Genomic DNA, 243,793 nt, shown 5'->3' with positions numbered 1-243,793 from the left:
GTCCTGAATATTCATTGGAAGGACTGATGCTGAACCTGAAGCTTCAGTAATTTGGCCACCTGATGAGAAGAACTGACTCATTGGAAAAGACCCTGATGCTGGGAAAGATTGAAGGCGGGGGGAGAAGGGGACGACAGAGGATGAGATGGTACGATGGCATCACCGACTTAATGGACATGAATTTGAGCAAGCTCCAGGAGTTGATGATGGACAGGGCGGCCTGGAGTGCTGTGGTCCATGGGGTCGCAAAGAGTCAGACACGACTGAACTGAACTGAACTAGGGGTCCCTGGGGGAAGGGCTGGCCACTGGGCAAGGGACCCTCAGCAACAGCAAAGGTGGGGTGGACCCTAGGGACGGCACTGAGGGGTGGTGGGATGGGTGGAATCTCACAGGGCTCTGATAGGCAGGGGACCCTGCTGGCCCACTGCCTACCCCATGAGATGTCATTCACAGCAGGGAGATGCTGACGCCCCAGGGAGGTGATGTGGGCAGCTCCTCATCTCTGCCTTCCTCCTGCTTGGCAGGGACGCGACCCTAATGCGGAGGGAGTGACCACTGTGAGGTGAGTTTCAGTTGGCTCTGGGCCTGTTTGTACATGAACATCGCCAGAAAGCTGAGATGGTGGGAAGGAATGGGCAGGAGAGGACAAAAGCTGGATTTGGGGGAGAGAAACAGAGTGACTTGTGATAGAGCCCCCCTGAACTGAGCCGTCCTAGGGTCCGGGGACCAGTGCAGCCTCCAGGCAGGTACCCACTCTGTGCCCCAGTGGCCTGCTCGGCGGGGGGGGCCCTTGCTGGGGGGCAGCACGAGGTGCCCCTGGAGTGTATGGCTCTGCTCTTGCTGGGCACGGTGTGGCCACAGCTGGTTTCCAGGGGAGGGGGCTCTTCCGGGTTGTCAATCCCACCCAGGAAGCCCCATCCCAGGGGCCGGTAGACTGAACCCTTGCTCTCTAGGGAGCAGGCTCAGGCCAGGATCAGCTGATGGCAGAGGGCCCTGGAGGCCCAGAGGAGTGATGCCCCTGGACGCTGGGCACAGGCTGAGACCCCGGCTGGGGCTGAGAGACAAGGCGGGGCTCCTGGGGTCCCTGAGCCTAGACCTGGCTGTGGGCTTGGTCAGCGGGCAGCGGTAGGTGGGCCGCCTTGAGCCCTGGCGCCCCAAGGGGACAAAGCTGGAAGGACCAGGACCGTGCCTGTGCCTGGGACCAGCTGACAGCAGGCTAGAGTGAAGGGGGTCCCAGACCTGGTTTCCTCGTTTCCAGCCCTTTGGTTGGTGCGGTTCCCTTACCACTGAATTTGTAAGGAAGGCCTTTAGTTTAAGCCTGCAGTTTGCTGAGTGAATGATGGGCCCAGGTGTGTCCACCTGGTGGAAAATGCTTCCAAACACAACCTTTTGGAGCCCCAGCTCCCTTCCCTGTAAAGGGGACGATGCTATCTACCTGGAGGGGTCGTCGTGAGGGTCCGGGACTAGTGTGAAGCGCCCTGCCCAGGGCCCGGCCGCAGCAGGTGCTCGGTCAATGGCCGGTGGTCATTCCCGCTCCCTTCACGCCTGCCCGGGGCCTCAGCGCACCTAGGAAGGAGGAGCGGGTGCGGAGAAATGCACAAAAGGGGTGTCGGCGCGCCCTCTGCTGGCCAACATCGGCCAGCGGCCGAGCTGGAAACGAAGGCCAGGAGAGGGGCCGCGCCCCCAGGGGGAGAAGCTGACCCCAGACCCCCAGGGCCCCGCGTGGGGGCCGGCGGAGGACAGGGCTGCCTGGAGCGCCGTCCTGAGACACCCTCACGGGGCGGAGGGGGCAGCTTCCGTCCCTGGAGATGCCTGTGTACCTCTGCGCCGGCGGGGACACCCAGCCCCCAAAGCTGACCCTGAGGGTCTCGTGGCTGCCAACACTCACCGCGCTGTGGCTGGAGGGAGGGGGCTCTGCGCAGGCCTGGCGCTCCCGGTCCCCTGTCTCAGGCCCACGGCTTCCCTCTCAGGTCGCTTCCTGCCCCGCGGGCCAGACGCTGCCCGCCCCACTGATGCGCAGGGTTTACCCTCAGCCTCTCACTCCATCCTTGGCAGCCAAATGAGAGATTTTCATTGCTGCCCAATGGCCACTTTTCATAGAGGTCAAGTGACCCGGCCAAAGCCAGCTTTGTGGAGGAGTCCGGGATCCCCTCTCACCGAGACCCGCCCCTCTGCCCACCGCCTGCCAGCCATCCTGGTCTTGAGCCCTCCTGAGCCCCTCCTCCTGCTCAGTTTGGTTCTGCCCTCTTTGCTCTGCAAAGGTGAGGACCTGGGCTGGAAGGAACAGAGCCCCCTTCAGCGGGCATAAAGGCGCACTGTGGTGAGCGGCAGGGGGGACCCCGCCAGGCTGCAGAAAGCCTCATTTTCTTCATCTGCTGGGGGGGTTTCCTTCTCACCCAGGCCAGGGGCAGTTTGTGGTTTGCTTAAAAAAAAAAGTTTTTTTTTTTTTTGCCATGGCACACAGCATGTGGGATCCTAGCTCCCCAACGAGGGGGTGAACCTGTACCCACTGCACTGGAAACATGGGGCTTTAACCACTGAACTGCCAGGGAAGTCCCCCAGTTTGTGATTTTCCATCCAGGCACATTGTCATCTCTCTTTTTTTCTTGTGCAAGATCCTGGGGGGTGGAAAACATCGGGCTGGGTGTGCACCCAGTGCTGTGTGGGGCAGGGGTAAGGTGAGAGCCCCAAAGTGCCCACCACAGTAGGCTTCTCTGAGATCTGGAAGACGCCTTCCTTGCTGTCTGTCTGGGCAACTCCCCGCTACCTCCAGCTCCTAACTTCCCTGACTTACTTTAAGCCTGGTTCTTTTCCTCTAGGTCCCCAGAGTATTCTGAGTTCACCCTGTGCAGTGGTCAAGGTCTACTCGGAACCCCCTTCTCTAGGAAGTCCCCCCATAATGTATATAGCAACCATATTCTTGTATGGCCTCAGATCCTTGGCCATGGCTGATGGGATGAGGAGGAATCATGTGATTGGGATGGGGCCAATAGTATTACCACAACCCTGGCCAGAGCCAACTGGATCAAGGAAAAGAGAATTAATCCCTTCCCTGCGGATTTTTTGAAACTGGAATCCAAGGAGTAGCGGTCAATCCTTTTCTCATGTGGAAAGCAGCATGATTTCAAATTCAGACTCTGGAGGCCCTGGGGATAGAACATTTGTGCTTTTCCCCCCTCATCCCTAAATGATAGCCTCCTGATTTTCTTTTGGGAAGCACTCTCCTCCCTGTGGTCTGATAGGGCAGACGAAGGGGTGGGCCCATCAACTGGGCTGGACCAGTGGGATTCTCTCCTGGGGTTTGGACCTTGTGCAGAAATTCACAGGGAAGTGAGATGGTTGGGGCTTGGCTTCCACCACAAGTCCTGGAAGAGGAGGATCGCTGAAGCTCTGCTTTCACTCTTGGCCTCCCTGAGACCTGGTTAGTATTTAGTGTTAGTTGCTCAGTCGCGTCCGACACTTTGCGACCTGGTTAGTCAACTGTGTTTTTTCCCAGTTCTATAAGCTGGGCATTTCCAGTAAATTCTCCCTCTCTTTCTGTTCTCCAATGCCCCCACCCCACCATGTGCACACTGGAAATTTTAGAAAGTTGCAAAGTTGTAAGAATAGTGCAATGAAATTATTCCCTTCACTTAGGTTCACATATTTTGCCACTTTGATCACATACATCCTTAAACTTTTTTTTCTTTTTGTCTGAATTTTGCAGCCTGTGGGATCTTAGTTCTCTGACAAGGGACGGAACCTGTGCCCCCTGCAGTGGAAGTGTGGACCCCTAACCACTGGACCGCCAGGGAATTGCGAAGCCCCATTTCTTGATTGGAGGAGTGTCTAGGAGTTTGGGGGAATATTTTAAAAACTAACACACAAGCACACAAGTGACTTCCCTGGTTCTTTTCCTCTAGGTCTCCCTGGTGGTTCAGTGGTTAAGAATTTGCCTTCCAGCACTGGGGATGCAGGTTTGAATCCTGGTGAGGGGACTAAGATCCCACATGCCACAGGGCAACTAAGTCTGAGCACCACAATTACTGAGCCAAAATGCTCTAAAGTCCATGCATCACAACTAGAGAGAAGTCTGCATGCCCTGACTAAGACCTGGTATAGCCAAATAAATAAATTAATTAGTTAAAAAATGAACAAACAGAAAAAGCTAACACACAACCCCATAAATTCAATGCTGACACAATGTCGTTCAGTCGCTTAGTTGTGTCCAACTCTTTGTGATGCCATGGGTTGCAGCACGCCAGGCTTCCCTGCCCATCACCAACTCCTGGAGTTGGCTCAAACTCATGTCCATTGAGTTGGTGATGCCATCCAACCATCTCATCCTCTGTCGTCCCCTTCTCCTCCAGCCTTCAATCTTTCCCAGCATCAGGGTCTTTTCCAATGAGTCAGTTCTTTGCATCAGGTGGCCAAAGTATTGGAGCTTCAGGTTCAGCATCAGTCCTTCCAATGAATATTCAGGATTGATTTCCTTTAGGATTGACACAGAATCAATAATATTATCTAAAACACAGTCAACACTTAAACTTGTCCCAGTGATGTCCTTGATACCTGTTTAAACAAATCCAGGATTCAATCCAAGTTATACACTGCATTTAACTGTCATGATTCTTTAGTATCCTAGAACAATCCCCCTGTATGTTGTCTTTCAGGACATTGCCATCTTTAATGGAGTCCAGTTGTCTTGCAGAATATCCTACAATTCATATTTGCCTGGTGGTGTCTGCATGATTTGATTCAACATTTTTGGCAAGAATACTACTGAGATGGCATTGTATACTTTCTGCAGCACATTTGGGCCACCTATCATCAAATCAAAAGACATATAAACTCTCTCCCCAGAAAACATGTCATTTATTGATTTGTTAAAAGCTTCACCACTCTACCAATAGAACAGGGTGCTCTAGCACTAAGAACTCTAATAAAAGTCACCCAAACCTCTCATCCTATCCACAAATGCCTATTATTGCTGGTCAAGGGAAACAGAAGATAGTTCAAAATAAATGAAAAAAATCAGACAATATACAGTCAAAGAAAAAAAGATGGAAGATGAGAATCAAAACATTTCAGCTGCTGAAGATTCTCCTCCATAAGAACACTAGCAGGCAGAGGAAAAGTTGAACACAACACTCCAAACTGCACTAAATATTCTTTTTTTTTTTTTTTCAAACTGCACTAAATATTCTTAAACAAGCCTTTGTAGATATGAAAAAAACCACTGTAAATCAGAAATTTTAAGATATCATACAGAAATGGACCTAAAAATGAGAAACAGGAAATGAGAGTTAGCAAAAATCAAGAAAGAAATAGAAGAAAAAGTCAACATCATCTAACAAGCAAAGATTAAATTGCAATGTACTCAACTGAAAATATCATGAGAGGTAGTCATGTCATAAAAGGAATGAAAAAAATCCAAGAGAACAGAAAATCAATCTCAAAGTAAAAATGTGTCATAGAGAAAGACATGGCTAAAGATAAGCAAAGAGGGACTTCCCTGGTGGTCCAGGGGCTAAGACTCTGCACTCCCAATGCAGGGAGGCCTGGGTTCAATCCCTGCTCAGAGAGCTAGATCCCACGTGTGGCAACTAAAGGTCTTGTGCACTGCAATGAAGAGCAAAGACCTCACGTGCTGCAACTTAGACCCAACACAGCCACATAAACAAATATTTTTTAAAAAGATAAGCAATGATGACCCAACATACCCATAATTGGAGTGCCCAAAGACCAAAAAAAAACAAAACAATAGAAAAAAACTGAGATCACACAAAAGTGTAACTCCCCACAGAAAAAAACTTTCCAGGAAAAGCAGTATGAACATGAAAGGGCCTATCAAGTACTCAGAAAAACTGTCCTGAAACGGTCAACTCTGAAAAAATTTGGTAAACCTAGAAAAAAAAGAAGGGTGTCTTGATCATGCTGATGGTGGGGGTGGGGGCGGGGGGCATGGTAGTGTTATTTACTCTCCCTGTCGTCCTGAATGGCTTTGGGAGGATGTGTGGAGAGATTTGGATTTTGGCAGCTGCCATTATCTTAAGGGAACCTGGAACCCAGCTTGGGTCCTCCTGATGACCTGGCAGAGACCACTGGGAAGTTACACATGAGTTGTCAATTCAGTTCCTGTTACTTAAAAAAAATTTTTTGCTTAAGTTGGCCAGAGTCATCTTGTTGCTTCCACCCAAAGGTTCCCATCATGTTTCGTGCTTTCTGGATGAGCTGGGTGGCAGAGAGAAGTAGATGTGATCTGGAGAGAAAGGTGAAGGAACTTTGGAGCCCTCATTTCAACCCATTCAGAATTCTGTGTATTTATTGAAATTTTTGCTGCAGAAAAACTGACTCTCACAGAATGAACACAGCCATGTTGTTAGCATCCAGATAAAAGGGGGAACATACAAACCTGAGAGGCTTCTCACACTCCTTTAGGTCACTCCCCGTCAAGGGCAGCCAACATTGACTTCTCTCAGTACAGGTTACTGTGACCTGTTGTTACACTTTGTGTGAATGGAATCACAGAGTCACCCAATATGTATATTTGGTCTGGTTTCTTTTGCTCAGTATGACATCTGTGCATTTCACCCATGTTGTTGTAGATTTAGGATCCATTTTGGAGGTGGAACAGACAGGACTTGCGGATTCATTTGTCCAGTGCCCTTGGAACTCAGTCCTCTCATCTGTAAAATGGGACCAAAATGCTAATTCACAGCTGTTAGTGCTTCTATTTCCTCACTGAGCTCCTTCAAAGGGCCTAGAATAGAGCAAAGGTCCCAGGAGCCTTCTCCCTCCTCTCGTCTGAAAGAGTGTAGCTGGGATGTCGGTGGGAAGGTAAGTTGGTGGAGCCACTGTGGAAAATAGTCTCAAGATTCCTCAGAAAACTAAAAATAGAGTTACTATATGATCCAGCAATCCCACTCCTGGGCATATATCCAGACAAAACTGTAATTCAAAAAGATACATGCACCCCTATGTTTATAGCAGCGCTACTCACTCTAGCCAAAACATGGAGCCAACCGAAATGGCCACCGACAGGAGTGGATACAGCGGATGTGGCGCATACATGCAGTGGAATACTATTCAGCCATAAAAGGAAGGAGATAATGCCATTTGCAGCAACATGGATGCAACTAGAGATGATCATACTAAGTATGTCAGAAAGAGAAAAACAAATACCATGTGATACCACTTATATGTGGAATCTAAAATATGACACAGATGAACTTGTCTACAAGACAGACCCAGAATCAGGGACACAGAGAACAGGCTGGTGGTTTCCAAGGGGGAGGGATTTGGGGGAGGGCTGGGGTGGGGGGTGGGGGGTTAGCAGATGCAAGCTTTACATACAGAATGGATAAACAGCAAGTCCTACTGTATAGCACAAGGAACTGTATTCAGTATCCTGTGATAAACCATAATGGAAAAGAATGTATATATAAAAAGAATGCATATATATGTGCGTGTGTGTGTAACTGAATCACTTCATTGTACCGCAGTAATTAACACAGCATTGTAAATCAACTGTACTTCAATTAAGAAAAAAAGTCTGGCTGTGGCTGCCAACACTGAGGCTCGGTGGGGTCCCAGTGGGCACTGCCCCCCCCCCCCACCGCGCCCCCCACTGCACTTTCCAGTTTGGAAAAAGCTCTTTCCCAGGTTTCCTGCTCGTCCCATCTCTGCCCTGTCTCCTCAGTTCCCAGACCGTGGGAGGGCGCGGCTGCGCTCTCTGGAAACATGCTGGCCCAGTTGGGGCTGACTTTCAGTTGAGGAGCCTCAGTTTGCACAGGCTTTTCTAGGAGGCTGGATACTTGTTCAGCTCCAGGAGTCTCTGTGATGAGCAGGCCGTCTCTGGACCTCTCAGGGCTGTGATGGGGCTGACAGGGCGACCCCGGGACAGAGCCCGCCGACCCTGCGCCTGTCATGCCGGCCCCGGGGGATCTGACGCAGCTGCAAGGTGCATCCCAGGGTGACCGCACCTGCTGGCCCCATAGGTTCTAGTTCGACTGGTTTGAGGTGCGGACGCACATCGGGAGTTTTGAAAGCTCCCCAGGTGACTCGAACGCGCTTTGAAGTTGGCGACCAGGGCCAGGCTCACAGTGGGAGCACAGAAATGTTGACCTGAGTTGGTTGGGAAGGCTGGAGGGGGCGGCTTCAGCTGCAGGCTCTCCTCACTGCAGTCCACCCCCCTCACTCTGCCTTCCTTGAGCCCGGGAATCTAGGACAGCCCTCACCTGATACCTCCTGTGCCTCTGCACTTGGGGGAAGTGCCTCCCCGACTCCTCTCTGCCTTCAGCGCAGGTGAGCCCCGCCGCCGCAGGAATCCGAATCCGAGGAGGCGGTGGCCCAGCCAGGAGGGAGCCCCGAAATAGACCCATCCCCCCCCCCCCCCCCCCCCGCTGCCTCCTCCCAGGATCTGCTCCAGTGAAAAACAGCCCTCGAGACCCGAGTGTTTCTCCAGGTGTCGGAGCGTGGAGGGCTCTGAGCCCTGGGGCAGCGTAGACCGGGGCCCGGGTCCGGCTCAGACGCGCGGACCCACCCGGGCCAGGCCGGCGCGCAGTGCGGACGCTCGGCCACCCGGCGGCGCTGCTGGTCCGCGAAGGGAGCCGCGTGGCGGCGGAGGCTCCGCGCGCGCTGGTTCGGGAGGGGCCGGCGCCCGGCCTCTCAGAGAGGAGGCCCCTCAGGACACTTCGCGGCCCGGGGGCGTCCCTGCATTTCGGGGGTGGGTCGTGGCCAACGGGGTTCCTCATCCTGAGGAGGTCGGGGCGGGGTTGCTGGGGACAGAAACCGGGCCACCATCTCCATTCTCCGCATTCTTTTATTTTTTTGGTCTCACATTTCCCACGTGCTTCCCGAGGACTGAACTTTGGGAGGAGGGGCCGGGGGAGGTCAGGACCGTCAATCCATCTAACTAGTCTTAGTCTGTGTGTCCCTCTAGCTGTCTACCAGCAGGCTCTAAACCAGCTTGTTGTTCAGTCGCCCCATCTTGCCCAACTCGGCCCGACCCCATGCGCTGCAGCAGCCCAGGCTTCCCTGTCGTGAAAGACATCTCCGGGAGTTTGCTCAAACTCATGCCCATCCAACCATCCTATCCTCTGTCGTCCCCTTCTCCTCCTGTCTTCTATCTTTCCCAGCATCAGGGTCTTTTCCAATGAGTTGGCTCTTCGCATTAGGTGGCCAAAGTATTGGAGCTTCAGCTTCAGCATAATTCCTTCCAATGACTATTCAGAGTTGATTTCCTTCAGGGTTGACTGGTTTGATCTCCTTGCAGTCCAAGGGACTCTCAAGAATCTTCTTCAACACCATAGACTGAAGAAATGGGAGCTGGGTAGCAGACCCTCCCCACCCCCCAAGTCTGGGGAATTGGGTGTCCTGGAATTCTGGCCCCAGGGTGACAGTTAAGCTGGGCCTTGAAGGTCAGGGAGGGGGTTTCTGGGTGAGAAGAGCAGGTGATTCAGCCACAGAGCTGGGAGGGACCTTGGAGGACGCAGGGTCTCTGGCTGCAGAGAGCTAGGAGCTGCATACACGATCTCACCTGACCATCCACTGGGCCCATGGTGGGGGAGGTCTCCTCCTGATCAGTGAGGAAATGAGTCTGCAGAGGTCAAGGGGCTGACAGTGGCCCCTCTGGTGGTGAGTGTTCAGTTAGGGATGATTGCAGGTGTATTAGGCTCAAGTGGAGAAAGAACTGGACTTTAACCACAGAGCATGTTAACCAAGTATACGGGCTGGGGCTGGGCTTCCCAGGTGGCGTCAGTGGTGACTCTACTGCCAACGCGGGAGACGCAAGAAATGCAGGTTTGATCCCCGGGTCGGGGAGATCCCCTGGAGGAGGACACAGCAACCCACTCCAGTATTCTTGCCTGGAGAATCCCATGGATGGAGGAGCCTGGCGGGCTATGGTCATAGGGTCCTGAAGAGTTGGACACGACTGAAGGGACTTAGCATGCACGCACGCACGCACAAACGCACAGGCCAGGTCAGCCCTGGTCAGCTTGTGGTCCTGAACACCCCGACACCGGCCTCCTGGGAACACAGGGGGCCTCTCTTGCTCCCAGCTTCCACTCTGCGCCTGGAGGTTTCTCCTGCTCTGCTCTCCTCCTTACTCACCTCCTGCTCTTGGAGGGGTCTGTCTGCCATCAGCCGTGGCCTCTGCAGTTGTGGGCAAAGTCTTTGCCCCTGGGAAGGCAATTCAGGCTCTGCCAGCAGGTTGGGGATGAGGGGTGGGGTGGAGCCAGTGCTTCAGGAGCCCCGCTCCTCCTGTGACCACTATGTGCTGGGGCCAGAGAAGCTGTGGGCTGAGTGGTTGTGGGCTCGGAGCCAGGCCGTGCAGAACGGGGGCCAAGGTCAGGGGTCAGGCTGAGCGCTGAAGTGACGTTGCTGCCCAACCCTGGGCTGTGGCTCTCTCTCTGGGCTTCAGTTCCTCATCTGCACCCTCAAGGGCTGGTACAGGTCTCTGAGGTGGGGAGGGCAGAGGGGGAGTCCCAGGTCTGGGAGGCAGGCGGGTGGGGGGCAGGTGGAGTGGGGGGGAGGCCCGGGTCCTCTGGGCTGGGCAGGGCCCATCCTCCACCCGCCCCCCACCCACCTTCCTCCTGCTGGTCCCGAATGTCTCCCGTTGTGGGGGCCTCAGACCCCACTCCAGCGGGCTGGAGTTCTATTAATATTTCAGTTGGATGAATTAGAGAGTCTTTCTCCCCTCCTCCTTCTGATGTCCCAGGAGGGAATTAAAAGCACATCCGATCCAATCAAATGCTATTAAATTGCAGCCCATGAGGGCAGGAGATGGTGGGTGAATGAGGGCTTTTCTTTCTTGGCACCGCTTTGTCCCCCATGGGGGGCTAGGTGATGGTTGGTCTTCGTGGGTACAGGAGGCAAGAGCAGGCTGAGGTGGGGGGAGGCGAGGGGTGGTCAGCTAACTGCTGCTGCCTTAGCGGGAGCAGAGCCCCCGAGTGTTTGGCTCAGCTTTCCCTTTCCCGGACAAGTGAGGGTGTGGGGATGGGCAGGGCAGTGACCTGACCATGACCCCCCCAGCCATGCAGTATTTTCCGGGTCAGCCCCGCTGCCCTGGCTCTGCGTGGGGGGTGCTGCGGGCAGCCGGCTGTGAGGATGAAAGCCTCGGAGACAGCAGGGGCTTGAGGATCCACCCTCCTTGAGGCGCCGCTAACAAGAGGGCCTGGGAGTCCTTTCTGGCTTTCTGTCCTGCCTGCTGTCTGACTCCACCTTTGGGAGCAAACGCTGGGCTTCCTTCCCCACTGCCCAGGTGGTCCCTGAGGAGGGCCGAGGCTGGTGGGGTGTGTGGGGTTGATAGAGGGCCCTGTCAGGGGTTCCCAGCCCTGCTGTCAGTCGGCCAGCTGGGCTGTGTGACCTTTGCCCCAACCCAAGGTCCTGTTTGGAGGACAAGCTGAAGCTTCAATCATAGGGGTCCCTTAGACCTGAAAAGTTCTTCTCAGCCCCCTCCATTCCTTTCGTCCCAGAAGATCTCTGAGTGGCCGCAGCATCATGGTCCATATTTGCTGGAGGAGGGAGCGGAGGCTCAAAGGAGGGGCGCATCGTGGACACATGCCCTCTAGCACAGGTGCTGGGGACAGTGTTCGAGGCGGGGCTGCTCTGTGCGTGTGATGATCAAGGCAGTGCGGTGGGTGAGAAGGAAGGGATTGGGAGGATGTGGAGAAGGCAGGGCGGGGAGGGGGTGCAGCCAGGAGGAGAGGCGTCCCCCTTCCAGGCTGCCCCCCCTCCGCCCCCTTCCCTCCCCTGCCTCCTGCCAGGCCTGCTGGGTGGCAGCCCCTCCTGCCCTGGCCCCTGGCTGCTCTCCTGATGCCCAGAGCCCCTGCCATCGGCGGAGGAGCAGGCCAGCCACGAGGCCCAGGGCGGGGCGGGAGGGGCTTTTCAACATTAATTGTATTTTGACATCCTGGCTGTGACATTCATCCTAATGACACCGGGCTCACAGCTGACAGCCCCTGGAGGAGCGTGGAGCGAGAGGGATGATAAGTAGTTTTAAATTGCAGCGTGGCAAAGAGGCCGGAAAATCCAGAGTCTTAAGAAAAAGCAGGCAGAGGGAGGAGGAGGAGAGACTGAAAACCAAGGAGGAGGGAACTTCCCTGGTGGTCCAGTGGCTAAGACTCCACGCTCCCTAAGCAGGGGGTTTGGTCCCTGTTCAGGGAGCTAGATCTCGAATGCCACAGCTAAGACTGAAGATCCTGCATGCCGCATCTAAGACCCGTCATGGCCAAAAAAAAAAAGATTAAAAAATCTAGGAGGAGGAAGCATCCTTCTCTCTGGGGCAGGGATCAATCATTCGTTTAACAAGTGAACGTTTACTGGACCCCACTGCATGCTTGGCGCAGGCTCAGCCCGTGGAGGGTCAGGTGGCCAGGCAGGCTGTGTACCCCACTCCTCCACAGCCTGGGCGCTCAGCCCTTCCAAAGCCTATTCCTCTTTCAGGGTCTAAGAGATGCTTCCTCTGGGGGCCCTGACCCCCAGGCCTCCCTTCCTGGGCACTGAAGATGTTGGGGATGCCGCAGAGCGCCCCCTGCTCTTCCTCTTCCATGTCCCCTCTCTCTAGCAATCTGGGGCTGACTGTCCCCTCAATCCTTACCCACCTGGTCCGGCTCCTGCCAGGTCAGGTCCCCAGCGCTGGGGTTTAGTAGAGCTGTGTTCAGAACCGGCTCTCTGCTCCCTCTGGTCTCTTTCCTCTTTCCATATGTTGTGGGCCGGCGTGGTGGGTAGGAGGGTGTAGACAGAGCTGTGCTGTGGACCTTGGAGACTCTTTGGTCCAAATAGGATGATTCCAGGTGCATAGGCCCCGGGGGGCCGGGTGGTTTTGGAATTGAGAGAGATAATATGGCACAAATATGATGTAGTGTGCAACATCCCCAGGGGGCCTGGGGTGGGACCCCCAAAACAAATATGTTGGCCCTGGTTCCTGAGATAAAAGAGACTTCTGCCACTGAGGGAGCAAGACAGGGACAATGACTGGATTTCACATCAGGTTTTGCAGCCAAATGAGTAGGCCGAAAATTTATGGACAAACTGCTTTACAGAGCCGGTAGGATATTGGAGTTGTGGAATGGGTTGGCTTTAGCCAGCTCCTTAGTCCAAGTCAAAGACCTGAGAAAGTCCCAAGGGGTGTGGGAAGATTCCTGAGGTTGGAGCCATCCCAGCCTCAAGGGTTGGGGGTTGGTCACTCCCTGGGCTGTCCGGGAGCCTGGCCTGGGGGAATTTCCAGGTACCCCGAGCCCTTGAGACTCAGTATCTCTGTGGGGCAGAGGGGGAGAGCTGGGCTGGCCTGGGAGGCACAGCAGGGATGACTTACCCCAAGATGCTTGACCCAGGGCCTCACATCTGGCCCCAGCTCTCCTCAACCCCACTGACCTGCAGGGTGACTGAGGACTCTCTGCAGAGCCTGGGGCTGGGCCTTCTCTTGTATTCAGCTCTTCATCTCGCAAATGACCTGCCAGGGCATAGTGATTGTTTAACCCCCCCCCCCCCCCCCCCAGCAGAGACATCTCCATCTCATGGCCTGGTTGAGGGGAAACCAAAATTGAAACCTGTCAGACACGGCGGGTGAGGCGGTGGCTCAGCCCACTCCACGTGGCGATCATTTCTCAGGTGTTCCAGGCCTGCCAGTCTCTCCACAGGCCCCTGCACCCTCAGGCTCACTTTGATCTATTTCAACAAATTCTAAACTTCAGGATTTTACAAGACAATTGTCGTCGTAAACATTTTTTTTGGGGGGGACATACTATACAGCAAGTGGGATCTTAGTTGCCTGATCAGGGATCAAATGTGCACTCCCTGCATTGGCAGGCAGAGTCTTAACCACGGATCACCAGGGAAGTCCCAAGATTCTTCTGAAATGGAGAGGTCCTAGGGCAGCTTGGTGAGTCTGAGTTGCCAACCCAGTGGGTGGGAAAAGGCTGTCAAGGTGTTTTTCCTTGCTGAGGAGGCCAGAGTGAGAGCAGGAAGAACGAGTCTGCTGCAGCAGGAGGGAGTGAGGTCAGACCTCGGGAAGAACTTCCAGGTCACACCTTGCAGAACTTTGTGTGATTCTTTCCTCTAGGACTACCTGCCCCTTTCTCTCCCCTCTAATCTGCCTGTCCTTCAGTGCTGAGATGGTGTCTCCTTTCCCTAGGGAGGTCTGTGTATGCAGGACTGGTGGATTAGAATGTCTCCCCTCCGGCCAAGGACCCCACCAGTGTCAGTCAGGTAGCCTCCTTTAAAAGTTTCAGAATAAGACCCAACACCAAATCCCAGCATCTTAGAGAGACTGTGGCCCAGCGCGTCGTGTCACTGATGGGAAAACCAATGCTCAGAGAGGCTGGGCAGCTCCCCCAGGCCACAGAGCCTTAGCACCGAGAACCTGGCCTCCTGCTTTTAGCCTGTGCCCCCCTCCCAGTCAGACCACAGCTCTGAGCAGTGGGACGACTCGCTGAAGAGCAGTTTGGAATCCAGGCCCTTGTGGCCGGCCCAGGCCCGGGCCTTGCTACGCAATTCCTTGAGGTCACTTGTACTCACCCTTCTCTGGGCTCTGTAGTTCCGTTTTCTCCAGGAAAGGAGACCCCAAATGACATTCCTAGAAGTATGCATGAGGGTTTCTGCACGTGTGTCTGAGGGTCTGTGTGTGTGTGTGTCTGCGAATGTGTATCTGAATGTGTCACTTTGTCTGTGGCAGGGGGGTGTCTGTGTGTTTGTGTGTGTGTCTGTGTGTCTGTTGTTATGATAAGTCAGCCATGAGTCAGCATGAAGGAGGTGTCCCCACTGGACCAGGCTGGGGGTCCCAGGTGAGGGCTGGGTGGCTGGCCACACACAGTGGGGCTGGAGACCTGGAAGCCTGGGATGGGCCAGGACGGCTGCCCAGAAGCGCTAGGCCTCAGGCTGGGAAACTTCAAACTGGACGAGTCCACAAACTCAGCCATCTGCCAGCCAACAGTGTTTCTTTTTTTAACCCCTGAAAAATATAGCCTGCCCAGCCTTCTGCGACACAGCTGGTGGGGGGTTGGGGGTGGGATAATTATGACCAGAGTGCAGGCAACGCTGAGGGCCAGGGGGTGGGGAGAGCGACTGAGTTCCTTTGGTTCTCAGTAAACCACGGTCCATTTATGTTCAGTTTCATTCATTCATTCATTCAACAAAAGGATATTGAGGACTATATTCTATGTTAACAATGGCAGTGGCTTCCATTTCTGGGCACCTAAATATGGGACCGGGTGCCCTGCATCCATTGTTTTATTTCTTCTTCATGACGGTCTTGCCAGTAGGGCCCGGGGAATGGCCTTTGTGGACCTTGAAAGGAATCAGAAAAAAGACTCCCATCTATTCAGCAGACTTAGGCTCAAGACAGGATGTGTCATGTGTCAAACCCAAAGCAGGTTGAACTTGAACCTCCCAGCACCCCTCCCCGGGTGCATAGCATCCCAGCAGTCCCGTAGTGAGGTCAGCATCGTGGTCCTTGTCATACGGGTAGGAAACTGAGGGGCCCTGGGCAGGAGGACCCAGCTACGTCTGGGGCCCAGTTGGAACCCACGCAGGCTGTTCCCACGGCTATGGCCTCTCCTGGGGTGACTTGAGTTTTCCTCCAAGCCCAGAGCAGTGTATACTTGACTGGGCAGAGCTGCCGGACAGCACAACCTGTGGTGGCCTTAGCTCATTCATGCCTCTCTGAAATGCGTCGGGTCGAGGTGCACGTGGCCACGGGTGCAGGCTTCAAGGGCAGATTGCGGCGCTGTTCTCTGTGTATTTTGGGGACTAGGAATGGGGAGGGAGCTGGTCAGTGCTGATTGCATTTTAAAAAAACAGGCATGAATGAGTCCATGATCTCGGCCCTTCCACCAGAGACTTTAGTTTGACTGGGTAAATGAGACATGTATTTGAGGCTATCACATGCGAGCTTTACAAAGACAGTTCATGCTTTGCCAACATGTATTCATTCACCAGACATTCATTGAGCTTTCCCTATGGGCCAGGCACAGTGCCAGGCCCTGGATGAACCTTGGTGAACAAGATGTGGTTCTGGCCGGGTGAGCGGTGTCTGGAATTCTGGAGGAGGGGGTGCCTGAGTGAGTCTTTGGGGAGACACAGGGGTATTGGATGGGGAGCAGGGAGGGAGAAAGGGCAGACCCATAGGGCAGGGCCAGGCCCTGCTATTCCAAGGCCCTCCCAGACATTCCCCTGATCTAGAAGAAGAAATCATCTGTGGAAATGAGGGGTGGGGCTGTGGGGGCGCTGAGTCCCCCAGGCCTGGGCACACTGGAGCCCAGTGGCACTCTGCAGGTCAGCCAGGACGACTGATATGGGGGAGGAGGAGGCTGGTCAGCCGCTCCCCCGTCTGCATCCCCACCTCCCCTCCCAGCTCCCTGGCACTGTGCTTAGCACCCTCCCTGGGACAAGGACAGTCACACACGTCACAGCTCTAATTGAAGACGCTTCTGCAGTCTGGGACGAGATGCTCTTGCAATCCTAAGAGGCTGCAAGGCTCCCTCCGGCTCTTCCTCCCCTGCCTGTCTCTAAGGCCAGCCTTCTAGGGGATTTTTCACAGCATCCCCCCACCCCAACCCAGGGGGAGGAGGACTTCTCCCTGCTTGAGAGTTTCTTCCCCAGGCTCGCTCCTGCCTGCTGGCTGGGCCACCTGTTACACTTTGCGGCCCAGTGCTGGACAGAGACCAATGGGCTGTGGGCCACGGGTGGGGGTTCTCCTAGGCTGGTGGAGATCTGGGGTGGGGCGGGCCTCAGTAGGAAGGAGCCCCTGAAGGCTGTGTGAGCAGGGTCAAATGGAATCCCCGCCCCCTCCCGTCCTCTATCATTTGCTCCAACCAGGAGCAGTGGGGTGTAGGAATGAACATGCCACTTGGGGGCACACGACAGGTGTGTGGTGCAGATGCGTGAGAAGCTGGCTCAAGGTGGGGTCTCAGTGATGCTCCGGGGGAGGGCGGGAGTGAGGAGCAGTGTGACCCCGTGGCATCACTGTGTTTTTTGTACTTCTCAGGGAGTGCGTCAGGAGGCCTGTTCCTTGACCCTCGACCTTTGGGGTCAGGAGGGGTCCCTGCTAGGTCCTCCGGGTTGAGGTGCAGACATCCACCCTCGGGGGTGGCGGGAGAAGGGGGCTTCCAGGAGAGGGCGTCGGTGGGGCGCGGTGGGAGAGGGAGCAGAAGGCGGGGCGGGTGCGGAGGGGCGGCGGGGCGCGGGGTGAGCCCCAGCCTTGCGGCGGAGAGGTGCGGGGTCGGGGGTGGGCCCCAGGCAGCTCCCTCTTTAAAAGGCTGGCGGAAGCCGCGCGCTCGGCCCCCACTGCCGCGCAAACTTGGCGGGCCGGGCCCGCGCCTTTCCGAGCGCGGCCGCGGCCGTGGGCGCGGGGCTGAGCCGCCGCGGCCCCCTCGGCCCTCGTGCTCCCGGAGCCCGCCCCTCTCGCGTCTTCACTGCTCTCCGGTCTCCCGCTCCCTCTCTCGCTCCCTCGCTCTCCAGCGCGCTCTCTCGCTCGCTCTCCCTTTTCTCCTGCTGCCGTGCGGCTGCCGCGGCGCCTCCGGGCGCCCGCATCTCGGCCGGAGGCGCTCGCGGCTCGGCTCCCGCTCCACCGCCTTCCCAGCGCGGAGCCCTCGGCCGGACGCCGCTCGCGGAGCCGTTCCCTCTCTCCCCAGCGCTCGGACGCCGGGCTCCGCGGCGGACGGAGCCGAGCCGCCCGCCGCTCCCTAGCTCGGCGGCTCGCTCTCGCCGGAGCAGCAGCCGCCCGCCGCGCGCTCGGAGGCAGCCCGGGCCGGGCGACCGCCAGCTCCTCCCCCCTGCGTCCCGGACTCCGGGCGGCTCCTCGCCGGGCTCGGTCCGCAGCGTCAGAACCGCCCGCCGCGGCCCGGGCTCCGGCCACCGCGAGCCGCCAGCCTCCGGCCGCCGCCTCCCTGCGCCTCCGAGCGCTCGCCGGCGCGCGGTGAGTTGTGGCCCGCGGGGAACGGGCTGAGGGGACGGCGCCCTCCGGCCTCGGGGGCGCGAGCTGCGGCGGGGACTCCGGGGCTCCGGGAGGTGGCCTCTGGCTGGCTCCCGCGCTCGGCGCTGCCCAGAGGAGGGCCGGTGGATCGGAACTCTCGGGGCTGGAGGACGCGGGACCCGGGGTAGAGGGTCTCCCTTCGGGGCTGGGACTGGGAGTGGGGCAGCGGCTCTTCTGCGGGCCCGGGGGAAAGTGTCCCCGTGCCTGGGGTTGTGCCGGGTTCCCCGGCTGGGGGTCGAGCCCGCGCTCAGGTGGGGACCGTGGCGTCAGTGCGCCCCCTCTGCGGAGAGGCAGGGCCGGCGGGGGCGCGGGCCGTTCTGTGCCCCAGTCCCCGCGGTCTCCGGGCGGGAGGGCAGCGCCAGCCGTGCGAGCTCCTTCCCGCGGGCCGGCCCCGCGTCCCGCTCCCGTGGCGCCCCAGCGTCGCCTTGGTCTCCAGCCGGCCCACGGCGCCCGCTGGCGCTCGGCGGAGGCGGGATGGGACGGCACCCCAGGGTCTGGGGTCTCCCCAGGGCCCCGGGACTTCAGGGTCAGGTGTTCTCAGACACTCGGGACCGATCCTCTCTCGGACCCTGATGAACCTTTGCTTCTACGCGACCGCCCGGCGGGCAGCCGGCCGAGTTGTGTGTGTGTGTTTGGGGGGAGGGGTCCCCTCCGGGGTCGAGCCGAGTGTGTGTGTGCGTTGAGGGGGTCACCTACGGGGTCGAGCCGAGTGTGTGTGTGTGTGTTGGGGGTCCCCTACGGGGTCGAGCCGAGTGTGTGTGTTGGGGGGGGGGTCCCCTCCGGGGTCGGGCCGAGTGTGTGTGTGTGTGTTGGGGGGTCCCCTCCGGGGTCGGGCTTCCCCGTCGCCCTGGAGCTGGAGGCGTCTCCTCCCCGCGCGGGGGCGGGGCTGGAGGTGGAGGCCCGACTGCGCGAGGCGCCCCCGCACCGGGGCGGTCTGAGGCTGTTTGTGCTGAAACGGGGCGGCAGTGGCGGCGCAGGGAGTCCTGAGGCCCAACCTGGGAGCGCCCCTCCCCCAGGCCTCGAGTGACACCCCCGCCTTCAGACTTTCGGCCCCTGTTGGAGGAGGCTCCTTGTTTCTTTCCCCGTTCTGCTCACCCTCCTCGCCCTGGTGCGGGAGAAGGCTGCTCTGCGGGACTGCGCCGGGCTCCCTAATGGGGTGCCCCGAGCCACGTGTGTGTTGGAGCCTTGGTGAGTCTGTCTGCTCCTCTGTCAGTGTGGCAGAAAGCCCGATGACGGTGGAGGGACGATCGTGTGTGTTTGTGATCCTCATATTCCTCCCCACTCTATTCTGGGGTGAGGGTGGAGGCGGAGGGCTTCCGGTGGGGGGGCGGGGGGTGGGGGGCAGCTCTGTAAGGGTCTCCATACGGGGACCCCCATTCCCACAGCCTCCCTTCGCTGGGCCAGATCATGGTGGAAGTGAAGAATGTTCTAGTCCCCACGTCCCCTTCCCCAGGAGACGCCCTGGTCCCCACTTTCTCCCTGGCTCCACTTGGAGTCCTGGGCCTCATGCTATGGGTGGGCCCCTCTGCTCTTCAAAGCCTCAGGGCCTGAGGTGGTGGGAGAAGTTCCATGAGAAGGTGAGGACTTGCAGGAGCTTTTCTAGGGCCTCTCCTGATGTTGCAGAGAAGTCCCACAGAACAGTCTGGAGGCCCCTGGGTGTGGTCATCCACCGGTCAGGACAGGGGGCTTATGTCCTCTCCTGGGCAGGCCCTGGGGCTAGTGGCAAGAACGCTACAGTGGGGAGTAGGGATCAGAGTCCCTGCCCCTCCCCTGGGCCCTGGACCACTTCCCGTCCTTGGGGTGGGTGGAACCTCTGGTGATGGTGCCTCTGAGCCTCTGTGAATTTGGTGACCGCGGTCTTCATCTCCCCCCAACTTCTGTTATTCCAGCCCTCAATCTCCCCCTGGCTGTCAACATCTTCACCCCTGTCAGGGACAGAAATGTCAAAAAGTTCTCGGGCCTGAGTCACTTCTAGGGCTCCCCTCCCAGGTGCGTTTGGTTTCAAGAGTCGGAGAGGAGGAAGGCAGTGCTTAACCCAATGGAGTGCTCTACTGGTGGTGGATTTCTAGGAGAGCGGTGAATGGGATGTTGGGGGGGCATGCGATACACCCCATGAAACAGGGCCTGAGCTGGCTGACGGGGAGGAGGGTGCCTGCCGGGGGTTGCGCTAGCCGCTTGGCCTCGCCTCCCACCTGCCTGCTCCTCTCACCTTCCTCTGTGTGGCTTCCTCCTCTGGAGGCTGGGTGTCTCCAGGAGGGAGCGCCTGGCACAGCGGCAGGCAGGCAGCTGAGGTCGGTGAGGGAGCCTTGGCAAGCAAGTGTGTGAGAGAGCAGTGTGCTGGCCGGGAGGGTCAGGGGGCAGCCCCCACATGCTTCCTGAGGGGTCCTCTGCCCAGCTTCCGGGGTGCTCAGACACACCCAAACTCGCCCCGCTGCAGGGGGCAGCTGGCACGAGATGGTGGGACCAGGACCAGCCTTTATAAAGGCTTCTGAGCTTTATAATTACAGATCCTAGACATCCTCTCCCCCAGATCAGCATGGAGCCAGCAGCCCCTAATTACCACCCACCCCAAGACATCTGCCCACCCCGGCTGTCCTCCTCTGCTCAGCCTAGCACCCCATTTTCCAGTGGGCAGGCCCCGCTGGCAGCCTGGGCAGCTGGGCCCGCCGGCCGCCGGCTGGAAGGTTATCTCACTCCTGCAGAGTGCGGCTGCCTGTGCCACCCGGAGGAGGCGTGGGGGCGCTGGCATCTGGGCGCTGGCCCGGCTTGCTGGGGCTGATGGGGCTGCCGACGGCTCAGGCTGACCTGAGGGAGGAGGCCGGGGGGCTTCCCCTGGTGGGCAGCGGGCCCAAGCAGAGGGCACCAGCTTCCGGTACCTCCTGCTACTGCGCCCCCAACCCCCCAGCCTGGTGCTGGCTCCTGGAAAGAGCAGGGAGGGCTTGTGTCTCGGTCCACTCTGCCCTAGTTAGCAGGGGACTATCAAAAATTAATTTCGAGATCTCACTGCCTTTGGCCCTTGCCAGCGTGCAGACGGCCTTGGCTCCTGGGCGCTCTGGTTCCTTCCCTGCTGTGCAGCTTCTGGCTTCCCTCCGTCCTCTGCCCAGCCCTAGGCTGCAGCTCTGCCTTCCCAGAGCACTTCCTTCTCCCCACCAGGCCTGGAGTCAGGCTCTGGGCTTCTGCCTCGCGCCCACCCCTCTCTTGCTGCCTGCTCCTGGCTCCTGAAAGGGAGGCTTAGGAACTTAGGGACTTGTTCAGGGAAGGACGCAGCCCACCCCCTCAGCCTCCAGCCCACAGGCCTGTCCGAGTTTCTTTTGGCTCCTTGGGAAAAAACGAGCGCCACCAGGATAGTGAAAATCACCCCTTAAATTAAAGCTGATGACTCCCGTCGAAATGTTTTATTATCAGCCTCACCATTGAGCAATCTCATGGCAGCAGCGAGGCATAAATATATGTGTACACACGTATATTAAATAAATTGGGGAATGTGGTGCATAATGACATTATCTGGACCCCATTCAATTAAGGCAGATATTATCTGTGGTAATTGGGAAATGCCAGCCTCTGATGACAGTTGGGCCATTCTGGGCCCGAGCCTGGCTGACGGGCAGGCTGCGGTGTCCCCCTGAGCCTCCCTCTTCTCCTGGAGAAAGCCCCGGCCACTTGGGGGCTCTGATGACGCCCCCAGAGAACTCAGCTGGCTGTTCGTCCCAGGCTGGGCCACCCACGTGGGGATCAGGAGGCTTGGGTCCTGCCCCGTCCCCCACACTCAACCCGCCCAGGCGCCACCCTGTCCCTCAGGGAGACAGAAACCAGCCTGTGGACCTGTGTCCTGGCTGGGCCGTGACTTCTAGTAAACACACTGCATTGCTATAGGGTTATTTTTAGATTTGGATATAGAAATAAAGACTGGGGACTTGACCTGGATTCTGAAGTTTCTGGCGGGTGATCACTGCTTAGATGTCAAGGCCCCTTCTTTGTGCCGACCTCAGGGTGGCTTAGCGTGGGGAGTCTCCCCCACAACTGTGGTTCTGCTCGTGGCTGTGTGAGGCAGGAGGAGTTGGACGTGGACTCACCAAGCTCGTGGGCCCCAGCTTTCCAGGGCAGTGCCGGGGTTCGGGAGTGGGGACCGGAAGGAGGAAGAGACAGCATTAGTGGGAAACCCTCAATAGCAACAGCTGCAAACAAAGACACTTGCCCCTTTGGGCGCTGGGCTAGAAAGCTGGGTAGTCCTGGCAAGAGGAGATGGGGTGGGTTGAGGTGGGAAGGAGAGATCTGAGGGCTTGCATGGAGGTGGGGGCCGCTGCAGCAGGAGACACCGAGCCAGCAGGAGCTGGTGGCTAGCCCCTCTGCCCTGGGAGAGGGGGACGGTCAAAGCTGGGCATTTTCTGGGGCCTTCCCTGGTGGTCCAGTGGTTAAGACTGCACATTTTTAAAGCAGGAGATGCAGGTTTGATTCCTGGTCAGGAAACTAAGATCCCGCATGCTGCGCAGCATGGCCAAAGAGATTTTCTAAAAAAGGCTGGGCATTTTCTGGGCTGAACTGGTGGCCCCCAGTGCCAATGAGATATGCTTGCTTAGCCCTCCAACTGATGCGAACTGCTGTGGCCTGGCGTGGAGGTGGCTGGCGTGGAGCCTCTGGTTTCTCTTGTCCCAAGTCCCTGCCTGCTGTGCTCAAAGAGGGCCCTGCTTTCTGCATCCATACCACGGCCCACCAGGCCTTGCTTGATTTTGTGCTTGCAGCCCCCGCCGCTGACCTCCTCTCCTGCTTCTCCATTCTTCCTACTGCCCTCTAGTCATACTGACCTCCTTGCTGTTCCTTGAACAATGACTGCTAATTATGTGCCCACCTCAGGGCCTTTGCACTTGCTGTAGTCTACCTGGGATGCTTTTCTCCCAGATACTGATTCATGCCCTTCCTGTTTTTAACCTCTGCTCTAATGCCACCTCCTCTGGGAAGCCTTCCCTGCCTATCCTTTCCTTCACAAAGCCCCCGCCCCACCATCCCCTTTCTTCTTACCTGCTTTGTGTGTCTTCATAAGCCCTGGATCCCTATCTGTGTGGAGATGTATCTGTTGTCTCCCCTGCACCACCGCTGGGATGTAGGCTTCACAGGGCAGGTATCTGTAACTGTTTTCGCCCCCAGCACTTCCCCAGTGCCCAGAGCAGAGTCTGGCACACGGCGGGATCTCAGTACACACTCGGTACACACTTGGATGGCACGTTGCGTAACCAAAGGGTCAGGGATTATGTTTCACGCCCGATCATATAAGCGAGTTGTAAGAATTCAATGCAAGGTCTGAGTGCCACTCTATGGACCTGGAATGCTGCTGCTGACCCCCGCCCCCTGCCCTGGGTTCCCGCTGGTGAGGGTGGCGCTACGCTGGTTCAGGGCAGGGACCTGCCTTTGATTGTTGATGGAGAATTGCCTGTGTTCTGAGCCTTGAGCCAGGCCCTGGGGATGCAGAGATGAGGGTGGTGCTACCCATGTGGCCCCAGACGTGCTCCCAGGCTCATCAGTGCTAGAAAACCACGTACAGAGAGAGGCTTTACGGCATTAATCGTGGAGGAAAAGGGCCCCCGCCCCCACTGTGGCCTCCTTCTTGCTCTTAGAACATGGCTCAGGCTGGGACAGTGCCTGTGAGCAGGGCTGCCCTTTCTGTTCATCTAGAAATAGATTAGCTGGGAGAGGAGGGTGGGAAGGGCCCAAGGATCATCCGTTCATGTCCCCACACCCAGGTGGGGGACACCAGGCGTGGTGCAGGCTGGGGTGCAGAGACATCAAGGTGAGGACAACATGGTCCCCCGAGATGTGGTCCAGGCGGGGAGAGGGTTGTGCTGCTGGGGTCTGAGGAAGCTAACGGAGCATCCCCTCTCCCAGGGACTCAGGTCGAGGTTTGTTGCTGGTGCCCCTGGGGTGGAATGGACGTCTGATGACCTGCTCCCTGGGTCTAGGCCTTGTCCATCTGAGAGGAGACTGTCTGGCAAACCTCACCTCTGCCCAGCCATTGCAGCTCCCCAGGGGGACAGGGGACAGGGGGGCCTCAGAGGTGGCCTGCAGTGCAGTGTTTTGGGCCCGGACTCCCATGGAGGTGGGACTGCGGGCGGTGGAGGAAGGAGGGGGAGGCCTCAGGTTCTCTCTCACGGTTCCATGTGGGGAGTGGAGCCCCAGCCCCTCCTTCCGTGGAAACGTGAGATGTGGGCGACAAGGCATCTAAACAGCTCAGGAGGTTCAATCCTGATCCCACATATCCATTCACAGTCCCTGAGTTCTCCAAGTACCTGGGCTGGGCCAGGCACTGCAGAGGTCACAGTGAATCCAGCCAGGTGCTGGAGGGAACGGGGCAAGCGGAGAGGGAGGGGCCGCTGCAGGTCTTGAGGCTCAGGAAGGTGGGGAGGGGGCGCAGGGGGCCCAGGAGCCTGCGGGACCCTCTCTGGGCCTGGCTCTCCTGGCTCTACCCGCTCAACGCTGAGGGCTGGTCTGCTGGCCTGCAGAGGAGCCGGAAGCCTGAGCGTGTTGGGGAGGAGCGGGGAGGGAAGAACATGCTTCCCACCCCTGGGAGCCTAGTGCGGGGTCCCTCCCCGTGCCGCTGTCCTTTATTTCATGTTTGGGAGAAGTCTCTTTCTTTTTTTGCTTCGGGAGAAGCAAAAGCAGCTCGGTGAGAACCAAATTGGAGTTTAGTAAATTGCAGCAGCTCTTCTGGTTGTCGATTGTGGTTTGTGGTTCTTTCTGGCCCAGACTCTGGCTGGAGACGAAGCCCCGAGGTTAGGCAGGAGAAAAGCCTGGAGTCCTGCTTGCTGAGGCCTGGAAGAGGCAAGGGTGGCCAGTTCCTCAGATGTCTGAGAGACGCTCAGGTGGTGGGGTGGCTGGGCTGGACTGGGGCAGATTACAACCGTCTGCCGAGCACCCCCCTCCCACCCCTTTCACTGAAGAGAATGTTCTGGAAAATGCCCACTGGCCAGTGAACTATTGCTCTGCCCTATGCCCTTGTCCCTCCCTGCAGAATCGAGCAGGTGCCACAGGAGGAGGTGCTCCAGTGGCTGGGGAGTGGGGAGGGGGAGCGAGACTGCGCACCCAGGGGAGACCCACCTGCCGCCGTCCTGGTGATTTCACCTGGGGAGGGACCCTTCCAGCTGCCCCAGATTTGAGTTTCCCTGGCTGTTTTGGACCTGGTGGTGGGGGTGGGGGGTGGTCTGAGGGCTCCCCCATCCTCGCAGAGGGACGCGCCCAGCCCTGGGGCAGGGCAGATCAGCCTGGCTCCCCGCCCCCGCCCACCCCCGGCCTCTGTTCTGCCGGCTCCTTTCACTCACAGGTATTTTTACTTTCCCCTGGTGCCTGTTATGCAGGATCAAAGGAAGGAGGGGAGGCTGACAGAGGCGGTGGTTTGCCCGGTTCTTGGAGAAGCTCAGAAAAGGCAGGCCTGGTGGGACCCACGGCTGCAGAGGGCCCGCTGCAGGCGGCCGGTGACCCAGTCGGTGGAGGGCGGCCTGGGGCTTCTGACCGGCTGGGGGCCGGGCCTGGGGCCTCGATTCTCATCTGGAAAGTCCTTGCCTTTCTCCTCACTGAGGACTCCTTTCCGCGTGTGCCTGCTTCCTCCTGCCTGTGGTGTGTGTGTGTGTGTGTCTATTTGCTTACGTTTGGGCTCCGCTCAGCCCAGAGGTGCTCGGGTTTCAAGAAGAAGCCAGTGTTGATCCCTCATGAAGGATCTGGAAGCCTGAGAAGGCCCGACCGGCAGAAGCTGTTGTGCGCTGGGTCTTGCAGCCTGAATCTGCCCTGCTGCAGCCTCGCTCACTGCTGTCCCTATGCCCCAAATCCCTCTATTGAAATAAAAAAAACAAACCACCCCTGACCTCCCAGGATGCCAGAACTGGGCAGGGCCTGAGAGACGTCTGGCGGGCCAGCGTGGTGGGGTGGTCAGGGGTGGGGTCTACACAAGTTCTGTGTTCCTGGGCTGTCTCACCATGTGCGGCTTGATGCCTCAGCTTCATCACCTGTGCAGCGGGGCTGAAAATCCCACCTAGCTCATAGGGGTGTGTTACCTGAGGCGACGCAGGCAGAGCGCTTGCCCGGTGCACCGCGCTGTGTGGTCCTTTGCTGTTATTTCTCCATGGGGCACCGTTGGCATTTGGACAAGACCGTGTTTCATCGTGGGCTGTCCTGCCCCGTCCCTGCCTGGATGCAGGCCAGTAGGTGACTCCCTCCCTCCATCGTGATCACTGAAATGCCCCCACAGGGCCAGGATGGCCTCCGGACTGCGTCCTACTGCAGCCCGTCCATTTTACAGATGTTGAAACTGAGGACTCCCTGGGGGACAAGCATGGCCTCCAGCACGGCAGCAGTAGGACTGCAGAGTGGTCCGGGACTCCTGCTCTTTCTCGTCTGAATTGTCTAGAACCGGCCTTGGCAGCCAGCACCCCACACCACCCCTCGCTCCTGGGAGAGACCTCAGATAACTCACACGGAGTGACTGCTCTTGAGAAGTCCGCACAGGTGTAGCTGCCCCTTGCCTGTATTTTGACAGATCTTCAGCCCTCCCCAGAGCGCTGACCCCCAGCCCTAGGTCACTGGGTTCTGGCTTCGTGCTGGCCTCCCCAGGCTCTCTCGGCGTGACCAGTGCTGGATTTGAGTCCTCACCCGCCTTGAGTGGGGAGTCACCTGGTCCCTCTGGGAGACTGCTTCACCTGCAGAAGGCTGCTGAGGAGAATTACGAGCCCTCCTCTTGGCCTCTGAGACCTAACAGAGGGGGCAGCATTTGGATGAGGGGCGAAATGTGAGGTGAGCGTCCAGAAGGCGCTCACTGGAGAAGCCCAGGAGCCAAGGCTGGATCCTGGGGCGCGGGCCCCCCATGCTCCCCTGCCTCTTCCAGAGCCCTGGAAGCCTCTGGGGGGATGGTGTCTCTGAGCCCCCCACTTGGTCTTCGTGGAGGGACCAGGTCTCCAGAAAAGACTCCCAACCCAAACACAGGCTCTTTCACACAGTTGGGGAGACTGAGGCACATCGGGTGAAAGGTTGCTGGTCTTCATTTGACAGACGCACGGGGAAGGGGCCTTGAGGCCCCCCACCCTGCCCTGACTCCACTTTCAGCCTTTCTCCAGGGGCCTCCCAAGTCGAGGGGAGGGAAGCTGCTGGCACTGAGGGAAGGCTGGGCCCCGGGAAGGAAGCCCTGGGGAAATTAGCCCAGATTAGCAATGAGAATGAGGAAGAGCGGGTGTTCTCTCCTCTCCCCTCGCAGATAAATATTTAATCACAACAACAATAATAATGACGGTCATCATAATAATGTGCACTAGCCCAGGCCAGAACCTGAGCCTGCTCTCAGAGGGAGGAAGTGGTGAAGAGAGAAGGAGTGACGAGAAAAGGAGAGATAAAGACCCCTGGGGCGGGGCAGGGGGCCCAGCAAGGGAAAAGGAACCCCTGCTGGGTTGACGCTCCGGCGGCTGGGGTGGAAATGGAGGTGGGAGGGTCCACCCGGCCCCAGCTTCTCTTGGCCTTCAGATCGAGTGGCTCCCAGCCTGACGTCTCCTGAGGCCCTGTTTTCTTTCCTCACCTCCGAGTCCTCAAGGAGCCTGTGTGTCTGGTTCCAGAACTGGGGGCTGGGCATTGGGTTCCAGGTGGCGTTCTGCTGTTCACCCCCTGTGTGACTTGGGCCAAGTGCTCTCCTGCTCTGGGCCTCGGTGTCCGCATCTCTGAAATGGGTTGTTCCAGCGGGGCCAGTTTTTGCGTGCTTGCTCCTTCCCGTGGGTGCCTGTTGAGAGGAGACCCCTCTTCTTCCTAAGCCTCCGGGGGTCCCCTGGGGAGTGTGTTCTCTGAGGCCTCTGGTCTGATGGCAGTGGGCACCAGGAACCTTGAGACATGACCCAGTTTCTGCCTTCAGTTCTCTCATTTGCACCAAAGTCGAGCGGCAGGGGAGAGGAAGCCAAGTTCAGGAGGCCTGTGGCGTCTCTGACCACAGCCTCCAGCATCTCCTGCTCCCAGGCTCCTGATGAGAGATGCGAACAGCTAATGTCTCCTCGGGCTTCTCTGATTCCCTCTCTCTCTTTCTCAGGCTGGTAAGAGGAGAGCCCTGGAGCTGTTTTCTCCTTGATGCCAAGATCTGCCCAAGCTAGGAGCACTCTCCACCTTTCACGGTCATCCACCGAGAACAGGCCTGTGGGACGTGGGGACCAAGACCAGAGCCTTGCTGCGCCCCAGCTCCTCCCTGCTGTCTGAGTGTCGCCTGTCTCCGGGGCGAGGAGCACCAGCATGGTTCCGCCCGTCGGCCGCCCTCAGCCACCCTGCTGCTGACGCTGCTCTGGAGAGACTGGGGGGCCGCTGTGCCCATGCTCGTCCGGGCCGTGGGGCCTGGGGCCCGCCAAGGCTAGGAGCGAGGCCTGCCATTCATGGGTCTCTAGGGATTTCCGAGATGCCTGGGAAGAGGGGCTGGGGCTGGTGGTGGGCCCAGCTGCCCCTTTGCCTGCTCCTCAGCCTTTCCGGGCCCTGGGTGCCTTCCTCCCTGGGGAAGCCCAAAGGCCACCCCCACATGAATTCCATCCGCATAGACGGGGACATCACTCTGGGAGGCCTGTTCCCAGTGCACGGCCGGGGCTCGGAGGGCAAGGCCTGCGGAGAACTCAAGAAGGAGAAGGGCATCCACCGGCTGGAGGCCATGCTGTTTGCTCTGGATCGCATCAACAATGACCCGGACCTGCTGCCCAACATCACGCTGGGCGCCCGCATTCTGGACACCTGCTCCAGGGACACCCATGCCCTGGAGCAGTCGCTGACCTTTGTGCAGGCGCTCATCGAGAAGGACGGCACGGAGGTCCGCTGTGGCAGTGGCGGCCCGCCCATCATCACCAAACCGGAGCGCGTGGTGGGCGTCATTGGTGCTTCCGGGAGTTCCGTCTCCATCATGGTGGCCAACATCCTTCGCCTCTTCAAGGTTAGTGCCTGCCCAGCTCCTTTCTCCTCTTCTCCTCCTGAATCCCAGGGAGAGAGTGTGTCCCCCCCTCCCCAATACCCACAGTGGTGTGTGAGAATTTGGGGCTGACCTGCCTGTGGTCAGAGAGAAGGTCCCTGCTGCAGGCAGCCTTTTGATCAACTCTGCTCCTCTGCGGGGAATTCTGAACCAGGAGGGAAAGGAAGTGCTGGTGAACAACAGGAGGGAGGAAGAGAGGGGAGGACAGAGATATAAAAAAACCCCAGACAGATGGATGGACAGAAATATAGGTAGATAGAAAGGTACACAGGTTAAAAGATAGACATAGACTGGAAGTGTGAATGTTGGAGATTGCCAGGGAGAAAAAGCAAGACTTTTGTTTTGACATTGTTTTCCAATAATTGCAATTCCCAAGAAAGATCTGTTTTTTTCTTCTGGGTAGTTGAGAAAGCCCCGTTTGGCCCTCCCGCTCCACCTCAGGATTATAGTTAGAAAATGTGTCCTGGTTTTTTGCATGAGGCATTAGCTCTCAGCCCACAGCGACTGGATCTGCAGATGGGAAAGGCCTGGAGAAGCGGGTGGTCCCGTCTCTGGTGCCCTAGGTCCCCAGCGGAGCTTCCCCAGCTCCTTCCTTCCTTCTGCCCCTCCTCCTTGCACACCTTTCTCCCTTCTGGAGTCCCTCCCTGCCCCCTCTCTGCCTCCCCCTTCCTCTCTTCCTGGGGCAGGAGCTGCTGATTTGCAATTCAATTGGAGCCAAGTGCTTCGCTAAGCTGCTAAAACAACTGAAAGCTACCGGGTAGAGAGAAAACATTACAAGCATTTTACCAATAATTATATGCCCGCTCCTCTCCGGGAGCCTCCTCGTTTGCTGTGTGTGTGTGTGTGTGTGTGTGTGTGTGTGAGAGAGAGAGAGAGAGTGAGAGAGAGAGAGAGAGAGAGAGAGAGAGAGAGAGAGAATAGGGTGAGGGAGGAGGAAGGGAGGCGTAAAGGGCGCCTCTGCGTCCCTCCTTCACTCTCATGTTAGATTCTTGGCCTCTGGAGTTGGCTCCTTGTCTCCTCTAAGTCTCCAGAGTTGGGGAGTGCACAGAGAGGCTGCTTGGCCTCATGCAGGTCGGGAAGTGCTGAGGCTGGAGCCCTCTCTCCTGGGCCTTTTCTGGAACCCGTTTGCCCAGTCCCATGATACGTTAGTATTTGGGGGCATTTCTGGGAAGCCTGGGGTAGAAGTAGGGATGAATGGTGTGAGTGTCCCTGTATTGGCTGTCCTGTCTAGCGGGGCAGGGTTGGAACTTTGCCACGGTCTGGTCTGGGCCACGGGTGCTGTGCAGTCTTGACTTTGGGCCTTCTTCCTTGGAGTGCTGGGTTTGCTTAGTGATCTGGATGAAGACACTATTTTAATTTTAAAAACAAATACATCATGAAGGATGCAAAATCATGATGCAGTAGGAGACTTGAAGGAAACTTTGCCTTGGCAGTGGACAGTTTGAACAACCCCTGGGGAGCAGTGTTGCCCGTGGTCATTCGTTGGTGGGGGTGGGGTGGGGACTGGGAACCTGGTCCAGCCCCTCCGCCCAATTCTGTAGTGAGGAGGACAGACCCAGGGGGACGGGCAGCAGGGCTCAGGGGTCCCAGCCCTGGGCCTACTGAGGTTTGGGCCAGCAGAGTCATCATTTCAGCCTGTCTGCCCCGGTGGTGTTGGGAGGGGAGGTGACCTGGGCCAGCAGGTGTCATGGAGCAGAGGCCCCCCTATCTGAGCAAGTACAACCCCCGGCCTATGAGAAGGCCAGACCACAGGTGGGCTGTTGCAGTGTCCTCTTCTGGGCTTTTTACTAAACACCTTGGTGACTCTGGGTATTTTAGAATGGGTTTTAGAAGGACTTCCCTGGTGGTCCAGTGGCTAAGACTCCGAGCTCCCTACGCAGGAGGCCCCGGTTCCATCCCTGGCCAGGGAACTAGATCCCATATGCTACAACTAAGAGTTTGCAAGTTGAAACTAAAGATTCCACGTGCTGCAAAGACAATGGAAGATTCCATGTGCCACAACCCAAACCTGGCGCAGCCAAATGAAATAAAACAGATAAAAATAAATATTAAAAAGCGTGTTGTAAAAATGTTAAAACAACGTGATCAGGCCCTTGGAGGTAGGACATAGGTGAGGGTCCCTCCCCACCATCTCCCGGGCGGAGCTAGTACCCTCTTTATAGGGAGGTAGGAGAGATCAAAGGGGCTGAGAGGTGTCACTGGACAAAGGGTCTAAGAAGGGCTGCTGTCAGCATCAGGCCTTGAAGCGGGTTCTGGGAGGTCCCCTGCGGGAGTGGGCTGCGACTTCTGAGCTGACCCCTCCCAAGATGGAAAGGTCTCGGGTGAGGAGGCCTGGGGCCAAAGGGCCTCACCTGCCGGAGGGCCTCGGGTGTTCCTTTTCCCCAGCCCATCCGGTCACACATGAGTGTGACTGTGGCCTCCGTTTTGTCTGCACCTCCTGAGATCACAGGGAGAGGAGTGGGTGGGGGTGGGAGTCAGGAGACCCCCAGGCTCTCAGAGAATGAGCTGGGACTGGGAGGGAGAGGCTTGGAGATGGGAGAAGGAAGCGGGGGAACAGAAGGGGGCTCTTGGGAAAGGAAAGTGGGGGAGTGGTGGGGGGGGACGTGGAGAGAGCCAGAAGGAGACAGCTGGCTGTGGTCCTAAGTCCCTGGGTCCCTTTTAACAGCGTTAATGTTCCAGGCTGGCGACAAGAGGGCTCCTCAATAATTAAACTGATAGAAATGAGAGGCTGGGCGAGAAACTGAAAAGCCATTTACAGAGGCAAAAAGATTGAACTTTGGGGAGGGAGGTCAGGAGCAGAGCCTGGAGCAGGAGAGGGTGAGGGAGGGGCCTCTGGGGCTGGGGAAGCTGTGGTGTCAGGTGTCCGTTTCAGAGGGCAGAGGGCACCGCCGTGCCAAGGCTGCTAGTGGGGCCTGCTGGGAGCTCCCCCAGAGGCTGTGGTTCCAGCCCTCTCCTTCCTCCACGAGGGAGATTTCTGGTGCACAGCTCAGAGAGGGTGATTTCCTGCTGGGAGAATGCTAGCAGAGTTCCATCGAGGCCGGGGTATGGACAAAACTCACACCTGCCGAGCTGGGAGGGGCACCTTCTGTCCAACAGCAGTGGACACGGAGCCCTGATTGAATGGTAGGGCAGGGCTGGGGGCAGGTCCCAGACTGTCTGTGCAGAGCCACGGGGCTGGACGTGGACCTCCAACCTAGGCCTGCATTCAGGATCAGAAGCCCTGACTTTGGGGAGTCGTGGGTCTGCCAGCTTGTATCCTTTACCCTCCTATTCGCACCCTCTCCTTTATCTTCATTTTGGCTCCATTCTCCTAGGACAGGGAATATTGATGGAGGTGAGGAATACCTTTTGGAGGAGAGCCTAACCCAGAGGAAGTGGCTTGTGTGGTATCGTGTTGTGGGGACAGCCCAGGTTCTGAAAGCAGTCAGGTCTGGGTTGGAATCTCTGTGCCACCAGAGTTACCTCACCATGCCCACCACATCTAATCACCACATCAGTCATTTATACCATAGTATGAACGAGCCAATCCAATCTTTTCCTGAAAGCAATATTTCTGGGGGGAGAAAGAACATAGGAAGTGCCCTGGAAGAAAGCATTTTTCAAATCCTTGAACTATAAGAGCTCAGAAGGATCCAGAAATAATTGCACTGAGTCCCTCATTTTTGAAGTGGAGGAAAAAAAAAAAAACTGAGGCTTGAAGATGGAAATATGAGCTAGCATCATGATTAAGAAATTGGACACTGGAGGGACTTTCCCAGTGGTCCAGTGGCTGAGACTCTGCACCCCTCATGTGGGAGCCCAGGTTCGATCCCTGGTTGTGGCACTAGATACTGAGTGCTGCAACTAAGACCCAGCAGCACCAAATAAGTAAATAAATTAAAAAAAAAGGATTTGGCCACTGGGGCCAGACAACTTTTGCCACCTTGGCAAATCGCGTAGCCTGTTTGTGCCTCAATTTCCTCCTTTGTAAAATGGGGGTGATAGTGGTCTCCTCAGCCAGGTGTGGGAATTAAGGGTTAATGTCCAGAAAAGACTTGTCTGGTTGGTGCCTGGCACACAGTCAGCCCGCAGGAAATGTCACTGCACAGCTTGTAGCCGGACTTGAAGTCAGCATGAGGGACTCCGTCGATGTGGAAGAGGCTGGACCCGGTGGGCAGGGACAGACGGTGACCTTTGAGGCTGATCCTGGAGAGGCCCCACCATCTGCTAGGCCTTGTGCAGTGTGGAGACTGAGTGGCCAGCTTAACTAGCAGATAATGAAGGTTTTCTGCTGTCACCACAGGGGGGGCCTGAGCACTGGGGATGGGCTGGAGTGGAGGGAGGACAGGAAGGGGCCAGCAGGAGAGAGGGTGGAGGGGATGCCAGCCAGCAGGGGGGGGGGGCAGGTGCCCCGCTTCCTAGGAGAGACGTTGGCCCTCTGTGTGCCACGCCAGCCTGGCCTGCGAGGGCCTGTCCCTCCTGGGGATGGAAGTGCTGTGAGGGTTTGGGGTGCTTAGGCTTCCCAGGTGGCGCAGTGGTGAAGAATCCGTTCGCTGACGCAGGAGACGTGGGTTCAACCCTTGAGTTGGGAAGATCCCCTGGAGGAGGAAATGGCAACCCACTCCAGTATTCTTGCCTGGAAAATCCCACGGACCGAAGAGCCTGGTGGGCTACAGTTCATGGGGTCGTGAAAGACTCAGACACAACTGAGATACGACATGACAGTGTGTTAGAGAAAGCGGCCTGCCTGGTACTTGGCTGACCAGGCCAGCCAAGGGGAGACTCTGTGGCTCAGCTGATACCGATGCTTTGTTGAGGACGTGGCTTTTGTGTCTTCAAAATGTTTTCACTGCACAAGCAGGAGTAACTTTGGAGAGGGTCCGCCCCCTCTTCTGCAGCCTGCCCGTCTGCTGTGAAGACAGCTTCGTCTTTCCAGGGCCCAGGCAGAAACCTCGGTGGCGTTTTGACCTCCCTCCGTGTGCGGTCACACACCCTGCGGGCTCTCCTTGTGAACGTGTGCTGGGGACTCCCCGCCACCGTGGCCTGGGTGGTGTCACCTGGACCCTGCTGAAGCCTCGCTCTCCTCTCCCTGCTTCCAAACAGGTCTTTCCACAGCCAAACCTTTGCTCAGTGGCCAGAATGATCTTCCTCAAGGTCAAATCCAACCAGCTCACCCCTCACTTACACTTTTTGTTGGCTTTGTGTTGCTCTTCAATTAAAATGCAAACTTCCATGCTGCTGGCCAGTCTGAGAGGCCCTGTGATACCTGGTGCCCTGACCACATCTTTCAGCCTCTCCTGGGTGCACTCTGCACCAGTCCTACTGATTTCTTTACGTTCCTTGAAAACACCGTGCTGTTTTCCCACCACAGAGCCTTCGCCCCTGCTTCCCCCTCTACAGCGGGACATTGGAATGTCCTCCTCCTACTCTGAGGCTGGATCCTTCTTATTCAACCTAGAGTTTCAGTGGACTGTCTTCAGAGGAACACCCTCCACCCCCCCAGTTATTCTATCTTATCTTCACATCTTCCCCTTCATGACCCTCACCACAGTTTGTTGTCGTCATGTTCGTGTTTCTTTGTTTTCCTGTTTCTCTTGGCTTCTCCTCTGGCCTGCTGCCTGTTTTTGTATAACCCATGAGCTGAGAATGGTTTCTGTGTTTCAAATGGTTGAAAAAAAAAAAAGCAAGTCATGACACAGGAAAATTATGCGAAATTCAAATTTCAGCGTCTGTAAACTCTTATGAGCCTCTGGCTGTGGGGGTGAGTGTAGCCTTGCCGTGGGGTCCAGTCACTGCCCACCGTTGCCACCAGTGCCCACCACTGTGGTGACCTCTGGGCCACCTAGATGTGTTTGTTGTTGTTTAGTCACTAAGGCATGTCAGACTCTTTGCAACCCTATGGACTGTAGCGACCAGGTTCCTCTGTCCACGGGAGTCTCCAGGCAAGAACACTGGAGTGGGTTGCCATTTCCTTCTCCAGGGGATCTTTTTGACCCAGGGATCGAACGCAGGTGTCCTGCCCTGCAGGCGGATTCTTTAACTGCTGAGCCCCCAGGGACACTGCACAGGATGCCTGGTTGTGTTTCGATGTTGTTACTGTTCAGTCGCTCAGTTGTGTCCAACTCTGCAACCCCGTGGACCGCAGCACGCCAGGTCTCCCTGTCCATCACCATCTCCCGGAGTTTACTCAGACTCATGTCCATCGAGTCGGTGATGCCACCCAACCATCCCATCGTCTGTCCTCGTCCTGCTTTCAGTCTTTGCCAGCATCAGGGCCTTTTCCACCCTCCAGATACCTCCAGCTCCTCTGTGGAATCCCTTTCACTTAAGGTTCTGTTCCCTGTTAAAAGGTACCCCCATGTCCTACTGTTGGCTGTTATTAGAGATTTGTCCCAAGAAGTCTTGCTCCGCAAATGTGTGAGGAGTGAATGAGGGGTTCTCCTGAAGAGGCTGTTGGGGTACAGTAATCCCAGCATCCACACAGCACACTTCCTGCGTCAGGGTCTGCCCCAGACCTCATAGCACCTACCCAGGGTAGGCGTGTGGCGCTATCCTCATTTCACAGATGCAGGACTGAGGCGGAGAAGCTAAGCGGCTTCCTGGAGGTCACCCAGCTGGTCAGTGGGGGAGCTGGGGGAGGAGTCCCAGCGGCTGCTTCTTGTTACCACTTTTCACCACTTTTACCTTTCTACCCCTCTGCCCTCCTTTCTCTTGGCCATCACGTAGGCTCGGTGGGACCTGGCCCATCCTCAGTGTGCAGGCCTTGCTGAGCCTCAGTTTATGCGTCTGTAGAGGAGTGTGCGGCCCTCACCTGGCAGCAGAGATGATGGAGCAAAGCCTTTAGCAGGTGCTTAGGGGGTGCTGGTGTTACCAGACACTGGGGGTGAAGGGGGAGGAGGCCTAGAGGAGGTGTGGGGAGGGTGACCGGCAGGGGCTGTTCCCCCGGGGGGAGTACCAGCCCCCCTCTGCTGTTACAGACTCTCCTTCCCCCAAACCCTAGGTGTCCCTTTGTGGTGGGAGTCTGGGGAGGGGCCCTCAGGACCCAGGGTCAGGCCCAGGCCTGAATAGAGCGGGCAGCTGGGTGAGGAGAGGGAAACACGGCCCCAGGGGGCGGTGTGACCCTCCCCGCCGGTGGGGCACTAGGGTACAGGGTGCATCGCCCTGGTAGCTCTCAAGCCTGGCAGCTCATCATAGTCACCTGGGAGCACTGGACTCCTGGGCCTCCAGCTGGTGAGGGGCCCTGGTGCCTGGTCTGCATCTGCAGACCTGTTGGCAGGCTCGGCAGGCTGCTGGACAGACACGCTGAGCCCTCCTCAGTGTCCGGGAATCCTGTTCTGTCTGCCTTCTCCAGGGAGTGCTCCCGCCCACCCAGCACCCTCTAGAGCCCACTTCCTCCCCGGTGCACCCTTGGGTTGCAAGACCTGTCTGAATATGGGAAGTTTGGAGGTGGAAGCAGGATGGTTTCAGCCCTGGTTGCTGGGCCGGCAAACAGGCTCATTATGAGGAATAGAAAGGAGAGGGTAGAGGTTTTTCAGGGCATCTGGGTTGACTTCCTGGAGATGCGCTGGAAGGAGGTGAGTGACACTGTGGAGGGGCTGAACCTGGGGAAACTCAAGTTTATGACTACTGGTTTCTGGCTCCCTGTCCCTGATCTGGACCTTGGTTGACCCATGTGTAAGAATCCACTCACTGGGGACTCCCCTGGTGGTCCAGTGTCTAAGACTCCTTGCTCCCAAGGCAGGGGGCCCGGGTTTGATCCCTGGGCAGGGAACTAGATCCCACATGCTGCAACTAAAGAATCCTCATGCCACAACTGAAAAAAAAGATCCTGCCTGCCACAGCGAAGAGTAAAGATCCTGAGTGCTGCAGCTCAGACCTGGCGTGGCTAAATAAATAAGTAAATAATACATATTTTAAAAAAGAATCCATTCATTCACTCACTCGTTCATTGATTCACTCACTCGTTCATTGATTCACTCACTGAATCTGTACTGAAACATCTCCTCCAGGCTTCGCTCTGCTGGCACGGTGGTCTCCATCTGGCTGCACTTTGGAATCAGCTGGGGAGTGTAAAATACCCGGGTATCCGAGCCTCATTGCAGGAATTCAGGTTTAATTGATATGAGATGGGGCCTGGGCTCCCCAGCTGATACTCATGTGCAACTCAGGTGGAGAACTGACACGCTAAGCAACTTTATCCACCAGGAAACAAAGCAGATGGGGGCCTGGCCCTTGAGGGTTTCCGTGTTTGAAGGGAAGGCAGGCAGTGAACAGGTAAAACACGCAAATGTGTAATTGTCAGAGGGGAGCAGTTCCCTGCAGGACAAAGCCAGGAAGTGGCTGGAGAGCCATGGCGGGTTGGAGTGCCCATTGAGAGAGGATGGCTGGAGGTGAACTTTGTATTTCTTTAAACTTTTTATTTTGTATTGGGGTATAGCTGATTAACAGTGTTGTGATAGTTTCAGATGAACAGCAAAGGGACTCAGCCATTCTCCCCAAACCCCCCTCCCATCCAAGCTGCCACATATCATGGAGCAGAGTTTCATGTGCTATACAGTAGGTCCTTGTTGGTTGTCCGTTTTAAATATAGCAGTGTGTACATGAGGAGTGGACTTTTTGAAGAGGGGACATTTGTGCATAAAGTTGAGTGGAGAGGGTTGTCCTATGGCTATCTGGAGAAAGAGTGGTGCAGGGAACAGCAAGTGCAAAGGCCCTGGGGCAGGACTGTGCTTTGTTGTTGACCCAGGAGCTCAAGCAGGAGGACCCAGCGAGCCGGGGGCAGGGAGGGGAGGACCAAGGAGGCTCAAAACCCACCTCCTGTTCCTTCTGTTTACAAAGGGTATTGTGTGTGGGGGGGACACCAGGACTTTCGTGACCTTGGCAAGTCACTGGTTCTCCCAGGAGTTCAGTTCCCTCACCTGTAAGACAGGAAGGTGGCTCCTGACCAGTCCTTGTGAAGCCGCGGAGGCAATGGGGAGACGTAAGGACGGGGCCCTCCGTGTGGGAGGCCCTCCGTGTGGGAGACATGTGCTTCCCCGGGGCTCTTCCTTGCTGCCACCCACTGCCAAGCCCCTGGTACCTCTTCCAACTCCTCCCCCTGCGCTTCCCGGCTCTCCCCACCCACCCCCTGCTGGCCTGAGAACGGCAGTTGCTGGCGACTAGAGGGAGGTGGGTGGGGACCCCCAGGGGAAGTAGCAGTCGGTGGTTAGAGCCTGTGCCCTGGGCCAGATGGCCTGGTTCATACTCCTGCCCTGCCATTCATCACGTGAGAGGCACCTCTGTGTGCCTCAGTTTCCCTGTCTATAAGGTGGAGACCCTTGTTGCCCCCACCTCACAGGGCCCTGTGAGGGTTATGTGAGGAATACACAGAAAGTGCTCAGGGCGGTACCTGGCATGGAGATTCTGGATACTAGCTGAGTCCCTGGTCATGAGGGGCAGCCCACAGCAACGGCCTTAGATGCAGCCACACAGTAGGTCCCTCAGATCCTGGCCCCTGGATCACTCAGCCTCTCTGGACCTCACCATCCATCTGTAAAATGGGTAGAGTCACTACCTTTCAGCGTGCAGATGTTAAGTGATAAGAACGGGCAGCTGAAAGCATGGTGGGCGCACAGTAAGGTCAATAGTTTTGTTTTTTTCTGCTGTCAGCATCCAGGGGGCTTTTGGGGGGTGTGTGGGCTGAGCCAGGGCGGGGTGCGGGCTCTGTGGGGCGGAGGGGCAGGTCACTGGCTTTTGGCTGAGGCATGACTGGTGAGTGCACCCAGGTCTCCCTGCGAGATGGTCCTGGGGTTCTCCCAACTCTCACACTGTTAGGTGAGGGGGATGGTAGGGTGTCTCTGGCTCCTCCCTCGGGGGAGGGCTGAGGGTCCCCTTACCAGAAGCCTTCCACAGCTCAGGGGCCTGCGTCCTGGGCCTGGCTCACTCTGGGCCTGGCTCTGCTGCTGACTCACTGTGCAGCCTTGGGTGGATGGCTGCCCTCTGCGAGCCGACATCGTGGGATTAAGTGGGCTCTGACCCTGGTCCTTAACCTGGAGCCTTCCCTGCAGGAGCACTCAGCTCACTCCCCGGGGTCCAGGCTCCACCCTGGGCCTTCCTGGATTGTGGGCCAGGCTTTCCAAAGCCCACCTTTGTGACTATGCCTGGACCAGGCCCTCCTCCTCGAATGCCCTTCTTGAGGTCTGATGGGCAGAGTCGGACTCCTCCAAGCCCTGACTCAACATCCAAAGACTTTCCTGACCCCCCAAGGGCTGAAATCCTGGGGTACATGGGGGGGTCTCTCCTGTGGCACTTGTGGGTCTCTCTGAAGTTCACCAGCATGTCGAGGGCAGGATTAGGGTGGTTCTGTCTTGGTCATCCCCTCATCCCCAGTGCCTGGCCTGAAGCTGCTGCTGCTGCTAAGTTGCTTCAGTCGTGTCTGACTCTGTGCGACCCCATAGACGGCAGCCCACCAGGCTCCCCCGTCCCTGGGATTCTTCAGGCAAGAACACTGGAGTGGGTTGCCATTTCCTTCTCCAATGCATGAAAGTGAAAATTGAAAGTGAAGTCGCTCAGTCGTGTCCGACTCTTCACGACCCCATGGACTGCAGCCTGCCAGGCTCCTCCGTCCATGGAATTTTCCAGGCAAGAGTACTGGAGTGGGGTGCCATTGCCTTCTCTGGCCTGGCCTGAAGACAGACAGACAAATCAGGGAGCCTGCCGGCCTTGGGACCAGGTGTTGGGGAACTGACCCCGCCCCAGGGGCAGGGGCAGGGCTCACAGGGCTGAGGGGGTAAATCCACCACACTTCCCCCTGCACATCCTGGAATGGACTGTGTGCTTCTCAGTCCCCCCCGCCCCCCAATTTATTAAACTAGCATTTTTATGACTGAGAAAATGAAAAGAAGGCAAATTCTACTTTATATTCCCATTGACCTTTACGCTTGCCTCTGGCTCAGAGGCCCTGGGATGACGAGATGCAGGCTCCGCCTTCGGTCGCTGGGCGAGGGAGCAGGGACGCCCTTAGTCTGAGGCCCTCTTTCTGTCCCTGTGTGCGGCTCTCTGCCTCGTCCTGTGTCTGTCGTTCTGTTTTCCTCCATGTCCTCCTCCTCTCCCTCTGGGTCCCTTCTGGACTCTCTCTGGCTCTCTCACCAGGTGACCTGGAGCGGCCTCATTCCGGGCCCTGTGGTTCAGGCAGGAGCTGGAAGCGGCCGCCAAGCCCACCTGCTCCTGGCCGCGCGCCCCCCAGCCTAGCGCCCACCCTGGACGCCCAGCCACCTCACGCCCGACCCACGCAGGCTCCCCTCCTCTGACGCAGGGCACCCCCGACAGAGCTCCAGAAGGTCCCTTGGGAGTAGGCCTGGCCACGGTCAGCGCTCCACTTTGCCGGCCTGCGGGCGACTGGGGCTGCCTCTGTGCCCTTCCCAGGGCTGTGGGGAGGCCAGGCCAGGCCAGGCACAGGCGTGTGGGCCTGCTTCTGAAGGGGAATATCCCGGTTCTGCCACAGACTGCTCGGTGACCTTTGGCAGGGCACATAACCTCTCCGAGCCTAGTTTCCGGTCTGTGCGATGACTTGGATGGCTGTAGAGCGGCCAGCACCAGGCCTTGTACCCAGAGGTGCTGAAGGGACCGTAGCCATGGTGGGGGGTACCCTGTGCGCATGCGTGAGGCGAGGCCCGCAGCTCCTCCCTCCCCGCTCCTCCCCCTCCCCCCTCCTCCCCTCCCCTCCCCCTCCCCTCCCCTCTCCCCTCCCCCTCCCCTCCCCTCCCTCTCCCCCTCCGCCCTCCTGTCCTCCGCCCCCTCCTCTCACCTCCAGGGTGGCCCCCCTTCAGAGGGGCAGGAAGAGGGCAATGCTTAACCCTTAGGAGTGAATTCAAGGTGGGAGATTTGAGGTTTAGGCCTGGGTGGTGGGGCTCTGAGGGATGTGGCTTTCGGGGTTAGCTCACTTCAGAGAGGAGACCAGCGGAAAGTGGGGTGCAGGGAAGTGGGGTGCCCCCAGCTCGCACAAGGAGCCCCGTTTATTTCATTAAAGATGAATGGCATCCTTCATGTGGGTCTGGCAGGAAGGGATTTCCCTCTCGCAGCAGGCATCATATATTTTAATAATGTACTCTTTCAAGCATATGGGAAATTATAGAGAATAAAATAATGAACTGCCCCTGGCTTGGTCAAATATTGATATTTTACTCTAATTGTGTCAAAACTTTTCCTTTTAAGAAAGGAAACATTGCAAATATAATCAGAGGCCCTGGCTTATGCCTCCTCCCACTCGTCTTTTTTCTCAGAGATAGCCCCCAACCTTCTCCTGGATGAGTTGTTGTTAATTCCTTTAATTTCTGTGCACTTGAAAAAAAAATATATATATGTATGTGTGCTTAGTCACTCAGTCGTGTCCGACTCTGCAACCCATGGACTGTAGCCCACCAGGCTCCTTTGTCCGTGGGGATTCTCCAGGCAAGAATACTGGAGTGGGTGGCCTTTCCCTTCTCCAGGGGATCTTCCCAACCCAGGGATTGAACTCAGGTCTCCCACATTGCGGGCAGATTCTTTACCATCTGAGCCACCAGGGCGGCCTAAGAATACTGGAGTGGGTAGCCTAACCCTTCTCCAGCGGATCTTCCTAACCCAGGAATTGAATCGGGGTCTCCTGCATTGCAGGCAGATTCTTTACCAGCTGAGCTACCAGGGAAGCCCACATTTACGTATATCTCTCCATAAATGATACTTGGTTCTGTTTTGCATGCGGTAAGGATGATGGATACAGGACCATACTGTGTGTGTTCTATGGGTGAGTAATGTCACACTGCTCCATGGTTTGCCTGTTTTTAAAAATGTTTATTTATTTGGCTGTGTCAGGCAGGGTCTTTTGTTGAGGCACACAGACTCTCTCGTTGTGGTTCAAGGGCTCTAGAGCACGCAGGCTCAGTTGCCCCATGACATGTGGGACCTTAGTTCTCTGACCAGGGATCGAACCTGCGTCCCCGGCGTTGGAAGACAGATTCCTAACCACTGGACCACCGGGAATCCCTCTGAGGTTTGCTTTGTTCGCCTTTGCCGAGTAGCTCTCCACTGTGACAGTGCCCACTGTCTGTTCTGTGTGGTCACCTGGGCAAGTTCCCTGATGTGACTGATGTTCTCTGTGTGGCTCTCTCTTTGCCAGTGTCTCCTTGTGCTCTTGGAGCGTTTCTCGTGGGTCTCACCCAGGAGCGGAAGTACAGACTCCTGGGCAATATGCCTCTTTTACTCTTCCCAAGGCTGCCACATTGCTCCCCACATTCTGTGCCAGGACACTGGTTTCCTAACCAGCCTCACCGCTGGGATCCCCAGGGCCTTGTTAACACAGGTGTTCCCGGGCTGCCTGGGCCTGAGCCAGCCCTGTTAGGAGACACTCAGGGTGTGGAGTCTTATTTTATCAGGTCCCTGGGGGCTTCCTGGACCTGCATTTAGAGCTGCCCCTCCTGGGTCTGCTGTGTTCTCATTGTGCGACTTTGGGCCAATTGCTGGATCTCTCTGAGCTGGGGTGCCCTCATGTATAAAACAGGGATGATGGTGGTGGTGAGGAATCAGTCAGGCTAGCCCAGGGTGTAGCCTGTGGTGTGTCCAGGGTGGCCACAGCCTGACTGGGCTCCAGTTCCATCCAGAGGAGGAGTGTCCCCTCTGACACCACCTGTGAAGTCATGGTTGGATTCCTTGTTTTGCTCAACAAACCTCAGGGCCCCCTGCTTTGTGCAGACTGTGCCATGCTCTAGGAACATGAAGTCTGGGCAGAGAACCTGAGCTTGGGAGTTAAATGGGCAGTGATTCAGTGACAGACGCGAGTGCTCTAATGGGGGCGGGCTAGGTGCCCTCAGGTTGGGTGAGAGGGGCCCCTTGACCCGCCTGGGGGGAGAAACCAGGGAAGGCTTCCTGTAGGAGGACAACTAGCTGAGACGCACAGCCAGGAGACAATTAGCTAGGTTGGCGGCGTGCTGGAGGGCAGGGGAGGGCATTCCAGGCAGAGACCCGGTGGTGAGAGTGAGAGGTGGGTGGGGGAGCCCGGCGTGCCCGTGGGGTTGGCTGTGCTGTCCACCTGGGCGCGGGGCTGGGGCAGACCAGGCACCTGCCTTCCCTTCAGGGGCTGCTCTTGACTGCGGGGGCGGGGGGCCCCTCTGGTGGCAGCTGGAAGGGGTTTATGGGAAGCCTGAAGTGTGAGGAAATGTTAAGTGCGTTCTAAGTACTTTGATTATTTTAAATTGCTTAAGTGGTTTCTAAGATGGTCCTAAGTACCCTGGTGACACAGACACAAAGTCAATTAGGGGAGCACACCACACTCACAGGGGAGAGCCCCTCCCCTGCCTTCCCTCCCCCTCCCCCGGGCCTGGACCCAGACCCCCTCCTCTCTCCTCCCAGCACCAGACCGGGGACCCCCGCCCCCAGTGCTGGGCTCCCCTGACTTTGAGTCCTGGCCTCTTTCCCAAGCATCTCAGGTGGGGTGAGAGGGGTGGATGGGGGGAGAGGGGGTATGGGGGGGCCCGCGAGGGTCTCCTGTAAAGATGCTTCTCTCTCCTGAATGAGCCTCTGGCTGGCTGCAGGGCACCTGGAGCACCCTCGGGGTGACCTCCTGGTCAGAGAGGGCATCACCGTGTGAGTGCGTCCAGTCTCCCCTGGGCGCCCAAGCTGGACCCCAGCCCTGGCCTCTCCTGGGGGCCCCACCCCTCCCCGTGTGCCTCTCAGAGAGCTCTCAGCCTGGGCGTGCCTGCTGTGTCAGCCTATTCCAGGCATCGTTCACCAACGTGCGGGGTGTGTGCACACGCGTGTTCTCCCCTCCATTTTCATGCACCTGCAGCCCCCACTGGGTGAGCTCATGGCGTGTGGCTCCCAGGACCGCCTGCTTCCCGTCTCCTCAGGCCTGACCCTTGGTAGCCTCTGATCTTGTACTTTTATAAAACAGCCTCGACGGGGGACTTCATGATTGGCCGCTTCGCACATCTCTGTAGGGGGATTCCTACTAATGAGTGCTGGGCCAGAGGGCAAGTGTGTGTGTAACTTCTTGCACTCCTGCCAGCGAGGGGTGAGGGCTGGACTTGGCGGTGCCCGTGGCCAGGAGCGTGGCCCCAGAGGCAGCCCTGTGCCCGGTTCTGACTTGGCGTCCACGCAGCCTCGGGTAGCAGGTTGTGGGAGTCAGGGCCGAGCTGGACCCTGGCCCCCAGCTCAGGAGCTGCCTGGAGGAGCCAGTGGGCTTGTGTCATGCAGGCTTGTGTGGCTTGGGGTGTGTGAGGCATCTGAGCCACCTCCTCGGCCATGTCTGTGCATGTCCAGGGGACCCTCTTTACCAGGAGACGTGGCGGGGAAGGTTGGGGTGCTGGGTAGCGGGGTGCAGGAGTGGGAGGGCCCTACTTAACTGGAGCGGTTGTCCTGGGAGTGACAGCGACAGTGTCTCTGGGGGGTGGGTGGAAAGGTGGACGTGGCAGGTGGGGCGTAGGAGGCAGAACCAGGTGTCCTCGGGGATACTGTGGGCGCAGGACTCAGGGTGGGGAGAGGTGCCCAGCTGGACTGCAGCCCTGAGGCTGGGGGACTGTGGCTTCGCTTGATTCCTGCTCAGGATGAAAACTCCCAAAGCCCAGGAAATTCAGCTCTGGGATTGCAATCCAGTGTGGCAGGGAGGGGAGATGACCTCACTGGTACCATTTGCTGTGGACACGAGGGATGCATGGGGAAGGAGGCAGGAGCCCTGGGGCTTTGGCAGCGCCTGTCTTGTCCACCTTGACTCCAGCACCTGCCACAGCCAGTCCACTCTCCTGGGTCCCTCCGCAATTCCCCCGCCATGTACAATCTGCTAGCCTCTGCTTCTGATGTTCCCTCAGCCCCTGAAGAATGCTCTGTCCATCTTTTCTTTCCATTAAAAAAAAAGAGGTATAACTTATAGACAGTAAAGTACAAACTTCAGGACACTACTTGATGAACTTCTATAAGTGTACTAATGCATACCTGTATGGCCCCAAGATACAGAAAGATTCAGAACATTTTCAATTCTCTAGAACATTCCTCTGAGTCCATATCCCTCTCTCCCCAAGGCTAATCAATAGCCTGCTTTCTAACAGCGTAGATTAGTTTTGCTTGGTTTTGAGCTTTACGCAGCCAGAATCATACAGTCAGTCTTTTGTTTGTGGCCTCTTTCACGCACATTATCTGTGAGATTCCCCCACATAGTTGGACATTTTGGTGATTTTCTCTTCTTCATTACTCTGTACTATTCCACTGTGTTGGAATTATCGCAAACAATATTTCATTGTTTACAATAGTTCAGCATTCCTTTACCCAGTCTGCTCCTGCTGGACGTCTGGGCTGAAGCCAGTGTTTGGCTATTAGGAATAAAACTCTCCTGAACATTTGTATATATATCTTTTAGTGGATGTAAGTGTTCATTTATATTATATTTATAAATGTTGGTATATATGATTGCTGACTCTTTGGCTGCATGAATGATTAGATTTAGGAAGAACTGCCAAACACTTCCCCAAAGAGATGATATCTTCTGGCTACATTTTATTTTGCTTTGGAAAGTCCACCTTTGCTTCGAAGGCCTGTCTCAAATGCCAGCTCTCCTGACATCCTGATGGATAACAGCACTGGTCACTTGGGTGTCCGCTCTAAAGACACAGTCGTGTCCCTCTTCTTCTCTGTTCTATCTGTAGGGCCTGGAACCTCATAGGTGCTTCACGAAATGAATAGTTGAATTTACATGCCTGGCCCCGTGTCTGGAGTTTCACGTAGGTTATGTGATGTAAGTCGCTGGCTGGGAAGTCGGTAGTCCTGGCCCTGTTCTACAGGTGAGGAAACTGAGGCTTGTCCGGAAAGCGGGGAAAGCCCGCAGCACTGTCTGTCCCGGAAGCCTCTGCTCATTCCACAGCTCTTGGTGGCATGTGTTTGGAATTTCTTGCTCTTTTTCAGCTCGCCCACTTTGATTTCACTCGGCCTCATATTCTAGTCCGGGGGTTGCTGAATTAAATCTCGTGGGTGACCTAGTTAGCTTGTGACCCAGCCAGCTCCTGAAGGATCTGTCAGCTTTTTCTCCATCCTGAGTCTGTGCCCTAGAATCAGGGCTTTCCAGGTTGGGATAGGGTGGGAAGGCCAAAGAAACCCACCCGTATGAGATAAAAGCCCTCTTCTGGTATGGCCAAAGTTTGTACCTTGTCAAAATCCCTTTCCATTGGGTGTGACAATCCCTGAGACCACAGGCTGGCCACTGTCACTCGCATTTTCCGAGGGAAAAAACTGGAGCCCAGGGAGGTGATGTGACCTTCCTAGAGTTGTCAAGGAGCCAGGGGTGAGGGCCTTGACCTTCCAGCCATGTGCTGTAGTGTTATAGGGATGGTCTGAGAGCTGATGGAGAATGGGAGTTAGGCTGAGAATCCAGCAAGGCTTGTCGCAGGGCCGCTTTGGGGAGCTGGAAAGGCTCTTTCAGGTCATTGATTTACTAAGTGCTCTTTCAGAGCCCTGAAAGCTCTGTTGGGTGTTTCAGGGGCAGATCCCCAGAGGAGCCTGGAGGCCACTGTCCATGGTCCTGAAATTGGACTTGGCTGTTGGGGAGCAGAGGAGGGCAGTCGAGCTGGCCTTGGGTGTGCTGTGGTGTCCCAGGAGGTGTTAGCCTGCCAGTTTTGGTGGGAGCTGGGCATGTGGCTGGGCAGACTGTGCGGGCGCCTTGATATTTTAATTGAAGCCTGGAGTCACGGTTGCTCTCTCTGCTGCGCTAACAATGTACAGAATAAATAATTCAGTGGTGGCTGTGTTGTGCCTGCTGTTCCCGCCCGTGGGGGTGGCCACACGTGTGCCCAACGTGCAAGCTCCCGGGTAGGCCAGGAGCTGCTATTATGGGCTGGTGGCCGGGCCAGAGGTGGCATGTTGCCATTTTAACAGGGCCCTGGTCACCTCTTAGCCCCTGAGAATTGGTTTCCTCCCAGGCAACTCCTGAGGAGAGGTGAGTGGAACACAGAGCCATCTGCTCCCATGTGCTGCAGTTAAGTGGCACTTAAAGGTCCGTTTGTCCTCAGAGCAGCCCGAAATGGCAGCAACCTGGAGGAAAAGCCCCTCTTAATGGGCATTCTCCCTGGGCTGTGTTTGAACGGGTTCCATTGGATTCAGCAAATATTTATGGAGCTCTAAGTTTATGCAAGATACCGAAGCAGGTGGTGGGGATGGGAGAGAGTGCCAGTGAATAAATCTGGGTCCTTCCTGGATGGGGTGGTAGGACACGCATCTGATTTGTCACAGCTCAAGTTGGAGGTGGGGGAGGGCTGTGGTGGAGGTGCAGGTGAGGGTGTGGGGGTGCTCAGAGGAGGCAGAGGTCAGTTCTGACAGGGCATGCATAGGTGGCTGCCTGGAGGAGGTGTCCTGCAGGCAGAGAGGGGGCCACGACGGTGCTCCAGTGGAAAGGACAGGTATGGTTGGAACTTCAGATGTGTCTGGTATGGATGCAGCAGGGCTTGTGACCTGGGAGAGGGTCACTGGAGAGAGAGTTCGGAAGGATTAGGGGCTGAGGCCAAGAGTGTGGACTTGATCCAGTAGGATGGTGTCTTGGTCCGGTTTGGGGTTAAACTATTCCTTTGGATGTGTAGTGGAGGGTTGGTTGCAGGTTAAGACCCGAGGCTGAGAGAGTGGTTAGGAGACCAATGGAACATTTCAGGCTGGACGTTATGGTGGCCTTAAACGTGGTGTTATTCATTCACTCATTCATTCCTTCATTTACCAATCAGTGAGTCACATGTTAGACTAGGTTAGGAGCAGGGCAGGGAACAAGACACATGCAATCCCTGCCCACACGGAGCTGAGCCCCTAGCAGGGGAGGAAGACAGTAAACAAGCTGTAACTCAAGTGGCGACAGGTGCCATGGAGGAAAATTGCAGAGGGCCAAAGGTTTTGAGAGTGATGGAGGAGGTGAAGGGCTCGTCTATATACAGTGGTCGGGGAAGGGGCCTTTGAATATAGACCGAGGCAAGTGAGGAAGGGAGCCAGGAGCCTGGCTGGTGTGGGGTGAAGGGCACGGCCGGGGTCAGGGCCCCAAGGCTGGAGCAGCCCTGGTCCATCTGAGGAATGAGGAGACTGCTCGGAGAGGAGGAGGGTGCTACTGAGCTGGGTCCACAGGAGCTCTGGGTCCCGGGACAGAGAGTGACTGTCCACTCCAGGGGCCTTGGGAGGGTCTTAAGCAGAAAGTGATGGGATCAGATTTATGGTTTCAGAGGCTGCCGCGTGTGGACTGAACGTGTCGCCATGTCCGAGGTAGGCACGGAGGAGTTTGTGTGTGATAGCCCTCCCTCCCTTTCTCCCCTCCTGCCAGGGACAATCCGCCCCCAGTCCCCCTCTCCAGAAGGCCTCCGAGGGGGCTTCCTGGAGGTCTGGCAATTCCACAGAGCCCTGTTCTTGCTTCCCTCTGCGTCACACCCTTGGTCCCCAAACCTGAGCCGCCACAGCTGGGACCCCCAGCCTGCCTGGATGGGCCTGGTCCAGGGCCCTCTCTGAGCCCCAGGCACCTTGCCTTGAGCATCATGGCAGATGTCTCCCTCATGGAGCTAGTCTGAGGTTTGAGTGGGAGAATGTCTGTGGAATCTGTGGAGGGAAGGCAGGCCGTGATTATTACAGGTTTCAGAGCTGGAGGGCAGAGCAAATGGGAATGGTCCAGGGGGGCCCTGAGAGTAGTTATTTAGGAACCTGTGACTCCAGCCCTGGCTGGAACACACGTGGGTTCAAAGCCTGCAGGGAAGAGGTGTTTAGAGAACTGGATGCTGGACTCACTGCTGAGGAGGCGGAGGGTGCGGGGCGCACCCTGGCCCTGAGGGTGAGGGGTGACCCGTCATACCTGTGCCCCAAGCTGGGGACTGAGTCCCATCCTTGCAGGAGATAATGCCTCAGTTTCCCCTGTACCCTGAGTGCCCTCCAGCCCCTTCCCACCAAGAGGTGGGAGCCGGGAGGGTCAGGAGACGAGGCAGCCTCCTGCAGCCTGCTGTGGGCATCAGGAGGGGTGGAGTGACCCCTGCAGTCAGGCCTGAGCTGGCTGGGGGCTGGGGACTCCCCAGTTTCTCTGTGGGGTGGAAGATGGGGAGCGTGAGCAATGCCCTGCCCGGCCCCCCCCCCCCCCCGCCAAATGAAGACACTCCGATGCACACAGCAGGCTCCGTCCCTCCCTGGGACTGTGGTTGTGTTAACTGTTGCTTGTATTTTTGGCCTCTGGAGGAGGGCATGGCAACCCACTCCAGTATCCTTGCTTGGAGAATCCCCATGGACAGAGGAGCCTACAGTCCATGGGGTCACAAGAGTTGGACACGACTGAGTGACTAAGTACCCAGCACGTGTTTTTGGTAGAGAGCTGGCAGTGAGGCCCAGACTGGGGGCACGTTCATCGCGGGGCTGCTTCTGGGGAAAGCCCTCCGATTGCTGTGGGGAGCCACGGGCCTGCTGAGGTCCTCCAGGCACCGCTGATAGAGCTGTGAGCAAGGAGACACTGCCTCCCTGGGGCGGGGGTGCGGGGACTAAAAGAAAGGGCCCGTTTAATTTAATTCTCTGTTTTATTGCTCGTTGGATAAATAACCTTCATTAAGATGGAAGCTGGGGGATGGACCAGGAAGTTTGATTAATTTCGAGCTGGTTTCTCATTTGTTAATTTTCTCCCAGTTCAGCAGGATTATTAAAACAAATTACAGACACTGCTGTCTCCTCCCTGGGCTGGAGGGGAGCTTGGTTCACAGGGGGGACCCTGCCCCCCTTTTCTACTACAGTTATTTAGGTACAACATGGGGTGAGGGACAAGGCCTTCTCCATCTCAAGGTCTCTGGGCAAGGCCCCTGTTGTTCCTTTTGGGGGTCTTCACGTCCCTCAGCCTCACGGAAGAGCTGGATGTGGAGGGAATGGCAGGGGGTGCTGGTTAGCCAGGGCATCCCCCCTCCAGCAGGGCCTCCTGGGGTGAGGGGCAGACCTGCCAAGTCCAGCTGCCACCCCCACCCACGGTATTCAGGGGAGCAGGGCAGGTGGGCGAGCAGGGCGGTTGGACATACGGCCTCTGGGTGCCCCCGCGGTGCCCAGTCCCTTGGCCCCCCTCCACCCCCCGACCCTGTCTAGGCCCATTAGCCCTCACCCACTGTGAGCTCTGGCCCTGCTGGACTGGATCTCCCATTGGCTGGAACGGCCCACAGAGAAACTGCCCCTTGCTGGGTGGTAGCAGGCGACAGTGGTCCGTGCTTTCCTGCTCACTGTGGGCAGTTGCGAATTCCAGCTGCTTGATGGGCGGCTGGGCAGGTGGTGATGTATCGGGGGATGTTGTGAACATTCTTTTGTGCTCCCCAAATGTACAGTAAATGCTGCCCCTGCCAGTCCTGATTATACTGGAGTGTGTGTGTGTGTGTGCATGCACACACATTCAGGTTCATTTATCACCATGAGCCAGTGTCAGCGTGTGTGTGCTTGTGTGTCCAGGGTGTGTGTGTGTGAGACTCAGGGTGTGCCCGTGTCAGCTTGTGATCCCAAACACGGGGCTGGGTGTGTCAGGGACCCTCAGGAAGCCCGAGTGTGCGTGCCTGGCTCAGAGCATGCCGTGTGTCTCTAGGTGTATCTGTGTGTGACTCAGATATATTGATACTTCTGTATGTGTTGTGTGTGTGCATGGCCGTGTACCTGGGTGTATGTGGAGTGGGCTGGGGTGAGCGCCTCTGTGTGTGTGTGTGTGTACGCGCGCGTGCGCGCCTTTCCGGGACCCCTTGGCGCGTGCACGTGAGCGGGCCCGGCGGTTTGGGTGGACTGACCGAGCCTTCCCGTCCCTGGCAGGCCTGCGCGTGTGCTCCTGTCTGCGTGTGCTCCCTCCTTCCCGGCCCTGCTCCCATCGGCTGATACTCTGCTGCGTGAGGCTGGGTTATCCGGAGTGTCCACCTGGCCCCCACCGCCCTGGGGGTGACCATGGGGAGACCTGTCTCCACCTACCTTCTTGTGGCCTGGGGACCACAAGAGTCCCCTGGAGAGAGGCTGCCCTGGGTTGGCTCCTGAACCTCCACTCCCTGAGCGCGCCCTGGAGGACCAGCCGTCTCATCTGCAGGCCTGAGCTGGAGGAAGGCGCGGATGCAGGAGAGCTGCCAGGCAGGCAGATGGCCCTCCAGCTGGGGCCAGGGCAGGGGGCCAGCCTGACCTCTGACTCCTGCGCTGAGGAGCGGGCGAGATGCCTCTGTCCCTGTGACTCACAGGCGGTTGGGGCTGCCGGTCCTGTGAGGCGCAGCTCACTTCAGATGCCTCCTCCGAGAGAGGGGAGTTATGTTAAGATGGTGAGAAGGGCCGAGGGTCAGGGGACAAGGATGGGTGGGGCTGCTTCAGGGGAGCTGTTCCGAGACAGCGTGTCTGAGAAGGTGATGCTTGATCAGAGACAGGGATGAGTGAAGGGGTGCGCCCTGTGTGTGGGAGGGGGCGAGAGCCAGCAGGACAGCGGGCACAGCAGGTGCAAAGGTCCTGAGGCCAGACCACGCTGGGGCTCAGGGACTGCTCCGGGAGGTCAGTGTGGCCCGAGGGAAGCGAGTCGGGGGAGGGGGTTGGTAAGAGGCTGCAGGTGTGGGGGAGGTGCGTGGGGGACTTTGAATTAGGTGCCTGTGGCCTGCTGGCCCCTTGGAAAGGCCTGGATGCACTGGAGGCAATATCCCTTGTCAGGCTCTGCTCGCAGCGGGACCTGCTGGGGCCTGGCTTCACGGGCACTTCGCTGGTGGCCCAGTGGCTAACACTCCACACTCTCAATGCGATCCTTGGTCAGGGAACTAGATCCTGTGTGTGTTAGTTGCTCAGTCTTGTCCGATTCTTTGTGGCACCATGAACTGTAGCCCCACAGGCTCCTCTGTCCATGGAATTCTCCAGGTAAGAATTTTTGAGTGGGTTGCCATTTCCTGCTCCAGGGGATCTTCCCACCCCAGGGATCGAACCCAGGTCTCCTGCATTGCAGGCGGATTGTTTACCATCTGAGCCACCAGGGAAGCCCCAGATTCTGCATGCCACAACTAAGAGTTCACGTGCCGCAGTGAGGATCAAAGATCCCGCGTCCCCCAACTAAGACCCAGTGCAGCCAAATAAATAGATGAGCAAATCAATATTAATAAAAAGCAGGCAGACCTTTGCCACCTCTCTGGCTTTTATGGAGATTCTGGGGCAGGGGCCCAGGTTGTGGATGCGGTGGAAGGGACTGAGATCTACTCCGGGCTTCCCTCTGAGAGAAGTGTCAGCTCAGATCACCAGTTGCTGGAGATTGGACATGGGCTGGGACAGGGGGCGCCTGTGGGCATGTCCTGTCTGTCTCCTCATGGTTTGGACAGGCCCCAGACGTGCTGGTGGCTCTTGCCGTGGGCTCGGAGGGAGGCTGAGCAGCAGGATGGAAGGATTCCCGCCTCTGGCCTTGGTGGACCTGGGTTTTCATCAGTAGCTGAGGAATTGAGGCCAATGACTTCTTTCCCGTCTGCAGGTCTTTGCCTATAAAATGCAGAGAGTAATATCCACCTGGAAGGGATGTTGTCAGGGGTAAAGCAGCGAGGTTGAAAGGCATGGTCGCAGGTCAGAACCCAGAGCAGACCTGGGATGAGCATGGTGGGTGGTTCTCCTGAGAGGCCCCCTTGGGATGGAGGAGAGGTTAGGAGGGAAGTTCTGGGGCCAGTGCCTCTGTGAGCTGGCCCCTTGCTGGCTGCCTGGGGCCTGCCCCCTGGGGCTGCTGGGGGACAGCCGAGAGCCAGTCCTCAGTGCTGGGCAGGACCGTGCTGTCCCCACCCTGTCCCAGTACTGGGCACTCTGGGAACAGGAGGAATGTGATCGCTGGGTGGAATCAGACGTTTGCAGGTTTCTGCAGTAGATGGAGGGTCTGGGGAGAGATCCTCCCCAAATCACACCTGTTATCCTTGGGTCCTTCCAGGGTGAGGCCAAATTTCTGGACTGAGCATCACAGAGGCAGCACAACGGAGCTGAGGGTGTCCGAGGTGAACCAGTCCCTCCTTGTTTCCCCGGGGAGGTGGCAGAGTGCGGTGGCAGGGGGAGCCTGGCAGTGAGGGTTCAAATGCGGGTCTTCGGGCAAGTGATTCAAGTCCTCTGGGCCTCCGCTGCCTCACCTGTGCAACGGGCTGAATGCTAGTTCCCTGGCGACAGGTGTCTGGTGAGGAACATGAGAGCTGAGACCAGAGCCCGGCGCACAGGAGGCACTCACTCAGGGTTAGGTATTATTGTGATTGTTATTTCATGGTTATTAGGTGAAAAACCTGGGGCACAGGATGGAGGAGGGTCTGGCTTGAGATTACATGGTGAGTTAGTGACAGGCTAGAACTCAGGCTCTTCCATCCAGCCAGCTTCCGGAGCAGCAGAGGCAATAGGGCTGGGTCCTGTTGCCTATAGGCAATATGCTGTGTTCTCCTCTCTGCCCTGGGCTGGGTCCCTGGCCCCTTCTCACCCTGCTGTGCCACTGGGGCAGCTTCAGAACCCCCAGAGCCTAGGTACCTTGAAGGAATGGGCCTGGCCCTGAGGGCAGGCAGGCAGCTGGCCCTGGAGGACCTGGTTGCTTGGGTCCCAGCTCCGGACTCTCCCTCTGGTCTTGGCTGGGCTCAGAGTTTCGGGGAGGGCTCACTGAGAGTTTGTCACAGGAAGGAAACACTTGGAGCTGGAGGGCTTTGGGGGACGCGTCATACATCGCTCTATCTCCACACACACCCGCAGGCCAGGCCACCCTCACCTCTTACCTGGACGAGGGCAGGAACCTTCCCTCTGCACTTGGCGGTTCCCTCTTAACCTCGGATCTGGCTTTGGTACACAGCTGTGTCTCATGCTGTGTTCTCCCATCCTCTCTGCAGTTTTGCCTTTCCTCGAACCAGCCATGGGCTCCTGGCCACAGGGCCTTTGCACCTGCCTCATCTTCTATCTGGGTTGTTTTTCTTCCTTCCTCTGGATATTGTCTATCTGTTCTTCAGGTATCAACTCATGCCTCCTCTTCAGGGGCCCTCCCTGGGTGCCCTAACCAGACTCAGGGCCTTATTGCAGGTTCTCACGGGCCCCAGACCTCTTCCCAGCACATCTCAGAGGCTGGATGTGTTGCTATGTGTATCCAGTTAGAGACCATCTCTCCCACAGGACTCTGTTCCGTGAGGACAGGGGTTGGTCTGCATTTGCTCACTGTGGCCTCCCCAGTGTATACCGTGGCACGGGGCAGAGTGAGTGCTCAGTAAGTATACCCTGAATGAATGCGTGAAGGGATGAGAGGCCCGTATCACCTCCGTCCTTGCTGGGGCCCAGGAGAGGTGGAGGTGGAGGGGAGATGGGACTTCCACAGCAAATGTCCCCGAAGAGGGGCCCCCTGGGGTGGCATGGCCTTCTTCCCAAGGGAGCTGGTGAGAGATGGGTCAGCGCCAGGTGCCCCCAGAGCCTGAGGACAGTGGCGGTGGGGGGCAGCAGAAATGGGGGCGGTCCTTAGAGGTAGGTGGTGCCCTGCAGGCTGGGTTCTCAGCAGCTGGCTCTGCCCCAGGGCCGGTGGGGAGACAGTGCTGGGTCTGTGCTGGGGACAGACAGCAGGGAGCAGGGGGAGGTGACGCTCTGCGAGTGGCTGCCGCTAGCCTGCCTGTGGTCTTGGCTGAATGGCCGCACTTGGCCAGCCCCTTCCCCACTCCGCCCGGTACTCAGGCCCGCTTGCTCCAGTGGGACCTCCTCCCTGCCAGCCTGGCGGTAGCCAGGCTGTGACATAAATAACCTGGAGTGATGGTGCTGTGACTTTTATTGGTTCGTGTGTTCAATAATGTTCACATGTCTCATTATATCATATTATATTAATACAGAGCCCTATATTCCACGCAGCACAGCACATTAACCTGACTTGGTAGGACACTGGGCAGACGCCGTGGTTAATTCCTCCACCCCCGGCCATGCCCCCATCACTGGCCTCCAGAAGGGTCCTTCCAGATGCTCCAGAGGCACCCTGTTCATGAGGTTGTCCCACCCCTGCCCCCGACTCCCACAGCTTGGGGGGTGGCTCAGCGGGTTCTGTGGACCAGGCTTCTGGATGTCACCCCCACATTGTGGAGGCCCCGGCCTCTACCCTTACCTTTCAGGGCCAGGGGGTCACTAAACCTCCATGGAACAGATGTGGAAACAGACTCAGAGATGGGAGGTGTTGGGATCTAGAGATGTGATGAGGAAAGGCCTGGAGTGAGGACTCTTGGCTCCCTGTGGTGGCTGCTTCCCAGGGGGGTGAGGATGGTGTGGGCAGAGGGCAGGAGGCTGGCAACGAAAGCAGAGTGTGTGCCAGGCGCGAGAGAACCCACATGCTAGAGTCAGACAGAGTCGAGTTCAGATCGTGCTTTGCCACTTGCTGCGTGACTTTCTTTCATTTTTGGCTGCACTGGGTCTTCATTGCAGCACGTGATTTCCTTGTTGCAGCTCACGGGCTTTCTCTTGTTGCAGAGCACGGGCTTAGTCGCTCCCTGGCATGTGGGATCTTAGTTCCCTGACCAGGGATTGAACCCCATGTCCTCTGCATCAGAAGGCAGATTTTTAACCACTGAACCACCAGGGAAGTCCTCTTGCTGTGTGGTTTTGTTTCCGTATTTTCTTGGGCCCCAGTGGTCTCATCTGAGAAATGGACGTAATATGTGTACATTATATGAGAAAGTCCCTGTGGGGTGCTTGGCGTGGAATAGGTGCTCCTGAGACGGTAGCTCCTGGGCCCGTTCGGATTCCACTCACAGCCTCTGCCTGCTGCTGCCCCGCCCGGCTTGCAGGATGCCCGGTCCTGGCCCAGCCTGTTCCAGGTGTCGGGTCCCTGCTGAGCCTCACTCTCAGCTTGGCCCCCAGGGGTACAGCAGCACCTTGGGCTGGTCCTGAGCCCCCGGCCCTTGGACACGTGGGCGTGGCTCACAGGCAGCCTCGTGGCGCAGAGAGAGCCCCGCTTGGCCGTCAGGTGGGCCGGGCTGGGATGCGGCCAGTGGCCCTGGGCACAGGCCTCAGCCCTGAGCCGTGGCCTCTCGTGTCAATCAGGGCGAAGGTTTCCTCTCTCCTGGCGCGGGGAGAACCAACAGGAGTGTCTGTGTCAGTGGCTACTGCGCCGTCTAACTCAGATGCATGATAGTGGCTCCCGGCAGCTTGGATATTTGCGTCTCTTTCCAGGCTTTCATGTCTGTTCACTCATGTGAGCCCCACAGTGAGGTTGACAGAGGCCAAGTTCTCACCACTGTGCCCACTTCACAGATGAGGAGACTGAGGCTCACAGGGGCGGTGACTGGCCTGTGGTCACGCAGCGAGGTAGTGGGTAGAGGGTGGGGCGGCCTGCTTCTCGCCTCTGGAAACCTGGGCCTTGGACCCTTCTAGGCGAAGTGGGTGTAGGTGCTGTGACCCCACGGGGCTCCCCCCTCAGTCCCACCCCTCCTCCCCGGCTTCTGGGCTCCTCCGTCCCTCCGCCTCCCCCCACGTATGGCTCTTGACAAGGTTACGGAGTCAGCATGTAAGACCTGCAGAAGTGAGTGTAATTTATTGATCTACATTTCGCTTATGAAATAGGACAAGTGCTGATTTGAGGATCTTGTTTGCTCTCGCCCTTGCGCCGCCCGCTCCCCCGCCCGCCCCCTGGGCGCTCTTATCTGCGGTAATTCCTCCGAGCCTGCATCAGAACCCGCTTCTTTGTCAGCCTTGCGAGGCTCTCCACTCCATGCCCTCTATTCTTCTCCAGCCCCCACGCCTTATCGGGGGGCCCCCCCTTTTTCCTGGGCTCCTAAGAAAACATATAATGTTTAAAAGGGTGAGACAAGGGACTGAATAAAACGCTTTCTGGGGAAATATTTGTTCAAAGGCCTGTTGCCTGCATCTGTCTGGTTCTCTCCTGGAAAACATAATTCAGAGCAGGCCTGGAAATTAATCCAAGTGTCCGCTTGCTTTCCTGATAAGAGGCTGGGTGGGTCCTGGGGAGGGGAGACAGGCGGGTGTGGGATGGCTCCCCGCGTGATTGCCTTCTTGGATATCAGTGTGAAATCAGGAGGACAGGGCACAGCAGGCCCCGGGAAAGGCCGGAGCTGAGCCCTGGGGTGGGAGGAGGGAGCCTTCCGCATCTGTGAGCAGGGCGCTGCCGTGGAGCAGCCCCTTTCTAAAGAGCAATGCCCTTCAGTTGCCCAGATGAGGCACCAGACCATGTAAGAGTCCAAACTTGGCTGTGTCTCTGTGACTTTGGCAAGACCCCGAGGCGCTGAGCCTCGGTTTCCTCACTCATCTAGGGTGCTCAGGGGTCTGCTGAGCTTGTCCTCAGGTTGGTGCGAAGGGAGTGAAGTGTTCCCTGCGATCAATGGGCCCAATGCTGTGCCAGGCGTCTGAGGACAGAGTAGGGAATAAAGAGAGGCCCCTGGATTCATGCAGCTGACTTTTTAGGGAGAGATGATAATAACTGAAATAAGGGACTTCCCTGGTGGTCCAGTGGCTAAGACTCCGTGCTCCCAATGCAGGGGACCTAGGTTCAATCCCTGGTCAGGGAACTAGTTCCCACATGCCACAATGAAGATCGAAGATCCCCCAAGCTGCAACTAAGACCCGCGCGGCCAAATATGTAAATAAAATACTTAAAAATAAATGAAATAAGCATGTAAGTATAGAGTATGTTAGAGAGTGATCATTGTCTTGGGGGAAACCAAGCCGGGCTTCCCTGGTGGCTCAGAGGGTAAAGAATCCTCCCGCAATGCCAGAGACCTGGGTTCACATCCCTGGGTTGGGAAGATCCCCTGGAGAAGGAAATGGTAACCCACTCCAGTTTTCTTGCCTGGAGAAGTCCATGGACAGCAGAGCCTAGCAGGGTACCTGTAGTCCATGGGGTCGCAAAGAGTTGAAGGTGACTTTCACTTTTTCAAGCAGGGGGTTGGGGGGTGGAGACAGGGTGCAGGGGAGGGGAAAGCCAGATTGGTGTTAAATAGGGGGGGTCTGAGAAGGTGATGTCTGGGTAGTCTTGAAGGCAAGGATGTGAGCGAGTGGGCCACGTGCCTATCTGGGGGGATTGCAATCAGGAGGTGGGAACGGCCAGTGCAAAGGCTCTGAGGCAGAGTGTGCCTGGTGTGTTCAAGGGAACAGCAAGGAGGCTGTTGGACTGCGGCCGTGTGAGGGAGGCCGAGGTGGGAGGCCAGGATGGGAGCTGGGGATGAAGTCAGAGGTAATGTGTTGAAAATGCTTTGTTCAAATGCCAAGTGTTGTTGATCATTTTGACAGCTGGCCCTAGGCTGAGCTGTAAAGGGCATTTTATTACCCGGCAGGGGCTCCCCGAAGAAGGCTGATGCATGAATTTCGCAGGAAGAGCGGAGGGCTGTGATGTCTTCTGTCTTCTGCCACCCTAAACATTTCAGTCCTTCCGGCTGCAAGATGATACGAGCTCTTTCCAAGCTATTTCCCTATTATGGTGCCTGCAGGAAAAAGAGACCCGTCGTGACTGTGGTGCCATGCTGCAGGGGTGGGAGGTGGGTGAGGGGTCTGGTGAGGGGCCCTGACCTGGTCAGTGGGGTCCTGGTGACAGTGCAGGGACCTACAAATGCTGGCTGTGTCTGGGGTCTCGGGGAGGGGGGAGTCAGGGGCCATGAACCCACTCTTTGGCAGCCACGGGTGGGGTTGGTGATCCTAATTAAAAGCTTGGATCCAAAAGGCTTGATGAGGGAATTTCTAATTAAATACATTTCATCTCATCTGGGAAACAGAGGTTTGCATATGATAAGCATGAAATTAATAATTGCATTTAGAAATTAGTTGTTGCGTGAAGCCAAGCCATTTACACAACCCTCAGGGGCCCCTGGCCCCGACCCCTGCCCGATCCTTTGTAATGGAGACGGATGGACCGCTTTAGCCTTCTGTGTGACGGTCAGGAGCAGAGGCGGTGGCTGAGCAGAGGGGAAGCGGGGCTGGCCGTCCCCCCTGTGGCTGCCGGCAGTGTGGGGAACCCTCCGAGTCCCTGGAGGTAGCCGCTGTCTCTGTGAGATCCTGTGTGTGTGCACATGTGCGTGTAGGCCCACTTGTGAAGCGGGGAGGCTGAGGTTTCACCTCACGGTAAACTGGGCTCTGGAGCTTGTCCCTCTGGCTTTAAATCATGGCTGTGTGTCCTGGGGCAAGTTCCTTGACCTTTCTATACCCAAGTTTAGGGGAAATGAGGAGGATAAGAGAGCCTACTTCATATGGTTATCATAAGGTTAAAGGTGTTAGTCCTATAAAACCACTCGGCACAGTTCTTGGCACACAGTAAACACTCAATAAATGCTTATCCTCAGGAAGATGATGATTACATGTGTGCATGTGTGTATGTGAATTTAATTCAGTTCAGCCCAAGCCAGCCTGTGATGGGTGTGAACCTGGCATTTCCAGGCTTTTGAGGTGGAGGAAAATAAAGCTCATCCCTTGCTCTCGGGGAGGTAGAGCTTGCGCCCCTGTGTCCGTCATCATCAGGAGGAGACGCTGCAAGGACAAACAGCCCCCACATCTCTGCGGCTTTAAATACGTAAACTGAATATACTTGCCATGTTATGTGTCCATGTGGCTTGGCTGGGTGCTCTGCCCACCTCCTCAGGGACCAGCCTGGCCGGGAACGCTACCAGTCATGGTAGCAGAGGGAACACATACCCCATAGGGTCTCACACTGGTGAAGAGAAGCCCTAACCCTGAATTGATGGCATTTCCTGCTCGCAGCTCAGGGGCCAGAACATGTCAGGTGGCTCCAGCCAAGCACGAGGGGCGCATCGTTGGATTTGCCAGGTGCTGGGGAGGGAGGGAGTGCACGTGTCTCTAAGGACCGGCACCCATGTTAGTCACGCGTGGGCTCACTGAGCATCGTGTCTTCCGCTGGAATGTCAGCTCCGTGAAGGCAGGGATTGGGCTCTGTGGGTTTGCCCCAGTGTCAAACATTCTGCAAAGTGCTTAGTAGGTACTCAGGGAAGCACTGAGTCAGTTCCATCTCTCAGTCGTGTCCGACTTTTTGTGATCCCATGGACTGCAGCACACCAGGCCTCCCTGTCCATCACCAGCTCCCGGAGTTTACTCAGACTCATGTCCATCGAGTTGATAATGCCTTCCAACCATCTCATTCTCTGTCTTTTCCTTCTCCTCCTGCCTTCAATCTTTCCCACCATCAGGGTCTTTTCCACAGCCTTATCTAACTCAGTGAAGCTATGAGCCATGCCAAGTAGGGCCACCCAAGACGGGCAGGTCATGGTGGAGAGTTCTGACAAATCGTGGTCCACTGCAGAGGGGAATGGCAAACCACCTCAGTGTTCTTGCCTTGAGAACCCCATGAGCAGTATGAAAAGCACTGCTGCTGCTGCTAAGTTGCTTCGGTCGTGTCTGACTGCGCGACCCCATAGACGGCAGCCCTCCAGTCTCCTCCGTCCGTGGGCTTTTCCAGGCAAGAGTACTGGAGTGGGTTGCCATTGCCTTCTCCGAAAAAGCACTGAGTAAGTGAATTCATAGTGAAATCAACAGTTTCTGGGGGTGGGTTGGGGTCCCCTGGGGGAAGGGGAGGCTGGTGGCCGCGGAGAAGCCCGGGTGAAGGGACCACATGGTGTTGTGGACAGAGTTTACTGTCTTTTCTTTTTTTGCCGCGGCATGTGAGATCTTAGTTCTCTGACCAGTGACTGAACCCTCGCCCCCTGCCTGGAACCCTAACCACTGGACTGCCAGGGAAGTCCCCGATTTTACTGTCTTTTCGCATAGCACTTGCTGCCTTGGAGACTGATGTCTACTTCTCAGTCCAGGAGGGGAAAGGCTGCCAGCCTGAGGGGCCTGTGTGACCCCGGCAGAGGTCTGTGTCCAGGCCTGGGGCGGGGGCAGAGAAGGGGGCAGAAGGCCGAGTCCCGGAGCACTGGGGTGGTGAGCTGCTTGATGGATCACCTTGGGGCACAGAGCGGCGGGCCCCCAGTGACCTGACGCTCGGGGGTCCGGAGCCAGTGGCCGGGCTGTGTCCTCCGGGGAGTGAGGTCTGGTTAATGAGGGTGCCCTGAAGTGAGTGCCCAGGCTGGCCTGGCCTGGATTCCCTCAGGGTCTGTGGGGCAGGGGCTAGTGGCCCCCAGCTGGCCCAGTGGGTGGGGGTGGGGGGTCGGAACGTGGTCTTTAGGGGGAAGGCCCCAGTCTATGGCCCGGGACAAGGCCCAGCACAGGGGGCAGGCCGTCCTTCCATCGGGCCCACCCCAGCCCTTCCGCAGACCACCCAGACACCATCCCAGCCTCCCCCAGGGCCTCCCCCACCTTCCAGGCTCTGGAGGCCTGCTTCTCTGCTCCTGCACCTGGGGGCCCCTCTGGGAGACGGGCCTGGCCAGGACTGAAGGCAGGGGGCCCCTCTGCCGGACCCCAATTCCTCCCCCTAACCGCCCTCCCCAGGCACCCTCAGCACCCCCTGCCTCCCCCTCTGTGTGCCCCGTCTCTCCTCCCCGGTCCGTCCGCACCCTCGACTCGTCCTGCCAGCCTCCACGCTCTCCTTGGGACACACAGTCCCACTTTCCCCCGTGAATCCCCGTGGCCTCCGACCCGGCCCGGAGCTTCAGCCTGGAGGCATCTCACTCTGGGGAGCTCCTTTCTGGCTCCTCCAGCGGCTGGTGCTCTGAAGGTGGGTTATTTAAATCCACGTCCCCTGCACCTGGCTTCCTCTGCATCAGGAGGTGGTGGCTGATCCGCAAGGGTGTGGGGGGCGCCCGCTGTGTGCCTGGCTCTCAGTGAGATGCCCTCTGCGCCCCCAGGCTCCGGGGAGGGAGGGAGGTGGACAAGGGCATCTCTGCTTCTCCTGGTGCCGGCTCTGCAGCAAAGGCCTCGGGGAGGGCGCACGGCTCAGCTGGCGAGCGAGGTCGGGGTGGAAGCTGGGCCTTCAGCCTTTGGAAGCTGGCCTTCCCTCTCGCCAGCTCTCTGAACCACACTTTCCTGCCTGAGCAGCTTTCATGTACCCAGAAGCCTGGCTGCCTTTTTATCTGTGAAGGAAACAGCTGATGCTGAGAGCTGGGAGTGGAGGCACCGCATAGCCGAGATCAGAAGGGCAGGGAGCAGGTGGCCGCCCCAGGGCCTGACCTACCTCGCGCAGGGTCTCCCTCATCCCAAGTGAGAGGCGCTGTGGCCAGGCAGGTGGGGGTCCTGGGGCCTGACCAGCCTCACGCAGGGTCTCCCTCATCCCAACTGAGAGGCGCTGTGGCCAGGCAGGTGGGGGCCCTGGGGTCGACCTGGGTCCTGGCCTGGACTGTGCTTGCAGCCAGAGGGGGCCTCAGCCCCCAGCGGTGGCTGCCTGGCCTGGCTTGTGGGTGGAACGGAAAGAGGAGAGTCAGCTGGGAGGATGGGCAGGGCCCCAGGCCAGGAGCTGGGTATGGGGACTTCCTCGGTGGTCCAGTGGCTAAGACCTTGGAGGAGTCTTAGGGATTGATGCCAAAGGCCCGGGTTCAATCCTTGGGTTCAGTCCTTGGGGAACTCGATTCCACATGCCGCAAGTAAGAGTTCACATGCAGCGTGGAGATCCCACATGCTGTGACGAAGGCCCAGTGCAGCCAAATTTTTTTAAAAAAAAAGAGAAACTGGGTCTGCATCTTGTTTCTGATTTCTCCTGATGGCTCTGCTGCTCATTGGGCACTTTTTCCTCTCTGAGCCTCAGTATCCTCACCTGAAAAATGGGCACAATGGCCCTAGCCTTGCTTCCCTGTCTAATAATATCTAGCGTTTGCCGAGGGCCCCGTGTGCCAGGCACAGTTTTCAGTCCTGTGTGTTCTCTCCGGTGTGGTCCTCTCTGTTGTTATTTGGGCCACTTTTTAGGGGTGGGGAGGCTGCTTGCTTGTCTAAGGTGGCAGAGCTGGGTCGCACAGCCCTGGGCAGGCTGGCTCCAGAGAGAGAGGTCTGAGGCCAGGGTTAGGGAGGCAGAGGGAGGAAGAGGAGCATTGATGCACATAACTCAGGGGAAGAGGGCTGGGGTTCCTGGCGGGTGGCCCTGGGTTCCCAGGTGATGGCCCCGGACATCCCGCTGTGTGACTCAGGCTTCCCCAGGTCAGGGCGGAGCACTGACTGCTCTGAAGAAAACGCTGGCCTTGACGGGGCCCCGGCCTTCAGAGGCCATGGGGTCTGGGTCCCGGGTGGGCTCTGAGATTCTGGGCAGCTTGTTCACCCCCTCGTCCTCCTCAGGATGGGAGGGGGCTATGGCGGGGACCTGCCACTCTCAGGGGGTCGTCAGACTATGTTGGTGTGGGAACAGGTGGCCGTGTCTGAGCTGTTGGCACCTGGGCACCACTCACATCCCGGCTGGTGTTGCCATGCCCGAGTGGGTGTGTGGGGCTGCTGGCTGGGCCTGGGGCAAGTTCAGAAGAGATTCAGGATCCAGCACACAGACATGCATGCCTATACCTGGTCCCTCACATGCGCACACATGTACACGCGTGTCCCCTCTGCCTGAAAAGCCCTCCTGCACTTACGTGGCCCCTCCTTCACCACCTTGGGGTCCTGACTCAGCGTCGCCCTGCCAGAGGGGCATCCCTGGCCCTTTTCCCTCACACCCTCTGCGTGCCCTGCTTTCCTCTTCCTCCTGGCTCCCTGGCCCCATCTACCCACTCTGCCTCACCTTTGCATCATCTGCCCCCATCCACACGGGGAGCCCACGGGGCAGTGTTCCCCTGTTCTCAGAGCTGGGCCCGGCAGGCTGTTGGGGCTCAGTGACTTGGTAGGAGGAATAAACCAATGAGTGTGCGGTGTGCTCATGTGCTCAGGGCACATGCTCCAGCACATGCTCACACGCGCGCATGTCACACACACACACACACACACACACACACACACACACACACACACACACACACACACACACACACGCATGCATGCACGCACGTGGTTGACATTCATCTTTATTGTTGCTCAAGCCCGGAAACAGCTTTTGTCTTCCCTGTGTGGCAGGGACCTCCTTGTCACTCCAGAAGCCAGAGAGAGGGAGGGCGAGGGGGAGTGTTTATTCAAGTGCTGCCCCCTTCAGTCCTTCGGCCCTTCTGTACTTTCATAAGGGAGAGACTTGGCTGGGTGCCAGTGTGCCACTCTTGGTCGTGCCACCCGCCTCCTCCCCCTGCAGGCGACCCCCAGATGCAGTGAGTGTTGGGTTTGGGGGTGGGATGAGCCCAGTTCCCTTGGCATCTCCCCAGTGACCTTGCCCAGTACAAGGAGGGAGCCTCAGAATACTTGTTGAATTGTTGGGCAGGCATCCTAACACCTGGGAGGTTGTGCTCGCTGCCCCAGAGTAGCCCGAATGCCCACAGGGGTTGGTGCTCTGGGAGGTCTGAGCAGGCTGTTTGGAGGATGAGGGCTCCTGGAGGGCTGCCTGGAGGAGGTGACACAAGCTGGGCCTTGATGCACCAGGAAGATTTGGATGTGGGGAGATGAGGTCATGGGCTTTGTGGGCAGAGGAAGACAGGCAGAGAGGAGGGAGAAACAGGCGGACAAATGGCCCCAGGGTAGGACGGCCGTGGTTGTCAGCTGCTGCTGAAATCTGGCTTCTTGCTGACTCTTGCCCCAGGAGGGTGTGGCGTCCCCAGTGCCTCGGCTCAGTACACTGTGGGTGCACGGGGTGTTAGGTGAGACGAGGAGGGAGGCAGGAGCGGGAAGCACCGGTGGGGAGGCGGGCATGGCTGTTGTGGAGAGGAGTGTGCTCAGCTGGGCTGCAGGGCAGGGCTTCCCAGGCGGTGCTAGTGGTAACAGAAGCCGCCTACCGGTGCAGGAGACTGGAGGAGATGTGATCCCTGGGTCAGGAAGGTCCCCTAGCGAAGGGCGTGGAAATCCACTCCAGCGTTCCTGCCTGGGGAATCCCATGGACAGAGGAGCCTGGTGGGCTCCAGTCCACGGGGTTGCAAAGAGTTGGATGTGACCGAAGTGACTTTGCACGCACGGGCTGCAGGGCGATGAGAGCTGGGGAGGCGCCAGAAGCCCACTGGGCCAAGTTGTCACAGGCCCCTGCCCACGGGGCGCTCCTTGCCTTTGCCACCCAACTCCAGGCTGGGGTGGGGACGAGAGGGAGGGGGCTTGGAGGGCCAGCCAGTCCCAGGAGGTCTTCCCACTGAGCACAGTGGTAACTCTGTGACCTCAGAGAGAGAGAGCTGGGGGTGGGGGGAGGCCCTGGGGACAGTCCGGGGGTGAGAAACAGTCAGAAAGGGCGCTGTCCTGAGGAAGGGCGAGGTGACGGACGACCGCCCTCATTAGTGCCGACCCTACCCTCGAGTGCTGACTGCCTGCCAGGCGCCAGGCGCTGCCTGAGTTTCTCCTGTGAATTCCCGCAGGTGCGACTCACAGCCTCAAGAGGAAGGGATTGGAATTATTTCCATTTTGCAGCTGAGGAAACTGAGGTCCAGAGAGGTGACGTTACCTGAACCCAGGTTTCCCACACCAGGGATTTGAATCTGAGCACTGTAGCTCCCATATTGCTGCTTGGAGCCATCCTCCGGGGAACCTCAGGAGGGTCTGCAGCCGAGGGAGGGAGCCTGCGGGGGCGGCAGGCGGAGCTGGCAGAGGGGACCACGGGTAAGAGGATGCTTATCCCCTGGACCCTGAGGCCTCCTGCAGGCTGACACACCCTGAGGGGACCCCACACTTGGTCCTCTGCCCTTTATGGGAGGTGGTGTGTGTGCAAGGGCAGGGGCGGGCCTCCCCGGTGGAGGCTCTGAATCCCGGCACCTGGACAGCCGCCTGCCCGCCCGCTGGCCTGGCCCAGGCCGAGTGCCCAGCCTGGGGGCAGAGGGGAGGGGGTTGGAAGCAGGACTGGGCCTCCCCCAGACCTCCTGGCCCTCCTCTGGCGGGCCAGGCGCTGTTGACTCCAGCCCCGAGGCCCCATGTTGGGAGAAAACATCAAAAGCAGGAGACAAGCTGCTTCTAATTAGGAGGCAAGTGCATTTCTGGGTGTGTGATCAGGGCCGGCGGAGGTGAGCTGGCGAACAAACAAAGCGCCACCCTCTCTCGGGGACCTGCTGTGCTGGCCCCGCGTCTCTGCTGTCAGCTCCAGATTCAGGGCGCGTCTCTTCAGAGCGATGACCCTGGGGGTGACGTTTATTTTGTTCTCTTTTATTGTCCCAAAATTTTAAATGTGGCCATTTCAGACGCACACAAAAGTACAACAGACAGGGCAGTGCGCCTCCGTCACATCCACGTCACCGCATGGCCGTCAGCTCTGGGCCAGTGTCATCTCTTCTTCCACACGTTCCTGCCTTGGTTCTTTTGAAGGAAATCCCAGGCTTCATCCCATCACGTCATCCCTAAGTATTCTAGTACATGCCCCTGAAACAGTGGGTCTCAACTGGGGACAGTTCTGCCCCCAGGGGACATTTGGCAGTGTCTTGAGACATTTCTGGTTGTTACTGGGGGAGGATGAGCTGCTGGCGTCAGTGGGTAGGGGACGGGGTGCTGCTCGACAGCCTGCGGTGCATGGGACAGCCCCCCAACAAGGCATCGCGGCCCACTTCCCTCCACAAGCGTTAATAGTGCTGAGGCCGGGAAACCGCGCCAAGAGCTCGGGACTCCTAAAAACCAACCAAGCAACCACAGCTATAACACCATCGTCAGACCTTAAAAATGACGATACTTTCTGAATTAATCATCAGGTATCCAGCCAGAGTCCGCCTTGTAGGGGGTGCTGCGTTCATGCTGAGTGCTCTCTAGGGCCGCGAGGACTGGGCTGGTTTTCAGACTCTGCTGACTCAGGCAGGCAGAGGGACTCATGTGCTCTGGAACATTCCAGTGGGGTTTGCTTTCTAAACACGTGCTGTATTTGCATGGTTCCATATGGAAAACTGGAGTAGGAGATGGCAACCCATTTCAATATTCTTGCCTGGAAAGTCCTGTGGACAGAGGAGCCTGGTGGGCTGCGGTCCACGGGGGTCACAAAGAGCTGGACACAACTGAGCAACCGACCAACCACACAACATGGAAAAAATGCAGAGCGTGTAAGGTGGAGTGTCCCCTCCAACCATGCCCCTGGCCCCTGCTCTCTCCAGGGAGGCAGCACTGCCCTGCGGAGTTTCAGGGCAGTCTGAGGATGTTCCGCTATGGAAGCTGGACCCCCACTGTCCCTGGGGATGGGCAGACGCCAGGTGGGCAAACCCATGTGCAGTGGGCTCCCCGAGTCCTCCTGTTCTGGAATATGTTCCCACCCCCAGTTGCCATGTGGACTAAAGTTCTGGCCATGAGGTTTTTGCAGTCAGGATTGAGCCTTAATGATTCCCTCGGGGGATCAGTCTTGGATGTGACATTCGCCCAGAGCGGTATGCCTACCCTTTCACCCTGTCACTGTGGCCAGCTGAGAGCAGGGCAGAGGGGACACAGGAAGGGTAGGCGTTGGTGTGGACCAAGCCTGGGGGTGGACAGCAGGGGCCACTGGCAGGGTCTGGGAGCTGGGGGCAGGCGAGGACCCTGTGAGGAGGGCACAGGGCAGCGAGCAGAGGTGGAGGGGGGCTCAGGAGAGTGCACGCAGCCCCTTGCAGCCCCTGTGGATGCTGCATGTCCGCCACGGGGGAAGGGCGGCTTCGGGCCTCTGAGTCCCGCCTTTGCCTGGGGCGGGGCAGGAAGGCGCCCTGTGACTGGGGGAGCTGGCCGAGGAGGACTACGAGGCCCGAAGTCTGCAGGAGCGGCTGTGGCCCCGGGCAGGCCCTGCTCCCGGGGGCTCTGGATCCCAGGCTGTGGAGAGAGACCCCATTCCCTCTGGCCTCCCAGGAGTCCACCCTGGGGTGGGGAGGGGGCAGGGGAGCTGGAACTGGGCTCTGTGCCCTCTGAGCTGGGCAGGAGGAAGGAGCCGGGGCCCAGAGGGAGCTGTGAGGACATGGAAGGCTCCTGGGGGGCAGGGGCTGGACCAGAGAAGCCCTCAGGGTCCCTCATCCCCGCTCCATCCCTGGGCCAACGCTCACCCATCAGGGGCTGCTCCCCAGCTGGGATCTCCCAGTTTTTTATGTCAGCTGAGGCCCCCAGAGGCGCCTGCTGGGGTGTGTATGTGTGTGTGCATGCACACGTGTGTGCATGTGTGCTATCCACGATGGCTCTGGGGTGTGTATGTGTAGGTGACAGAGGGCCCACCAGCCCCAGGATTCTGTTGAGGTGAACTGGGAGACTTTCTGGAGGAGGAGGGCTTGATGCTTACCAGTCACTCCCTTCTCACCCTGGTGCCTGCTGGGAGTTGGGGGGGAGGTCTGGGAAGACATAGGATCCGGGGAGCTGAGCGGAGGAGGGGGTCAGGCTTTGGGACCCTGAGCAGAGCCGGGGCAGGGCTGACCAACAGCTGGCCCAGCTCTCAGCCTCAGTTTCCTCCTCTGTCGGGTGGGGCTGGGACCTGCTCATCCCACGTCAAGAGGGCCCCTCTGGGTTGAGAGGAGGCCGGGCCCGCGGGAAGGGCCGGGATGGTCCCTGGGCGGGAGGCTGGTTGGGGTGTAGGGGCTGGCCCTGGCTGGGCAGGGTGGGGTGCCAGCCACCCCCATCAGCGGCCCCTCTCGCCCCCCAGATCCCCCAGATCAGCTACGCCTCCACAGCCCCCGACCTGAGTGACAACAGCCGCTACGACTTCTTCTCCCGCGTGGTCCCCTCGGACACGTACCAGGCCCAGGCCATGGTGGACATCGTGCGCGCCCTCAAGTGGAACTACGTGTCCACGCTGGCCTCGGAGGGCAGCTACGGCGAGAGCGGCGTGGAGGCCTTCATGCAGAAGTCCCGAGAGGACGGTGAGTCTGCCCGTGGGCTCCCGCTCAGGGCCGGGGCAGGGGGTCCCCATGGGGGCCGCTCCCAGGTCCTGTCGTGGGCTCTCCTCCTGCCCCGGGGCCCCCTCACGGGCCTGAGCCTGTGGCCTCGTGGGCGGGCGGCTGGGTGGCTCCTGGAGGCAGCGGGTGGGCGCAAATGGCTTCTGCGGACACGGCCAGGCAGATGGAGGAACTGTCTATATTTGGGGCACGGGAGTCAATGGAACGGCCCCTGTTCTTGGGCAGAGAGGAGGGGAAGGAGGTGGGCATGGAGGGAGCCTTGTTCATGGGGGTCTCAGGGACCCAGGAGCCAGAGCCATCCTGGGAGCAAGGGTTTGTTTGTGGGACTGAGAATTCAGACTCCTTACAGCTGAGCCGTCTGCTGGGGTGAGCGGCAGGGGCTGCACAGGTGGGGCCGTAGGCGCCCCGTGGGTGGCATTTGGGGGGAGGATGGGACAGTGGCTTGCTGTCCTGGGACACTCCCCACTTACCGCCAGCCCCCCTTCCCCCACAGAGCTCCCTGCACTCCCAAATTGCAGTCCTCAAAGTGATAAAGGTTTCAGTTATCAGCGAGTATTAACAGGCTAAGACAGGGTGAGCTCCAGCAGGCCCACACTTGGGCCTCTGAGCCGGCCTTTCCGATGGCCCTGCCGGGGAGGGCAGCCGTATGGGACAGTGGCGGGGGGTGCGTCCAGGGCAGCAGACTGGCCTCTGGGTTGGCTGACTCAGGGCAGTGGGCTGGAGAGACGGCTCCCCTAGTGCATGGGAGCCCCTCCCCTCCTGCTAGACCCCCTCCCCGCAGAGGGAGCCCCTCCGCCTCCTCTCCCAAGGCCCTGTCTCTAAATAGCTCACTGTGGAGCCCTCGACCTTGGGGATGGCGTCTATATATTTATACCCAGATAACCCCGGGACTCTAATTGCTTCTCCTAAGGACCACAGAGTGTCCAGAGGCGGGCGTCGGTAACACCCTGCGGGTATAATCCTGCTATAAATCTCGGATAAGCCCCTTTAATTGTACAGCCGAAGCCGCGGGTGGTTGTAACCTGGCAGAGAGGGCGGCAGGGTTGTGGAAGTGGGGCAGGGCTGATGGATGGCTGTGGCCCCGGGCCCCCGCCCCTGCCCTCCACTCCAGCAGCTGGCCCCCCCCCGGAAGGAAGCCGGAGTGGTCAGAGCCCACTCCTACCTGCAGGCAGGCTGGGCAGCATCAGACCGCAGCCCCCAGCCCCTCCCTCTGAGGGCCCGCCAGTCCTTGGCTCCTTTGCTCAGATGGGCTCCTCTCTGCCCTGGCTCCATCCATCCTCCCCAGAGGCTCCTCTCCGCCTTGATGGCTTAAATCCTTTCCCGAACAAGCCCACGGGCTGTTTCAGCTGCAGCCTTGGTCAGATTTGGGGACAGAGGTGCTGGACGGGGGCAGGATGGAGGTCCAGAATCTTGGCGTCCAGGGGGACCGGGAAGACAACCCCGGACTCACGTGGCCCTCCCCATGTCCCTGGGGTGTGCTGAGCCCCTGTTTACACCTGGTGTCCTGAGTCATCCACCCTACCTGGTGAAGTAGGTACCCCCATTGTACAGGGGAGGAAGCTGAGGTGCAGAGAGACCACATGATAACTGGCAACAGGTCACAGAGCAGGTTAGAGGTGGAGAAGGGGTGTGAACCCAGGAGAGCTGGCTCCAGGACTTGCAGGTTTTATCTGTGTCATGTTTTTGTTACTCTGTCTTCTGCCCATTTCCCAGCTGCATAAACTGAGACACGTGTGGACCAGACCTGTGCAGGGGATGGGGGTATGACAGTCACACACACACACACACACACACACACATAGAGCCCTTCAGCCTGGAGGGACACATGCTGTTGTAGGAAAGGCTTGGGATTGGGGTGAGATCTGGGCATTGGGTTTTGGCTGAAGCTGAGGCTATTGTCTGAGTTTCTGTGAGCATCTAATCAAGCATTGAGTTTTTTCTAGAAAATAGAAAGTCTGCTGAAGATTTTGTAAAGGACTTCTAGAAAAATAAGAGCTCAGGGCCCTCACAGTGCCCCTGCCCCCTGCACTCCATCCTGTCACCAAAGGTCCGGCTTTCCACCGGGCCGGACCTCCTGCGTCCACAGACCCCCGCAGCCCTGGTGCGTCTCCCTGCCCTACCTGCCAAATGAAATTTGATTTGGAGAACTGTCTTTAGTGAGTGAAAAGAAAAGGGGAGAAAAAGCCGCGCTTCAGCAGCCCAAATTGAAATCAGAATTGAGCAGCCAGTAGAAAGGGGCCGCTGTACCTTGTAGCCTAATCCCTGCGAAAGATTAAAGATGTCTCTGGCCGTATATTGTATTGATTTGTTCTCTGAAGTATAAATCATCTTTGAGTTGCTCAGAGGCGTGCCAGGGAGTGGGGTGGTGGGGTGGGCTGAAGGTGCACGTCAGAGCCCCAGTGAGAGCGGGGCCAGCAAGCCCTGGGTGCCGACCATGTGCTGGGCTCTGGGTCCTGCAGGGAGCATAATCATGCCCATTTCATAGATGAGGAAACTGAGGCCAGAGAGGGTAGGTGGCTCTCCCAAGACCACATAGCCAGAATGTGGAGGGGCTGGGTGTGGAACCAGCTCTGCCCTCTGGGTGGGGTGCTCCCGAGCACCCAGCACCGATGGGGCCTTTGGCAGAGGCCTTGGAGAGAGCCCCAATGCTGTGCTTCCTGGTGCCCATCAACAGCGCCCTCCCGCCCCAGTCACTGTGTCGTGCGGACCCTGCCCTGAGCAGCCCGTGGCCCTAGACTGAAGTCTGCGCTGTGGCAGGCTCACACCTTGCACGAATCCCGGTGACAGCCTTGTGGGCCTGGTGTTCTGTCCTCTTTTCCAGGTGAGGACACCGAGGCTCAGAGGGGTGAGCTTGCCTCGGCTCATAGAGCGAGGTGCTGGAGCTACTTGGAGCCAGGCTGTCAGATCTGGTGCCCCCACCCCAGGCTACCTGCCTCCCCCACATGGCGCTAGCCACGTGTGGTTAGGAGAGCGGCCGTAACAGACATACCTGGGCTCCGACTAGGCCACTCACTGGTCACACGATCCTCGGAAAGGCACTTAGCCCCTCTTGGTTTTGGTTTCCTCATCCTCGAAATGGGATAAAACTGGTTGTTATCAGAATGAAACGTGCTGGCCCATGGAGGTGGGCACTCAGGAGCTCACATTGGAACGTTGTTATTATTACAGGTCCTCCCTGGTGCCGGGCATTCCGGGGGAGGCCTGGGAGTGTTGGAAGGCCTGAGGGGGCCGTGCGGGGCCCTGGAGGCCGTGTCCAGGGACAAGATGAGGGATGAGACCACGGGAGCCCTGGCCAGCCTGCTGCTTGAAGACGAGCTGGTCTGGTGGTGAGCGGGCAGTGTAGCGAGCCCCAGAGGCAGCCAGGGCAGGACGTGTGTGTGTGTGTGGGGGGGGCATACTAGGTGATTCTCTGGGCTTGTGCCCGGCGGGCCTGCCCTGATAGCAGGGCCTGTGTGAGGTGTGGGTTTCCCTCTGTGTGAGGTGTCGGTATCCCTCTGTGTGAGGTGTGGTTTCCCTCTGTGTGAGGTGTGGGTTCCCCTCTGTGTGAGGTGTGGGGGCCCCCTCTGTGTGAGGTGTGGGTTCCCCTCTGTGTGAGGTGTGGGGGCCCCTCTGTGTGAGCTGTGGGTTTCCCTCTGTGTGAGCTGTGGGTGGGTGCCCCTCTGTGTGAGGTGAGGTGTGGGTGCCCCTCTATGAGGTGTGGGTTTCCCTCTGTGTGAGGTGTGGGTTCCCCTCTGTGTGAGGTGTGGGTGCCCCCTCTGTGTGAGGTGTGGGTTTCCCTCTGTGTGAGGTTTGGGTTTTCCCTCTGTGTGAGTGTGGTTCCCCTCTGTGGAAGGTGTGGGTGCCCTCTGTGTGAGGTGTGGTTTCCCTCTGTGTGAGGATGTGGGTTTCACCCTCTGTGTGAGCTGGGGTGGGTGCCTCTGTGTGAGGTGTGGTTCCCCTCTGTGTGACGGTGTGGTTTCCCCTCTGTGTGAAGGTGTGGGTGCCCCTCTGTGGGGTGTGGGTTTCTCTGTGTGAGGTGTGGGTTCCCTCTGTGTGAGTGTGGTTTCCCTCTTGTGAGGTTTTTGTGGATTCCCCCTTGGGAGGTGTGGGTTCCCTCTGTGTGAGGTGTGGGCCCCATGCTGTGTGAGGTGTGGTGTGTGCCCCCTCTGTTGAGGTGTGCGGTTTCCCTCGTGTGAGGTGTGGGGTGGGTTTCCCTCTTGGTGAGGTGTGGCCCATCTGTGTGATGGTTGGGTTTCCCTCTGTGTGAGGTGTGGGTTTCCCTCTGTGTGAGGTGTGGGTTTCCCTCTGTGTGAGGTGTGGGTTTCCCTCTGTGTGAGGTGTGCATGCCCCCTCTGTGTGAGGTGTGGGTGCCCCTCTATGAGGTGTGGGTTTCCCTCTGTGTAAGGTGTGGGTTCCCCTCTGTGTGAGGTGTGGGTTTCCCTCTGTGTGAGGTGTGGGTTTCCCTCTGTGTGAGGTCTGAGTGCCCCTCTGTGTGAGGTGTGCATGCCCCCTCTGTGTGAGGTGTGGGTTTCCCTCTGTGTGAGGTCTGAGTGTCCCTCTGTGTGAGGTGTGCATGCCCCCTCTGTGTGAGGTGTGGGTTTCCCTCTGTGTGAGGTCTGAGTGCCCCTCTGTGTAAGGTGTGGGTGCCCCCTCTGTGTGAAGTGTGGGTGCCCCTCTGTGTGGGTGTGTGCCCCCTCTGTGTGAGGGCTGCTGCCTTCTTGCTGCAGAGTTCCCCCCTCTCTGCCAGGTGGAGGCTGCCCAAGGGTGAGTTGAGTGGCAACAACCAGTGCTGGGACGAGGTATGCAGAGACCACGTGAGTCACCCTGGAGGGAGATGCAGGCTAGAGGGGCTGGCGGGGCCCCTGCCGTGAGTGCCTCCCACCACTGTCCTGGGTGCTCCTAGGGGCTGGGCTCTGGAGTGTAAACTTCTATACCCCCACAGCTTTTCTGTATCTGCAGGGGCCTGTGTGAGTCTGTTTACTTGTGCTGGTGCTCCATTTCACAGATGAGGACAACTGAGGCTCAGGAAAGTCAAGGAGCCGGTCTAAGGTCACAGGGAAGTTGAGTGTCAGAGCCCAGGGCTCCTGTTTGGGTGACAGGTGAAGGGGTGATTAGTAGGTAACATGTACGAAGCCCCCCTGTGAACCAGACCCTGTTTTATGGGCTTCATAACTGATTTATGGAGTTATTCATAACTCTTGAGAGTCCCTTGGACTGCAAGGAGATCCAACCAGTCCATCCTAAAGGATATCAGTCCTGGGTGTTCATTGGAAGGACTGATGTTGAAGCTGAAGCTACAATACTTTGGCCACCTCATGCGAAGAGCTGACTGATTTGAAAAAACCCTGATGCTGGGAAAGATTGAGGGCAGGAGGAAGAGGGGATGACAGAGGATGAGATGGCTGGATGGCATCACCGACTCAATGGACATGGGTTTGGGTGGACTCTGAGGGTTGGTGATGGACAGGAAGGCCTGGTGTGCTGCGGTTCATGGGGTCGCAAAGAGTCGGACACGACTGAGCGACTGAACTGAGCTGAATTCATTTATCTTTCAGGACAACTCTGTTATGTGGAGGCCATGCTGAGGCTCAGAAAGGTTAAGTAACTCTCCTGAGGCTACACAGGTGGCAGGTAGCAGGAGGGGAATTTGAATCCAGCCAGGCCTCCCCGTCTCTGGTGCACGTGACAGTGAGTACACAGGTCAGCTCTCAGCAGGGGCCTCTCCGTGGGGTCTCCTGGGCAGTCTGGTACTCCAGCGAGTGATTCCAGTTCCCTGGGCACATCTAGGCCTGTGCTCCTAGGGTGGGAAGGAGAGGGCCTTCCTGAGTGTGGCAGGAAGAGGCGTGGGGGCCTTAGGAGGATGCCTTGTCCCTTGCACGGTGGGAAATTCTAAACCTCCTCTGCCTGCTGTGTCCCCGCGTCCCCCATTGGTATTCCGGAGACGCTGGTGCATCAAGCTGTCGCTTCTCTGACCTCCAGCTCCAGCTCCCTGGGCAGGGTGTCAGACCTGCATTTAGATGGCCCCTGTCCGCACGGCTGGCTGGCAGGGCTGGCCCAAGGCTGGGGCACCTCTTCCCTCTGGCTCTGTGACATCTCTAGACTCAGCTTCTCGGGCTGTAAACAGAGGCTCTGAGGGGTAAGGGTTAGCCACCTAGAAAGAGCTATGCTGCCTGGGGGCTGGGGGGACCTGGTGCTGCTCATTTTTCTGGGAGAGCAGAGAGGAGGTTTGCCCCAGGGCACCCCCAGGGCCCAGAACCCCCAAAGGGGAGGCCACTGGAAGTGCCCACTCCCCTTTCTGCTGCCCAGCCCCCAAGACCTTGTCTCCTTCCACTCTACCAGTCTCTGCTGCAGTAATACCAGCGTCCTCACGGCCCCTCTGACACTCCAGGCACACGCCGACCTCAGGGCCTTTGCACTGGCTGCTCCCTTGACCTGGAAAGCTCTGTCCCCGGTGGTCTAGGCGGCCTCTCCTCAGGGCACTTGGCTGCCTTCTCAGCTGTGCCCGCGTCAGGGGGGCCTCTTTGTGTCCCACTGTGTCCCTCTTTCCTGCTCTGTTTTTCTTTTTTAAAAGACTTCTTCTTAGTCTTCTTTCTTTTTTTCATTTGCCTGTGTTGGGTCTTAGTCATGGCATGCGGGATCTTCACTGTGTTATGGGAGATCTTTAGTTGCGAAGCATGGACTCTGGTTTTGGCTCACAGGCTTAGATGCCCTGCAGCATGTGGAATCCTGGTTCCCTGACCAGGGATTGAACCCACGTCCCCTGCGTTGCAAGCCAGACTCTCAGCCGCTGGACCACCAGGGAAGTCCCCTGTTTTTCTTTATAGCACTTGACAAGTACACTTTTATTTGTTTATGGTCTGACAGCAGGGCTTTTTTTTTTTTTTTGCCTGTTTTGTTCTCTGATGCCTCTCCAGCCTCTAGCACAGTCCCTGGCACATAGTATTCACTCAGTAAATGCTGGTGGGATGGGTGATTGATCACGAAATTCAGCCAACTACTCACTTCGTAAGCCCTTCTTCCTATTCAGGCCTGAAAGGTTGCTCTCCCAGTCCACAGAAAGGCAGACTGAGGCTTCTGGGGTCAGGCTGCCCTGGGACCCTCTCCTGCCCTCTGAGTTCTGGCTGCCCCCAACTCTGTCCTGACCCACCAAGGACAGAAATCCTTCCCACTGCAGCGCCTGCCTTGGGATGCTTCGTCGTGGCGTGCTGCCTGCCCCAGAAGGCAGGAATGGGAAGAAGCTCAGCCTTCCAGAGCCTGGACTTCACGGATCTATTTCACATCTGCTGGGTACTCAGCCCCCGTGCGAGGAGAGGAGAGCGGCTGTGGGCCCTGCTGGCTCCCAGCGGGCGTGGGAAGAGTAGTGCCCAGTCAGACCTGGCACCCTGCCCTCCCGCAGGAGGGGCCTGGGAGAGTCTGGTTGAATAAGTGAATGAAGGGATGTGATGATGCCTGTGTGGAGGTGAAGAGATAAATTCCAGGGCCGCAGGGGGCCCCGCCCAGCAGGGCCTGGAGGAGGGGCACACTTGGATAAGTGGAGAGGAAGGAGGGGGGTGTGCCAGGTGGGGGAGCAGCGTGAGCAGGGGCCTAGAGGAGGCAGCAGGCAGATGGGACCACAGTGAGGGGCCTGGCCTGGTCCTAGTGGCCGTGGGACGGGGACCCATGTGAGGCGGAGCTGCGCAGTTTCTTTCAGGCCAGTCTTGCCTTTAACAGTTTTTTTGGCCCTTGGAGTTGGTGTGTCCAGCTGCTGTGTCCAAGTTCCTTAGGGCCCTGGGGAGTCTTCTCTGCCCATTGCGGCGGCTCTGAGCCAAGGCTCCCTGCAGACTTGCTGACCCATGGAGACCTGTCATCTTCCCCTGGGGTTGGCCTCCTGGGAACCTCAGTCACCCTTGCCCCAGTGCCTGCTGAATTTCCCCTCTTCCTCTCCTACTTGGCTGGGCCCCTTGAGACCGGGGAAGGGTAGGACCCCTCCCTCCTTGGCTGTGTGCCCCTTGCCCTCCCTTGCACACGGCGGGGCCTCAGCAGATGTTTGTAGGATGAACAGATGTGCTCTCAGGCAGGTTGCTGCCCTTCCGGGGCCTCCATCTCTCATCTGTAGCAGGAGCGACGTGTCAGCTCACCTGCAGGGTTGGCTCTGACAGCTGGCAGGCTGGGTGCCCCTAGTCCGAGGCCTCTGGCTCCAGGCGTCCTTCTTGTAAGTGGAGGCTCATCATGGGGGCGCTTCAGGCTTGGTCTTTTGGTTCAGGGATGATTGGGGCCAATTGCACGGAGACAGAGCCTGGAGCGTGTGACCTTCTCACCCTCAGTCAGGTGACATGTGGTTGAGATCAGCCAAGGTTGGGGGTAGCCAGATTCAGGGAGGGGTCCTGCCACTGGCTTTTTGGGTTGGTGTATATGATGGCTGGTAGCATCTTCCTGGGGGGAGAGCGCAGCCTCGCCGCCCAGGGACCTGCAGCTGGGGCCCAGCATCCCCTGCCCGCTGACCAGACTGTGGGTGGAAATTAAGTGGACCTGGCTTGGGCACCCCGCTCTGAGCCACGTGGCCTCCCATGTGCCAGCTGTGTCTCCTGCCCTCCCGGGAGACTGGCAAGGTGCTGGCGCCAGTGTGACTGCTCTGTGACGGCCACGTCAGTCTCTGTCCTGCTGTGAGGATGCACCCTGAGCTGCCTGGCCCGCTGTGGGGACTTCGCCTGTCCACTTTAATTTCTCTGCCCTCTGGCCTTTGGTGCGAGGCTGGCACCTCTTGATTTTGTGAGTCCTGTGGGTTGGGTGTCACCAAGCCACCTCTCCTCTCTCCCTGACTCATCTCTGATGTGTTTGCCCTGACTTATCATGACGGGGACATGCTCCCATCAGAGTCTGCCTCTAAGCTTGACAGGAGTGGCAGGAGGAAGTAGATGGTAGGCACCGAGCCCTTTTCACTCCAAGTTTGCACCCCTTCCCTCTTGGGCAGTTCAGTTCAGTCACTCAATCATGTCTGAATCTTTGCGACCCCATGGACTGCAGCACGCCAGGCCTCCCTGTCCATTGACAGGAAGCAACTTTTTCTTTCACTGGCCTTTTTTGTGGAACGTTTGAAGATTTCTTCTGGGCCTAACATTTCTCTTTGCTGGTTGCAACCCCTTCGTGGCTTTGGCCCTCATGCCGTCTTCCCCAGATGGTGCGGTAGGGTGGGGGCCTCAAGAGCCACCATGAACCGTGCCACCCTGAGCAGTCACTTAGGGGCTCTAGGCCTCAGTTTCCACCTCATTCAATGGGAAAATTAATAGCACTTCCCTTCTGGCTTGCCATGAGCATTAAATGAGTTAATCCATGTAAGGCGCTAGCACAGTCAGGGCCCTGCACTCAGCATTGAGCTGCTGGAGGTGTCACTGTCACGGTTACTCATCAGAGAGGGGATTGCGGGTCGGGTCCCAGTTCTAGCCTTTGGGTGGCTGTGTAGCCCTGGGCTGGTTACTTTCCGTCTCTGAGCCTCAGCTTCATCCCCAATGTGAAGGTGATGTGTCAGAGGTGACCCCTGTGATTTGGGTCTTCATGTGCCTTACCCACCTCTCTTGGTTTTTCTGTCCTCACCATGTGGAGGTCCGGGCATCACTGGGTTGGCCTCTGGCTTCTGCTCTGCCTGTGTTCTTGGGCCCAGACCTGAGCCCATAAAGTGGGCTCCTTTGGCCTCTCTGGTTGTGTTACCTCTGAGCCTTTTGACGAATGAATCTGTCAGCCTGGTCTGAACCCCATTGTCTTTGAGTTCATTTCCTGCCCTTGTTTCTTCCTCCTCCCCTTCTCTGAGCCTCTGCACTGGGAGCACGCTGGGCTCTGTCCTCCCAGGCTCCCGTGTTTAGGGATCCCTTCTGACTTCTTCCCCTTTGTTAAAGAGCAGGTGGCAAAGGCATTGAGTTTTCCCTGCCCCCACCCAGTTTGGGCCTTGACTTCCAGAAAGCCCTCTTGACCTCCTTGCTGACTACTGAGTTTGAGCCTGTTTTCCTATCTGAGGTCCCTGTACTCCCAGCCCCCTACTCTGGGCTTCTTAGGGGTGTCATCCAAGCAAGCCCCAGCCACCATTTCCCTGCAGCCCCGGGACACTGTGAGCTCGTGGCTTCCTTCCCTCCTGTCCTGAGGCTCCTTCTTCAGGGGCTGCTGAGTGTCTCAGGAGGGTTCTGGCCTCAGCATCACCCCCTACTCCTGTGTGATCTTGGACAAGTCACTGCCCCTCCCAGAGCTTTCCATTTCTTCATGAGACCAGGCAGGGGCTGTGCACCTTCTTCAGTGGGCACATGCACGTCGTGGACACACAGAGGGATGTCTGCAGCTATTTCTTCCCCCTGTTACCCTGTGTCATCCACCCAGCCCTCTTCCCAGAGCCTCTGAGCCCCAGGCTCTGCCTCTTGCACCAGCCCCTCAGCCAGCCCACCCTGGCCTGTGTGAAGCCTCCTGGACCCCCTTGTGTTTTAATATGCGATTTTCCAAGGAGCATTTCATTAACCACACCCACTGCAGCTGCCGGGCCCTGGCCCCAGCCCCTACACAGATGCCCTGAGAATTGTCCCCATTTTATGGAGGAAGTGGCCATGGCCCAGGCTGCCTGTGGGCTGGCCTTCACAGCATGTCAGAGGCAGAGCTTTGCATTCAGGTCTGTGTGACTCCAGAGCCCGAGGGAAGGAAGGGGGGAGGGGCCCTCCTTTCGATGACATATGTGATGTCTCACCCAGCTTCTCTGGGGAAGTGCTGCTGGGTCAGTCAGATGGACAGACCTCGGAGGATGACCCCGCCCCCTTGACACAGACAGGCTGGAGGTTCCCTCAGGACCAGGGAAGGGGGGCGAGCAGCTTCTGTGACGCGGAATGTGAGTGTGATGGGAGTTACTTAGTCACGTGTGGCTCTGGATGAGCCTGCGAGGGGCTCTGTCTAAAAGTGGGCATCACAGGGCCTGGAGCTTGGGAGGAATGCATCCCTGATGGTCACCTTTTTAGTGATGGCTTCCCTTGGGCTCCTGGGGTTTTCGAGGACTCAGAAGAAGGGAGTCCAGGCCTCCAGATCATAGAGCCTGCTCTGTGGGGATATGGCTGGTGAGGAGGGTAGTGGGGGCACTTTCTCATCCCTTTCACCCCTCACTTCTATACAATAATTTATTCATTTGCTGGAAAGATATTTATTGAGCCCCTACTGTGTGCCAGGCGTTGAGCCAGGACATGGGGGATACAGCAGTGGACTAAAGAGATGAGGATCACTGATCTTGTGAGCTCATGTTTGGGGAGAGGGATAGGGGCAACTTATTGTAAACAAGTAAAGACTTCACTGTATGATAGACTTTCAGATAAGAACCAATGAGCATTGCTATAAAGAAGAAGAAAGCTGCATAAGTAGACAGTGGGGGAAGGAAGGGGAGACTGTCATACGAGTGGTCAAGGAAGGCTTTTCTGCAGAGGCGAACTTAGGGCAGAGGCCTAAATACAGTGAGGGAGTGAGCCACGAAGAGATCTGTGGGAGGAGTGCCCCGGGCAGGGCTACTGACAAGTGCAAAGGCCCTGAAAGCCTTCCTGGGACTTGGAGGGTAGCCAAGAGGCAAGAACAGAGCAATTGAGGGGGCAGAGAAGTGGAAGAGGAGGGGAAGATCATGGGGGGCCTTCTGGCCTCTCTGAGGACTTCGGCTCTTGATTTGAGTGAGATGGGAGCTGTGGGAGGCTTGTGGACAGAGAAGAGATGTAGATGGGCTTGGGTTTACTAGGATCCCTCTGGCCATTGTGTAGGGAAGAGACTGTGGGCCTGAGGCAAGAAGGCCAGTGAGGAGGCTACTGCTGTCCTCCAGGTGAGATGTGATGATGGCCACGGAGTGGGAGTGGTGAGAAGGGACAGGTCTGGGGTATGTTGTGAAGCACTAGCCCGCACGTCCTGCTCCCAGGTTGTGTGTGGGCGGAGGGGAGGAGAATGGCCCCTTGCCCCTGGATTCAGCACCACGGACAGCGCCAGCACCAGACCAGGGGAAAGCCCTGGTTGGCTCTGGTCCCCAAGAATGGCCAATCCCTGGATGCTGCTCCGGGCCTCATCTGTAGAGTGCTGGTCCCTTACAAATCTCTCTTTTAGCCAAATATGTTTATTTCTGGGCACTGCTGTGAATCCTTTTTGTGATCAGGCAGGTCTGAATGCAGCTATATAGCTGGGATGAGGTTTGGAAGCAGTTGTTTCCCAAAATCTTTGCATCTAGCCAAATTGTTGTTGTATGGGGTGGGGGGTGGGGTGGGATGGGGTGGATGGGGGGTGCAGAATGGGAACTGGGGGAAGGAGGAAGGGGAGCTTCCTTGAAGAGCGGATGGGAAGAGGAGAGTCTTAAAGAACCATGGGCCTGTCCCAGAGGAGCAGCAGGGTGCTCTGGGTAGGGGAGCTGTGTGACTAAATTTGGTTCTTCATGATGCCTTCCTTCTGAGAGCGAGGAGGGGGCTGCATTCCTGACAATAAGGGGGGTGGGCCACCTCACGGCAGACAGTTCTGACCCTCAGGCTTGCCATGGCCTTGCTGTGTGTCTGGAGAAGCTACCATTCTTTGGCTCTCAGTTTCTCCATCTGTAAAATGGGGGTAATTGCAGTCCTTACTGGGCTGATTATTGTATGACAAGAATGGGTAGATTAGCCATCAGAAAGGCCAAGAAAGGGCTGGAGGGGTGCAGGGCTGCCTCTGCAGCCTCAGGCCCCGAGGGTGAGCATGTGGCCTTTTCCTGGCTGGCCACACCCGCGCCCCTTGTGACCATCATCCTCGTTCTCCCTGACTCGCATGGTGCATTACATCTGTGCCTCATTTTGCTATAGACAGAGTGATCATATGGATATTCTATGCAAATTCTCATTTTTAATGAGCCAGAAGGAAAGCTAACGACCATTTTGCAGACGTCTTGGGGCTCAAGGGAGGCCTTGGGATGGGGGGAGAAATCAGGACAAAGTGACACATGAGAGGAGAGAGGAGGGAGGGAGGGGGAAGGGGATAGAGCGGGGTGAGGGGCACGCAGTAGGGGCTGTGGGTGGGGGGAGGGGAGGGGAACAGGCTCTGTTTCCCATCTCTCAAAACCATTCTGCCTGCCCCGTTTTAAGACAGGGAAACAGGCTTGGAGAGAGGTGGCAACTCGCCAGACACCCGACTCTGGGAGAGAGAGACATACGCAGAGGCAGGGCAGAGGGAGCAGACGGGTTGGAGAAAGGGAAGGTGGCGGCATCCCGGACTAGGCTCTGGCTTACAGGATCAGTTTCCTGATCTGTATAATGGTCGCAGCACCTAAGCCGTGGGCTGATTGAGAGGAGCTAATGAGAGAACAGGTGCAGACATTGCATGACCAAAGGGTGCTGCCAGAATGCGTGGGCCATGGGGTCATGTGTGTGAGGGGGGAGGAGGGGGCAGGGGACTGGGTGGGGAGACAGGGAAAGGAGGGCAGAGGAACAGGAGCTAGAGATGCAGTACGAGGCCTTCTGCGCAATAGGCCAGCTCCTAGTTAGTCCGTTTGCTCATTTGCACATTCATTCATTCCTTCTTTCATTCTTCAGCATCTGTGGTCTAATTCATAGACAGAAGTCAGCTCCCTGAGGGCAGGATTATGGTCTGTCCTATTCATGGCTGTCCCCACAGCATCCAGGGCAGCACCTGGCATGGGAGGGCCTTAGTGAATCATTGCTGAATCAGTGGATGCTCTGTGCCCAGAAATGGGCCCGGCAGTGGCCACTCCCTGGAGGCATCTAGTCCAAAAATTTCCCTTCCCTGTGCTAAGTGCAGTACCTGAGTTATTGGGATGGTTACGGGCACCCAGCAGAGAAGGAGCCTGGGGACACCTAGGAAGACTTCCTGGAGGAGGAGACCTGAGTTGAATCTTCAAGAACCAACAGGAGCTGACTTGAAGGAGTCTGGGAAGGGGAACTGGGCATAGAACAGAGGGAACAGTCTGGTGTTGGGAAGTGCAGGTCCTGCTGGAGGCAGGGAGCGCAGAAGATGAGGCCACAGGGCTTTAGGACCCGAGGGAGGTGAGGTGAGAGCGAGTGAAGGTGGGAGGGAAGGGCATGCTGGAGTGGGATGGGTTTTGGTGGGGTGGTGGGTGCTTGGGCTGGACAGCCTGAGGTTTGCATGCTGGTATGGGGCTCTGGTCTGGTCAGGTGGTGTCCACAGGAGTTGGGGACAGGGCCCAGGGGATCAGAGCCTGAGAAGTCAGCTGGCTGCTGCCTCGGGTGAGGCTGGACCTGTCCCTGGAGCTCGGAGCCAGCCTGGAGAGGGGCCGGGGTGGCATCTCTGTGACTGCCTTGAGCAGATCACGAGCCTCTCGGCTCTGGTTTAGATTTAGAAAAGACCTCTCAACTGCGGGCAGTCCCACCCGGGCCACAGTGCCTGGGGTGCGTTTAAATGTCAGTGTAAATATCAGAGTGGCTCAAGTCCCCTCTCATACTTAGTGCCCAGAGTCCCAGGATGTCCTTTTGTATTGCAACACGGGACCATCTCTTACTATGAAAAATGTCTAGCCCCAAAGGCCTATTGAGAAAAATCAGTAGCTGTTGGGTCCTCTGCCCCAGCTTTGGTGTTCCACAGAGAGGGCAGGATCAGCTGAGCACCCCTCCCTACGCCCCTCCCCAGATGCCCTCCTGAGACCCACTTAGGACTGCTCCTGGGATCCAGGCTTGGAGGCCCCTTTCCATCCCAGATCTGGCCAAGCATGCTCACAGGCTCTGGGGCCCCAAGCTTTTCCCCAGCATCATCGGGAGAGCCTGGGAGGGGTTTTGGGGGGGTGGGGTGAGCACTTCCCCAGCTCAGGGCCACATCTGGGCCTCTGCCCCTGACCTTTGTCCACCAGCTCTTGCTAACCCCAGTCGCAGGCAGCTCAGAGCCTAAGAAAAGCCTCCGATGGTTCACAGGGCCGGCTGGTGTCTGCTCTGTCCTCACCACACCCCTCCCCCATGGCCAGTCTCGGGGGCACACTCACACCCACTATCTGTCCTGCTTCCCAGTCGAGGGGTCAGCAGCCCCATTTCCTGGCTGAGGAAGCTGGGGCCTCACCCCAGTACATCCGGAGCTGAGGCTGGGCTCAGCCCGCTGTTCCTTCCACATCCTCCTGTTCTGCCATGAGAAGGGTCGGCTTGAAGAGCCCGAGTCAGGCTCCTGTCGGGGAGGGGGTAGGGCTGGTGTGGGAAGGTCCGGGAGGACTTCATTACCCAGTGCCTGCTTGGGGCACCTTGGGAGGGCCCGAGCCTGCCGCCGGCAGGGAGACATGCTTGGCCTGCCTGAGTAATTACATCTCAACATTTCATTTTGCTTGTCAGTTTCCACTTCCTGGGGATGTGGGCTCCTAAATATTTCATCCCAGTTTGCAGCCTCCTGTTCCTCTCCCACCAAACTGCAGGCCTGGCTGCCGGGCTGGAGCTGGCCAGAGGTCATCTTCTCCATGCCCCTGCCTCTCAACAGGTGTCTCCACCACCAGCCCAGAGCTGGCTCCTCCTCCCAAGGGGCCTGGGGTGAAGAGGCCAGGCAGACAACATTGCCAGAAACAAGTCGGAACACCTGCTGTGCTGGAAATCAGGGAGTGAGGAAAGAGAAAAATGCAGTCTGCCCTTGAAGGGGTTTATGGGCGGATGGAGAAAACGATCAAGTGTTACAAGAGCAAACTTTGAGTAGTTGTGTGCCAGGCACTGCTGCATGTATTAATTCAGTTGTTCTTTATGCTTTACTATGAGGAGATGAAACCCAGAGAGGTGAGTAACTTGTCTGGAGTCCCACAGCTGAGAAGTGGCAGAGCAGGATCTGAACTCGGGCAACCTGGCTCCAGCCCTCATGCCTCAAAGCACAGGAGTTACTGACCCAGCAGCCTCGGCAGAGGATGGTTCCAGGGGAGAGGGGTGTGATGAGAGCCTGGGTGGGCGGCGGCACATCCCCATTGCAGGAGGATCTGGGGTGTTTCGTGGGGGAGAGGTGGAGAAGTGGAGCCCCGAGGCAGGGCTGGGCAGGTGGGCAAGCAGGAGGGGCTTTTCCTGCAGGGGGACCAGCCAAGGCTCCAGGGTAGAGACATTCCAGTTGCACTGGAAAAAGTGGTCTTGCTGTGGAGTGTGGAGTTGTGAGATCAGGGAAGGGGCTGAAAAGCTGCTCTGTGACCTCGCCCTCCAGCTGTGTTGCTGGAGCTGGGGGTCTTGTTCTGAAAGGGGTTTTTCAGCAGAGGACTCTGAACTAGCGCTGAGCAGTGCTGGGTCTGACTGCTGCCCAGCCTGACTTGCCGTGGGAGCCTTGGGCAGACTCCTTTCCCTCTCTGAACCAACTTTGAGAAGTCGGTGGGATTCCCTCAGCTGAGGAATACCCCGCGGGGGCACTTCTCTGGTGGTTCACTGGCTATGACTCCATGCTTCCAAAGTAGGGGGCCCAGGGTTTGATCCCTGGTCAGGGAACTAGATCCCACAACTGAGACTTGTCACCACCAAATACACAAATATTAAAAAATTAATTATTATTGTATATAAAACAAGAAGAATGCCCGGGAAGGCCACTGAGAACAGAGGAAGGTGGGCCCTCGGGCTGGGTTGGGGCAGGGGTCTCCAACAGGTGGCCTGGAGTGGGCCGGGGCCGGAACCAGACACCTCCCTGTGCCTTCCCCCACAGCCCCCTCCCTCCACCACCTGCCTCTAAACACCTTCGCTTCCTTCTCTCCTCTCTTTTTTCTCCCAGCTTTTCTCGCTTCAAAGGTGTTTTGCCTAAATGGGTTTGTGTTAAGATATTAGGTCGATCACTCAGCAAATTTCCCTCTGCTCAGAGCTGCGCACCATGAATAATGCAGCTCTGAACAGCCCTCGCTGCCCAGCGGCCTCCCAGGGAGGGAGCGGCAGCGCTCAGCTCGAGGGCTCTGAGCCCCACAGCTGCCCTGGCTGGTTCCCGCCACAACATGCCTCTTCCCCGTCCCCAAAATATCCCCCCAGGGGCTGGGCTGTCCACAGATGACCCCTTTAATCGTCATAACACCCCTACCGCATCTGAAGGGTGGCGAGCATGCCGTCCCACTTTACAGATACGGACGTGGAGGTTCAGAGAGGCTGGGCGACTTGGCTCTCATTATGCAGGGGCTGGATGTGGGACGAGGGCCCGTCTGCACCCAGCCTCGGCCCCCCGTGTCACAGCAGGCCGACTCTCTGATGGCGGTGTCCCTGTACCCGCAGGTCCTGCCCAGGTCTCTCAGGGGCAGGTGGGTGTGAGTGGACAGCCTGGTTGCAGAGGGAAGATGTGGATTTTGCCCAGAGTGGGGCTCTGAGGCGGCCAGGCGAGTAGTTGCTGGATGACAGAGGTGCTGTCTCCCTCCACCCAGGGGCCATCCCTGCCCCCCCAGCATCCCCCAGCCGGGCCCCCCGACCACCAGTAGCAAAGGTGAGGTGTTGATGGTGCTAAGGATTGGCCGGTGGCTCCAAGGAGGTGTGGGCAGCTGACCCGTGTGTCTGGGTCTGCGGCTGTGTGTAGGGTGTGACTTGTGGAGGTTGGTGTGGTGAGTGTGGCTGTGTGAGGCGGTATGCTTACTGTGTGCGCTTGTGTTGCTGTGATCTTGTGTGGGGTGGCAGTGATGTGTGGTTTGTGACGTTGTGAGGGTGTGTGTTACCATGTGTATGGGCCGGGGACATGAGCTGAGAGTGTCCAGGAAAGGAGGGATGTGTGTCCTGCCTTGGACACAGCCTCTAGGCTGAGGCCACGGGTTCTGCCCAGCAGGCTCTGTCCCTGGAGACAGAGCTGAGTGTCACCTGGTGTCTCTGGCCCCCAGAGCATCCTCACAGCCCCGGGTCCTGACCTGAGGTCCTGACGAGTTCCCTGCCCCCCTGCCTTTGCAGCCCCACCCCTTCTAGGACTTGCTCACTCCCCAGAGGCTTTGGCTCCTCGAGGCTGACCCAGGCTTTCACAGATACCATTTGACCCTCACACTAGCCCCATCAGGTGGAGTTTTTTTTAAGTCCTTCCCTATTTTACTGATGGTAAGCCTGATGCTCAGAGAAGCTAAGTAACTTGTCCAAAGTTACACAGCCACGGTCTTCCCTGGTGGTCCAGTGGCTAAGAATCTGCCCTCCAGTGCAGGGGACATGGGTTCGATTCCTGGTTGGGAAACCAAGATCCCACATGCCTTGGGGCGACTATGCCCACACAACTACTGAGCCTGTGCGCCGCAGTAAAGACCCAGCACAGGCGAAAAACAAGCAGAACCCAAAAAGAACAAAGTCACACAGCCCGAAGCCGCGGAGAGGACATTTCCCTTTTGTCTCACAATGGCAGGGAAGAGGAAGCTGAGAGCAGGTGTGAGATCCACACTTTGCACAAACCTTTGGTGGGGTGCATCATGGGGACCCTGCAGGTGGGAAAGTGGGGTGACTGTGTCCCCTTCACTGCCCCTTGGTACCCGGGTCTTCCTGGCTCCAGCCAAGTCTCTCCTAGTGGGCCCACTGTGTCCCCTCGGGCTGGAGTTGCCCTGCCCTCCCGGCCTTCTCTACTGGCCCAGCTGTCTTCAGCCCTGGGCCTTTGGGGCCCTGCCAGTTTGCATGGCTATCTTATACTTTTCCACTTGATCTTTTGCACGTGCATTTCTTGAGCACTCATAACAAGGAATTTACATCTAGGTGGAAAGGTAGATTCCCAGCAGAAGGCAGGACAGAGAGGTCCCAGTGTGCATGACGCCCACGTGGGCTGGGAGCTTGCCAGTGCATCCTACAGGGCAGGCCCGGGCCTGGATGACCTTTGCAGCCCAGAGCCTGGCACAAAGTGGCTGCCCAGTGCTGGTAGACACGTAGACATCCGGGCGCTCCGTGTGACCAGGTGGTGCTCAGAGGGGAGGTCACAGTGGGCTGCAGGGGTCAGGGAGGGTCTTAGAGGAAGTGGGCAGGTTTGAGCAGGTGGCCACTTCAGATTCCTACAGCGCCTCCGCCCCCAAGCCAGTGCCTACTGCCTCCTGCCCTGCTGGCCCTCCCATCCCTGTAGTCGGGTGCTCGGTGGCCCATTCATCTGGCAAGCATGGGTCACGGCCTGTCGCGAGCAAGCGCAGCGTGTGTGCTGGGCACCATGAGGGCCGGAGCAGAGACAGACCGGGAGGAGATAAGATAAGCAAGGGAGGCGGACTGAAGGGGCGGCCTCTGTAGAGGAAGGCCTGATGTGGTGGGATTTTGTTGGGACCAGACCTGAGGGGGAGATGTGGGCCTTGCATGCCACTTGTACACATGCACACGCGTGCACTCACGCACACATGCACACACACTGTGGGAGCCTTGTATGAGAGGAAGGAGGCTGGAGTGGACACTGGATGGTGGGGAGAAGGGCTGGGAGTGGGAGCAGAAAGGGGGTGCTGGCCGTGAGCCAGGCTCACCCCACCCCCCCGCCCCGGAGAGCCCTTGGGCCCTTGCTGGAGCCAGAGCTGCCCCTCGCTGCCCGCCCCCAGCCCCAGCCCTCCTGGACGGCCACAGGTTAGGGGGCTTCTCTCAGGGCCTGGACGTCTCCCTGACCTCAGATGCCCTTTCAGCCACAGCTCTGCTGCCTGGAATCTGTTGCACAGCTCCATTTCCTTAGACCAGGGCTTCGTTCCCAGTTGAAAGTAAAAGTAACATAATGTTGGTCACTGATGCCTCTGAATAGCTCCCTCTCCTGAGAGCAGGTGTGGGGAGAAGGCCTGACTTTGGAGAGGGTGGTCGGGGGTCGGGGGGGGCGTGGTGGTGGGGGACTCCGTGTGTGCATGCGCGCGCGCTTTTGTGTGTGTGTGTGTGTGTGTGTGTGTGTGTGTGTGTCTGTATGAGGGTGTGAGCCCATATAGTCCAGGGTCTCCCCCAGCCTCCCTCCTGCCTTTCCCCTTACCTCTTTCTCTGCCAGGAACCCAGGGAAGCTGGGGAGGGGACCCCCTCCTTGGGTTGTTTAACAACCCCCATTTTCTCTGTGTTGTAATTTGCTGCCTTCACATTTTGCCTTAATGTAGATTCTTTCCACTTGATTTCCTAGCGTTGGTCTCTCATTGTTTTTCTCCATTTTTAAATTTGAAAGGCCAGGAAAAGAAAGGGAGAGACAGAGAGGAGACGAGCCCAGTATCCCTGGGCTCCTGTGTGTTGGGTGCAGGGAAGTTTCTCGACTCTCCAGAGGGGGTTTTTTCTCCAGCCTAGTCTGGAGCCCAGAGCCCGGGGTGCTGTTTGGGATGAGGGAATGGCACCCCTAGGCTCTGGGTGCCAGAGCAGGAGGGCACAGGTACTGAGTCCCCCGGGATCTGTGGGCACGATGTGTATCTCGGCCACCTTGCTGCCCACTGCCTATTGGCTGGCTGCTTAGCTGCTTTCTGGCAGGGGCGGGCCTCCTGGTGAGTGAGATAAGGAAGAGGGGGCAGTGAGAGGATTCCCAAGCCTGGAGGATGTGACGGATGGCTCTGGAGAGGCACAGGGGAGCCCAGGTCCTCAGCTGCCCCATACCTGGGGTGAGCCTACCACCCTGGGGGGAAGCCCCTTCGTTCTGCCTTCGCTGGGCCGCCAGGGGAGTCCACAAGTTGGCGGGCCCTGAAGGCAGGGGGTCTGGGGACTGCCTGGAGCGAGTGGGGAGCACTTATTCAGATGGGTGCAGTAGAGAGAGCCCCATCCCGCGGGGGGGCAGGGAGGTGCCCAGAAAAGAAGGAAGCTGAGCCTGGTGAGTCAGACAGTGATCAGACTTTGTGTAACCCACATCCACTGGGGCATTAGGAGTGCAGATGGAGGCAGACACTAACACAGATATATCAGCTGGACCCAGGATACCGGGAAAGGTCACCAGACCACAAACAGAAAGGGCTCAAAGACCACAAGATACAACAGGAAACCCATATCAAGTTTCACTGGTGGAACTTCCATGTCACGTTCAAGTCAGGGCAGATGTGTGAAGCCGGGCAGAGGTACAGGGTTCCAGCGCCAGGGGAGGGCTGGCCAGGAAAGAGCTTGTCCCCAGGGGGAGGCGGGATTTCAGGAACCAGGAGGCCAGCAGTAGGAGGGCAGCCCCATGTGCCTTCCTCTCTGTGTCCTGTGGAGGCCTCCGGCCCGGGAGTGGCCAGGTGGCCCTGTGTTATGAACAGAGCGGCTCAGGGTGGCACGTGTGGGGACTAGGATGCCTTCACTGGCGCTTGTGTCTGCACGTTTGGCCTGGCTTGGGTCCTGAGGTGCACAGTTACCAACCATTTACGTGCTGTCGTATTTGCTTCTGATTATTTCCAAGAAATGAAACAGGGATCATGCCTGGGAGCCCACCTGTGGGACCCTCAGTCTTGTTCCATCCCTGCCTCCCTTGAGGTACACACACCCTGCAGGGGCTGGGTTCCCTTCTTGTCTGAGTCATTCAGCAAGCATTTATGGAGCACCTAGTGTGTGCCAGGCACTGGGGAGATCACAGTGCATGCAACAGGGAAAATCTCCTGCCTTCTTGCAGCTTTTGCTCGTGTCTATATGTGTGTCCGTATATAAGACCTTGTATTGTATGTGGCCTCTAATTTCCACATGAAAGGGACAGAGAGTGGTGCACTTTGCTTTATCAGTCAACTTTGCATTTTCAGGGTTTTGTCATGCTGATACATGAGAGCTGTTTTATATATCTTAGCTACATAATATTCTATTCCTCTGTTGAAAAGTATTTAGGTGGTTTCCATGTTTTCACTGATTCAAGCAGTGCCGCAGTGATCATCTTTGGGCATATCTCCTTGTGCCCGTGTACGAGTTTCTCTGGGAAGAATGTGGAAGGGGACATGCTGGTTTGTAGGGTTCTAGACTCCCTGGCTCAGTCTGCCTTCAGTCTCCTCGGTCCCCAAGAGCTTGGGCCGGGAGCTCTCCAAGGTCCTGACTGCCCCCTTGCGCTCAGGAGCTTGTGGCTTCCTGTCCCTGGCCCTGCGCGGAGGCACTGGCTGGGTGGATGGTGGAGCTTGCAGCTGGCACAGGGCAACCGGTGCCTGCCAGGGGGTTGGGGCTGTGTCGGGGGTGAGGGGCTTGCCAGGGGTGACCCAGAAGGGCCTAAGTGGACCGTGGGGAGCACCAGACTCCTCCATACCCTTATGATCCTGTTCCTGGAGCCTGGTAGAGGTGAAGGGTTTCAGCCTCTATGCAGAGATAGGGCTTGGGTGTGTTCCTTGCTGCTTGGGTTTAATTTGATTACATTTGCTCTCAGTATGGACTCATGGATTCTTATTTTATCCAAGGAGAGAGACCATGGGACAAAAGAGTGGGGGTGCAAAAAAGTGCCCCCACCCTGGTAGAAGGGTTTGGAGAGGACTTCCCAGGGGTGTGCTAGCCATGGCCCCCACAGTGATGGGGCTTCAGAAGCAGGGGCTGGACACAGGAGGGGACCTTGGGGAAGTCACTTAGCCGCTCTGTGCCTCAGCATCCTCATCTCTAAATTGGAACTGTGCTGGACTTCCCTCGCAGTCCAGTTGGCAGTTGGTGTGGGACTTGGGGTCTTCCCAGAAGTGGGGACGGGCTGCAGGTATTGGGGTTAATAGGGACCTAGCAACTACAGTCTTCCCTTTCTCTGCCCAAGGGAGGCTCTTGACACAGACCTGGCTTACAGGCCCACCAGCTGGCTGTGTGACCTCCATCAGGCAACTGAGCACCTCTGAGCCTCAGTTTCTGCATCTGTAAGATGGGGCCATTAGCAGCTGCCCCAGGCACTCAATGAGTGCCAGGCATGCAGTGGGTGCTCTGTAAATGTGGGTCCCTCTTGGGCCACTGCAGTCCTCTCTGGCTGTGGCAGGGGACAGGAGCGCTGTGGAGCCAGATCCTGTGCTAGTTACCCCTGGAAGCGGCGTCACCCTGGGACAGCCTTGGTCCTGTGCTGTGGTCCCCAGAGCAGCCAAACTGACCAGCAGGTAGTGACGCCAAGGGGCCCAGAGGGAGCTTGGCTCCTCCTTGTGGGGCCAGTGACACCCCTGGGTACTTGCCCCAGGGCAGGCCCTGCCCCCAGACATGTGCATGGGCCCTAGGTGTCCCCTGACCTGGCTGTGGCTGGTCATGACGCACTGGACTGCGTGAAAGGGTGCTCTCTGGAGCCGGGCGGCCCACACTGAGACCCTACGCTGTGCCTGACTGTGTGACCTCGGGGAGTCACTTAGCCGCTCCGTCCTCAGCATCCTTCTCTCTGAACTGGAACCGTGCTGGACTTCCCTTATGGCCCAATGGTCAAGACTCTGTGCTTCCAGTGCAGGGGGTGCAGATTTGCTCCCTGGTTGGGAAAATAAGATCTCATAGACCACATGGTGTGGCCAAAATAAAAATAATAATAAGCTGGAGTTTTGCCGATGATACTGACTTCAGATGGGTGAATCTATGCAAAATGTGCAGTGTTAATATTCAAAGGCACCAGACACTATAAACATTCACTGTTACTGAGCTCTATTTGAAACCCCCAGACTCCCCTCAAGTACCCCCACTCTTGTGGTTGTCAGAACATTGCTCCCTGCTTAGACTCTCTCTCATCTTAAGTACCTTGTGACCTGCTGACCGGGCTGTGGTCACCCGAGTCTTCTTTCATTAGTTAAACGAAGCCTGCAGTATGTACCCCGGGGTGGAACCTCTTAGGGGAGCACCACCCAGAAATATGACTTAACCTAAGAGTCTCTCTTCTTTGAGAACAATTATCTCCCATTCTGTGCCTCCCTCCCCTCTGCCCTCTGGCCCCCTCCTCCCTCCTGGGGCCAGGTGGCTCATCCTAACCCCCTGTCCAGCCTCCTCCTCTTGTCCATCTGTCTCCCCAGATGGGGGGAGAAATGTAGCAATTGGCCCACTTTCTAACTGGAAAGGAACCATATGGAGGATTTAGCTGGAAGCTGAGTGTCTGTCTGGCCGCTGTTAGGGCAGGGACAGCGCTGGGGGCAGGAGACTGGCTCCCCCCGGTTCTCTTTGTGAGCTGGGACAGGGGGGTCCCATCCTGCCCCCAGACTCCCCCTCCCTCCCCCAAGAGCCCCTGATAACTTTGCTCTTCTTCTGTGCTTGGCGCCTCTGTGGGCGTCCTAGGAGGACTTGAGGTTCTTGTTCTGCCTGCGAGTGGCAGAAAGTAAAGGAGGTGGGTGCTGGTCAGGGTGGGGGACAGAGGCCGTGGCTGCCTCACCTGCTACACAGAACCAGGGGGTCCATTTCCTGGCGACGTGAGAGCAAGCCTTGTGGGCGCCTGGCACAGAGCAGCCCCCTCTAGAATGAGTGCCTTGTTTCCTCAGAATGTCCCCTCCCCCCACCGCCGGCTCGGGCCTCCTGCCATGAAAACTCAGCCACTCAGCGCAGGGTCAGCACCTTTGGGCAGCCTTCCCTGGTTGCCACCTACGCCCCTGAGTAGAGCGCCCTCCCTGCGCGGAGCTGGGTGCTGGCCCCTCTTCCTCGGGGTAAAATAGGTGGGTGGTGTCTCCCCGCACTGGGAACCCTTGCGGCCCACCTTCCACACAAAGGTGCGTGGAGTCTGCTCAGAGGGCTCAGGGCACCCCAGCCTGGACTGCGAGATGTTCGGAGGTTCGGGGGTGCCCCAGGGTGGCAGCCAGGTGCCCGGCCAAGGTGGGTAAGTTTGGCTGTGAGCCAATAGGATCCCATGTGAGATGGAGCTGGGCTGAGATCCTTTAGTAGGACCCGGAGGAAGGCAATGATCTGAGATAAAGGATCTGCCTTCATCAAGAATACTCCTTAAAACTTTTCAACCAACAGAGCCTTGACTCTGCCACCAGAGGGGCTGGAGGTCTTATTCCCTGGGGGGCCCAACTCTGTATCCCAGTGGGGCAAGGGACTGTGTGGCTTTGGGCAAATCACTTCTCTTTTCGGAGCCTCAGTTTCCTCATCTGTCAAACACGGTTGACACTAGAAACGGGTCCACAAGTGCTTTTGTAGAAGGAGATGCGGGGAGACTGAGATAACACAAATGATGCCGGCCCCCCGCCAGCACTGGAGAGACACAGCTGAGGCCGGGGACTGGTTGGGTGAGGGGGAGGGTGCTCCCAGCTTTCTGTGAGCCACGCGGCCTGGCTGTGAATCCCGGGGTGTGTTGACTGCATCGTGGTGGTGCCTGCAGGCTTGGGGGCTTCTTGTAGAGGAATGAGCTTGAGAGGTAGGCAGGCCTTGGGTCCCCTCCTCCAGGATCCAGTCAGGTAGGCAGTGGCCAGAGAGAAAGGAATGACAGGAGGGCCCCTAAAGACCTTCCGATCCCAATCAGAGCTCCTCCAGCCCCTCTGCCAAAGCAGTCCCTTAAGCATGGCCTTCCTGGGCTCTTCTAAACTCCCTGCTGGGAATCTGACCATAAATAAGATGTAGGGAGGCTGGGTGTCATCACACCCTGTTGGGTCAGGGAGGAAGCTGGAGAGCCTACATACTGAGTGGCCTGTGAGTACCCAGAAGGGAACTTAGGAACGTCCGCATATGGGCAGTAGCTGGGTTTACAGCATCACTGCCTGGGATGTGCAGGCACAAGTCAGCAGCCTGCACGCTGCCCTTATGAAGGGGCCTGATGGTGAACACGGGGCCCGGGGCCAAGAGCCCTGGTAGGTGTGTGTGGATGTGGGTACCGGAGTCTTTGTAATGGCCCAAGGGGGGCAATTTGTTCTCATTCTCAGATTTGCACCTCCAAAAAATCTTATGAAGTAGTTACATCAAAAAGAACCAATGTTTACTTAGCACTTACTGTGTGGCAGATGTTACTATATATGCATGAACTCCCTTAGCTTTATAACAACCCTGTGAAATAGGTGGTATTATTATCTTTATAGATGATGTATTTGAGACAACAGAGAAGTTCAGTAACTAACCTGAGATCACACAGCAGTAAGCAGCAGAACTGAGATTTGAACCCAGGCAATCTAGCTTTAAGCCCGATACTGTATTCTTGCTAGCAACCTATTTTATAAAGAGAGGCACAGAGAACTTAAGTGATGTGCCCAGGGTTGCCCAGCTTGGTGAAGCCAAAATTTGCACTGTGGCTGTTCTGACTGCACACGCCCATGCTGGATCGGGACCTGGGAGCAAGGCAGGCCAGGGGACCGTGAGTAGCCCCCAGGAGTGTGGGCCGCAGGGGGAGACCCTGTCTGCCCCAGGCTGACCGGTGCCCTTCCTGCAGGGGGTGTGTGCATCGCCCAGTCTGTCAAGATACCTCGGGAGCCCAAGCCTGGGGAGTTCGACAAGATCATCCGGCGGCTCCTGGAGACGTCAAACGCCAGGGCGGTCATCATCTTTGCCAATGAGGATGACATCAGGTGAGGACAGGCGGCAGTGGGGTGGGGCTGGGGTGCCAGGAACCCCTGCTAGAGACATTCCTGGGCAAGCCTGACCCACCCTGAGGTCCAGAGAGGTGGGGTGAGCCAATGAGGGGGTGGTGGGGAGACCCCTCTGTCTGGGGCACAGGCTATGGCTCACGGGCTCCCCTTCCTTTCCCCCTCCCCGTTTCCTACATCCATTCTACCAACTCAGGATGGTTAGCGGGTCCTTTTACAGAGGGGCTAAGGCTGTGGGCTTGGGGTCAGAGCCCCTAGGTGGGAATCCTGCTCTCCCTCCAACTAGCTGTGTGACCTCAGGCAAGTTTCTCAACCTCTCTGGGCTTCTTTTCTGCTTAAAAAAAAAAAAAATGGAGCTAATGAAGCCTGCTTGATAGTGTTTCTGGAGCACTGAATGCAGGAACGTGCATGAAGGAAGGAGCAGAGGCTGGCAGGAGGTAGGGGTGGCCGTCTCTCAGCCCCTTGTCCTCCCTTCGGTGAGCTCAGGGAAGTGGGAAGAGGCCTGGGCTGTGGTTCTAGTCCTGATCTGGGCACACACTCATCTGGGCAGTATCATCCCCTCCCTGGACCTCGGTCTCCGCATTTGCAGAGTGGGGGCAGGTGGACTCCAGGTGCCAGAACCATGCAGTACAGAAACCCTGGAGCAGTCTTCCTCCCTGCACACCAGCCCCTGGGTCCTGAGTCGCAGGTCAGAGTCTCAGGTGTCCTCAAAAGGTGACGCCTGAGCACCCTTCCTAAGGCACTTCCCTTCTTCCTGCTCTCTCTCTCTACCACCTCTTTAAGACTGGATGTCACAGCCAAGAAGGGCCGGCCTCCTTAATTCCCTAGACTGAGGGGGAGACACAGCACCCGCCCTGAGAATGTGGTCGGGGAGGCACACCCCATGTTTGCAGAGGAGATGTGGTCTCCCCAGACTGCCTCCTTCAGACAGCTGGCCCACCTGCCCACCTGCCCATCCCAGCTTGCCCAGTCTACCCTGCCTCCATGTGGCCCCCTCCCCATTGCTAACCAGCATTCACTCTGGGTCTGCTCTTCTTTCCAACACTCTTTCCCACTTGGAAAGACCTCATCCTAGACTCCTGAGTTGCAGCGAAACAGATTTTCTCCCAGGAGATATTGCTGGGTGCTAGCAGGGATGGAGGGGAATGTTCTGGAAGGTCATTAAGGCCTCCATAGCCATAAGTGCCAGCTCTAATGGGTGTTTCTCAGGCAGCAGAGGCTCAGGGTGCGGGAGCCCTCAGGGTCCACCTGGCACCTCTGAGCTGCTCCCGGTCCCCACAAAGCTTTCAGGGGGTCCCTAAACGCTGGCCCTGGGTGTCCCTGTCTCCGCAGGTCAGCTGGCACCTGGAGCAGGGGGAGGTCCTTCTGAGCTCTTCGCCTCCCTTCAGTCAGTCCCTGCCCCCTGCCCACACTCCCATGTCAAAGCCCAGCACCACTCGGGGCCCCCCACCCCATCCAGGGACACACCCCACTCACGGCCTCCTGAGCGGCCCTGATGGACCCACAAGTGGGGAGGGGAGATGAGGGCGCCGGGCCAAGGGTCCCAGAGAAGGGTCACCTGGGGGAGATGGGGGAGGGCCTTAGACTGACTCCCTGAGCAGCTGGGTGGTATGTGGGAGGGGGGGCACCTTTCTGGAAATCCACATGCGTTTTCAGAAGCAAACAAGGTAAAAATAAACCCAGGTGACTTTGCAGAGCTGGAGCCTTGGGAGCTCTGGTCATCTCTGGCTGGCCGGATGCAGGCGGTAATAATAGGGCTGCGGTGTGGGTTCTGAGAGCAGCCTCGCCTGCAATTAGGGGGCCCTGCGGGGGCTGCAGCAGCCTTGGGGGCCTAAGAGAGCCAAGAGACGGTGAGGAAGGCAGGTGTGGGCCCTGGGGTGAGGAAACACGTTTCTCCCTGGCAGCCCGAGGCTTCCTGCCCCAGCTGGCCGCCTCCTGCACAGCTCTGGCAGTCGCCCCAAGCCCCGCCGTCTGTCCTGGCCTCGTCCGAGGGACGAGCTGGCCAGTTTCCAGTATCCTGGCCTCTCACTTGCTGTGTGATCTTGGGCAAGTTGCTTGCCTCCTCTCTGCTCCCGTCTGTCCCCATGGGATGAGATACATGGGGGGGAATTCTGCCTAGTCCTTCCTGTTTTTCTGCTTCTAGAAGATGTCTCTGAGGGGCCACTTAGTTCAAGCATCCATTAGCACTGACTGAGCGCCGCTGTGGGCTGGACCCTGTGTGGGGCTCCAGGGCCCCTGACTTGACTAGGACCACTGATACTGTGCCCTGGGTGGCGGTGGGGAGCCCCTGGCTGCCCGCACCCTTTCATCCATCCGCGAGGGCAGTGGGGGCGGTTCTTTGGAGCATCTGGACTTTTGGCACAGAAGGAGGTGGGGTGCAGAGGGGGACAGGTGTTGGGGTGTGTGTGTGTGTGTGTGTGTGTGTGTGTGTGTGTGACAGTGGATAGAAATGTGACAAAGGGCCAAGGGGTGTGGGTCTGGGAGCCTCAGAGAACAGAGCTTGGGCAGATGTGTTTCTGGGGACCCGGGTCAGACATGGGGCAGGTCCAACCGGAGGGAAACAGGCATGGTCTCGGCAGGGACAGAGGTAGCCCCAGAGGTAAGAGTGGGTCTGGGAGACCACACTGGGCCCGTAGGCATCTGTGGGCCCAGGGCACAGGCACTTATAGGGGTGCAGTGTGGGTGAAAGGCAGCCGTGGGCCTGTAGGCAGGTATGGGTCAAGGCAGCAGGGAACCGGGGGCCTGGGAGTCCAGGCGTGGGTGCTGGGGTGGCTGTGGGCCCCAGGCTCCTGTGGGTCAGGACGGGGGATCCAGGCACAGGCTGCGAGGGGGACAGGAATGAGCCTGGGGGAAGGGCAGGTGTGGCCAGGACGGGGAGCCCGTGGGCAGACACGGCTGGGCTGGGCTGGTGCGTGTCCCCACAGGCGTGTGCTGGAGGCGGCACGGAAGGCCAACCAGACCGGCCACTTCTTCTGGATGGGCTCGGACAGCTGGGGCTCCAAGATCGCCCCTGTGCTGCACTTGGAGGAGGTGGCCGAGGGCGCCGTCACCATCCTCCCCAAGAGGATGTCCGTGCGAGGTAGGCCTGGCAGCCACAACAGTGCGCCCACCACCCACCCCCGGCTCCATGCGCCCCGCTATCAGCATCACCCTGACGGGTCCTTCTTATCAACCCCCCCCCAACCATCCCTCTCCAGCTCCTTGTCTTCCCGCATCCTGTCTCTCTTCTTCCTTGGCTCCCAGCTTCTTTGTGCTCGGGTTCTGGGCTGGGAGGCCTTCCTGGCCACACTCGTCCCAGTGGGGTTAGAAGCCATGCTCAGGGTCCTTCTTTCTCCCGTCTCAGATATTCATGGGTGTTGGGGGTGGTGGCAAGTACAGGAGGCTCATTTATCAAGACTTCTCCTTCACCCCCATATTCTCTCATCCCTTCTCCTACCTGGGACAGATGAAGTGAGACCCCTGCCCCACTGGGAGCGTGTCCTCTGCTAGAAGGGCCTGGGAGCTGCCAGCAGGTTACCAGAAAAGGGTGTCAGGCTGGGGACAGGGGCCTCCCTGCAGAGTCCTGGTGGGCCCTGGGTGGGCTGGGGGTGGTGGTGGGGCCTGCCCTGCCTGGCATCCCTTCCTCCTGGGACAGAACTCAGTCACCCTGGGCAGGAATAGATTGCTCTGGCCGGAGCCTCACTGTGAGTGAGGTGCAAAGTTCCTATTAAAGGCCCAGTTTGGCAGGGACCTCACTGTCCTCCCTATGGTGGTGGCAGGCTCCCAGGGGCTTCTCCCCTGCTCTCGCTGAGGTCAACAGACATCAGCATTGATGGAGCTGGGAAGCCTGCAGACATCTACCTCCACCAAACTTTCCAAGAGACCGAGGTCTGAGTAGGGGAGGGACATGGGTCACATGGCCATGTCCTCTATTCACCCTGAGGCAGAAGGAACACAGGTGCCAGAAGTTTCCACACCGCCCCTCTCAACTTCAAGCCATAATAAACACAAAATAACAAGCACTACAGCTCTTGGTACCCACAAATGCCACATCCCATACAGACATCTCATTTAGTCTTTCCAGCAACCCCACATTTAGTAAGTGAATACATTAAGGCTCAAAGAGGTTAAGTGACATTTGGTGGCAGTAAGTCATACATACTTGCTATTAAGTAGCAGAACTAGGATCTGAACCCAGGACTTGCCAGACAAATCCCTTTTCTCTCTGGGGCACCAGAGAAACCACGAAAGCAGTGGTTCTCAGCAGGGGGTGATTTTGATCCCCAGGGACATTTGGCAATGTTTGGAGACATTTTTAGTTGTCATGAGCAGGGAGTGGTGCTTCTAGTGGGTGGAGGCCAGGGATGCTGTTCAACATTCTGCAATGCCCAGGACAGCCTCCCCTGGCCATCGCCCACCCCCCCACCAGCAAAGAGTGAACTGGCCCAGTGTCAGTAGTGTCAAGGTTGAGAAACTCATTCAACCAGTACCCTACCAGTGCCAGCAGCTCCCCGACACCTCCAACAGACAGTCATTGAGCCTCCACTGGGCCCTGCCACCGGCAGGAACTCTTTGCTGGGTGAACTTTTAGGCTTTCTAGTCTGTTCCCAGCAGCTCGGTCAACTGTGAATGTGACGCGGAATGGTCATGGTGCAGAAGGCAGGGGGTGGAGAGAAGGCCTTATTCACCCACCAGCCTGCCACCCTGGCTCCGGGTTTTCTGGGCTTGGAGCAGAGTTGATAAGTCCTCTGGAGCATTTGGAGAAGGAGGCTGCCTCAGTCAGCGATGGGGAAGTTCTGGACTGGGAGGACCATTCAGGCCCCTGTCTTGCTATGTGACCTGGGCCAGTCCCCATACTCTCTGGTTCCATCTCCTCTTCAGAACCAGAGAGCTCACGTGCTCCCAGGACTGGGTGCCGACCCCCTACCCCCACCAGCGTCTCTGCTTTCATCTCAGGATCTCCAGGTGGTTTCTTCTCCAAGAAGTCCCATATTAGCATTTCCGTAGTTAAGAACCAGCGCAAACACCCTCATCCTGTACTTCTTCCATAAAGGCAGCCGTTGTTTGATCACACAGGCTCCCCCTGGAACTTAACCCAGCTCTTTTCACCAGAAAGGAAATGAAACGTCTCACGTTTCCCCCCTGGGTCCTGGATCAGAGGGTGCCCTCTTCCTCCCCACCTCGTCCGCCCGCGCTTCGTCTAAGCGTCTAAGCGGCGAGAAGAGCGAAGGGCTGGGGGCGGGTGGAAAGAGGGGCTCCGGGTCCTGACATCCTGGTTCCCCGCCAGGCTTTGACCGCTACTTCTCCAGCCGCACGCTGGACAACAACCGGCGCAACATATGGTTTGCCGAGTTCTGGGAGGACAACTTCCACTGCAAGCTCAGCCGCCACGCGCTCAAGAAGGGCAGCCACGTCAAGAAGTGCACCAGTGAGCACGCGTGGGGGGCGGGGCCAGGGGCGGGACCGGGAGGTGTGAGGTTAGGAGGCGGGGTCAGGGGTGGGGCTGGGATGGGCCAGGAGAGGCGTGGCCAGGGCGGGGTCATCAGGGGGCGGGGCCTGAGTGGGCAGGGCCGGGGCAGGAGAGGCGGGACTTTGAGGGGCGGAGTCTGTGGGCGGGGCCGGAGCGGGGCCAGGGCTGATGCCAGGTCCCGTGGGTGGGCTCTCAAGCTACCAGCCGTCGGTGACGCTGCTTATAGGGGAAGGGGTTCCTGGATCTGGCAGAGCCGCCCTCTGGCTGACCACCTTGGGCTTCATCTGGACGTCCCCCTGGCGAGCCCACAGAATTGACTGACTCCAGCTGCCCCGTGCACCCTGCCACTCACTGGTCTGAGCGTCTCTAACACCTTGAGGGTCCCGCAGTCACTCTACAGACATCAGTTTGACTCCCAGCGCCTGGCCTTTTTCTAAGCATCGTGGATATAGCAGGGAATGAAAGTCAAAAAGCTCTTGGCGTTTTTATTCTAATGGGGAGACAGACAATAAACAAGATAAAAAAAGTAAACTATAGTCTATGCCAGAAGGAAAATGTGCAGTAGAAACAAAATAGATAAGAGTCTCGCTTCCCTGCAAGGTAACGTTTCAGCAGAGTCCTGAAAAGGACAGGGAGTGAGCCATGGGAGGATGGGACAACGGGTCTGTTTTACAGATTGGAAACAGAGGCTCAGAGAAGGTAAGTAAAGGAACCTGAGTTCCCACAGGTGGAAGGCCGTAGAGCAAGATGTGGGCCCAGAACTGAGCTCTCAATCCTTGGCCCGCTGCTGTGGCTGCCTTGGCGTGTCCACATTAGATATGGTTGGATGTGGGTCCCTGTGAGTTCTTGGTCTGGATAACTCTGCAGCAGGACCTGGTGTCAGGGACCGTGGGAGGGCTCTGGGTACCCCTCAACCTGAGCCAGCTGTGCCCTCTCGGGGCCTTGACTTTCTCATCTGAAAGATGGGATAGATGATGAGCCAGCCCAGAGGGTGTCTGGGGATGCAGGTGAGAAGACTGATGGGAGACACTTCGTAAGATGGTGGCTCTCGTGAAGTAATTAGCCTCCAGCTAATAGAAATAAATGAAAAAAAAAAAAAAAAGATGGTGGCTCTTAAGCCTGGCTGTGCTTCAGCATCACCTGGAGCTTTAAAAACTCTCCCAGGTCAGAATGGCTGTCATCGAAGATCTACAGACAGTAAATGCTGGAGAGGGTGTGGAGAAAAGCGAACCCTCTTGCACTGTTGATGGGAATGTAAATTGATACAGCCACTATGGAGAACAGTATGGAGATTCCTTAAAAAAACAAATAAACTAGGAAAAAAACTACAATATGACCCAGCAATCCCCCTATTGGGCATATACCCTGAGAAAACCACAATTCAAAAAGACGCATGTACCCCAGTGTTCGTTGCAGCACTATTTACAATAGCCAGGACATAGACGCAACCTAGATGTCCATCAACAGATGAATGGATAAAGAAGTTATGGTTCATATATACAGTGGAATATTACTCAGCCATAAATAAACAAATTTGAGTCAGTTCTAGTGATGAGCCTAGAGCGTGTTATACAGAGTAAGTCAGAAAAACAAATATCATACATTAACACATATGTATAGAATATAGAAGAATGGTACTGATGAACCTTTTTGCAGGGCAGGAATAGAGATGCAGACATAGAGAATAGACTTGTGGACACAGTGGGGGAAGGCGAGGGTGGGACAAATTGAGAGAGTAGCTTTGAAGCATATATATTATCGTATGTAAAATAGATAACTAGTGGCAAGTTGCCGTATAACACAGGGAGCACAACCCAGTGCTCTGTGACAACCTAGAGGGGTGGGGTGGGAGGGATGTTCAAGAGGCAGGGGATATATGTATACTTATGGCTGGTTCACATTGTATGGCAGAAACCAACACAACGTTGTAAAGCAATTATTCTCCAATTAAAAAAAAAAACAAACCTCTACCAGGGCCTCACCCCTAGACCCACCAAGCAGAATTTTGGGAGTGGGTTGTTTTTCAAGCTCTCCCAGTGTGTATTTAGGGTTGGGAATATCGGGCAAGAGCAGCTTTGTTCACATCCAGTCACTTGGGGTTCTTTTCAAACGCTGATGCTTGGCTCCTAGCCCCAGACATTCTGATGGAATTGGTCCTGTGTGCCACCTGGGCACTGGGATTTTTTAAAAGGTGCCCCAGGTGGTTTACTGTGCAGCCAAGTATGGGAACCACTGGCTTGGAAGGAGAGGTGGGTGACAGGAGGGGGAATGGCACATGCCCCGGGTGAGGGGAAGGCTTGAGCAAAGCAGGAGAGCCTGGGGTGAACTCGGGGTGGCCAGGGAGGACCGAAGGACAGCGTGTTCCAGCTGACCTGGATCCTTCTTGCTGCCTCGGAAGCCCCAGCAGAGGCTGGTGAGGGTCCTTGTGTGGCCCCAGGCCAGGCACAGTGAACTCGTCCATGTCTGGGTGACGTGAGGGGTGGGGGAGCTGTGAGAACGTTTGTGGAAGCTGAGACCACCCTGGATGGGGGGAGGCAGCCCTGGCTTCCCGTGGCCCCGCCCAGGTTTGAGCTGAGCTGGTCCCTTGGAAGAACATCTTAGGCCAGGAGTGCCCGGGTGACAGCCGTGGACTATGGGCTTGGGACTCAGCACCTGTCAGTGTGTCAGGGACTGGGTCTGACTCTGCTTCCTTCTGGCTCTGTGACCTGGGACAAGTTATTTAACCTGTCTGAGTCCCAGAGAGGGCAGGGAAGCCACCACCCATCTCAACAGGTTGTTGGGAGGATAGGTGATGTGTTTGAAGGGTATGAAGAAGCTGGCTGAAAAATGATGCATATGGTAAGTGCTCATAAAATGGTGATTGTTGGGGACTTCCCTGGCAGTCCAGTGGTTAGGACTCTGGGTTACTAATGCAGGGGGCAAGGATTTGATCCCTGGTGTGGGAACTAAGACCCTCTATGCCTCAGGTGGAGTCAAAAAAATATAAAATAGCTACTTCCAAACTTTCTTTAAAAAAACATTGGTGGTAGTTGTTAGAGAGGAAAGGGGAGAGATGGGATTTAGATGCAATTGGGTAATTTAACAGCTCAAGTCTGTTGTAAGGATTCTGTTAGCTGTAGGATCCCCGATGACGGAGGACAGCATCATAATTGTTGCACCCATTTTACAGAAGAGGACACTGAGGTAACTGGTGAACTTTGCAGTGCTAGAGAATTGGCAGAACTGGATTGGTACCCAGGCGGTTTGGCTCTCCTGCCTGCCTCTCCTGCTGCCTTCCCTTCCGTGGTCTGAGCGCCCCCTCTCTCTGGCCCTCCGCCAGCCCTGTGTTCTCCACCTGCCTCACTCTCTCTCCTAAGCCTAGCTTCCCACTCACCTCTCCTAGGATGCTGGCTGTCCACGCTGGTGGTGTTCGGTGGGTCCACTCGTCCCTGTGATGCTAACGGTTTGGATAGTCAGCCTCTATCTCAGTCCCACGGGCTCTGCTGCCCTGCCCACGATCTCACTGGGCGCTCCTGTGTTCCCCTGCCCTGTGCTCTGCCAAGTCCACGCCTTCCCGCCCCAGGACGAGAACGTGCCTGGTGACCTTCCGAGAGGGTGGGAAGGACCGTCTCATGCTGGGGTCTTACACTTGGGTAGATCTGATTCATCCTTCAGGGTCTGAAGGTGTTAAACTGAATTCCCCTCCAGACTAGGGTTTGACGGTTAGTTGTTTCTTTGGGAGGGGATCCCAGGAAACTTTGGTTTCGGAGGTAAGGCGGCCATCAAGGGTGTGATACCAAGCAGGTCACCCCCGTGATCAGCTGGAGCTTTACTCCGCTGGGGTCTCTGGGGACAGGAGAAAGCACGCCTGCCAGTCATCTCACTGGAGGTGTGAAGGAGCCCAGGGTGTGTGTGCACCAACTCTCGTCAATCGTTTTTTTAAAAATTGATCAATTTTAAATTATTTTTTGGCTGCACCATGTGACTTACGGGCTCTTAGTTCCCCAACCAGGGATTGAACCTTGGCCCTGGCAGTGAAAGTGCCAAGTCCTAACCACTGGACCTGCCAGGGCATTCCCTCCTGTCAATCATTAACAAAAAATTGATTATTTAATACTTTTTTGGCTGCACTGTGTGGCTTGTGGGATCTTAGTACCCCAACCAGGGATTGAACCTGGGCCCCAGCAACGACAGTGTGGAGTCCTAACCTGGCAGGGGAGCCCCTCCTGTCTGTCATTGCTGCCTCTCCCTGGAGGATGTTAATTCTTCAATGCCTCATCCAAATGGCAAAGAGCCTCAGAAGAGCAGCAGATACTGGCAATTGGAGATTGGGCTGTATGTGTGTTAGACGCTTAGTCGTGTCTGACTCTTTGCGACCCCATGGACTGTAGCCCGCCAGGCACCTCTAGTCCATCGGATTCTCCAGGCAAGAATACTGGAGGGGGTTGCTATTTCCTTCTCCAGGAGATTGGGTTGGTGTGTCTCAAAATGGCAAGGGGTCGTGGGCACCCATTCTTTCTCAAATGCACAGCTGTGAGAGTCCCCCTTAGCTGGTGTGAATCCTGGTGCTGCCACTTTCCTAGCTGTGTGACCTCGGGCAGGTCACCTCTTGAGGCCTCAGTTTCCTCATCTGTAAAATGGGAATCGTACTACTCACTCCCATCCCTTGATCCCCATCCCGAGCAGAGCTGCCTCACTCACGGTTTCCTGGGTGAGGCGGGGGAAGTGGTCTGCAGGAAGCACAGCAAGGCGGCCTGCAGTCGGCCCCATACCTGAGCGAAACAGGGGTCACTGAGCGGCATCTCTGCAGCTGTCAGGCCTGTGGGAGGGCAGCGCCTGCCTCCCTCCTCTTCTCCTGGCCCCTCCCTGGGAGCCTGCAGAACAGGGCTTGGGGATTAAACCTGTAAACAAGGCAGATGTGGCATCTGTCTTCTTGACAGCTCTGCCAGCCAGGTGATGGCTGAGCGGAGGAAGGTCTGGTTTATGAGGAGATAGGAGAATTTACTGCCTGCCGCTCCCAGGGGCTGGGAGCTGTGAGAGGGAGGGTGGCCACGTGGCCGCTGGGGATGTGTGGGGAGATGCCCATCACCCAGCCTGTGTTAGCAGCAGTAACAATAGTAACAGCTGATATTTATATAGCGTGTATTACATGTCAACTTCTGTTCTGATATTTTGCATTTAGTCTTCATGGCAGCCCATTTTACAGATGAGGAAAGTGAAAAGTGAAAGTGTAGTCGCTCAGTCGTGTCTGCCTCTGTGACCCCATGGACTATAGCCCGCCAGGGTCCTCTGTCCATGGAATTCTCTGGGCAAGAATACTGGAGTGGGTTGCCGTTCTCTTCTCCAGGGGATCTTTCCAGGCCAGCTCTCGAACCTGGGCCCCCCACATTGCAGACAGATTCCTTACCATTTGAGCCACATGGAAGCAAAGGAAAACTGAGGTGCAGAGAGGCTAGAGACTTTCCCAAGGTCATTCAGGAGTAGAGAGCAGAGCTGGGATTTGAACCCTGGCCATCCGGTTCCAGGGATGTCCTGCCTCAGGCCAGCTGATGTCCCATCCGCAGGGCCCTCCTGGCTGTTCCAGCCTGGCTTTGACAGTTCTTTTCACCTCTACACTCCTAAGGAAACTGGGGAGAGGAATTTGGGATTACCTTTGCGCCAGGCTGTGCCACACATTCGGGGAGCTCACATTTGCTCAAGCCATCAGCCATGTGGTGGCCAGAGGGGTCCCGAGCCCTTCCTCAGTGCTGTTGCTTACTCATTCAACTGGCATTTACTCAGGCTGGCTGCGTCCCCAGCCCTGTGCTGGGCTCTGGGAGGGGAACAGGCCTGCCCCCTGGAGCTCCCCCTGCAGGTGGGAGACTGTGTGGCCTTGCGGACCACGTGGTACACGATGGTGTGGTCCCAGTAGTCAGAGCCGAGGGCCTTCGGAGAGCTTAATCCTGAGACAGGAGAAGACAGATCCAGGAGGCCCCCTCCTAGAGAGAAATTGAGAGTGCTGGGAGACCAGGGATGTGGCACTTTTAAATCAGGAGGTCCGAAGTCCTCACTGAGAAAGTGACTGGGAAGGAACTTGCCAGGCAGAAGGTACAGCATGTGCAAAGGCCCTGAGGTAGACTCAGGCCTGGCAGATTGGGGGAGCAGTGAGGAGGCCCACTTGGCTAAAACAGAGAGCAACAGGTAGCAGCTGAGGTCTGAGGGGCAGGGTGGGATGACACAGGGTGTGTGTGGGGCCTGGTTGGCCTTTAGTCGGCATTTAGTCATTATTAACACACAATGAGACAAAGCCATGGCAGGGTTTGAAAAAGGATAAGACTTATGTAATAATGGGCTCATTCTGGCTGCCCCCTGGAGCAGAGCCAGAGATGAGTTTGGGGCTGTAGGCTGGGGTGGGAGCTGATGGGAACCTGGAGCAGGTGGTGGCCATGGAGATGGTGAGGAGTCTGATTCTTTATCAGTTTTGTAGTGTGGCTGCAGAGTTTGCTAAAGGATTTGCAGTGAGAAAAAGATGACAGAAAATCAAGGAGGACTCTGAGGTTCTTGGCTGTACTTTGAGATGCGGCGGGGGAGCGTGGACAGTCAGGCTGAGTCATGGGGAGATTCCTTGGAGAGGTGGGTGCAAAACCCAGGCTGAAGTTGGTCAGGAGGAAAACGGAGGAGAGACATTGATAACAAGTAAGTGAGCAAGGATCACTCTTCTGAGAAGTTTTTGTTGTAAAAGAGAGAGAGAGATGCTAGCTGGTGAAAAAGTGGGGTCAGGCGAGGGTTTTGTTTGTTTAACTGGGAGAAATTAGAGCATATTTGTATGTTGCCAGCAAAGATCCAGCAGAGGGAAAGCTAGAAGCTGCTGGCGGGAGAAGGAGCATGGCTGGGTGATGGGGGAGAAGGGACATCCACGTGAGGGGCTGGCTGTGACTGTGGTCCCCTCCCCGGAGAGCTCTTGGGCTGGGGGTGGGGTGGAGTCTCAGAACCAGTGAGGGGCAGAGAAGGGCCTTCCCTGGGAGCTGGCCTGTCCAGGTGCCAAGTGGGGACTCTGCTACACATATCACTCTATTCTAATTGTCCCTGGAGCTACCCTCATTTCAGACAAGCCAACTAAAGCCCAGAGATACTATGCGACTCAGCCCATAAGAGGCTGTGTTGGGGTGGGGAGGGGGACAGTGTTTCAAGCTGCTCCCATCTGGCTGGATGTCCACATCCTGTTTCTCGAACTTGGGTCTGTGGACATCTGGGGATACATTCTTTGTTTTGTTTACTTTTTAAAGGTCATTTATTTGGTGGTGCTGGGTCTTAGTTGTGGTAGGTGGGGTCCTTTAGTTGCAGCACGTGGGATCCAGTTCCATGACCCGGGGTTGAACCTGGGCCCCGCCACTGGGAGTTCAGAGTCTTAACCACTGGACCACCAGGGAAGACCCTGAAGATGCATTCTTTGTTCTGTTTGTTTGCTTTTTAAAAATCATTTATTTGGCAGTGCTAGGTCTTAGCTGTGGCATGTGGGGTCCTTTAGTTGCATCATATGGGTCTAGTTCCCTGACCCGGGATCGAACCTCCCTCCTCTGGGAGCTCGGAGTCTTAACCACTGGACCACCAGGGAAGACCCTGGGGATACATTCTTGAGGTCAGACTCTCAGGGACCCAGAGTTCCTTGATGGTTCCTGAACTTCGCATTTTCATTCAATGGCCATCCAGAAGTGGTCTTTACTGATTCTGAAGACGGCTTCTCTGCTCCTGTGATTGTTTGCAGTTGCAAGCCAGTGTCACCGCCAGGATTTCAGCTTCTGATGTGTTTTCACCTTGGGATCTTCCTGGGACAACCACCTTCCCTCAGAAGGGGACTGGGGCTGGCTCAAGGTCGGGGAGCCCAAAAGGGAGCACCTGGGAGTCAGGAGCTCCCCCTCCCCCTGCACCCCTCTGCCCCGAAGGTGGCAGTAACCACCGTGAGGCTCAGGGTTCCCCGGGATGAGAGCTGACAGAGCTGAGGCCAAGTTTGGGAGAACAGACCTGGGTGGAGGGGGCCAGGCCGAGTTGTTTAGACGTCCCCTAACCAGAAAGTCCACGCTTATCTCGTGAGGGGGGCGGGGATAGTCAGCACATGCCAGGCTGCATGCAGAGGGGCAGCCAGGCTGTGTGGAGGCCTCGGGCAGTGGGGAGTTATTCCTTGGGGGTGTGTTAGGGAGGAGAGGAAAAGGGAAGCTTGGAGAACAATATGTACATGGTATGACGTTGTGAGTCTTATTGATACATCTGTGCCTCCTTGAATCCTATCAGCTGCCCCACAAAGTAAGCATTATTACTGTAGATTTACATCTAGGGATGTAAGCGTTGCTTAACCCGGTCATAGGGCTGGTCCAGGGCAGAGGCACGCACCAGCTCTCCGTCGGAAGACCCTGGGACCCTCCTATCCTGCTCCCTGGAAGTTTGCCCGATGGATGAAAACCAGTGTGGATGTTGGCCTGTCTGTATGTAGATGCCAGTTTCCAGATCTGTAGATACGTGCAGTATGTCCACACACCTATGTCAGTTACCCGTGTGGACTCGAGCCTGGGGGTGCGGACCCTGAGGTGTCCCCCTGGTGGCCCCCCAGCACCACTTTGCCAGTGGGATGAACGCCCCCGGAGCAGCCTTTGGCCTTCAGCTGGCAGAGGTGGGGCTGTGTGTTCCCTCAGATGGGCCGCCCTGAGGCCTAGGCCCCGCTGTTCTCTGGAGCCGCCCGTGGGCGAGACTCATACCAAGCATTAGCGCTTTCCCTTCACGCCCTCGTCTCACTTTCTTACCCGACTCGTGCTTTCAGCATCACCTCCAGATAAAATGCTTGTGCCCACATCCTTGTCAGGACCTGTTTGTGGTGCTTCTCCGCCCGGCAGTGAATCTGAATAACCACATGCGTGTACAAGTGCTATGCTAATCATGTAGCTGTGTGTGTAGAACATGTGTTTATGTGGCCACTTGTGTTTCCGTATGTTTGGATGTGGATGTGTGTATAGAGATGTGTATAAATGCGGGCACGTTTGTGTTGTGACTCTACATGTGCAGATGTGAAAATGTGTGAGTGTATATGTGGTTGATTTTCCATACCTTTCTGTGAAGAAATGTGTGTGTGTGTACACGTGAGCCTAGAACTCAGGAGGAATGTGGCTGGGTGGGGTGAGTTTTGAGGAGGTGAGGGGGGGAGACCGGGGGGAGCTATGGTTATTTCAACCTTGAAAACTCATTTCAATTACAATTTACAACCTGCAGACAAAGGCTGCAGTCTCCGTAGTAACCGCAGCTGCGGGGGTTTTGACGTGGGGAAAATCCTTTCGCTGATGGTTCCGGGGCTGGCTGTCACCCGTGGCTGAGCCAAACGCCTCTCCGACTCACTGTGCCTCGGGACACAATTAGGACATCTTCAAACTGTTGCTGCTGTCATGGCTGCCATGTGTCTGGAGATGATCTCCTCCAGGAGCTCTCAAAAATCTGTCTTGCTTCCTCCCAGAACTGCAATTCCCCCGCCTTGGCCTGGGGGTCCCTCCCTCCCCGCCGCAAGAGGGGGTTCTCTGACCCTTGCTTCCCTCCACGGCCCCCTGCCTCCTCTAGCCCTGCAGACAGGGACACGTAGCTCCTGGTTAGGCCTGGCCAGATGCCCCAGAGAAGGGGAAGGAGGCAAATCAGGGTGGATGGAGAGAGAAGGAGGAGACAGTTCAGGGTGGCAGAAACTCTTTGGGAGCCGGAGAGATCTAGGTTCAAATCCCATCCACTCACAGGCCAGGCCTGTCCCCAGGTGTGTAGGAACACCTGCCGGTGGTCAGGATTCCCGCAAGCCTCGGTACTGCACTGGACTACCTGTGAACCTCCTCCTCTGTGAGGGCGGCCGGTCCGCCCTGCCTCTCAGAGGCTCAGGGCAAACGAAGCATCGGCCACGCTGCAGGGTTATTTGCTGGAGTCAAGGGTGTACAGAGAGCCTCACTGGTTACGGGCGCAGCTTCCAACATTCAGGACAGTGTGTCTTGACCTTGTTGAACTTGTGTTTGTGACCCCTGCCCCCTCCCCCAAAGGGAGCACACTTAGGCTCTGTCATTGTTGCTTCTTTTGGGGCTTAGGGGAGGGGCCTTGTGTGTGTGAGATGGAGTGTGTGTAGGGGGCAGACTCAAGGCCTGCCACTCCCTTACAAATAAACACCCTTTGCAGGGCACCTCACTGCCCTGTTATCTCATTTGTCATTGGGGGCAGACTTGAGACAAAAGTCAACCATGTGAAAGTGTGTTGGGGAATCTCCAGAAATTGACAGCTGGCCCTGTGGCCACTCTGGGGGCAGGGGATCCCGAGGGGCTGTGGTCCAGGGCCGCTGACAGCCCGCAGGACCCCGGAGCCAGGCAGAGGTGGGCGCCCCTGGTGAGGGGCTCCCGTGAGGTCGTCTGCACTCCATGTGTGACCCCAGTGAGATCACGTGGTCCTGGACCCGTGTGGCCCAGGGATGCATGCTTCAGCTGCACCGCTAAGGGGGGCGTGTCCTTGGCCTGGGGAGAGCCCTGCCCCCTCTCTGCAGTGGCTGCAGCCGCCCCCTCCATCCCGGTTAATAATTCAGTCTCTCATCCATATGAAATGAGGGTGTGATGGGAGCTCTGGGGGCATGGAATGGCGGGATGCAGACAGGGGACAGGACCCGGGGGCCGGGGGTGAGGGAGGGGCCCGCGGCTGGGACTTTCCACACAACCCTGCACCAGCCTCTTCTGTCAACCTCTGGGAGCAAGATTGTCCCTGGAGCTTCTCTCCTGGCTACCAGAACCTGTGATCAGAAGCCTTGAACAAGAGGGCAGGCTACTGAGGCCGGAGAACCTGCCCCTCCCGTCCATTCACCTGTTGTGGCCGAGAGACAGCTTTGCCTGTTGGCACAGCTCTGCCTTCCCCAGAGCTCCAAGTTAGGCGAGGCTTAGACCTCTCTGTGCCCTTGAGTTTAACGTGCTTCTGCAGCACTTGGCAAGCACCGGGCCTCTCCATGACCTGTTGTGAATGTAGACCCGTTTATCCTCGCGGGGTCCCTATCCCAACCCTATGAGCTAAGTACCCTCAGCATCCCCATCTTGCAATCTAGGAAACTGAAGCCCGTGAGGTGAGGGGGCAGGTCCAAGGTCAGAGCTAGATGATGTGTTAGAGCTGGGGTTCCTGCCCAGACAGTCTGGTGCGAGTGCAGTGCAGTGGGGAGCCAGGGGCTCAGCCTTGAAGACCACCCCGTCTCCAGCCCCAAGGCCACGCTGCAGAAGCTGTGGTATGTCTGGAGCCAGCAGTTCCCCCGGAGCCAACTGGGAATCTTCCCCTAAACTGTCCAGTCTGGGTACTGGGGGCCTGTGATCTGTGACCCCGAGGTTAGGGTGCTGGAGTCAGGTTCTGACCTCGGTCACAGTGTCTTGGTGGCCAACATGGGCATAGGAGATGTGCCACCAGCTCCATCGGAGCCCTGGGCAGCAGGGCACAGTGACCATGAATTAGCTAAAAGTAGAGAAACTTAGGAGTGACCTGTGGATCCCTGAGGCCTCAACCTGGCTCCCACGTGACACCCTTTGAAGTCCCGGGCCCATGGCCCCTTGGGGTGCCACTCACCCTGCTGGCCACTGGGGAATAACCTCTGTAAGGTGTGGCCCTGGCCCTCTAGCAGGGAGGCATGGGTGTGTGTCTGTGTGTGTTTAAGGGTTAATTTCGTCGTCCTGGCAGTAAGGGAGGAGGCTGCCAGACAGGCTGTGTGCAGGGCTGTGGGCTTGGGGGGGGGGAAGCTGGGGTCCCTAGCACTCTGCCCATCCTCCCCCTTCCTCTCCTCTGCCGTCCCCCTGTCCTCAGCTTAGAGCTCCTGCCCCTCCGCCACTTTCCTGCCCTCCCACTTTCCTGCCCTCCCTGCTTCCATCCGGCTCTTACAGTCACTCAGGTGTCCAGGCTGGGGGCTGGAGCACCTGGTCAAAGCCAGCTCTGTGTGGTCCTGGAATGCCAGGGAGCTTTTCTGTGCCTCCGTGATTTCATCTCTGTAGAAATGAATGGGGATCATTACCTCATAGCATTGCTGTGATTATCTGATGACTTACATACATAAAGAGCTTAGAACGGCACCTGCACAGAGTAGATGCTCCATAGAAGTTAGCAGCCCGTATCCTCTGTCATCATTGTGACCCAGGCCTGGGGCTCCTCCTCCTCCAGAAAGTCTTGCTGGACTGCTCTAGCCCCGCAGCCTCTGTAGCCCAGCTTAGAAACCCTCTCTTCTGAGCATTTAAGCACCATAATGTGGTTTGGTCAGCTCCTCTGTGCCATGGGTTTTCTGTAGCTCATCTCATATACAGCACTTCTGTGGGGCAAGATGGTGATCTTTTTACTGGCAAGTCACTGAGACCCCAGGCAGCCAGAGAGTCTGTATGGGACCCAGAGCAAAGGGCTTGGGTGTGTCCAGAGCCCAGGGGGTGAGGATGGGAGGCCTGGCGCCCTAGGGAGTCACTGCTGTTTGCAGTGAGAAGGCGGTGCGGTGGGTTCCCCATTTTGCAAAGCTCATTCACCCTGGCTAAGGAGGGGGGGTCACTGACAGGGGGAGGGGTGGGGGTGGTCACTGACAGGGGGGAGGGGTGGGTGGCGATGATGGTGGCTTCTGACGTCTGGGGCATCTGGAAGCCACTGAGGACATCGGGTGTCCTGAAGCCTGAGGGACCTGCGGCCAGCCCCTCACCCTCTCTGGGCCTCAGTTTCCCCCCTGTACCCCATGGTGGGGCAGCAGCCCCTGGCTGGTGGCTGCCCACAGCTGAGCTGCCGTAGGGCATCACTGCCTTCATCCACAGACGCAGTTTCTGACCTGGCAACTTCCCGGCTCACACAAGGTCCAGCTGTACAGTCATGAGGGCAGTGGGCCTTTCAGGACCATCCCCCAGGCGCCCCCACAAGACCGTCTCCTGGGGTGATGAAGCTTGCCCTGGGTCTGGGGCCAGGAGACCCGGGTGTATCCCGGGGAGCCTGCTGTGGTTCCCGCAGCACATCTGTGAGTGCTCATGGGCCACGTGGGCACTCCTACCCTGAACGGTTTTGTTGCAGACCGGGAGCGCATCGGGCAGGACTCGGCGTATGAGCAGGAGGGGAAGGTGCAATTTGTGATCGACGCTGTGTACGCCATGGGCCACGCGCTGCATGCCATGCACCGAGATCTGTGTCCGGGCCGTGTGGGGCTCTGCCCGCGCATGGACCCCGTGGACGGCACCCAGCTGCTCAAGTACATCCGCAATGTCAACTTCTCAGGTGGGGGCACCACCCAACCCTGGGGAAGGGGTCCCGGGGCTCCATGGGTGGGAGTGGGGGAATCTCTTCAGATGCTTCCAGGGAGTAAAACCCCCTGAGACGTTCCATGCAGAGGTGTTGCTGCCCGGGGCTCATGCTCCTCCCTGTCTCTGGGCAAAGGCTCAGCAAAGAAATGGAGTGTGTGACCCCCATGGGCGCCCCCCCAGGCATTGCGGGGAACCCTGTGACTTTCAATGAGAACGGAGACGCACCCGGGCGCTACGACATCTACCAGTACCAGCTGCGTAATGGCTCGGCCGAGTACAAGGTCATCGGCTCCTGGACGGACCACCTGCACCTCCGAGTAAGTCCCCGGAGGGAGGGCGGGGTGGGGGGGTGGGGAGAGGCCACCCGGCCCTGGGAGGGGAGCCCTGACACCCGGGTTTGGTGCTGCCGAGTTGGGGCTTCCTTCCGTCAGAGAGCCCTGAGCCCCCAAACTCCAGGACAGAAGAGCGGGGCAGCTGGGCCCCCGCCCTCCCTGCCCCTGTCCTTCCCCGTGGCCTGGGCCCTCCTGCCTGCTCCCCTCACAAGGCCAACCCTGCAGACAGATGTATTCATACTGGGGCACGGGGGCTCAGAGTCTTGGGGGTGGGAGTGGGGATGGGGAAAAAGTGTGAGGCGGGGAGGGCTGTGTCTGGACAGAGGAGGATGACAAAGAGCTCGGTCACACAGTGGGGTTCTGCTGGTGGGTAGCTGTTTGAGAATGACTCCATCAAACCACATGGGAAAGCCATCGTTTTCCTCAGTGGCATGAAGGGGCTTCTCCTGGGTCCCCTAGCTATGCTGTTCGAGGTCATGGCTGTGCCAGGGACTCGGGATCTCCCTCCTGCCCTTGATGTCCCTGGCTATGAATAATGCCATGTTTGGGGATAAAAGGGACCTGTGGTTGGTGCCGCGAGGAGGTGCCTGTGGACTGACTGGTCCCCACGCTGCATGGAGGGTGAGCTGCGTGGGGTGGGCACAGTGTGACGTCCAGGTGGACCGGAGGCTCGGGGGGCCCAGATTCTGGGAGAGTCACCCCTCGTCCCTGCTGTCCCCTCCTGTAAGCATCTCGTCTGGCTGCAAGCCCTGGAGCTCTTTAGGGCACTCTGCCCACGATCTCGTTTATCCCCGACAATCTTCCAAATCAGGAGTATCTCGGGAAACCCAGCCCTAGGGATGTTCCAAAGGCCACACAGCGTGGCGGGGCTAGAGCCCGTTCCCACAGTGATGCTCCTTGGGTTGCTGAGCGGGTGGGAGCAGTGTGGGCAGCGTGGGACCCCAGCCCAGATGGAGGCCTGTCTCGTTCAGATCCGGCGTAGCGGGGAGGGGCAGGGCCTCCATTCACTGGCAGTGGCAGGCAGCTCATCCTTACAGAGCACCCGCTGTGACGGCTTCTGTTCTCAGCAAGTTACCTTACTGTGGGGATGCCAGCCCTGCGGGGGGGCCCTGTTATCACCCCATTCTGCAGGTGTGGTAAGTGAAGGCAGGCCTGGGGGGTGGGAGTGATAACGGTCCCCTCCCCAGGAATATAAGCCCCTCCACCAGCATCAAGCTGGGGGGAGGGAGGAGGTGACGCAGGACTCATCCTCAACCTCCACACCTGCCCCGTCCCTCCCGAGGGCTCTCGCTCCGGTGGCCAGACCTCACTGCTTCTTGGAGACTCTACCATGATTCACTGGCCCCACCTTAGGCCAGCCCTGGGCTGGGGGCTGCAGATAGCAGGGAAGTAACTCAAAGGCCCTGTCCTCCTGGGGCCGATGCTCTGGAGGAGCAGACAGAACTTCCAAGTGGAAGCCATCATAAGTCACAGAGGGCTCTGGTGGCCTTGTATCTGCTGTCTTTGGATCAGGCGGGACAACAAAGGCTCAGAGAGGCTGAGGTGTTTGCTCAAGGGCAGACAGCCAGCTAGCAATAGAACTGTGATCCCAACATTTGACCTCATTCACTGCTCTTTCCACTGGAGTCAGAGTTTTCTGGAACACCCCCCATCTCCCTGGGTCCCTGGGTCCCCCTGCAGCGTCACAGGTCTGGTGCCCAGAGATTGTCCTGCCCCCTTGTTCCTGCAGGATGGGAGCTGGCCCTGGTCACTGCTGTGCTCGTTGGCTTCTAGGGGACGGTCATGCCCAGAGCCGCAAGGCGAATTTCCTCCTTGAGATTTTTGTCCCCATCTACCATGAAGCCATCTTTGGATTCTCCACCCTGCCTACTCCAACCCACCCCACTCACCCTTTTTCTCAGCTCTAAAAGCCTCCCTTCAGCCCCAAACCAACTGGCTATTCCTTCTGGAGTGAGCTCCCAGAACAAAGGGCCTGCTGTTCTCTAAGCGTGAAAGTGAAAGTGTTAATTGTTCAGTTGTGTCCGACTCTGTGACCCTCTGAACTGTAGCCCACCAGGCTCCTCTGTCCATGGGGATTCTCCAGGCAAGAATACTGGAGTGGGTTGCCATGCCCTCCTCCAGGGGGTCTTCCCAACCCAGGGATTGAACCCAGGTCTCCTGCATTGCAGATACTTTACCTTCTGAGCCCCAGGGGAAGCCCCAAAGCCATTCTCTAAGCATGACCCTTCCTAAGAGCTGATGCTTGGAATATGGCTCCCAAGTGTGGCCGGCCTTCCTTTGCTCAGAGCCTGGAGCTCTTGGGGGCTCTCGCTTACTTTCCAGAACTTCGTGACACACTCCGTAGGGCATGCCAGCTTCTGTGGCTCCTTTGCTCGCTGCAGTTGTGTCTTCAGGGGCGTGTAACAGAATGCACTCATTCAAAGCAAGAGGCAGAGAAACACTCACCCCAGTCACACCTTACAGGCTCTCTGAGTGAACCTTTGTTCATTGTTTTCTGCTGAACCTGACTCCTGTGCCACCCAGAGGAGGCCCTGGGGGCTGAGCCACAGGCAGTGCGTCTCTTGATGTGTGCACACAGCAACCACCTGGGGGGTTTGGTTAAAACTCAGATTCCGGGACTTCCCTGTGGTCCAGTGGTTAAGATTTCAGTTTCCAAGACGGGGGATGAGGGTGCAGTCCCTGGTCAGGGAGCTAAGATCCTTCATACCGGGACATGAAACAACAGAAGCAATTGTAACAAACTCAATAAAGACTTTACAAATGGTCCACATTAAAAAAATATATTAAAAGAAAAAAAAAAAAAACTTGGATTCTGAGTCAGTAGGTCTGGGGTGGCCAAACATTTACATTTCCAACCTGCTCCTGGGTGACGCTAACGTGGCCGGTCGGGGACCACCGTGAGCAGCGAGGCCTCACAGGGCTGGGAGTCCAGGCTGCTGGCTCTCCACACCCTGCCCTGTGACTCTCGGTTGTCACTGCTGGCCTCTGTGTGACCGTTGGGGGTTTTGTATTGGAGCAGGATCCCCCGCAGGTCATCTAGGTCTAAATTGTGCCCGGGAGCTTATTTAAATGCAGCTGTTGGATTCAGTTGATCCTGGCAGGGCCAGCCGGGCAGCTGGGTTTTGCCATCTGATGGAGCGATTTGGACGCAAGGTTCCAGGGTGCCAGCCAGGGGGCCGGTCCAGGGCCCTGGGCGGCGTGTCCTGAGGCTGGCTCCCCTGCGCTGTCGTTGACAGATAGAGCGGATGCTGTGGCCGGGGAGCGGCCAGCAGCTGCCCCGCTCCGTCTGCAGCCTGCCCTGCCAGCCAGGCGAGCGGAAGAAGACGGTGAAGGGCATGCCCTGCTGCTGGCACTGCGAGCCCTGCACAGGGTACCAGTACCAGGTGGACCGCTACACCTGTAAGACCTGTCCCTACGACATGCGGCCCACGGAGAACCGCACGGGCTGCCGGCCCATCCCCATCATCAAGCTCGAGTGGGACTCGCCCTGGGCCGTGCTGCCCCTCTTCCTGGCCGTGGCGGGCATTGCTGCCACGCTCTTCGTGGTGGTCACCTTTGTGCGCTACAACGACACGCCCATCGTCAAGGCCTCGGGCCGCGAGCTGAGCTACGTGCTGCTGGCGGGCATCTTCCTGTGTTATGCCACCACCTTCCTCATGATCGCCGAGCCCGACCTGGGTACCTGCTCTCTGCGCCGGATCTTCCTGGGGCTCGGCATGAGCATCAGCTACGCGGCCCTGCTCACCAAGACCAACCGCATCTACCGCATCTTCGAGCAGGGCAAGCGGTCGGTCAGCGCCCCGCGCTTCATCAGCCCCGCCTCGCAGCTGGCCATCACCTTCAGCCTCATCTCCCTGCAGCTGCTGGGCATCTGTGTGTGGTTCGTGGTGGACCCATCCCACTCGGTGGTGGACTTCCAGGACCAGCGGACACTGGACCCCCGCTTCGCCAGGGGGGTGCTCAAGTGTGACATCTCAGACCTGTCGCTCATTTGCCTGCTGGGCTACAGCATGCTGCTGATGGTCACGTGTACCGTGTACGCCATCAAGACGCGCGGCGTGCCCGAGACCTTCAACGAGGCCAAGCCCATCGGCTTCACCATGTACACCACCTGCATTGTCTGGCTCGCCTTCATCCCCATCTTCTTCGGCACCTCGCAGTCTGCAGACAAGGTGAGTCCCAGGGGCGGGCTGGGGGGTGGGGGGCGAGCGGGGAGCAGCCTCCCGGGGCTGGCCGGCCCCTCTGGACATGCTTTCCTTCCCCTGTCTCAGTTTTCTCTCCAGCTTTTGCGTCTCTCTTGCCTCCCTCCCTTCTCTTCTCCTGTCCTCTCCCTTTTCTCTCTGCACCCCACACCCCGTCTCATCTCTGTCCTTACTTCTTCCCACCCTCTCTCCACCCTCCACCTTCCCCAACTCTTCATCCCTCCTCCCCATCTCATTCCCGTCTTCCTCTCTCCTCTCTGTCCCCCTGAGATGCTACCCACTCTTTCATTCTTCATTTGCTTTTTTTTTATGGCCATGCTGCATGGCTCATGCAATTTTAGTTCCCTCACTGGGGATTGAACCCAGGCCCTTGGCAGTGAGAGTGTGGAGTTCTGACCATTGGACGCTCAGGGAATTCACACTCTTTTTTAGGCCCTCCCTTTCCTCTTTCCCTGCTTAGCCCTCCTTCCTTTCTGTCCATGCCTCTCTTCTTCCCTCTCTCTCCTCCCTCCATGCTGCCCTCGAGGAGCCCCAGGGGTCCCGGGGGTGGGTGATGTATCGGGCACTTGCTCCCTCCCTTTCCAGCCCCAAAGCCACCCCAAAGCCTGGGATGGGGAGGCCTGGCAGTGTCAGCTCAGGGCCCTTGCTCCTCCTGCTGGAGCTGCCGAAGGGCTGCCGTCTGCTGGCTCCGCTGGGCTCTCGGGTCAGACACATCCCCCCGCAAGGGCCTTGTGGACTCTGCCCACGTCACAGCCCCAGTGCTGCCTGGGTTCTGGGGTTTTATCCTGGAGGACTGGGAGTCCCTGAAGTCAGAGGCCAGACAGGGGGCAAACTGGGGGGACCGAGGACCCTAGCTCATGTCTGACTGTGGGATCCTGGGCAAGCCAGCTGGCCTCCACCTCAGCGTCTTCATCGTAGAGTGGGCCATGACCCCCTGTCTGCAGTCCTCACAGGTGTTGTAGTAATCTCTCGGCACGAAGGGTGTAGAAGCCACTTGCCCACTGTAAGGACGCAGGGGCTGGGAAGTCTGGGGGAGGGTGGGCACAAGGTGGGGGGCGGGTAGAGATGGTGCAGATGGCCTAGGACCCAGAGGCCAGGGGAAGGATGCTGGCTTTTCCCAGGAGTGAGAAAGGAGCCGCTGCGGGCTCTGAGCAGGAGGGCCACGGTGGGGTGTAGGACCCTTCTGGGGTGAGCCCTGTGGGGGGCGAGCGGGGAGCAGGGTGGCAGGGCAGAGGCGGTGTAACGGTGCCCGCAGGCATGTCCGGGGGAGCGGGGGCTGAGATTCTGGTGGAGCGCTTGAGTGAGAAGCACAGAGGGGGGTCCCCGGTTGACACCCCCCCGGGGTGTTGGTGTGAGCAGTGGGAAAGTGGAAGTGTGCACACACGGGGGACAGGACTGGGGAGGCAGCGGAGGAGCCGATGGGGCCAAGATGGGAAATGCCTGCGGACGGGCTGAGTTTCGGAGGCCCTGAGACGGCCGGCACAGCGGCAGTGGACAGTGGCTGACTCAGTGGTTGACTGTGTGAGTCTGGGGTTCAGGGGTGAGGGCCAGGCTCGACCTGTGCCCGGGGAGTCACCATCATGTGGATGGCATTTAAAGGGTGAGCCTGCCTTTGAGCTCCTAGGGACGCTGGGCCCCAGTGAGGCTGTGGTCAGAGCTGCCACGGCTGGCTGCTTGTCATGTGCCAGGCACTTGGCCTGGTGGTCAGCAGGTGCCACACGACGGGCCAGGGTACATTCACCATCTGTGTTTACAGATGAGGCGGAGGGAGCTGGAGTGACTTGTCTAAGGTCACCCAGCCGGCAGGACGCAGGGCTGCCCGTGACGGTGCCCTAGCTCAGGAGCCCCTCCCCACCCCACCCCTGCAGCTCCGGGGCAGCTCCCCAAGCCTGGGCCTCCCTCGGGATGTGCCCTTCTCTTTTCCAGCAGCTCCTCGAAGGCAGGAGCCGCGCCCTCTGCCCTGCGTCCCTTGGGCCTGGCACAGGGACACCTGTGGCTCTTCTTCTAATGTGGCCCTGGGGGCTGGGGGTTCTGAGACGCAGACCCTGAGGCTGGCAGTGAGCGCCCCGAGGCTCGGGACCAGGCCTGGCTCCTGGCCACCCCTCACACTTGAGCCAAAGCCGCTGCCACTGGGGAGCAGCTCACACTGTGGGCCGGGTCAGGATCTCCCCTCCTCCAGGCCTTCAGGAGGCCCCCCTACTGCGGGCAGGTGCGGGCAGAGGCCCCCGGGCTCCGCAGCACCCAGGGAGCGCGTGGAACCAGCAGGGGAGGCCGCCCACACCCCAGGAAGCTGGCAGCTTGAGAAATTACCCTCAACAATCCCAGGAGGCCCCTTCCTTCACCTCCCTGGGGAGTAAGGCACGCAGCTGGGAGGCTGCCGGCAGGGTGGTCTGGGCCCCGACTCTGCCTTCCTGTAACTCCCCTGGCTGGCGGCCAGCGTGCGGCTCCCCGCGTGTTCCTGTCTCCTGGTCCCAGCCCCTCCACCACCCAGCCCTCTCTCAGTACCCCAGGCCACCCCACCTGCCTCCGATTTCTCCCTTTGTAGGAGGTGCCCCTCAGTACTGATTGTGAAAAGGAGCCTCTGAAATGATCTCCTCTGAGGCCCAGAGAGGGACAGGGAGCTGCCTTGGGTCACACAGCAGCCTGGCCCACACCAGTGTGTGGCTGTGACGCCCAGCTCTGCCCCTGATGGCATTCACATGGGATTCGCCTCCTCCTCCTCTGGGCTTCTGCATGAGGCGAGGGTGGGGACATGAGGGCTGAAGTCCCTCCAGCTCAGAATACCAGGCTTCTTAGAGGCTCAGGCAACCCTGGGTTTGGATCTGTGCTGTGTCACATCTGAGCTACAAATGGCCCCAGTGAAAGCTGCAGGCCCGGCTGCATCCCTCAGTGGGTCAGGGTGGAGTGGAGTCCGGAACCCAGTCCCCGGACTCCCACCCAAGACTGTGTTCACTGCAGGCCTCACTCCGCCCAGACAGGAGTCCTTGAGCCCTGTCCCACCAACCTCATTTTGGCCCAACGGTACCTCCCCCCATCACCAAGGTGGGGGCAAATGACCTAAGATGAATCTACCCTGGAAATATACCCAAGAATCCCCAGTGTGAAAGAAGAGACAACCCTGCCTTCAGGGATCCCCAAATCTAATGACAGAGGCATGCCTTGTCCCCAGGGAACCCCCAGTCAATGGTGAAGACCCAGATAACATGCCTGTTCTTGCTAAATTCAGACCTCCACTATCTTCTCCAAGGGTCTGTTATGATACTCTGGAGCCTGGACCCCTCCACCCCTTCCACCCTGGGGCCCCAATGCCATCTCCGGGGTGGGAGAGGTGACTGGCACCCTCCACTGGCTTGTCATGACCTTTCCTGTCTGCATACTGGGGGGTAGTGCTGTGCCCGTGGGTGAGAGTGTGGGTCATGTGTGAGGACAGAGGCGTGTGTGCTCACTGAGGAACAGGCTCCCATTTCCCTGGGTCTGTGACATTTTCTGAATGGTGGCCTCGCCACACTCCCAGCCTCCTCCCCTCACCCTCTTTCAGTGCCCTGTAAGTTTCATGTGACCTCATAGTCTGTGCTTGGGTATCCTCGTGGTTTGGGTGAGGTAGGTGCTATCATCCCATTGTGCTGATGAGAAAATTGAGGGCTGGAGAGGGGATGAGACTTCCCCAGTGTCACACAGCTCTCTCCTCTCAGACCCTCCAACTTCTCCAGCTCCTTTCCAAAGGCAAGAACCCCGGGGAAGGGTGGCTGAGATGCAGGCCTTCAGATTCAGGTCATGAGGTATTTATGGGGAGGGGCAAGGGATGGGGAGAATATGAGAACAAGAGGACCTGGCCCCTCTCTTCAGGAGACTTTCCAATGAAGCTAGGGCTCCTGTGACCTCAGGACTCAAGTCTAGACCTGGGTCCCCCACTGCTGGGCTGGGTGCAAGGAGTGAAGGCTGTCTTGGGGGATTGGCTAGGATCTGGGAGTCAGGGAGAGCTTCCTGGAGGAGGTGGTACATTAACCAGGCCCCAGGGGAGGTATCCCAGGCTCAGAAACGGCAGATCTAGGAGGCAGAGAGCATTTTCTGCTTTCCCATACCCAGACCTGGGGGCCACAGCCTGGGCTTCCCCTGGCCCCACCCTAGCTGAGGAGGCCAGAGGGGCAGCTGAGACCTGGAGGCCCAGGAGGGAAGGAGGAGGTGGGGAGGGGATCCCAGGCTGGGGCGGTGGGAATTGTAGGGCCCTGCCTGGAAGCCCCCACTATTGAAGAATGGATTACCCGACACCCAGATTAATGGGCTTTCATTTTGCTAAACATCTGTCACTGTTAGTGCTGGCGAGTGAGCGTGAAATGAGCTTTGACTGGGCTGCCATCAGTGGATCACGACGGTGCCATGGCTCCTGTGCCAGCCACCTGCTCTGCAGAGTGGCATGGGTGGGGGGACAGTCACTGAATGGGGGTCCTGGCCACGGCGCTGTGCCATGGCCACTGGGAGCTACTACAAGGCACCCCAGATGTTCACCTCACTCCCAGACCTGTGCAGGGGGCTGCTTCAGGGGAGGGTCAGCTGTCCCCTGAGAGCCCTGCCCCTGGGCTTCTGCCCAGCACATAACAGTAGTGAACACTTGTGTGCACCGACCACATGCCAGATATTATTTTACATGCCTTTGCCATTTATTAAGTCATTGCAAACTCACAGCAACCCTATGAGGTAAGGACTAGAACTCTCATGCCCGAGGAAACAGACGCCCAAAGGATGTGGCTTGTCCAAGATCACGTAGTGACAGTGGTGGAGCCAGGCTGATTCCAGGCTCTATACCATGGCTCTCTTCCGCCTGAAACCAGCAAGACACAGGGAGGGGTCCCCAGCTGTGTCTGTCTGAGGGGTGGGCTTCGGACAGGGCCCCCCGGGAGCCCGGGGCAGAGCACGCCCTGACACCGCCCCCGGCCCGCCCCCAGCTGTACATCCAGACGACGACGCTGACGGTCTCGGTGAGTCTGAGCGCCTCGGTGTCCCTGGGGATGCTCTACATGCCCAAGGTCTACATCATCCTCTTCCACCCGGAGCAGAACGTGCCCAAGCGCAAGCGCAGCCTCAAAGCCGTCGTCACCGCCGCTACCATGTCCAACAAGTTCACGCAGAAAGGCAGCTTCCGGCCCAACGGCGAGGCCAAGTCCGAGCTCTGTGAGAACCTGGAAGCCCCCGGTGAGTGCCCGGCCCCGCCCCTCTCCCACTGGACCAGCCCAGGCCCCGCCCCTCTCCCGCTGAGTCAGCCCAGGCCCCGCCCCTCTCCCTCTGGACCAGCCCAGGCCCCGCCCCTCTCCCTCTGGACCAGCCCAGGCCCCGCCCCTCTCCCACTGAGCCAGCCTAGGCCCCGCCCTCTTCCTGGAGCAGGTCTGCGCCTCCCCGCTCCCAACTAAGTCTGGTCCATTGGGGTCACTGGGAGAGCCCTGAGGCCAACGTGCGGGGTTCCCACCCAGGAAAGCCTCGAGGCACCAGCTTAGCCCGCTTTGCCCCGCCCCGTCCTGGGAGGGGGACTCTTGCCTCTCCCTTCCCGGGAACTATTCCCACCTAGGAAGAGGCTATGGCGGGCCTGGTTCAGGCAGGGTGACCTGAGACTCCGGGATTTCTCCACCTTGGCGTCCACATCCGGGCCTGTGCCCTTTCAGTCTCCCTGGGGAGGGGGGCACTATCTGGAAGCAGTTGAAATCCCTCAGCTTGGCTTTGTCCAGCTGCCCCAAGGCAGGGTCCTGAGAGAGGGGGACTCAGAACTCCGGTCCTGGAATGGGTAAGTGAGGCCTGGGGTGGGGAACAGGGCCTGCAGAGCTGTGGTTCTTAGGGAGATGTCCAAGGAGAGAGAGGTAGGGCATGGGAGGGACAGGTTGGGCCTCCAGGGACCAGTAACAGTGGTGACCATTTCTTGAACCCCCACTGTGGGCCACACCTGCCAGGAACCACTTTTCATCTTCACAGCAACCTTGAAAGCAGTGATTTTTAATTATTTGAGGCTATAGATGAGGAAGGGCTTCCCTGGTGGCTCAGATGGTAAAGAATCCGCCTACAATGTAGGAGACCCGGGTTCGATCCCTGGGTGGGGAAGATCCCCTGGGGAAGGAAATGGCAGCCCACTCCAGTATTCTGGCCTGGGAAATCCCATGGAGAGAGGAGCCTGGTGGGCTGCAGCCCATGGGATCACAAAAGAGCTGGACACAACTGAGCGACTAAACAATAGATGAGAATAGGAAGGCTCAGAGGCGAGGGACTCCCAGGGCCACATGGCGGCGGGTGATGTCCCGCTGCCTCTAAGTAGAGACAGAGGCCTCTGGCCTGTGGGCTGGGACTGTACGGGCCTCACTGCCGACTGCTTCCAGGTGGACAGGGTGGAGGGGAACTTCTGGTCCCACTGCAGACCTTGACTCCCTCCCTGGACCCCCTGTAAAGGTCCGAATGGTTAAAATAGCAGCCCTTCCTGCCTCCCCACAGGGAGAGTCTTAGGGGCCTTCTGTTGGTGGCAGAAGAGACGAAGAGCCCCTTTCCCAGGAGAGGTTCAGATACTGGCCCTTCGGGGCAGCACTCCGCTTCCGCCCTCTAGTTCTGAGGGAAAGGCCGCAAGCGGACATTGTTGGGAGCAGCAGGAGGGAGATTGGCGAGCACAGTCTCCAGAGAGGGGCCCCTTTGTCACCCACCAAGAGATCAGGAGAAACAGGAGACCTCCCTAGCAGGTGTTTGGGCTGGGATAGCCCCTCCTACAGGCTCCCCGCCCTGGGGCTCTGGTTGAAGCATCTTCCGTTATCAGTCATTCCCACCTGTAGAAAAAGTAGAAAGGAGGAAAGTCCCTTCCCACATCCAAACAGATCTTTTCACTTCCCAGAGATCTCTCCCCTTTGAATGGTCTTCACAGCAGTCCTGTGAGGCCCGGCTTGGGCTGGATCCCCAGCTGAGGCCCAGGGAGGGTGAGTGATTCTCCTGAGGTCACACAGCAAGCTAGTGACTAGCTGGCCCCATGCAGTGTCTTTCTTTTGACTCTGACTCCATATGTCCTCCCCATCTCTCTGTGCAGAGCTGAGTACCTGGCTTCCAGCACGCCCCTCCTTTGCTTAACACCCCTGATAACACTTGGCCATACCCTCCACCAAATGACATGTTATTCTCTACAGTGTACACTTCTTTCCAACTTCCCTGTACCTACACACAGCCTGGGGCTCCCTTCAGATGCCACATGGACCCTCTGCCTGTGATGGGAAGGGGTGGTGTCCTCATGGGCCTTCCCGCCTCTGGTCTTTCGTGTCCACTCAGATGTGCAGAACCCCCAGTGCAACCCCTAACGAGGTCCTTCTGTCCTGAGCGGGGACCCCTCACTGCTTCCCACCCCACACTCCAGACTTCCTTTTCCTCCTTCCCAGGGAGGCTCACCCTCCTTGGGTCCCATCCCTCCAGGCCCCACTTTGCTCCAGGGCTCATGAGAGCAAGTGGGGTATCAACCCGCTCAGACCCCTGTGTCTAGCAGGAGAGAGCACCCTGACCCCGGAGGGTGGTGCGCATAGCGCTATGACCGGCCAGAGGGAACCCCAGGGCTGACATTGTTGCCTCTGCCTCTACTCGGGCTTGGCCTGAGGACAGGGGACAGGGAGGGGTCCCTGTGCGGGCCTGGCAAGGGAGACTCAGCTTTCCCAGCCTCCTGCTTCCCGAGAGGGCAGGGTGAGAGCTGGTCCTCCCCACGGCCCCCTGCACTGAGGACGGGAGGCCCACCTTCTCAGCTCGGGGACAACAGCGGCCATGGAGGCGCGGAGCGGGAGCCGGGTGATTAATTCTGGGAACAGCCAGATCGTGGGGGTGTGAGCCGGAGGAATGGGGAGGTGTCATTCCGTGGAGCAGGGACATTTTTCACTCTGTCACTGGCAGGCCACGTATCTTTAAACAAACAACAGAATAAATAATTCAGGGGCCCGATTGCAGGCAGATTAGGCGAGAAAACACGGGGACGACAAATGGGGGCTGACAGCTCGTGCCGCCACTGCCCAGCTAATTGTTAGCTGAGGCAGCGGGACTGAAAGCCGGCAGCCAGGCGGCATCAGTGAGGGATGGGTTGGGGCCCTTGGGCCACACCTCCGCCCGTCCCCTTCCACACGCTGCTGCCACCCCTGGAGTGTTGCTAGCCCCATCCTGTCCTTATCGATATCTTAGCCCAGCCCCTTCACCTACCATTTTTCAGGGTTTAGGGAGTATTTCTATCTACCCAGTTTCTGAGAGCAGGTAAGGGCTTATGATCACCCCATTTTACAGATGAGGGAGTTGAGGTTCTGAGCAGTTCACTTTGTTAGAAAGTCCGCGTGGCAGGGGCTGAGATCCCCTACACCAGTGAGGGCAGGGTTGGATCTCAAGTGTCCTGACTCATGGCCAGAGCTCTTCCTTTTGAGCCTCAGCTCCTGGGTGCTGTGGGTGGAATCATTGCTCCCATTTTCCAGAAGGTCAGACTGAGGCTCCATTGAAGGGCTCTGGGGCTGCTGGCTTATAGCAGAGGGTTGAAGGCACTTCCAGGTTCTGAAACCCATGGATTGGGTTTTCTAGAGGAGGCAGCTCTGGTCTTGGAAGGAGAGGAGGGGCCCAGCTGTCCCTCCCCTACCCCCACTTTCTCTGTCCCCGCTGCTCTTCCACACCCCCACCGCCCCCACCTCAGGCTCTGTGTCCCTGCAGTCAGCGGCGATCTTGCTGCTGAGGTTTTCCTTCCCCTCTGAGCCAGCAGCTGCCGATGGGTTTACAGGTTTGAAAATTCAGTCTTATCAGTTCACCCAAGGGGTGATGGAGCCCTGGAGAATTGATGCTCAGTAGCCTGGCCTGCGGACGTGAGAGTCACTGTCAGCGGCTGGCTCTTTTTCTGAGACTGGGGGAGAGAGTGGGTGGAGAGGTGGGGCGGCTGAAGGGGAGGAAATCTCAGCAAAAAGGGCCTCTCCCCTCCTGCTGTAGGCCGGGAGACCTCACAGGGCGGGGGAGGAACTGCCTGAGGTCACAGCCGTGCTCCTTCTCCACCCTTGGTCCTCCAGCCTCCCGGAGGGACGTAGGCCGTTTTAGAAATGAAGGTGGGTGTCCTTCACACGGTGTGCGGTGCTGTGCTGGGTGCTTATTGCTGTCCTGGGTGTCGTGGACACCATTGCCTTCCAGTAGCACCTGTCCAGGTGGCACCTAAAACCTGAAACTCCCTGCCCCTGCCCAGTGATGGTTAATCTTCTGCTTGGACATTTCCGCTGACAGGGACTAGTTCAGCTCACCTACCTCACAAGGCCACTCTCAGCCCGGGCCAGGAGACAGTTCTTCCTTTAGCCTCCCCGCTGGTCCCCTGGTGTCCCCCCTGCTCACCCCATCCTGGCAACCCGGGGGACCCTCTGAGAGAGGGTCGCCGCAGTCCTGCCTGTATGAGTGAGCTGCTATGACAAAGAGGCCCCAGGACAGAGCGGCTCAAATCAGATTTGTTTCTCTCTGATCTCGTGGTGCATGGTGGGAGCAGGGACCTGGGTTCCCTGTAGCAGCAGGGACCTGGGTTCCTTCCGAGTGTCTTTCCGGCGGGTCCTAGAGGGTTGTCGTCATCCTCATGGCTGGGGCTACTCGACCTCGATGTCTCTTCTGGCCATAGAAAAGAAAAGAGAGGAAGTAGGGAGGAAACAATCTTTTTTTTTCCCCCCAAAGAATGAGCTTGATCATTTTATGGTAACAAATAATTCTGCCAAATCTCAGTGGTTTAAAACAATAAAGGTCCATTTCCCACTCCTTGTGCATGGGAACAGTCTATTTTCATCAAATGGTATGGACGCTGCGCACAGCCCTTGACACTTGTCATTAGCAGGAATGTGGTCACACGAGGCCACTCCGGGCTGCAAGGGAGGCTGGGAAATATGGTCCTTAACTTGGCAGTGAAAACTGGTAGATAGATGGCTGGGGGTGGTCAGGGTGCCGCCCACCATCCTGCCATCTTCCGCGTTACCTTCTCCAGGCAGACACCCCTGGCTGTGCCCAGTAGATGCTCCCCGCTGTCCTGAGCTGTTAGGGTCCTGACAGTCAAGGCAGTTTTATGACCGAGGGCGCCGTGATGTCCCCCATCCAGTCTACTCTCTTGGCACCACAGACAAGCCTCCCTGACTCCCCAAAGGTGTCTGCAGGTCATAGAGGGAGACCCTGAACCCTGGCAGGACAGGAAAAACCCCAGGATTCGGGCTGGGCTCCTCACCCCTCTGGTCTCAGCTCCTCAGTGTTCCAAGAGGGTTGTGTTTACCTGGCCTCCTCCCGAGGCTGAACTCCAGCGAGTGGAGGCACTTGGGACACCCGGGGTCGGGGTGGGGGGCAGCTGACATGGTCCCCTAACTGTGGCTGGGGGGAGCGGAGACACCCAGAGAGGCAGCCCTGGCCCCCATAGTGGGTGAGCGGGAGCCAGAGTGACACATGCAGATAAGAGGGGCTCAGGGCTGGGGTGAGATAGGACCCCCGATGGCGGGGGGCGGGGAACGAGGCTGCATGAGGCTGAGAGCCCCCGAGGACTTCCCTCTCCCCGGGGGTGGGAGTAGGGCCGAGTCAGGCACACGCTCCAGTGCCCAGCCCCCTGAGGCCCCTCTCTGGTTCCGTTATCTCCTCTGTCTGCATTTCTGCTCATTCCCCCAAGGCAGTTTGTCTGTGTGTATTCTTTGCATGTGCATTTCCAAAGTGTGTGCACATGGAAAGTGTGTGAAAAACTCTCCCCTGGTCATACTTGAAGGCTGTATCATATCACAGATAAACACGATCCTCTTAAAGCCTGGTGGGATCAGGAGGATGCAGGGACTCCGTGGGGTGGGGGGTGACACCCACAGAAGGATGGGGTCAGCAGGGAGAGCTCCAAGGAGGGTCTGCCTAGGGGGACAGGGTGAAGACAGATGGGCCCGCCAGGCCAGCAGCCCCGGTGTGGGGGTGGGCGGGATGGGTCTGGGGGAAGTGCCGCAGTGGGCGGGGTGGGTGCTGATGCCCTGGGCAGGGCCATGCCTGCGGAAGGGGCGTCGGATGAAGACAGCCCCTGACTCCTGGCTCCCCGGTCTCTCTCCTTCCAGCGCTGGCCACCAAACAGACCTACGTCACCTACACCAACCATGCCATCTAGCTCAGCCCCTGGAGCTGCCCAGGAGGAGAAGGACGGAGACCCTGGTGGATGGTGCGTCGGGCCAGGGCCACGCCCAGGGGCCCAGCCGATGTCCTTCCCGCCTGTGGGCGCCCGTGGACATGGCTTGGTGCTGCTGACAGTGGGACCCCCGGCAGTCACTGCTGGGTGCCCTGGACAAGCCGGGCCGGGGCCAGGAGGAGGCTGGGGGTGCTGGGAAGCCTCAGGCCACCTGAGCACCTGCGTCCTGGACCACGGCCCCTCCCCACCCCAAACCACCGAGGCTCAGGTTGGGAGGCGCCCCGCGCTGGTTTTCTCCCTCGTCTCTGCCTGTCCTGTTGGTGACTCAGTCTCCATCCCAGTCTTGCGTTCTCTTCTCTCTCTGTATCACCTTTTCTCGCCGTGTGTCTCTGTCTATGCGCTCTCTGCTTTTTCTGTATCTCCCCTCTTTCTGTCTCTGCCTTTTCTCTGCCGTCTCCAGCTCTCCCCGTCTTTTCTCCTGTGCTCCGCCCATCTCTCCTCTTGTGAATTTTTGTTTCCTGTCCTCAGCCCCCTCCTCACCTTCATTTCCCTCTCCCTGCCATCTCTTGCCGATTCGCCAAATCCTACATGTCGCTAAAGAGAAAAAAAGGGAAAAAAAAATCAAAACACAAAAAAGCCAAAACAAAAACGAATCTCGAGTGTGTTGCCAAGTGCCGCGTCCTCCTGGTGGCCTCTGTGTGCGTCCCCGTGGCCCGCAGCCTGCCCGCCTGCCCCCCGCCCGTCTGCCGTGTGTCCTGCCCGCCTGCCCGCCTGCCCCTCCTGCCGATGACACGGAGTTCAGTGCCTGGGTGTCTGGTGATGGTTATTGACGACAATGTGTAGCGCATGATTGTTTTTATACCAAGAACATTTCTAATAAAAATAAACACATGGTTTTGCACCCCGGCTCCACATCCACTGAGGGGCCTGCGGTCAGACCCCCGGCTCAGCCCGAAGCTGGAGGGCCTGTGGTTACAGGGAAGAAGGAACTGGGTGACAGGGATGCAGGGCTGAGGGCCGTGGAGGCTGCTTCCTGGGGTGGCCTCAGGTGGGGTCTTGGAGAGTCCCTGGGCAGGGAGGGGCCAACCATAACCTGATCCGCTCCTTCCCTCCCAGCCAGGAGACGCTCCTCTTGAGACCCTGGGTCCAGGGTTCCTAGCACCCAGAGCGCTCCCCTCCTGCCCGTCCTGTCTCCAGGTCACAGGTGCTGGGACGATGTGTGTCTGCCCTGTGATGAGTGTGCGGCCCGTGGCCAGGTGGGCCAGGTGCACGCACAGGAGTGTATGTGTGTCTCCCCCCAGCCCTGGGTGTCTGTTTTGTCTCTGTGTGTGTGTGTGTGCGTGCACTCCTGTACCTCCATAGGCAAGCTCATTTGTCTTGTGGGGGTGTCTGTCTGCTTAGGCTCCAGTGGGTGTGAGTCCACATCACACCCATGTCACGAGGATGCCGCCCCCTGCAAGTGGAAGCGTGTGTTCACAGCAGCTGGCGTCCGTGGCAGGTTGGGAGGTGGGGAGCGAGCCGCTCAGGGGCTGGGCCCTGCCAGGGGTAAATTACAGGGCCAGCGACACAGCGAGGCCCCAGGCGGCAGCTGCCGGAGCCGCCCCTTCCTGCCTGCCCCCCCATTCCCGCTTCCTCTGATACCTGGAGGGGTCCGGGTGGGGGCTGGCGGGGCCCGGGTGTGGGGCAGGTGTGGGCGTGTGTGGGAGGTGAGGTGGGCGTTCAATCACGTGTCAGGCCCCTCTGTCCTCCTGGGGGGCTACTCCCGGGGGGCGGGCTGTGCTCGGGAGTCTGTTCTCCTGGGGGTCCGTGTGAGACTGTGTGTGTGTGTGTGTGTGCAGCCCCTACTATGTGCTCAGTAGATATGTGTGTAAGGGAGGGAGCGGGGGAAAGGGGTCTCACACCATCATCTTGCTTTCGCAGGGTGGTCCCTGAGACTTCCTGGGGGATAGACCCGGATACCCCCTATTCGGAGGGTAGACCTGGAATAGATTCTACTCACTGCCCAGTGTAATCGGGCAAAACTAGGTTGTCAGTCCCAGAGCACCTTCCAGAAGCTTCCAGGCAGTGTATTAGGGGTGGAGTGAGGGAGGGGATGTGGAAGGGGGGCAGCTCTCTGACCGCACCCCCTGCCCGGGCACATTTTCCCCTCATTGGCCCAGGTCCTCTGCGGTGATTGCCGGGCTGGGTCTGGACTGAGGGCCTGGCCTGGAACCCAAGGGCTTGACACTCAGCCCGGGACTTCCCCACGTGCCCCCCATGTCTGTGGGGCCCCCTTCTAGGTTCCGAGGAGAGTCACGTTCCTTCCAAGGCGGGTGCTGTCCCCTCTGTCCCCCTGGCACTCAGGAGAGGGCAGTGGGGCCCAAGGGCAGTTCAAGGCCTCCTAGAGGGAGGAGGAGGCTGAGGGTCAGAGCGGGTGGGCTCTGCGTGGGGCTTAGGCTGGCCTGCCTGGGGCTCTAGAAATGCTGATGACCCAAAGCAACATGACAACAGGGGTGAGTGGGTTAAGTGGAGAAGCCTTGGGTGGGCTGTGCATTCCTAGCAGGGGTCTGGTGTACAGAGGAGAGGTGAGTAGGTCCAGAGGTGGTCCAGAGATGAGGAGGAAGGACCCGCTCCCAGCAGGACTTTTGAGAGGCAGGCCTGCTGCAGCTCTGTGAGATGGCGGGCATCCCAGGGGCCCATCACGATGGAGACCTAGTCCCGTGAGGCTGGGGCTGGGGGCCCACGGGTGCGTGCGGACGGGGCCTGCCCTGACTGTCCCTGGCCAGTTGGCTGCCCATCTTTGCTCTCCATCCCATATTATTAATTCCTAGGCTCAAGGGACACCCAAGAAATGTGGATAGACACTTGTATCTTCAGAACTTTCTATTTCAGTAAGATGGGGGGATCTGCAGTGTCCTTGGCCCCCTGGAGACCTTTGCTCTGCGCTGTGCTCAGCCCTCCCCTAGGGCCTCAGCCTCCGAGAGGCCCCAGGGTGAGGTCAGAGGCAGCCCCCGCCCTGCCCAGGGCAAGATATCAGGATTACCTAGTGGAGATTCTACCCCCACCACAACCACTCAGAAGGACTCCATCTGAGGTCCCCTGGGTGGGGCCCACATAGGTCTGCTCTACAAGCTCCCCAGGGGATCAGGGACAGCTCAGTGGGCTAGGGAAATCAGTGTTCCCTCAGCAGAATCTTAAATCCGCATCAGCATTGCATCAGCATCTCTGAGAACTTGTTAGAAAATCAAATTATGGTGGACTTCCCTGGCAGTCCAGTGGCTAAGATTCTGTGCTCCCAAGGTAGGGGGCATGGGTTCAATCCCTGGTCAGGGAACTAAGATCCTGCCTGCTGCTTGGCATGGCCATGGGCAAAAAAAAAGGAGGAAATCAAATTATGGGTTTCTCCCCACCCTAGGCTGGCTGGACCAGAAGCTCTGGGGTAGGGTCCTTAAGTCCATTTACAGGCCCTGTAGTTCACTCCAGTGCAAGACCAAGCTACCTAACACCAGCTGTGTGTTAAAAGGCCAACATGTGGGACTGAAATACGTTTATGTGGGACAGATGGAGGGTGGAGTTCAGACCTAGGGTTTCTGGGGTCTCAGGGAGTTCCTGGGCTCCTGGACTTTCAGTGCTAAAACCAAGAAAGTCTGGGGAAAACCAGACAAATCTGGTACTAATGCTTCCCTTATTCATTCAACAGATACTAAGTGCCTACTATGTACTTCGTGGGTTTCCCTGGTGGCTCAGAGAGTTAAGAATCGCCTGCAATGGGAGAGACCAGGGTTCGATCCCTGGGTTGGGAAGATCCCCTGGAGGAGAGCATGGCAACCCACTCCAGTGTTCTTGCCTGGAGAATCCCGTGAACAGAGGAGCCTGGTGGACCACAGTCCACAGGGCAGCAACGAGTCGGACATGACTGAAGCGAATGGGTGCGCACGCACGCGTGCAGGTACAAGCCAGGCCCTGGGACGCAGTAGTGAGCAAGCCGGGGGTGGTACCAGCCCTTGGGGTTTCTGTAGCCAGCGTGGGGACAATGCCACTAAAACGCTTTCTGAGGCTCAAAACCAAGACTAAGCTGCTAACTGCCCTGAGCAGGGGTCCACTGGGCTCCCAGGCTCGCTGGGCACACGGGCCACCTCTGTGGAATTCCCGGGACCCTGGGGGCTCAGCTGCAGGGGCAGTATCCAAGCTCGGATCCCTTCCAGCTCGGGGGGGCTGGTTCTGAATTCCGATGTCCTGGGGTCTGTTTCTTCCATCGTGCCTTCTCGGTCCCTGGAAGCAGAGGCAGGGGGGCCAGAGAGTTGTCTCGTAGCTCCACTCTAGGAGCATTGCCCCACTTCAGCCTCCAGGCCCAGGGAAGGGTCCTTGGGAGCCCACAGGAGGATGTTTATCTTCTAAGGGGACTGTGGGACCCCTCCCCAGCCAGAGGTCAGACTATGGGCCTCTTTTTTTATTTTATTTTTAAATTTTATTTATTTTGTTTTTTTGGGAGGGCCTCTTTTTTTTAAAAAGATTTTTTCTTTTTTTTTTTTTTGATGTGGACCATTTTTGGGCTTCCTGGATGGCTCAGCGGTAAAGAATCCGCCTGCAATGCAGGATCTGCAGGAGATGCGGGTTCAATCCCTGGGTTACGAAGATCCCCTGAAGGAGGGAATGGCAACCCACTCCAGTATTCTTGCCTGGAGAATCTCATGGACAAAGAAGCCTGTGGGGCTACAGTCCATGGGGTCGTAAAGAGTCGGACATGACTGAAATGACTTAGCACTCATGGACAATTTTTAAAGTCTTTATTGACCAACCTAGACAGCATATTAAAAAGCAAAGACATGTCTTTGCCAACAAAGGTCCGTCTAGTCAAAGTTATGGTTTTTCCAGTAGTCATGTATGGATGTGAGAGTTGGACTATAAAGAAAGCTGAGCGCAGAAGAATTGATGCTTTTGAACTGTTGTGTTGGAGAAGACTTTTGAGAGTCCCTTGAACTGTAAGGAGATTCAACCAGTCCATCCTAAAGGAAATCAGTCCTGAATGTTCATTGGAAGGACTGGTGCTGAAGCTGAAGTTTCTATACTTTGGCCACCTGATGTGAAGAACTGCCTCATTGGAAAAGACCCTGATGCTGGGAAAGATTGAATGCAGGAGGAGAAGGGGACGACAAAGGATGAGATGGTTGGATGGCATCACCGACTCAATGGACATGAGTTTGAGCAAGCTCCAGGAGATGGTAAAGGACAGGGAAGACTGGAGTGCTGCAGTCCATGTGGTCGCAAAGAGTCAGACACGACTGAGTGACTGAACGGAACTGAATTGAATTTGTTACAATATTGTTTGTGTTTTTTTGGGCCATGAGGCATGTGGGATCTTAGTTCCCTGACCAGGGATCAAACCCGCACCCCCTGCATCAGAAAGCAAAATCTTAACCACTGGGCCACCAGGGAAGTCCTGTGGACCCTTTTCTTTTTTGGGTGCCCTTCCCCCAGCCTGGGGTTTCCATCTAGCCACTGAGCATTGAGGGGTGACTGAGGGGCTGTCCCCTGGCATGAGCGCCCCACCCCCGCCCCTGTGCCTGCCCTGCCCTGATGCCCCACAGGCCTTGGCCCTGGCACTCTGAGCTTTCCTGGGCTTGGACCTCTCTGCAGGCACCCCAGGGCTGAATGGCGCACTGTGCCAAAATCTCACTTCAGTTGGCAAAAGCAGCAATTAGCATCTAATGAGGCTTCTTGCTTTATTTTTAGGTAACCTCCAGGGCCGTGCCTGTGTAATTCAGCCCGCCATTGCTTGGCAGATAATTAAAGCATGTCACCATAATTTGCCTTTTTTTTTTTTTATAAAGCCTATAATTATGTTTTTATTGTGAGTGAGGGGGGAAAAGAGGAGGGAAAGAAAACAAAGAGATGAAGTTGGGGCAGGAAATGGGACTTGGCTCCCTCGGTCAGGACCCTCTGCTCCATCAGCAGGCCTAGGAGCCCTATCCTTGGGGCAGGTACCCCAGGGGCCTCCTAACTTCATGGTCTGCCCTGACTACTCTATCCAGGACTCCCCCCTTGTTGGCTGCCCGCACCCCTGCTTCTGGAGTCCTCCTCTTTCAGGTTAGGTTTGGGGAAGGGGAGCTTCTGTTCTTCCAGTCCTTTCTTTATAAAACCAGTCCCAGTATTCCGGAAAAGCCAGAGGCTTCCAGTGGGCAGAAAGGGCATGGAGCTGAAACCAGAGTGACCCTGAGTTGATAATTTTGGGGGGCTGCTCTGGGTCTTCATTGCTGCATGCGTGGGCTCTTTCTGTGATCAGTCGTGTCCGACTCTTTGCGATGCCATGGACTGTAGCCCACCAGGCTCCTCTGTCCATGGAATTTTCCAGGCAAGAATACTGGAGTGGGCTGCCATTTCCTACTCCAGGGGATCTTCCTGACCCAGGAATTGAACCTGCGTCCCTTGCGTCTCTGGCATTGGCAGGCAGATTCTTTACACAGCGCCACCTGGGAAGCCCCTTAATTTCTTAACCAGGTATCAAACCTGTGTGTCCCTTGCATCGGAAAGCAGATTCTTAACCACTGGACCACCAGAGAAATCCCGAGTTGATGAATCTTGAGCTGCGCTCAGGCATCTGAGAGTTCATGATACCATTCTCCTGCTACGTATGTTTGAAAATTTCAGCAAAACTCTTTCCCCAGAAAGGGGTCTACCAGCCGAGCTGGGCACCTGGTTCTCTCTCAGGAGCTTGTGACTTGGTGTTCTCTCTAGCTCTGAGCTCTTTATCTTCCATTTACTGCACTTTAGTCATTATTTTGGTGCCTGTGAGTGGGGGCGGGGGGGGCGGCAATCCGTTCTAGGCATCTGAAATTAGACTCTGGAGCCTGCAGGCCGTGCTGGGAACAGACAGGGCAGCTGCTCAGGTCGTTTCAGGGAGGCCCCTGCCCCCAAACGTCTTCCAGCCTGTCATCTATGCTACTGCAAAGTCTACCGCTAAAGCCTAAGGCTTCTGGGTCAAAGCACGTTCTCCCCAAACACGGCAATGGTTGGTCATAATATAGGAGTCAGGTTTCAAGACATCAACTGCTCTGAAGGTGTGGATTGAGGACAGGTAGGTTTTGAAAGGACTTCCCAGATTACCCTCAGTCAAGTAGCAAGCATTCCCTCCACTGCTTTATCTCGGACGTCATCGTGACGCACCTGTGGCCTGTTCCTTGTCTTCATCCTCCCACCAGAAGGTCTGATCCACCAGGGCAGGGATTTTGTGTTAGCTTGATTACAAATCACAAATGTCAGTTTAAGCTGAATCTAGAACAGTCCCCGCACATAGCATATAATAAATATTGTTGAATGACTGGACTGGGGGGAGGGGATTGGACCAGAGACCCAGAGGGACCTGTTTAGCTGAATCGCCACCTCCACAGCCTCACCCCCAACCCCAGCGCTTGGTTCTATCACCAAGTCTCTGCCCAAAGTCCAATGGCTCATTTCTTCATTGCAGCTTCTCGAGGTCTTCCGTGGAGGCCCGAGGCGAGCATGGATGTAGCGTTCTGGTCATTGGATAGGGGAGTAGCCCCCATCTGCCCCATTACCCAGCCCCCCACCCCAGGATGATGAGCAGCTTGGATTTGGAACCAGGAGACCTGGGCTCTAAGTAAAGGCTTGGCTGCTAACTCATGTGTACCATTGGGCAAGTTGCTTTCCCTCTCTGGGCCCCAGTTTCTTCATTCATTAATGGAAGTACTGAGCTCTGAGCCCCCAGAACCTGGGTAGGCGGCCAACATTCCAGTGGTACAGAAAGGGGAGGCGACTGCAGAGAAGAGTCTTTTGGGGCTGGTTGCTATGGCAACTGTGCACACACTAAGGGTGGGGGAGGGGCTTGAGTATGCAAATCAGACCCTTGGTTGGCATCCCCAGCCCCTGCAGGCCTGTGTGTCATTGGAGGAAGAGGTTTTATTGGTATTGGGGGGCAGTGGAAGGGGATGGAGAAACAATGGGGGTGGCTGGGGAGCTGGGGGCCAGTCCTGGGTGGGCCTGCCAGCCCTGCCCTCTGTCACGGGGTGGGAGATGGACTCACTGGCGAAGTAGGTATAGAACTGATGTCTAAGTGGGGCAGGACCCCACCGACCATCCACTCTGCCCCCTCATGCATACAGTAGCCGAGGAGGAACCTGAGGCCTGGAGAGTCAAGAGGTTTGTCAAGATTCGAAAGGCCCCAGAAGACCCTCTCCACCACCATCCTGGCCAACCTAGGAAGTTAGGGGAGGTGTGGTTTCCTGAGAGCCCTGTAAACCACTTCCACTGTCCCTTCTGAGCTTGTACTTGGGAAGGTTGGGGCGGGGTGGGGTGTGGTCCGAGCTTGGAGGGCAGGGGCAGTCTGTGCACACCATCCAGGGAGGTGGACAGCTGTGCCCAGCTCTGCCTCTGTGACGCAGGCGCCCGAGTCACACCCAGCTCTCCCAGCTTCAGTGTCTGCACCTGTGAATGGAGAGAATACCTACTGAAGGAGATTTCAGGACGACGAAAGCATCGGAAAAGCACAACAAAAAATCGGGGAAGCAGGGGCGGTCAGGAGGGGACACGGGCCCACCCCGGAGTCTCGGCTGCCTCGCCCTCCAGGACAACGTGCCCTCCTCTCCTTCTCTGCCCGCCCACCGCCCTCCTCTCGGGCTTCTTTTCTTCCACCTGCTCCTCAAACGCTAGGGCTTCCTCTGGGGCTCCAGGCCGGGGGCCGTTCGCTCCTCTCTTCTTCTTCCTCCTCAGCGCTTTCCCAGCACGCCGTGACCTCCCCTGCACACCCCAGCCTTGCAGTTGGGTTGAGTCCACGTGACCAGTCTCAGTCAATGAACTGTGAGCAGCAACTGTGCCTGTCGCTTCCGGAAGCCCACAGGTCTGCCTCCTCCGGGCCTTCCTTCTCTTGCTGTGGCGACCTCAGAAGTTGCACACTGAGATGGTGGCATGTAAGAAGCAGGTCACCTAGGTCTCTGAATCACTGGTTGGGGGAGAGCCTCTGCCGTCCCATGGTGAACTTTGTATGCACAGGAGATAAATTTCTTTTTTTGCTAGGATGCTGGGATATCAAGATTGGTTTCTTTCCTTTCCTATTTTTTTTTTTTTTTTTGGCTGTGCCCCATGTGAGATCTCAGCTCCCCGACTGGGGATCGAACCTGTGCCCCTTGCATTGGAAGCATGGAGTCTTAACCACTAGACTCCCAGAGAAGTCTCAAGATTGTTTTCTAAGTTGTAGCTTTTTCTATCCTGCCTAATAGATCATCAAATAAATGCCAAATTTATCTCTCTCTTAGCTTCCAAACCTCGTTCTGAGCACCCCACTGGCTGCAGCTCTGCAGGGTTCTCTCTTTGTGAGTGGTCCACAGTGGAAATCAGTCTTCTCCTAAACGTGGTCTGCTTCCTTGCTCCTCATTTTGGTGATCAGAAGCCGGCACCTTCCCCTTGACTTCCCCTTCCCAACTTCATCTGTGGCTGAGTTCTCACCACACTCTCTGCCCTCTCCTCCACGCCCGCCGCCACCTCTGGACCTCACTTCCTCACCACCTGTCACCCCTGGGTGGCGAGCACAGTCTCCCAGCTCCTCTCCCAGCTTTCAGCCTTTATCTTTGTTCTTTAAAGATGTTGCTCCCGGTCTTCCGGCTTCTGTTGTTTTCAAGGAGAACGTGCCATCATCCTTATCTTTGTCCCTATGGATGTACTGTTACTTCCCTCTGGCTGCTTTTACTGTTTCTCTTTATCACTGGTTTGAAGCTGATTATGACGTGCCCCGATGTGGTTCTCTTTGCATTTCTTGTGCTTGCATTTTGTTGAGATTCTTGGATCTGTAGGTTAATAGTCTTTGTTTGTTTGTTTGTTTTGAAAGATTTTGGTCATTATTTCTTCAGAACTATTTCTGTCCTCCTTGTATCTTCTCTCCTTGGGGGACTTCTATTACATGTATGTGAGATCTTGTTCCAATAACTCAGGGATGCTCTATTCTTTCTTTTTTTCCAACCTTTTTTCTCTTTGTGTTTCATTTTGTATAGTTTCTATTTTTTTAACTTAAAATTATTTATTTAAGTAAAACTGACTTAAAATATTTTTTAGTTTCAGGCATAGAACATAGTGTGTTGATATTTTTATACATTACAAAATGATCACCATGATATGTCTAGTTACCATCTGTCACCATACAAAGTTATTATAATTATTATTAACTATACTCTGTATGCTGTATAATACATCCCTATGGCTTAGTTATTCTATAACTGGAAGTTTGTATCTCTTAATCTTCCTCACCTATTTCACTCATCCCCTGATCCCTCTCCAGTCTGGCAATCTTGTTCTCTGTATCTGTGAGTGTGGTTCTGTTATATGCATTCATTTGTTTTATATTTTTCAATTCAGTTCAGTTCAGTCTCTCAGTCGTATCTGACTCTTTGCGACCCCATGAACCACAGCACACCAGGCCTCCCTGTCCATCACCAACTCCCGGAGTCCACCCAAACCCATGTCCATCGAGTCGATGATGCCATCCAACCATCTCATCCTCTGTCGTCCCCTTCTCCTCCTACCCTCAATCTTTCCCAGCATCAGGGTCTTTCCCAATGAATCAGCTCTTTGCATCAGGTGGCCAAAGTATTGGAGTTTCAGCTTCAACATCAGTCTTTCCAGTGAACACCCAGAACTGATTTCCTTTAGGATGGATTGGTTGGATCTCCTTGCAGTCCAAGGGACTCTCAAGAGTCTTCTCCAACACCACAGTTCAAAAGCATCAATTCTTCAGCACTCAACTTTCTTCATAGTCCAACTTTCACATCCACACATGACCACTGGAAAAACCATAGCCTTGACTTTATATTTTTAGAGTCCACAAACATGTGAAGTCATACGGTATTTGTCTTTCTGTCTGACTTATCTTATTTAGTTTAATACCCTCTAGGTCCATCCACTTGTCTCAGATGGCAAGAGTTCATTCCTTTTAATGGCTAAGTAATATTCCATTATATATATACCACATCTTCTTTATCCATTTATCCTTTGATGGGCACTTCAGTTGCTTCTAAGTCTTGGCTTTAGTACACAATACTGCAATGATATACGGGTGCATATATATTTTCATGTTAATGTTTTTGTGTTCTTTGGAAAAATACGCAGAAGTGGAATCACTAGATTGCATGGTAGCTCTATTTTGAATTTTTTGAGGAACCTCCATACTGTTTTCCATAGTGGCTGCAGCAGTTGGCATAAACACCAATAGTGCACGCAGGTTCCCTTTTCTCTCTCTGCTTTTACAAGTGTCTCTTTTAATTTTTTGCTATTTTAATGGCAGTATGTCTTGGTGTAGACTTCTGAAGGCTAATCTTTTTTGGGACTCTGTGATTCCTAGACCTGGATGTCTGTTTCCTTCTCCAGGCGAGGGAAGTTTTCAGCTATTATTTCTTTGAATAAATTTGTTGCCCCTTTCTCACTCTTTACTTCTTCTGGGACCCCTATAATTCAAATGTTAGTTTACTTTATGTTGTCCCAGAGGTCTCCTAAGCTATGCTCATTGAAAAAAGTGTTACTCAATCAGTCGTTTCTGACTCTTTGTGACTCCATAGACTGAAGCCCACCAGGCTCCTCTGACCATGGGATTTCCCAGGCAAGACTACTAAAGTGGGTTGCCATTCCCTTCTCCAGAGGATCTTCCCAACCCAGGGATCGAACCTGGGTCTCCTGCACTGCAGGCAGATTCTTTGCCGTCTAAGCCATTTCTTCAAATGTATTTTTTATTTCAGTTATTGTATTCTTCACCTCTGCTTGGTTCTACTTTATATTTTTTAACTCTTTGTTAAGTTTCTCATTGTATTCATCCATTCTTCTCCTGGGTGCTTTGAGCATCTTTATTTTATTTATTTATTTATTGGCCGTGCTGTGTGGCATGTGGGATCTTAGTTCCCTGACCAGGGACTGAACCTGTGTCCCCTGCAGTGGAAGTGTTGAGTCCCAACCCCTGGACCACCTGGGAAGTCCCTTTTGAGCATTTTTGTGATAACTACCTTGAACTCTTTATCAGGTGAATTGCTTATCTCCCCTTTGCTTAGTTCTTCCAGGATTTTGTCTTGTTTCTTCACTTGGAACATACTCCTCTGTTTCCTCATTTTGCCTAGTTTTCTGTGTTTATGTATTAGGTAGGTCAGTTACACTTCCTAATCTTGGAAAAGTGGCTCTGTGTAGGAAATGTCCAATGAGGCCCAGCAGCATACCTCCTCTCTGGTCACCAGACCTATACGCTCAAGGGGTGCCCCCTATATGCACCTTCTCTTGTGGCAGAGCTGGTTATTGCCGGTGCACAAGTGGGTGGGGCCGATCCCTGGCCTGGTTGACTGCTGCCTGCTGGTGGGTGGGGCCAGGTCCTGGAGCTGGGGCCAGCCCACCGATGGGGTGGGGTGGGTGGGCAGGTCCCAGTGTGGCTGTCTCTTTGGTTCAGGGGGGCCTGGAACTAGCGCTGGCCAGCTGGATAGGAGGTAAGGTCTTGGCAGTAATAGACTAGATGGAAGACTCCAAAACGGTGCTTGCCAGCACCAGTGTCCTTGAGGTAGAACAAGCCCCCCCAAATGACTTGTGTTATAAGAACTATTTGAATATCCTTGTCTACTAATTCTGTCATTGTGTCATTTTGTGTTGGTTTCAAACGATTGATTTATTTTCTTATTATGCATCGCATTTTCCTCTGTCTTTGTATACCTGGTAATTTCTTATTGGATGCCAGGTATTGTGAATTTTACATCCTAGGGTGCTGGCAATTTTTGTATACATAGAGATATTCTTGAGGTTTGTCCAGAATGTGGTTAAGTTACTTGGAAATGGTTCAATCTTTTTGTCTTGGCTTTAGGCTTTGTTAAACAAGACCAGGGCTGCATTTAGTCAGAGACCCCAAGCGGAGATCATCCAGGACCTGACAGCATGCAGCCAGAGGGCCACTGGGAAGCTTTAAGCAGGATGGGGCCCCGCTGATGACCTCTGGATGTTTATGTGTCCAGGGCTCAGGCCACAGACTCCCTTACTTCTCCGGCTGCACCCTCTCCCTAGAGGCTTCTTCTGTGGCTTTGGCTCCCAGACGTGCATCTCCAGCTTTCTGCTCTTGCACCTGAACTTGACTTGTGTGGCCCCCTCCCCAGTCCCCAGTTCTGCCAGGAGAGGGAAGGGAAAAGTTTTCCGGGACCCTCTTAGGACCCTGGCTGGATCTGACAATTAAACTGACAGATTCCCAGAAGAAAAGTATACACATTTAATTCACATAGTTTTATATGATGACACAGGAGCCTTCATAAGGAACAAAAAACTGGAGACAGAAGACCTGACTCTTTTTGTGCTCAGTTTGATGAAGAGTAGCCAGTTGCATAGAAATATAACAGGTTAGAGTGAAAGGTAAGTGTAATTAACTAGGGGAACTTGGCAAGGCCTGCATCCATCATGTCATCATTTGGTCTTTGGAGATGAGGAAGCTCCTTTCCTCCAGGTGACCTTCCTGCTTCTGCTATTTTTAAACACGCTCAGCTTAAAATATTTACTATCCAAGGTGCCATATTTTGGGGTAGCACATTCTGAACCCCATCACCAGGCAGCTCCATCTTAGTGTGTGCAGATCCAGACGTTTGACCACCCCCTAACCTGCCCCTCTCTCCTCTCAATAAAAGGCCCTACCAACCTCAAGGTCAGAAACCATGGGATCACCCTGCATCCAATGTGTCAGTCAGTCCTTAGTGACTTGCCTGTAGGAGTTTCAAAATCCAACCGCTTCTTACCACCTGGTGCAAACCACCATTATCCTTATGAACCTGCCCAGCTCAGATGGGACTCAAAAGTGAAGTGAAGTCACTCAGTCGTGTCTGACTCTTTGTGACCCCATGGACTGTAGCCTACCAGGCTCTTCTGTCCATGGGATTTTCCAGGCAAGAACACTGGAGTGAGTTGCCATTTCCTTCTGCAGGAGATCTTCCTTGACCCAGGGATTGAACCCAGGTCTCTTGCATTGTAGGCAGATGCTTTACCATCTGAGCCACCAGGGAAGTCCAGATGGGACTCGAACCCAGCCAAAAACCAGACTTGAACTCATGGGCTGGGACACGAACCTACTATCTTTTAATTGAGATTGTACACCTGGTCTCAGGAGGTTAATGGTTAACTTAATGATGTTCAGGTTCTTTATGTCTCAGCACAGAAGGAATTCAGCGAGGCAAAGGGATAGGTAAGTGGATTTATTTAGAGAGATATACATCCCATAGGCAGAAAGCAGTCTGTCTCGGAAGGTGAGAGCAGCTCTGGGAGAAGCACGCTCCATAGACAGAATGTGGGCCGTCTTAGAAGACAGGAGGCCCTGACACATGGTGTGGTTAGTTTTTATGGGCTGGGTAATTTCATAGGCTAATGGGTGGATCATTCCAACTATTTCAAGGAAGGGGTGGGGACCTCCAGGAATTGGGCCACTGCCTACTTTTTGGCCTTTTATGGTCGGGTGGGTGTGTCATTTAGCTAATTGTGTTACAATCAGTGTATAATGAGGCTCAAGGTCTACTGGAAGGTGAATCTCCCTCCATCTTGGTCCTCATTGGTTCTAACCAGTTTATGTCGTATCCTTGATGGCTGTCATTCTTAAAGAGTTGTGCCCTGGCCCCTTCCCTTCTATTTCACTTAACCTGGGTTATTTTAGAACCCCCCTCCCGCCCCCACTCCCTCATACAGGTCTGATGCTTCAGCCAGGGGGACCTTGTGAACATGTAAATTACAATCTTTCAGGTCCCTGCTTTAAACCCTCCAGGTTTCCTGTCAGATCTCTAGCCAAGGCCTGTGAGACTCAATGGGGCAGCCCTCTGATGTTTGTCCAGTCCCCTTTCCTTCCTTTCTTTCCCTTTCTCTTCCCAGGCCTCTCTCCCCTCCCCTAGTTCTGGCTCACTTACTTTTAATGAACAAAGTGGCCTTCCCAGAGAGGCATTTCCTGACAGCTCCTCAAACAGAAACCCCCATTTGCAACCCTGCATCACTCCAGCCACTGACTCACCTCATTTTCTTTCACAGATCTTACACCCCTTCCCCTTCCCATCCCATAGTATATTGATTGTGTCTCTCCCAGGAGAACAAAAGTGCTGAGTGGGCAGGGACTTTATTTTCTACTAAATTTCAAATGCTTGAAACAGAGCACATGGAATTATCCTACAAATATTTATTGAAACAAATGAATGGAGTGAATGACCTTGGAATTCCAGGGGCCGCTTGGGTCACAAAGACCTTGCCTTGCTCTTTCCAGGGTGAGGCCAGTTGTGGGTGGCGGCAGTTTGGGTTTCCGAAGGTGGAGAACTAAGGCTTTGGAACAGGCTGCCTTGGCTTTTTCTCCATCCCAGGCTGGGCCCTGTAGTTACAAACAAGCAAAAATCCACCCTATTTGTTCTTGGAGGAAACTGTAAAGTCACTACAAATTGGAGCACAGATGCTGCAGTTTGCAAGGTTAAGTGTGCTATTTAGTTATGGAGATCAGGAGCTCCTCTAGCCTGGCTGTGCCCTTGAAGCATTAGAGAAATGTTTTTCCTAAATGTGCATTTAGACCAAAGCTGTGGCTGTCCCAACATGTCACTTTGAAGCTGAATAACCCAGAGGCCAGGAAATATGCGTACACTTAGTATGATTACCTTGCCAGACCCAGAAGCAGGGCCTCATCCATTCATTCAACTGGGTCAACACTGAGCACCTCCTGTAGGCCCAGCTCTGGATTCCAGAGTGGACAAGCCTGATGCAGACTCCAAGGGATGGGATGCATATTCTTGCTGCAGGAATGGCTTGAGTCTTGGGTTGGAGGGAGGAAATGACATTCTTTCTGAGGTTGTGGGTGAGGGTGATGAGAGATCTGGAGATCTGGGGGGGAGGGAAGTTGTGGAACAGTAACTGATGTCGGTGGGGACATTATCACACCCTCTCAGGGCTCTTTGAGTTGTCTCCCAAACCTTCAGTAACATTCGTGGGGTTCCAGGTGTGCACTGGTGCAGGGCGAAGGGGTGAGACAGAGGAGGTAAGAGGTGAGCGGGAGCAGCAAAGTAGAGAGGTGGACACAGGTGGGAGGACAAGTGGGTATCCTGAGGCATCTCCCACCACAGAATACCCAGCCGTGCTCTATAACAGACAATGATTTTTTAAGACACAACTATTTTTTAAATGCATGTCTGTGTTTGCAGAATGAATGAATGTGAGGAAAATCTTTAGGCTGTCAAACAAAAAGGGGGTACTTGGAAGCCTGAGTGTTAGGGAGCCCTGAAGCTTTGGGGAGACCTCAGGTCCTTTGCCCATATATTTCCATGACCGAGATCACAGTTTCTCAATAGTAGCACTGTTGACATTTTGGGCCAGATTATTTCGGGTTGAGGAGGGGCTGTCCTGTGCATTGTAGGATATTTGGCAGCAAACTTGGCCTCTACCCATTAGATGCCAAAGCAACTCCCTTCTCCAGTTGTGACAACCAGAAATGTCTCCTGGGGGACACAGTTGTCCAGGCCCAGAAATAAAGGTCTAGAGGCTTGAGTGTTGAAGGCTCCACGAGGAAGAAAGAGATAGGTTGTGAACACTCATGGTAGGGAGTTATAATTGAGACGTCTATAAAAACAAAACAAAACATAAAACAAGGCTCTCAAAGCTATACCTCTTGTGAAAGGACAGAGAAAGAAATTCACCAGTGGCAAAGAGAAATGATAAGAACATTTGTCTATTTCAGCTTGTGTTCTAGGTAGAAAGAAAAGCCTTTATGTTTATAACCACAGGCCTGCCCACACAGAGGTTTCGGGGAAACATTCCTATGTTCAAGGAAACTCCAAGTAGTGAAATTAACTCCAAGTGTGTTGGTAGCCCCTGAGGCACCTGGCTAAAGCAAAGGCAAAAGCAAATTCTCTTGGGAAGGACACACTCTCCCTCAACTCCTGCCGTGCAGCTTTTGTATGGGTAGAACCCAGCCAAGCTTGAATCGGCAATACAAAATTACAAAGTACATGAGGAAAAAAACTGCTCATGAGTGAGTCAGTAAAACAACAAATGGCCAAATTAGACCTTTAAGATTTAAGATACTGGAATGGTCAGATCCATAATATTAAAAAAAAAAAAGAATTGTTTAAACTATTTAGAGAAATAAAAATGTGGCCAGGAAAAGCAGGCAAATATGAAAGTGAACACAGATTCAGAAATGAAAATGATAATGTTGAAATGTAAAACTTAATGGACAGGTTAAATAGCAGATTAAATACAACTGAAGAGATAGTTAGTGAACTGAAAAATAGATTTGAAGAAATCATTAGCCATAACACAGCACAGAGAGAAAAATATGAACAAGAGGAAAAAAGATGTGGGATATAGAATAAGGAATTTAACAAATGCCATCTAGGAATTCCAGAGGAGATAATTGAGGGGATTGAGCAAGGTAACACTTAATAATGTTGATTAGGAATTTTCCAGAAACTGTTAAAAAAGACAAATCCCGGGAAGGAAGCATGAAGAATGCAGGCAGAGAAACCCAGACCTAGAAACACTGTGGCAAAACTGTAGAAATCCAAAGAGATCTTAAAAGAAGCTGGAGAGAAAAAAAAAAAAAATCAGATTACAAATGACTCCAGGATAAAACTGTGAAACATGAACACTTGTCCTTGGGAACCCCAGAAATTACCTAAGGAAAGGGTACCTCAGGAGAAATCCTGACTACTGCATGAGCAGGTTGAGCCTCAGACTGTTACTGGTAAATTATTAAAAGAAATATGATCTTCGTGTTCGCTCAGGCCGAGTGGTGGTTTCACAGCCCAGTGCGTTGTGTAGGGGTGGAGGGGATACACTCAGTATCCTCTGGACAGTCCATAGACTGTGAGCGGTTACTTTTCCCGTAGCAGGCAGCCAGCCATCTTTGGAACACTTTCCGGACACCGCCAGGGGGGTGGGCAGTGAACGCGAGGCAGTATGAGAATTAGGGGGCCTGGAGTGGGCTCTGGGGGCAACAGAGATGGCCAGGGAACTATCTCTAGACTTCCCACCCAGTGTGTGGCCACTGCCTTCATCTGGAGGATGTGAGGGGCCACTTTTCCAGTCCACAAAGGCTTCCTGGAGGAGGTGATGGACCGCAAGAAGCAGCTGAGAATGGTAGTTGGGGGAAAGCAGAGGCGGGTCTGGGTGTGTGCAGCCAGGAGGGAGATAGAGGCGAGAGGGCTGAGGGGACTCCTGGGAACTGCCTCTATTTCTGGCTAAGTGCACCAGCTCCCACCCACTTCACACACACCTCAAACACACACATCCCCTTTTCCACTCTTGCTATGAATTTCTCACTAAACAAGCTTCATTAATCGTCTAATAACCAGATTAATTAAGGACGCTGAAAGTAAACAGCAAGAAGGTAATTTGCTCTTGATTACTGCTGTAATTGAGGGAGGATGAATTCATTTGCATATGCAAAGAAGCCTCCACACACAGCAAGGACAACGGAGAGAATGGGGTATCTGACCCGCACCCCTCCGTCCCTCCCTTTCACTTCCTGCCCCAGCAACGCCCCTCCTCACCTCTCTTCAACGCTGGTGGAGAGGCCGGCAGTGTTCCCCATCCGCAGCTGGCAAGGGCTGCTCCCCAAGGCCCTCGACCCAGGCCTGCTCCTGCAGCTCCTTTCCTTCCCGGAAATGTGGGTCTCACAAAACAGGGATGGGGAATTCTAGCCCGCCTGGGCCCTTCCTGAATGATACCGGCAACACACCTCCCCGTGTGCATCGATTTTCTTAACTGTGAAATGGGTTTGCAATCTGCTCTCTGTAGCCCTTAGGAGGATTCAAGTAAGGAAGAGCTGGCGAGGGAGCCTTTTATACATTCTAAAGCCCTGGGCCAAGGCTTGCTGGGCCTTATTTTTCGCCTAAGCCTGGGATCTGCTGAAGGTGACTTTTCAAAGGCCCCTCAGAATCCTGCCTCATCCAGGAAGCCTTCCGGGATTGTGCACTTCACGAGAAGTGGCTTCTCTCTGGGGACCGCAATTTGCTCTTTTCTGGGAAAGAGCTGCCCCTTGTCTCCCGCTAGAACCCCTTACCCTGGAGGTTGGGGAGGGGTAACAGCCGCAGGGTACCTCCTCCCTTCCCCCTCGCCAAGACTTAAGCTCCGGCTTGAGGGGTGGGTACTTCGTTCTGGCGCGCCCCCTGCCCCCCAGGGCCTCAGACGCCAAATTGTTTTCTGATGGCGGCCTCCGTCTCTCCTGAACTCAATTTGCGTTTTCAAAGCAGCTAATAGACGCATTAAAAAATCCATTTTCACTCGGGATTGAATCTGACTGAAGTGAGATCAATGCGCAGAGGCCGCTCTCCTCCCCCACCTTCTCCCCTCTTTCCCACCCTGCTCGCGTCGCCATGGCGACCGCGGAAGGCACCGCGCCCAACTAGACTCCGGCGGATCTGTGGGGCTGGGGGCCCTCTGCTCCCCAACACCCTTCCAGGGCCTCCCCGCACGCCCCGTCCCGGCAGTCGCGGTCAGCTTGGCTACTTGGGTCTGAATCCTGTCTCCACCATTCAGTACTGTGTGGTCTTAGGCAGGTTAGTTAACATTTCTGTGCCTCGGTTATCTCATCTGTAAATTGGGGCTAGTAATTGCGCTGACCTCAGAGCGCGGTCCTGGGGATTAAATGATTCAGGTGTACGGGGGGCGGCATGCAAGAAGTGGCACACAGGGCGACCTCAAGAAGTGTCAGCTCTGTCTCAAGCCTTCTGCCGCAGTCTTTATGGAGGGGGAGGCCTCCCAGGCCTGTCTCTCCTTTTCACTCTGAGAGCAGCCCCAGCCCAGGAGCGCCTGGGCCCTCCAGATCTCCTCGGCCGGGAGCAGGGGCATGGCAAACCTTGCTCCTGTTTTCCTTCTGTGCTTCAGCCTTTGTGAAACAGGACACCTGTGTGGGCAGGGAGGTCACCTCTCATCACCATTCCCTGACCACTCTCTGGCCTCTCTGACTGCCATCCTCCGGCCCCGGTGCCCCTTGGTTTTGCCCTCAAGCCCTTCAGCTGCCTCTGAAACCTCTTGCCTCTGCTCTGGTCTCCAGAGAGTTGCTTAGTGGACACAGGGTGGGGTGGGGGATAATTGGCCTGGCGTGGCTGTTGGATGAAGCAGACTCTGAAGCCAAAAGGACCTGGGGGCCCAGGCTACACCCCTCCTGGCAGCGGCTCTTCATTAGCGTGCACCTTTGGTTTTGTGTGGCTCGGCCCAGCAACACAACAGTGCAGTATCCCTCTGCGGAAAATATGGGCTTTGAAGTCGCAGGAAGCTGTTCAGTTCTCAGGGTCTCCCCAAGCTGGCCAGAGTTCCCAGGCCCTCTCAACAGGAAGGTCAGTCTCTTACACACACACACACACACACACACACACACACAGAGCATAAGACCAGCCGCTCTCACCAAAAGGGGGGAGTCCCCTCCCCCCATTATCTCCTTTCTCGGCCTCCTCCCCACCTCTGGTGCCCAACATGGGGCCAGGCTGGTTGGACGCACAGAGAAAATCTGTCTCCACTGAATTGCACTGATGTCTTTGTCCTGAATCAATTGACCATGTATGGGTGGGTCTATTTTTGGGTTTTCTCTGTTCTCTTTTGTTGGTCTGTTTGTTTACCCTTAAACCGTGTCTTAATTGCTGTAGCTACATAGAAAGTTTTAAAATCAAGAGGTTTAAGTCATCCATCTTTGCTGTTCTTCATAATCTGCATGCATGCTCACGCTCAGTCGTGTCCGACTCTTTGCGACCCCATGAACTGTAGCCCTCCAGGCTCCTCTGTCCATGGAATTTTTCAGGCAGGAATACTGGAGTGGGTTGCCATTTCCTTTTCTAGGGAATCTTCCCGATCCGGGGATCGAACCCACGTCTCTTGGGTCTCCTGCATTGGCAGGTGGATTCTTTTACCACTGTGCCACCTGGGAATCCATCTTGACTATTTTGGGTCTTTTGCATTTTCATATACATTTTAGAATAGGCTTGTCAATTTCCACAAAAAACTTGCTGGAACTTTGACTGGGACTGTGCTGAATCTACAGATCATTTTGGGGAGAATTGACACTATCAATATTGAGTCATCTAGTCCAGGAACACGGTGTAGCTCTCCATTTACAAATGTCTTCCTTAATTTCTCTCGGCATCCTGCTTTCTGTTTTAAACCCCACTGCATTCTGGCATTTGGTGGAAATTAACTTCCATCCCTATGACTGCTGTTGCTTGAAGGGAGTTTGTTGTCTTGTTGCAGCTCTTCAGAGAGAAACCCAGGGACAGATGAGGTCCTGGGAGAGGGAGAGGGGCAGGTAGAGAGATCTAAGGAGGGAAGGGGGCACCCGGGACCCCAGCCTCAGTCCTGACCCCTGGACACCTCTCTGCCCTGTGGGAAGTCTCCAAGCTCAGCAATTTCCCGAGCACTTTATTTCAGTTTCCCTACCTGTGAAATGGGAGTGTTGTCTCAGTGTGAGACAACAGGTGTGAGGAGTGAAGATTATGTATTGCAGGGCACTTATTAGGTGCTTGAGAAATCATATTGGTGTTTGTTTTTGCCTGCAAGGGAAGACCAATGCCACCAACCTGGACACAGAACCAGAAAGGACGAGGCTCATGACCGCCTCCCTCCAGTGGTGCTTTTTTTCCCCTTTTAAGGACAAACTGAGAGTATGCCTTAGTAATCAGAGAGATGGAAAAAGAAAGATGATATGTGTGCAGAAAGCTTGACTATACAGTGGAGGATGCCTGGTTCAAGTAGCTTGCAGACTTTTTATTTACTTGGCTGAGTATTAGCTGTGGTATGTGGGATCTTTGACCCTTCAGTGGGGACTTAGGGCTTCTATTGAACCCAGGCCCCCTGTGTTGGGAGTGTGGCTTCTTAGCCACTGGACCACCAGGGAAGTCCTGATGCTAACTTTCTATTCCTCTTGTTAACACTAGACTGTTTATTCTTTCAATTCACTTGCATTCCTTCCTTCCATCCATCCATCCATCCAGTCTCTGGTATGCATGGTGAAGGAGTCCTTGGGCCTAGAAAACAAAACAACGGTCTCAAAGGCCCTTGCTGAGTCATCTAACTTCGGGGAAAACAAAACCAAACTTTAAGTCCCGCCCTGATGCTCCAGGCTGGTTGCATCTACGTGGGACTTATCACCCTCTGCCCAGAAACTTCCCACCCCCTACATCTGCCCGGGACTTATCAGCCCCTGCCCAAAACCTCCCACCCCCCTGTTCAACTACAAACGCCATCTCAACTAAAGATTACCCAAAATGTCCTGGCTGACTAACGGTTTCCCTTATCGCTTCCACAAACCTCCCTTTAAATATGAAGCCTCCCTCATCCCTCTTGCGCTCAGCCTGGTCATTAGGCTGACTGTCGCCCCGCCTTGCCTGAATAAAGGTAACCTACCTCCGTTGAGGTCGTCTCTTCTCTTCTGCTTCGGCCCGGAACTATACCTTACATTCTTGGTGCCGAAACTGAGAGAGGGTGAGGCACTCATCTCTCTCTCTCTTTCACTCCCTCTCCCTCTCTCTCATTGTTTTCCATTGTTTTCCCTTTTCCTGGAGTCCGCCGAGCTCACTTTTCTGCCAGGGCTCCTAAGTTCCCCTCCAGACCCTAGTGCCTTTGTGAGCGGTGCAAGCCTTGCACTAAGGCTTTATTGGTGCTTTGCGTACCCCCAGGCCTCGGCTCTACCCCCTTCCCCCCGCCCCCTCTGACGACCTCTGGAACAGGGAACTCTTGCCATTCGACCGCTCTACATGCAACCCTCCACTCAAGCTGGGCCCCTAGATTAAGGTAAGATCTGGATGGTGTTCTAGAGGTGCCCTAGAACCCAGTCCTCTCCAGGTCCCAGGGAGCCCCGGCCTAAGGCCATTCTGTAGGCGACGGTGCGGGACGCTCCAGCTCAACACAGAACTCTCTTCTCATAACTCCTATTGCAACTACGGGTGACAACTCGAACTCCCAATAGGAGTTTGCCTTTCAATTATGGGGTCTGGCCAATCTGTCCCAAAAGATTCCCCTCTGGCCTGTGTTCTCAAAAATCTCAAACCACTCTCACTCACTGAACTCAAAGCTAACCGCTTAAAGCAACTCTGTATACAGATCTGGCCTCAATACCAATTGGACAGTCAAGACTGCTGGCCTGAATTTGGCACATTTGACTTTAACATTCTTCAAAATCTCACCAACTTCCTTGAACGGAATGGCAAGTGGTCGGAGGTCACATATGCCCAAGCCTTTTGGGCCCTTCGGAGCAGGCCCTCCCTATGCCAGGCCTGCTCCACCCCCGAGGTCCTTCTCTGCACCTTGCCTCCCAAGCAAAAGGGCTCTTCTTCCTCAACTAACCGCCGATGGCAACCTTCTGCAACCCTGGAGTTTGACCCCGCGGACGAGCCCCCTCCCTACCCGCCACCCCGCCAACCATCTCCTTCCCCCTCATCCAACTCACCTACTGACTCTGCAACTTCTCCTGACTCTCCTTCAACCCCGCTACCCCATTCCTCCAGTTCCCCCTCTCCCCTTCTCTCCCCCACTGCCACACGATCACATCCCCAACACATGTTTCCCCTGAGAGAGGTGGCCAGACCAGAAGGCCCCCCCCGAGTCCATGTGCCATTTTCATTGTCGGACATGAGCCAGATAGAAAAAAAGTTAGGATCATTTTCTGAAAATCCTGTCAGATACAGAAGAGAATTCCTGATACTCTCCCAGGCCTATAACCTCACATGGAGTGACGTGTATTATATCCTAAATGCCACTCTCACCCCAGATGAAAAAGACCGTATCTGGCAAGCGGCAAAAGCCCATGCTGATCACCTACATAACCAAGACCGGGACAGCCCAGTTGCTGATGAGGCTGTGCCTCAGTTAGATCCCCACTGGACTTACCAGCCCGGTGACCCAGGTATCAGGAGACTCAATCATATGATTACCTGCCTTCTAGAAGGAATGCAGAAAAACACTCATATCCATGTCAATTATGATAAAGTCAGGGAAATCACCCAAGGGGCAGACGAAAATCCAGCCTTATTCTTGGCACGCCTCACAGAGGCAGTCCAGAAGCATACCAACCTAGATATCACCACCCCCGCTGGGTTACTCTACTTCCATATTCAGTTCATCAGCCAGTCCACCCCTGACATTAGACACAAGCTTCGACAACTAGAGAAGGGCCCTGAGACCCCCCAAAAAGACCTCCTAGAAGTAGCCTTCAAGGTGTTCAATAATAGAGAAGAGGAGGCTAAGAGAGAAAAAGACCATGAAAGAAAAGCTAAATATGCCTTTTTGGTGGCAGCAATTAAGGGAAGAGATCAGCCTGGCCCAAGTCATCCTAGACCAGGGCTTAAGACCCCCCCGGACCCTGCTTCCGATGCAACCAGTCAGGACACTGGGCAAAGGCATGCCCGAACCCGTGGCCCCCCACAAAAGCATGCCCAACCTGTGGCCAGTGGGGACACTGGAAAATGGACTGTCTCCAGGGACGCCCTGGCACCCCTGGGGAGGTCCCCACCTCCCAGACGTGGAGAGTGGAATGTCCACAGGGATGCCCTGGCACCCCTGGGGAGATCCCCACTTCTCCCCAGAACCCCAGCCCAACCCTGCGAGAGTTGCTCTAATGACGGGGCCCGGGTTCCAACCCCCGCAGCCTGTGTCCTGGACATGAGCTCGGAACTTAGGGTAGATGGGGTAGTTGGCGGGGGAAAGACCTCCTTTATAGTAGACGCTGGAGCCGCTTTCTCTCTCTTAACTTCCTACTCTGGCCCAACTCAAGACTCAGAACTCACAATCAAGGGGGTCTCTGGAGTTCCCTTAAGGCCAAAAATCAGCCCTCCATTACTCTGTCAATTTGGAAAATCGACCCTTATACACTCATTCCTCATAATTCCTCAGTGCCCCATGGCACTCCTAGGGAGAGATTTGTTATCCAAATTGGGAGTCTTTATTACCATAACCCCCCTCGATACAGTCTCTATATTCTGTGTGCAGATGGCACCTGGACTGCCCTATACCTCACCCCGACCTTCCCTTGGATCTACCCGCCTCAGACCCCCAAGTCTGGGATACTGATCACCCATCCATAGCCAATCATCCCCCAGTCCACATTACCCTAAAAGACCCCTCAACTATAATCACCCAACAACAGTACTCTCTCACCCCAGAGGCCCACAAGGGACTTAAGCCTATCATAGACCATCTTCTTCAAGCCTCCATCTTAATTCCTACCCATTCACCACACAACACACCTATTCTGGCAGTAAGGAAGGGCCCAAACTCTTGGAGACTGGTCCAGGATCTTTGAAAAATCAATGAGGCCATCACGCCAGCATTCCCAGTAGTTCCTAACCCTTACACCCTTCTGTCTACCATACCCCTGACTGCAACCCACTTCATGGTATTAGATCTCAAAGACCCCTTTTTCACCATCCCCCTCCACCCCCTCTCCCAACCCCTTTTGCCTTCACCTGGCAAGACCCTGAGACTCATGTTTCCCAACAGCTAACATGGACAGTTCTCCCCCAGGGGTTCAGAGACAGTCCCCACTTTTTTGGACAGGCTTTATAAAAGGACCTACAGACACTTGACCTAGCCCTGAGTCATCTCCTCCAATATGTAGATGACCTCCTCCTTTGTAGCCCAACCTGAAAGCTCTGCCTCCAACATACTGCCAAACTCCCTGGGGTGCTGGGATCCTGGGATTATAGGGTGTCCTGATCCAAGGCCCAATAGTACAGACAGATGTCACCTACCTGGGGCACTCCATATCCCACCAACAGAGAACTCTTCCCCCAGATAGAATCCAGGCCTTATAACTGTCCACTTCCAAAAACAAAAAGGGAACTCCTGTCTATCCTTGGCCTCCTAAATTTTTTCCATATCTGGATCCCTAACTTCTCCCTCATTGCAAAGCTGCTCTATGAGGCAACTAAAGGATGTCTGGATGAGCCCCTCTTTAATCATTCCTCACTGGCCAATCCTATTCACCAGCTCACCCAGAGCCTCCTCTGAGTGCCAACTCTCCACCTGCCAGATCACACCAGACCATTCTTTCTCTTTGCCCATTCCAACCAAGGACAGGCCCTGGGACTTCTATGTCAGCGGGCCAGAGACACCTGGGCTCCCAGAGCCTATCTATCAAAACAGCTTGACATGGTGACCAAGGGGTGGCCTCCCTGCATACAGGCCATGGCTGCTATGGCAGCCCTTGTACCCGAAGCAAATAAACTCTCTAGGCGTGCCCCTTTAAGAGTCTGTTCTCCATACACCTTATGAGACTTACTACCACATTGGGCTTTCCCCTCCCTTCCCCTTTCCAGGGTACAGGTCCTACATGCCTTTCTCCTCGACCCTCAGCTCTCATTCTCCCCGTGGTCTCCCCTTAATCCCGCCAGCTTATTACCCATGTCCTCTACAACAGACCCCCTCCTGCATAGCTGCAGCCTAACAGTAGATCTTACCCAAAACCCCTTCCAACATGTAACAGATCAGCCCATCCTAGACCCAGACACCCCACACTGGTTTATTGATGGCAGTTCTCAAAAATCCTCACCCTTCGCAGCAGGATATGCCATCATCCAGGGTGGTCTTCGTCACAATCACGGGACCCAAACAATTGAAACCTCACCTCTGCCACCTCACACCACCTCCCAAGAGGCAGAACTGATAGCTCTCACCAGAGCTTTGACTCTGGCTAAAAATCTAAGGGTTAACATCCACACAGACTCCAAATATGCCTATAACATACTTCACTCAAACATCCTAATATGCAGAGAGAAAGAGGTTTCCTAACCCAAAGGGGATCCCCCATCATTAAAGCAGACCTGATCCACGAATTTCTAGAGGCAGCACTCTTACCAAACAAAGCTGCCATCCTCCACTGTAGGGGACATTGAAAGGGAAGTCTCATATCAGCCTACAACAATGTCGCAGACCAGAAGGCAAAGGAGATAGCCCTGTCCCATCCTTCCCTCCAGTCCCCTGTCATCTTAGCTCTGACTCCATCCGACCCTCCCACAACCAGAGAAATCCTCTCTTATCTACACTCACTTTTTCATCCCTCATCCAAGACACTCCAACAGTTCCTCCATAATCACTTCCCCATATCCACTGCTGACCAACAATATTTAGATAATCTTACCTGCTGTCAGACATGTCAACGTACTAATCCCAATTCCAACCTTAAACCGACATCCTTTCCAGCCCATCAAATGTGAGGCAGCCTCCCAGCACAGGATTGGCAGATAGACTTTACTCATATGCCCCTGGTCTGGAGAGTCAGATACCTCCTGGTCCTTGTGGACACCTTTTCGGGATGGGTAGAAGCATTTCCCAGGACAAACAAAAGAGCCCACACCGTGGCCCAAATCCTCCTCACAGAAATTATCCCCAGGTTTGGCCTACCTTCATCCCTACAGTCTGATAATGGCCCGGAATTTATGCCCAAGGTCATTCAACAACTTGTCCAATTCTTACAGATACCCTGGAAATTTTACATTCCATATCATCCCTAGTCTTCAGGAAAGGTAGAAAGGATGAATAGAATAATCAAAGAAACTCCTACCAAACTAACCCTCGAAGTGCATCTGGATTGGTCTAAACTTTTGCCGATTGTTCTCCTCAAAGTGTGGGCTTTGCCCAGAAAGCCCCTGGCGCTGAGCCCCTTTGGGGTGATGTACGGAAGGCCCATGCTCCCTCCTGGACTCCCCCTGAACCTCCTCCCATACCAAGCTTCCTACACTCCCCTCTGCTGGCAGAACTCCACGATGTCCTCTGGAAATACGTCAACCACAACTTGCCCGCCCCTGACCCCCAAACCTCCCTGCCCCCTTTACCAATTGGGGACATGGTCTATCTGTCTGATAGTCCCCAGGGTGACCTAACCCCAAAGTGGCAGGGACCATTCAAAATCATCCTCCTTACCCTGACTGCAGCCGAGAAGGTCACCTCCTGGGTACACCCCTCTCGCCTAAAACGGGTCACCTCTGATCCTGCGCTGCCCTCCTTAACTGACCCCTATCAGGTCTCCGTCACAGGGCCCACCTCCTTAAAATCACCCGGCGACAACCTGTGTTGACCATCCAAGAAGACACTGAATGACCTGGACTCTCTTCAACCTACAACTGTTCCCAACCCAACTACCACCAGACCTCTGCACCAGCGCCCCGACAGGAATCTCCTTCGAAGAGCTGACCACGCTGGTGTCTCAGCTGTGGCTTCGGGGAACCTTCTACAACCTGACTCCAGACGAAATCGATTTCTTTACTCTCATTCTCTACATCATTCTACATCCTTATGAACAGTCTTCCTTTTCAGACTCAAGCTACCACAAAACTCAGGGCCTTCCGCCCCTTGCCCTGACTGGCCTCTCCCCGTCTAACTATAACCTCACTCTTAATCTCAGTCCTTGCCACAGGCCTAGTAACTGTCTCCCCTGAGGACTGGCCACCTATCCTTCGTCTCCTTGTCGGTATCCCCTACGTTGTTAGCTGGGTCCTACTCCTAGGGCGCTATTTCTTCCGCACTGCCTAACTGACAGACCCATGACTCAGACATTTATTCCTATGTTCATTCCTCATGTTATAATACGGCTCCAAGACCGTGCACCATGACCCTCGGGGAGGGGGGGGATGTCCAAACCCCTACTCACTGTTAAAGTACAGAAGACAGGGAGTTTCCTGAGTGCCTGCCATGAGCCAAATGGAAAAAACATATGTTTCTATCCCATTACCCACTGGGGGTACTCAGACGGGGGCGGGGTACCAGATCAAAATCGGGAAAAGAAACAAGTCATAAAGAACATAATTTCCCGGTTACAGGCGGCCCCTGAGCCTTATAAACACCTAGACCTCCTTTCCCAATTACGGCCTGTCCTAAAACCTCCCTCTGGCAACCAACGCCTTTACCCGCCTTCTCAGCTCTTCTTTCCAATTCTTCCAGTACACACAGCACACATCCCAGTGTTGGATATGCTTGTCACTGTCTCCCTCACCACGCATAGCAATTCCCTTACCCTCAACCTGGCTGTCCCAGGGCAACTACACCTCCCCTCCCCAACAAAAACTACGCAACTCATTGGGGCAGTCTCTGACAATGTCCTTCTCTCAGCCTCTTCAAACCTAACCTGTGTCAGCTACTCTAGTCCCAGCTACACTGGTCTTACAAACTCAGCTCCTTCCTTCTGCTCCACTTGGGTTCTCTGGAACAGCATAAATAATTGCACCAACCTGGGAATCTTCATTCTCTGCGGGACCTATGCATATTCATGTCTCCCCCTTGACCCCCTTGGACCTTGCATCTTGGTCTTTCTGACCCTGGGTCTAACATTCCTCAAAGAAGAAGAGATAGAACAAACAGTCTACCCACAAGGGGAACTTTCCCACAGGAAAAAAATGAGCTGTCATAGCCCCCTTCCTGATTGGGACCGGCATAGCAGCAGCCCCGGGCACCAGTATTGGGGGCATCTCGACCTCAGCCCGTTTCTACTACAAGCTGTCCCAAGAACTCAGTGAGGACATGGAGCGGGTAGTGGAGTCCTTCGATTCGGTCCAGACAAATTAACTCATTAGCCTCTGTGGCCCTACAAAATGGCGCGCCCTGGACCTTCTCACCACGGAAAAGGGAGGGACCTGCCTTTTCCTAGGAGGGGACTGCTGCTACTTTGTTTATGAAACGGGCATTAACAGGGAAAGTCAAAGAACCTAGAGACAGAATCAAACGCAGCAGAAAAGAGTTACAGAACCTTTACCCTCCCCCAAACCTGTTCCAACTGGCCCTCCCTTGGTTGCTGCCTCTCTTGGGACCACTGGTACTTATCATTCTATTCCTCTTATTAGGACCCTGTCTCTTCAATCTCTTTCAAAGATTTCTCCAAGAATGGATTTGGGCCTTTCTTGAGACCAAGTCAAGACTATTCTTCTCGAGAGCCTCACCCCGACCTCAGGAAAAGGAGACCCTGGGCCCTAGGACGATCCTCTGTTCCAGACCCAGAACCGTCGCCCCTATCCAGCAGGAAGTAGCCAGAGAGATATGGCGCCCTTTTCCCCATTTTTTATGATTTCAGGGTCTGGAACGAAGGCATCCTTGGGCCTAGAAAAGAAAACAACATTCTCAAAGGCCCTTGCTGAATCATCTAACTTCGGGGAAAACAAAACCAAAGTTTAAGTCCTGCCTTAATGCTCTGGGCTGGTTGCATCTACCTGGGACTTATCACCCTCTGCCCAGAAACCTCCCACCCCCTGTTCAACTACAGATGCCATCTCAACTGAAGATTACCCAAAATGTCCCGCCTGACTAACATTTCCCTTATCGCTTCCACAACCTCCCTTTAAATATGAAGCCTCCCTGATCCCTCTCGCTCAGCCTGGTTGTTAGACTGACTGTCGCCCCTCCTTGCCCGAATAAAGGTAACCTACCTGTGTTGAGGTGGTCTTTCCTTCTTTTCCTCTTTGACCCGAACTGTACCTTACACATGGTCCCTCTAACCTTGAACTTCCTTGGCTTTTGAGGGTCGGATGCCTACCGGCTGAGCCCTGGGCTCTGCCCATTCAACTCAGCTTGTCTGCCAGCCGGGAGGGGCCTGGTGCTCCCAAACCAGGGTGTGCGGGCCGCCCCCAGGCTGGTGTCCACTCCCACCTGAGCAGGCCTCTGGGTTTGGCCTGAAGTGCTAAAAGGAACTAATTAAACCAAGGGCAACTCTTGCTTTGTTTCTTAATCACTGACTTTGTGCTGACAGAAGCAGTTTATTCCAGATTATTCTTAAAGGGGGCAAACCCTTTCCCTACCGAACATTTTAAATACAATTACATGAGAGTGATTTTAAAATACACTTCACTAAGCACTTCCCTTTTTACTTAAAAAACACTTTTATAGCACTTGTTATGGGCTAAAAACCTTACAGATATGATCTCATTTAGACCTCACACTCACCCTGTTGTTATCACCCCCATTTTTTAGTGAGAGGTGCCCATAGGGTAATCAACCTGCTGGCGGGCAGCTAGTGGGGGACAGAGCCAGGATTCAAGCCCAGGCCACCTGGCTCCATAGCCTTGGGGTTCAACCCTGGCGCCAGTGGCCTCCTTGGAAACATCACGCTTGGGCAGCTGGCCGCAGAGTGGAGCCCTCGGGGGCTTCCCACCCTGTGACTCTCCACTGGCCCTTTAGTCACATGCTCCAGGCCCTCTGCAGGAACCGACCTTGCCCCAGTCTGGTTTCTGGCCCACCAGATCCAAGCTGGGGAGCCGCAAAACAGGCAGTTAGGCATTATGGCATTTGGCTTTGAGTAAAAAAGTCAGGGGACTTGGCAGGCAAAGAAGGCAATGCTCTCGATTCCTAGCACAAAGTCGTTTATGTGCCTACCTATTAACTAGGGCTGGCAGGTGGGGCTGGTGGAGGGTCCAGGGCTGTGGGGTGGGGGGCACTCAGTCGGAGGAGGTCCCAGGGCAGCCTGCTCGATTCACTTCCTTTGAACCTAGTTCAGCATTGTCCTTCTCCCGAGCTGCTGGAGAGGGTGAGACAGAGTGAGAGACCCAGGTGGACTCAGGATTCAGGATGCACACTGGGTGCTAACCAGACTCCCACCTCACGGCCTTTGCACTTGCTGCCCCTTCTGCCTGGACCACCCTGGCCCCAGACACCCATATGGCTCAGCCTTTCACTCCCTTCTAGTCTCTGCTTAAAGGTCATGTCCTCAGAGAGGAGCTGCCCTAGCCACCCCATTTAAAATAAGACACGTGCCCATGCTCTAGCCTCTGGTGTTGCTCTTTCTTCATAAATGCTGTGAAAACATTGTATGCTTCAGTTGCTTATTTGTTAATTGTCTGTCTCGTTCCCTCTAGACTGTAAGCGCCATGAGGCAGGGACTCTCAGCCCTTCTTCGTTACTGTATCCTCGGTGGCTTGAACACGTCTGACGTATTGTATGCTCAGTGAATACTCGAGGCGCGGCTGATTGCTGAGCGCTGGGAGGCGGCTGTACCGCCCCACGTCTGTGCCCAAATACCCGCACTTGTGTGAAGGGGAGCTGGTGGCTGTTCTCGTATGTGACGGGGGAGTGTGCGTAGTTGTCAGGACAGGCTGGGTTATGCTGCAGTAACAAACAAGCCCAGAACCTCAGTGCTGAGCCCTGATTTTCTTGGCTCTTGCCTCTATCTCATCTTTCATGATATTTCAGGTGTCTCTCATCTCTGCTCATTATAAGGAAATGCTGAGAGAGGCTAATGGGGTAGTGACATGCCACTGGTATTTTCAGTGAGTCCCATCAGATCTAATCTCCTCCCTCCACAAAGTGCACCGTCTTCTTAGAACCTTCCTGCCACCTCCGGGCCTTATGGAGCCCAGCTGGTTCCTTCTCAGTAACTCTCTTTGTAGGTTGTGAGTTCTTGAATTTGCCCCTGATAGTCCCATCCTCCCAAATCTGACTTCTAGAAACTGAATCCAGCCGTGTGTTCTACTTGAGCCTTTACACCTGGGCTTCTGACAGCCGTGTTCTCTTTCAGAGGAAGCACAGATTTTCACTGACAGGTGCAAATGCATGTTGATGCTGAATACTTACCAGTGAACTTAGGGCCTGATTGGAAAGACAGGCAAAAAGCAGCAGGAAGGCCACTTCCTCAACCCCCACTCCCCACCCACCCCCCAACACACACACACACACACACGAGTTGCTGCACGCAGAGATAGGTTGGGGTGGAGCAGAGTGGGAGTACAGAGAAGATGCTTCTCACTCTGGGGCAGGGGTTCAGGTAGGGCTTCCTGGAGGAGGTGGTATCTGGGCTGAAGCTCAGAGGTTGCAGCTGTGAGCCTGGTGAAGGGCAGGAAGCTGCAGAAGGAGGAGGGGAGGGAGGGAGAGGCAGAGAGACTTGGGCTTGGAGCTGTGGCCCTGGCGACCTGAGGATTGAGCGAGGCTTCTCTGCAAACCTGCTGGGGGAAAATCAATACTTAGTCGGGTTCCCCAGACTCCGCATCTGAGCACCATGTTCAGAAACTCCAGAACAAAGCAGGCTTCTCAAACCTCGCTGAGGGGAATTAGCAGTGCCTTTCAAAATAAAAAATGGCTTTCCCTCCAATCTCGCATTGCCACATTTCCCTGCGGGGCCGGGGTGGCTCTGTCCTCTTCAGCCTCGGATGGGGTGGACGCCCTCCGCAGTAACTGCCCTCGCTTGCCTGCCTGCCCACCTGGTATCAAGACCCCGGCCTCCCTCCCTCTGTGGTCTCCAGTCCGTCTGCTTCTTTCCTCCCACCCTGCGCCCACCCTGGCCACCGCCCTGTTTCCTGACGGCGCCTGTCTCTCCCACCCCCAGCCTTGACCCGGACGGTCCATTCCCCACCTTTCAGAGCCCTGCTCCCCATTCAAGCCCTGCCCCCCCCAAGCCACTCCCTCCCTGTAGCCTCGGTCAGAGCCTCGCCTCTGGAATGGTCACCAGGAGGGCCGACTAGGAAAGGTGGCAAGGAAGCGCACAGGCTAAGAACCTAGAAGAGGGAGCTTCCCTGGTGCTCCAATGGCTAAGACTTCACACTCCCAGTGCAGGACGCCCGGGTTCGATCCCTGATCAGGGAACTATTTATTAATAGATTCCACATGCGGCAACTAAGACCCAGTGCAGTCAAATAAAGAACCTGAAAGAAAGGTCTGGACCAGGAGGACCAACGGACCAAGGAGAGTACAGAGGGATACCTCCCAGCCCCGTCTATCCTCATGTTTGGGGAGCGGGGGAGGGGGTAAAGGAGAGAGGCTGGAGTTACTGGGAAGGAACCGGCTGGGCTCCTTAAGGCCGGGAGGTAGCAGGAAGGTTCTAAAAAGATGGAGCACTTTGTGGAGGGAGGAGGTTAGGTCTGATGGGACTCAGTGAGCAGGTGGGGTGTGGATCAGAGCAGCAGGGAAGCTAGGGGGATGTTTAAGTGATGAGGGGAGGTCCCTAGGGCGGACTTCCTTTGACTGCCTGGGCCAGCTCCAGGAGGTAGTGGCTCCCGGGGTGGGGATTTTTGATCAAGGGATTTCTCCCAATCAAAGAGCAGGCAGCACAGGGAGCAGGTTAGCTCTGTGTGTGCGGCTTGTTTACACTCAGATTACTGTCGGGCTTCCCAGGTGGCTCAGTGGTAAAGAACCCACCTGCCAACGCAGGAGAGGTAGGAGACTTGGGTTTGATCCCTGGATGGGGAAGATTCCCTGGAGGAGGGCATGGCAACCCACTCCAGTATTCTTGCCTAGAGAATCCCATGGAAAGAGGAGCCTGGTGGGTTGTGGTCCATAGGGTCACACAGAGTCGGACATGACTGAGCGACTGACGCAGGCATAGACTACCGCCAGTGGGCTACACAGAAGATGCTAGGAGGATTTGGGTGGCTAGAGGATGGGATGGAGGCCAAGGAGACTTTTTTTGGGCCATGTTGCTCAGCTTGGGTTGCAGGAACTTAGTTCCCCGACCAGGGATTGAACCCATGCCACCTACAGTGAAGCACGGAGTCCTAACTACTGGACCCCCAGAGAATTCCCCCAAGGAGCCTTCTTAACCAACAGTTTATTATAAAGCTTTTCAAGCGTGAAAGAATTCGATGGAGAATGCCCATCTATCCACCACCTAAATTCTGCAGTTAACGTCTCCCTAGGTTGACTTTATCTCACATCTTTCTGCTCACCCAACCATCTTGTTTTTAGCTGCATTTCTGAGTTGCAAACTTCAGTATACTTCACCCCTTACACTTGTGCTTGAGCGTCGTTAACAAGAGCTCAGCATTTGTTTACAGTTCTTTTTTGTGTTTGTTAGCAATGTTTAGAGATAATATTTACATAAAGTGAAATTCACAAATCTTAAGTAGATCATTCCTTGAGCTCTGAAAAATGTATGCACCTGTGTAATCCAGTCTCTGTCAAGATAAAGAACATTACATCACCCTGGAAAGTTCCCTTGTGTCTGCCCCAGAGAATCTCCTCCAGAGACTCTTCACCGTACATCTTGTGTATGACTGATGTTCACCGTTCTGTTTTTCCCTGGAGCACGTGGCTCCCCAGGAGAAGGCTACATGCCCCAATCTTCCTTGTACATTGGTGTGGTTATGTGATGAAGTTCTGGTCTATGGAGTGTGAATAGAAACATCACGAGGGAGCTTCTAAAAACCTTCCTTAAGGGACTTCCCTGGTGGTCCATTGGTTAAGACCTCGCCTTCCAATGCAGGGGACTCTGGTTCCATCCCTGGTCAGGGAAGTGAGGTCCCACATGCCTTAAAATTAAAACAAAACAAAACACCTTCCTCAAAAGACAGCTGGCCCCTTGCTTGGTCTTCTCCACCTCCTTCCTGTTGCCTGGGACAGAGCTATCACGGCCACCATGTGGACCATGGCGGAGGGGACATACCCAGGATGGTGGAGCTGAGAGCTGGAAGGAGCCTGGGTCCCTGAACTCTCCTGGATTGCTTGCTTCCTTCGACTTTCACGCAAGAAAGAAACACCTACCTTGTTTCAGCCATAGTCAATGACAATCTCTGTTACAGTCAAACCCAGTCTTAAATGGCAAGTTTTGTGCCTTTTAAATGTTGTATTGTGCATTTATTTCCTATTAAAAAAAATGAATAAATCACAGGGACTTGCCTGGTGGGCCAGTGGCAAAGACTCTGTGCCCCGAATGCAGGGGGCTGGGGTTTGATCCCTGGTCAGGGAACTAGATTCCACATGCTGCAAGTAAGACCCAGCACAGCTAAATAAATAAATATTTTTTTAAAAAAGTAAATCAGAATACAAGACTAAGCAGAAGATATTGAACAGAGATTGTGCCGTGACCGGTCCCTCTCACGCCGGCAGAGGGGTGATGAAGCTGCGGCTGGCTGTGTTAGCTGCTACCAAGAATGGATGCGGCGGCAGAGGCCCAAATTAAAAGGGCCTTAAAAAGGTAGAAATGTATTTCTCTGTGTGTGAAATCCCGAACCAAGCTGATACCGTCTGTTTGTGGCCAGCTCCCCCTCGCCGGGTATTCCAGGTCACGCAGGATGGCACAGGGCTTTGCACCTGCGGTGGCCACAGGGTGCGGGCACCTTCCAGGAGATGTAGGACCCCTCTGGTCCACATCCTGGCAAGCCCTCTGGGCAGAGGCCTCTCCCGCCCGAGGCAGACCCTTCGGCCTGTGGGTGCCTCCAGCACCCCACCTCTCAGGGCCAGCTCCCCTGCCTGCGCTTGCAGGCTGGGTCCAGGCTGCCTCCTCCAGCCCCAGACATCTCTCTCAGGCCCCCAGGGCCCTCATCCTAGGGCTGCGGGGATGTTGGGTGGGGGGAGTCTCCTTATCTGTTCCCCCAGCAGGCTATCGGCTGGACTCCTGCCCTCTCGCAGCCGTTCGGTGACGCTGACACATCGAACCTTAATCTTCTCAGGCCAGCCGCGCTCGGAGCTGTCGGATGCGCGGACGTCCCTGAGGACCCCAGTGTCACCGTGTCCTGCCCCTCATCCCCCCGCCTCGCTGCAGCGGCCTGAGCCTCGGCTAATGCTCCCGTGCTGGGGCCAGGAGAGGGGCTGTTTGTCTGGCAAGACCAGCCCTTAAAAATCACTCTTGGGGGACTTCCCTGGCGGTCCAGTGGCTAAGGCTCCATGCTTCCAGGGCAGGGGGCCTGAGTTCGGTCCCTGGTCGGGGAACTAGATCCCACATGCCACAGCTAAGGACCCTGCAGGCCACAATGAAGACCGAAGATCCTGTGGGCTGCAACTACGACCTGTGCGGCCACATAAATACATATACTTCCAAGGATTGCTCTTGGAGCTGGGGACTGTCGTCAGACTGGCAACAAGAATTTTAGTAATAGTAATATTATTATCAGAGTCATTGGGATATTGTCATTACCGTTATCATCAGAGCTGTGCTGTGTGTGTTCAGACGCTTTGGTCGTGTCTGACGCTTTGAGACGCCCTGGACTGTAGCCCGCCAGGCTCCTGTGTCCATGGGATTCTCCAGGCGAGAACACTGGAGCGGGTTGCCATGCCCTCCTCCAGGGGATCTTCCTGACCCTGGGATCATACCCACGTCTCCTGCAGTGGCAGGTGGGTTCTTTACCACTAGCGCCACCTGGGAAGCCCCATTGTTAGAGCGACTGCCTTCTAAAATACCTGCTAGATGGAAGATGCCTCTCCGAGGGCAGGCGTTATTTGCTCCTCTTTTACAGATGAGGAAACTGAGGCTCACAGGTGTTAACAGACGCTCCCAAGGGTTGGAATCCAGGTCCAAAGCTGCTCTGCAGCTGAGTCCTTACCAACGTCAGGAGACAGGCCGGAGTCCAGGCCAGCTTGGGCACTCACTGCCTGTGTGGCCGGGCACGCCCTCTGCCTTGCCAGCGCGGGTGTCCGCACGTGTAAACGTGGGAGTGGGGATGGCTGGGGCACAGCGGCATGACGGAGCCCTCCTCCGCCTCTGTGACCCTCCCGTCCGTCTGCTGTCCAGGGCAGGGCCCCCTCAGGGCCTGGGTCCCCAGGGCCTGCGTGTTGATAGATGGACACATCTTGGAGGGACCCACGCAGGGGAAAGGGGGTGTCGTGGGGGCTCCTTAGGGTGGGGTGGGGAGGAGGACCAGGAGGTGAAAACAGGGGGGCGGTGTGGTCGTGGGATATGGATGGGACAGAGCTCTGAAGAAGCTGGAGTGGCGAGGAATCGGGGCAGAGAGGGGGGCGGTTTCCGAGCAGGGCGGAGGGCCCGGGCAGCCTTGAGGGGTGGCCCTAGGTGGTACCCCACACAGCCGCAGGGGCCACAACCCCGGGGTTTGGCTCCCGTGTGGGCCTCTCTTTAGCAGGGGGTCTCGGTCCCTCACACGCCTTCTCCACCACCCCAGGCTCCACCCGCACGCAGGCTGGGGCGGGGTGGGCAGTGGGTGACGGGCGGCAGGACCGTGAATTACAGACAAACCTGCCCGCCCCCCGCGCGGCCTTCGGGGTGGGGGCGGGGGCGATTCGGAGAGCAAACTCTAGGCTGTTTACCCAGTGGAGCGGCTCCGGGAGCTTATTTACTTTTCTGCAATTCCGGGATGGGGACAAAATGAGCAGGGGGCCTCGAGGGGCCTCAGCAAAGAGAGGAGAGGCGTGTGTGTGTTAACCGATGCTGTCGGCGGGCTCGGCGCCTCCCGGAAGCCGTTGGCATGCACAGCGGGTCTGGGGAGCCTGGGAGGCCCCAGAGGGAAACGCGGAGTCAGGGAGGCTGGGCCACCGTCCTCCAGCCCACTGCTTGGAGGAGGAGACTGTGGTCCAAAGAGGGGCGGTCACTCCTTGGAGGCCACACAGCACCAGAGCTGTACCTGTCCATGGGGCTCAGGTCCCAGGATGGGGAGGGGGAGAGTGGGGAGGAGGAGCGTGGGGAGGAGGAGCATGGGGAAGAGGCATTTCTGGGTGAGGGCCAGGACTGCTTCACCTCTGGGCACCCTGGGCCAGGCGGGGCACTGCGGCCGGAGCCCTGGGCCCTCCTCCAGCTGCTGTGCAGGCTCTGGTGTCCAGGACCCTGGCGGCTGTGGGCTCAAGCCCCAGACGAGCCCCTAAGTTCTCCCGTGTCTGTTTCTCTGACTGCCGCATAAGGATGAGAGGATGCGCACCGTCTTGAGGGGAGCCCGGGAGGTTCCTGTGGCCGGATGGGGTTTTGTAGAATTCCAAAAGCCAACAGAAACATGGGGTGTAATCATTTCCCAGCCTGTTTTGGGGGTGGACACGATTCTCTTCTGAACAGAGAGGTTGAGCTGTGCCTCAGTCTCTTCACCTCTGAAATGGGTATGATGCGAAAAGTACCCACCTCAAAGGGTGCTGTGAGGGTGATGAGTCAGCCCTGGGAAGGTTCCCGGAGAGTGCTCAGCACCGCTGACTCTGACTCTGCACCATCTCTGTGCCGAGGACCCAGGGACAAGGTGATATAGCTTCTACCTTTAGGGGTTCAGACCTCAAGGTGTGACCCCAAGACCCTTTCGGGGGGCTGAGAGGCCCAAACTGTTTTCGTAGTAGTATGAAGACATGTTGTTCACTGTTTTCACTGCATTGATATTTGCAACTGATGGTGCAAAAGCTATAGTGCCTAAAAGCGTTGGTGCCTCTGCACAGACCTGGGTGGTGGTATCAGACCATGCCTTCCTTCCCCAGCAAGCATGGCCGAAAGGAAGAAACCAGTTTCACAGAGGGTCTTTGATGAGCCAATAAAAATCATTAGCTTTATTAAACCTGTGTCCCTGAGTATACACCTTTTTAACATTCTGTACAGTAGCCCCCAGTGGATGCCTGAAAGCAGGGATAGTGGTGAACCCTATGTGCACAGAGTATGTTTCTTTCTTTCTTTTCTTAAAAGGTATTTATTTATTTGGCTGTATCTGGCCTTAGTTGTGGCTTTCAGGCTTAGTTGCCCTGTGGCATGTGGAATCTTCCCATATCAGGGATCGAACCCTCATCCCCTGCATTGCAAGGCAGATTCTTTACCACTTGGCCACCAGGGAAGTCCCTTGTTCTCCATTTTTTAAGTTATGAAAGAACGATAACAGTTTAGAGGAGACTTGGCAAATACAAAATAAAGTCACGTATAGTTCCACTGTATATTACAATGAGTTTTTAGATAAATAAAAATTTTTAGTTGGAGTCTCAATGTCAAACTCTTGCTAATTAATAGAATGGGGACTCCCCTGCTGGACCAGTGGCTAAGACTGTGTGCTCCCAATTACACAGGGCCTGGGTTTGATCCAGGGGAACCAAGATCCCACATATCTCAACATGAGTTTGCATGCTGCAACTAAGATACAGCACAGCCAAATAAATAAAATTATATAGTTAAAAACTTAATATAATGAGTAGGCAGAAAAATAGAAGGATATAGTAGACCTGAAAAGCACTATGAAGCAATTCAAAATAATTAAGATTTATACAATTTTCACACAGCAGCAAGATACAAATTCTATTCAAATTCCCATAGACTCTAAACGGGAAGACTCTAGAACATATCCAGGGACATAAACCAAGGTGCAAAAATTTCATGGTCTAAAGATATTGAAATCATTCAAAGTTCTCTTACTGTGGAGTTTGTTAGAAATTTAAAGATATTTGAAAGTAATCCACATATTTTCAAGTGCAATGTGACATTTGCCAAGAGAGATCTTTGACTTAGCCACTGAAAACCTCAATAGAGTTTAAAGACTGAAAAAACATAGCCTATTTTTTCCTGTACACACACACATCTGATCAAGTTTATAAATTAGGCGCAGTAAGAGACGAGCAATGATAATGAAATACAGCAATTATAACAATGTGCTGTAATGAGGGTTACGTGCAGGTGGCCTCTCTCTTTCAGAATATCTTAGGGTACAGATGTAACGCCTTTTCCATCTCAGCACGCCCTGTGGCTGTAACTTGTGTAGTTGGAGGTGCGAGAGCAAAACTAGCACGAAGTTCTTTTTCCTTCATCACAACTTCACAGATAAAAGATTCGTTCTCACTGTGGATCTTAGCAGCCTCAGCATATGATTTTTTTCTTTCCTGCTCCAGTTGAGCGCTTTCACCTTCTCACTTTTTAAAAAATATTATTTTTATGTATTTGGCTGCACCGGGTCTTGTGGCAAGTGGGATCTTTGGTTCCCTGACCAGGGATGGAACCCAGGCCCCCTGCCTTGGGAACCTGGAGTTAGCCACTGGACCACCAGGGAAGCCCCTTGCCTTTTCACTTTAAGGAAGCCCTTTATGGCTTCTTTTTGATGTACCGAGTTGCCAGCATCACTGCCCTTGTGCTTTGGGGCCATTATTAAGTGAAGTAAGGGTGACTGGAACACAAGTTCGAGGTGACTGATACCCTGACAGTTGATCTGATAACTGAGAGGGCTACTAGGTCACTAAGGCTGCAGTGTGCTGGACAAAGGGATGATTTATGACCCAGCTGGAGGGAGTGGAATGGTGAGAGATTTCATCACACTGCTCAAAATGGTGAGCACTTTAAACTTATGAATTGTTATTTCTGTAATTTTCCATTTAATATTTTTGGACCACAGTTGACTGTGGATAACTGAAACCCAGAAAAGTGAAACTGCAGATAAGGCAAGACTATTGTATGGTAATTGTCTCAGAGAATAGCGCTTACTTGATTGAGTAGTAAGCTGATTCAGCCATCTTTTTCATGGAGCACCAATTTTAAGAAAAAGAAAAAGTCTTGCTGTAGACAAACAGTAGTTTTTTAGTCTCTGGTATTTGACACACATGTACTTGAAAATGAATGAAGGGAACTTGTCAGTTCAAGGAAAACAACTGACAGTATTTTTTGCCAATGATAAAGTTCAAACTTTCAAGCAAAAATTTTGGATTTTGGACAACTTTTATCTACAACTATGAGCTTCCCAATGCTTCAAGGCTTTTTATTTTCAAATGCATTTCAAATATGCATGATGTTACAAAATCATCTATGGGTCACAGATTCATTCAAAGTGCAAGGTAGACCAATGGATTCAAATATAATAGAATAACCAACAGAAGTTTCAGATTCCAGAATCTACCACATGTCAAGGTTTGGTGTAGTATCAGAGAAGAATGCCCACAACAATGGGAAAGACTACTAGAATTCTTTCCTTTTCCACTCCATGTCTAGAGGAGGCCAGATTTTCTTTATCTACTTCAACCAAAACAACATATTGCAGGAGGCTGAACGTGGAAGACGATACGAGGGGACCCAGCTGTCATCTATTAAGCCAGACATTTAAAAAGATCTGCAAAAGTATAAAACATGGCCACTCTATTTTGTCTTATCTTTTGCAAAAATATATTTCTTTGATTAGTGTGTGCTGAGTTTATGGGGGGAAACCCATATATTGGAATGAGTGTCAAAATTTTAATTTGGCACAGAATGGACAGTGGGTGGGCAACTAGCTCTGATGAGCACAGAATCTTCTCTTGGAGAACTCATCTTTTCCTGCAGGTTTCTCCATGCCAATGCCTCCTAAATTGGTCTGAACCACCAGCTTCTGTCCTGATCAGTCATTCCAACTGCCTGGTCCAGTTTCACCTTTAGACCACAGGTCCTGAGCCCAATGAATCAAGACAAGCTTCTCTTTTAAAAAAAATATTTATTTTTATTTATTTATTTGGCTGTGCCGAGTCACGGCACATGGGATCTTTAGTTGCAGCATGTGAACGCTTTGCTGTAGCACGTGGGATCTAGTTCCCCGACCAGGGATCGAACCAGAGGGTGGAGCCTTAGCCACTAGACCACCAGGGAAGTCTTGACACGCTTCTGTTTGTAGTTCAACAATCCCACGGTTCCCTTGGTCATGCAGACTGGAAATAGCGGGCCCCATCTCTGTCCACCACACCCAATGCCATCGACGTCCTCCCAGGGCAGCCATCTCTGGTCCTGACTCTCCCGCTGCCCCATCCGAGCTCCTCTAGCCTCCCTCCACTCTGTCCAGGACCAGATCTGTCTAGGACACTGCCTATCTGCTTGTGGTGCTTCCTGATGCTCTGGGCTCCCGTGACCCGGCACAGCCCACTCTTCTGGCCCCTCATCCCATTCTGTATCCTGACCTTCCACATCTTCACATCCCCCAGGGACACAGGCTCACATCTGTTCATACAGCTGCACACACACGTATACACATGCTTCCCCAGATACCCTGCTCTGCTCTGGCACGGGCGGACCACTCTCCATCCCCATTCCAGGAACACCACTGTACCTTCCTTGCCTTTGTATCTTTACCCATGTTGTGCCACTGCCAGCATGCCCTTCCTGCTCAAGTCCTAGTTCACGTATTTCTCGGTTCCAAAAGTTAAAAAGAAACAATAGGCTTCAAATGGAGTCACTTATGCTAAGTTCCATTAAGACTACAATAAAACCAACTTGATTGTGGTTGCAGCCTCTCCCAGGAGTAGAATTTTAAGCCAATTAGTCTGGAATTTCCTGATCAACACTAGTGAGGTAATCTGTTTGATAAGCCCCATCCCCCCAGCCCCCTGCTCCAACCCCTGCCTTCCCTATCTTGCCTTTGCTCAGGGCACCGAGTGTATCCCACCAGCTCCATGCCACCCCTTCACTCATCCTCAGTACCTGCTGCTCTGCGGGAGCTGAGTTTTTGAGCCCTGCTGGTTCCACCCAATCCTCTTACAGAGGAGGCCAAGGCCCAGAGATCTCAGCCAAGGTCCGCTGCCTCACCCATGGAGGCCTGGCCCAGGACCCCTGACCCTCAGTGGAGACCTGCCAGCTCCCTGCTCTCCTATCCCTCCCACCCCAGGGCTTGCTGATGGCTGGGGCTCTCCGCCTCGGGAATGTGGCCCCCTTCCCCTCTTCCCAGCCGGCTCAGGACAGAATCCAGTAAATAACATGCTGCCCATCGATCGGAGGTCGCTCAGGCCAGGGCCGATCGATGGCCACAGACAGCTGGGCAGGCGGGTAATGAAGTGCCCGCTCCTCGGTGGGGGTGAGCCTGGCCCTGGGCTTTAATCCCCTCGCCTCCTTGACAAGGCTCCAGCTCTGTGACAGGAGGGAAGACAGATGAGGCTCTGAGTCTGGTGTGGGGGTGTGGGGCCCTGGGATGGGTGGGGGTGGGGCACGTGGACTTGGTGAAGCTCTTCCCTCCTCTTCAGTGGCCCCCTCCCCAGGCACACTTCCCTTGGGGAAGTCAAAGAGCAATGCCCACTCCCCAGCCCCACCCCTGCCTACCCTGCAAGGTATATTCCACACCCGGACCTGACATGTGGGTGTGAGGCTGTCTGCCTCTCTAACATGAAGGTGGGGGATTTCCTCGGTAGTCCAGTGGTAAAGAATCCAGCTTGCAATGCAGGGGATGCAAGTTCAGTCCCTGGTTGGGGAACTCAGACCCCATGCGCCAGGAGGCAACTAAGCCTGGATACCAGAACTAGAGAGCCCATGTGCTGCAACTGCTGAGCCCTAGTCTGTGCGCCGCGGTGAAAGAGCCTGCAAGCTGCAACCAAGACCTGTCACAACTAAATAAAAAAATGTTAAAAAAAAATAAAACGAGTGTGCGCTGAAGGCTGGGAAGGACACAGGAGGCAGCACATGCCAGCTGAGCGTCAACTGACTCAGTCTTCCCAGCAGTCAGTCTTGATAAGTATTATGCCCATTCTACAGACAAGGAAGCAGGCTCAGAGAGGAAGAGATGTTTAACAATTAGAGCTGATCCATCATGGACCAGACTGGACCAGGCAGCCTCAGAATGTGGTGAGTTCCCCATCGCTTCAGGAGTTCAAGCAGAGACTGGAGGACTAGCTGTTGGGCCACTATGGCGGAATGACTGCAGGTGGATGTTGGGCCCCGTAGACCTGGGGCCCTTCCCAACTCTGAGCCCGTCTGACTCTTTGGGTGTCACAGAATGTGCTGGATTCTGAGGGGCAGGGCCCTGGCCCCAAGAGGAGGGACCGCTAAGTGAGATGTGGCCATAAAGGCCGTGCCTTCCACACCACATCTGCAGACCCCTGGGGTACTCTGGAGGCACTGAAGAGTCGACAAGTGTTTGACTCAAGTCCATTTTCAATACCATTTTTATGATAAGACAGTAATTCAAAACAAATATAGGCTGGCAATTATGTTACCCGACTTTTAACCCATGCAAAATCACCAGAAAGGTTGATTTGAGTGGACCTGGGACTTTAAGATGCTCCTGCATCTGTATTTAACTGAAAAGCATTGCAAGGAGGGATAATAAAGAAACCAAACCCTCTTTAACTTGCAATTACTTATCTGTATGAATAAGTAATAATGTACAACAGAAAGAAAATGTGGAAACAGGTTGGAGGCTGAGGATAGAAATCATCACTGATAATCCCTTATTTTTATCTTATATTCAACCAAACAACCTTATTCTCATCTTATCTAATCTTACTGTAATTGTTCTCTGCCACTACAATCAGAATATGGCATCCACGTGAGCATATCAAATGCATTTGTGTGAACAAAATAAGACTTTTATCTGTTTTGCACATGGTGACTCTACTTAGATTTCCTTTGAGAAAAGAACTGTGCTTTGAAAATAGCAGAGTGTCACCATAGCAAAGTGACCAGGCTGACACCCTTGCCAAGTAAGGTGGGATGAGGGTTTATAGCCCCTGGTTCTCCTGACACACAGGCCACAGCCTCGGTGAGCCTGGCCCTTTGGCACTCTCGGTGGACACCTGAGTGTGAGCCCCAAGCCCATGGCCAGTGGCTGGGGAGGAGCCTGACCCGTCTACCAGGGAGGCAGGGAGGCATGGAGACAGGGTGCTGCTTGATCTACGACCTTTCCTGGGAGGGAAGGCTAGGCCAGAGGCAGTGGAGGTGGAGAAAGCTCCGTCACCCACAGAGAAAGCTGCGTGCAGCTTCCTGCCATAGTGGGCAGGTGTGAGCAGAAAAGATGCGCTGAGTGGAAGCCACAGGAGAGTTTTTGAAGGGTGGTGAGAGTTTGAGTCGGTGAAGGGAGAATAGAACAGCAACTTAAGAGATGGCGCGAGTAAAGGTGAAGCTGTCGGGCTGAGCGGGCAGCATCAGGGTAGGGTGTCTAGGCTGACGCGCTGGCCGGGAGGAAGCCTGCGGGGCTGGGGTCAGGACGGAGAAGCAGGGGGACAGCTGGTTCCAGGGAGCCAGTGCTTTGCCAGATGATGGGGACATGGCGGGGGCTCAGGCAGGGGTGGCGAGGGATGCCAGGGCCCAGGGGGCTGACAGCCACGTGTTTCCTAAACCCGCCTCACCTCCTCCAACACAGCCATCGTTTCATCCGGGCTCACCCCGCCCACCTCCCCACTTCTAATCTCATTTAGTACGGCAATTAAATTTTAAAGGCCCATCAGCACAGTCCCTCGCAGGCCAGGTTCTTCCCAGATAGAATTATTTAATAGACTGGATGGCAACTCTGCAGGCTCCGGCAGGGACTGCAGACCCACCGAGGCAGAAAATTAATACACATGGCTGCCGCCCCCGCCGCCCTCTGGTGGTTGGGCCTGGCCTGCCTCTGCTCACTCTCCCCTGCCACGGAGGGGCCAGCAGGGAGTTTATCCTGGGCAGGGGACCGCAGGGTTTGTGGGAGGAGGGACAGGAAAGCCTCAGGAACTTGGCAGATCATCTCTGGGTACTGGAGCTGTTCTGGAAGCCCTATCTGCCACTTATTAGCTGAGCAGCGTGGGACAGGTTACTTAACCTCCCTGGCCTCTGTCCACTCATCTGTGTAATGGGATCATGGCAGGGCTCATGGAGTGATGTATATAAAACATTCGGCACAATAACCAGCCTGAAGCTTCTTCCCTTTCCCTCAAATAATCCCTGTTGCTCTGCTGAGGTCCAGTCATCTGGCTAGGTGTAGGGGGTGAGTGGGAAGCAGTGACCACACTAGTAATCAGGTGGCTCTTCACTTAAGCTAAGGGCTCACAGGTCTGTGGGTAGACTGGAATTTGGTCCAGTGGCATCCAACACCATGCATGGGGATCTCACTTGTTGTGTATCCTTGGACAGGTCACTTAAGCCTCTTGGGCCTCAATTTCCTCACCTGTAAAATGGGCGCAGGTACCAACTTCGTGGAGTATTGTGGTAAGACTTGGTGAGTGGACAAGGCTGAGCATGTGGCACAGCAGGAGGTACCCTGGTGATTCTGTTCATCCCACCTGCAAGGTGCCAGGTGGTCCCCACATGGGGAACCCCCAGGGGGGAAGGGGGACTGGGAGGGGGGGAGGCACATCGCTAAGGAAATGTGGAGTATGCTTCTGGGGCACAAGGGCCTGACCTGCATCCCAAGCTTGTGTCTAGGGGCAGTGACTCATCCTCTGGTTGCCTCCCCATCTTATTCTACATCCAACTTCCCTCCTTGGTAGGTGGTGGTGAGGCGTGAAGGTGAGGAGGGTGGGAGGGAGCCGACTTGTATGCGAGGCAGTCCTGATCTGGGGCCCTCATATTCATCTAATGATTATGGATTGAGCACCTGCTGTGGTTCAGACACTGCTCTGCGTGCTGCGGACACAGCAGTGTTCGCAGGTCCTCAAGCGACTGATGTTGAACAAAGGCTTCGATGGTGATCAGCACCATGGACAGCAAGCGAGGGGGGAGGGCATTAAATGTGCAGAAGGGGGTTGCTGCTTTTCATGTGGGGCCATTCCAGGCGGCATCTCTGGGAAGGTGCCATTTGAGCAGAGCCCTGAAGGAGGTGAGACAGAGCCTTGTGGAGATCTGGGGGAAGGGCATCCAGCAGCGGGAATAGCCAGTGCCAAGGCCTGAGGTTGGTCTGTCTGAGCAGGAAAGAGGCTGAGAAAGCGGAAGTGCAGTGCTTATGGAGACAGGGGTGGAGACAGAGATGCAGACGACAGAAGTCGGGGGTGGGGGAGCACTCACTGGGGAGAACTGGGGAGCAGGGGAGGGGTCTGAGTAGGAGAGGCACAGGCTCTGGCAAGGTTTTGCCGGGTTTCTGCAGCTTCTGAGGGCAGTGGGGAGGGCAGGCCAAGAGGGCAGGGGCCAATGAGGAGGGCACGTGGAGTGCACTGGTGGGAGGTGGAGCGGCTTGGAGGAGGGTGGGGACTGCGGAGGTAGGGGCGGGGCTGGGATTCTGGGCACACACACACAATATTTGAATTGAGATACAGTTGATGTATATAGCTGGATGTGTTTTGAGAGTAGAACTGACCGGAAGCACAGACCCAGGGTTGACTTCGGGGTGGGTTGGGACGGGGGCAGAGTGTCTGTGTCCCTCTGGCCTCTGGCCCCAGGCCTCCCATCCCTTCCTTGGTGCCTTGACTCTCTGCCAGATGACTGGCCCCTCTGCCCCTTCCAGGAACCTTCTAGGGCCTTCTGGAAGCAGCCTGTGGTTTGGGAGACTCTCCTACTGGGGTCTTCCCCTACTTCATTGCCCACCCCAGGCCCCCCGCCCCGCCACTGGACACCCAGGGCTCTGAAGCCTTGGAGGGGCCAGGAGGAAGGCTCGGGTGTTGGAGGCTCTTTAAGGCTGGGCGGGCCAGGGCATAAGCGCGGATGCGCAGCCCCTCTGCGGGGCGCCTCACAGTCTCCTGACCCCCAGCCTTCAGTGGGGTGCCCCATCCCGACTGTCCACAGCCTGGACGCCGCCCCCGGCCCCGCCTCCCCAGCCTGGCTCCCGGACCAGCCGCCGACCTCAGGCTGAGAGGGAGGTGGGGTTGCGGCCGCAGCGAAACCCGGCCCATCGCCTCTGCGCTCCAGCTGCCGCTTCCGGGCTCTCCCGCGCCCCGGACGGTTATGTGCAGAGAAATCAGCCTTGTTTTCCTTCTTCCTCACAAAGAAGAAATGAAAAGGTTTCCAAATTGCTTTCAAACACGGGGCTTCTCGAGCCCACGAGGGGGCCTTTCAGAGGCCCCCACCCGGAGGGGAGAGGGAGGTAGGACAGCGCCCCCACGAGGTCCCAGGACCACCAGAGGCCTCCGGTGTCTCGCTGGAATGCCGATTCCTCCCTTCCCCTGCCCGCAGCCTCCTGGGTTACATGCTCTGTACCTGCATTCACCAGCATCTCCCCCACCCCAATCCCGCTGTGTTTGAAGATCACTGGTGAGGGGTGTGTTCTGAGGTTTACTTCACAATCTGCATTTTAAACTCATGGTCCTTGGGGTCCTTGACAATTTCGGGGGCGAATTGGAGGAAAGGAGGGGAGGGTGAATCAGGTAGACTGGGGAGGAGCCCTTCACCAGTTTGGGGGTGCTTGGGAAGAGGTTAGAGTTTGCCTCTCCACACCCTCCCTTCCTGCAACTCACAACTGCTGGCTGCAGAGAAGCAGAAGGAAGCCTCCAGGCAAGGGTACCCAGCGTGGGCAAAGGCCCTGAGGCAGGAGGTATCTTCAAAGAATGAAGGAAGGGCCGGTGTGCTGGGGAGAGGGAGGATGCAGAGTGACAGGTCGCTGGTGGGAGAGGAGGCTGGCAGATGGGCTGCAGGCCCTGTCTATGAGGAGTCTGGCTTTTGTCCAAGACCACTGGAAAGCCATGAAAGATTTTCAGCAGATTAATGACAGGGTCAAATTAAAACATTGAAAAGATTAATGTACCATAAATAATGGACTTTTGGGGGGGTGTACTGTTCTATGAGTTTTCATACATATTACATTTCTGTACCCACCACAATCAGATTTCTGAACAATTCCATCGGTCCCTAAAGTCCCTTGTGTTGACACTTCGTCATCACCCATCTTCTGTTCCTACCCCCTGCATCCACTGATCTGTTCTCCATTGCTGGAGTTTTGCCTTTTTCAGAATCTCATAGGAATGGAATCTACCTATGCAACCTTTTGAGGTTGGCTTCTGTCACTTGGCAAAATGCCTTTGAGGTTACCCAAGTTGTTGAATCAAGTGTCTCTCTTTTTTCTTAAAAAAATTTTTTTTTTCATTTATTATTTTATTTTTGGTTATGTTGGGTCTTTGCTGCTGCACAAGGGCTTTCTCCAGTTGTGTCAAGTGGGAGCTATCCTTCATTTCAGTGCGCGGGATCTAGGCGCGTGGACTTGAGTAATTGCAGCAGGCGGGCTCAGTAGCTGTGGCACACGGTCTTCGTTGCTCGGTGGTATATGGAATCTTCCTGGACTGGGGATCAAACCCGTGTCCCCTGAATTGGTAGGCGGGTTCTTGTTCACTGTACCACCAGGGAAGTCCTCAATAGTCTCTTTTTATTGCTGAGTAGTATTCAGTTGGATAGTGGTATTCGATCTCTAGTGTTTAGAGATTGACTAGTTAACTTTTTCATTATTAACTTTTAATTTAATCCCATTATGATCAGGGAACATACTTTGTATAACTTCAATTTTTAAAATGTTAAGGTCTGTTTTATGACCCAGGATATGGTCTGTATTGGTGAATGTTCTATATGCACTTGAAAAGAATGTGTATTCTGTTGTCAACAGGTAGAGTGTTGTACAGATGTTAATTAGATTCAGTTTGTTAAGGATATTGTTCAGTTCTATATCCTTACTTATCTACTTTTTCTATCAATTGCTGAAAGAAGAGTGTTGAAATTTCCAACTATAATTGTAGATCTTGTCTGTTTCTCTGTTCACCTCTATCAGTTTTTGCTTCATGCATTTCGAAGCTCTGCTGCTGCGTGCATACACTGTTAGATGTATAAAATGTCCCTCTTTATTCTTGGTAATTTTACTTACTCTGAAACCTACCTTGTCTGTTATTAAGATAGCTACTCTAGCTTTCTTTGATTACTGTTTGCAAGGTATATCCTTTCCCAACTTTTACTGTTACATTGTAAAGTGGATTTCTTTGTAGGCAAAAAATTATTGTCTTGTTAGTTTTTATATTCATTCCAATAATTCTGATTTTTTAATTGGTAAGTCTATATCATTTATGTTTAATGTAATTACTGATATGCTTGGATTAGAACTTCCATTTTATGATTCAATTTCCATTTGTAACTTCTGTTATCAGTTACAGTTCTGTTTCCTCCCTTCTGCTTTTTTGTGGGCGGGTTATTTGACTATTTTTCTGTATTATGTTTTTTTAATTTATATTTTATTAAAGTATAGTTGAATTATGGTGTTGCTTGTTTTACTTTAGGAAGGCTGAGTAGATTCTAAACTATTTTCAATAGTTTCTTGAGACAATACAAACTGCCTCCTTGGTCTATCAAAGAATCTATCTAGATTCTCATTTTTTAGACATCTCAGAGAAGCAGAAGCTACCACTGGAAAACACGCTGTTTTATTTTACTGTCTGCATGCTATTGAGGAGCTGGATTTCCCAGAGCTGGGAGGAAGGTGCTCTCCTTAAAAGCTATGTGAACTTCCTCCGGACTTCTGTGTCCATTTGGCAGATCTTGACTTCAGCACGTTGTGAAGATTTTCCACAGGGACCTTTGCCCTGGGAATTAGGGATCTAGTGTCTGCTCTGTCTTTGGATTTCTGAAAGTGAAAGTGAAAGTCGCTCAGTCGTGTCCAACTCTTTGAGACGCCTTGAACTATACAGTCCATGGAATTCTCCAGGCCACAATACTGGAGTGGGTAGCCGTTCCCTTCTCCAGCAGATCTTCCCGACCCAGGAATCGAATCGGGGTCTCCTGCATTGCTGGTGGATTCTTTACCAACTGAGCTATCAGGGAAGCCCTTTGGATTTCTGGGAACTCTATAAAAATTTCTTAATCCATTTCCATCCTTACAGAATCATACTACATTGACCACATTTTCTCTAGTCCAATGATGATGAATCTTTTCCTCTCAGAGATATGAAGTTAAGAACTTTTTCATTTTTATAGAAGTACAGTAAAAACTAGTATATTCAGCATTCTCTCAACAGAAGCACCATTAGCCAGCATTTCTTCAATCTATCACACTCTAAGTTAATTGAATCGGAGCCAAAAGAGCCCTTAGAGATAGATCATTTAGTCTAGCTCCTCGCTTTATAGACGAGGAAACTGCAGTGGAGAGAAGTGAAGCGCTTTGCCCCAATCCAACAACCAGGCATGAGTGAGACTGGATCAGATCTCCGTGTCCCTGGCATTCAGCCCTGTGTCCTTTCCGGATCCTGGGTTAATGTTTATGTGCCTCTAAGATGCTTTATGGGGTGACTCTGAAGCATCCTATCTTTACAAAATGCTGAGTTCAGTCTTAGTGATGCTTATATTGTTATATTGTAATCCTTGCCAATAGTGATGCCAAATGTGATGTATATTACCTATGATAACTTGGCTCTTTGGAATATTTGGTTAAATGGGACATTTCATTTTCTAGGCATGCCTGGTATACAGTAGGCACTTAATACAATATTAGCAGATTTAAGTTGTTGCCAGTAACTGAATTTTCTGTGCTTTTAATTATTTTTGAACTGAGAAGTGTTTTCCCCTGTTGTTTTATTTATTCTCTTTTATTTTATTGAAGTGTTGTTGATTTATAGTGTTGTGTTAATTTCTGCTGTAGAGCAAAGTGATTCAGTTATATGTACATTCTTTTTAATGTTCTTTCCACTGTAGTTTATCACAGGATATTGACTATAGCTCCCTGTGCTATACGGTAGGACCTTGTTGTTTATCCATTGTGTATATAGTAGTTTGTATCTGCTTATCCCAAACTCCTACAACATCCCTCTCTGTACTTTCAATTTTTTAATTTTTATTTTTTTATTTATAAAAAACTGAGCTATAACTAATATATAACATCATATTAGTTTCAGGTATACAGCATATTAATTTGATATTTATATCTATTACAAAATGATCACCTAATAAATCTAGTTAACATCCATCACTTATACATAGTTACAAACTTTTTCCTTTCTTGTGATGAGAACTTTTAAGATCTACTCTCTTGGTAGAATAGATCAAATATACAATATATTTCAAATATACAATATAGTATTATTACCTATAGTCACCGTGCTGTATATTACATACAGTTTTTAAAAAAGAGGTGAATCTAGTAATTACGATGTGCATACTTAGTTTCACTGGCTACTTAGCAAAGTGTGTTTGAATGAGATCATCAGGCCACAGTGTGGGAATGAGGGGAGATCAATTTAGGATTAGGATTGCCAGTTTTTGCAAATAAAAATACAAGATGATCCTTGAAACCATCTTGAAACGTTTCAAAGATTTCATGAAATTTTAACATTTTAACTAGAAAGGGATATTTTTAAAAAATGCAGGCTGGAGAATTCCCTGGCAGTCTGGTCATTAGGATTCAGTATGTTCACCGCTGTGGCCCAGGTTTGACCCCTGGTTGGGGAACTGAGATCCTAAAAGCTACATGGTATGGCAAACACACATACATACACACACACTCACACACACACACACACACACAGAGCAATAAACAAGCACAATCCCTTCCCCACCAAACAGGCTGTCAAGTTAAGCTTGAATCTCAAATAAACAATGAGTAATTGTTTAGTATGTCTCATGCAGTATTTGGGATATGCTTATATTTTTAAAAAAATCATTGTTTATCTGAAACTCAAATTTAATTGGACATTCTGTGTTTGATCCAGTAACCCTAGTTTGATGGCAATTTTGAGCATCCAGGACTAGCTTAGTGGTGATGAAATGGGTACAAGCAGACAATTCAGAAAAGGTTAAAGAGGCAAAATCTAGAGGATTTGTGGTAGTTTGGACATGGGGGAGGGGAGAGAGGAGCAAGGCTGATCCCAGGCTGGTGTGGGACCTGTGACCTTGTTGGATAGAGACAGCTGAGATGGGGAACCAATGAGAAGGAGTGGGTAGAGGCTGTGGTGGGATGTTTGGATGTACTGATTTCCCGTGTCTTTGACACATCCAAGTGCAGGTGAAAGACAGTGGTTGGCTATCTGGTGTGTGCTTGGGGGAGAGGTCTGTGTTGGACACACACAGAATGCAGATATCTGGGGGCCCTGGCAGACCCCCAGGAAGAGAGCATGCCGTGTGAGGACCAGAAGACCCAGGGTCCCACCTGAGGAGCCCCTGCACATGGAGGAGGAGGACCTGGGCAGGGTGGGAGGTGGGGAGCCTGAGAAGAAGCATCCAGGGAGGGAGGAGGGAAAGCAGAGAGTGTCTCAAAGTGTAGGGAGTGGGCATTGGTGCCAGAGACACCAGCACCAGCGAGGTGGAGCTAGTTGAGCTCTGGAAGCCAGAGGGAAGTGGGGTTGAAGGATGTTTCAACCTTCTTTCTGCTGGGAGAGACCTGAGCCTGTTTAGATGTGAATGGTCCAGAAAATGACCCATAGTTTGGCCTCAGGTCAAACAACAGGTCAAACACAGCCCTGCCCATCAACAGAAAATTGGATTAAAGATTTACTGAGCATGGCCCTGCCCATCAGAACAAGACCCAGTTTCCCCCTCAGTCAGTCTCTCCTATCAGGAAGCTTCCATAAGCCTCTTATCCTTATCAGAGGATATGAAAACCACAGATACAGAAAACTAACCAAACTGATCACATGGACCACAGCCTTGTCTAACTCAATGAAACTATGAACCATACTGTGTAGGGCCACCCAAGATAGACGGGTCATGGTACAGAGTTCTGACAAAACATGGTCCACTGGAGAAGGGAAAGCCAAACCACTGCAGTATTCTTGCCTTGAGAACCCCATGAACAGTATGAAAAGGCAATAAGATAGGACACTGAAAGATGAACTCCCTAGGTTGGTAGGTGCCCAATATGCTACTGGAGATCAGTGGAGAAATAACTCCAGAAAGAATGAAGGGATGGAGCCAAAGCAAAAACAATACCCAGTTGTGGATGTGACTGGTGATAGAAGTAAAGTCTGATGCTGTAAAGAGCAATATTGCATAGGAACCTCAAAGGTTAGGTCCATGAATCAAGGTAAATTGGAAGTGGTCAATAGGAGCTGGCAAGAGTGAACATCGACAATTTAGGAATCAGTGAACTAAGGTGGACTAGAATGGGTGAATTTAACTCAGATGACCATTATATCTACTAATTGTGGGCAGAATCCCTTAGAAGAAATGGAGTAGCCATCATAGTCAACAAAAGAATCTGAAATGCAGTACTTGGATGAAATCTCAAAAACCACAGAATGATCTCTATTGTTTCCAAGGCAAACCATTCAATATCACGGTAATCCAAGCCTATGCCCCAACCAGTAATGCTGAAGAAGCTGAAGTTGAACAGTTCTATGAAGACCTACAAGACCTTTTAGAACTAACACCCAACTAACACTTTTCATTATAGGGGACTGGAATGCAAAAGTAGGAAGTCAAGAGATACCTGGAGTAACAGGCAAATTTGGCCTTGGAGTACGAAACAAAGCAGGTCAAAGACTAACAGAGTTTTGCCAGGAGAATGCACTGGTCATAGCAAATACCCTCTTCCAACAACACAAGAGACGACTCTACACATGGACATCACCAGATGGTCAGTACTGAAATCAGATTGATTATATTCTTTGCAGCCAAAGATGGAGAAGCTCTATACAGTCAGCTCTATACAGTCAGCCTTTGACCGTGGCTCAGATCATGAACTCCTTATTGCCAAATTCAGACTGAAATTGAAGAAAGTGGGGAAACCACTAGACCATTCAGGTATGACCTAAATCAAATCCCTTAGGATTATAGAGTGAAAGTGACACATAGATTCAAGGGATTAGATCTGATAGACAAAGTGCCTGAAGAACTGTGGACGGAGGTTCATGACACTGTACAGGAGGCAGGGATCAAGACCATCCCCAAGAAAAAGAAATGCAGAAAGGCAAAATGGTTGTCTGAGGAGGCCTTAATAAATAGCTGAGAAAAGAAGAGAAGCTAAAAGCAAAGGAGAAAAGGAAAGATATACCCATTTGAATGCAATTCCAAAGAATAGCAAGGAGAGATAAAGCCTTCCTCAGTGATCAATGCAAAGAAATAGAGGAAAACAGTAGAATGGGAAAGACTAGAAATCTCTTCAAGAAAATTAGAGATACCAAGGGAATATTTCATGCAAAGATGGGCACAATAAAGGACAGAAATGGTATGGACCTAACAGAAGCAGAAGCTATTAAGAAGAGGTGGCAAGAATATACAGAAGAACTATACAAAAAAGATCTTAATGGCCCAGGTAACCACGATGGTGTGATCACTCACCTAGAGCCAGACATACTGGAATGCGAAGTCAAGTGGGCCTTAGGAAGCATCACTACAAACAAAGCTAGTGGAGGTGATGGAATTCCAGTTGAGCTATTTCAAATCCTAAAGATGATGCTGTGAAAGTGCTGCACTCAATATGCCAGCAAGTCTGGAAACCTCAGCAGTGGCCACGGGACTGGAAAAGGTCAGTTTTCATTCCAATCCCAAAGAAAGACAATGCCAAAGAATGCTCAAACTACCGTACAATTGCACCCTTCTACTCATTTGTATACTAGCGAAGTAATGCTCAAAATTCTCCAAGCTAGGTTTCAACAGTATGTTAACCATGAACTTCCAGATGTTCAAGCTGGATTTAGAAAAGGCAGAGGAACCAGAGATCAAATTGCCAACATCTGTTGGATCATTGAAAAAGCAAGAGAGTTCCAGGAAAACATCTATTTCTGCTTTATTGACTATGCCAAAGCCTTTGACTGTGTGGATCACAATAAACTGTGGAAAATTCTTTAAAGAGATGGGAATACCAGACCACCTTACCTGCCTCCTGAGAAATCTGTATGCAGCTCAAGAAGCAACAGTTAGAACTGGACATGGAACAAGAGACTGGTTCCAAATTGGGAAAGGAGTACGTCAAGGCTGTATATTGTCACCCTGCTTATTTAACATAAATGCAGAGTACATCATGCAAAATGCCAGGCTGGATGAAGCATGAGCTGGAATCAAGATTGCTGGGAGAAATATCAATAACCTCAGATATGCAGATGACACCACCCTTATGGCAGAAAGGGAAGAGGAAATAAAGAGCCTCTTGATGAAGGTGAAAGAGGAGAGTGAAAAAGTTGGCTTAAAACTCAACATTCAGGAGAAGGCAATGGCACCCAACTCCAGTACTCTTGCCTGGAAAATCCCGTGGACGGAGGAGCCTGGTGGGCTGCAGTCCATGGGGTCACTAAGAATCAGGCACGGCTGAGCGACTTCACTTTCACTTTTCACTTTCATGCATTGGAGAAGGAAATGGCAACCACTCCAGTGTTCTTGCCTGGAGAATCCCAGGACAGGGGAGCCTGGTGGGCTGCCGTCTATGGGGTTGCACAGAGTCGAACACGACTGAAGCGAATTAGCAGCAGCAGCAGCAGCAGTTCCTGGGGGATAATCACATGGTCTCTATTGCTTTAAAAAGGCCTGAGTCTGCACCATTCACTGTGGTAGCCATTGGCCACGTGAGACTGTTGTTCTTCAGATGTGGCTGGTGCTAACTGAGATGTGCTGTTAAGTGTAGGACACACAAGAGATTTCAAACACTGAAAAAGAATGTAAAATATCTGTTGCAGGTTGAAGTAATATTTTGGATATGTTGCATTAAATAAAATATATTGTTAAAATGAAAAAAAAAAAAACCTCAACATTCAGAAAACTAAGATTATGGCATCTGGTCTCATCACTTCATGGCAAATAGGGAAACAATGGAAACAGTGAGAGACTTCATTTTTTACGGCTCCCAAATCACTGCAGATGGTGACGGCAGCCATGAAATTAAAAGACGCTTGCTCCTTGGAAGAGAAGTTATGACCAACCTAGACAGCATATTAAAAAGCAGAGACATTACTTTGCCAACAAATGTCCATCTAGTCAAAGCTATGGTTTTTCCAATAGTCAAGTGTGGATGTGAGAGTTGAACCATAAAGAAAGCTGAGTGCCGAATAATTAATGCTTTTGAACTGTGGTGTTGGAGAAGACTCTTGAGAGCCCCTTGGACTGTAAGGAGATCAAACCAGTCCATTCTAAAGGAAATCAGTCCTGAATATTCATCAGAAGGACTGATGCTGAAGCTGAAACTCCAATACTTTGGCCACCTGATGCGAAGAGCTGACTCATTGGAAAAGACCCTGATGCTGGGAAAGATTGAAGGCGGGAGAAGAAGGGGACAACAGAGGATGAGATGGTTGGATGGCATCACCGATGTGAAGGACGTGAGTTTGAGTAAGCTCCAGGAGTTGGTGATGGACAGGGAAGCCTGGCATGCTACAGTCCATGGGGTCACAATTAGTCGGACACGACTGAGCGACTGAACTGAACTGATCCAGAAAAGAGGAAATAACATCAGGTTGTGGAGAGAGCAGTGGCTGGATTGGGGAAGATTCTCCAGGAGGTGGGGGTCAGGGAACAGGTGTGACTTGGGGGGCCGGGAGGAGGGACCCCTCCTGCATTATGTAACGACAGGGAGTGGCTTAATTTGGGTTCCCTGAAAGCAGAGCCTGAGAGTAAAGACTTGGTGCAAGTTAAACTCCACGTTTAACTTGAGACAAGTTTATTTGGGAAGCACCCCAGAAAAATATGACTGAGGGAGTGGAAGGAATGAGAGAAAGAAGGGGGAAAAGGTAACATGGGGCCAGTGGCACTGAGCCGGTCGCTGTTCCAGGCAGCTGGAGGTCAGTTCTGCGTGGTGCCTCTCAGCATCGTTCATCAGAAGGACATTCATCTGCCTGCTCCCACCTTCTGTGATGAGGCTTCCCTTGGGAGCGTTGACCCCAGTCCTTCAGTCTCCTGGGCTGCAGGCTGCCTGAGTCCCACCCTTGCTCCTCCCCACCCCCAGCACAGAGAGTGGGTGAGCCCAGGGGTGGGACTCAGTGTGGAACGGTGTGTACACAGCTGGAATCCCAGGAGGACTGATGGGATGTGGACAGGGGCACTCGGAGCACTAGTCCGGGGATGGGGGCGGGAGGAGAGCAGGCAGGTGTGGGGGGTCCCCGGGTGTTTCCTTCTGCTGGCTTCTCTGGCTTGGGGGTAGGAAGAAGGAGGTGCGGTGCTGAGGGCCGAAGGAGGTGGTGGGAAGATCAAGGGGCAGAAGGCAGAGGTCATGGAAGGACGACCTGTTCACTGCTGGAGTGGGAGGAGCCAGAGCGGGTGGTTTCGGGGATACCTCGGGGCTGGCCAGGGCTTTCACTGCTCTATAAGGATTTGGCCGGCTTCCTCCCTGACCTTCATCTCCTTTCATCCGCCGCCTCACTCAGCCTGTTCTGGCCTCACTGGCGTCCTCACTGTCCCTGGGACCCATGAAGCATTCCTGCCTTTCCCCTGCCCTGTTCCTTCTATTTGGAACTTCACCCCGCCCCCGCCCCCGCAGGGCTCCCTCCTCCAGACCTCTGCCCAGTGGTCCCCTGACCAGAGGGGCCATCAGGAGGGCCTGAGATCGAAGGCAGCAGTGTCGCCGTCACCCTCTTTCCTTGCCCCGCTCCACCATCGGACATTATCTCACATTCTCATTAGTCCCCGCACTTGTCATCACCTCCTGCCCATCGCGCTCCTCGAGGCCAGGGCTTGTGTCTGGGTTGGTCCCGGCTGCATCGCAGATGCCTGCTTAGTGCCCAGCACGTGTGCTGAGTGAATGAGCCAGCAGACCGAGGTCCAGAGAAGGAAGTGACTTTGGTGCCCCCAGGGGTCAGCACACCACCGCCTTGCTGCCCCAGCAGGCTTTGTGCTGGATGCGGAGGAGACAAAGAAATGGGCAATCGGGGCCACCACTCTGGGAGAGGCCCTCGGGGCTGCGGGGCACAGGGGAAGGCTTCCTGGAGGAGGTGGCACCTGAGTTCTAAAGATGACAGGGCTTAACTGGATGAAGAATGGGGGACAGAGCATTCCAGCAGCATAAACTGTGTGTGCGGAGACACAGCATCAAACAGGCTCTTTCTGGAAATTAAAAGAAATGGTGGTGGGGAGGAGGGACCATGAGGCTCCACTCAGCGTGATTTCTAGATACACAGGCAGGGGCTGGATCAGGAAGGGCTCTGTGCACAGGGCCACAGAAGCTTGGAATTTATAACTTAAGCTGCAGGGAGCCCCTGAAGTGTTATAAGCAGGTGAGGGACACGATCGGATTTGTAATTTAGAAAGATCTCGGTGGCAGCCACGCAGAGGGGAGTGGGGGTTAGGAGCTATTAAGTCAGTCATGCAGGAGGCTGAGATGGGAATCTGAGACCCGGAGGTGCCCGCGGGAAGAGGTGCTTGGGAGGCTCCGTGGCGGGCTGGTTGGGGAGGCGTCCAGGGCTCCAAGTCTGAGGGCGGCGGCACCGGGGGAGGAACGTGCGCTCAGGTCTGGTGGTGAGAGCAGGAGCCTCCGCTCAGGCAGCCTGGGTGAAGAGCCGTCCTGGCTGCATAGTCAGTGGGCCCAGTGTTGGTGGGGCCCCTTGAGTTTTCAAGTCAGGGGTCCCTTGTTGAAAAATCATTAAGAATTTTAAGAGGGCAAGGGCAGAGTGATACAGGAAGCATGGGGCTCCACATGACATGGACAGGGGACACACTCGTGAAGTCAGCCGGGGACAGGGGAGATTTAGCTCACAGAATCCAGCAGAAGACTCAAAGTCCGGGACGTCCGGGCTTCTACGTGGCCTGGAGATGGCCAGCATCAAGAAACGGAACCGCTCGTGGGACCCCAGCCACCAGTTTTTTTTTTTTTAACCAGAGAGAAAGGTGTGAAACTTCACAGCAGAAATAGGGGAGGGCCTGTCTGGCTAGGGCGGCTCTTGGATGGTTTGGAGATGACACTGAGATGCACAGAGCCTGGTCTTATGCCGCCCTGGGCACCTGAAAGGTCATCCCACTGGCAGCCCATTCGTGCTCAGAGTTCCTCGGCAGCAGGCATGAGTTTGGCCCCTTGAGCCAGACTGTGCTGAAGGAGAGGGGTGGATGTCCCACCTGCCATCCAGACCATGCAGACAGCGGCCCCTCACCCGCACCCAGCTGGTGTGCCAGAGGCCAGCATGACATCCCGTCCTCCCAGAGGCTCCGGATCCTCCCAAACCTTCACATCCCCCCCGGCCCCATACAGGCCCCTCTGTGCTGCTTTCCAGCCCTGGCCTTCTGCTGAAGGAGCTCACTCTTCACTACCCAAGGGTCGGAAAAGCCAACTCAAAGGGGCTTAGCCAATATGAATTTTTATTATTTCTATTTATTAAACACCAATATTTCCAGGCATATGTGCAGGCATATTTTAAAGAAGCTTACAAATAATAACTCACTTTAATCCCCATAACAACCCTTTGAGGCAAGAATTATTATTATCATATTGCAAATGAGGAGGCCGAAGTAGTTTGCTTAAGGTCACAAGCTTGCTTAACAAAATGTCAAGAAGCTGGGTAGATACGGAGTAGGTACAGTGGCTTAGTACATTATCCTTACTTCATTTTTGTTCATCATTCCACTCAGTTATTCTTAGATTATCTGCCAAGTTTCCCCTCATGGTCACAAAGTGGCTGCCACATCACATACTCATACCACAATAACCAAAAGCAGGCAAGAAGGGCTCCTATCCTAGGATATGGCTTTCTTTTTTTTTTTATCAGGGAGTAAAATCTTCTTCAGAATCGTTCCTGAAAACTTCTTTTTATAACTTATTGGCCAAAACTGGGCCACATGCCCACCTTTAAACCAATCACTGGCTAAAGAGACAAAATGGACTTGCTATGATTGGCTTTGGCAATTGTGGGTAGCCCTGGGGGGAGAGACTTCTTTCCTTGAGTCCCCACACACGAAGATGGGGGCATGTCTGTTGGGTGGGTGTCTGTCACAGCTCAGCTTCTCAAAGGGTCGAATCCTTTTATTTCCTACATTTCTGAAGCCATTAGGGAACTCAAACAAGTGTTTAACAGAGTCTAAAATGGCTTCTTCCCAGGCATGAATGACTATGGCGTATCTTGGGGGAGATAAAATCAAAGCGGTTGGCTGCAGCAGCAGGTTTCTCAGGAAAGAGCAGACAAATGGTTAGGAAGGGAGGCTGCAGGAGATTAGGGAGGACTCGTCCTGGCAGCCCGAGGAGCCTGGGACTCTGTTTTGGGCAATGGGGAGCCAGTGAGTGATTCGGAGTACGGGAGGGTGGGGTGTGGTGTCCACAGTCTGAGCAGTAGGAATGAAGGCGAGGAGTCCATCTCCCCTCTTCAGGCCCCCCTTGTCTGGTTAGTCATGCTCTCATCTGCCCTTCCCACCCAAAGGAGATCACCTCCTCAGCCCCCTCTCCTGTTCCCATCATGTCCCCCTGCAGACCTGGAAAGAGCTCCCCTCTGTACTTCCTCGACTCCCACCCGCTCCTCACTCCTGAACCCGTCTTGTCCCAGGGACCTCGGGAAGCCCACCAAGGAGCTCACGGTGTAAGGGAGCCCTTGGGGAAATCAAGATGAAGATAAAACTCCATCTCTGCAGTGTGTGGGGATGCAGTGGGCTGCCAGTTAGCCTCCTAGGAGGACAGGAAGGTTTGTCTCAAGGCACTTGGTGCCCAGGGGCCCCTGACCCCCTCCTGCCCATCTGACCCGCTCCCCAGGGCTCTGCTGACATCACTGCGCATCTCTCTGCCCCTGACCCCCTCCTGCTTCTCACACCCCTGCTTGGGCTGCTTTTCCTGTGCCTGCCCCTTAAACGTCGGGCTCCCCAGAGTTCACCCTGGTACCCCCTTCTCCGCTCTGTCTACACCTTCCCACCCGCGTCCCCCGTTGCCGGAATTCCCAGCTCTGGACCAGCGTGTCCCAAGCTTCCTCCTGTGCTCCGGACTCCAGTCTGCACCTGCCTCTGGGCGCCTCCACCTGGAGGTCCCTCCCCAAGTCCTCACCCAACAGACCGACTTAGAATCATCACCGCCCTCCTTGTTCCTGCTCTTCCACCAGTGGCTTGTTTCTTCAACTAGTCATGCAAATCAGGAGATTTGGGGTCAGTTTTTAATTCCTCCCCAATCTACACTTCCCTGATTGGGGATTGAACCCATGCCTCCTACAGTGGAAGTGTGGAGTTTTAACCACTGGACTGCGGGGGAGGTCCCTACACCTAAACAGACTAATGAGCCTAACTACCTACTCAGCATTGTCTTTCAATTCTATTTGCAATTCCACAGCCTGCAGCCACCCCCTGCTTCAAGCCTTTAAACATCTCTTGCTTAGACCACTCCTAAAGCCTCCCTGCTAGCCTCTACTTCCAGTCCTCCAGGTGTTAACCTAGTCCTCCTAGATTAATCTGGTTAACTAGTTAATCCAGTCCTCAGAAGGGCCTTCAAGAATGCCCGTGCCAACTGAAGAACTGGCCCTTCAGGGGAGCTGTAACCTCTGCTCCATCATGACAGTGGGGGATCCCCAGGTCACCATTAGAACCGTGAGTTTGAGAACACATCCCGCCTCCTGGGGCTGAGATCAGGGGTCAGGAAGCTGGGATAAGGATGGTGCTGTATCCATTGCAGTGGTCCCTCCAGGAATGGGACACTGGATGCTGGATAATGGAGGCAGAGTCTTCTCCCCCCGCTTGCCAGCGGAGGACAGGTAAGGGGGGAGATGGCCCCACCCTCACTGTGCTTTCCAGATGGTGGCAACTGCTTTCACCTGGCAGAACCAAATTCATATTCCAAAACTCAGCCCAAGTGAGTCTGGAAATGGAGTGTTAGTCTGCCAGGCCCCACGATACTTGGTGGGCACAGCAGACAGGAGAGGAAGGATGCTGAGGCCAGTCTGTGGCCCTGTTCTCATCTACCCTACCTTTTGCACCTGAGGAACATTCTGAAATTCAGGTCAGGTAACGTCACTTCCTATGCTAGCTTAACCCCTCCAGAGACTCCCACTGCACCCGGAAGGAAGTCTTCTCTTTCTGTCCTGAGAGCGTGACCATAGCTACTTGTGGATCTGGTGGTGGCCACGTTGCATCCTTACCATGGCCCTGCATAGCTGGGGGCTGGAATCTCGTCTCTGACTGGTCAACTGCCCCCATTCCTGGAGACTCAGCCCCACCCCCAACCCCCAGATTTGCACTTCCTCTAGCCTGTCCCATGGTACCTTGAGTGTATCTCAGGTGTAGCACCTTCTAAATGATAGTGGGTGGGTTATAAGTCTCTACTGCCCTCCTCCATGGGGTCCTCACACACAGGGAATGTGTCTGATTAGTCATCACATTCACAGAACTAGTGCAGGCACACAATCATGGCGCCAAGCATTAAGGGTTTTATATGTTTTAACTCATTTGATCTTCCTAAGACATCACTTTGTCAACAAAGGTCCGTCTAGTCAAAGCTGTGTTTTTTCCAGTGGTCATGTATGGATGTGAGAGTTGGACTATAAAGAAGGCTGAGTTCTGAAGAATTGATGCTTTTGAACTGTGGTGTTGGAGAAGGCTCTTAAGAGTCCCTTGGACTGCAAGGAGATCCAACCAGTCCATCCTAAAGGAGATCAGCCCTGAGTAGTACTGATGCTGAAGCTGAAACTCCAATACTTTGGCCACCTGATGCGAAGAGCTGACTCACTGCAAAATACCCTGATGCTGGGAAAGATTGAGGGCAGGAGGAGAAGGGGATGACAGAGCATGAGATGGTTGGACGGCATCACCGACGCGATAGACATGAGTTTGAGTAAACTCTGGGAGTTGGTGATAGACAGGGAGGCCTGGGGTGCTGCAGTCCTGGGGTCGCAAAGAGTTGGACACGACTGAGTGACTGAATGGAACAACCCTCTGAGAGCATGTGGCAGGGACTGCACTGGCCCATCATGGTCCCCTCGCTCCTCTCTGGGCGCATGACCTGACCTCATCTCCTGGCCTCCCTTGCAGCCACGGGAGTCCGTGTAACCCCTTCTCACCCATGTGCAGAGAGGGCGTCAGAGCTCTCAGGAAGGCAGCCTTGCTCTCCCCACGCTCCTGGTGTCCAGGGGGACACCAGGCATGGGGACCCAGCCCGGAGCACCAGGGCAATGGCAGAGCCCCCTGGGGCAGCTGGAGCAACAAGAGGGAAAGAGCCTGGGCCTTTGGCGTCACCATACTGCAGGGACCCGCCTGCTGGTGAATGAGAAGTACACCACTGCTGAGTCTGAGCCATTGCATTTTGGGTCCGTGAGGGCAGGTTAGCCGGTCCTGACTGAGGCAGTGGAGGCGATGATTATGGCCCACGTGACAGTCCCCATTCTAGAAGTGGGGAAACCGCAGCCTGGGGCGTTGGGTAACTGGGCCAGGGTCCCGCTGCTGGTAAGTGGAGTGCTGGGGTGAAACCAGGCTCTGATGGAGCTGAAAGCAGAGAGAGGGGGCAGTTGGAACCTGGGAGGCTGGTAGTCGAGGGGCTCGGGGGAGAGGCTGGGAGAAGGGAGCGGTCAGAACCAGAAGTCGGGCCTGAGCTCTTAGTATCCCCTACGGGAAACAACCTGAGAAGGAGGCACTGGAATGACAGGCAGCTAGCGAGCAGGGCAGCTGCTGGTGTGTGTGGTTTACAGAGAGGGCGGTGTGGGGCCCAGGAGGACCTTGGGTGCGGCAGTTAGCGCGGCAGATCTGAACGTCACTTATAGAGCTCTTGCAAAGGCTTAGGACTCCAAGGAACCTTGGCATCATCTGGCCCACCCGCTTCTGAAGAGGAGGCCGGTTGGGAGGGGTTAAGTGGCTTGCTCAAAATCAGTGTTTTTTTTTTTTTTTTTTAACTGCAGAAGATGGCTTGTGTGGCACATGCTTCACACCAGACTCACCTCTGGAGCCCAAGAGAGCCAGGCCCCCCCGCCTGCCCCCGGCTCATCCCGGCGTCACTGTGCTATTATTTTAACTATCGTGCTCATAGAGAAATACTGCCAGCATGTTAAAGACTGCGTTAATTAATTAACCAGGCACTTCATTGAGAGTCAATGGTGTAATTGTTGTTCGTGGTGGATAAATACTAATTGAATATTAAGAACATATTTGTGCAGAAGGAGCTGCTTCTGATGAGCCATGCCCTTTGTCAGCCAGATGTTTGGACTCGTTTTGGAGGCTGAGTCATTAGCTGGGAGTGCCCTGGCATTTGGGCTCTGCTGTTCTGTGTCTGAGAAGGAAGGCAGGCAGCCTGTGAAGGACTGGCTCCCAAGCAGTAAAAGGTGGGTGCAGGGGGGGACCTTCACAGACAGACTCAGAAAATAACAGTTGTATTAAGCAGATGACAAATATGTATCAAGCTTTTTTTTAAATTGAAGTATAATTGATTTATAATGTTAGTTTTAGGTATACAGCAAAGTGATTCAGTTATATATATATAGATATATATATATATATTTTTTTTCAGATTCTTTTTTCCTTACCGGTTATGACAAAATATTGAATATAGTTTCCTATTCTATACAGTAGGTCCTTGTTGGTCATCTGTTTTATATATAGCAGTGTGTATATGTTAATTCCACAACTCCTAATTTATCCCTCCCACCTATTGAGCTTTAACTGAAGCAATTCTAGGTGTGATTTTAAGCATTGGAGAATCATCACTCCCTCCCTTTCAAATCCTTCAAACAGATGCTTTAATCCCTGCCAGTGAGGCAGATAGGGTGGGGCCTGTCAGCTTTTAAGGGTGGGAAAATTGAGGTTCTGTGAGGCAAGGTGACTTCCTCGGGATCATGATGCAACAGAATCCTGGTCTATGCCCTTCCAACTACTCCACATAGCCCCTGTAGCAGGTGCCTCAGGCCTCCAGACCCCTGAGGAGCCGAGGGGAGATGACTGTTTTCCCTTGGTTCTCCGGGTCCGTGAGTCTCAAGACTGCTTGACCCCAGCAGTCAGGGCCCTCAGCAGACTTCCAGCTCTTGTGACTGGCTCGGCCCTGACAAGGCTGCATGAGGAGTGTGAACTCTGAAGCCAGAATTCTTGGCTCCAGAGCTCAGCTCCGAATCTTGGGCAAATCTTGAACAAATTTCTTAAACTCTCTGTGTCTCAGCCTGCAAATGATAAAATGGAGATAAAATAGGCCTTACCTCCTAAGCCGTGAATGGCCATACTGTGCCTTTCCATAGATTAAGAAAAGCTTCCCTCTCCCCTCCAAGGGTCATAGGTATATGCCAGGTATGCTGCTTGGGGAGATCATGGTCTGCTTTCTTGGCCAGATGCCCTTGTTTAGTGAACAACCTTCCCAACTGTACATGGCAGCCCTGCCTACAGAGTTGTCATGAGAAGAAACAAAACATCACACAGTAAGTGCCTAATGGTGTTAGAATCTTCTTGTTTTCTGACCCCACCTCCTTGAGAACTGGGCATGACTTTGCTGCCACCCATACCCTGCCAACAGCCTCACTCAGAAAGACTGATAAGAGGTTGTTGATACATGAACCAAGAACAGGAGAGGAGACAGCTCCTGTCACCGCACTGAAGGCAGCAGAGGGTCTGCAGAGCCTGATGAGAGAGCGTCTCCCCAAAGCTCTGGCCCCGGGGCCCTTGGAGCCGCTGTGGGAGGACCCCTCCCTCCACCCCGGTTCTAGCATTAGTCCCTGGTCTTGGGGATTGCCACCCACAGCTGTGCGAAGCTCAGAGGTAGCCCAGAGACAGAGATTCTAATCCCATTGCGCCCAAGTTGAACTGGGAGGTGATCCCAGGACACGCTGGGAGTGGGGTGGGGAGGGAGACAGGAAGGGAGGGCTGCGATGGGGGCCACGGGGGCTCTGGGGACCCCTGGGAGAGACCAGAGCTCCGCACCAGGTGGGGCTGCCACGGGGCTGCTGCTGGGGGGCGGTGCTGACGCCAGTCATCACTCCTGGGCCAGGAGGGCCCCTTCCTGTGAGAGAATTCCTAGTAGAGACCCGGGGGCCTCGGTCCTCAGGACAGTCCTTGCTGTGCCCCAGGCACTGTTGTATTAGGCCCCGCCCCCCGGCTGCAGGGACAGGTGAGGCTCAGAGAGGTGGAGTGACTTTCCTAACCTCACAGAGTTAGTGAGTAAGAGCCACAGGCTCCCTGTTCTTTGTGAGCGGCACTGTTGGAAACCCACCAGTCATGAAAGGGTCTACAGGCAGCAGCCCCCACCTTGTCCCACAACCTCCCAGCGCCCCCCTCTGAGCAGATCTGAGTCCCTCTCCGCAGGGGAAGGGAGCTTCCCCTTCACACTGACTCAGCTCCTGGGCTGGGAGAGGGGTTCCAGCCTTGGGCAGAGGCCCAGGGCCCTTCTGTGCCTCCTGTTCAAACCTCAGCCCTGCCCGCTGAGGCCGTTCTTACCAGTCAGGATCTGTGAGAATCCCGGCAGCTCCCATCACCCCCCCCACCCCCCCCACCCCCCCCACAGGGGCTGTCCGGGCCAGACCAGGGCCCCGCCAGCAGACTAGAGGACGCCCTTCATAGCGTGGGAACTCCAGGCTGCCTGGAGCTGCCTGCCCTTAAGGACCATCCCTTCCCGCCCCACTCCCAACTCTGACGGGCAGAGCAGTGCTTCTGGGAGCGCCCAGTCTGGCTGGGGAGACGTAGCTCCAGGCCTCGGGGCAGCTCTGTCTCCTTTGCCTTCTCGACAGGGCAGCAGGGTCTGAAGAAGCCCGTGTGGACACTCAGAGAAGCCAGCAGAAGCCGGGAAGGTGGGTGGGTGCCGGGGTGGGCGCGAGAGGAAGTCTTTGCGCTCTCCCTTCCCGGCGGGGACAGCCGAGTCTTGGAGGCCCAGGCAGAGCCTTGCTGGGAGAGTGAAGCCTTGCTGGGAGAGTGAGGCCAGCTGGGAGAGTGAGGCCAGCTGGGAGAGTGAGCCCAGAATCTTTCTCAGTGCTGGTACTTGAGCCCTTCCACGAGAGGGCGGGGATCTAAAGGAGATTACCATCTCATCACGGCCCCCAGGACTAGTAAGCGCTCGGTTGGGTGGGATAAGCTGACAGATTTGGAGGTGGCGTCAGGGAAAAGTGCCTTTGTAGGTGTCTTCAAGGTGCACAAGCCATCGCCTGACCGTCCGGGGTGCAGGTCCGCGAACAGCAGGGAAGATGCCTGGGAAAGGCCGGAACTACCAAGGCCCTGGCCCCCAGATGTGTTGGGCTACGCCCCCAACACCGCTGCCTCCCGGTCTCAGACCCTGTCATCGCCCCGCCTCACCCCAGCAAGACTCCCCTGGGAAGCTGATGACATCAGAGGTGCCCCAGGAAGCCGCCCGCCCCCAGGGCGACAGACGGGACTATTTATACGGAGGAAACGCAGCCCTGTCACCCTCCGGCTCCACGTTGCCTTCTGCTTCCCTCGCTTCCCCGGCTCGCGCCGGGGCTGCTGCGCCTATATTAGGAGCTCGGCAGATGGAAGGGGCGGGACCTTCCGCGTCTCCCCCGGCTGGGCTCTCTGCACGTGCATCCCGGCCCTGAGCCATCAAGGACCTGGCCCACCCTCCCTGCGCTGTCTGAACCTCCCTGGCACCCTAGGGGGTAAGGACTCCGTGTAGACGGATTCTAGGGGGCGAACCGGAGGGACCCAAAGAGAGGGTAGGATAGTAGATTGAAGATGAGTGGAGGAGACAGATTGTTGAGACAGGGGCGGAGACCAAGGAGCAGGGAGGAGGGGTAAGATCTGAAAGGAGGGTGTAGGGCAGGAGAAAGAGGAGTCTGGGGTCTGAGGGGCCCCATTCTCTACAGTGACGGTGTGAAAATCAGGAAAAGGCGCCCTCTGCGGGTTGATGAATTAGGAAAAGGTGTAAACCAAATGTGTCAGTGCTTGGAAAAAAAGATCCCCTTCCTCCCAGAGGGTTGGGCCCCCCGAGCCAAGTCACCCAGCTTGGGGAGTAGGGCGTGGGCCTAGTGGCAGCGCCCCCATGATCTGCACAGCTGTACCTGGCAGGCTTCTCCTGGACTCGGAGCTGGGGGCTGCTTTGGGGACACCCCAATGCTCTGCTCCCAGCAGCCGGGTTCTGCCCACCCAAGAGGCAATCCGTTTAACCACGTTGGCAGGTAGACGAAGAGTTCTTGCCATCTCCCAACTGAGGGCTCCAGGTTCACCAGGGAGCCCAGGCTCATTAGGAAACCACAGAGCACGTGGCCCCGGTCAGGCAGAGAGCCAGCAGGTGTCCCGTGGCAAGCTCCAGCCCGGTCTCCGATGGGGTGACAGACAGACCTCCAGCCCCACTTCTGCCATCAGCGGCTGCTCCCCTCTCCCGGAAGCCCTGGAGACCAGCATCTGGCTCAGCATCCCAAGCTCACCTGGGTCCTCGCCTCTGTCCTCCGCTGCTTTGTACACCAGCAAGTGGGGCCTCTCACCACACTGGGTGACTGGGGGTGGGGTATCCTGCAGCTTTGATCCCCAATTGTGTTCTGTGGCTTTGGCACTGGGGAGGTGTCAGACACTGAGGTGCAATTTACATTTTAATAAAGAAAGTTGTATTTCAGTTATTTGCATTTAAATAAGGGGCTGCTTCCTCCCTCCCTTCCTCCCCTGCTGGTGGTGACACCTTTGGGAGAAGAAGGCTCCCCAGGCCTCTGGTTTCTGGCACCTCCTCCCTAGCCAGCTTGGTGGGGTGGGGGGGGGTAGGGGGGTGGTGATGGGAACAGCAGGGATCCTCCGCCATGCCCTCACTCAGGCACGCCGTCTGCGGAGAGTGTATATACACATGTGTGTACATATCTCATGCCACCGGATGCATGCACAAACACCCTAGTTTATGCACATACACATATGTGCATGCCACATGCACATGCAAACTCATACGTGCTGGCCCATACATGAAGGCATGCATGCATGTGTGTACTTACTATACACACACACACACACACACACACACACACACAAGCTCTCACACTTACTACTGAAAATACCAAGATGTCCTCATGCCTTGCGCTCTAACCCCAGGTACCCAACCTGGTAAACCAGCCCTCAGAAACTTACACCTGTCCAGCAACACCCATGAACCCATCCCATCTGAAGAAGGTTCCTGGGAAGCAGGAGGGGCTGAGAGGCCTGGTGGCCATATCTGGCAGGGGAGGGTTGGCAAGTGGGGGCCTCCTGGCCCAGCATCACCCCAGGGTCCCTAGGAGCCCCCTCCTCACCCCAGCTTTGCCGCAAGCATCTTTGGCCCCGAGGGTGCAGCTGTGCTGGCACTTCCTTCTTTCATTGGCTCAGTGTGCGCCTGCCAGGGAGGTTGCCAGCTCGCTTTTCCTGGCTGGCGTTCTGTCTCCTGCAGCAGCCTCCAGCCCTTGTGTCCCCTCCAACGTCCCAGTCCCCAAACTCACAGTTTCTTCAAGACAAGAATTCTCTTTCTTCCCACGTGAGCCATCCTCTGGTCCCCGCCTCCCAGCAGTGCTGCAGGACAGGCACAGATTTTCTCATCTCCAGGACCAGCCTGGACTCCTGGCGCGGGCTCTGCTTCCTCATTCCGGTGGGGACAGCTGCACCTATTCCTGGACTTGCGAGGTCAGACAAGTCCCAGAGTCGGATGCTCAGCATGCGGTCGGGGTTCCATTAATGAAGGCTGGCATCCCTGCAGACCCCCCTGAATGCACACAGTCCCCCTCTCTGGGCATAGTGATGGGGCCCCAGGACAACCTCAGAACTCACATGAGTCTAGACGAAAGCCCCCTCACTTAGTCCAGTACAAGAGCTGTGGGAAGAAACCCACACCCCCACACAGCGGCAAAGACTTGGACTCTATGTCACTTTGTCCCTCAAAGCCTCGAACTCCCTATTGAGGGAGCATAATGCCCGTAAGATGGGCACAATGACATCGGCCCACTTTCCTTAAAGGACATAAAGGGGTGCCAATGAGCAAAAGTGTGCTTTCACTCTAGGGAGGGATTTGATTTCGATCATACCTGATGGTCTAGTGTGTTTCCCTACTTTCTTCAATTTAAGTCTGAATTTGGTAATAAGGAGTTCATGATCTGAGCCACAGTCTGCTCCTGGTCTTGTTTTTGCTAACTGTATAGAGCTTCTCCATCTTTGGCTGCAAAGAATATAATCAATTTGATTTCAGTACTGACCATCTGGTGATGTCCATGTGTGAAGTGATCTCTTGGGTTGTTGGAAGAGGGTGTTTGCTATGACCAGTGCGTTCTCTTGGAGTCTTTGCCCTGCTTCATTTTGTATTCCAAGGCCAAACTTGCCTGTTACTCCAGGTATCTCTTGACTTCCTACTTTTGCATTCCAGTCCCCTATAATGAAAAGGACATCTTTTTGGGGTGTTAGTTCTAGAAGGCCTTGTAGGTCATCATACAACTGTTCAACTTCAGCTTCTTTGGCATTACTGGTCAGGGCATAGACTTGGATTACTGTGATATTGAATGGTTTGCCTTGGAAGCAAACAGAGATCATTCTGTCATTTTTGAGATTGCACCCATGTTCTCTTGGGACTCTTGTTGACTATGAGGGCTACTCCATTTCTTCTAAGGGATTCTTGCCCACAGGAGTAGATGTAATGGTCATCTGAGTTAAATTCACCCATTCCAGTCCATTTTAGTTCACTGATTCCTAAAATGTTGACGTTCACTGTTGCCATCTCCTTGGTCCCTCAGGGGACCAATTTTACTTCTAGTTTACCTTGATACATGGACCTAACATTCCAGGTTCCTATGCAATATTGTTCTTTACAGCCTCGGACTTCACTTCCATCACCAGTCACACCCACAGCTGGTATTGTTTCGCTTTGGCTCCATCCCTTCAGTCTTTCTGGAGTTATTTCTCCACTGATCTCCAGTAGCATATTGGGCACCTACTGACCTGGGGAGTTCATCTTGCAGTGTCCTATCTTTTTGCCTTTTCATACTGTTCATGGGGTTCTCAAGGCTAGAATACTGAAGTGGTTTGCCATTCCCTTCTCCAGTGGACCATGTTTTCTCAGAACTCTCCACCAAGACCCATCCGTCCTGGGTGGCCCCACATGGCATGGCTCATAGTTTCACTGAGTTAGACAAGGCTGTGTTCCATGTGATCAGTTTGGTTCGTTTTCTGTGTTTGTGGTTTTCATTCTGTCTGCCCTCTTATGGATAAGGATAAAAGGCTTGTGGAAGTTTCTGGATGGGACTGACTGTGGGGGAATCCTGTTCTGATGAGCAGGCCATCACCGCATCAGGGGTAATGGTAATGGTGACCTCCTTCAAAAGGACTTAGGCCAGCACTGCTGTAGTCAGTGCCCCCAGCCCTGCAGCAGGCCACTGTGAACCCACGCCTCCACGGGAGGCTCCCAGACACTCACAGGCAAGTCTGACTTGCTCTCTTGGGGTCACTGTTCCCTTTTCCTGGGTCCTGGTGCACACAAGGTTTTGTTGTGCCCCAGTCCTATGAAGTTGTGTAATCAAGTCCCAAAGTTAAATTCCCTGGGGCTTCTCAGTCCCTTTGCCAGATTCCCAGGTTGGGAAACCTGCTGTGGGTCCTAGACCCAGCAAATTTGGAAAACTCAGCAGTGGCCACGGGACTGGAAAAGGTCAGTTTTCATTCCAATCCCAAAGAAAGGCAATGTCAAAGAATGCTCAAACTACCGCACAATTGCAGTCATATCACACGCTAGTAAATGGATGCTCAAAATTCTCCAAGCTAGGCTTCAATAGTACGTGAACTGACAACTGTCAGATGTTTAAGCTGGATTTAGAAAAGGCAGAGGAACCAGAGATCAAATTGCCAACAGCCGTTGGATCATAGAAAGCAAGAGAATTCCAGAAAAACACCTACTTCTGCTTTATTGACTACACCAAAGCCTTTGACTGTGTGGATCACAACAAACTGTGGAAAATTCTTCAAGAGATGGGAATACCAGACCACCTGACCTGCCTCCTGAGAAGTCTGTATGCAGGTCAAGAAGCAACAGTTAGAACCAGACATGGAAAAATGGACTGGTTCCAAATTGGGAAAGGAGTACATTAAGGCTGTATATCATCACCCTGCTTATTTAACATAAATGCAGAGTACATCATGCGAAATGCAGGGCTGGATGAAGCTCAAGCTGGGAATCAAGATTGCTGGGAGAAATATCAGTAACCTCAGATATGCAGATGACATCACCCTTATGGCAGAAAGGGAAGAGGAAATAAAGAGCCTCTTGATGAAAGTGAAAGAGGAGAGTTTAAAAATTGGTTTAAAATGCAACATTCAGAAAACTAAGATCATGGCATCTGGTCCCATCACTTCATGGCAAATAGATGGGGAAACAATGTCAGACTTCATTTTCTTGGGCTTTCAAATCACTGCAGTTGGTGACTGCAGCCATGAAATTAAAAGAGGCTTGCTCCTTGGAAGAAAAGCTTTAACAAACCTATACAACATATTAAAAAGCAGAGACATTACTTTGCTGACAAAGGTCCAACTAGTCAAAGCTATGGTTTTTCCAGTAGTTGTGAATGGATGTACAAGTTGGAACATATGGAAAGCTGAGCACCGAAGAATTGATGCTTTTGAACTGTGGTGTTAGAGAAGACTCTTGAGAGTCCCTTGGACAGCAAGGAGATCCAACCAGTCAATCCTAAAGGAAATCAGTCCTGAATATTCTTTGGAAGGACTGATGCTGGGAAGCTGAAGCTCCAATACTTTGGCCGACTGGTGCGAAGAACTGACTCATTGGAAGACCTTGATGCTGGGAAGGATTGAGGGCAGGAGGAGAAGGGGACAATAGAGGTTGAGATGGTTGGATGGCATCACCAACTCGATGGACATGTTTGCGCAAGCTTTGGGAGTTGGTGAAGGACAGGAAGCCTGGCGTGCTGCAGTCCATGGGGTGGCAAAGAGTCAGACAAGACTAAGTGACTGAACTGAACTGAACTGATGCTAGGGAGGCTGTAAGGCATTTGGGAAAGGGGGCTGGTCACCCTAGGGCTCCAGTCACCATGTTCCTGCTCCACCCAGGGGTGCCCAGCCACCATCGTGGTCCTCATGGCCAACCCCAGGAAGCCAATGGTACCATCCCATTTACAGATGAACCACTCCGAAGCCAGATCTTTCCACCACCTTAGATCTCTGGTAGGTCCTGGCAGTGGCTGGAACTTGAGCTGAGATGAGAGGGAGTGATGGTGACAGGTCACATGGACATTTGGGTGGAGAGCAGAGGGCCTGACCGGGGTGAGTCCCGACGCAGGGGCGCCGGCCTGTTCAGGGCCAAGGCAGCTGCTGTCAGGCACGGCTCTGTCCTCTGGGTGCTTGTGAGGCTGGCTGCCTCCGCTCCCTCATCCTTGTTCAGAGTGTGCCATGACAAAGGCTGTCATTTTCTGTGTGCGTGGTGATGGGCAAGAGGTCGGGACGCAGGGTTCAGGCAAGAGGCCAGCCTGGGCTCCCTGAGTGGGCAGGACGAGAGTGCTGACCCTGGGGAGGCCGGCTTCAGGCAGGAGGACAGGGAAACTCACACCGTGGGGCGCAGGGGCCACGTTTGTCCGTGGTCCTCAGGACCCCTACCTAACGGTTTGTCCCAAGTGCCTTCCTGGCACTGCCACCCTCATAAATGCCCTCAGCCTCACAAGTTAGAGTCTTGGCGGATTGCCCATATAGGGGCATGATTCAGACTCCATCCACACCCCCTACACAAGCGTGTCTGCGCAGGCAGGACCCTCAGCCCTGCTGCAATGGATGGGATGCCCTCTGCCCGGTCCTGGCCGGTGGCCCAGCCTGTCAGGTGGGGCCCTGCATCTCCTTAGAACGCCTGGGACCCCTGAGAGGGGAGAGCTCTGTGGCTGGGGAGCCAGATCCTTGGGCAGAAGCCTAGAACTGGGGAAGGAACGGCATTGACCAAAACATGCCATAATTTATGAAGCATTCACCGTGCACCCGGCCAGGCAGCAAGCACACAGTTTCATCTTCACAAGTATATAAGGAGGTATGCCTGACCCTATCTTACAGGTGAGAAAACTGAGGCTCTGCCCATTTCCATGATACACCCAGGGCTCCACGTTGGGCACATCATGGAGCTGGGTTCACCCAGAGCAGTCTGATTCAGGTTCGGTCTCACCGCTAAGCCTTATCCACTTCTGTGCTGGCTCTTTCCCTCCCCTGCTTCCCCCACCCTCCTCCGCACCCACATATCTTCCACCTTTATTTTGTCCTACTTTGAGTCAGGCCCTCTCTGCACAGAGCTTCCATGTAGAACAGAGGCTCCTCACTGATGTGACTCCGTGGACCTCTCTGGTGTCTGGGAAGGGCGATAGACCCCCTTCTCAGAATAACACTTGTAAATCCATGCAATGAAATTTCTAAAATTCAAAGGAAACCAATTACATTAAAATGCAGTTATCAAAATATTAAGAAAAAATTGCGATGGAGTAATACATGTGCTCCTTTATTAATGCACTAAATAATAAGATCGAGCAGTGGGTCTAATAAAACCACCATCATTTTGAAGTAAGGTTGAGCATAAATGATATTTCAAGATTTCTGCTGCAATTATAAGACGATTTGAAATGATCTGCACTTTCCACGTGTGACAGAGCCACGGGGTCCAAGATGACTACTGTGGTTTGCTGCTGACATGCACAAGGGAAGGAGGTGCTCAATTTTAACTGAAGATTAGTGAAAATAAAGATGTGACTTTTTTCCCCATCCACATGGACAGACCCCCAGAATTCTATACAGGGGTCCTTGGGGATCTGTAGAGAGCAGGCCTCTCCCAGTAGCAGGAGATACACTGGAAATAGATAAAATAGCCAGAGGAGTGAAATGCAGGGAAGACAAATGAGGAGGAGGTGGGGGAAGGAGCCGAATCACTGGGGGCCACCTGCAGGAAGTGAGGGAGGGAAGCTGGGGGTACCTGGGGGAAGACGGACGGCAGGAAACAGGGAGCCAGTCCTGGGCAGGGAGCAGAGTGGGTATGCCTGAGTGGGGTGAGCATGATGACCACAGGGTTGCAGTTTCCAGTCACGCTGAAAATTTGGATGCATTCTGGGGAAGGCTGGGCGGTGGGACCACGGAAACCAGAGAGGGTGGCTCTGGGTGTGTGTGGAGGACCTGATGTGGGGCAGGGGCACCCAGGAGGGGTTGACTGCACTCTTCCTGGCTCACCCAGAATGGCGGGGCGGGGGGGGGGGGTGGCGGGGGGAGAAATGGCTGGATTTGGGGCACACTTTCAAGGTAAACCAGTAGGATTTCTGAGTTGACGGTATGAAAGTGAAAGTGACAGTTGCTTAGTCGTGTCCAACTCTGTGACCCCGTGGACTATACAGTCCATGGAATTCTCCAGGCCAGAGTACTGGAGTGGGTAGCCTTTCCCTTCTCCAGGGGATCTTCGCAACCCAGGGACTGAACCCTAGGCCTCCCACATTGCAGGCGGATTCTTTACCTGCTGAGCCATGAGGGAAGCCCAAGAACACTGGAGTGGGGAGCCTGTCCCTTCTCTAGGGCATCTTCCCGAACCAGGAATTTAACTGGGGTCTCATGCATTGCGGGCAGATTCTTTACCAACTGAGCTACCAGGGAAGCCAGCACAGGATGAGAAAAAGAGAGGTGCTCAGGATGCCACCCAGCACCCTGGTGCCCCCATCAGTGGCTCTGGGCCTTGGCCCTGCTGCTCCAGACGTGATGGTGGAGCTCTGGTTCTGCCACCTGTCCCGAGCCTGAGAAGGTGCCCAGAGGAAGCTGTGGCAGGGACCACCGGCGGGAAGCACCCGATAGGGGCCGAAGGTCAAATTCACCTCTTGGTTTTTCAAAGCTGATGCTCTCTCCTTCCCATGAGTTAATATTGCCTTTTATGTGAAACCTTTGGGGACACCTTCCTGCTGCTTCTACTTGGGACTGGCTTCGCTAAATTACTTGCTTTGCCAACACCCGGGATTCCCTCAAGAGACTCCTTACCTGCTCCGTCAGCACAGATGTCCTCTGTCTGTTCTCACTCCCCAGGCAGCAGAGGGACGTCCTTGGCAACCCCAACACAACACTTCCCCTCCCCCAGGGTCATTTCCAAAGACAGCTGCTAGGCTGGGAGGCTTTGTCTCACGCTTAAAACCAAGCCACCCTTAGTAGATGCAAGGGGAAAAATTGTTGACTGCATGAATAAGGTGGGTAGGGGTGAGGAAAGAAAGACGACTTGTCAGCTCCCTCTGGGTCTTTCTCATTTACCTTGAAGTCTCAGAACGTCAGATGCACCCGTGGTCCCATCTGAGGGCAGGAGTAGGTCCTGGGTCCAGATGCTGAGGCCCGGCCGCCCTTTTGGATTGTCCATGCCCCCACACAAGTCAAGCAGCGGGAGACTGGCTACATCACTCCATATCCATGACTGTTTGTTCATCTGTGCTCACACCCTGCCTTTCAGCCTCTTTCTGTCCCTCATGGGCCATCTTTTGAGGCTATTTGATTCTCTGGTGGAACCAGGTCTGTGCCCAGTTTTTTTGCCTTCCAGCCTCCACCAGCAAGGCCATGTGGTGGCACTTCATATTCCCGGCTCCCTCCGAGGGATCGTACCCCAGGGAATTTCTCTTTGGGATGCCCAGGGAGTCCCAAAGATTCCTGAAGCTTCAATCTGGGGTTGTCAAACTCTGGCCTGTGGGCCACATCTGTCCTGCCACTGGTTTCTAGGTGGTCTCAGAGCTAAAAGTGGTTTTTACAGTGTTTTAAGTGACTGCAAAAGAACCAAGAGAAGAAAATTTTGTGATATGTGAAAAATGACTTGAAATTAACATTTCATTGTCTGTAAAGAAAGTTTTATTGGCACGAGGCCTCAATCAGTGGTTTCTGTATGGTCTACGCTGTCCTGCAGTGTTGAGTAGTCGTGACCCAGATGGTATGGGGTCTTGTTTTGTTCAGTTGCTCAGTTGTATCCAACTCTTTGCGACCCCATGGACTGTAGCACACCAGGCTTCTCGGTCCTTCATCATCTCCTGGAGCTTGCTCAAACTCACGTCCATCAAGTCGGTGATGCCATCCAACCATCTCATCTTCTGTCGTCCCCTTCTCCTCCTGCCTTCAATCTTTCCCAGCATCAGGGTCTTTTCCAATGAGTCAGTTCTTTGCATCTGGTGGCCAAAGTATTGGAGCTTCAGCTTCAGCAGCAGTCCTTACAATGAATCTTCATGGTTGATTTCCTTTAGGATGGACTGGTTTGATCTCCTTGCAGTTCAAGGGACTCTCAAGTCTTCTGCCACACTGCAGTTCGAAAGTATCAATTCTTCACTGCTTAGCCTCCTTTGTAGTCCAACTGTCACATCAATACCTGACTACTGGAAAAACCATGCTTTGACTATATGGACTTTGTTGGCAAAGTAATGTCTCTGCTTTCTATTTTTTAATTTTTCCATTTATTTTTATTAGTTGGAGGCTAATTACACTACAGTATTGTAGTGGTTTTTGCCATACATTGACATGAATCAGCCATGGATTTACATGTATTCCCCATCCCGATCCCCCCTTCCACCTCCCTCTCCACCGGATCCCTCTGGGTCTTCCCAGTGCACCAGCCCTGAGCACTTGTCTCATGCATACAACCTGGGCTGGTGATCTGTTTCACCCTTGATAATATACATGTTTTGATGCTGTTCTCTCAGATCATCCCACCCTCGCCTTCTCTCACAGAGTCCAAAAGTCTCTTCTGTACATCTGTGTCTCTTTTTCTGTTTTGCATATAGGGTTATCGTTACCATCTTTCTAAATTCCATATATATGCGTTAGTATACTGTATTGGTCTTTATCTTTCTGGCTTACTTCACTCTGTATAATGGGATCCAGTTTCATCCATCTCATTAGAACCGATTCAAATGAATTCTTTTTAATGGCTGAGTAATATTCCATGGTGTATATGCACCACAGCTTCCTTATCCATTCGTCTGCTGATGGGCATCTAGGTTGCTTCCATGTCCTGGCTATTATAAACATTGCTGCGATGAACATTGGGGTGCACGTGTCTCTTTCAGATCTGGTTTCCTCAGTGTGTATGCCCAGAAGTGGGATTGCTGGGTCATATGGCAGTTCTATTTCCAGTTTTTTAAGGAATCTCCACACTGTTCTCCATAGCGGCTGTACTAGTTTGCATTCCCACCAACAGTGTAAGAGGGTTCCCTTTTCTCCACACCCTCTCCAGCATTTATTGCTTGTAGACTTTTTGGATAGCAGCCATCCTGACTGGTGTGTAATGGTACCTCATTGTGGTTTTGATTAGCATTTCTCTGATAATGAGTGATGTTGAGCATCTTTTCATGTGTTTGTTAGCCATCTGTATGTCTTCTTTGGAGAAATGTCTGTTTAGTTCTTTGGCCCATTTTTTGATTGGGTCATTTATTTTTCTGGAATTGAGCTGCAGGAGTTGCTTATGTCTCTGCTTTTTAATATGCTGTCTAGGTTTGCCATGGCTTCTCTTCCAAGGAGCAAGCATCTTTTAATTTCATCACTGCAGTCACTGTCTGCAGTGATTTTGGAGCCCAAAACGATAAAGCGCAAAACTCAAATGCTTCCTATTGGCCCTTTTTTGAACACTTGCCCGCCACCCATGATCTGTGAGTTTGGCCCTAGAGCCCAGTCCCTGACTGGCTGAGAGGGATGAGGTTACACAAGCAGGTTCCTTCACCCCTCTCTCCAGGTGTGTCTTCCCCCTTTAACTCTAACTTCCTGCTGTGGTTGGTTGGAAGATGGCCCAGGAGAAGCTTGGGTGGCATCTGGCCCTCGTGGGCCCTGGTGCCAGCATCTTTCGGAGGCTCACACAGTGAGCCCCTATTGGCCCTCAGGAGGTAAGGCCACCCCCTGGCACATGTGGCACGTCTTACCCTGGAGAAAACGAGCTTTGGGGACAGTGGTGGGGCAGAGTCACAACAGCGTCTCTTAGGGGCTCCTTGGTCTTGGCTCCAGGAGAAGACCCGTCAGGTTTGCCCACTGCCTGGTCAAGTGGGCGGAGGCAGGGGAAGAAAGGTGTGGGCTGGGGGGCCCAAAGAGCCCTGCGCAGGTGGTCCCTGGGGCTGTGGGCAGCCGCCCCATCCCACCCCCTCCTTTCCTGGGCTGTGGTCTGTCGGATCACAGGGATGGACTTGCAGCCGCACCCCCACCCAGGAGCTGGTGGAGCTGGTCCCGGCTGGGGCATCGAATCCTCCCCACTCGCCACCCACAGTGGCTTTATTAATTGTTTATATTGGAGCCTGTTAATTGGCAATAACCAGCCTGCTGAAGTGTCTTTTAATCACCCCCTCTCAGGGCCCTAAGGCTGTGAAGGATTGGAGGATTCAATAAAGTGAGAAGAAATTAGCACCCCATCCTCTTCATTAGCACAGTTAGATAAACTGCCAACACCTGTCTCACAAATCAAACTGGAAAGAGAAGTAGCCCCTCAGGAACTGCCACGGCTGAGGTGAGACGCCAGCCGGACCACACTGGGTGTTGCACACCCACCCCCACCTCCGTGCGTGCACACAGAGGCGTGCCCAGGTGTGTACAGACTCCCAGGCTCACCTCCTGTGCTGGCCTGGAGCACACCCATTTATTCACTAGGCATTTCTTCAGCACCTATTATATGCCAGGTGCAGGATTCCCTGCGGTGACAATAATCTGTCACAGCCTTTGAGGAAACTGCAGTTCAGCAGGAAGAGAGCCCGGAGCAGGCCTCCCTCTGGACTCTGGAGCCACGCGCCCTATCCGGCATCCCCTGGACTATCTGCTTGGGGAGTGCGTATGCACCCCGCCTGCTGCACATCCTATACTGAACGCGTCTGAACGGGTCTCTCCCCACCCCCAACCGCAGTCTGCTGGCCCCTCCACGACCTTCCACCCCTCCTCCTCTCCCCCACCCCACCCTCCAAGCCCCGCCTTGGCAGGTCCACCGTATTCTTGCTTCCCTTTACCTCCGCCTGCCCAGGCCACTGCTGCAGCATTTGACCCGTTAGAGCCCTCACCCTCTCCCCCAGCCTCCAGGCTCCCCTCTCCCCACCCAACGGTGGCCCAGCTGCTGGGAGCTCCTTCTAAACACATGTTTGTTTGGGACAGACTCTCTCTTTGGTCTCTAGTTCTCAGGGAGGGTGCTGTGGTCTGGGGGGACTACTCCAAATGCCTGGTGGTGGGTGTCTCGAACAGGAGAGTCTGTGGCTCCAGCCTCCTGCAGAGGGAGATGGAAAGCTTTCGCCATCTTGGAGGTGCCTTCAGGGGTGCACATCCCGAGAGAACACGTCGTCCTGCCTACCGCGAGTTAGATTCGTCATCCTGCCCACTGTGAGTTAGATTCGGCTGAGCCTTGCTGGGCCCCGGGAGACAGGAGGGGCAGGATGACTGACAGGCAGCCTCCTGTGAGGGGAAAATGTAAGGACTGCCCGGAAGAGCACAATGGGGACAACACCTGCCCTCCCAAGAGGCTTTCTCAGCCAAGGTGGCGAGCCTTGTTACAGGCAGAGATACATGCAGGAGGGTAAATGCGCCTATCCCTCACTCCACGACTTTAATTTCAGGAAAAACCGCTCCTGGATGAAAAACCATAAAATGAAAAAATATTTTCATTAATTTTAATGAAAAAAAGGACGGCATATTCAACCCCTCGCCAAGACAATTTCTCACAGATAGAAAGACACAGCCACTGAATGAGGAAAACAGGTTTATGTAAGGAGTAAGCAAAGACTTGGAATTAAATACTGTGGCTCCTAACTAAAATGTAATGTGATAACGATTTCTCTGTCCCGTTTGTGAGACAAGCAGTGTGGGGAGGGGCTTATAGAGTCACAGCAGAGAAAAAACACTTCTGGGCAAAGTGAAGGCTTCCCAGAGAATACTTTCCAACAGATGGAGCCGGCTTCACAGGCAACAGGAAATGGCCCCCTAACCCCGCACTGCCTAACCCCTAACCCCAAACAAGCAAAACATTGGCCCGGGACTCAGACGTGTCCCCCATGACCATCTCTGCTTGAGATGAGACTGGACGGCAGAGTCCAGTAAACAAGCTGAATATGACTTCATTGAAAGCTGTAATGCACAAATATAACTTTGAAAAGTGTGTTTCGTTAGTTGGCTTTGGGGTGAAATGTTTTTTTACAACAAAAAGGCAGGGGTGTTGTCATGAAAAGCGGTGTAACTTCCAAGGCAGGGCAGAAAGTCTGCAAGCGCTGAACCTGAGCCCAGGCTTGTGGTGACCAGGTTTGCAGACATGCTGGTGGATATTCAGGAGAAATAGCTGAAGTTGAAGCTCTGAGGTTTTCCCTGCTGCCCTCCACCAGGGGCTATGGTTCCCTTCCCCTCCTCGCAGATACCAGAGGCCCCAGAGAAAGAAAAATCCCAGGGACATGAAGTCTGGGAGTTTATAGGATTCAAGCCGAAATGTGGTTCTACAATGAAATCTGATTCCCTTCCCCTCCCCTGTGCCCTGCGTGAAGCCTGCTGCTTACAGGGCTCAGCATCCATTGTCCCCACTTTTATGGCAGTGAAGACCCCATCTCCTTTAGGGCGCCACCCCACGCCCCCAGCTCTTGGTTGTGTTGCTTGGATAGGACTGGCTTCCTTCAGCCCCTGGATGTCTGCTGCCTCCCAGTGAAGCTCCCCAGACACCAGCATTGGTCCGCGGACGGGCACGTGACCCAGTTCAGGCCAATCAGACACAGGCTGCTGGAGGATTCTGGGAAAGGAGCTCCTCTGCTTTCCCACGAGGGGCCCCAGAGCTGCGCTCACTGCCGCCGGACTTGAAGGAGGAAGCAGAGAAGCCCCAGGAATGCTGACAGCCATCCCGAGGGAGCCAGAGAGGGCAATGTTAGGATGAGGTTAACACCGTGGAAAGCAGAAAGAGAGGCAGGAACACGGTCTCCGGTGAGATCACTGCGCTGCTGGATTCAGCCTCACCTGAAGCAGGTAACTTTGGCATTTTAAAAATTATGTGAGCCTTTCTACTGCCTCAGGGTTTTCTGTGGCAACTAAAATATCCCTTTCTGATACTACTGGTCTCTGCTGCCTAGAGTATCAGAGGTCACTCCCATGCGGGACAGGGTTACTGAAGATGGACGCTGCTGGGCACGCCCCATGTGGGGTCAGGGGGACTGATGGCATTTGTGAGGGGCATCTCAGGCTGCTAACTGCTTCATGACTCAAAGTCAGATATTCAGTCTCTCTACAGCCGTGGCAAGGAGCCATTTCCTCAAAGGAGAAGAGTTACTTGCTCAAAAGCTCTAGAGGCTTTCCTGGGGCTGTCCCACTGGGGCTTGCTGCAGGGGAGCCCCAGGCAGCATCATGCCCTGCCCTGGATGCTCTGGGCACCGCTGGCCCAGGGCTGAGGCTTGCAGTCCAGCTTGGCCTCTGTGGAGCCTCTGCTGCATGGGGCCCCTCAAAGCTGGGCACCTTTGGGTTCCTTAGAAAAGGAGTTGATCTCCAGGCTGCTCCCAAAATCCAAAGTCCACCGAGCATTCTGCATTCTGTTTAGAGACAGTGGGTTCAGGTGGCAGAAGATTCTCTTTCCTCTGAAGAGAGTAGTCCACAGATCTCAGACCTTGGACCTGCCGGATCCTCGCTGAGGCCCTGAATTACAGCCCAGTTTCTGTCACATGTGCATCTTACCAAGACATCCGGGACACCGTGACTTCTTTCTGGTCCTATCCTGCCTGCATTTTGCTGCCAATGCCGAGGATAAACCTATTGGCAGGGTGATGTCCAGGGGATGGAGAGGTGGTCCAAGGCCGCAGGAGGAACTCTAAAGCCAGTGTTCTTGAGGCAGGGCAGTAACCTTTTACTATTCTCCTGGTCAGATGCAAGCAAATGGCTTCTGGTGTTTTCTGTTGATCACGTGGAGTACATTCCACTTTCCAGATCGGTAACTGGATACCAAGGGCCGGGGCTGGATTAATTTGCTCTACCAGAGAGACTACACCTGGAACGGCAACTGCAAACCAAGCCACCACCCGCTTGAGTTTACAATGCGCCATTGTTGCTGGCAAAGAGCTGGCTGTTCTTCACACTAGCGGGTCTGTGTGATAGCATAGGGGGTGTGACCGGGCCATCACAGGCCACCTTTCTGGTGTCAGACGGGGACGCCCAGCTTTGTGGGCTCCTTGGGCTTGCAGTGTTGCTTTGGTTCCCTCCATTTGCAGGCAGGGAGAGCATAAGTGGCTTCCCCCTGGCCTTTCCTATTGTAACGGGCCCTCGTCTTCCAGTCAGGAAGCTGAGGTGGGCTTCCTGTCACCCACAAGGGCCTTGATTTCCTCTCAGGAACTTGGGAAGTAACTACTGGTGGGGGCTGATGTCTCACTGACCTGGTGTGTGGTGAATTCAGGTGAGAACTGCCTTCTTCCTGAGCTGTCGCAGGACCACTCTGACCTCCAGGCCCCCAGGAGTCAGAGTGAGCCAGACACTCACCCGCTCATCCTCTCCACCTGTGCTCAGCGACCCAGGAGAAAAGCGGCGGCTTTCTCTGAGGGACATTCGGTGGACGATGCACTGTCTCTTCTGTGCTGTGGCAGCAGCTCCTTGTTCAAAAGTGCTGCCCACCCCTTTCTTTGAGGGTCACTGGGTCCCAACCAGCCCTGGTGAGGTTGCTATCCCAGTTACAGGCGATGGAGGGAGCCCACAGCACAGAGGATTTGGGTTGTGGACTCAGGTGAGTGCCCGGTGGGCTGCTCTCTCATCTCACCCCGAGAGACCCTTTATCAACTTCCCCGAGTCCGGGGGTCTAGAACCCTCTATGGAACAACTGGTTGGGTCAAGACTGAGAAAGGAGTACGACAGGGCTGTCTGCTGTCACCCTGTTTGTTTAATCTATACACTGAGCTCATCACAAGAAATGCCAGGCTGGGTGAGTTACAAGCTGGAATCAAGATAGGCGGGAGAAACATCAACAATCTCAGATATGCGGGTGATACCACTCTAATGGCAGAAAGCGGAGAGGAACTAAAGAGCCTCTAGATGAGGGTGAAGGAGGAGAGTGAAAGAGCCGGCTTAAAACTAAATATTAAAAAAACTAAGATCATGGCATCTGGCCCCATTACTTCATGGCAAACATCAAAGGGGGAATAGGGGGAAGTAGTGCAGATTTCCTCTTCTTGGGCTTTAAAATCACTGTGGATGATGACTACAGCCATGAAATCAGAAGATGTTTGCTTCTTGACAGGAAAGCCATGATAAACTTAGTGTGTTGAAAAGCAGAGACATTACTTTGCTGACAAAGGTCCGTATAGTCAAGGCTGTGGTCTTCCCAGTGGTCACAAATGGTTGTGAGTGAAAGTCACTCAGTCGTGTCCAACTCTTTGTGACCTCATGGACTATACACTCCATGGAATTCTCCCGGCCAGAATAGTGGAGTGGGTAGCCGTTCCCTTCTCCAGGGGATCTTCCCAACCCAGGGATCGAACCCAGGCCTCCCACATTGCAGGCAGATTCTTTACCAGCTGAGCCAAAAGGGAAGCCCAAGAAAACTGGAGTGGGTAGCCTATCCCTTCTCCAGGGGATCTTTCCGACCCAGAAATTAAACCAGGGTCTCCTGCATTGCAGGAGGATTCTTTACCAACTGAGCTATCAGTGGGATGGTTGTGAGAGCTGGACCGTAAAAAAGGCAGAGCGCTAAAGAATTGATGCTTTTGAACTGTGATGCTGGAGAAGACTCCTGAGAGTCCCTTGGACAGCAAGGAGATCAAAGCAGTCAATCTCAAGGGAAATCAACCCTGAATACCTGTTGGAAGGACTGATGCTGAAGTTGACAGCTGACTCATTGGAAAAGTCCCTGATGCTGGGAAAGATTGAGGGCAGAAGGAGAAGAGGGCATCAGAGGATGAGATGGCTGGGTGGCATCACTGATGCAACAGACATGAACTTGGGCAAACTTTGGGAGATGGTGAGGGACAGGGAGGCCTGGCATGGGGTCACAAAGAGTTGGGCATGACTTGGTGACTAAACAACAACAGCAACACGCTGCCCAGGCTGCACCCGTCCCAGCTGGGCCTGGCGGGGGTACCAGGCAACCACCCCTACTCCCCACCCGGGTCCTGTCGAGGGCAACTTTGGCTCCAGGACTTCCTGGTAGCCTTCCTGAAACTTTCTCAGAATGGTGCGGCTGTCTGGGACACTTCCCTCGGTCCTTCTCAGGGGTCAGACCGCGTGGTGATCTGATGACCCTTCCTCTCACTCTGCCTCCCTGATATTATCCTTTGCAGGCGTTTTTAAATCCCATCATGGTGTCTGCGTCCCAGAGGACTCGAACTCCTACTTTCTATATCTTAGGTTGCATAAGAGGTTTCCGGATGTTTGTTGTGTTGTTCGTTATGCCTTTTGTATATCTGAAATATGTTACTAATATTTTGGTTATAAAAGACAAGATCATGACTTTGTCTCACTGATAGAAACCGCAAGGGAAGTAGGAAGAAGAAGTGACCTGGAATCTGTGCCCATCGATAGATCCATTCGGTGTTCTTGGCTGGTTGTTTGGCCTTCCTTCCCCTACTTATGCCGGGGATTTTTTGGTCCTTTTTAGCCAATTAGTGCAGATCATCACTTGATTCAGATTCGCATTAATGATTTCTGCAAATGTCAGAACGTCTGCCAACTGTCTGCAAGAGCACCTTGAATGCAAGATTTCTGGTGACCGGCGCCCATATCAGTAAATGCAGTCCGGCCCCCACCCATGTCCCTCCCACTTAATACAGGCACTCTCGAGATCCTCCCCACACATCTTCCTCACACCTTAGAAATATAAATGAGTGCATTCCTGCAGTCCTTTCTGAGTATAACTCTTCTCTCCCCCTGATTCTTCATCATCTCATCTGGACCACGAGGAGTCTGAACTCTTGACTATTCAGGGAGAAAATGTGAGAGGTGGATGGGGAAGCAATTCAAGAGTGAGGCGGTGAGCTGCTTAGGCTTAGGGTCCTGGTAATCCCCCCAGGTACCACCGCTCCAGTAGGACACTCATGTTTCCTGACCACTGACCTCCTGCTCACAGAAGGGACCAAGTGAGGTTGTGAATTCTACTGACACTGTAATTCAGGAACTTCAAAATCAATCTCGAAGTTCAGTCTTCAGCAGTTTCAAACTCTGTAGCAATATGCAATAAAAGATTCTTTCATATAATGGCCCTGAATTTTATTCTGTGCCTTGAGGCGAACATTTTGATTTGAGCCTGTCATTTTCTTGCTTTAAATTATCCAATGTTAGGAACAGCCATCCAGCTGAAGGTCCCAGCTTTCCTCATCCTTTATAAATTGGCCCACAGCAGCTGCTGGAGTCTCTCACATTCAGTCGGCACTTGGTCCCAGGTGACCGGAATGTGTGGCATGATTACCTGTTCACCACCGCATACCATTGGTAACCTTTTCTGTTGAATAATGTGAACCAGAGTCCTTCTGATTTTGGCCCCATGAAGCTAAGAAAACCAATTTCAGGTAGCTTACATATCCCTAAGGTTTAATGTCATAAATTCCACTTGTGGTACTAATTTCTGAAATCAGGGTTCTTCAGCTGCAAGTATCAAAAATTGACTGATGAAAGAGTGAAACAAGAATAGGGGATTTATCAAAGAGACAGTGAAGCAGGGCATGGAATAGAAGGAAAGGCTAGACACTGAGGCTCAAGAGGCACAGGACCCCCGCAGCTCTGGGCATCCGGGTACTGTGGACACTCCCCCCGGGGCACTGCTACACGATGCCTCAGCCCTTACCACCTTCCACCCCCGTGTGTCTCCATTAGAGATGCAGACTTTTGAGGGAGGCTCTGATTGGGCCAGACTGAGCCGTGGACCTAACCGTGTGGTGAGGAACGTGGGGGTGGTGATTGGCCATCCCCCGGAAGCAACAGGGGCCCAGGGAAACTGAGGCCCTCCTCCCCAAGGGAAAGATGCTGGGCAGAGGAAGCCAGAGTGTGGATTCCACACACCACTCCCTTTCAGTTCTGAGCCTTTTCACTTTCCCCTCTCCCTGGAGGGCTCAGACTCTCCCGTGGCATAGATGTCGTTTCCCCTAGGGAGTTGCTGGGAGCGTCCCTGCCTGGGATAAGTGCCCCTCCTAGGTGATTCCACAGCCCTTATCTCCCTGTATTGTAATTGTTTGTTTGTTTATTTTTCTTTCTCATGGGATTGTGAGCTCAGTGATAGGAAAGAGTGTTTGCCTTGCTTACAGTTATTAACCCCCAAATGTACACAATTCATGGCACACAGTAGGTCCTCAATAGCAATTTGTTACATAAGTAAAGGATGAAGACCTTCCTCTCTCACTAACTTGCTATGACCTCAGGGAAGCCCCTTCCCTCTGGGCTTTCGTTTCTTATTCTTAAAATGCAGAGTAGCAGCAGGTCTTGTTCAAGGATGGTTTGAGGGCAAGAGATCGAAATTCACCTAAGCAAGCTCAGCAAAGATGGGTATTATGAGGGATCAAGGATGTCTCGCAGAACTGAGGACATCACCAGGAGCTGAAAGATGTCAGGAATCAGCAGTTTCATCTGCTCCCTCCCTGGGGCCAGGTACCTGTCTCTCGCTGGGCTCCAGGCTCTGGCTTCCATCTCTGTTTGTGGATGACATAGTCTCTTCAGCCCTTGTAGTTCTTGCATCATGGGGTTGGCTTCCCTGGGAGGCAGCTCTGAGATGGAGTTTATCCTGGAAGATGTTTAGTTTGGAAGGTTCTCAAGCTCAACACCTGTGGAAGGAAAGGAAGCATTCAGGGGTGGAAAGAGGGAAAGGTCAGGTTGGGACACCACCCTCCAAATGTCATCAGCTGATCTCACAGAAAGCTCTGGACCCAGATGGTGAGAGGACTGGACTTTTAACACACCTCACCCACCCACCTCCAACTAGTCACTGGAGTGGGCCGCCTAGGAAAGAGGGCATGACCTCTGACAGGGCTGTCTTCCGCTGAGGCTGTCCTTGAAGGGGTGGCAGCTGAGAGATGTCTCCCATCAGCGGCACTTCCAGCAGCTGAGAAATGCACCCTCCACTCCTAAAGAGGGATGCGGGTAGAGCATCACAGTGTTCTCTACCTGAGACCGGGCCCCAGGCTGGGTTCAGGCACTTGAGTGGGAATCTGATGCCTCAGCTCTTGGCCAGGTGCCCACCTTACAGCCAATGAGCTATGCTCAGGCAGCTGCCAAGTGACGTGGCATAAATGGCCCTTCAGTTTGGGAGAGGAGGGGACCCCCAAAGAGTGTATATCATGAAGAACTTCCAAAATGTCCTCTACAAACTCAGGGCAGGTGGGACAAGATTGCTAAGCTCTGGGGCTCTGGAGCCACACCACTGTGTTTGAATCTTATTAGCTAGGAATACATTCAGCAGTGAGGAGCAGAGAATGATGGCAGAGGGGCTTAAACAAATGAGGGGTTTCTTTGGCTCATCCAAGAGCCAGGAGAAGGTAGTCCTGAGCTGGTACAGTAGCTCAAGGATGTCACTGGGACCTGGCATCCTTTGATTTCCCATTCCATCACATTTAGCAAATGAGTTTCTCCTCATGCTCACAAGGTGACTGTTGCACCTCTGGTCATAATGTCTGGGTCCCCCGTAAATAACCAGAAGGGAAAGGGGCCCCCAGAGAGGAGTGGGGAAAAGGGGGGTGAAGGATTCTTCTTTAGCTGGGCTTTTTCTTTGAGAATAGGTGCTCCAAAGACTTTTGCCTCTTGTTCATTGACTAAAATTATGTCATGGGGCTCTTCCTCGCAGCCAGGGAGGCTAGGAAGGTGAGCATTTCAGCTTTCCAGCCATAAGGGAAGGAAGAGAACCGGGGCTTGATGGCGGCTTCTGGATAGTGCCTCCACTGTGCGAGCCGCAGCCACGTGCTGCCTGTGTGGCCTCGGGGAGGCCACCTAACCTCTCCAGCCTCCGTGTCTCCACTGAGAAAAGGGAGCCAATCATAGCGTCTACATCATTAGATGAGTTCATGGAACCAGCACCTGATGCATGGGGAACTCCCAGTAGATGCTCACCAGTATCGTCATTGCTGTGATCACCTAGGATTCCGATGGTGGGGTCCGAGGCACTGTGGTGGGAGGGACTGTGGAAGGTGCCTGTCACGCCCCACGCTGTGGGGTTCTGCCTTGGAAAGCACAGCTCACTGGAGTGTGTGTGATGTGACATCTTCTGGAGTGCTGAGTGGGGTGAGGATCTGGTTTCGATTAGAAATGTTTGGAGTCAGGGAGAGGGGCTCCAGGGGTCAGGATGCAGCTGGGGTGAGTGTGTCCCCATCTCCTGGGGCCTTCAGACAGCCTTCAGGTTGGGGGTCGGCACAGCTCAGTGGAGGGCAGGGCAGGTGGCATGTGACAGGCTGGCCAGGCCCCCTCTGGCTGGCGCAGGTTCATTTGAATGAGTGAAATCTGACTCTGGGGCCCCAGTGCCTCATTTCTCTTCTTCAGTGTTGGGGAATCAAACCAAATTGATTGCGAGCAACTCTAATACATTGATTCAACTTGGTGAACAAAAAAGGCAAAAGGGGGGCAGGCAAAATACATATTGCTTCCAGTCATGAGGCCAGTGGTTAATCTCGGCTTCGTACCTCTGTCCTGGTGGTGGCTTAAGTAATTAAGTGGAGTGAGTGCTGGCTAACTGATGCTTCCTCCCCATGTTGGCTTATTCACAGGGGAGCCAATGGCCTGTGGAGTCGAAGCACTGCGTTCCTTCCCTTGGGGCCTGCAGTGGCTTGTGGGCCAGGCATCCAGGTGGGCTCAGGGCATGCATGCGCCCCCCACCCCTGCAGACCTGACTCCTTGGGGCACACATGCACCTGGTCAAGGAGGAAGCCCTTGAGCAGTGCACATTCTCACAGGTGGGTCCACCCCAAGCCTTAACCAAACCAGCTTGAGAAGTTGGCCGGCTCCTTCCCCCCACCCCCAGCCTTGGTTTCCCCATCAGTAATATGGGCTTTGGAACAGGCCTTGGAGGGCCTCAAGGTGACTGGTGGAAAGGAAACTCTTTGAACTGCCCAGGCCTTGCTCAGGCTTGCGTGGGCTTGCTTTCAATGCCCTGCTCCCTCTGACCCCACCTCTCCCTGGCACCCAACTTGGGTCTGTCGCATCTGTTCCCAGAAAAAGACCCGGTTCCTGGTGACCTGGCTGTAACGTCCTCTTGTCTCCTCCCAGAGGACCTGCGTCTTGAGACTTTGGTCATTAGGTCCCTTTTGTAGGCTCCAGACAGAGTGGTTCAGAGCCCAGCTTTGGGGCCCCACTACCAGTTTGTGTGACCTTGGGCAACTTACTTAACCTCTCTGTTCCTCAGTTTCCCCGTATACCCTGGAACATAACAATAGGTCCCTGGCTTGTTGTGAGGAGCCAGTGAGTGTATCAAGCACATACCTACAGTGAGCACAGGTACATGTTAGCACTCTCTGGAGCAGCAGCAGGGTGCTGGTAAAACTGAGGGGGTCCCCTAGGTCAGGCTGGGCGTCTCATCCGGGAGGCATGCTGCCAGCACCCGGAAACTAATACATTAACAGCCACACCAAGGCCTGCTCCTGACTACTGAAATGATCTCCGGGTGTGAATAGGCCATCAGGGTCGCTAAAAGTCCCCGTGCGTGCTAAGTCCCTTCAGCCATGCCCGACTCTGTGTGACCCTGTGGACTGCAGCCTGCCAGGCTTCTCTTTCCATGGGATTCTCCAGGCAAAAATACTGGAGTGGGTTGCCATTTCCTCCTCCAGGGGATCTTCTGGACCCAGGAATCGAACCCACGTCTCCCATGTCTCCTGCATTGGCAGGCAGATTATTTACCACTAGCACCGCCTGGGAAGTCCAAAAGTCTCCAGGTGATTGTATATAGTGTGCGGCAAGCCTGGGACCCACCAAGCTGGACAGTTACAGGGAGGGCAGTCCATCCAGGTGACAAGCACAGTCCAAATGAATGGAGGTGGTCTGAGAGAACCAGCCAAGCATGACTGCTGGAAGGCTTCCTGGAGGAGGGGCCAGGAGAGGGGAGGGAGAGGGGTAGGAGGGGCTCTGAGGCCCAGGGGCAGTGGGGTGCCCCTCCACTGGCTGCTCCACCCTCAGGGCTCCCCACCTGCCTCTGCTCTCCCCACTTCTGTCTCCCGGGGCCCCTGAACTCCAGCTGGTGCCCGCCTCCTTAATAAAGGCAGATTGCTGCTCTGCTTGTCCCCAGTACTCCTGATGGGGCCATTAATATTCCAGGGAAGATTAACTCCCCCTCTGCTTCCTCCCCTGCAGCTGCTGGGCTCCTCTGACTGATGAGGGCCTGGGGCTCAGACAGAGATGTTGCTGGAACCCAGGCAGGAGATTGCCTGAAATGACCTCTGGAACTTAGGTGCTGTCCTGCCTCTGTGGCCCCTTCCAGGTTTCAGCTGAGACGGGGGTGGAGGGAGAGGGTGTGGGAGAGGCTGTGTGGAGCTGCCTGCGGTCCCGGGACTCTGGATGGAAACTCAGGGCTCTCGTTCAGTCATTTTATTTGGCTCAGAGAACGCACAGTCACATGGGGGAGCAGAACCCAGAACTCCTGACTTTTGGCTGAGTGACCTTTGCATATATCAGACTCAGGGGCCTGGGCAGGTGGACAGCACCCCTTCACCATCCCCAGAGGCCTTTGGTGACAAGAATGGTGTCCTCTGGGGGCTGCTGGCAGGGCGGCCTTCACGAGCCTTGCCTGCTTCACTGGGTGGCCTCCACCCGGGCCCGCTGGAGAGTGAGGGGGACGCGGGCTGCCTGACAGCGGCCCGGTGACTCTGGAGGTGGCAGAGGCGCTCCAGGCAGAAAGTGGGAGGCAGCAGAAAAGGGAGCCCAACCCCCCAAAGCTGATGGAAAGGCACACGTTTCCTTCGAATCCCAGTTATTCTGTGCCAGCCTCCAGCTCCCAACCACATACAGGCACATAGACCCACTTCACACACTGCACCTACCACACACACCCACACACCCACACATACACACCCACACACCACGTACATGCTCAAGAGTGCACAGAACGCCTCCATTCCCTGGCTTTTGGTTAGCACGTACATGCTGCTGCTGGTGCCCAAGCCGTGTCTCTGGTCCAGCCTCCCTCCAAGCTCCAGACTCCTACCTCTGTGACACCACACCTCCCGGGATTTGCACCCTGGGTAGTCCCTTGCCCTTGAACTTGGGCTGGCCCCAACCGCATGGCAGAAGTGACGCCATATGGCTTTCAAGGCTGGAACATGAGAAGACTCACCGCCTAGTATCCTGGGGTGCTCACTCCTGGGACACTCCTTGGAATCCCGCCTCCATGCTGGGAGAGGCGCCGGTGGCAGCCTCGATTCAGCTCCCAGCCCTCACCGCCTGCCCGCTGTATGAGGGAGGCACTTTGGATGCCCAGCCCTGTCGCGCTTTCAGATGACTCCTTCTTCCAGCCACCATCTGACTGCAGCCCCCTGGGAGATCCTAAGTTAGCAATGCCTGGTAAGCCCAGAAAAACCGTAGGAGGTCAACTGATGTTTGAAGCTACTAAGTTTTGGATGGTTGGCCATAGATCATCAAACACAGGATAAGCCCAAGAGAGACTTAAGTCAGACGTTGGTGGACTTTGGGGGAATCCTGTCTATGCCACTTCTGTGGGTTGTCTTGTGCGGTCACCATCAAGGGTAAAGTGGGGCTTCTCCTGAAAGGAATCAACAATCGCTCATCCTGGGCACAAATGAATTTGGGCAGAGGAAAGGAGGACATGGGCTAAGTTTTAGACTTGGGATGTTATGGGTAGATTCAGCTGCAGTTAACAGAAAATCCTCAAATAGCAGTTGCTTACAGTGTAGTTTGTTTCTCTCTTATTTGAATGATGATCAGAGGTAGATGGTTGAGTCTGACTTGGCACCCTACAATCAGTGGCCCACGCTCCAGGGTGTTGCTTTGCAAATTTTGGGAATATCTTTCCTATTGTATTCTGTATTCTATTTACCATAGTATACAACATAAAGGGTACTCCCTGAAGTTGGGCAATGTAGATACTCCCAAACTTTCTTCTTTCTTGTTGTTAACTGTATGTGATTTCCAGTTCCAAGTTCTCCACAACATCATGATCCAAAGTTGCTGCTAGAGTGCCAGACATTGCACCTGCATTCCAACCGTAGGGAAGGAAGAATGATGGCAGGTCACACCTTTTTTGCTATAGACACTTATAGCAAATGGTACTACCCACTTATACCCCCATTAGCAAGACTTAGTCATATGACCACATCCAACAGCAAGTAAGGTTGGAAAATGTTATTGTGGATGGGTACATACCCTGCTGCACATCCCAGCCGTCAGCCCTCTCCCACGTGTTCAGCCCAAACTAGACAGCCGGTGACATGCTGGACTCCTCCATCTCACCCCCAGCCACCCTAATCCCGTCACCAAGGCACTCCTCCTCCCACTTAGCATTCTCTACCTCTACCTCCATCAGCCTCTTGTAATCTCATCTGGCAGTCACCTCTGAATGACTTCTCCCCTACTCTGTCTTCCCTTCTCTGCACTGCCACCAGAGCCTCCCACCCTGGCCAGCTTTGGAGCTGAAACAGCTCCTCCAGCTGTTTCCCACTGCCTCCTAGGTAGATAAGAGTTGCAGCCGCCTTTCTCACTTCAGCTACACTGAACTGTTGGGAAGATTCCCCTCCGCTACACACCTGCTGCACATCTGGCCCCTTCCAGCAGATTCTCGACACATGTTATTGCTAGTGCTCAGAACCTCCTGTGACAGGGTGAAATTTCAGCAGAGGAGCCTGAGGCTCGGGGAGGTTAGGACACATGCCCAACATCCCAGAGGCTGAGCTGGATTTGAACCCAGGTTGGCCTTACTCCAAAGTTGGTGCCATCTCCTCCAGCTGTGCCCTAAGTGGCCGACCTCCAGCATGTCACATACAGTCCTAGTCTCTTGTGTTCACCACATACTCAGCATACACACTATCCTACCCTTGGGGCCTCGTTCTAAGACAGATGCATTTTCAAATTCTCGAAGGTGGCTTAACGTAAAGAATCTTACCCGCTTCCCTGAGGGAACCAGCTGCTCTGTCCAGGTAAGTTTTTACCTCCCCTGGCCTTCACACATGCTGCCAGGCCCTGTCTGCACTGCAGCTGTACGCTCCCTCCTTCTTGCAAGGCCAGCTCCGCCTCATCTGCGAGGCCTCAGCTTCAGTGTCCCTTCCCTACAGAATGTGAAATGGTGAGACTTTGGAAAACAGTGTGGCAGTTTTTAGAAAGGTTAAATGCACCACATAGCCCAGCAATTCCACTCCTAGGAAGCTACCTGAGAAATGGAAATACACATCCACGTGAAGACTAGCTGTGAAGTGTTTATAGCTGCTTCATTCATAATAGCCCCCAACTGGAAGCAACGTAAGTGTCCATCACCTGTGGAATGAATGAACACAACAGGGTCTGTGCATACAATTGAGTACTATGCACAGTAAAAAGTCATAAACTACTGCTACAATGTGGACCTTCGAAACATGCCAAGTGAAAGAAGCCAGACATATGAGATCATATATCATGATTCCATTTATATAAAATTTCCAGAAAAGGCAAATCCAAAGGAACAGAAAATTGATTAGTGGTTAGTCCAGCTAGTGGAACAGGACTAACTGTATATAGGATTAAAGAATCTTATCAGGTGGATGAAAGTGTTTCATAACTGGATTATAGTGATGGTTGCATGACATTGTAAATTTACTAAATATCATTGACTTGCACATTTGAATATATAACTCAGTAAAGCTGTAAAATAAGATATTTTAAAAAGTCACTTCTCCAGAGCAGCCTTCGCTAACACCTGTTCCCCAGTAGTCTTTGCCATGTCTCATGGCCCATGCTTCGTCTCCCTCATGGGCCTATGTCACGTGGGAACTCTCCGTTTGTGGGGTGATATGCTTCCTGCGGACTTTCTTCTCTAGAATGGAGCCTGCATAGGGAAGGGCTGAGTCCATTTTGTTTTAAAATAATTGAGATATAATTTATACACCGTAAACCTACTCATATATAGTTTATTGAATTAGTATATTCACAGATAAGTTCAGCCATCACCAGTTTTTTAAATTTGGCCATGCGGCATTCAGGGTGTTAGTTCCCTGACCGGGAGCTGAACCTATGCCCCTTGTATTGAAAGTGCAGTCTTAACCACTGGATCACCAGGGAAGTCCCCCACATCAAGTCAATTTTATAACACTTCATAAAGCCCCATACTCTTCAGTTACCACCTCCTAACCCTCTACTCAGCCCCCTCTCCTGCAAGTCACTAATCTACATTGTAAATTTCCCTGCTCTGGACATTTCATATAGATGAATCACAATATGTGGTATTTTGTGTTTTACTTTCCTCACTTAACATGGTGTTTTTAAGGTTCATCCATGTTGTAGCATGCCACAGTACTTCAGTCCTTTTTATGTCTGAATGTGATTCCATTGTATGGATACTACATTTTGTTTATCCATTCATCAGACACTTTTTTCCCCCACCTTTTGGCTAGTGTGAATACTGCTGCTATAAATATTCATATACAAGCTTTTATGTGGACATATGTTTTCATTTCTCTTACATGCCTAGGAGTGGAACTGCTGGGTCACATGGTAACTATGCTTAGCTCTTTGTGCTCGACCACTTTCCACAGTGGCTGTACCATTTCACGTTCCCAGAACAAATGTCTGAGGGTTTAGTCTCTCCACATCCTCACCAACACTTGTTATCTGATTTTCAGATGATAATGCTCCTAGTGGGTGTGACGTGATATCTTCCTGTGGTTTTGATTTGCATTTCCTGATGACTAAGGATGTCAAGTGCCTTTTTATGTCTTTATTAGCTCTTATTTATCTTCCTTGGAAAAATTTCTATTCAGATTTTTTTATCCATTTTTAAATTGGTTTGTCTCTTTTAATTAATATAAGAGTTTTAAAAAATTTTTTGCTGTGCCAAGTCTTCATTGCTGTGCACGGGTTTTGTCTAACTATGGCAAGCAGAGGTTACTCTCTAGTTGTGTGGGCTTCTTGTTGCAGTGGCTTCTCTTATTGCGGAGCACAGGCTCAGCTGTTCCAAGGCGTTGGGGTCCTCCCGGCCTAGCAATTGAACCCGCATCCCCTGCATTGGCAGGCAGACTCCTAACCACTGGCCCAGCAGGGAAATCCTGTAAGAGTTCTTTATTCTAGATACAAGTGCTTTCTGGAGATCCGGTTTGCAAATATTTCGCCCTATTCTAGTGCTTGTCTTCTCACCGTCTTGATGGTGTCTTCTGAAGCACATAAGTTTTACACTTTTCTTGAAGTCAAATTTATTTTTTCTTTTGTACTTGTGCTTTTGGTGTCACAGCTAAGAATCCATTGTCAAATCTGACATTCTGAAGACCTGCCCCCAGGTTCCCTTCCGAGAATTTTATGGTTTTAGCTTTCATGTTTACTTCTTTGTTCCGTTTTGCGTTACTGATGTCACTTAATGCCGTTGGGTAAGGGCCCAACTTCATTTTTTGCACGTGGCTCTCCAGTTGTCCCATCATCGTTTGTTGAAAATACTATTCTTTCTCCCCAATGAATGGTCCTTTTACCCTTGTTGAAATCACTTGACTGTGGACATATGGTTTCACTTCCGGACTCTCAATTCTTTTCCATTGATCACATGTGTATCCTTAAGCCACACTGTTTCAGAGTTTGTTGCTTTTCTTCACTACATTGCATGGAATATGGTGAATCAAATATCTGTGGGATGTTCCAAGCCCAGCAATCAAATACCACCAGGAACACACCTGTAATAAAACATTTAGGCTTATTTAGTTTGCTGCGGCAAAGGAGAACATACCTACCAAAGATTCCTTCCCCAGAGTGTCTGGAAAGAAGAGTTCTGAGAGGGGCATCTTAGAGGGTTTGGGCTGGTGCTGAGTGATTTGGAGGAGAAGCTGGGGAAGCAGAGGCTAATCTGGGGATGGCACTGCCTAGAAGGGAGGCTATTCATGGCTGGGGTCTTAGTTCTTATCTGGGAGGTGGGAGAGTTAAAATAGGGAGACAGCTGTCCCTCTAAGAGGCTGGCCCCCATGGCCTTGTCTGGGTGCTCCCTGATCATAGTCTTGGTTCCTTTGGGAACTTCTTGTCTGATGGTCAATAGGGCTGTTTTTGACTTTGTGTAAGTAAACAAATGGTCCCTGCTAAGGAAGAACTAGATAGCAGGCCAAGACCGACCCTGCCTATCCTATGACACCCACTCTGATGTTTGCTTTAGGGGCCAAGCCAGGGACAAGGTGCATGTGGGGACAGCAGGAGGTACCCTCAGTGGATGATGTCCAGAGCCTGGGCCACTGACTTACCGTGTTGCTTGGCCAGTTATTCTGCCTCCTTGGTCCGCAGTGTCCTCATCTGTGATATAAGGAGATCAGATGAGACAGTGTCTGGGCCACCTCCTAGTTTCTTATCCATGATCTAGTTGTATTCCTGGGCTAATTCAGAGAGAGGGAAATTTCTGCTGATAAACCTCCCTATTTCACCAGTGCCCCCACACGAGCGCATGTGCGTGCATGCACATAGACACACACACACACACACACACATATTCTGACTCATCTGGCCTGAAGTCCCTAATCCAGTCTTTTAGCTCAGCATCTCCCAGACATTTGGATTGGATACCCTGGCAAAATTTTCCAAAAACACCTATTTTGAGGATCCACAAATGGTTGCCAATATTTTATTCTGTCAAATAGGATATTAAAAATCACAAGTACTACCACCTCTTGCAAGCCCTGTGTCATAAAAGAATAATAAAAGATAAATTAAAATATAGGATAATACTCTCAAATTGCCCACGTTCTCCTCATTCTTGGATGACAGAGAAAACTGATGGAATGAACAATTCTGATCCTTATCTGAGTTTGGGAATGGCTGCTTTATCTTATAATGGCTTTAGCTTTCATTAAAATGCAAATACTGTGGGAGGGCCAGCCTCAACAGTCCATAAAGCAGTGATGCGTTCTAGGATGAGGGTGGGAGGTTGGCAGGTGAAAGTGGGGCTGGGAAGTACTCAGATGGGGCTTTGAACACCAGGTCTCTGGCAGCTCCAGTGACCTGAGAGGGAAGGACCAGCACCCATGTCCCCAGGCACATCTCAAAGGCCTCTCTAAATATGAGGCTGGAAATACTATCCTGGGAGAAGGGATTGGGACCTGGTGCTAATCAAATGAAAGCAGAACCAGACAGTCTCCTTGACCGTGAAGCTGAGCCTCTTGATGCCTCCTCAGTTGCCACCTACTACTTCCAGTCATTTCCACCTCCAGTGTTTGCCCAAAGCCTGTGAGAAGTACTCTGTGCTCTGTGTGTGTGTGATTCCAACAATTGCCATAAGTGTTTTTTTGTGGCAGACTGTAGGAAGTGGAGAGTAAATAGTCCACCCCCAGAACACTGTTGTGCTACTTTTTTTTAACTCTTGTATCACAGGACAATACATGGTACCCATGGGTTCACTCTGGACTGTGAGGAACTGCATCCAACGAGGGGATTCCTCCCATACCCCAGGTCCATTCTCCCAGCGCCAAATGTGCACTGTGCTACTGTTCCTTTAAAAAGTACACCCATGTTGCCAGAGGGAGCCAATCAGCAGGTGGGGGAGGAGCTATTTGGGGGCCTGACCACCAGTCACAGCAATTAAAAGCCCCGTGGGACGCCCCAAGAGTGACAGCCTCCTTAGGGAGCCTGGGCAAACCTGCTTAAAGGGACAGTGTCCCAGATGAGTTGCTTGGGTGTTATCAAACTCCAGAGTCCCTGAACTGACCAATGCATTCTCAGACTGACTGCTGTCCCCACCTTCCCACAGATGATAATTTGCTGGGAAAGACGAGTGATTTATCTGTCTAATTGGGCTTTTATTTGCATTTTAAATCACGCTCTTTTGCTAAACTAATGGACCCCCTATTTATAGATGACTCCAACACAAAGTGACTACTAATTACTACAATTAATATCACGTTAAGGGCTTGCCAGCCAACTTCACAGCAACTTGTATCGCCTACTCATTTTCAATTAAGGCACATTGACAGGGAGAATACGTGGTTATTAAGAGCAGGCCCTGGTGTGTAATTACTGCTCACAAGGTCATTAAGCGACTCCCCCGCAGAGCTGGCACCTTGGAGCCTGGGGACTGGGGGCATAGATCAGTGTCCCACCCAGGGCCTGGGAAGCCTCAGTGCCCCCAGGTCGCTGGTGGACGGGGGCCTGGCTCTGAGCTGTCTGGAGGTGGAGCAGCTGATGTCTGGATGGCTTGGTGCTGGGATGGGAGAGCCAGGCAGGGAGGCTGGAGGGGATAATCTGCCCTCTCTTGAAGACAGCAGTTTGTGGCAGCCCCCAGAGAGCCGCCAGAACTGCAGTCCTCCTGGAGCAGCTTTCAGCAAGTGTCTGTGGGGACAGACAGGAAGTCGGCAGCAGGGCTGGAGGGGTGAGGGGAGGAGAGGCCAGGAAGAAGACAGCTGCCTAGCACAGTGGGGGGGTGGGCCGGGGAGCCTGGGAGGGTGAGTGAGCTCTGTGCCCCATATGCTGGGGAAGAGTCCCTTCTGACTATGAGGAGGTGAGGGAATGCTGTGGCAGAACAGAAAAAGGATTGGCAGGGGTGGGTGGCAGTGGCAGAAGCCGGGGGAGGGGGCACCTCAAGGGGGTGCTCTATAGCTGACTGTCCCCCAATTCCTCTCTACACAGCGGCCATGGCTGACCCGCCAGGGTTAAGGTACAGCGGGACAAGGGCCAAACCCAGGCCAAGCAACCTGTGCACTCAGGGCCAAGACCCTTGGCTGGACTGGGGACCTGTGACAGGCAACCCTGGAGGGGGTACGCTGGAGTCACCCCGAGAGCCAACGGGGGGAGGGGGGGTGGCATGCCCCATTCAGCTTTCAGGGACTTATTCAAAGTTTAGCATTGACATGGTGGAGGATTTAGATCAGGGAAATCTGCAGATGCTATAGCTTGGAGAACTGGTTGTTAGATATTTACCTGCTAAGCCAGCTAAGCCTGCTGGGGGGGTGTGCCCTGGGCACTGCGGTGCAAGGCCTTCTTTGAGTTACATCCTCAGCACTCGGCCCCATGTACACATAGTGTACACAGCATCACCCTGTGTGTTTCCTCAGCTGAGTTCAACAGGGCCCCGCTGCACTGACAAACCCTCCCCAGGCTCTGTCCTCCTTGCCCGCTCCACCCTGCTGCCTCGCTCCTGGGCACCCCGGCCCTTTCTGAGTCGCCTCTCCCACCCCTGCTCTCCTCAGTGACAGAGTCGGTGGAGGGAAGGGGGGCAGGCAGGGGCCGTGTCAGGATCAGGTCGGCTGGCACAGGAACGGGGCCGGCTTACGTAAGAGAGGCATTTTTCCTCCACCTTCACGTGGCCTGGTGGTCCTGGCCCGGTTCTGCATGGTGCCATGGCCGTCTGGAGCCTGTTGCTCAACGTGCCTTCTGCCACGTGGGCAGAGGTAGCAGCCATGGCTTGTCTGCCTGCAGGCAGGGCAGGGGCACGCTTGTCCCTTTGAGGCACTTCCTGAAACCCAAGCCCGGCAGCTGTCCCGGGGTGGCTGCGGGACACCATGTGCCAGGACGATGGACGTTGGTGAGGAGGGCAAGGGCACCTGGCCGCAGCTGCTGCCGGCTCACGCCCCACCATCGCTGCAGCCGGGGGATGTGCAGAAGTGGCTCAGAATCCAGGAGCCTGGGGAGCCCGGACTGGCCACCAAGGCTCTCCCTGCTTCCAGGCCCGGGACTCAGCATTCTCACCTTAGAGCTGGGCAGCCTCTGCCAACAGCACCGGGGTGCACGGCTGAGATGTGGCAGGAGCTGGCTGTGTGGCCCCCAGGGCACTCCCATGGAGGGGCGGGGAGGAGCCATGGGCCTTAGATGCAGAAACGGAGCGTGGGAGGGTGGCATGCGGCAGGGTCAGGGACGAGATCAAGGGCATTTCAGACTGACGAGCAGCAGAGGTCACAGACAGGCAGGGGGTGTCTGGAGCCAGGCTGGCATTTAGGTGGGCCCAGAAGCGTGGGCTGGGCGGGGAGCCGGGTGGACCAGGGCGGTTAGGGAGCCCGCGTGCAGGTTTGGGGTTCCAAGAGCACCTGTTTTGTGTCAAGCATTTTGCTTGGAGTTGGAAATGCCCAGTCATGTTTTTTCCCTCACCGAGCTCCTCTGAGAGGCGTTTTCTCCCCATTTCACAGTGGAGGCTAGCGAGGCCCTGAGGGGTTAGGAAGAGCTGCCAAGCCGGGGTTGGGGGGGTGGCGGGGGCTGCTGCTTACTCACTGCCAAGAAGTCACCTTTGTGCTGGGCTCAGGGGCTGGGAAGTACTGGGAGGGTGATAGAGGGCCCAGAGGGCTGTCCTTAGCCCTGGGAGTTGCGTCCCAGCCCTGCAGAGCCAGGAAAGGTCCAGCCCATCCCCACTCACTCAGCCTCCACCCTTCAGCCACCGCCCCCCACTCCTGTGTAACTGTGGGCAGGCTCCCTGGGGCGCCCACTGCCCTTTGGCCGCCCCTGACCTCCAGCAGCTAAAACCTGTGCCTCCTCAAACCTGTGCCTCCGTGTACCTCCTCCTCCCACTTCCTGGCTCAACTCGGGGTTCAGAAGGCTGTCAGAAGGCTGCACCTCCACCCCTGGGTCCTGTCCTCTGCTCCTTGGAGTGGTCTAGAACTGGGAGGGGGGTGGGTGGGGAACAGGCTGTCACTGCCCACCAGTGGGGAGAGAGCATACAGTAGACACTAAATTAATGCTAATCAATGCTCTTCCCCATCAAAACACAAAGAGTTTTGTGAGAATTTCTGGTTATTCATAAAAATCTGTGAATATCTTCTTTTATGAGAGTTTAAGCAAATGAAAGATTAATTCCCCCCCCAAATTTCATGCGCTAGTGAAGCTGAATATGTTTAGATATGTGGTTTTGAGGCCCAAACAGAGGTTTTGAGTGCCATGCTGAGCAGATCCAGGTGCCTGTGCTTTGGAAGGGAGGAGACGGCGGGGGTCACCTCTTCCTGGGCTGGGCGTGGTGGTCACACCCCTGCCAAGTCCACCTGTCTTCTCCCACTTGCTGATTCTGCTCCACCAGAAAGTGGCCCATGTCCACTCCACCCCTAGGCCCTTCCTTTTCCCTTGACCACGGCTCCTGATCTCACTCTGGTCCTCTCTGCCTCTGGCTGCTGGGCCTGCCTCAGGGCCCATTGTCTTGGCCAAACCCTCACATCCATCAAGTCAGCTCATCATCACCTGTCCTGCCGGGCCCTTCCCCCTGAGCAGCTGGGCACTGCTGCGACCACCCACACGTCCCAACAGGTCAGGCAGGCTCCTAGTTAGCCTCTAGCTAGCACCTAGGCAGAGTCTAGATAGTCCCGTCTGATCCCCAGAGCCTTCCCACCTCACAGACTAATGAGCAGCAGAGAAGAGGACCCTGACCTCCCTTCCACGTCGCCCCCTTCACCCTCTCCTTCCTGAGGCCTCGCCTTCCCAGTGGGAGCACCGCCCTCGCTCCTGTGAGGACCTTAGACACAGGGGCCATTCCGGGGCCAGACTGTGGTCCTCCCGGGGACCCTGCAGCAGCTGAGGGAGGCTCCTTGCTTCCTTTGCCCAGACTGCTCCCAGCTGCACCCCACGCGGCCCCCTCCTGCTCAAGGGCCGGGGAGGCCCCGACCCCAGGAGCGGCGGCTGTCCACCTCTGCCCTGCCCTGCCATGCTCTGGTCATAGTTCTTTCGACGCACACACAGCCGTCTGACATCACGATAGCTTACGGTGGATGGTGCCGGTATCTGTGGCTTGCAAAGGAGAAAATTTCACTCCGGGACCCAAAAGACATGGGTCTCAGTCACTCAGAGCTTTGTGTAACAAAGTTTAAAGAAAATGACAGGGAAAGCCGTCAGCGAAAGGCCCTGGAAGCGGGTAGGTGAGTACCCACCCTCGCGAGTTTAAGTGGGCCTCTAGACTTTTCAGCTGGCTGCTGAGAACAGATGAATACCTCAAGGTTGGAAGAGCTCCACCAGACCTTTTCCCAAGGCATAAATCCTAAGATAGCTTCAGCACAAGGCGAGCCAGGGAACGCAGGGTCTGGGCAACAACTCTGGGCTGGATATACTGTGGCTGGGCAATTAGGGGTACAAGTCTTGAGAAACAAGTTCCCAGGCAAGATATGTCACAATTATAACCATTAACGTGGTAAGACATTGTCTCCCTGTGTTAATTATCAGCTCCGGACCTAAAGCAAGGCCAGTTCTCGGGCAAGATACATGTTTGTATGAGGAAAGCATGAGCAAGAATGTTCACCTCCTCCTTCAAGGGACCTGGGCTCCCTGCCTAAGTTGGTCTCTCAATAATGTTCGTTTTGTCCCTGACCCTCCCAGCTGGACCCTCAGGTCTAGGCAGGTAGGGGCTTGCCTGTCTTATTCACAGATGGGTCCTTGAAAGTAGCCCATAAATATTTGTTCAGTGAATGAGAATATGAGAAAATGTTTCCTATCATTGTTTATACCAGTGAGGAACCTAAAGCAGCTCATCCCCTCCCTGGCCCCTCAAGTCTTCCGGCTTCAGCCCTGGGCACCCCGTTTTCCATCCTGGGCTCCTTGTCTGCCTCCGTCTGTGTTTGGCCTGAGAGGTCCTTGTCTCTCCGGGTTCACTTCACCCCATGAAGCCCAGCTGTGTCTCCTCCTTCCCTGACATGCACTCATGTGCAGGGTTCTTAACAAGCCCCTCAGGCTGGTTCCAGAGGAGAGGGGACTGCCTGCTGGCGTACATGACCTTGAGCCTGGGCAGCAGGGACGTCTCAGGACAGGCGCTGCCCAGCGGCGGCGCTCAGCTTCACCTTGCTGTCTGTTGACTGATCCCATCCCCCTCCACTCTCGCCATCTGAGTCATTGAGACTGGACTTCTCGGGCTCTACCCCCAAGCCTTGCAATGAGTCAAAGGCCCCTCATTTTCTGGAGGACGAAACTTGCTGGGCAGACTCACAGTAGTGCCTCTCAGGATGGACCCCAGATCACTGCCTCCACCTGTCTCTAAGGGAGCTAGGGGTGGGAATTTTCTGGAGTCCCCCTGATGGTTAAGTCACAGCATGGGAAGCTATCCTTGCCTCTCAGACCAGAGTGAGTGTGACTGTGATGAGTCAGAGCTTTGGCGGGTGTGATCGCCTGCAAAGCCCACTTCGGGGGGCCCCAGGCCTCCAGAGACGGGCGGGAGCCGCCCTTGATCAACCAAGAGGCCCAAAGAGGCTGCTGTTCCCCTCCCTGCCCTGTACCCCCACCCCCACCTCGCTACCCTCAAAGCCTCGCGAGCAGAGTTTCCCCACGTGAAGCCAGGAGCCAGAAGGCCGTGTGGACCAAGTTTGGGGTGGGAGCAGGGAGGGTGAGCCGAGGGAGACCTCCTGGATGTCCAGGCCCACTGCCAGGCCTGAAAGGCGGCCCAGAGGATAGCAAAGACTGCTTTTCACACCTCCCTCTTCCTTCTCCTATTTCCTGGCTGCCAGCAACACAGTACTTTTGTCCCTGGAGACAGCCTCACACTAGGCGGGTGCCTGGAGGGCCGCAAGGTCCAGGCCAGAACTCTGCCAAGCTCCGGGACCGGACGCCCATCCCACTTGTCTCTTTCCTGGCATGCTTGCCCCCAGCCTTCCCCACCAGACACGGCCTTTCCCGCCTCAGACGGGCTCCCCTGCGCCCCCTCCTGCGCTGAAGGCCAGCTCCCCGAGCAGCCACGTTCCTGGGCTAGCAACCACCTGCAAGTCCTGTGTGCCCCCTCCTCACCCCAAGCCTGAGGGCTCTGTCTCTGGAGTCTCTTGCCCTCCCCGCCGTTCCCCGAGCTCAGACCTCTGTCACCCCTGCCTTTCTAACAGCAGTCGTCCGCCCGATGCCTCCAGCCCGGCTGGTACCCCCTCCAAGTCCAGGGCTCTTCTCCAGCCCACGCTGAACCCACCTCTGCCCCAGCGCCCCTGGTCTGGCCCGGCCTCCTCTCCAGCTGAATTCCCTCAGGTTTCTTGGCTGTGTCCTTTGCCACCCTCACTTGCTCCTGTCCATCTTGAGATCTTAGCTCGGACACCTCCGCCTCCTGGAAGCTCTCCCTGCCCTTCGCCCCTCCACACTGGGCTTTCCGTTTAGGCTCCTATTTGCTTGGCAACCCCCCGGGCTGCCCCGGCCTGCACCTCACTGCACCACGCCGCCCGCTCCATGCTGGCAGAGGCCACATCCATCTTGCTTTCCGCCAGTCAACACTTTAGGGGCCAGCGGGAAAGCTGGTGAAGCCACGATCCCGCCGTCAATGTGAGGACCCATGTGAGATAGAGAATCAGACAGGGAGGCAGGTGTGCCAGGGCACAGCTGGTGGGGGTGCTAGCCTGCACCCCAAGGCCCTACCTACCTCAGTGACAGAACAGAACAGAAGGGTGTCTCATGAGCTGATTCCAGCTGATGAGCTGTAAGCTGAAGGCACTACACCTAAAAGGGCCCGGTCTGCCCATCAGGCCTTTTGTCCCCCCCCTCTGGGCCTGGGACCTAGAGGAGCGTCAGCATCTTGTAACCACGAGGATGGAGGTGACCCAAAAAGGTTGGCAGAAAGATGGACAACATCCCGATGGCCTGGACCCCAAGCCTGCCAGTGTCCACACTTCCTCTCCCAGTGGACATGGGGGCTGTGCCTGGGCTACTGGCTAAGACCCTTGGGGAGATTCCTCTGCCCCTCTCAATGTCCTGGCTGCCCACTGGGGACCCGAAGGCACCTCTTCTCCCTGTCACTGTGCCATCCCCTTACACAGGAGACCCCACTCCAGGCATGCTCCTGGGCTGAGTGCCCAGTTGGGGTATTCCCAGGCTCTTACAGCCTTTAAAAATTTTATGCTTTAATCCTCTGTCTGAGCTGTGTCCCTGGTCCTGCTAGCCCCTGGAGGAGGGGGTTGATATGCAGTCTGATCTCCAACTCTGGTCTATCTGGCTCCCCTGCCTATTGGGGTTGTGGCTGCTAGAAACCCCCATTACTTGTTCTCCTACCCCTGGGGGTTCACTAGGAGGCCCTGAGGAGGTATTTCACTGACCCGACCCCTGGGGATTATCTGGACACTGAGGCTGGGCCTGGGGAAGGGCAGCCAGGCCCACCTCTCTGACCCAAGGCCCAAATGGCCATGTTTGGCATGCCCACTGTGGACCTGGGGCCCAGGACGGTCTTACAAGACTCAGGACTCTCAGCCCACAGCCATCTGTGGGCCTGGTCAGTATCAGCACTCCACTTTCTGTTTCTCAACACTGACCACCATGTAAATGTCTTGAAAACCACTGGGGAAGCTGGCGGCCACGGCGGTCTCTTGGAGGTAGAAGGACCACTTCCCTCATGACCTTGGCTGATGGGGCAGAGCCGCCACTTGTCACCAACACAGGGAAAATGAAATTTCTTTATTTGGTCTATAGCTTTAAAAAAAACTGCACAAATGCCCGATATGACAAAGTGTAGTCCCATTCAACATTGGAGAGTCTCCAGGCCCAGATGTGGCCTCTCTGCCCCCAGGGAGGGGCTCTTTGCTTTCCTGGGTGCAGGCTTGTGGCTTCTCCTGGCCATTGGAGCCAACTATGGCCTCCACGTGGTCCAGCCCACCATCCACACTGGAGCAACCACAGCCCTGGGTATCTCTGCAGCCAAACAGCTTCTGGGTCCTGCCTATCGCACATGCAGACCAGGGCAGATCAAGAAAACAGACTCAGTGACCCCCCTCGGCCTGCAGGAAAGATGGCCCAGGGGCAGGGCTGTGCCCAGGTGACCACAGGGCTGCCCGCCTTTGCTTTTGGCTTCTTCAGCTGGTAACGTGCGCCCTGCTGTGGGGCTGAGCCCTGGAGAGGGCCTTCTCTCTCCCTCCTTCTCTTTGCCAGAGTGCCCTGGGCAGGCAGTGCTAGCTTTGAGCCTTTCGTTTTCCGCCTGGACCTCACTTAAGTAAAAATTCCATAGTCCAGCTCACCGGGCCTGGCCCTCAGCATACTACTGAGGGTAATTAAGGAGGTTAGACACTCTTCTTTCAGAATCCAAACCTAGTTTGTTAACTCCTGGAAGGACGGCTTATGCACTCCTCAGAACCAGAAGCTGGTGATTACTTCCTTGGCCTCTTTCACTGTGTCTGGGACAAATCAGAACAGGAAAAAGTGGAACACTCCCACATTTCATCCTTGCTGCACTGTTGGTCCACCCCTCTGAGTTTTACTCCTGGATTTGCTTCTTGGCTCTTAGGTGGGGTTTTTGTTTTTGTTTTGGCATGAAAACTGGCTAGTCCACCACAGTAGCTGATATCCCTCTAGTCCCATAAGACCCCAAAGCCCCATTCTACTCTGAAACCACCCTCATCCCAGTTCTTGTGTATATTTTTTTTCCAAGAAGTTGAGGCCAGTGGGCTGCAAGTTCTCTGTAGACGCCAAAGCGTCTCTGGCCATCCAGACCAAGTTCAGGGCCAGGCCATGATCCAGAGCAGCCTGGCTCCATGGACTTTCACCTGACGCAGGGCCCTGCCATCAGCTCCTCTCCACTCCTCCAAGCTGTTCATCCAGGGACAGGGCTTTTTGTCCCCTTCCTGCCTCTACTGTGCTCTCTGCCAGCAGGGGCGCCCAGAGGGGCCATTGTTGCTCCTGCGCTTCCCCTGTCAGGATCCCGGGTGCTGCAGACAAGTTTCTGCTGTGGCAGCGCTTTGGGGCTAACTGGCAGCCCTCCATCCCCTTAGATTTACTTACTCGAACTTGCTCAGCATACATATCCTCAGAAACCAGAACCGCAGTGATGTAAACCTCGGAATCTCTAATAACCGATCCTTACAAAATGGCATTTCTCCAAACCTTGACAACCAGATACCCCAACTTAGATTTCATTACCCCTCACTTATGAGCCAGACTACCAGGCAGGATCGGTCCCCAAGGGGCCCCCTCATTTGAAGGCCTTCTGTGTGGACATTCCTGCCTGGAAAATCCCCTCCCCCTAGACCATTCATGGAAGGTTACTTGAGACTGTTTACTAGGTCTTCTCTGATCGAGAAGGGGGGAGGATGAGATGGTGAATCCGGCCTGGAATAAATAACCTGGGTCGGAAGGGCGGTGGCGAGCACTTGCCGTGAGTGGATTGATCTAGAGCCAGAAGGTTCTAGACTTCAGGGGCAAGTTAATTAAGGGGCTGAGGAGACAGTATTGATGGGTGTCCAGGGGCTGCCAGGGAGGCTCGGAAATGGATGCACAGACCTGCCGTGGCTCCGTCGGTCTCAGGCGGTGTGTCCCAGTCCCCACCATCTGGGACAGGGGTCCTCCTTCCTGTGCTACCACCACCGGCTGACTTTGGCCTCCCGATTTCCTGCCGCCTGTGAATTCACAAACAATGACCAGAACGAACTAGATAGATCTCAGCTGACCTTAAGGAGACCAGAAAATCCTAAGACGTAGGAAAGTGAAGACAGAGCCTGGAACTCCAGGGAACACAAGAGAGGGTGGGGCTTTCCCGGCCACTGACATTTCTGCTGGTCAGGGACACGCTTGATGATCATCGTTTCTGAGATTTCTCAGACATCTTATGTTGTTTGTTGCCCCACTGTCGTTAGCAGAGAGGCATTTGAAATGGACTTGTTGAGACTTCCCTGGTGGTCCAGTGGCTGGGACTCTGCATTCCTGATGCAGGGGGCCCGGGTTTGATCCCTGATTGGGAAGTTGGATCCCACATAGCACAACTAAGAGTTCACGTGCCACAACTAAAGATCCCACATGCCACAACTAGGACCCAGTGCAGTCAAATATTAATAAATATTTTTTGTAAAAATAGAAAATAGATTTGTTGCCTTCCATGCTTGACTGGAGGTGACGAGGAAGCATGGAGCTGGAGCACCCATGGGTGGCCACTGGCAAGGGCAGGGAGAGGAGCCTCAGAAGGTAGGGTAGGTGGTTGCAGCTGTGAGGGGAAAAGGGGGCCACACCAAGACCCTGAGGTCCAGGCAAGACAGGGACCCCCAGGGATTAGACACAAGATCAGGAAGCAAGTTGGGGCTTAATTGGCAAGAGCCCCGTTACAAACATAGGGGTCAGGGATGATGAGTGGGAAGCGAGTAGTGTGGGGAATTTGAAGGTGACTTGGGGAAGGAAGTAGGTTTGGAGGGCGGTGGGTCCACAGGGAGGAGATGCCCAGCAGGCACCTTGCTCTGTAGGGACAGTGGTGTGGAGGCCCCAGAAGCTCATCAGATAAGACGCCCGAGCACAAAGCCTCATCCTCCACCCGCTGTGCTCAGATGCCAAACCCCAGAGGTTCCTCCAAGGCTCAGAGTCCTGAGTGTTCTTTGGTGACACGCTGGGAAGCTTACAGATCTTCCATTAAGGGTGAGGAGCTCAGGCAAGGCCAGATAGACCAAGAGTTCACAGATGAAGAGTAGGGCAGCCTGCCACCCCTACCCCTGCTCTTCATATCGTTTTGTCCAGCAGACACATTTGTGTGGACCATGCTCCAGCCCCAAATATCGCCATCCAGACCGGTATTCAGCTTGAGGTTCCATTTTCCAAACTCAGATGTTGTCTCTCTTAAAAGATTGGAACTCCCTAGCCAGCATAGAAAGAGGGAAGGAACCCCTTAGAAGAAAGAGGCATCATCAACCTATTCTAGAACCTACCTTCAGTCAAGTTCTCGAGTCCCTCTCTGAGCTTCCCTGCCCCATCCCTGCCTCCACTGATGCTTCCTGTACTTTAGGGGGCCCTGGGGGCCTTAAAGGAGGAAATCTCAAAGCACCTTCTCTTCCTTGGGCTTCTCAGTGTGGCCAGGCTGGGGGCTCAGATGCGGCACAGACAGTGCGGCCAGCTGGAGAAGAGGGCAGGACAGGCGCCACGTGCTGAGGCTCAAAGAGGCCCTGGGCAAAGCCTCCGTCTGGCTCACCCAGAAGCCTGGGTCAGGGTGGGGTGTGGCAGTGAGGCAGTCCTGCCCCTCCTGCGCCCAGCACCAGTCCCTCCCCTCTGCCTGCTGTGGGGCTGGCCAGTGTCCCCTAAGGACTGGGACACTCCATAGGCTGGCTGTGCCCAGTGCCCCTCCCCCCTCCGTCAGACGGCCTGGGGTGGGGGCACACTTCCTCCCTGCCCTCAGGGACCCCCCGAGACTGTTGGATCCCATACCTGAGCAGGGGGAGTGAGACTACATATTTTTGGCACTTCCTTTCCCAGAGTCTAGGCTCAAATGAAACTGGAATTGCATTCCATTCCACAAATCTCTCAGCATGCCATCTGTCAGCCAACGCTGGCTGGCCCTGACCCAGAACACGCTCTCTACCAGCGCCCGGAAGGCCCCCTTCCCTGGCTGGGCCAGCTCCCCTGGATTGTGTGCTGGATTAAGAGTCAGGGAGCTTTGATCTGACCCCCATCCCACTCAAGACCTGTGTCTGTCCCCCTGTTGTCATCCACCCATTCATCCATTCAACAAATACTCATTGAGTTCCTGTCGGTGTTAGGCCCCATTCTAGAAGCTGAAGGTACCTACGGCTACAGCCAAGAGTGACCAGACCCTGCCTGCCTGGAGCGTAGCTCTCTCCAGGGAGGAGAGACAGACAACCAACAAGGAAACAGAGATGGACGAGATAAACCCAGATAAGGGTAAGTGCTATGAGGAAAACGGGACCAGCAGGGTGACAAGGATGGCCTTGCAGGGAGGAAGCCTAGGGGAACTGTGGGGCATCAGAGAGGACTTTCCTGAGGGGGATAAGCTAAGGGGAGTCGCAGGGATGAGTACCCCTTTTGTTCAGTTCAATTCAGCCTGTATTCGCTGGCCACCCTGAGCGCCCCAAGGCTGTGCCCTGGTTCGTGTCATCCTGGAGGTTTGGCTGTGGACCCCAGCTCTGGGCCCTGGGAGGGACCTTATTCCTTTCCCTCCCTGTGCCCCAGACCCTTATCATATCACTACCCTTCACAGCCCACGCTCTGAGCTTATCTGGCTGGGAGAGGACTAAGTAAGTGCCCCCCACGTCCCATACACAAAGCAGCAGTTCCCAAGCCCAGTCCGCCAACTTAGACAAAGTCTGGCTTAGAAAAAACCCTGCTGTCTGTCCCCTCAGTCCAGTTCTTGAGTCTACTTCCTCCCCAAGCAGGCGTTCCCTTTTTGGTCCCCTTGCCCTCTGCCTCACCCCCATCTGCAGGTCATCTGAACCTCTCCTACATTCCCTGGATCCCGAGAGGGTCCCAAGCAGCAGGTCTAGCTTCTTCATTGCCCTTGGAGAACCCCTCTTTTCCACCCCCCACTGAGACGCCATCGGTTGTTGGAGCCAATGTCATTGTACCTCCAGCTAGCGCCCAGGCGGACCCAGCACCCTTTAGCGCTGAGTTATCAGAGCCCCTACACACAGGCAAGCAAGCACACAGGCCAACTTCCCCCAAAATTCTTTATCCCCCAGGGTGAGGGGTGAAGGGCTTTAAAAGAAGTGCAGGGTCAGGCCTCCCCTCAAGGAGTTTATTACCTTGCTACATAAAAGAATGCCCAAGAAACTCTTAGAGATGAAAATAGAGCTGAGACATCAATGGAGTATAATGAAGCACTAAATAAAATAAGAGATGCAGACAATAAAAGCCCCCTGCAGTCAGCGGACTGGGGGATGGTGATGAGCTGGAATGGACCAGGAAATCTTCCTGGAGGAGAAGGGCCCCAGGCAGACTGGGGGCAGAGTGATGAAGTGAGGGGCGGGGTGGGAAGCTGTTGGTATCTAGATACTGAAAAAAAACAAGAAAGCCAAACCCAAACAAAAAAAACCCACCATACTCTTTAGACACACTACAGGATGAGTCCTGGGGCTGGGAGAGATGCACCCCTTTGGAGGGCTGGTTCCTCGTTGCTTTTCTGAAGCCATGTGGAGGATGGGCTGGAGAGGCCCAAGCCACCCTCCACTCTGTGTGCCCAAGAGGACATGCCCGCTGAGGGCCGGGCCAAATTCTGGAGAGAGTCAGCTTGCGGGAGACGAGGAAGCAGGCGGGGAAAGCCCCTGGCAGGGAGGGGCTTCGGTCGTTTGGCTTTGAGGTTGTGCAGGGTGGGGAGAGGCAGACCATGTGGCGCTGGGCCACCTCCATGCCCGAGGAAGAGGCTGACCGTGGACTCTGTTATGGGCTCAGGCAGAGGGGAAGGCAGGAGCAGGGGCCACCGCCAGAGACAAGCCTTCCAAAGGAGCTGCAAGGCCACCCTGCCCCGAGCGCACCCGTGCGTGCGGCTGCCCCAGAGCCGTTTCCATCAGCTTGCCGACCACTGGCTTGTGTGTGGGCGACCAGGTGCCAGCTTCTGCAGCGCGAGACTAGGGCCCGGAACGCCCGTCCTCCCAAGCCACTTCACGTCCACAGAGCATCTCACCCTGGCATGAACCTTCATACCTCTTCTTCTCTCTCCATAGGTTGGGGTCTTCTCCTGCTGCCTCTCTCTGCTTCATCCTGTCTCCTCAGCCCCTTAATTAACTTGCCCCTGAAGTCTAGAACCTTCCAGCTCTAGATCAATCCACTCACGGCAAGTGCTCGCCACCGCCCTTCTGACCCAGGTTATTTATTCCAGGAGAGATTCACCATCTCATCCTCCCCCCATCTCCCCAGGCCGGCTCGATTCACTTTCAACACCAGCTTCCCCAGCCTACCATTTTCCTGTTCAAGTCCTCTAACAGAAGACACAAGACACGGCAGGGCTTCTGAGCCTGAATGGATGGGTTGAATGAATGGTTCTAAGATGCTGGCAGTGAGACTCAAATGCAATCAGGGTAGTTTTTCAACTAAAATGGAGCAAATGTCAATCAGCATCAACCTGTATGAGATTCTGACTGGTACCTACCCCGTGACAGGCAGCGATCAGGAGGGAATGTAAAGAGATTTGAAAAAAATCAGGGCAATGAAGAAATGTGCCCACGTAATCTGACAACCGACAGGCCCGGGAAGTGGCAGAAAAGTACAGACAAAGTATCTAACTGTTTCTACACTCACCTCATGAGTGGAGACATAGGACGGACTGTGCAGCCTTGACCAAATCGGGTGGAAGAGACCAGGAGGAAGTTGACCCACGGCTGTGACTCTGAATGACCGGAAACTGAGGTTCTACAGGATGCAGGAAGATATAGGAGCTGCTCCCCCGGGCTGGTTCATCAGCCCACCCTACAGTACCTGGGTGAGCCAACAGTCGTGTCAGAGCTGCAATGAATGGGTTTGCAATAACTAAATCTCATTTCACTAATTGTCCTGAGGTGTCCCCAAAGCTTTCTAGAACTTTCTCTCTTCCAGTTGCACCATTTTCTGGATGATGAGTTGGTTCCATGTGTTCTCATCAGTCAGTTGTCATTTCACTACTCGAGATAAAACTCCCCTCAGTTGGCTCCAACTGCTGATTTCTCTTCAGGACGAAACACTGAGGTGAGGCTCACTTGGTTAAGACAAATGCCTCCCCAGACCAGAGTCTTCTCATCCCATAAAAAGAGCAAAAAGGCTGGTTTTGTTCTCCAAGGCAATAGAACCTGGAGCAGGAGGGGTCCCTGGGTCACTGCTGTCTCTTCACGACACCTGATAGCGCTTAAGGCAGTGTAGTGGCAGACAGAAAGGAAGCCCAGATACGCCCCTGTGCGTCCTCTGTTTAAGAAAGAACTTTGATCAAATGTGCCTAATAGTAAGGTAAAGAGCAAAACCCCACCGGAAGCCTTGGAGAATACTAGAAAACAGGAAAAAACTCAAAAAACCAGTTCCCCCACCACCACCCTGCCACAACAAGTCTTGCAGAACAAAAAGTCCAGGCCCATCCATGACCAGCTGCCACCGGCAACTGAACGCCAGGCCGCCATGAGCAGAGAGAGGGTCTGGGAGCCGGGAGCCCCTGACAAGGGCCCTCACAAACCTCAAAAGCAGGAACTAAAGAATAAGTGGGATTGCAGATGGAGTCCATCAGCAAAAGGATGATGGCAGGAGGCATAGCCCCGCGGACACACACATCTTGCAAACTAGGGACAGACGTCTATCCAATCTGCCAGGGACATGCAGAGATGAAGGAGAAGGGCTCTTGTGGCCAAGAAGCCCTCTCATGGCCTTCCA

The 243,793-nt window shown here is 54.9% G+C and overlaps 2 protein-coding genes and 1 long non-coding RNA gene across 7 annotated transcripts; all 3 read left to right on the top strand.

Moving 5' to 3' along the window:
• Nucleotides 1–16,749: 16,749 nt before the first annotated feature.
• GRM4 (glutamate metabotropic receptor 4) lies at nucleotides 16,750–129,964 on the top strand. 5 transcript variants are annotated; one of them, XM_043450558.1, is made up of 12 exons: nucleotides 18,699–19,146; nucleotides 28,001–28,876; nucleotides 68,301–68,517; nucleotides 94,561–94,696; nucleotides 97,639–97,793; nucleotides 99,981–100,121; nucleotides 113,181–113,381; nucleotides 113,588–113,724; nucleotides 116,976–117,911; nucleotides 122,885–122,917; nucleotides 122,996–123,131; nucleotides 128,996–129,964. In XM_043450558.1, exons 2-12 carry the CDS (start codon nucleotides 28,358–28,360, stop codon nucleotides 129,043–129,045), a joined length of 2,661 nt encoding a protein of 886 aa, XP_043306493.1. In that variant the 5' UTR covers nucleotides 18,699–19,146; nucleotides 28,001–28,357; the 3' UTR covers nucleotides 129,046–129,964. The 5 variants fall into 5 exon arrangements, with proteins under 5 accessions (XP_043306491.1, XP_043306490.1, XP_043306493.1 ...); XM_043450556.1 differs by lacking the exon at nucleotides 18,699–19,146 and adding an exon at nucleotides 16,750–16,885 and having other exon boundaries at nucleotides 122,885–123,131; XM_043450555.1 differs by lacking the exon at nucleotides 18,699–19,146 and adding an exon at nucleotides 17,766–17,901 and having other exon boundaries at nucleotides 122,885–123,131.
• Nucleotides 129,965–195,795: 65,831 nt separating this feature from the next.
• On the top strand, nucleotides 195,796–198,959 carry LOC122429287. The gene is made up of 6 exons (XM_043449509.1): nucleotides 195,796–195,850; nucleotides 195,994–196,034; nucleotides 196,428–196,484; nucleotides 196,878–197,529; nucleotides 198,049–198,445; nucleotides 198,944–198,959. The coding sequence occupies exons 1-6, from the start codon at nucleotides 195,796–195,798 to the stop codon at nucleotides 198,957–198,959; spliced, it is 1,218 nt and encodes a 405-aa protein (XP_043305444.1).
• Nucleotides 198,960–211,647: 12,688 nt separating this feature from the next.
• LOC122429656 lies at nucleotides 211,648–220,185 on the top strand. The gene is made up of 3 exons (XR_006266077.1): nucleotides 211,648–211,792; nucleotides 219,475–219,660; nucleotides 220,110–220,185. It is a non-coding gene; the product is annotated as an uncharacterized LOC122429656 (long non-coding RNA).
• Nucleotides 220,186–243,793: the final 23,608 nt, after the last annotated feature.

The sequence above is a fragment of the Cervus canadensis genome, chromosome 28, assembly GCF_019320065.1.
Source record: "Cervus canadensis isolate Bull #8, Minnesota chromosome 28, ASM1932006v1, whole genome shotgun sequence".
Classification (NCBI taxonomy): domain Eukaryota; kingdom Metazoa; phylum Chordata; class Mammalia; order Artiodactyla; family Cervidae; genus Cervus; species Cervus canadensis.
This window is presented reverse-complemented; position numbering and strand designations above follow the sequence as displayed.

Bases quoted from the DNA above. Each gene is read 5' to 3' on its own strand.
- GRM4 (XM_043450556.1), top strand. From the start codon at position 28,358: ATGCCTGGGAAGAGGGGCTGGGGCTGGTGGTGGGCCCAGCTGCCCCTT. The intron at 94,697-97,638 runs GTGAGGACAGGC...GTGTCCCCACAG, and splicing joins GCCAATGAGGATGACATCAG to GCGTGTGCTGGAGGCGGCAC. The intron at 100,122-113,180 runs GTGAGCACGCGT...GTTTTGTTGCAG, and splicing joins CCACGTCAAGAAGTGCACCA to ACCGGGAGCGCATCGGGCAG.
- LOC122429287 (XM_043449509.1), top strand. From the start codon at position 195,796: ATGGGGGCCACGGGGGCTCTGGGGACCCCTGGGAGAGACCAGAGCTCC. The intron at 195,851-195,993 runs GTGGGGCTGCCA...GCTGTGCCCCAG, and splicing joins AGACCAGAGCTCCGCACCAG to GCACTGTTGTATTAGGCCCC. The intron at 196,485-196,877 runs GTGGGAACTCCA...GAGTGAGCCCAG, and splicing joins TAGAGGACGCCCTTCATAGC to AATCTTTCTCAGTGCTGGTA.